We start from the raw sequence: 215860 nt of genomic DNA on the forward strand, positions 1-215860 counted from the left end.
AAACATTTGCAGTAAGCTTTAGTTGTCTTTTTGCACTGAGTCAATTCCTCACGCTGCTGTTTCCAACGTCTTATCATCGACTCATTAAGACCAAGCTCCTGTGCAGCAGCTCTATTTCCTTTTCCAACAGCCAGATCAATCGCCTTCAACTTGAAAGCTGCATCATATGCATTTCTCCGTGTCTTTGCCATGATGAGGGTGACAAAATGACTACCGTAATCAGAATGATGGGAAGTTTGAGAGCGCTCGATTTAATCTAAACAGTAAACAAAAAAGTTGTTTGACCTTAACCCTGTTCGGCAATTTCATTGGTCTAATGAAAGCTTCATGCCGCCAAAAAACTGAGCACGTCACAGAATGTGTTTTTTTGGAGAAAAAAAAAATGTAAGCGGGAAAAATCCATATATTAGCCGTGTCATTGTTTAAGCCGCGAGGTTCAAAGCCTGGAAAAAAGTTGCGGCTTATAGTCCGGAATTTACGGTATACCATAAGCTGCCTCCAATGTCGTTTTAGAGAATTTGGCAGTATGTTCAACCGACCTCACAACCGTAGACCACTTGTAACCGTGCCAGCCCAGGACCTCCACATCTGGCTTCTTCACCTGCGGGATCGTCTGAGACCAGCCACCCGGACAGCTGATGAAACTGCGGGTTTGCACAACTGAAGCAGCCGTGTCTGCACAAACCGCCAGAAACCGTCTCAGGGATGCTCATCTGCATACTCATCGTCTTCATCAGGGTCTTGACCTGACTGCAGTTTTGTGTCGTAACCAACCTCAGTGGGCAAATGCTCACCTTCGATGGCCACTGGCACGCTGGAGAAGTGTGCTCTTTAGGGATGAGTTTCAACTGTACTGGGAAGATGGCGTCGTGTGGGTAAGTGGTTTGCTGATGTCAAGGAATAAGCTACAAACACAATTGCTTTTTACCCATGGCAATTTTAATGCATAGAGATATCGTGATGAGATCCCGAGGCCCATTATCGTGCTATTCATCCTCCTACATCACCTCATGTTTCAGCGTGACAATGCACAGCCCCATGTCACAAGGATCTGTACACAATCCCTGGAACCTGAAAATGTCCCAGTTCTTCCATGGCCTGCATACTCACCAGACATATCACCCATTGAACATGTTTGGGATGCTCTGGATGGACGTATATGACAGCGTGTTCCAGTTTCTGTCACTATCCAGAAACCTCACACAGTCATTGAAGAGGAGTGGGACAACATTCCACAGGCCACAATCAACAGCCTGATCAACTCTATGCAAAGGAGATGTGTCGTACTGCATGAGGCAAATGGTGGTCACACCAGATACTGACTGGTTTTCTGATCCATGCATATCTGTATTCCCAGTCATGTGAAATCCATAGATTAGGGCCTAATGAATACATTTCAATTAAGTGATTTCCTTATATTAACTGTAACTCAGTAAAATCTTTGAAATTGCTGCATCTTGCATTTATATTTTTGTTCAATGTGTGTGTGTGTGTGTGTGTGTGTGTGTGTGTGTGTGCGTGCGTGCGTGCGTGCGTGCGTGCGTGCGTGCGTGCGTGCGTGCGTGTGTGTGTGTGTGTGTGTACACTGTATATAATTTGTTGTGTCCAGAAAACTAGTCTCAGGCTTTGACATGACTCGTTGCTAAAATGTTATTCATGAGTGTGCAGTCTGGTAACTGTTTTGTGGACCAACATGAAAGGGACCTGTGAGTTCCCCTGGTCTTCTTGCCATTCTCTATTTGCTTAAAAATGACATATAAACCCCCAAGCTAGCTAGAGTCAGGCCACCTGACTGACTTTGATCCTGTGCCTGGAAAAACATGTGTGAATCTATCCAACCCCACCCACACACTTAGTTTGAACACACACACACGCACACACAGAGAGAGCGAAAGAGAGAACAAGGAATGCTTGGAATCAGAAAATATAATGAATTGATACATATAATAGTTCATCTAACTATCACACAACCATATCAGATATCACCTTCCAATCATTGCATTGAAATGTAATAACTGTATATTAAAAAAGTGTCAGATAGATTGCTAACACATGGGTGCATCTGTGTCTGATGCCTTGGGGTGAAATCAGAACGAAAAGCCTCCAATGAGAAATGTGGCTGTTGGCCTACAGTGTGTGGACTTTCCCACACAATGTCATTTTATTTTCCTCTTCCTGTCATTGTATTTCTCCACCTGTCAAAGGGCATCCATCCAGACTCATTTTCTCTCAGCCTATCCTGGTCAGAGGCTCTTCCAGTCACAATTAATTGACCAGACAGTTTCTGGAAGCAGCAGCTGTGGCAGGATGCCCAGGAGGTTACATGCTTTCAGTGCTTTCAGCTCAAACCTGTTGCTGAGTCTTCTAAACTGTGTGAATTAATTTAAATCACGAATATATTGTCATGTCTCTGTCTGTTTGGGGTGTAAAGGTGATGCATCCTGTGATACTAGTGATTTGAACGTGCTTCTACAAGAGACTTACAGTCAGTGTCATGGTCGTGATAATGGACGGACCAAAGTGCAGCGTGATTTGAGTTCCACATCCTTTTATTAAGTGAAAACTTCTCAACAAAACAATAAACAAGCAACGACACGTGACTTACGTGGTGCAACAAGCACAAACACAAACAACATCCCACAAAAGCAGGTGGGAACAGGGACACCTTAAGTATGATCCCCAATTAGAGACAACGATAATAAGCTGCCTCTAATTGGGAACCATACTCAATCCCAAACATAGAAATGAATCGACTAGAACACCCCCTAGTCACGCCCTGACCTACAACACCATAGAGAGCCAAGGGCTCTCAGGGCGTGATAGCCAGACACGTACACACAGGAGGCCAGGAGTTTTGAGCAATCCGAATCATTAAGTATAAGTTGTACGTCAGTGAGAAACGTTGCTCAATCGCCTCCCAAACCACAAGGCAAGGAAGCTGTGACCTCACCATTCAGATTCGTTTGAATTAGCGAGGGGAAATGGCTTAATGATACATAGTAGGAAGCTAAAAACGTTCCACTCAGACACAATATTTCCATAAAGGAGTCGAGAGGAAGGAAAAGCCAGATGGTGTTAGTCATGTGAAGTGGTCAGTGTTTTTGCCAGCCATGTCGTTCTATTCATTCAATAATGGTCTTTATGGCTTCAAACCCTATGTGTTTGTATTTAGATGTACTTGAGCGAATCCAGTAATCTTATATTGTACTTTATGTTTATGGTACAGTATGTGATATCTACAGGAAATACCAAAACTGCTTAACTTTAACATGGAAGCAAAGGTGTTATAACGTCCTGTTAACTTGGGGTATTTCCCTTTGTAGCGTTCCTTGTTTCACTCAAAAAACACAGTCCTCACCTGCTAAGGTCTGTGACCAGACAACAATAAATCTCTTTTGAGAAAAAAAGCAAGTCTGTTGCAAATGACCAGTATCCGTTTAAGGTGTATGACATCTCTCTGACCTCAGGGTGATACCATATGAAGTTCATCTGTGATAAAAAGAAAAGCAGTGACGTGTGTATTATAGTGTTGAGCATTAGTATCTTGAACTCAAAAAGCCACCTCCAATCATCCCATTTTACACCTCAAAGCTTATCCTACATGGGTGGAACACTACACATTTCTGCTTACATTCCATGACCAAGGGGCTAATGGTAATACTTTGAAATGAAGTGTTGTGTAAAACCTTTTCTTTTTTTATATTCCATGGTCACTCTCTAAGCCAGGTCATCATACATGCTTGCTATCTCCACTGCCCCCCCCCCCCCCCCCCACGTCCCCCCACCCACCCACCTCATCCTTTTTGTCTTAACAAACAGCCAAGCTGGTGATTAATAACCACTAATACCATTGTGACAGTTAGGAGGGCCTCACACAGAGGCAGACGGAAATGGGATCTTTCCACTCAGGCAGAAGAGAGTTACTCATCTCAAGGTGAAATCCCTCTGTGATGCCCACGTTCTCCTTATTTACCTCAGGTGTGTCAGACCACAGGAGATGAGGGAGAGGAGAGGCTGGGTCACATTAGAGCTCTTATCACTAACTGCTGTAGTCCAACACATATCTCTTTCACATGAGGAACCAGACCAACCAATCGGAAAATAAGTCCAGTATCCTGTGGGTGGTTGGAATCAGACCAGTATCAAGTTATTGATTTACACTGCATCTAGACTGAGAGGCCACCACAGTGGCACAATGGAAATATTAGCAATCAAGTCGTAACAGTTTACAAGGTGTGCTGCATTAGAGTGTGGATGATAAACATTTATACAGATTCCATATCTTAATTTGATCAACCTGTTGTTGCAGGACTTTTTCCTAACGTCTAGTGTATTCCAGGTTTAAAAATACCTACACTGTAACATTTCTGATTTTATTTGCCAAAATGAAAAATGTGTCAAACCTTACAAAAGAAATATGAATTATAATTCACATTTCCTGTTGCGGCAGGATTATTTTCCTGCTGTAGCAAACTGGCTCAAATTAAAATCACCTCAAACTGTTAGATGAATGATGTAATGTACTTCCATCAATGCACTTGTACAGAAAGTGCTGGTAGAACATTATTGGTAAAGTAACTGATTCTCACTCTCTTGTAGAGTATGGTTCTTCTCCTGAGAGTAAACCACCTGATAGAAAAAAAGAACCTGATTGGATGGGGTTGTCCCTATTTCTGCGTCTAGATCTCACATTCTCACCCAAAACTAGACTGCTCCTACAGTGTCTCTCTCTCTCTCTGTAGGTGTGTGGGCGTGATAGGAGCAGAACATAACATTTCCCCATGGAGTCTGACACAGAGCAGCAGCGCCAGGGGAAGGAATACTGTCCTCCTTACACGGCTGTCAATCACATCACATAACTGGCATGGTTTCAAATGCTGCTGTCAATCATATCACACAGGGTGCGTGTGTGTGCATGTGTGTGTGCACGTGTGTGTGTGTGTGTGTGTGTGTGTGTGTGTGTGTGTGTGTGTGTGTGTGTGTGTGTGTGTGTGTGTGTGTGTGTGTGTGTGTGTGTGTGTGTGTGTGTGTGTGTGTGTGTGTGTGTGTGTGTGTGCGTCAATATCTATGTACGTGTGTGTGGGTTTGTGTGGATGTTTGTCTGTGGCTTTTGGTTCTTGGTGAGTCGGACACTGAGCATCCCTTGTGATTCGTGTGGCTGAGTCACGGGTAAAATCCCATCCCACTCTAGCCACCACCTCATGTTGGGGGTCTCTTCATGGACCTGACGGCTAGACCAGAGACCAGATCCACGATAGCAGGACTTGCTCCTGGGGAATCTGTCTGTGGCTGCCCAGTGTTAGATCCATTCACTCAGTCTAAACTTACTACAGAGCAAGCCCTAACAAAAAACTACAATTCAGTGTTGGACCTGTGCCCAAATGTGTCTCAAAGCAATTATGTTTCTCTTGAAGATTATTCTATCAGTGCCATCAGGGTATACTGGTGGCAGAGAGGGGGGCGGTAGTAGCTGCACGCTTAGAGAGGAAGGAAGCGTGAAAGAGAGAGATAACGGAACCGAGACAACAGATATGCAGACAGATAAGGCTTTATTACTCGACAGTGGAAATGTGGGCAAAGCAGCGAGAGTTGAAAAAGAAAGGTGATTAGTCCCAGACAGTTAGATTCTCCACCTCCCGTCCTTCCCTCCCTTGCTGCAAAATAACCCGTCTGCAAATAACGATCTAACGATCCACACACACACAGAAAGATATTAAAATCATAATGGCAATCATGTGCCGATCCCTCCCTCCATCTCTCATTCTTTCTCTCTGTGATTCAGCCGCACCGGGCCACAGCTGCCAGCTGCTAATGGCATCCAGATCCAGCCAATCTCTTCCTCCCTCTGTTATGCTCCCTGTTTTTCTGCACTATTTCAGTGGAACGGGACAAAATGGATGTGGAAATCCGCTGCACTTCAGTCAGTGAGTCAGCCCGCTAGGCCGCGTTTGAAGGAAAACCACACCAGGGCTTTGGAGAAGTAAAGCAGTTTGTTTTTCATAAATCACTGCCGAGGTTGTTTCTTTTTTTTCTGTTTCAAACGGAAGGTCTTTGTAGTTGTGTGCTTGACTGAAATACTGTATGTGTCCGTGTGTTTACACCCCGGGGACCACGTTAACAGAAACGCTATTAAAAAGGATTTAGTCTCCCTGGAAACTGAAAGGGAGTTGTGTGTGTTATTGCTGTGAGATGTGTATTGTGGTTTAACGAAAACATATTGATGATGGTGTCTGTGTGTGTGTGTGCGTGTGTGTTTAATCTTAATCAGAAAAGGGTGAGTGTTATAACGAATAGCGCTGTATGAGCAGCTCATGTATTAGTGTGTGGAAGTGACTTTACGCCCGTCTTCCTAAGTGAAAGCAACAGAAAGGGGAGGGAGGGTTTGCATGGACATGACAGCTATTGTTTTGAACACAATGTGTGTTTGTGACTGATGACGAACAAACGGCCTGCGACAGCAACTGGCAACCCTCCGAATGGAGCCTGACAGGCAGGCGACACAGAGAGAGCATGGGCTGACACAACACAACTGACAAACACAGGCCTTTACTCCCACCACTAATAAACAGCGCAGCCAGGCAAATGAAGACCATGCACTTAACATAGCCTAGAAGTATCTCTGTTTTATATTAACTACCTGATGACACTTTAATGGTAGCCTAACAACCGTGGCTGTGAAGTGGGGCTTTTTCTTACCAATTGTTATTATTACTCAGTGTTACTCATCAGTGGCAGCAGCAGCAGCAGCGTGGCCTCATGGGCCACATACCACAGCGGCCACAGTGGCACAAAGAGTCCAGTGAGACTGAAGCCTATCAATCATGTGAGGTCACTGTGGTTAAGCAGAAGGGAGAGTGGGACGGGGCCCTTTTGTTGTATGTTGGTGTGTTGCGGACGTTGACGTCATCCCTTGCGGAGACTGTCATTAAAGAGTGATAAATGTCCCATATATTGAAGAGGGGGGAGAGGTGCTTGGTTTGCAGGCTAAACGTTTTCTAATTGGGGGGTGAGGGTGTTGTGTGGTTGCAGGGGGCCAGGGGTCCTGGTGGGGGGGGGGGGGAACCTAACCGCAGAATGATGTCAGACCATTTGTGAAATGAACCGCTTTGAGGGTGGATGAATGGTCAAACAGAAAGGCTGTCCAGAAATAGAGGAAATAATGGCTATAAAATATGCGGTTCTCTCCATGAGATATATAAATACTTACCATTGTGTGGTTCTCCCATGTTTTACCTCTACCATGTTTTAGCTCTACCATGTTTTACCTCTACCATGTTTTAAATATCATCTTGACCACGTCTGGACAAGCACTTGGCACGCGCTTACCACATTCAATGACAGGTTGGAGTGACAAAAAATGATAGTTCAGTAGCAGTTAGGGGCCTTTTCAGGCCACTCTAGCTGCTGGAGGTATTTCTTGTTATCCAACCAAGTTTCAGTGTTGACTGCTAGGCTACTATCTCTGTTCTACACTTCAAAGAGCTCCGCCAGCGGTCACAGCCGGCCAGGCAGCTGCAAACGCAGGACGAGCACTGTGCGAGTCGCTTGTCAAAATTCGATACGGCACGCTGCAAAGCATGACAGGGCAAACTGTAGTGGAGGTATTCAGAGTCTGTGGAGCAACGCCGGGGGGAGCGCCGATAGAAAAGAAAAAATGATGACTCACCGAACTTCCCAAAATCCCCCTCCCCCATCACGATTTACGGGAACAGGAATGTTGTTTCCTTTTTTTTCTCCCAGTCCCAGGCATTTATCTTTTTTTGACAGGCTGTGGGGTCAGACTCTGGGTTAATGTTTGTCTGTGTGGCTGTTTAATCTTTCCTTCAGGCGAATGGGTAATTGTGGACGTGGCCATTTGAAAGTTTGTTAGCAGTGCGGGGGAAGGAAGGCTTGTTAGACAGATATCTCTTTGTTTTGGACCCAAAACCAGAGCATTGGCTTTTCTTTAGCTGGGCTCACCAACTGCCAAAACTTAATTTACCACCTTTTTAAAAGGGTTATGTTATTATACTGGTTATACTGGTTCATATAATCACTTAATAAGAAGCTTTTGGTTAATTAGCTTTTGGTTAATTGGATCCTGTCCAGTTGCCCTACATTTTTTGGCTTAAAACAGGCATAATTAAACAGACATTTCCAGAGCTACTGGGAATTTGGGGGACGTTTCCTCTCCATTGTTTAAGTATGGGATTTGTGTGAGCGGTGAGAGAGTCTGGATGGGATATGTCAATGGACGACAATGGGCATTTATAACACATTTATTTATCACAGAAATGTATACGGATGCCTATGAGACACTAATACAGTATATAGGCTTGCTGACTCTTCAAGTCAATGTTAAACCAATAAATGCACATAAGAGATATCTATGCATTATTAGGTTCCATTACATTGGACCTAGGTACAGTAGCCTACTATAGGCTGCAATTTACACACCAAAGTATTGTTTATCAGTGAACACTGAAGGCCAGGGCCCGCCCCACAGATAACAAAAGCAATGCATTGTGATAGGGAGAGGTGGAGTAGTGAGGTTGAGCTGCCTGAGATTAGGTCTGCTTTTCTCTGCCCTGCAGGGTGTGAGTGGGTGGAACTGTAGCTGACCCTTCATTAAAGGTTGAAAGTTCACAGGGGTCATGCTTTCAACAAAGCTCTAATCTTACCTTTCCAAACACCTCCAGAGTGTACCTGCTCACTCAGCTGTACTGCACTCTCCTATCCTTATCTTCTTTGACTACCTCTTTGTAGTCTTCATTGACTACCTCTTTGTAGTCTTCATTGACTACCTCTTTGTAGTCTTCTTTGACTACCTCTTTGTAGTCTTCTTTGACTACCTCTGTGTAGTCTTCATTGACTACCTCTTTGTAGTCTTCATTGACTACCTCTTTGTAGTCTTCATTGACTACCACTTTGTAGTCTTCTTTGACTACCTCTTCGTAGTCTTCTTTGACTATCTCTTTGTAGTCTTCATTGACTACCTCTATGCAGTCTTTTTTGACTATGTCTATACAGTCTTCTTTGACTATCCCTATGCAGTCTTCTTATCAGTGTTTATTTGATGGCAGTAACCATGGCTTGAACATCTTCAAACGATACGAAAACTGATGCAATGTGTTTAGAACATGACAGGAGTTTGTGCTGGAAGGAGAGAATCATCAGTCACTCAGTCTGTATGGTCACCAGTCAGTTCATCTGTCACTTGGTTGGCATGTCAATCAATGGAGCAGTCCATCCGTCACTGTGTGGGTGAGTGGAGTGGACAGCAATTCACCTAGTCTTGGATCAGTCACTAGATGCTGTCTTAGTGGATCAGTGTCTGGAGGTACAGGACGCCCTGCACCCCCAGACCTAGACAATGACTGGTCTGTTAACAGTGCTAAAGGCAGATAGATGGGAGAGCAACAGATGGGCAGCCAGCCCCAGCCTCCCACACTGGGGAACAGCTGGAATGAAGGATGCCAAACAAGTCAAGCAAACAGAGAGGAGAGGCTGGGATAGAGGAGGACAGACCATCAATGTTTTTATTTTTATTTTCTACAGCAAATATGTTTTGTTAAGATGTGTTCATTATAAATACAGTATATACATATAAAGTGGGTAAAACAGTATGTAAACATTAAAGTGACTATGTACAGTAAGAGTTAAATGTTGGACACACCTACTCAGTTTTTCTTATTTTTACTATTTTCTACATTGTAGAATAATAGTGAAGACATCAAAACTATGAAATAACACATATGGAATCATGTAGTAACCAAAAAAGTGTTAAACATATCAAAATGTATTTTATATTTGAGATTCTTCAAAGTAGACACTCTTTGCCTTGATGACAGCTTTGCACACTCTTGGCATTCTCTCAACCAGCTTCACCTGGAATGCTTCCCAACAGTCTTGAAGGAGTTCCCACATATGCTGGGCACTTGTTGGCTGCTTTTCCTTCACTCTGTGGTCCATCTCATCCCAAACCATCTCAATTGGGTTGTCGGGTGATTGTGGAGGCCAGTTCATCTGATGCAGCACTCCATCACTCCCATTCTTGGTCAAATAGCCCTTACAGAGTCTGGAGGTATGTTGGGTCATTGTCCTGTTGAAAAACAAATGATCGTCCCACTAAGCGCAAACCAGATGGGATGGCATATCGCTGCAGAATGCTGTGGTAGCCATTCTGGTTAAGTGTGCCTTCAATTCTAAATAAATCACTGAAGGTGTCACCAGCAAAGCACCCCCACACCATCACACCTCCTCCTCCATGCTTCACGGTGGGAACCACACATGCAGAGATCAGCCGTTCACCTACTCTGCATCTCACAAAGACATGGCGGTTGGAACCAAAAATCCCAAATTTAGACTCATCAGACCAAAAGACAGATTGCTCGTGTTTCTTGGCCCAAGCAAGTCTATTCTTCTTATTGGTGTCCTTTAGTAGTGGTTTCTTTGTAGCAATTCGACCATGAAGGCCTGATTCACGCAATCTCCTCTGAACAGTTGATGTTGAGATGTGTCTGTTACTTGAACTCTGTGAAGCATTTATTTGGGCTACATTTCTGAGACTGGTAACTCTAATGAACTTATCCTCTGCAACAGAGGTAACTCTGGGTCTCTTTCCTGTGGCGGTCCTCATGAGAGCCAGTTTCATCATAGCGCTCAAAGCTAGAATTAGCCATCCTGTGTGGTCCAAGAGTGTCCATCAGACCTGTGTGTGTGTGTGTGTGTGTGTGTGTGTGTGTGTGTGTGTGTGTGTGTGTGTGTGTGTGTGTGTGTGTGTGTGTGTGTGTGTGTGTGTGTGTGTGTGTGTGTGTGTGTGTGTGTGTGTGTGTGTGTGTGTGTGTGTGTGTGTGTGTGTGTGTGTGTGTGTGACAGCTCTGTGTGGACTCTGTGATGAGGATGAGGGGGGACAGGGGAGAGGGCACTCACAGGGTTAAAAGCGCTGCACTGCCCTGCCCCGGTGGAATTAAAGACAGGCTAGATGCAGGCATGTTGATTGCGGTGGACAGGTCCAGTAAACAGGGCCAGATTGCTGAGTCAGGTGGCTTGTCACTCTGGGTGAAGGGCTGTGGCTTCACTCTGAACCCACACTTGTTGACAAGCAGAGCTCAAGTGCTGCTGTATAATTAAGGTTGTTAGGGAAGGGCATCAATTGGCAGAGCTGCAGCCATCTGTAGCAGGGTAAACGGCTGAATATGGGTGTGTGTGTCTGTGGAGAATGTGGACAAGAAAAATTGGGAAGTTGTGCAAGCTTGGAGGTGTGGCAGGCTCTTTTTGAAAAGATTCTTTAGAATTTGGTCTCACACCCTATAGAGAGTGCATTTATAGATAAGTAACCACACACATACATACACACACATGCACACATGCGCGCACACACACACACAGCTCTGTATTACTATACTTATGAGGACTTTTTATTCTATCCTAAAATACTTCATTATGCCGGCAAGCACAGTCACGTAGCAACACAAACACACACATCCCCAGGTTCAACAGGGCCCCAACCATGCCACCAGGCAATCTCAATGGTCTCAACAATTTGGTTAAAGGGCGTATGGAATGTGTCTGAAAGGGCAAGGGCCAGGGTGGTGCAGGGTGGTACAGGGTGTTTCATTGTTTAGGCTGTGTGGGCGACGTGTGTGTTTGCAGTACTTCACCACGTCCTGTAGAGAAACAGGTTCAGGTGGAGTCTAGCTTATTATTAGTCTTACTCTGCAATTACTGAATGTATTACAATTGAAAAACAGTGTCCCCAAGCTCCTTCTAGCAAGATTCAAGCATTTGTTATTTGTAACTGATGACATACTGTATATACACTGCGTGTACAAAACATTAGGAATACCTTCCTAATCTTGAGTTGCCCTCCCCTTTTGCCCTCCGAACAGCCTAAATTCGCCGGGGCATGGTGTTCCAAAAGCGTTCTGGCCCATGTTGGCTCCAATGCTTCCCACAGTTGTGTCAAGTAGGCTGGATGTCGTTTGGGCGGTGGACCGTTCTTGATACACACAGGAAACCGTTGAGCATGAAAAACCCAGCAGCTTTGCAGTTCTTGACACACTCAAACCGGTGCGCCTGCCACCTACTACCATACCCTGTTCAAAGGCCCTTAAATCTTTTGTCTTGTCCATTCACCCTCTGAATAGCACACATACACAATCCATGTCTCAATTGCCTCACAGCTTAAAAATCCTTCTTTAAACTTTTCCTCCCCTTAATCTACAATGATTGAAGTGGATTTAACAAGTGACATCAATAAGGGATCATAGCTTTCACCTGGATTCACCTGATCAGTCTATATCATGAAAAGTGCAGGTGTTCCTAATGTTTTGTCCACTCTGTGTATGTTCTTCACTACAGATATGCAAGTAATATAAACAAACCAAACAAGCACTGGTTCTCCATAGGTTAAATAAACTGATATATTCCTATTAAGTAACTTGGCCTAAATTCAACATGGGAAAAATGCAGAAGGGCCAGTTAAATGTAACACAGTCTTGTCATAATGTAGCCTATAGATTGTTAAATACATTATACATTACACAGTGGTTGTATAATATAATCTCCATGTGTTGTGCAGAGCTAAGATGCTTCTTCCCAGAGGAGGTCAACCATCCTGTGTCCATGGGCCAGGGGCGGATCGGGACTAGAAATTAGCCCTGGTATTTCTAACATACCGGACCATTTTTTTTCTTGTGGCCCCCACACTGGCCCATTTGCCGAAATGCCAGATGGCCAGTCTACCCCTGTATGGGGCTCTGGTGAGGGGACAGCAGGCAGATCTCTTGTCAGCACCAGAACAAAGATGGTTCTGCATGCAGCGATGATTCATATAGGATTGCTATGCCTGATCGCATATGCTTCAAAATGAAAATGTTTTAACCATACAATACTGGCGCCATATTAGGCTACAACTGAAACATAACAACACTATAAAAGAGGAGAACTGGGCCAAAAACAGCTATCAATTGATATACACTGCTAAACCCTTTTCATCTTGTGAAATGTTTGTATCACCTTTCAAGTGAGCTCAGCATTGTGAACCTAACAATGGGTGGAGTTCTCACGTTGCCCAGAGAGAAGGCCCACCTGATGCCCTCAGGGGGTTTGGCCATAATCACAGGGATGCATGTAAGGACTCTCCCAAGGGGAGGCACTCCCTGCCAGGTCACTGTGACTCACCCTACACTGGCTGTGTGCTGCCTCTGCATGGGAGTGTGTGTGTGAGTGTGAGTGTGAGTGTGTGTGTGTGTGTGTGTGTGTGTGTGTGTGTGTGTGTGTGTGTGTGTGTGTGTGTGTGTGTGTGTGTGTGTGTGTGTGTGTGTGTGTGTGTGTGAGGGAGAGAGAGAGAGAGAGAGAGAGAATGGGTGAGAGAGGATTACACAAACTCTTACACTTAGCAATGCCAACCAAAAGTGTCTTTCTGAATGTAAAACTAGGTGAGTGAAATGAGGCCCACCTAGTTTTTAATGTCCAGATGCTATGGGAGTGATAGACTTGTACTCTTACATCAATTGGTTAAATCCAGTGTATTACCCAGTGCTAATGCCCTTGTTTTGATGCTGTGGATCTTGCTTTATAATAGGAGGTTGGTATGTTGTGGCTGTTGCATAGAGCGAGATCTATTTCAATAACATTGAGGGTCATCTCATCTTTGTTACATAACATAACCTGTAACTTAACTTCAGTGGTCCAAACTACATTGACCTATCACTGAGTCACCAGACAGGGCTAAACTACACAATAATAAAGTATAGACTAGCTACTCCCGGAACGATGTTCTACAGGCATCACTACAGTCAGTGGCACAGCACCCAGTTAGGCCAGGTCACCTTGTTTTTGTGTACGTGCATTTCGTGATGAACACTTATCAAATACCTGATATTGCCAAAGCCATAAATCTCTGTTTAGAGAGTGGAGGAAGAGACGGCCGATAAGGAGGAACAGTAAATCTCAGTCAGGTTTTTCCCTCCCATTTTATGTCTTTTCAGTATAACTGTATAGGCTGGATGACTTCATGTCTAGAGAGCTTGGGTTTTAATTGGACTTCTGCGTATCTCTCACTAACCCTGCACTCCCTCTTTCACCCCCACTGCTCTATTCCCTCTTTTCAGATAGTTTTGTTTTCCTGCATTTCCAACACCTGGCCTGGGAAAGAGCTGTGGGGAGATGAAACTTCTGCCAACATTCCAACAAATTCCAGCCCCAATGCCTGGGCACAGCAGTGGATTGTTCGCATTCCTTTATTTAAAGGCGCAGTGTGCTATTGTTTCTCACGACCATACACTTAATTCATGTGCAGGGATAGGCTAAATACATGAAGGGGAACTTGAGAGCTAAGATGTTTGCTCTTTATTCTTCTTATACACCAGTGCCAGATCAGCATGACATTATGATAGCCTTCAACAGAAGAACTCTGAACCATGTGCTCTGTACATGTGTGTCTACGCCATGGATAAAGTTACTGAAACCTGTGTGGAAAAGGCAATGATGTGAAAGCTGTGAAGTGTGTAGGTCCGTGAAGAGTGAATAAGGAACCATCACCAAATAGTTTTCCAACCGAAGAAACCACAACATTTAAAAAAAATTATAATTACCCAATCTTTTTCTGTTTGCCCTCCCCACCTCCACCCCTCCCCACTTCCCTGGAGGACGAATGTGCGTCAGACTGGGGTTGGAAAAGAGGAGAAGTACTGCTTTCTGACTTTCAGGAAGGAAACACATCTGGGGAATAATGTAAAGAAAGAACAAGCAAAAAGAGGAATTAGAGTGAAGGAGGGGGAGCGGGCCAAAAATAGTCAACCTCCTCTCAGGCCTCGCCAATATCCCCAGCCCACCACACGGTGTTAGTCAGCAGACCCCTCCCTCAGTGGATGACTAAACCACCGAACCCCCAGCCATGAACCTTACTTCCTCCCAGGTCTCATACTCTTTCTCTGGGTTATTCAGATTGCGACCCCCTCTCACTAACCAAACATGCACACACCCCTGAAGTGTTCCCCACAGGGGTCGGGTAGTGGGGAGTGTGGGAGGAAGAGCAGGTAAATATGTGTCAAAACCATTTCCACAAAGGATCACGTAAACCCAGTACTATAGTGTTGTAGCCTACCTATAGGGGAACATTTGATTCGTTAATGTCAAAAGGTGAGTGGAGCTGGTGCATGAAGTCAGGCGCAGGAGAGCAAAATGAGTGAGCAACATACTTTACTCAAAAAACAAAGGCACAAGGTAAACAAATACACTTGACCAATAACCAACGGTAAACATTACGCACGGGTGAACACAGCACCTGGAAAAACCAGCCATCATGAACCAAACTGAACATAGAAATAATCACACACAACAAACATGGGGGAAACAGACGGTTAAATACATGAACATGTAATTGGATAATGAAAACCAGGTGTGTAGAAAATAAAGACAAAACCAATGGAGAATGAAAGATGGATCAGCGATGGCTAGAAGACCGGTGACGCCGAACGCTGCCCGAACAAGGAGAGGGACCGACCTTGGCGGAAGTCGTGACAGTTAACAAACTGGCAGGTACACATATTCTTATAAAATATATTTTTTTAATTATTATCGTGAATATCCCTCAATAAATACCATAGGGTTATTGTATTATACTTCTATGATGTATACATTATATAACATCTAAACACATTTTTTTTTACTATATTGGTAGATGGTGGGTGAGCAGAGATGTAGTCTATAACGGACAACATGTACAGTCATTTACACAGAACATTGGCTCTGGTGGTTTGACAAATATGGTGAAGCTGCATGTAAGACTGAGTTTACTATTCAGTAGTGACCAAACAAAGTTTACAGGCTGGTCTGGCTGGGAGACATACAGTGCCTTGCAAAAGTATTCATCCCCCTTGTAATTTTTTCTATTTTGTTGCATTACAACCTGTAATTTAAATTGATTTTTATTTGGATTTCATGTAACGGACATACACAAAATAGTCCAAATTGGTGAAGTGAAATGAAAAAAATGACTTGTTTCAAAAGATTATAAAAAACTTAAAAGTGGTGCTTGCATATGTATGCACCCCCTAAGATCTGGTGCAACCAATTACCTTCAGAAGTCACATAATTTGTTAAATAAAGTCCACCTGTGTGCAATCTAAGTGTCACATAATTTGTCACATGATCTATATATGTGTGTATATATACACCTGTTCTGAAAGGCCCCAGAGTCTGCAACACCCCTAAGCAAGGGGCACCACCAAGCAAGCGGCACCATGAAGACCAAGGAGCTCTCCAAACAGGTCAGGGACAAAGTTGTGGAGAAGTACAGATCAGGGTTGGGTTATAAAAGAATATCATAAACTTTGAACATCCCACGGAGCACCATTAAATCCATTATTAAAAAATTGAAAGAATATGCCACCACAACAAACCTGCCATGAGAGGGCCGCCCACCAAAACTCACAGACCAGGCAAGGAGGGCATTAATCAGAGAGGCAACAAAGAGACCAAAGATAACCCTGAAGGAGCTGCAAAGCTCCACAGCAGAGATTGGAGTATCTGTCCATAGGACCACTTTCAACAGTACACTCCACAGAGCTGGGCTTTATGGAAGAGTGGCCAGAAAATAAGCCATTGCTAAAAGAAAAAAATAAGCAAACACGTTTGGAGACTCCCCAAACATATGGAAGAAGGTACTCTGGTTAGATGAGTCTACAATTTTGCTTTTTGGCCATCAAGGGAAACAATGTCTGGCGCAAACCCAACACCTCTCATCACCCCGAGAACACCATCCCCACAGTGAAGCATGGTGGTGGCAGCATCATGCTGTGGGGATGTTTTTCATCTGTAGGGACTGGGAAACTGGTCAGAATTGAAGGAATGATGGATGGCGCTAAATACAGGGAAATTCTTGAGGAAACCTATTTCAGTATTCCAGAGATTTGAGACTGGGACGGGGGTTCACCTTCCAGCAGGACAATGACCCTAAGCATACTGCTAAAACAACACTCGAGTGGTTTAAGGTGAAACATTTAAATGTCTTGGAATGGCCTAGTCAAAGCCCAGACCTCAATCCAATTGAGAATCTATGGTATGATTTAAAGATTGCTGTACACCACTGGAACCCATCCAACTTGAAGGAGCTGGAGCAGTTTTGCCTTGAAGAATGGGCAAAAATTCCAGTGGCTAGATGTGCCAGGCTTATAGAGACATACCCCAAGAGCTGTAATTGCTGCAAAAGGTGGCTCTACAAAGTATTGACTTTGGTGGGGGTGAATAATTATGCACACTCAAGTTTTCAGTTTTTTGTCTTATTTCTTGTTTGTTTCACAATAAAAATAGTTTGCATTTTCAAAGTGGTAGGCATGTTGTGTAAATCAAATGATACAAACCCCCCAAAAATATTTTTTAATTACAGGTTGTAAGGCAACAAAATAGGAAAAATGCCAAGGGTGGGAATAATTTCGCAAGCCACTGTAAGTAGTGAAACAGACATGTCACACATGGTGTTCTAGGAGAGCAGGTAGCCTACAGGGGGTGGCCAGGGAGGAAACCTGACTTGTAGGGCTGGCCAGAGCAAACAAGAAGTTGGCAAATACATCAGGTTGAACTGTGAGTATTGGAGCAAGAAGGGAGCGATGTAAACAGGGAGTACTAAGGAAAATAAGTTTGTCTGCATGTTATGACACAAGGAGGCCCTCACATTGAGCTGATAAAGCACACTGTCTCTATTTTTTAAATATGTCAACTGGAGGGAATGGTGTTTTCTATTTTAATTGCTAAACAGAATTGATTTATGTACTTGTTTCTGCTAGGCTAGCTACATGGTCAGTTTTACTCGGACTCGAGACACCACTCCTCAGTTCTGTGTCATTTTGTCAACTTGAGCCATCTACTGTTCTTTTGTGGAACTTTTTCGAACAAATTCATTTTTTTATTCCAAAAAGCATGCTAAAGGTTTTCGAAACATACACAACATAACGCCCACAAATTATCACTACAATACCGCTCTGTTTAGAGCAACATACAAGCGAGCAAACAACAAAGACAGTACAGTATGAAGATAGGCAGAAACTGCTTCCCCAATATAATTCCCTTATCACGCTTGTAGGCGATGTCATGGCGACGTTGGCCAGATGGTGCCGCGTTCAAGCGTTTGTCGGAACTAGGAAACTCGGTGATGTCCAACCTCCTAACTGGTTGGAGTTATACACGTGCCGCGTTCAACGAATCAGTGTGTTGGAAATATTGGAGTTTCCATGTTCCAATTAGCAAACGAACGCGGAAACTGCTCATGCGCAAAATCACGTAATCGGGTGTAACGGTTGTCTCGCGCCAAACTGCGCATGTGCAATAACTAAAAACGTGTCATTTTGTCACTTTCACGAGGTTGGAGTAATAACATGTTCAGATACTTAGTACATTATCTCGAATCTAGGTTGTGCCTTACGATTTCGATAAAACTAACAACGAAGGAAGAATTTGCTACTTCTCTCATTGACTTCTCAAACACCAAACCCCGGCCTGGTCTGCTTCGTTCCGGAAGTCTCTGGGTTTAGAAACTCTGTGACAACAACACATGAAATACGGTCATCTGTTGCCATGACAATGGTCTTACTACGGAGGCTCACTCGGATAGTTTATGGAGCTAAAACGCGAAAGTTAAGCTAGCTAACAGGAGGCCAAGGTTTGTTGACGTGATAGTGCAAGCTAAAAACAAATTTTCAGCTGAAAGTCTCGATTGCTAGGGTGTTAACTGCAGAGTATCGGTTAGACAAACCAAAATGAGTCTGGATAAAGCAAAACTATGCGATTCGTTACTAAATTGGGTAAGTTTTACAAAGTTAAATATGAATGCCAAGTTGGGTAAATGGGATATCTTGCTAGCCAGACTTAGTCGTCATCCAAAGCGACCTTTCGCTAGCAGTGAAATGTAGCTAAATGAAAATACTTTTTTTTTTTTACAATTAAATGTAGTTAGGCATTGAATCGTTAATAGTGCCTTGAACCAGCTCAAATAAAAATAACATCATTAACTAGCTGTCACTGTCAAATAAAGCTAGCTAACTAACTAGCTAAATTGTTTTGATGGTCTACTGTCCACATCAGAAATGTAATGCCAGCAACTGAGTTAGCCACCATCTTATGCAATCAGTACAAAGGTCTAGCCAAGCCCCAGCAAGCCAGTGTCACTCTCCTAGCTAGCCTCTGAGTTTCCCAACTCCACGATATGTACCATTGAGATGGTACATAGTTGAAAAACTCAGCCATGAACCCTCCAAATATAGGTTGTTTAGGCTATTTTAAAATTGGCTAGAAATGTGGAATGATCTCTTAACTTGCATTACAAACAACTTGCCAGCGAAGTAGCTAGCTGAGGTCTATCATTTAGTGGTTAGCAAACACTTTAGCTGTACAACACATAAGTAGAATGGCTTTCCAGCACTTCTAGACGGCACAGTCAGTATTTTATAAAGCCCTTTTTTATTAACAGTTGTCACACAGTGCTTAATAGATACCCATCCTAAAACAGCAAGCAATTTGTCCAACGTGTTGGCAATAGCATTTGCATTGTTCCTCTTCTCGATCATTTGATTTCTAATTGATTGTCATGTGAAATAGAATAAATGACACACTAACACATTTTCTTCTCATTCCTCATGTCCAACCCTTCCAGCTACAGACATTTCAGGTGCCCTCATGCACCACTAAGCAGGACCTGACGAGCGGAGTGGCTATTGCACACGTTCTACACAGGATGTAAGGGCAAAACATTTTTATTTTGTGTTTTGAGGTTAGTGATAATGGTGGTGGTGGGTTAACACGAGTAGACACCAGCTAAGCTTAGGAAATCTAGGAGATTTATGCCGTCTTCACATGCTAGTCGGAACTAGGAAACTCAGAAATGTCCGACTTGCTGATTCAATGAACGCGGCACGTGTATAACTGCAACCATTGAGCAAGTTGGACATTTCCGAAATGCCTAGTTCGAACTAGCATGTGAACGCGGCAAAAGGTCCTTACTTGCAGATCCCATTACCCTGTCACAGTGGCAAATGGCAATAGTAAGAGATTTGTGGAGTCCATTCAATCCCAGTCATTCTCAATTCACAGACCGATTTGCTTATCAGTTGCACACTGACATTTTTGTTTTTGGCCTTTAACTACTTTGAATAGAGCCTGATTAGAGCAAATTCAATCATCTATTCAAAAGCCTTTTTGTAAAGTTAGAGGATGGGCTGTTTGTCTGTTTTATTTCTATTCCTATGCTTGATAGGGAATAGGTCTATATTTCTCAAGGCCTGGGTCTGGCAGATTGTGCCCAGGTGGGATTTTGTGTAAGGGCCTGTCCATTTTAGTGTACTGTCTGTCCAAGCCAAATTACCTTCTTACCTCATCTGCTATAGTATTTGTGTGCCTTTCTGTCCACACATGCACACACAGAAATGTATCTGTTTTTGTGTCGAACTGGAAACAAGCAGTGCTTTTATCTGAAGGTTAGTTGAATTGGGTAATGGCAATTCTATGATGCCTGTTTTTTTTTATATGATAACTCAAGCCTCAGGCAAGTTTCCAATGATTGCTTGCTTGTTGTGACATTCATTGAGTGTCACATATTAGGGAGTTTGCAGTTTCCAGTTTAGAAATACTCTGCCCTGTGGCTTCCTGTGTATTGTATGTCCCTAGAATATGTCTTGTTAAGTGTTTCATCTTGTTAACAGAGACCCCTCCTGGTTTAATGAGGCATGGCTGGGCAGGATCAAGGAGGAGAGTGAGGCCAACTGGCGCCTCAAGGTACAGTATGAGACATAAGGATATGACACAGTGCCTCTAGGTTGTCACCTAGGCAACCTAGAGTGACCACTGGCCTCACTGTTTAAAGATGGTGTATTTTCACCAAGGCAAAGATGCCTGTATCCTCCAGCTCAGATTTATTTAATTTTCCTCCAGGTCAGCAACCTGAAGAAGATTCTTCAGAGCATGCTTGAGTATTACCATGATGTGAGTAAAGGCTTTTCCTCATTAAAGATCAGAAGGAAGGAAGGGATGGATGGTATATGCATGTTTCTTGCATTTCTTTTAAGAGCTCAATCTCCTCCTTGTTCCTCAGTGTTTGCACCTGTCTTAGTCCATTTGAAATGTCATTGCTCAATGCATACAGTTGAAGTCAGAAGTTTATATACACTTAGGTTGGAGTCATTAACTTGTTTTTCAGCCACTCCACAAATTTCTTGTAAACAAACTATAGTTTTGGCAAGTCGGTTAGGACATCTACTTTGTGCATGACACAAGTAATTTTCCCAACAATTATTTACAGACAGATTATTTCACTTATAATTCACTGTATCACAATTCCAGTGGGTCAGAGGTTTACATGTACTAATTTGACTGTGCCTTTAAACAGCTTGGAAAATTCCAGAAAATGATGTCATGGCTTTAGAAGCTTCTGATAGGCTTATTGACATAATTTCAGTCAATTGGAGGTGTACCTGTGGATGTATTTCAAGGCCTACCTTCAAACTCAGTGCCTCTTTGCTTGACATTATGGGAAAATCAAAAGAAATCAGCCACAATTGTAGACCTCCACAAGTCTGGTTCATCCTTGGGAGTAATTTCCGAACGCTTGAAGGTACCACGTTCATGTGTACAAACAATAGTACGCAAGTATAAACACCATGGGACCACGCAGCCATCATACCTCTCAGGAAGGAGACGTGTTCTGTCTCCTAGAGATGAACGTGCGAGATGTGCAAATCCATCCCAGAACAACAGCAAAGGACCTTGTGAAGATGCTGGAGAAAACAGGTACAAAATATCTATATCCACAGTAAAACAAGTCTTATATCGACATAACCTGAAAGGCCACTCAGCAAGGAAGAAGCAACTGCTCTAAAACAGCCTTTAAAAAAAAGCCAGACTACGGTTTGCAACTACACATGGGGACAAAGATCATACTTTTTGGAGAAATTTCCTCTGGTCTGATGAAACAAAAATAGAACCGTTTTGCCATAATGACCATCGTTATGTTTGGAGGAAAAAGGGGGACGCTTGCAAGCCGAAGAACACCATCCCAACCGTGAAGCACGGGGGTGGCAGCGTCATGTTGTGGGGGTGCTTTGCTGCATGAGAGACTGGTGCACTTCACAAAATAGATGGCATGATGAGGAAGTAAAATTATGTGGATATATTGAAGCAACATCTCAAGACATCAGTCAGGAAGTTAAAGCTTGGTCGCAAATGGGCCTTCCAAATGATCAATGACCCCAAGCATGCTTCCGAAGTTGTGGCAAAATGGCTTAAGGACAACAAAGTCAAGGTATTTGAGTGGCCATCACAAAGCCCTGACCTCAAGCCTATAGAACATTTGTGAGCAGAACTGAAAAAGTGTGTGTGCAAGGAGGCCTACAAACCTGACTCAGTTACACCAGCTCTGTCAAGAGGAATGGGAGAAAATTCAACTAACTTGTGGAAGGCTACCCAAAACGTTTGACCCAAGTTAAACAATTTAAAGGCAATGCTACCAAATACTAATTGAGTGTATGTAAACTTATGACCCACCGGGAATGTGATGAAAGAAATAAAAGCTGAAATAAATCATTCTCTACTATTATTCTGACATTTCACATTCTTAAAATAAAGTGGTGATCCTAACTGACCTAAGACAGGGAATTGTTATTAGGATTAAATGTCAGGAATTGTGAAACTGAGTTTAAATGTATTTGGCTAAGGTGTATGTGAACTTCTGACTTCAACTGTATATTTTCTCACAATCCCCCATTGTCTCCATCCCTCCATGAACAGGTACTTGGCCACCAGGTAGCAGACGAGCACCTGCCAGACATCAATCTGATTGGGGAGTTTGGAGATGTGACTGAACTTGGCAAACTGGTGCAGTTGGTGCTTGGCTGTGCTGTCAGCTGTGAGAAGAAGCAAGGTGAGCTAGCTGGGATAGAGGAGGCAATGCTGGGTAACAGGAAGTCACCTATGGAGAAAATGCAGGATTAATGCAATCACCTGACTATCACAAGTTGATAAACTGAGCATTCACTGGTTCATTCCTACAAAGCTTCAACCATGTACTGTATACAGATTATGATAAAACCGAGTTTTACTCAAACTGTTGCACTGTGTGTAAAGCGGTGTGTTTGAGTGTCTGGCTGTCAGATGTGGATGTGATATTCAGTGGACTCCTCCATGTTGTTTTCTCATAGAGCAAATCCAGCAGATAATGACCCTAGAGGAGTCTGTCCAGCACGTTGTCATGACAGCCATTCAGGAGGTGAGAGATCAGTCTTGGATATTATCCTCTTTGTAGATCTGTCTGTCCTCTTGTGAGATTGCACCTACAAGCACAATTCTTTGCTCCCTGAAACCTTTCTGTATTTAACAGCAATATACACTATAAAACAGGCAATAGCTCACTTATTGTCCTGCTTACCTCTATATTGACAATGGGTTTCACCACGTGATCTGTCTTTCTGGAGTTTGAAACAGCAATTGACTGTGTTGTTGTGGTGTAGCTCCTAGCTAAAGAGCCAACTGTTCCTGGAAGTCCTGAGACCTACGGGGATTTTGACTACCAGGTGGGACCCGCTCTCTTCTTACACTGCTTCTCTGAATACATTAAACTTTCACTCCCCTGCAAGCTGGTTTTATCGCTATTCTTCAATTGCCGTCTCATTTACATGTCTTTTGTGGTATCTCTCTCGTTCTCTACCTCCCACTGTGCTGTCTATATCCTCCCTTGTGCTTCTCTCCGTGTCTGCAGTCCAGGAAGTATTATTTTCTCAGTGAGGAGGTGGAGGCAAAGGAGGATCTGGGCCAGCGCTGTCGGGACCTGGAGCACCAGGTGGGCAGAGAGGACTGTTTGTTAGTTAGCATGTTGAGTGTGTATCTGCAGCTCTTTGCCATGAGTGAAGTGACCCTATTTATTCGCTTGGCTGAAGATTGTTGTCCAGTCTGACTGATTCCCCCTGATGGTTTGTTGTGTAAACGGTGCATAGAGAGTGATAGAGGACTCTTCTTTGTATCTGTCCCATTATGGCTTCTGTGAGTGCACGGGCAGCGCCATTGAGGCCATCTCCATCTTGATCAGTGGAGGCTGGTGGGAGGAGCTATAGGAGGACAGGCTCATTGTAATGGCTGTTATGGAATTAAAGGAACGGAGTCAAACATGTGGTTTCCGTATGTTTGATACCGTTCCATTTATTCCATTCTAGACATTATGAGTCTGTCCTCTATAGCTCCTCCCACCAGCCTCCACTGATTTTGAAGTTGTACATTTTCTTCTACTACTTCTGAGTTGGTAAACAAACTTAAAGGGTGCATACTGCCACCTGGAGTGTGTTGTTTGAACAGGTATAAAGCCAAGGTTTGCGATGTACTGCCACCTCTGCAGTTATGGAATGTTTGCTCACAAATGATTAATTGGCTGATCCTTCCTGATGTCCTGAATGGAATTTTGTGATCCTTCCTTAACCAATAGGAAGCCCCACCCAGTTGACTACTTCAAAATGGTGAAAGTTCTCAATGGCGCTGCACATGCTAAAATGGGCTTTTGGGTACTAGAATCCTCTATTATTCTCCATGAAACAGTGCGAACTGTGCTGCTAATGCTGCCTCTGATTAGGCAATGTCATTGGGTACAAAGACTTAAGTCATTGATCCCCAATAATTACATTGTATAGTATTTAGGATTAGAAGGCAATTACCACTGTTATGTATTCAGCATATTTCTTAGTATGTTAACATTCAACACATTAAGAAATTCTCAGTAGTTTGTAGTTCTTTACTTTCTCCCTGGTATGATGCTAAAGCAAGCCATTTGTCCTTAAAGTTCAGTGTAGAGTTTTGCTGTGCTCAAACTGGAAAGATGTCCAACAGGTAAGTAATAGACCCCCCCCTTTTAATATTGGCATGCCTGCTTGCCTAACCCACATAAACATATTCAGGGTGGACATTTTACCCTAAAACACCAACCAACATTCTTGTCTGTGATAAGCCCAAGGATAGTTCATCTTTCATCAAGCCTCACTAGCTTGAGTCCTTAATCAATCCCTTTCTGAGCCCACTCTCCAGTCTCCCCACATTGTAACTGTTAGTCAGACTGACTCAGACATCTGTTTTTCTATTCACCTCCTTGAGGGGTAATGCTTACAACTGCTCCATTGAGAAAGTGGCCCACCTGACTGAGAACATAGCAGACCAGCTGACTAACTGCTTTGATGTTTGTGCATGTGAAGTTACCACCAACCCTCATGGAAAAACATTGCATGTGTTGCAAGCAATGTACAGTGTCTGTTACTGGATATGTGAGTGTGGCTCTGTTTTCTTTAGCACTTGTGGAGTGTCTCATTTGTGTTCAGCATTTTCATGAGTAAATTTGTTTTTTGGCGGTGTTCTGCATTTTGAAGTGTGTCCTTTTTCTGTGCTCAGCACTTTCTATGGCTCAATGTGTGACTGTTTGTTCATTTGTCTCTAGGTCTCCTCCCTCTCTCTAGCCTTGGTTTCATGCCACTTCCTCTGGTTCTCTCTCTGCCCTCTCCACCCCTGACTCTGTCTGTGTTTGGTCCTCAGTTGGCAGCCGTCCTGGAGGAGAAGTCGTCCCTGCAGGTGGAGACACAGTCCCTGAGGGAGAAGCTCAGCCTCAGTGACCCACAGGATGCTTCCACCACCATCACTGGCAAGAAGCTGCTGCTGCTGCAGAGCCAGATGGAGCAGCTACAGGAGGAGAACTACAGGTCAGAGTCATACCCTCAATGCCGACTTCCAAACTAAATGCATTCTACTCTGTGCCTGTACTCTTTTGATACAATTAATTTATCATTTTCTGTTTGTGACACAGACTAGAGAACAGCCGAGATGACATGCGTGTGCGCGGGGAGATTCTGGAGCGTGACGTTTTGGACCTCACTCACCGTAACGATGAACTGACCAGCCTCGCCCAGGAGGCCCAGACTCTCAAAGATGAGATGGACATCCTCCGGTGAGCCCAGGGGGAGAGCAGCCTCTCAGTAGTCTATGGCCTCCTATCCTTCTCTCCTTTCCTTCCTGCCACGTCCTCAAAACAGCTCCCCCATCTCACCCTCTCCCCTCCCACAGGCATTCGTCTGACCGGGTGAGCCGGCTGGAGGCGCTGGTGGAGACGTACAAGCGTAAGCTGGAGGACCTGGGGGACCTGCGCAGACAGGTGCGTCTGCTGGAGGAGCGCAACACTGTCTACATGCAGCGCACATGTGAGCTGGAGGAGGAGCTGCGCAGGGCCAACTCAGTCCGAACCCAGCTGGACACCTACAAGAGACAGGTGGGCAGAGAGGGCTAGAGAATGGGGGAGGGTTAACAAAGGTGTGGAGATGGATGTGTGTATGACATAGGATGCTATGAACTCTCTTCAGACCCTGAATGTGTTTTCCTCCCTGCTGTCAGGTCCATGAGCTTCACACCAAGCATTCGTCAGAGGCACTGAAGGCTGAGAAGTGGCAGTTTGAGTACAAGAACCTTCAGGACAAGTATGACGCCCTGCTTAAGGAGAAAGAGGTGAGAGAGGATGGCCTGGGACAACTCTTCTCCAGACTAAGATGTATTACTTAAAAGGGCATGATGTCAAAGTGGATGTGGATTTAAAATCTCTGAAATTCTGAGGCAGTCACTTTGAACACTTCTAGTAGGATCAGATTGAGTGCAGTCTAATCCCCACGTTATCCCAATGTGTTTTCCAGCGTTTGATCTCAGAGCGAGACACACTGCGGGAAACCAATGATGAGCTTAGATGTGCACAGGTCCAACAGAAGGGCCTCAATCAACCAGGTGAGTCCAATGGACACAACTAACATCCTGAATCTTCAGCCTCAGTTTTACTGAATGACAAGATGGTAGAGGGGGATTGTTTGACCTTTTTGTGGCAGTTGATAAGACTACTGTCAAAACAAATGTGAGATATTTCCCCCTGACATCTTGGCTCTCTCTCTCCCCTTCAGGTGGATTATGTGAGGACTCTGGCACAGTGGGAAACCTGGCCTCCGAGATGATGCCCACAGAGTTCAAGTATGTGAGAGTGTGTGAAGATGGGTGTTATCTGACCTAACAGATGAAGCTATCAATAGACATACAGGGGTGTCAGAATTCAATTGCTCATTTTCAACTGTAGACTTGGGCGGTACCGGGGTATTTAGAAATGTTTTTTTTTTTTTTTTTAAACTACAATTCAGTTGAGTCAGTCACATGGTATATTTGTTTACTACGAGCATGTGGTGCAAACTGAAGTTTCGTGACGTCCACTGTCGAGCAGTACAAGAGCTGATCAAGTTACACTTGAAATTCACTACTGTTTGCCAGCTAAATATAGCTATACATTAACTATTTTAATTCCAAATACATTTTCTCCAGCTATGCATTTGGTTTGCTAACCCGCTAGCTATAGGTGGCTAGCTTGCAAGATCAAGCTTCTTGGTTACAGCAGAGACAATCAATCCCCTCCTAGATTAAGTGTGAGTAGCCTTTTGAGATAGAACCCAGCTCATAAAGTTATAGAACTGTCTTCGCTTTTAGTTTATGTTCGCTTGCGCTTGTTAGCATTTAGCTAACGTCCGCTATGGGAATTTGCTAGTACTTTCATAGCATTTGTAAGCGTTTGAACAGAAGTGATGCCCTTTGTGCATTGCCGTTAATGCCGTAACCCCGGTATGGTTCAGGAACGATATGGAAATCTGGATCTGCCCAAACATAGTGTTCAGCTGTGATAAATGGCAAAGGTCTTATTCCTCAGCCACACTATTTTTAGAACCAGAATGTGCCATTGGCTCCATGAATAGAATGGCTCCCCGTCAGATGGCACTGCTGTTAAATTGGCTGAGGCGGCGTTGAATACTTCTGTTGGTGCGTAGTGTACAGACCTGTGCCTCTCTGCCCCACTTCCCTGCCTTCTCTCTTTGACCTCATCCCTTCTGCTTCCTCCACAGGGAGACGGTGGTGCGTCTGCAGAGTGAGAACAAGATGCTGTGTGTCCAGGAGGAGAGCTACAGACAGAGACTGGTGGAGGTACAGGGTCAGCTGGAGGAGTCTCAACGCAGCCAGAACACCCTGGAGACACAAAACAGGTGTGTGTGTGTGTAGACATGCGTAAAATAAAAGATATGTTCTATACGAATAACACTGCAGTGTTTTTAGTTACGCACATTGTGATTTGATTGTATCAAGGTCAGTCAGTGACACTGTTAGTCACAGTATATATTGCCAGAGTTTCTGTTTGAGTTTCACATTTGGCTAAACGGAGGAGCGATTTAGTGAAATGTCAGCTCACTCTCTGGTCTGTGTGTTGAGTTGTGTTGTGTGGGCTGGAGCGGAGGATGGACAGCAATGGGCCAGATTGTCCCCCGGCTGTCCGTACAGCGTGTGTGTGTGTGTGTGTGTGTGTGTGTGGGCGGTTTTTCTGAGTGGATCGTGTGTGTGACGATGGGTCCAGAGTGTGGGAGGCAGGCAGGCATCTTCAGCAGCAGGAGGAGGAGAGCATCCCGAGCTGTGAAGTATGAGTATGCCTGAAGTGGCTCAGTCTTCCCCTAATGAACCACAACACACAGAGAGGGGAGTGGGTGGGCGGGACACCGCTAGAATGGACTAATGCAGCAGCTGATGTGACATTGTATGCATCGCCAGCCTCTCCCACTCACTCATCAAAACCAGCTTAATCGAATTTCCTCATTCTCTCTTCCTTTCCCCTTCTCTCCCTCCTACTTTTCTTATTTGTTCTCTCTCATCCTTCCAGGTTGAACCAGCAGCAGATCTCTGAGCTGCGGTCCCAGGTGGAGGATCTCCAGAAGGCTCTACAGGAGCAGGGCAGCAAGGCTGAGGATGTGAGTGTAGAGACAGACCCTCCTCATTCACTCCTCCTCCTCCTCTAACATCCTCTTACTCCTGTTACCTTGTCCATACCAATCACTGAGTGGACCCAGTCCTCTCCCATCAATGACGACAGTATGCTGAAAATGTATAGGAATGGAAAGGACCAATCTCTCTTAATCGGTTGACCATCTATGGGTCTTAGTTCAAATGTGTTTTTTTTAAAAAAAATTTATCATTTGTTATTTTGTAGTCATTATAACTGGAAAGAGACCTAGACCTCAATATAGTCCTTGAGGACTGTTGTAGATTGTATCCTTCTTTCCCCTCCGTTGACTGCCTGCCTGTGACTGCTCTCTGAGATTTTGTGTGGGAACTTTAACCCTTGTTTGCTGTGTTGATTCACCATTAACGCCTACCCCTCTGTGTCTCTCCGCCTGCCCCCTCCGACCGACATTCGGCCAATCAGGCCATCGTAAGTACGGCCCAGCCCTGCCTGGGCTCTGATTTGACTTTGACTACTTCAGTTGTGTATTATGCTTATTATTTGTCTCTGTCTGACAGAAGTCTGTTTCTCAGTAGTTTGAGTGTTGACTGACTTTTTTCCTCCCCGTTCAGTCCTCCCTGCTGAAGAAGAAGCTTGAGGAGCACCTGTGAGTACTATTATCACTGATGTTTGTACACTGCACCTGTGAAGGGAGTATTATTACTGCTCTGTAGATTCTTGCACGTCCGGCTCCTCCATGCTTTTCCTCTGTCCTCGTCCCAGGGAGAAGCTCCATGAGGCCCACTCAGACCTGCAGAAGAAGAGGGAGGTCATTGATGACCTGGAGCCCAAAGCGGACGGCAACAGTAAGCAGCCTCTTATTTCCTGCCCTTGGGAGCAGTGCTATCAAATAGTATCAATTTAAGAGCACTTTCAAGCTCTGAAAATGCCGTTTAATATTTCCTCTTCAACCTCCCTCCTGTCAGTGGCGAAGAAGATCGATGAGCTGCAGGAGATCCTGAAGAAGAAGGATGAGGACATGAAGCTGATGGAGGAACGCTACAAGCGCTATGTGGAGAAGGCCAGGACGGTCAGTCAACACTGCCTGACACTAAACTCATCCATACAGCACAACGGTGCTTGGCCGCCGCCTTAAATCTGAGTTGCAGATATCATCAAAGATTGTCATGCACATTGTGACATAGTTGAGAATTTCTGCACCAAGTATGTGTGTGTTCATTGTGCAGGTGATCAAGACTCTGGACCCCAAGCAGCCGCCTCTGACTGTGTCTCCTGATGTTCAGGCCCTCAAGAACCAGTTGACTGAGAGAGACCGGAAGATCCAGCACCTGGAGGTAAGAGCCATTGACTGACGAGATGCAGATGAGTGGTGCGTTGTCTGACCCTCCATATGCATGAACAACTCCTCTGTGTGCAGCATGACTATGAGAAGAGCAGGTCCAGACATGACCAGGAGGAGAAACTCATCATAAGTGCCTGGTACAACATGGTGAGTAATAAATCTCTGTCCGTATGTGCCTAATCTACATAGTATTGGAGCAGTTGGCATGATGGGTGCTGCAATTACTTGTATATTGGTCTTGTTTTTTTTTGGTAGTAAGACATTTACATGTCTTATGGCTCTATTTCTCTCTCTCTCCCTCCCCAGGGTATGGCCCTGCATCAGAAGGTGGTGGGAGAGCAGTCGGGTCCGTCCAACCAGGCCCAGTCCTTCTTGGCCCAGCAGAGGCAGTCCACGCACGCCAGGAGAGGCCTCGCAGCCCGCCACCAGCCCAGATAAGACATTTCAAATCTGGGGGAGGATGTGGAGATGAGGCAAAACATTGTCTATATCTTAGTGTTCACTACTTCCGTACTCCTACTCTCACTGCTCTGATGCCTTTACTTCTCCTCTTGGTGTTTTGTGAAGATTGCTGCCCCCTGCTGGGCATCTGTTACAGGATTTTCTGGAGCTTCAGCGATGCAGAGCTACTAACTGCATTCAAAGCTGCCAGGACTCATTTGAACAAAGATGAGAGAAATGGGTCTAATTGAGAGCTGGAATGAAGGAACATAAAGTGGATAGAAAGAAGCCGAGCGACTAATCCTTTGTCATGGAATTCTTAGACAATGTTTATCACTCAGTCCATTTCTTTCAAGCCTCTTTTTAGCTTTAATGTATTTGATGTTTTCTTAAGGTTTAGATTGAGAATCAATGCTTTGGAAGGCCACAATGATGACAGAGATGGAAAGGGATGATTTCTGCTGTCAATAGGGTAGGGGTCTTTACCTTCCCCCTACTACTACTTTTATATATGTTCACCCTTATTGTCCAGCCCACTGTCAGGCTAAATAGATATTATCCTCTTACTATGACATGGAAACACTAATAAGAGATCATGGTGAATTTAAGTGATTTTTTTTTATTTTTATTAATTTGTGCCCAAGTCATTTGGAGATTCTGGCTTGTGCTGTGTCTCTGACACTTTTAAATGTACATGGTGAGAGACACTGGTGAAGCGCTAGAACAGGGGTGTCGTGCGGATCCAGATATTTTGCGGGGGGGGGTTAACTCAATATACTTTTACAATGAGGAAAACCAAGTTTGAAACTGTAGAAATGATAATGGACCTATATTCATACAGTTTATTGACTCTGTCCAGCTCACTAATAATCATCAAACTGACAGTCAGGGAGCATCACTTTTTGCCAATTTTGATGGTGAGGAAATGTTGTTGAAGACTGAATGTGACGCCCGGGGCAAAATGAGTTTGGCACCCCTCATCTAGTAGAGCTCAATAATACGTCTTCGATATGAGAGGAACACATTTTCTCTGCACACATAGTCATGACCTCTTTATTTCTGTGAATGTGTTTAGACTTTTCTTTCAAGCTGTATCATCTACTTGTTTTCTCCTTTTGTTATGAGTTGTTTTGTTAGTTATACTTTGAAGAGCAGGAAGAATAGCTTTCTAGTCATTTATTATTATTATTTTTTTTTTAAATGAACCTCGCATTTTATGTAGTTGTGTTAGTCTGTATAATAATGTTCAGCAAGGGTACACAGTGTACAGAAAAGCACTTCCTCCCTTTTGATAATGGTTCATTTCCTTGTGAAAGACTAGAAAAATGTCCCTGACTCTGTTAACAATCTACTTTGAAGGACTTTTGTATCAAATTCCTGTTAGGAGTATGGTGTTCACATGTAATGGCAGACGCTCTGAAAGACTTGCAGATATGGGTCCTCTTTTGTCATGACCATTTTACTGGTAGTATTCACACGGGCTATTGAACAAGCTTTTGTTTCAAGCTGTAATATGGGAATTTACTCTTTGAATGATTGACTAGATTTCCTGATGGACTACATTTTGTTCTTTTTTTTTTTTACTTGAATTTTTTTCCCCTCTAAAGAGTGAAACATGGTGTTTAAGAATTATGATTGGTTGCACACACCACTTTAGACTGATGTGAATGTAGGAAACGCTGGTGCTTGTGAGAACCAGAATGTGGGGTTATTGATTCACATATTTAATTGATATGGGGGGGAAACTGGCCACACTGGACGTTGTTACTGTGTAATCCTGGAGGGAAGTAAGGTTTCAAGATGGCAATGGTATGTAGCTTTTCTCTCAGCAGAAGCACTCAACTATAGATGTTTCTGTTCACTGACACTGGAACTTACCTAGCTAATGAACAGACAATGTGTGCTCTTTAATGTCAGAATTATTTACAACTGAATTTATGTGCATTTTACCTATCATTTTCTCAAGATGAACCTGTGAAGGACAACACTATTGTTGAACACTACATATATCTGATTACTTTGACAGTATCTGCGTAAACATGGAACTTCTCTTTGGTACCCAAACTGCGCTCTATGACTTGTACCTAACCCTCTGTAAGTGTGTAACTATCTGTGCAATGTTATCTACCAGGCTATGAAACCTCAACTGTGTGTACATTTAACTTCACTTAGTGTTTTACTCTTTAAGTAGATGTGTTTATTTGGTATTGAATCAGGAAGTCAGGCTTTTAATTTCAAAGTAGTAAATCAACATTCCAACTGAACTGCTATGTTCTAGCACAGATATGGCCTGCACAATTCAACCTGTCCTTTTTGTGAATGGAAATCCCTATTCAAATATATTGTCAATGTACTGTCTAATTGCAGTATAACTTGTTGACACTGTCCATTAGCAATATATTACAATTGACATTTACCATCACAAATTGAACATGCAGTTAAAGGACTTCAACTCTACTGAACAAAAATATAAACGCAACATGTGAAGTGTTGGTTTCATGAGCTGAAATAAAAGATTCCATAAATGTTCCATACGCACAAAAAGCATATCTCTCAAATGTTTTGCACAAATTTTGTTTACATTTTTGTTAGTAAATATTTCTTCTTTGCCAAGACAATCCATCCACCTGACAGGTGTGGCATATCAAGAAGCTGATTAAAGTGCATGATCATTACAAAGGTGCACCTTGTCCTGGGGACAAGAAAAGGCCACTAAAATGTACAGTTTTGTGACAACGCAATGCCATAGCTGTCTCAAGTTTTGAAGGAGCGTGCAATTTGGCATGCTTACCGCAGGAATGTCCTACAGAGCTTTTGCCAGAGAATTGAATGTTCATTTTTCTACCAATGTTTTAGAGAATTTGGCAGAATGTCCAACAGGCCTCACAACCGGTGTCGTGTGGGTGAGCAGTTTACTGATGTCAACGTTGTGAACAGAGTGCCCCATAGTGGTGGTGGGGTTATGGTATGGGCAGGCATAAGCTACAAACAATGAACACAATTGCATTTTATCGATGTCAATTTGAATGTACAGAGATACCGTGACGAGATCCTGAGGGCCATTGTCGTGCCATTCATCCACCGCCATCACCTCATGTTTCAGCATGATAATGCACGGCCCCACGTTGCAAGGATCTGTACAACATTCCTGGAAGCTAAACATGTCCCAGTTCTTCCATGGCCTGCATTACTCACCAAACATGTAACCCGTTGATAGTACCAGCTATCTGGCTTGACTGACCTACCTGGCTGGCGGGCTGGACCTACCATGCAACCCATCTCCACGCCTTGTACTAAGTCACTGTAACCATTTGCTGAGGTATCAGGCAAAAGCAAAACACCCTCCTAAATGAAGGACTCGCCACTTTTTTTGTAACTCAAGCATGCACGGTGTGAAGGGGTTTGTGTTTTTATGTCTTTTTCTTTGTATAACTTTTTAATCAGTGCATAGAGGGTTATATAAAGGTGAAGGACAAGTTTGTAGTCCAGTGTATTCTAGTATTTTGCACTACAAATAAAATGGGGAAACCTGTATTTGGAAAAAGCCAGTGATGAGGATATTGTTTTTGTAAATTGGCCTCCAGTACGGTAGATGACAACACGCATTCATTTACTAGGCTAACTGACGATTGACGTGACTGAGGTGAAGAGCTTTTTGAGTTCAAGCGACATGGATACAGTAACCATTTGAACAGTTTGCTACTACAGCATATGGTCCCGTGTGGCTCAGTTGGTAGAGCATGGTGTTTGCAACGCCAGGGTTGTGGGTTCGATTCCCAGGGGGGACCTGTATGAAGAAGAAAAAAAATTATGAAATGTATGCATTCACTACTGTAAGTCGCTCTGGATAAGAGCATCTGCCAAATGACTTAAATGTATGGAGCGGAAAGATTGTGGAGATGTGGATATTGACAGCGAGGAAGAAGGAAAGGACTTTAGGGAAGCGGTATGGTGAGGAAGATTGGCATCAAGTACATCAAAATATCCTGGTTGCTCAGAAATTGAATGTGACGAGCGTGAGGATGAATTACCTGCGGTGACAGGTGTGGTGAAGACTGGAGTTCGAGCCTCCCCCCATGATTCTGTGCGAGTGAGATCTTTTCCTTTTGGCTGATCCATACGTGGTGTCAGGTTGGGTGGAGAAGGGGTTGGGGACTGTCTGTGAAAGGAACTTAAAGTGGACTCGTGAAAAGACCTGTGACTTGCTTTACTCTCCGGAGCAGGGCGTCATTGAAAGGAGCGCTAACTGGGGTGGCGTTAGGTTCTGACACCCGCCGTTTGGTGCAATGCAAACCTGGTGGAGAGCGTTGTGAAACGGAGAAGACTGTCTATCTTGCTGAGTTTTGATGCAGTCTTGACTCGATAAAGTCAAGTAAGGATGAGTCAGTTATTCCGTGAGCGCTTTTGTCCCAAAACCATTACGGTGTTTTAGGTGCCAAGTTTATGGTCATGTTGCAGCAGTGTGTAGGAAGGAGACGTGAGAAGTGTGCAGGAGGGCATGAGACAAAATAATACTTTTTCCCCCCACTGTATTTGATCCCCTGCTGATTTTGTACGTTTTCCCACTTACAAAGAAATGATCAGTCTATAATTTTAATAGTAGGTTTATTTGAACAGTGAGAGACAGAATAACAACAAAAAAATCCTGAAAAATGCATGTCAAAAATGTTATAAAATGATTTGCATTTTAATGAGGGAAATAAGTATTTGACCCCTCTGCAAAACATGACTTAGTACTTGGTGGCAAAACCCTTGTTGGCAATCACAGAGGTCAGACGTTTCTTGTAGTTGGCCACCAGGTTTGCACACATCTCAGGAGGGATTTTGTCCCACTCCTCTTTGCAGATCTTCTCCAAGTCATTAAGGTTTTGAGGCTGACATTTGGCAACTCGAACCTTCAGCTCCCTCCACAGATTTTCTATGGGATTAAGGTCTGGAGACTGGCTAGGCCACTCCAGGACCTTAATGTGCTTCTTCTTGAGCCACTCCTTTGTTGCCTTGGCCGTGTGTTTTGGGTCATTGTCATGCTGGAATACCCATCCACGACCCATTTTCTGGCTGAGGGAAGGAGGTTCTCACCCAAGATTTGACGGTACATGGCCCCGTCCATCGTCCCTTTGATGCGGTGAAGTTGTCCTGTCCCCTTAGCAGAAAAACACCCCCAAAGCATAATGTTTCCACCTCCATGTTTGACGGTGGAGATGGTGTTCTTGGGGTCATAAGCAGCATTCCTCCTCCTCCAAACACGGCGAGTTGAGTTGATGCCAAAGAGCTCCATTTTGGTCTCATCTGACCACAACACTTTCACCAGTTGTCCTCTGAGTCATTCAGATGTTCATTGGCAAACTTCAGACGGGCATGTATATGTATTCTTGAGCAGGGGGACCTTGCGGGCGCTGCAGGATTTCAGTCCTTCACGGCGTAGTGTGTTACCAATTGTTTTCTTGGTGACTATGGTCCCAGCTGCCTTGAGATCATTGGCAAGATCCTCCCATGTAGTCCTGGGCTGATTCCTCACCGTTCTCATGATCATTGCAACTCCACGAGGTGAGATCTTGCATGGAGCCCCAGGCAGAGGGATATTGACAGTTCTTTTGTGTTTCTTCCATTTGCGAATAATCGCACCAAATGTTGTCACCTTCTCACCAAGCTGCTTGGCGATGGTCTTGTAGCCCATTCCAGCCTTGTGTAGGTCTACAATCTTGTCCCTGACATCCTTGGAGAGCTCTTTGGTCTTGGCCATGGTGGAGAGTTTGGAATCTGATTGATTGATTGCTTCTGTGGACAAGTGTCTCTTTTACAGGTCACAAGCTGCGGTTAGGAGCACTCCCTTTAAGAGTGTGCTCCTAATCTCAGCTCGTTACCTGTATAAAAGACACCTGGGAGCCAGAAATCTTTCTGATTGAGAGGGGGTCAAACACTTATTTCCCTCATTAAAATGCAAATGAATTTATAAAATGTTTGACGTGTTTTTCTGGATATTTTTGTTGTTATTCTGTCTGTCACTGTTCAAATAAACCTACCATTAAAATTATAGACGGATCCTTTCTTTGTCAGTGGGCAAACGTACAAAATCAGCAGGGGATCAAATACTTTTTTCCCCCACTGTATGTAGTATTGGTGGAAAAAGCTGTGTGTCTAAATTCCCCCGCAGGCTGCCAGTTGGGGAACCCTGCTGTAGGGGTACCTATTGTATGTTGCTGAAGACACAAGTGTTCATTTCAGAGAAAGGCAGGTCAAGGTTGCCAGGGTCAGAGTGGCACAGAAGGTGTCGTATGCTGAGGCAGTGAAGAGAGTATTAGATGAAGGTGGATCCAGGGCAAGGGATGCTAAGATGCTCCCTGTGAGTAGGACGAGACCAATAGAGAGTGGAAGGACTAGTAAGATTGTCTTCTTCGTGTACATAGTGTCGTGGAAATTCTAGTCAAGTGAGAGAGACTTGTCATTTCTTCAAACAATCATTCTTTATTTGATATCAATTAATTATTGCAATAATGGAACAATTTTAAAAGGGAGAGATAGGGACACCCCATCCTCTCCTAAAGGACAAAATAAAAATGTTGTAAATCTTAATCTGTCCAAACAATTCAAATTTTGAATTCTTATTTTCCATTTTTCTTTCCAATTAACTCCCCATTTCCTTTCTTTCCCACTTTCTTTGTTACTTTCACTATTCTACATATCTGTTTACTTTAACTCAGAAGCCCTCTCAATCACCATCACCCAGTACATTTCTCTTCCACTCAAATACTTGTTCCCCTCAACAATCTCTCCGTCTAACATTACTTTACCAGGTGAACAAAAAGTGTTAAATTATAGACAAAACAAAACATGATAACTTCTGTTAACAGGGAGGCCACTGTCCTCCCTCCACTCTTTAATCATTTGTGTTTTTATCCACTCCAACATTTACTGTATATACTATACCCAATCTCCGTTGCCCAATCTCCGTTGGATATTCACAATTTGCTTCAGACTCATTAAATGTCTATTATTTTAAGATTAATATTTATAAACTACATCGGCCAACTTCAGAAGTGAAATTATACATTTGGAGGGAGCTTACTTTCTAAAGTAGCTCTCGAGACAAGATTTCTTTCTGATTATAACTTTCACAAAAACATGCCTGGCACTATCCACCAGTCCCCTGTAGATGGCGCTCTCTGTCCATAATAGGTCTGGCGCCTGAGATGGCGTACAGGAAATCAGACACTCCGTTTTACCTACTCACGAATTGGTTTAGAACGTCAAGCTTTGGAATATCAACAAACTCCATCGGGACTACAAATTATAGCCTTAAGTTTAAAAACAAATCTCTACATGTTCAACATTTCAATGGTTCTATTTGACAGGTTATAGGTTTTGTTTCAAAATGTATTACCAGGACGGAGGGCATCCCATAAGTATTTATAGTTTTATTGGTTAGGGGTAAATCAATTCCCCGTACTTTTACCAAAAGTGGACATACGCCAATATTTTTCTGAGACTATTTCCCATGTAATCTTTTAACATTATCTCTATCGAATGATCCATTTTTGCTTAAACTTTTATTTAACTAGGCAAGTCAGTTAAGAAGAAAATCTTATTTACAGTGACGACCTACACCAGCCAAACCCTGCCAACGCTGGGCCAATTGTGCGCCACCCAATCACAGTGGGTTGTGTTACAGCCTAGATACGAACCACGGTGTCTGTATTGACGCCTCAAGCACTGAGATGCAGTGTCTTAGACCGCAGCGCCACTCGGGAGCCCCAAGTATGACTCCCTGATGAAAAAAAGGTTAAATAAAAAGATAGGGCCAAGTAGTGGAATAGTAGGGAGGTTTTAATGGGTGAAGTTAGTTAGTTCGTAGGGCAATTTTTCTTCCCTTTATCCTCCCCTTTATTTCACAAACTGTAATGAGTTCACACTCCAGAACAGTAAGACACAGCCCACACAGTAGGAGGCGGCATGCACCTCTAACGAATGTTTGCGGACCGCCATAATACCATAGAATAAGAAGATTGACGTGCTGACGTAAATGATAAATCGAAATTCAACATGGCCGATAACAAGTGAAAGAAGATCACATCTGGACAAATGCAGCCAATATATCAGTAATATACTTCACTTTGAGAATCGTTTGAAGAAAAATATTATTATATATAGCTAATGTGGTTGATTTGTGTTTTGCAATGGTTTAGCTACTCGTGACACAATTGTTTGGTCATTAGCTAGTTGACATTTTTCGAATAGCTAGTTAGCTACAACGCTGACGGGGCTAACGTTAGCTAGCCTCCAACAACAAGTCTGAGTTTTTTTCGCCGCGAGGACGTGCTAGCACGCTGGGAGGCGGACAAGTGTCGCTCCGATTAATTTATGGATTTCCACGTTTTAAATTAGATGGCTTCGTATGCTAGCGCCTTTGCCTCGAAGTTTGTTGCTTAGTTTGGGGTTCGGGTGGAGTCCGTCACCGATAGCATTTTTTTGTCAAGTAGCTAGCCGGCTTTAGTTTGTGTTATTGACACAAAACGACCAGAGAGCACACCACTAGTTGCAGAAAGGCCTAAAGGAACTGAACCCTTTTACGTGAAAAAAAAGCTAACATGGATCCGAAGCGTGGATACAACAGAAGACATCAAAACAGCAGCGATTCGAGCAGTAACAGCCCGGGGTCGCCAGACAGTCCTGCACCGGGAGTCAGCAAAGCAGCAGCGGCCAATACATTTGCTAATGATGGAAGCTTTATGGAGATGTTCAAGAAAAAAATGGAGGAAGAAAAAAGGAAAAAAGAAATGGACCAAGGATGCGGTGATAAAAGTACTGCTGACGAAGGACAGTCGACACAGGAAAAGAAGACTCCGAGTGTGACCAGCTTTGTAAGGGGTTTGGCAGTTGTTAGCTAGAGATTGTAGCCAATGGCAATGTCTCAATTAACAAATTACAAACTTTTTTTTAAATCCACCACACACAGCTCACGTTAGTGAATAGTTACATCACCATAGAGGGATACATTCACACTTGAAGAGGTGCACTGCAGTGTCACCAACAAGTAACCTGAGATCCACATCAGGTCTAGACATTGGAAAGCATTCATTAACTACTCAAGACTTCAGGACTGTTTCCCGTGATAACATTGGCTTGTTCTGTGTTCTCTCGTCTTGTGTAGTCTCCATCATTGGCAGTCCACCCGCAAGGGCTCGTATAACGGTTTCAGTCTTCTATCCCCTAACCCAGGTGGGGAAGCGCAGAGGTGGCTCTAAATTGGCCCTCAAGACTGGCATGGTTGCGAAGAAACAGAAAGTGGATCCTGAGGTGCAAGAAATATTTTTTCCTGATCGTTTTGTCATGACATTGTCTTCACTTGTGTCCTCTAAGCCATTGTCTAATTATTTATTCTGTTTTCCAGATGGAGGGCAAGGGGGATGCCTGGACAAAATACATGGCAGAGGTGAAAAAGTATAAAGCCCATCAGTGTGGTGATGATGACAAAACCAGGCCCCTGGTCAAATAGACTCTGGAGGACCTTTAGAAAGAATAACCAACAGGGATTGGGACAGCCATCAAACCTTCTGCATACTGCCAGACTCTTTACAGCTGTAGAAGCGATCACCTATTTTAATGTTTAATCTTGTTTTTCCAGTTTTCTTTTTGGGTTTAAATGAATGTCAGCTTGTGTGCTGTATGGGGCAATAGCATTTTGATGTGGGGTTAAAAAGGCTTTTGGGATTGTATTGGAGTACATTACTGGTCCTGCTTGATTATTTAAGGGTTATGCTGTCAGGATTGTAGCTCCTGGATTAAGTCATGAGTAATTTTCTGAGTTTGTTTGAGATATGGCATTTGATGTCAGCTAAATTATAAGCACCGCCCATTGACCTGTGTGTTTTGCCTTGGGTGTGTTGGCTTTGTCTGGACCCAGAACCCTAAAGAACCTCTGTGCTGTTTCAACCTCAGTCTGGTGGAGGCACAGAAAGTTGTGCAGCCTTGTGTTGATTCATTTGACCTTTTGGGCTGCTTTGGATAAGCAACCGTCAGGTAGTGTCTCCGGTTTGTTACCCATCAAATAAACGTTTTGATTAATCAGACTCCAGGTAGCATGGTAAAGTGTTTCTTTGCAACGCTGACCATTTGTGGATTTTAAGAGCCAATGTTGAGACGGGGGGTTTGTTCAGCCCACTCTTATATACTTTGACTAACTTTTTACTATGTGGATGTTATTGGCTTGTTTTCCATTTTTATAAAAGTTATGCAGTGTAGTACTTCATGAAAGTGAGTGAAGGCACAAGACATGAGGGAACAGAATTACCCATGCTGATGACCATAGAAAGTCACCAATATACCATTTTTTTAATAATCCTGCATAGTTCATGGCTTGTTTTATTGAATTGTGGAGTTATGTACAGCAAAAAAAAAAATACAGCTCCAGTCCCTAAACAAATTCAACAACATTCGCATTTAGTATCATTTCTTACAGGTCTAGATAATTACATTGAAAAAGCACCATCAAATAGACACACTAACCCAGGTATCAGGGAGGGTTACACAAACAAATTTGCACACTGATGCTAAATAGTGCATTCACACACAAACCAACAAGCAGACCTCTCATTCATTCTCCCTCCCTGACCACAGTGATAAAGGTCTGTTCTGTAAACGTTGACAAAAACAAACTTGTCATTAAGCCTTACAATATTAAAACAATTATCAAATTGCTGTTTAAAAAATAAGTAACAGCCGGAAGATTATCGAGAGGGTCCAATTCCCCATTTCAGCCCCATCCTGTGTTTGGGCAGCTTCTGTTAGTCATTCAAAGTCATCCTAGTTCCTGATTTGTCCTGATAGCTGTCATATCATAGTGGATGTCCTCAGTGTTCCAAACAGGCGTGGTCAAAGAGACTTCCTCTTCACATCCCCTCCTTGGGTTTGATTGACATCTGGACGGGAAGAGTAGAGTTCTTGAAATATTGATAGGAAACAAAAACAAATATTTAAACATAACACAAATGACAACCACCGACATGACGAAAGCGGCAGGCATGCACAGAGACTATGGAGGGTCAGACAGGGAAGATGTCTGTTTTTCTTCTCAGGGACATTTGAAGTGACAGCGGGCTGAGAGGAGAGAGCGGGGTCACAGGGAAGGGCAGATTTTACCTGAGAAAGCGAGCTGTAAGTGAGGAGGCAGAGCAACCTGAGACCCTGACTGGAGACTCTTTAACAGATCTGAGGAGAGACAGGAGGACATGGGAGGGAGGAGGAGACACACAGGAGAGTGTAGGTCAAGGGCATGGTGAGCTCGGAAAGGCAGTGGAGACGAAACAAGAATAGGAAGCAAGACAGAAGAAACGGGTTGAAAGGAAAAGAGATGAGCCAGGTCAAATAGTAGATGGATGTAAAAGCACAGGAGATTAATGGAAGAATAACATTTTAAAGAAGAGGCACAGAGGGAGAAGGGGAGAAATGAGGGATGAACCAAAAAAACAATATGGGAGAATGTCAGACAATGGAGAAAAACATTGCAGGCTTCCAGACACAGCATGGGGATTTAACACAATGGTCCAACAACATAAAATACACAAACTATACACATACCCAGACATCAACATCCGCACAGACTAGACTAAAGCAACCCCATCTCGATCAGCTGTTCTACATTCAACTTCTGCTACGTTACAGCCTTATTCTAAAATTAATTAAATCACCCCCCCTTATAATGATTAAGCAAATACAGGTTTTTAGAAATGTTTGCAAAAAAACCTGAAATGTCACATTTAAATAAGTATTCAGACCCGTTACTCAGTATTTTTGTTGAAGCACCTCTGCCAGCGATTACAGCTTAGTCTTCTTGGGTATGATGCTACAGTCTGAGGTCCTGAGCACTCTGGAGTAGGTTTTCATGATGTATCTCTCTGTACTTTGCTCTGTTCATCTTTCCCTCAATCCTGACTAGTCTCCCAGTCCCTGCCGCTGAAAAATTCCCACAGTATGACACTGCCACGACCATGGTTCCCCATAGGGATGGTATTGGCCAGGTGATGAGTGGTGCCTGGTTTTCTCCAGATGTGACGCTTGACATTCAGGCCAAAGGGTGCTTTAGGTGCCTTTTGGCATACTCCAAGTGGGCTGTCGTGCCTTTTACTGAGTGGCTTCCGTCTGGGCACTCTACCATAAAGACCTGATTGGTGGAGTGCTGCAGAGATGGTTGTCCTTCTGGAAGGTTCTCCCATATCCACAAAGCAACTCTGGAGCTCTGTCGGTGACCATCGGGTTCTTGGTCACCTCCCCGACCAAGGCCCTTCTCCCCCGATTGCTCAGTTTGGCCGGGCGGCCAGCTCTAGGAAGAGTCTTGGTGGTTCCAAACTTCTTACATTTAAGAATGGAGGTCATTGTGTTCTTGGGGACCTTCAATGCTGCAGACATTTTTTGGTACCCTTCCCCAGATCTGTGCCTCAAAACAATCTACGGACAATTCCTTCGACCTCAGGGCCTGGTTTTGGCTCTGACATGCACTGTCAACTGTGGGACCTTATATAGACAGGTGTGTGCCTTTCCAAATCATGTCCATTCAATTGAATTTACCACAGGTGGACTCCAATCAAGTTGTAGAAACATCTCAAGGATAATTAAAGGGAAACAGGATGCACCTGAGATCAATTGAGTCTCATAGCAAAGGGTCTGAATACTTACGTAAATAAGTTTATTTTTATTTTTAATACATTTGCAAACATTTCTAAAAACCTGTTTTCATTATGGGGTATTGTGCGTAGATTAAGGCTGTATTGTAACAAAATGTGGAAAAAGTGAGGGGGTCTGAATACTTTCCGAAAGCACTGTACATTTTTCCGTTTTTTCATGTTTCTGTGGACTGGCTGTGTCACTCACTCTGGGTCAGGGAGAATGCTGAGCTGTTGCTGGCTGAGGAGCCGCTGGCCCCGGTGCTGGAGCCAGCTGTGCCCACTAATGGGGGCAGGTTTAAGAGTGAAGGAAACGGGAAGGGCAGGGAGACGGGAACCAGCCCCCCCAACATCCCAAAGCCCAGTGGGAGAGATGGAGCAGAGCCAAGAAGACTGCTGCTGGCTGAGGACACCTGGAGAACAAAGGCATATTCTTAAGCAATAAGGCCCGGGGGAGGGGTGTGGTATATGGCCAATATACCACGGCTACGGGCTGTTCTTATGCACGACATAACGCGGAGTGCCTGGATACAGCCCTTAGCCGTGGTATATTGGCAATATAGCATAACCCCCTGGAGGTGACTTATAGCTATTATAAACTGGTTACCAACGTAATTAGAGCAGTAAAAATAAATGTTTTGTCATTCTCGTGGTATACGGTCTGATATACCACAGCTTTCAGCATTCAGGGCTTGAACCACCCAATTTTTAATTAGAAATATAGACCCAGACCAACAGACAACATATACAAAACATAAGAGATAAAATACATAAATACACAGACAACACAAACCACACAGTAGACGATAAACAAATTTTGAACATTTGCTGCACCATGACCTTGTCCCACCCAGCTACCATCTCTTACTTCTCACTTACCTGTGGCAACTGAGAAGAGACAGACTGTGTGGAGACAGATTTAATAGGCTTAGCCCCCTGAATGGTTCCACCTGCCAGCCTTTGTCGCTGATTGGCCGAGGCTGTGGTAGGGGAGGGACTGGATCCCGAATGCTTGCTGATGGATGAGGTGTTGGTAAGGCTGGTGTTGGCGCTGCTGCTGATGATCTGAGAGGGGGTCTTCTGCCCTCCTGGAGGGGTGTAGCTGCCCTGGACCAGTTTGGCTGGCCCTCCCGGAGCACCTGAGAAAGGTGGGCGGAACCCTGCTGGGCTTTTGGAGGAGTACTGGTGCATACTGGAAGCTGCCTGAGGCCTGGGATTGGGGGAGGGTGAGGAGAAGGTGGTGGGCGTTAAGGGGTTGGGGAGGCGAGGGGTGAGTTTGATGATGGGTGAGGTGCTGCTGTGGGAGGACTTGGTGAGAGTGGCCTGCATGGGGGTGATGAAGTTGGACTGCTGCTGAGCTTGGGCTCCTGAGAGAGAGTGGGAGAAGGAGGGAGAGGGGGAGGAGAGGGGGGTGTCACCGCTGTTGGCTTTAGTATTATTGCTGCCAAAGCCCTTCTGATTGGGGGGCGGCCGCGGCTTAGGCTGGGAGTGAGAGCCGGGAGCGTTGGCTTTACTCAGGGCCGTCCCAGCAAGCTTCTGAGTGCTCTGCACTGATTGTCTGTGAGCCTGAGCCAGGGCACCTCCACCCTTCATCGACCCCAACCCCTCGCTCCTCGCTGAGGACAGAGAAGGGGAGACCGTGGGAGGCCGAGAGAGAGAGGAGGAGGAGGTAGAGACGTAGAGAGGTGTGTTGGAGCTGGGTGTGTTGATGGTGCTCTTCTTGTGCTTCTGGAGGAGAGGTGAGGCGTGGAGGGAGGACGGGGCAGTCTTGGGCCTATCAGGGGAGGGGGGACTGTCCCCTTGGATCAGGCCCTTGGCTGCGTTGCTGAGGAGGGCCAGGGCCTGGGAGATGGAGTCCAGGGCGGGGGCGGTCAGCTCTTCATCCAGGGAGTCCAGCAGACAGATGGTCTCAGCGGGGGACTGGGAGGGCCGGCAGGCCACTGGGGCTGCAGGGGAGGGGGTCGCACCAACTGAGGGGGTGGATCTCTGGACCCAACTACCCTCCTGGATCACCAAACAGCATAGGAGATAGAAAGAGCAAACAATTAGTGTGATCTAAATCTATTCAAACAATGGTATTGAAATGACAATCATGCACGTAATGCATCAGACTGCAAAACACTAACCTTGGGTTTAGACTTGGGAGTAGGAACCATCTTTTTCTTGGCTCTGGATAACAGTGAAATCAAAAGGAAAAAGAGTGCATAATTAAGAACACCAGTGTTAACCTTTACTTATTTTAAAAATCACTATATTTAAGTAAAGTATATCAAAGTAATGACTCACGGATTGCCAGTGAGATGACAATGAACCATGAGGCTCTCTTTGAATAGCATCCTGAGGAGGAGAGGAACGTGGAGAGATTTTTTTAAATGTATTTTTTTTTAACCTTTATTTAACCAGGCAAGTCAGTCAAATTCTTATTTACAATGACGGCCTACCAGGCAACAGTTCTGCCTTGTTCAGGGGCAGAACGACAGATTTTTACCTTGTCAGCTCATGGATTTGATCCAGCAACCTTTTGGTTACTGGCCCAAAGCTCTAACCACTAGGCTACCTGCCGCCCCATGTGATGTGGTGAAATGCAAACTAGGTTAAAATGGTCAAATTGTATACTTTTATGAAAACGCACACACTGACCTGCCCTGCATCCAGCCCTTGGGCCACAGTGGTTTCACCTCAGTCTCCATGAAGGCCTTGAGATAGTCCTCTGGAGACTGGGAGCTCTGGCCCTCCAGCTCATAGCATCCCAGCTTCACCCTCACCAGGTTACACAGCAACACCCTACAGACCAACACACGTTCCACCAACTATGCATTACAATTTCAGCTCCACTTTTGGCGAATGACTCATTCTTTTTGGACAACTCTTTTTACTGACTCGAGAGTCATGATTCGCTTTCTGGGCGACTCGTTAATTTTAGTCATTCGTTTGACTTGCTGGCTGCATTTAGTTCTACAGCAGGATTGATACGCACTCCTTCAGTCACTCCGGAGATGTGCTCCGACCAACAACTGTTCGTCATATGAGCGCAGGTAAAATAGATCATGCTGCAGGCAGCATAGAAAAGAAAAAAGACATGTTTAGAACTAATTAATGATTGCATGGTGCAAGAATAAATGCTATGATGGACACAGCTTTGTAGAACCAAAAGATACACAGCTTCTGCTCAACAAACTCGAATCATCATGAACTGCAAACGATATTGTGCTTATCATCACCCTCACACCACTCAAGCATCGCATTCCGCCAAGAGTCGTTCACAATCCTGTCCGGTTGCGGCCACAACTAGACTTTGTTTCAAATGTACCAAGAAATAATCGTATTTGTACGCCTAGCAATCAACAAATATACATTGTTTAAAGCACCATTTTACAGGTCTGTCACAAACGACATCTCCAACAAGCCCCTTATGGTGAACGACCTATGAACGAGAGGCTTGTAGAATTATGACTATTTCTAGTTTTTAGTTATCGTTCCCCGGGGTCCTGCATGCTCTGGGCATTACTGACTCAAATGAACAAAATGAGTCGAAAGATTGATTCATTTGACTGAACGAGTCGAAAAGATCGGCGTCAGTAAAAAGAGCCGAACGTCCCATCACTACACTAAACCAAAACACCTGTATAACATAATTGTATGACGTTAAATTAACAAATGAGAGCTCACCTGAGCTTCTCATCCCAGACAAACTTTTTGCGAGGTCCCATCACTCTCTTCCCAGGCTTCTCCTCATCCTCCTCTTCTGATCCGTTCTTTTCCCCTTCTTCTGACTGCTGCCTGTAAATACACAACCCAGAGAGAATATTGGACGAGGAGTGGAAAAATAGACAGCATGGGACAAAAGGAGAGGTATGAGAGGAAATAAGAGGTGAACAGAATGCAGGAGAAGAAAGGAGACAGAGAAGGCCTTACTTGGCCACTTTGGCGATGCAGTCCATGTTGTATCTGGCGATCTGCTCTGGCATCACGCTGCACACAGCCAGCTTCAGCTTCAGTAGCGGGGCACGCAGACGGTCATCCTGGATGACAGAAGATGGAAAAGGTTACAACCACGCACACCAGATGACACTTACGCCACACACTCCGTTAACAAACAATCTACAATTAGATAGAAGACAAGAACAGGCATATTATGTGCACACATAAACATACACATAAAATGTCAAACAAACACACACCTGGATATTGAGGCTGAGCTTCTTTAGGCGTTTGAGCAGAGCCTCCTTGTTGCAGGGCACAAAGGCCTCTAGATGGGAGTAGACTGAAGAGCGCACTGCTGCCGGCTGCTCCTGGACCTGCAACTCAATACTGACCAACACACAGAGGAAGAGGGTTAGACATTGAGATAAACACAGACTAACACATGCAGAGAGACGGTCAGGGGAGGAAAGAGGGTTTGTACTGTTGTAAAGAGCTCAGAGCAGAGACTCACTCCAGTAGGATGTTGTTCATGTCCAGCGTGAAGAACTTTTTCCTGCCCTCTTGATCAAACTGATGAGAAGCCTGTTCGTTGGGAGAATAATTCAATTTCAGAGATTCTCCAAAACAAAACATATTATGCTCAAATGGACACTGAAATGTAATGCAAATCAATCAATCACCTGCCCTTTCACTCCTCTAAGCCTCACCTTGTCGTCTAAGCTTTTCTTTTTGAGTCCCTTCGTTACAGTACCTCTCGCTCTTGGCCTCCTCTCCTCCCTGCCTCCACTACCTTTCTCTCCTCTTCCAGATATTCCCCTCTTGCCCTTTCCCGTCACTGTTCTGTCAGAGAGAGTTGGCACTTGTTTTCCCCTCATCATCTCCCTCAAAGAACATCACTGCTCTCTTGTTGCCACAGCAACCTCTACTTCTCACTCCTACTTGTGCCCCTGAGAGAATGCATATGTTACTCAGGTCTCTTTATGGAAGGAAATATCAAAATGGTGACAATCATCACTTTTCGTTTTTAAGGGGGGGGGGGGATCAATGCACTACATGTAATGTGCTTGAACGTTTTCAACGAGCAGTGAGGGCCTTTAGACCCTACAAATCAAATAAAGAAACTGACTTAAGACCTAAAATATCTAAATATTAAATATATCTGCAGCTGGATTTGATTGAAGATGTCAGTCACTTACCACTCGGAGGTCCTCAATGCGCTTACTGAGAGGGGCAGGCAGTCCATTAGGCAGAGGAGGAGGGGGCAGGAGACCTTGTACCCCCTGGACCCTACCCTGGACCCTACCCGGAGCACCGTTCTCCCCCTGCGCAGGGCTGGAGGGCTGAGGAGAGTCCAGCAGCCCAAAGTCCAGGTCGCCCATCATGTCCTGCAGCATGTCGTTGTTATTGGCTGAGCCCAGCAGTGACATCATGGCAGGGTCGTTGGCCAGGTCGGCCATGCTGATGTCGTTGGGTTTAGGGTGGGCGTTGAGCAGGGCACTGTTGGTGTTGTGCTGGCCACGGGGCAGGCCGGGGTTCTTCTTGCGGTTCTCCTCCTTCTCCCGCGTGAAGCGGCGGAGCATGGCGGCCAGATTCAGAGAGTCCTTCATCAACTTCTTCCTCTTCTTCTTCTCTGGCCGGTGGACATTCAGGCCAGACGCTCTGGAAGATAACATCGGACCATTGAGTTGCTACATACCATAGACATATAGCATAACTATGAAGCACACGGCTCAAGTCAAAGTTCATACATCGGATATGAGCTTATACATCAGTTAACTTCAGAAGTGGCACAACAGATGTAGAACATTGCTCACCCTTGCTTTGGCATCCTGATCTTCCTGGGCTTTTTCTCATCCATGTTACTAACATCTTGCTTTTTCATTCTCTTCTTTATCACACGCTCCTCACCATCTTTCAACTTCTACAGACAGGAGGAACAAACACTGAGCTTGTCACATGATACAGAAATAGAGTTTAACACTGAATAACATTTGTTCACATATTGAAAAGGTGTGTGTGTGTGTGTGTGTAACCCACCTTGAAGTCCTCTCCCTCTGACTCGGAGGCTGCTCTGAACTGCAGGGTGCCAGTGTTGATGTAGAACCCTCCCAGCTTAGTGTTGAGGGAGGCTGGCACCAGCTCATCATACTGAGGGAAAGAAAGTAGCTAAGGGATAATCAACAAGGGGCTATGTATTCTCTGGAAAATAATAAACAACATGGAAGGTGTGTTCGACTACACGCTAGCGGAGTGGAACTAACCTTCCATGGAGTTGCATTATTTTCCGAGTTGATTTTCCCTTTTATACCATGGCTATAATTTAACAAATTTACAGATAGAAATTCATTCAACATCCACTGAAGTAGCTAGCAAGTTTAGTAGATATAGTAGCTACAGTAATTGCCTTGGTAACCAAACAAACAGCTTGCTATTATGAAAATGAAATTCAACAATGCCAATAATGTTCTCAACTCAACTTTTGCTTTCAAATACAGCTCAAACATAGAACATGTAAGAATGAACTGTAGCTATTGAATTCTACTGTGCTGATATACCGTGCATTATAGGGAAATAATGTCCGCTCTAGAATGCCCGTCAAGCCAATCAGGAAAGACTATTCAACAATGCCATGGTATAACAGGTTACAAACAGCAGAGAAACTAATAAGCAAGTATGGGGGAGAGGAATGCAATGTGTTAATGAAAAAGGATCTATGATACAGGAGCTAGGGGTAAAGTGTAAATATGTTAAAGCTTGTTTACATGAGTCTGTTCACAAAGGAAGGATTCTACAGTATATGAGCAGACAGAGGGTACTTACAGCCTCAGAGTTATCAATGAATGGGTCAGTCTCATCGTAGCCAAAACCAATGTCGATGAGATCCTGCAGCCTGTCCTTCCGCTTCTTTTTCCCTGTATTGGCCTGTGACTAGAGGAAACAAAAAACTACAGTTGGCTAGGTGAAAATATACAAGGCAAATGAAAGTAATTCAATCTATTTGATCTGTGTAGACCTATTTGTTTCCCCCACAAAGTAAAGGAACCTACATATTTGCTCTCAAATTTCTTGGCAATCGCCTCTACTTCTCTTCTCTCCTTCTCGTCGTCTGCAAAGGGGTCGTTGGGGTCCAGGGCTGGCGTCAGGCCTTCAGGAGGTCCTGGAGCAGGAGGCTTCTTCACCTTCAAGAGACAATCAGGCATGTCAGGAAATGAGAGTAGGTAAAATGGGTTCAACTGTGGATTCTTAGTAGCTTAAAATGTCATCTTAAAAGTTGTACCTCCAGCAAGATGGGAAATAGATGTCATTACCATATTATATGATTTATATAACGGTAATATAAACATTCATATGAAAATTAGAACGTTATAGCCTACATGAAGTTGGCATGCTTACATCATATCTAAGAATACTGTAGCTACAGTTGGCCAACATCGCTCTTGTTGACAACAGCACCATAGCCTCGAGAGCTTACACTTCAAGCTGCCTACGCGTTCACCGGCCCAGCCTGCTGTGTTATCACTTGTAGCCTTGACTGATTTCACGTCTTTACCTGAGTAGATTGAACAAGTTCACTGTAGTTGAATTCAGCAGATCCCCGTTCGCTGGGTTCGGGCAAGGAGAGGTTCAAGCGCACTGTTACACGTTTTGTTTCCGCTGGATCCCCGTCACCGGCTTTCACGATACCGAATGGACTAGCACCAGTACCACCTCCTGGCCTGGTTGCTGCACTTCCACCCCCTCCATCTTCCTCCAAACTGATTTCGGCCTCATCTTCCCGGCGGCGTTTCTTGGATTCCGAAGGCGGTGCATTGTTGTTAAAAGAAGAGATTGTGACAAACGGTACTTTTCTCGGTTCGGCCATTTGATGCTGACCGTCACAGAGCCCCTCGGTACGAACACACAAGGGAGGACGAGACTTCACTGAACTAACGTTACTGTAGCTTGCTATCTAAAATTGGGAATGTTCGACAACTAACGTTAGTTTACCATCTAGCTATATCAGGTAATAAAATGCCTTAACCCACACAGTGGTATCTTCTGCGACTCCCAGGTTAGCTCCGGGGCCTTTAAATCACGAGGAAGAGTAGTTTTAGTTGTTTCCATGAAATTGTTCGGTAGCTACCGCAAGGAGGCATCTGAAGTAGCCATCTTGACCATTATTATCATTATTCAGTGAGAGTAGTAACTGGGCGTGCGTACGAAAAGAAAGCGGAAACAGAAAAGTCGGGGAGCAGTCTTTGACCAATCATAGAGCGAGAACGCCCCTCAAGAACCGCCTACTTTGCATACTAGCGCGAATATGGAGAATCGATTGTTCCCTGACTCTGGCACGCGGGATGTTTTGACGAGGATCCTTGAACACTTATCTGGACTGAACGCACCGAAACACAGGACTACCCTTCATGAGAAAATATGCATTGAAACCAACAAATTGTAGTGTTATATATTTCTGTATGCATGATAAGGACTGGTCTTTATGTGCTCTAAAACGTAATGTCAAGGCCAGAGATAGTAAAAGCACAGATGTGGTATAAGATTTAAATATTTATTCACATAGGAAAATATGTACAGAATAAATGTGCAGAAAAACGACACCAATACAATGTACTAGCAAAATAACAAACAGGAAAGAGATTAATGAATAATGAACAAACTGGCACTTATGGTGAATTTTTGCATTTGACTGTCAGTTTGCCCAAAGGGCCCTTTTCTTCATATAGGCTATGCATTCTTAAGTAAGGAATGATAACATCACAGAGAAACCCTGTTGTCCTTGGCCCATTTCTTCAGAATCCTGATGATGTATTCCACCTGAGGATTCCCAGTGTTCCTCAGCAAGGGCAGCACTTCCCTCAAAGCCTCCCTGTAAAATACACACAATTGAGCACATTATGGTAACATAAACACTCACATTGTTAGACTTCAGCAATGCAAAATACAGCCCATCATGTAAAAAAAAATTGTTAGGTCACTGAGCTGAGGACAGATTATTTCAACGCTATACAAAGTGGTGACATTCATGATCCTATATCAATCCAATAGATTGCTATGGTAGACATGGTACCTACCTGGGTTCTCTGCTTGCCAAAATTAGCTGAAAGATACCCACACAGGCTCCCCTTTTGCCCTCCCAGTACTCAGGGTTGGGGTCCAATCTCTCCAAGACATCAAATGCCTTTGCTGAGTAGTAGAACTGGCCCATCTGTAGATGAGAGAGAGAAGAGTTGCACATGGTGCAAATCAGTGGTGTAAAGTACTTAAGTAAAAATACTATTTAAGTAGTTTTTGGGGGTATCTGTACTTTAGTATTTATATTTTTGACTACTTTTACTTTACTACATTGCTAAAGAAAATGATGTACTTTTTACTCCATACATTTTCTCTGACACCCAAAAGTACTCGTTACATTTTGAATTCATATACTTATCAAGAGAACATCCCTGGTCATGCCTACTGCCTCTGATCTGGTGGACTCAATAAATACATGCTTCATTTGTAAATGATGTCTGAATGTTGGAGTGTGCCCCTGGTTATCTGTAAATAAATAAAAAAATCTAGAAAAGGTGTCCGTATGCTTTGCTTAATATAAGGAATATGAAATTCTTTATACTTGTACTTTTGATACTTAAGTCTTTTTTAGAAATGACATTTACTTTTAATACTTAAGAATATTTAAAACCAAATACTTCTAGACTTTTACTCAAGTAGTATTTTACAGTGTGACTTTCACTTTTACTTGAGTCATTTTCTATTAAGGCATCTTTACTTTTACTCAAGTATGACAATTGGGTACTTTTTCCCACCACTGGCGCAAGTGCTCTCAGAATGAAATAACTTCTGTCCTGATGGGGAAATTAAACTTTTAGGAAGTTGAGTGATTTTGGAATTAATAAAGGAGAGTAACCTTGTAGCAATCGTTGGCTATGAGCTGCAGGAGGCTGAAGGACTCTGCTGAGGTCTCCATCTTCATGTAGAGCTCCCAGGCCAGACGGGCCTTCTGGTTCATAATGTCTAAAATAGGACAACAGGGTTCATTGACAACAATAGAACAACCACACAGTGTTATACCAGCAAATGTTTACATCGTTTAATGAGAAGGAGAACATACAGCAGCGTGCCAGCCAGCTCAGGTACACATAGTCACTCTTGTTCTTGTCATTTTGAATCAACAGGAAGATCTGGGAGACAAAGAGAAAGCACACACTTTTAACAGACAATAAAACACATACATTCGTATCAGTGAAAAAGCTAACAAAACGACATCAAATAATCCCAAAAGTACATGTCAAGGTTTTACCTCCTCTGCCTCCCTGTAGTTGCCAACAGCAGCTTTGGCCTGTGCATAGTTGAAGTTGAAGGCGTCATCGTTGTAGAAGTAACTCTGTGAGCAATGAGAGTTCAGAGTATTTAGAATCCATTGAAGAAAGAATATTGATGTTCTATAATTATCAATGTGGACACAAATGTGTGTCAGGGTATTACGCTGTGCTTACCTTGACAGAGTTGAGGTAGATGAGCACATCCTCAAACTGCCTGAGCAGAAAGAAACAAGAAGCCATGCACTGTCTGCCAGGGATGGTGTCTAAGACACAGGGAAAGGAATTGTTAAAGAAAGCACCAGTGTAAAAACGTATTTACCATTGAATTAGTGCAGTACAAAAAATGTCACTCTAGTCAGTATTTTAAATATCTGGAGGAGCACTCACCACATTCGCTAGCTGAGCCACCAACCAGCTGGAAAAACTGCTGAGCAATCTTCAGATGATCTCTCTGTAATGGAAAAATAACATGATAATATCACACAAACAAAATCAGGGCGGGTATCAAGGCAGAACTATAGATATACTGTACATGAATCTATAGTTATATATACACTGAACAAAAATATAAAACGCAACAATTTCAGGATTTTACAGTTCATATAAGGAAATCAGTCAATTGAAATAAATACAGATATGCATCTGTGTCACAGGTACCTTCAAAAAAGGTTGGGGCATGGATCAGAAAACCAGTCATTATCTGGTGTGACCACTATTTGCATCATGCAGCGCTACACATCTCATTCGCATAGAGTTGATCTGGCTGTTGATTGTGGCCTGTGGAATGTTCTCACTCATCTTCAATGGCTATGCGAAGTTGCTGGATATTGGTGGGAACTGGAACACGCTGTCCTACACATCAATTCAGAGCATCCCAAACATGCTCAATGGGTGACATGTCTGGTGACTATGCAGGCCATGGAAGAACTGGGACATTTTCAGCTTCTAGGGATTGTGCACAGATACTTGTGACATGGGGCCGGGCATTATCATGCTGAAACATGAAGTGTTGGCGGCCGATGAATGGCACAACAATGAGCCTCAGGATCTTGTCACGGTATCTCTGTGCATTCAAATTACCATCAATAAAATGCAATTGTGTTCATCAGCTTATGCCTGTCCTTACCATAACCCCACCGCCACCATGGGGCACTCTGTTCACAACGTTGACATCAGCAAACCATTCGCCCACGTGACGCCGTACACGTGGTCTGCAGTTGTGAGGCCAGTTGGACGTACTGCCAAATTCTCTAAAACGACGTTGGCAGCGGTTTATGATCGAGAAATAAACATTCAATTCTCTGGCAACAACTCGTGGACATTTCTGCAGTCAGCATGCCAATTACACGCTCCCTCAAAACTTGAGAAATCTGTGGCATTGTGTTGTGTGACAAAACTGTACATTTTAGATTGGCCTTTCATTGTCCTCAGCCCAAAGTGCACCTGTGTCATTGAGCATGCTGTTTAAATGAATCAGCTTCTTGATATGCCACACCTGTCAGGTAGATGGATTATCTTGGCAAAGGAGAAATGCTCACTAAGATGTAAACACATTTGTGCACAGAAAGCTCATGAAACAAGGGAACAACACTTTACATGTTGTGCTTATATTTTTGTTCAGTGTAGTATCTAAATGTATCTCTGGTACTCACCGACCCCATCTCCTGTCCGAGTGCAGCATTCACAACCCCCTTCAAGATGTACTCCTGAAAAAAAGGCAAGGAGAGGTTACAGCACATATGCACTTACCATACACCACAATCCATTGAGTTCATGGCTAGGGCTGCACTAACCCTGGCAAAGAGAGGAGGAGGATAGGGAAAGAGGGGGAGATGGCGAGAGAGAGCTGGCTGCACACACACACTTACTGTACGCTGATGTACATTAAGACTAACACTGCCCTGAACCTGAGAAAGAAAGAGAGAGAGAGAGAGAGAAAGGGGGAGGTTAATACACAAACGCCTACCACAAATGACTACCCTGCAAACGCAGAACTACACCGCAAACTACACTATCCTTGTAGAAGGAGGAAGAGGAAAAGGGAGAGCAGGGAAGAGAGGGTAAGATTACTGGACCCTAAAATAGCTGAGGGGCAGGAGACGAATGATAGGCGGGATGAAAAAATAAAAAGGGAGGGAGTGAAATCTGGAAATGGTGAATGGAAATAGAGGAATTAACCTGTGGTGTGGTGGGTTCTAAGTCTTTGATGAGCTGGTAGGACTCCTGGACATCATCTGAGAGAGATAGAAAAATACAACTACTATCCATATATTAACAGTAAAAAAAGAAAAAACACTTAGTTATCAATCAGTTATCATTAGATTGGCTAGTCAGTGATAAAAGTGGCGGCCCACCTTGTCTAAGGTAGTAGATGACCAGATTGAGACGAGCCTCAGTAATGACATCAATCAGTGCAGGCAGCACTTGCAAGGCCCCCTCCCCGCTACGAAACACCACCTGAACACCAGAGAAAGAATCAAAAGGGTAATTTGCTTGCATGCTGTTACACACGTGAGGTGCAAAACTGCTATGTTCCCTAGGCTGATAAATCATGTCTCTCACCAGGTTGTGTCGGATTAACTCCTTGGCAAACTCAAAGGAGCTGGAGGAGATATCTATCAGGTTTTTCAGCTCAGTCTGAGAGAAGGAAAGTGTGATTTTAGTTGTTTAATACTACAATGTTGTACATTGCTGAGTCACTGACTGAAGCCTTACAAACTTTAACAAAGCAACATTCAGACAAACAAGGTATAATTCTGAGAATGATTTGCTCAGGACTCGCTTGTCAAGTTGCGTTACCTCTGCTGCTTTTCCGTTGTAGAGCCTGAAGTGGTTGCAGGCCTTGAGGTTGAGAGCGATGGTGGAGTCTGGGACGCTCTGCAGGTAAACAGCCAGCACCTCCTGGGACACATCGTAGTAGTCCAGCTTGTAGTAGCACAGAGCCACATACACATTCAGGGCCAGGAAGTCTCTGCAGCAGACACAGTATGAACACAGCATGAGCTCCCCCGACTCACAGTAGGTACAATGAATCGCTCTTTCCCACCCTCTCACCTGCATAAGCAGTCACTATCCTCCTCTCCAGTCTCCGTTATCTTCTCTCTGTCTCAACACAGGGAAACTATCACTCTCCCTCCCTCCACTCACTCTCTAACTCCCCCTCTCCTCATCTCAGTCTGTGCCGCTACTCCCATATATGTGTCAGGATTACATTTGGAGTGTTGCCCGGTGTCTCTGTCACTCTGTGGTGCATTCTGTTGCCTGTCACCTGTTCTGCAGCAGGATGCGTTTGTAGATGTCGATGGCCTCCTGGTAGTGGGAGCGCATGTAGTGGATGGAGGCCAGGCTGAGCTGGTCCTCTGTCACATCCTCCAACTCCTGGTGGAAACCCATCAGCTGCTTCTCATCATTGAACTGGAAAAAAAAGAAATAGACCAGAAATAAGGGTATAACAGAACTAATTCTGTTATATAAGTTGTTTGGTACCATAGCACTGAATGAATGAGTTAGCGATAAGGGCGAAAGCTGACCTTGTGAGCCAAGTGGAACAGTAGTCGATTCTGCAGCTGGCATTTAGGGGCTGAAAGAGGTAGAGAAAGCACGTAAGGTAAGGGAGAAAAGGTCTTTAATTTTTAATATCACCTTTTGTAATAAAGCAACAAAATGTGAGAATGGGGAACAAGGTGGATGAGGTACCCTTGCGTGAAGCCTCCTCTGCTTCTTTGTAAAGCCCCAGGAAGAAGAGAGTACAGGCCAGGTAGACCCACACATCCGGGCGGCAGTCTGGTTTGTCTGTCAGGGCCTTGTATTCCTGAGGAAGGAACACATAGGTATTAGATCATGTCTCACAAAAACAGGAAAATACTTTCACACATCCAAACCAATGTTACTAAATTCAATAAAGGTTTTCAAACCTCCATGGCTCTCTTGTAGTCACCAAGGTGGAAAGCACAGTAGGCCAACCACAGGTCTGCATCCTCCCCTCGCTCGCCAACATTGCGCTGAAACTGAGCAAATTGAACCATATTGATAGGATGAGCATCATATTTCGCAGACAGTAATGTAAGCACTGCATTGTTCAAAGTTATAACAGCTCTATAAACCTATATGTCACACTTCAGGATGCATGCAGCCAGAGTGGCATTTATACCTCCAACAATGTAATGGCCCCCAGATAGTCTCTTTGAATTAGGAAGTCCTCCACAAGCAGTGACTTTTTTTCTTTTATCTTCTTATTTACTGGGATCTCCCCACCAACAGCTGCTGGCTTTACTCTGGACAGAATCTGAGAGAATGAATATGAAAATGATATAGAACTCCACAGCCGGTTCTGTCCACAACAGCCATAATTACTAAGGGCCCATTCAACTAGTTACTTGTCTCAAACCTGTGGCTGGGCTGCAACCTGGTCTCAAAGCATTTCGTATTATTCTCTATGTAAATCCGAGACACCCCATTTAGAATTATATGTTTCGTATAAAATGTATGAATTTGAGGATGTCCATCACCCATTTCGTATGATATGTTATGAATTTGCTAAACATACACTATGTAACCATACAACCTAAGTAACCATCTGTCTTGTAACCATACCATACCAAACATAATATATTAATTTCAGTATCCCGGATTTAAGTGTACTGTTACGTATTTTACGGTCTAGTCTATGAGACCAGGCTGGCGTGCTAGGTAACGTTAGATTTCTGCAACAACAACAAAATATAATAATCATCCAGCACGGAAATGTTTACAGACTTCTTCGTGTGGTAGTTAACCTAACGTTAATGCTAAATTGCATGGACTACTAAGAAACGGTTCAATAGCTAGCTAGCTAACAGTACGTTAATGTTAGCGTAGCTGCATACAGTAAAGCAAACACTTACCATGGCCAATGGAGTTAGTCGTCACGAAAGCACAGTAACAGCGCTCAGATAATCAGACAAGATACATGTTTTTCTAATCGAGAAATATATGCTAACCAGCTAGCGTAACAGATAGCTGTTGACAAGCATGGGAGCTCTTGTCGCCAAGCAACGTCCCCACCAGTCTTTGCCCCTCCCTAGCCTACTGGTTTATCACTGTGTTTAGAGCTGGAGTTGTAGAAAGTGAATTATAGACGCAAGGCGAGTATGCCAAAAAAACATTAAAGTTTTAGACTGCTAACACTATTACACACGCTTGTCTTATAAATGGACATAAAGTCTCACATCCATTCATCATCACAGCAGATGAGGAATAGCAGATTCCTCAGTGGTTGAAAATGGTACCACTTCTCCCAATATGATGTAACAGGGTGATTCTGCAGCACTATGTCCTCGGGTATTTTGGGGGGATTTTATTAATACATGTTTTAATTCTTTATTTGTTAAGTTAACACTACAATCACCCCAGATTTTTTAAACACATTTCTATCAAGTATTTTAGCTACTTTTCAGATGCATTTTATACCTACATTTCACTATTTTGCCCTTGTCCCTGACCCATACTTCTGAGCTTCTATGTTTTTCTATGAGAAAACATGAATAATTACACATTATAAACTGGGTGGGTCAAGCCCTGAATGCTGATTGGCTGACAGCAGTGGTATATCAGACCCTATACCACAAGTATGACAAAACATTCATTTTTACTGCTCTAATTACGTTGGTAATCAGTTTATAATAGCAATAAGGCACCTCGAGGGTTTGTGGTATATGGCCAATATACCACGGCTAAGGGCTGTGTCCAGGCACTCCATGATGCGTCGTCCTAAGAACAGCCCTTAGCCGTGGGCTATTGGCCATATACCATATACCACATGCCTTATTGCTTAATTATATAATGTCATCTAGTAGAGAGAGTCAATTAAATAAAATCTGTATCAATATTTGTGAGTATGACCTTTATATTTACACAAAATAAGTGGTGTAAAGTACTTAAAAAGTACAAATACTTTCAAGTACTACTTAAGTAATGTTTTGGGGGTATCTGTACTTTACTATTTATATTTTTGACAACTTTTAATTTTACTTCACTACATCACAAAAATAAGTACTTTTTACTCCATACATTTCCCTGACACCCAAAAGTACTCGTTACATTTCGAATGCTTAGCAGGACATGAAAATGGTCCAATTCACACATTTATCAATAGAACATCCCTGGTCATCCCTACTGCCTCTGATCTGGCACTCACTTAACACAAATGCTTAGTTTTTAAATTATGTCTTAGTGTTGGAGTTGTACTTTTTACTTTAGTCATTTTACTTTGTCATTTTTTACTCAAGTATAACAATTGGGTACTTTTTCCACCACCGCACAAAATACATCTGTCCTTTGGTAGTGGTGTCATTTCCGCCACTGAGGGCAAAATTCCTCATAACGTTTAGTCAAGAGAATGTTAATTTAGTTACCATGGAAACGTATTGTGACACTGAAGCATATGGCTGCAGTGGACAGTTGTTCCAGGTGTGCTGTCCAGAAGTTGAAGAAAACTCAATATTGCTGGTGTAGAGAATATTTTTTTATTATCAGTCATTTCCAAACAGGCCATAATTTCTTTAATTTATGGTAGAATTGATGTTTTAAAATGTATTTTGTGTTTAGTGTAAACTATATGCTAGCTCTGATACTAGCCAAAACATGCTAAGCAGTCTGTCATTTTTCTCCAAAAAACTGTAGAAGTGTCATTTCCATCCCAGTTATTTCCATCACAAACGTACAGTGGCTTGCGAAAGTATTCACCCCCCTTGGCATTTTCCCTATTTTGTTGCCTTACAACCTGGAATTAAAAATAATAATTGGGGGGTTTGTATCATTTGATTTACATGATGCAAAATATTTGTGAAACAAACAAGACCTAAAAAAACAGCATCACTATTCACCCCCCCCCAAAGTCAATACTTTGTAGAGCCACCTTTTGCAGCAATTACAGCTGCAAGTCTCTTGGGGTACATCTCAATAGGTTTTGCACATCTAGCCACTGGGATTTTTGCCCATTCTTCAAGGCAAAACTGGTCCAGCTCCTTCAAGTTGGATGGGTTCTGCTGGTGTACAGCTATCTTTAAGTCATACCACAGATTCTCAATTGGATTGAGGTCTGGGCTTTGACTAGGCCATTCCAAGACATTTAAATGTTTCACCTTAAACCACTCGAGTGTTGCTTTAGCAGTATGCTTAGGTTCATTGTTCTGCTGGAAGGTGAACCTCAAAAACAGATTTCCCTCAAGAATTTCCCTGTATTTAGCGCCATCCATCATTCCTTCAATTCTGACCAGTTTACCAGTCCTTGCCGATGAAGAATATCCCCACAGCATGACGCTACCACCATGCTTCACTGTGGGGATGGTGTTCTCGGGGTCATCAGGTGTTGGGTTTGTGCCAGACAGCGTTTCCTTGAGTGCCAAAAAGCTCAATTTTAGTATTATCTGACCAGAGTACCATCTTCCATATGTTTGGGGAGTTTCCCCACATGCCTTTTAGCAAACACGTTTGCTTATTTTTTTTCTTAAGCAATGTCTTTTCTGGCCACTCATCCGTAAATCCCAGTTCTGCAGAGTGTACGGCTTAAAGTTGTCCTATGGACAGATACTCCAACCTCTGTGGAGCTTTGCCAGAGGGCAACATACATGCCCCTAACTTACCTGCCCCTGATGCCGCTTAGCATCTGCAACAGGAATGAGAAGTCAAATACTTGCTGGAAGGAAAAGTTTGGAAGAGGTCACTCAAAAACAGATCTTTGCATGACAAATGTCAAACTTGATAAATCTTTACTGAAAGCTGAGAAATACCAAAGGTATGATTAACTGATAAAAATGGAGACAAGAACCCCAAATATGGGAACTGAAGAACTTGAAGGATTTTGTTTCAAAATGCCATTATTGCAGAGTTAAAGCAAAAGTATCAAAACATGCAGTGCCAAGGACAAACAAGTGGCTTCCAAAATGCAGACATCCTGAAAAAGTACAGCCTGGTCAAAGCTGCAAACAGAATTTGGATTTTCAGCAAAAGCAATGAGGGCAAATGAACAGGCCAACAAGTCTTCAATACTCCAGGAAAAAGCAATGTAACAGAATTACAACAGCCACAGAAGAGAAAAAAAATACAAATCACTAGATTCTATGAATGTGATAACAGTAGCGCAAAGGGGAAAGAGGAACAAAAAACCAGCAGAAGCACTTTGAATGGCACAATTCAGAACCCTAATCATTTTAAGAGCCAATATTCAGAGATTAAAATGTCCTATGAATTCTGCAAAGTACTTACTTTTGAGTTGTCACGTTCATGATAGGGACACGTCTCTGCAAAACCCACACCAACCTCCAGTTCATGGTGGAAAAACTACAATAAAGTGATTAGCTGCAGCTTGTCTTTGTGCTGTGAGACCCTGAAGAGTGCATGTACAGTGCTCCCTTTGCCCACCAAAAGAGCTTAAAACATGCATTTGATGCTGGTGAGAAGACATGGTGGTTTGAGTAGAAAAACAAAGCTGGAGAAAAGAAACATGGAGGTCCCCGCACATTTGTCAGTAAAATAAAAGGTGGCACACTAGACTACTGGAGGACTTCTCCAAAGGACTGAGAAGAGAAGTTAAGGTAACACATGTACAACATTTTACACCAATACCCCAGAAAATTTAAAGACAAAACTGCAGAGAGAAGATCATGCATATTGACTTTGCGGAGAACTACCTGTGTAAATTCAATGAAATCCAGGCAATTCACTTCGGTGATTCTGCGTCACCCTCTGCAATCTGGGTCCATCTCTCAAGAACACTGGCCTACTTCCTTAAGCACAGCCCATCAGCTACTTGGAGTTTAACTTGGTCTTATGTTTAACAGTTGATTATTTATTTTTATTTTACAAATACGGCATCTCCACATCACCCATATGATGTACATGAGTATGATTTGTTTTTGAACAGGAAAATCAAAATTCAAACGTTTGATGGAAATATCTTATTTTGCATGATGTTTTCAGCCATCAGTCAAGATTATACATTCAGGCATCATGTTGAGTTATGAAAACCTTAAATTACTTAATACATACAAGTTAATGTAAAAATGTATAAGTAGCGTTTTAAATTGTATTTCATTTGCAACTAAAATTGATGTCTAATGACATGATGGAAATTACATTTGTCTACAGGTGTCTGAGAAAAATATAAATTCCTGAATAGTACAATCACAGCCATTGAGATATTTCTAGACAAATAGACAACTGGTAAAATGGTGTTTCAGTAAGTTTATTTCTGAAAGCTTGCAGGGCAGAATCACCCAACAGTGTAATTAGAGCTTTACCCCTTTTGTCAGCATTAAGAAGGCTCAACATAAGGCAACAGTCTAATTAAATGTTATTAAGTTCTTTCAATGTGAAATGTAAGCATAAAACAGTTGTTAATATTCATGTAGTACTGCCGTTAAGGTCATTTGCCTACTACACTGTAGTGTTTAAATTGTCAGGGGTCAGTTTGTACAACAAAAAAGCTACTTATTGTACTGTCAAACATCAGGCCACCATTACTTAGGACCAAGCAGCAGTCTCCCCACCCCATTCAGAGTCCTGGGCAGTAGGGGTAGCTGACCAATCCTCAGTGGCTGGCTGGGCACTCCAGTCCTCTGCAAGAAAGAAAATTGAAGAGGTGCAAATACATTTCCAACAATCACAAATTTCAGTATATTTGAGTAGGTTAACAATCAACCCGACTGATGACAATTATGGTGCATCAGAGGGAGGCTGATGTTAAGCTCACAACACTCACCAGTGAACCCCTCAGCAGCTGGCTTGGCAGGAGCAGCAGCTGAAAGTCAAGTGGAAACTCAATTAGGATTACAACTAAACATGAGACCTTTCAGACAAACACATTTTATAGGTCCTGAAGTACCAAGAGTCATTTACATCCAACTCAACATCAGATTTAGAAAATGCTGCCAAGTGCATCAGTCAAGAAACTAAAACCAAGTCTCAGCATAGTGGAACCAGAAACCACATCTTCACTATCCTTACCCGCAGAGAACTGCTGGATGGGGACAGAGGGCACAGCCATTCCCTCAGACCAGTCAACCACCTCAGGCTGGGTGAACTCAGCTGCTGGAGCGGTCCACTCTCCCTGGAACTCCTCCTTTCCAACAGCTCTCTCAGCCTCAGCCTGTTCCTCCTTCTCAATCTGCCAGGGAAACAATGAGTGGCAGGCTAACAAGGCAAACAGAACATGCAAGATCCATTACTATTGAGAAGGTAAGCTTGCCCTACCAGTAAATTTGGTATATAATGGTTTAAGTATGTGTCTAAAAGGCCTGCGTCTTACCTCCTCAGGGTCCCTGTAGAAATAGAGATCAGGCATGACCTCCCAGGGGTGCTCCCTGGAGATGGTGCCCCTCATCCTCAGCACCTCCCTGGACAGCATCCACCACATCAGACCCACAGAGTGGTTACCCTGGAGCACAGATCAGACAATGACCAACTACACCAGTGAGACTAGAACACCTGTCTTTTACAGAAATATGTAGCAAGGCCTATACCTAATTCCCCCTCCCTCTTACACACGGATGGAGCAAGGGGAGAAAAAAAGGCACTGCATTTCTGTAGCACACATCCTACACCCAGCACCGCACTGACAGGACTGCGCCGGGCTCTAACGGTGTGCAAGACAAACACCAACCAGGAAACTCACGTAGGTGTTAAGCGTATGAGGGCAAAGCAGTCTAACCTTGTTGTTGCAGGGGATGGCGATGTCGACATATCTGAGTGGGGAGTCAGTGTTGCACAGGGCAATGGTGGGGATGTTGACGTAAGAGGCTTCAGTCAGGGGCTGGTGGTCAGCACGAGGGTCCGTTACAATTAGGAGGCGGGGCTCCCTGAAGGCAGCCTGGATCTGATTGGTGAAGGTTCCGGGGGTGAAACGACCGTGGAAGGTGGTGGCACCAGTGGCCGAGGCAAACTTCAGCACAGCTCTCTACAAAAATGTATATGAACGGTTATTAGCGACCTAGCTGCAGACAGCATGTGTAACACCTATCACTGCCCTTGGAACTTAAAGGCAAGTGGCACTAGACAGCATGCAGAATTGACATGGCTCAGGTAACTATCAAATGAAAATCATTGTGCTGAAGCCCTACTGATGTTACAGCGAGAGCATCCTGACTGGTTGCATCACTGCATGGTATATCAACTGCTCGGCCTCCGACCACAAGGCACTACAGAGGGTAGTACATCATTGGGGCCAAGCTTCCTGCCATCCAGGACTACTATACCAGGTGGTGTCAGAGGAAGAACCTAAAAATTGTCAAAGACCCCACCCACCCCAGTCACTGTTCTCTCTAATGCATGGCAAGCAGTACCGGAGCGCCAAGTCTAGGACAAAAAGGCATCTCAACAGCTTTTTATCCCCAAGCCATAAGACTCCTGAACAGGTAATCAAATGGCTACCCGGACTACTTGCAACCCCCCCCTCCCATCCCTCTTTTACACTGCTGCTACTCTGTTTATCATATATGCATAGTCACTTTAACCATACCTACTAGAGGTTGACCGATTTAAATCGGAATGGCCGATTAATTAGGGCCGATATCAAGTTTATATAACAGTCTATATTTATGGCCACCGATTTGCTGATTTTTTTTACACCTTTATTTAACTAGGCAAGTCAGATTAAGAACGCATTCTTATTTTCAATGACGGCCTAGGAACAGGGGTTAACTGCCTTGTTCAGGGGGGATTCGTTTTTGCAACCTTCTGGTTACTAGTCTAACACTCTAACCACCTGCCTTACATTGCACTCCACGAAGATCCTGCGTGGCAGAATGACTACCTGTTATGCGAGGGCAGCAAGAAGCCAAGGTAAGTTACTAGCTAGCATTAAACTTATCTTATAAAAAAAACTCTTAACATAATACTAGTTAAACTAGTAATATCAACCATGTGTAGTTATCTAAACGTGTCCTGCGTTGCATATAATCGATGCGGTGCCTGTTAATTTCTCATCGAATCACAGCCTACTTCAACAAACGGGAGATAATTTAACAAGCACATTTGCGAAAAAAGCGCTGTCGTTGCACCAATGTACCTAACCATAAACGTCAATGCCTTTCTTTAAAATCAATACACAAGTATATATTTTTAAACCTGCATATTTAGTTAATATTGCCTGCTAACATGAAATTGTGTCACTGCTCTTGCGTTCATTGCCTGGCTCGTTGCGAACTAATTTGCCAGAATTATACCGAATTATGACATACCATTGAAGATTGCGCAATGTAACAGGAATATTTAGACTTCGGAATGCCACCCGTTAGATAAAATACAGAACGGTTCCGTATTTCACTGAAATAATATACGTTTTGTTTTCGAGATGATAGTTTCCGGAGTCGACCATATTAATGACCTAAGGCTCGTATTTGTGTGTTTATTATATTATAATTAAGTCTATGATTTGATAGAGCAGTGACTGAGCGGTGGTAGGCACCAGCAGGCTCGTAAGCATTCATTCAAACAGCACTTGTGCGTTTTGCCAGCAGCTCTTCGCAATGCATTGCGCCGTTTATGACTTCAAGCCTGTCAACTCCCAAGATTAGGCTGGTGTAACCGATGTGAAATGGCTAGCTAGTTAGCGGGTGTGCGCTAATAGCGTTTGAAACGTCACTCGCTCCGAGACTTGTTCCCCTTGCTCTACATGGGTAATGCTGCTTCGAGGGTGGCTGTTGTCGATGTGTTCCTGGTTCGAGCCCAGGTAGGAGCGAGGAGAGGGACGGAAGCTATACTGTTACACTGGCAATACTAAAGTGCCTATAAGAACATCCAATAGTCAAAGGTATATGAAATACAAATCGTAGAGAGAAATAGTCCTATAATACTACAACCTAAAACTTCTTAACTGGGAATATTGAAGACTCATGTTAAAAGGAACCACCAGCTTTCTTATGTTCCCATGTTCTGAGGCACTTAAACGGTAGCTTTTTTACATGGCACATAGTGCACTTTTACTTTCTTCTCCAACACTTTGTTTTTGCATTATTTAAACCAAATTGAACAGTTTCATTATTTATTTTAGGCTAAATTGATTTTATTTATGTATTATATGAAGTTAAGTGTTCATTCAGTATTGTTGTAATTGTCAATATTACAAATAAAAAACGGCCGATTAATCGGCATCGAAAAATCAATCGGTCGACCTCTAATACCTACATGTACATACTACCTCAATTAGCCCGACTAACCGGTGCCCCTGCACATTGGCTACACGGACTATCTGCATTATGTCCCGCCACCCCCCCTTTAACACTACTTTTTATCATAAACTCAACAAAAAAGAAACATCCCTTTTTCAGGACCTTGTCTTTCAAAGATGATGCATAAAAATCCAAACAACTTCACAGTTCTTCATTGTAAAGGGTTTAAAGCCCGTTCCCCATGCTTGTTCAATGAACCATTAACAATTATGAACATGCACCTGTGGAACAGTCATTAAGACACTAACAGCTTACAGATAGACAATTAAGGTCACATTTATGAAAATGTAGGACACTAGAGAGGTCTTTCTACCGACTGAAAAACTCCGAAAGATGCCCAGGGTCCCTGCTCATCTGCGTGAACATGCTTCAAGGAGGCATGAGGACTGCAGATGTGGCCAGGGAAATAAATTGCAATGTCCGTACTGTGAGACGTCTATGACAGCACGGACAGCTGATTGTCCTCGCATTGGCAGACCACGTGTAACACCTGCACAGGATCGGTACATCCGAACATCACATCTGCAGGACAAGTACAGGATGGCAACAACTGCTCGAGTTACACCAGGAACCCACAATCCCTCCATCAGTGCTCAGACTCTCAGCAATAGGCTGAGAGGCTGGACTGAGGGCTTGTAGGCCTGTTGTAAGGCAGTTTTGTCTCACCAGGGGTGATAGTCAGAGTCACGTATATCGTCAAAGAAATGAGCGTTACATTGAGGCCTGTACTCTGGAGCGGGATCGATTTGGAGGTGGAGGACCCGTCATGGTCTTGGGCGGTGTGTCACAGCATCATCGGACTGTGCTTGTCGTCATTGCTGGCAATCTCAACGCTGTGCGTTACAGGGAAGACATCCTCCTCCCTCATGTGGTACCCTTCCTGCAGGCTCATCCTGACATGACCCTGCAGCATGGAAATGCCACCAGTCATACTGCTCATTCTGTGCGTGATTTCCTGCAAGACAGGAATGTCAGTGTTCTGCCATGGCCAGCGAAGAGCCCGGATCTTAATCCCATTGAGCATGTCTGGGACCTGTTGGATTGGAGGTTGAGGGCTCAGAAATGTCCGGGAACTCGCAGGTGCCTTGTTGAAGACTGGGGTAACAGCTCACAGCAAAAACAGGCAAATCTGGTGCAGTCCACTTCAGTACTTAATGCAGCTGGTGGCCACACCAGATACGGACTTACTTTTGATTTTGACCCCCCCTGTTCAGGGACACATTATTCAATTTCTGTTGGTCACATGTCTATGGAACTTGTTCAGTTTGTGTCTCAGTTGTTGAATCTTATGTTCATACAAATATTTACACGTTAAGTTTGCTGAAAATAAACAGGTGACAGTGAGAATTTTTTTTTTGCTGGGTTTATATGCATCGTCACTTTAACCATACCTACTATCTCAATTAGCTCGACTAACCTGTGCCTGTATATAGCCTCGCTACTGTTATTATTCACGGTTTTTTATTTCCTTAACTTATCCCTTGTTCACCTATTTTTTACTTAAAAATTGCACTGTTGGTTAGGGCCTCTGAGTAAGCATTTCACTCTAAGGCCTACACCGGTTGTATTCGGCGAACATGACAAATAAACGTATTTGTTAACAAAAACCAGGCCCAATCCCTTTAGCAAACTTTCGACACCTGCACACCGACCTCAGTGCAAGGCTTTGTGTGCCCGCATGCAGCCACATCTATACAGAAACCTGTCCAATTGATGGGTAAACACACAGCAAGTATTCAGTTAGTCATTATTCACCGTGCCCACTATGCTGCCAGTTGGAGCTGTACCTGTCCAGTGTTCCTGGAGGAGATGACGCAGACGTCAGCTGGGTTCTCGATGGCAACAATGGCACGGGCTGCCAGCAGTAGCTTCTCCCAGGTCCTCCTCAGGTTGATGATGTACACACCTGAGGACAAGGGGCAGTCAGTACACCCAGATCTGTGTCCAGTTTACCCTGCCCAAATGTGTTCCATCTAGTGAAAGAAAGAGTCAGTGATCAACTCTAGTTCTGTGAGCTGAAGGGGACAGAAGCATTTGAAACAGACATCCATTTCAAATATTCATCAAGACCTTGAATATCAAGCAAATGTATTTATAAAGCCCTTTATACATTAACACTGACATTGGCTGTACAGAAACCCAGAACAAAAACACAAATCAGGCATGCTTGTGCCAGAACAGCAGCCTGCATAAACAGTATCCCTCCACAACCTGGGTGGGTTGACTACTGGCTTATACCACTACAAGTAGTTTTGTTCCAGTGTTTTGGGTGTTAAGGACTGCCAAACACTCACCATCACTCTTCCTCTTGTATGTGTAGTGTTCCATCTGAAAGTCCATGTTAGTTCCTCCCAGATGGGTTCCTGCTGCCAAGAACTTCAGCACATCATCCTCCTTCATTTGAAGGACATCTAGATTTCCGGACATCTTGACCACTTTCCCTGCCTTGAGTACTAAACTTTTTTTTTTATTAAAAAAAAGAAATGACCAAGAGTCAAAAGTTTCTATAAAAAAAAAAGATTAAATTATTCCAGGCCCAGACATTGTAGTTGATAGGGCCATCCACGCCTAGAATTAAATGACCTGGCTAGTGTGCTTGGCAGGACACCGTGCGTTAAACAGCATGTCAGGCACGTGTCTACTCGACATGTTAGTGTTAACTTAAGTAATATAAAGCCTTCAAATTCAAACATCTAGATGGTCTAATGTGAGACATTCTGCACATAGTCACGGATTACTTCGTCTATTTAAGTGACGTTTGACATTAAAAAGCGTGAAATGTAACTTACAACTCACCACAAAACAACGCGAAACCTGTAACACGCGGCGTCAGAGAGGAAGACAAGAGGAAATTACGCCAAATATATACTCAAGTTTCAAAGCACATGATTGGTTGTTTCGCTGACTGGAAAAATAACTGTCTACTTGGATATTTCATTCACTAGATGGCGCAAACACTCCAGCGCACTAGCAGCAGAGTGGCAGCGTATATGGGTTGGGTGAAACCGGTAACTGGAGGTCGGACGAGGAGCCCATATTAAGACAATGCGATGGAAATACCATATTAAGACAATGCGATGGAAAGACCATATTAAGACAATGCGATGGAAAGACCATATTAAGAAAATGGGGAGACGTTGACTTCTCGGTTAGAGTGGCCTGTGTTGCAACTTTATTTACTAGAGATACGGAGTTCCGGGTGAAGGTATCACAACATGTACATAGGGATTTTGCTATATGTTTTAAAATGTTTTTTTTTTCATAAGAGAAGATAAATTGCCAAAATGCCAACTTGTCTCAGATAGAATGGGTGCTAGACAAGATGGCTTGGATCTCTTGGGTTGGGTGCTGGAAAAGATCATTGCAATGTTTTGACCAATGTCAAGGTCATGGGGTAATTACAGGTGGAGGGTATGACATGTTATTGCGAGAAGTGGGGTTATGTGACTGAGTGAATAAAAATAACAAACTTATGACTTATTGAATAGGCCACTTACAAAAAGGATAATTAAGTTAATATGTAGACTGGGGTGTTCTCAAAGTCCTTTCAGTGGCTCAATCTTAATATATTTGCGGTGCATGTATTTATTTTATTTTATTTAACCTTTATTTAACCAGGAAAAGCCCACTGAGAACCAGAGTCTTTTTTTCAATGGAAACCTGGCCAAGAAGGCAGCAACAATCAATACATTACAGAATTAAAACATACAACAATACAATACAATGTGATCCAGTCTAAAAAAGCATTTACACTCCTCTGTAACAGAGTCTCCCATCAATATTTTAAATGAATTCAGTGGCACTAACATATCTAGATGAAGCATGGATTGTAGATTATTCCATGCGTCTAGTGCTGGGGACTTTAAGTAGCAACCACCTATGTATTCTCCACAGCAAGTTTACACACATACGTCATCTACGACCTCAATAAACTCCTAATCTGTGTCAAACTCACTTCATATGTCAGTGTTCCCTATCTAATTTGGAAAGCAAAGGCCACTGTGACACAGGCTATCACTGCAGTCCTTGATATAAGGTTTCCAATGAGAACCGCTGATTGGGTTGGAACTGGGTGTCATGTCATTAAGCTAAAAAAAGAACCACAAAGTTGCACAGGTTTCCAATGGGTTAACAGTGTTTGTTTTACATCATGAGTCAGACATGTAATGCACAAACAATTAAATATGACTCATACTTAGCTAATAACATACGAAATATGGCATACTTAGCTAATAACATGGTTTTAATGTACAAGGTTTCTATATGAAAAAATAATCAAATACAGACATAGCCAAGAAGAAAACTGGTTTAGATCAGTATAGCCTAATGCCTTACTTTTGATTGACTCTTGCCTTTCACTCTCCTTATCATTAACTATCCCTTTGGTGTCACAACCCTGCCCCCTTCTCCCAGTCTTATGTCTGACAGCTCTGTGATAAGCATATTATCATCATGCACTGCTATTACTGTTGGTAGGTATAATGGCTGTGTATAAGGTGAAATGAAAATAAAAGCTATCTCCGGTATTGCTGTACTAATGTTGGAACTGAGAATGACCCATGTGCTGGAAACATCCACTGCTCTCAAGTACTGTGTGGGCTTTTCATATTACCTCTTTGAATAACGAGGGCAATGTTGGGTTGTAGGTGTAGTTATTAACGCTCTGAGACCAACTGTCATGTGATTTATGGGCCATATAAGTCGGGCATTGCTGGAACATGTGTATGAACTAAGCTGAGCTGCCTGCGTGTCAGCCTGTCTCTCTCACAGTGACCCCCTAACCACCGCCTCAGCCAGGATTCAGTATGTCATGGGTTATTTCATTTCCTTCTGAGGACGCTTGGGTTGCAGTGGTGGAAAGGTTCCCCAAGGCACTAATGTCATGTCACTTTGTTGTTTCACAGAGTGTGGAGAGAGAGAAAGGGAAGAGAAAAGGGAGAAAAAGAGGTGGGAAGGGATGCATGACAGACACAAAGCAAATGCCTTATATAATGAATATTACCAGACTCATGTATTCTTAGATCCTTTTGTACATTTTCTTCCAAAAAATTGTAAAATGTTCTCTTCAACACACCAGCATAATTATTCACCATTACAATAAACAATAATAAATTATATCAAATATGAAAACATTAACAATTATAATAATCTTTTAAGGCAAATCAACTGTACAGCTCAAATGGACAGCAAGCAAAGCTTATTTATTATATGTTACAACATCTCTACCAGAATAATATCTTAGAACAGTGGCAATAGTTTGGCACAAAGGGAAGGCAGGCAGACTCACTGCGGCATGAGACACTCCAGGGTTTTAGATTACGGAAGTAGTTAAAGTGCATTTCCAGCTAAGGATCAGTATGTTAAGCAATTAGCGATCTTTACCTTCAACTTAAAAACAAACAGATACAAGTTGTGCTAAATTCTAGGGAAAACAGGTACAGTTGAAGTCGGAAGTTTACATACACTTTAGCTAAATATACTGCTCAAAAAAATAAAGGGAACACTTAAACAACACATCCTAGATCTGAATGAAATAAATAATCTTATTAAATACTTTTTTCTTTACATAGTTGAATGTGCTGACAACAAAATCACACAAAAATAATCAATGGAAATCCAATTTATCAACCCATGGAGGTCTGGATTTGGAGTCACACTCAAAATTAAAGTGGAAAACCACACTACAGGCTGATCCAACTTTGATGTAATGTCCTTAAAACAAGTCAAAATGAGGCTCAGTAGTGTGTGTGGCCTCCACGTGCCTGTATGACCTCCCTACAATGCCTGGGCATGCTCCTGATGAGGTGGCGGATGGTCTCCTGAGGGATCTCCTCCCAGACCTGGACTAAAGCATCCGCCAACTCCTGGACAGTCTGTGGTGCAACGTGGCGTTGGTGGATGGAGCGAGACATGATGTCCCAGATGTGCTCAATTGGATTCAGGTCTGGGGAACGGGCGGGCCAGTCCATAGCATCAATGCCTTCCTCTTGCAGGAACTGCTGACACACTCCAACCACGAGGTCTAGCATTGTCTTGCATTAGGAGGAACCCAGGGCCAACCGCACCAGCATATGGTCTCACAAGGGATCTGAGGATCTCATCTCGGTACCTAATGGCAGTCAGGCTACCACTGGCGAGCACATGGAGGGCTGTGCGGCCCCCCAAAGAAATGCCACCCCACACCATGACTGACCCACCACCAAACCGGTCATGCTGGAGGATGTTGCAGGCAGCAGAACGTTCTCCACGGCGTCTCCAGACTCTGTCACGTCTGTCACGTGCTCAGTGTGACCCTGCTTTCATCTGTGAAGAGCACAGGGCGCCAGTGGTGAATTTGCCAATCTTGGTGTTCTCTGGCAAATGCCAAACGTCCTGCACGGTGTTGGGCTGTAAGCACAACCCCCACCTGTGGACGTCGGGCCCTCATACCACCCTCATGGAGTCTGTTTCTGACCGTTTGAGCAGACACAGCCACATTTGTGGCCTGCTGGAGGTCATTTTGCAGGGCTCTGGCAGTGCTCCTCCTGCTCCTCCTTGCACAAAGGCGGAGGTAGCGGTCCTGCTGCTGGGTTGTTGCCCTCCTTATTTTTTTCATCACATTCCTAGTGGGTCATTAGTTTACATACACTCAATTAGTATTTGGTAGCATTGCCTTTAAATTGTTTAACTTCGGTCAAATGTTTCAGGTAGCCTTCCACATGCTTCCCACAATAAGTTGGGTGAATTTTGGCCCATTCTTCCTGACAGAGCTGGTGTAACTGAGTCAGGTTTCTAGGCCTCCTTGCTCACACACGCTTTCTCAGTTCTGCCCACAAATGTTCTATAGGTCTGAGGTCAGGGCTTTGTGATGGCCACTCCATTACCTTGACTTTGTTGTCCTTAAGCCATTTTGCCACAACGTTGGAAGTATGCTTGGGGTCATTGTCCATTTGGAAGACCCATTTGCGACCAAGCTTTAACTTCTAGACTGATGTCTTGAGATGTTGCTTCAATATATCCACATCATTTTCCTGTCTCATGCCATCTATTTTGTGAAGTGCACTAGTCCCTCCTGCAGCAAAGCACCCCCACAATATGATGCTGCCACCCCCGTGCTTCACGGTTGGGATGGTGTTCTTCGGCTTGCAAGCCTCCCCCTTCTTCCTCCAAACATAACGATGGTCATTAAGCCAAACAGTTCTATTTTTGTTTCATCAAAACGGAGGACATTTCCCCAAAAAGTACGATCTTTGTCCCCATGTGCAGTTGCAAACCATAGTCAGGCATTTTTATGGCGGTATTGGAGCAGTGGCTTCTTCCTTGCTGAGCGGCCTTTCAGGTTATGTTGATATAGGACTCGTTTTACTGTGGATATAGTTACTTTTGTACCCGTTTCCTCCAGCATCTTCTCAAGGTCCTTTGCTGTTGTTCTGGGATTGATTTGCACTTTTCGCACCAAAGTACGTTCATCTCTAGGAGACAGAACACGTCTCCTTCTTGAGCGGTATGACGGCTGCGTGGTCCCATGGTATTTATACTTGCGTACTATTGTTTGTACAGATGAACGTGGTACCTTCAGGCGTTTGGAAATTGCTCCCAAGGATGAACCACACTTGTGGAGGTCTACAATTGTTTTTTTGAGGTCTTGGCTGATTTCTTTTGATTTTCCCATGATGTCAAGCAAAGAGGCACTGAGTTTGAAGGTAGGCCTTGAAATACATCCACAGGTACACCTCAAATTGACTCAAATGATGTCAATAAGCCTATCAGAAGCTTCTAAAGCCATGACATCATTTTCTGGAATTTTCCAAGCTGTATAAAGGCACAATTATTGTATGTAAACTTCTGACCCACTGGAATTGTGATACAATGAATTATAAGTGAAATAATCTCTGTAAACAATTGTTGGAAAAATTACTTGTGTCATGCACAAAGAAGATGTTCTAACCGACTTGCCAAAACTATAGTTTGTTAACAAGAAATTTGTGGAGTGGTTGAAAAACTAGTTTTAATGACTCCAACCTAAGTGTATGTAAACTTCCGACTTCAACTGTACCTAACATTGTAGAATTCTACAGTGGGATATATATCTAAAGCCTGGAGTAGCTTAAACAGTCAGTGTGGCTGGGAGTCCAGTAGCTAGTTAGGGACTTATAGTGCAATATAGAATTTTGAAAGTAGCCCAGTAGAATAATTAAATTAAAGTCTTGTTTGGTGTAGCCTCACATACAATGAAGACAGACAATATTGTGCAATGCAAAACCATTGCAATCCATTCAAATATACAGACATTTTAATAAAACTACTAGTCCCCATCTTTCTGTCAAAGTATGGATACCAGTCCTTGAGGTATCATATCTTTGCAATGTGTTAATAATGTTATGGCAGAATACTGTATGTCAGTGAAGAAGTCCATTGGCACCCTCTCACAACTAGGCAGTCTTAAGACACAAACACAGCAGTGCCTTCCAGGGCACTCCTCACTGTAATGGTTTGTCCTCGGTGACTTGACTTTCACTTTCTTCCTCGGTCCACACACGTTCCTCATTTCATTCTCTCTCTTCAGGACTTGTCACCCCTTCTTCTTGTCATCCCTCTTTTGTGTCATCCCTCCTCAGGACTTGAGGCCCATGCGGGCCATCAGCTGTTCATACACCGTCCATGCCATGGCAGCAATCATCGTTCTCCTCAGAGAACGTGGCACCCCACCCCGGAAGAACCCAGGAAACCCGTGCTCCTGAGAGACGGCGAGAAAGAATGGCACATGTCAACTACTATTAATCAACCCATATGTTTTATTACAGAGTGTGACACTGTGTGCAGGCTAGAGGTAAGTATATAAACACATACAGACAACAGTTTAGCCTGACCCACATAAGAACAATGTCAGTATATTATAACAGTGCTATTGCCCTAAGCATAGTAACAACGCTGTGTTCAATAAAACACCCAGAGAGATAGTTACATTGTAAATGTATCGCACAGCGTCTGCAGTCCTCTTGTACAGATGTGGGCTGACTTGGACGTGGGTTTTGACCACGTCAGCTGGCTGGGTGACCAGGGAAGCCAGGACCCCGGCCAGAATCCCACAGCTGAAGTTAGCCAGGGGCGCGTAGGGAGACGCGCTTATCTCTGGGAGGAAGAAACAGAGAGACACTATAAATTCCACTCCACACCAAACAATTAACATTGAGACAGACACGTCAAAGTTATCAAATGTGGCTACTAGTGTAACCAATACTACTGCTCTATGTTTATGTCATCGGCGTCCCCATACTGACACTTCAAAGTGATCGCACACTAGTGAAACAAATACTAGTGTTGAGCATTAGTGTGGTGTGTGTCCGGTGTCCTGATACAGACCCTGTGGCAGAGTGTTCTTGCCCTGGCTGTAGAACATGACATAGAGGCCTGAGAAGGGAGCATCTCTGAGGAGGGTGGCGGTCAGCCCTGAGAACAGAGCTCTGGGTCCCTCTGTTTGACACACACTGCGCAAAGCCCCTGCCACGCTCACATAGTTATACCTGCCACTCTGAAACAACAACAGACACTACAGTAAACACCCACACATTAAACAGTACTCATGTAGTCACTGTAATCATACAGTATATAGAAAAGTATTTATCTTTTCCTTCCTGCCCCTCCCTCTGTCTCTCTACCTGAACATACCTCAAAGCGAGTTTTAATGACAGTGACAGGCAGCATGCAGACCCCTGCCACAGTCCTGGCCCCAGCTCCAAGCAGCACAGACTCCATGGCCCCGGGGCCCTGCTCCAGGAAGTAGTGCTGCTTCAGAGAGTAGTAGGTGCTGAAGTAGATCCCTACGCCGGGGATGGTCCGCACAAATGACTGGAGGAGGAAGCAGAGCAGACATGCTGTCAGAGTCAATTACTCAACACACAGATTCAACACAATTGATGTGTTTCTATTTATATTACTGATCATAAAGAGAGGCCAACTTACTGGTGAGACCCCCTTCCAAAGTCCTATGAGCTTCTCTGTCCGTACAACACTTAAGAACACAGTCACCATCCCCACTCTTGCTGAACTGAAAGAGCGTAAGAGAGAGAGAAAGCCGTATTAACACACTGTCCTATGAAACGACCCAAAAGTTATTTTTAAGTGTGTTGCAACTACGCTTCATTTCAAAATAGCTGACGTGACATTGCGTTGTTACTAGCATGCAGGCCATGTGGAACCAGCGTGAGTTTTATGACTCTTTGGACTCTCAATGTTCAGATCTACAATCTACAATATTGCTTAGTCAATGAGGCAAGTCTATAGAGTAATGCAATGCTAGTGGGTCTCATGGTCTAGGACAAGACTGTAATCTAGAGCCAGAAAACTTACTGCAAACGTAACCTCACCTGATTACTATGTGGAAGTGTGTGGACTACGCTGTAGAGGTATTGACTGAGCCAGCTGACTGGGCTACTCACCCAGGCTGCATGTTGCTGTGAAGGGTCTGCAGGCGGGTCTTGACCAGGTCCAGAGGCTGGAAGAGCAGGGTGGAGCATGTTCCACTGAGAGAGCCACACATAAAGGCTTTGAGAGCCGGGTGAGCCTAAAGGGAGAGACAAGCAGAGAGGGGAGGAAGGGAGAGTGATAACATCGATCACACACCAGTCACGGTAGAGCGCTCTTCAGTGAGAGCCCAAAGCATGATGGGCCTTATGACTGTTTACGATGGAAAGCACCAGGCAGAGTGGGTCCTGGGAAATAGGACAAATGCACATACACTTGCTACAGTAATTCACATTACATAAATACCCACACAAGTAGTAAAAACAAACATTCAGACTCAAGAATATGAGTGATTACAACACAAAGCAATGATTGAAAAATTGTGTGTAAATTAACATGGGACCACGAAGAGAACAGGCAACAGGGCAAAGGACTCTCCATTGAAAAACTAAGATGCACCAACCCATGAACACAGACACTATTCCCCACCCTGCAAGTGTCACCCTACATCAGGTATGTGTTATAATGCATTATCATAATTGGCATGCTTAGTTCTCTAAACAATCTGCCAACACAAACATTAACAAAGAACTGGATGGCTGCAGAAAATGCATCATATACACCATACCCAGTCACTCCAATCTTCACATTCTGTCATTACAGACAAAGAAATAAGACACCACACACACAATATACAAAACAACACACACATCCCTCCTACAGCCCACATCCCTACCTTCCCCGGGCTACTTTTCAGTGGCTGATCCTGTTTTTCCTGCATTTGTCCCTGTTTTCTTCCCCTCTCTGGCTAAGCTGTTATGAACTGTGGTGGGTTGTCAGGGCAAAAGCCTCCATCCCTCTCTTCACTTCTCTATAAGCTTTCCTCAGTTTCCCTTCACAAAGCAGCTTAATCCACTGGGTATGTTTTCACTCTCTCTCACACACAACCTCTCAATGCTGCTTCTCCTACTCTACCCCTCATCTTTCTGCTTCCAGCTAATGCACATCTCTGCAAAATGCCATGCGTCATACATTGTAAATGTCAGTGTGTGTGTGTGAGCGCATGCGCATGTTTTGTATGTTCTGGCTTCCATAAAACAACTTATCACGGTTTACATTCTAGAGCGTATGTGCTGCTCTAGAACTAATACTTATGTGTAAAAGTGTTTTTATTTCCTTATCACTTGGCATGAATTCTAGTACATTTCAATGTCCTCAGCTCTGGTAAATTACTTGGTAGTTCCTGTACTGTGATGTGACATTGACAACCTGTACTACTTCACTGGGACTTGAAACCCACACTTTCTCAACATGTCCCTGCCCCTCCCTTATTGAGGGTGCTATGGCAACAGCCCACCAACAGTGCTTGTTGACCAATGGCAGTGTTGGCACAGTGGAGGCTTGGCAAAGCCTTGCTCACTTGTTTGGCATGTCTATGAAGATTTAAGGTGGCACCCGGGAGTTTGACCTACTTCAGGCAGAGGATAATAGAGAACTTGTAAACACAGAAAACATTGAATATTCTAGAACAGCCTGAGAAAGTGCATAGTATGAAAGTGGCCTGAAACTTCCAGCAAGTTAGAGGAGGGGTAAGGACAACTGGGTCAATCAACTATGTCACAGGATGGTACTGCGATTAACATAGGGGCTGGATTGAGAAAGTAGGCCTGGGTACCCTGATCCAAAATCACAGCCTGACATAAAATGCATGTGAAATCTTAACTGAGATATTAAATATTATAATCCAAGCCCTTAGACCAATGAAACCACATCAATAAAACATACTCAGCTATTCACAGTACATGTACAACAGTCACTGAAGTTACTCTAGAATTATTGTCATTCAGACTTTCACTATGGATCAAATACTAAATGATGTATAAAAAATCCCACTCACCAGAGACAGTTCCATGGTTATTTTGAAAGTTGAGAAGAAATTCCAATCCAATAATGTTGTCCTTGTATGATCAAAATCCTCTTTTCTTATCACTTTCTCAGTCCTTACTCTGCCACTGTCCATTCAACTTTTCCAAACGCTCCTGCACAAGAGATTACAGAGAAGATGAAGATTTCATGAATGGGCATTTCAGCTGCGCAATCCATTACATAAGACAGAATAACCTTTCAAAACTGATATAGAATGTTACAGGCTGTGACTTACAGCACGGGTGTTTTGCAATGTTGATACAGTGTGTCCCTTACGGCAGATACTGGAGAGCTGCACTGCCTCTGACTGATCCACTGAGGGGCTGTGCTCACCACAGCACAGACCCAATGTAGGAATCATCTGACTCACACTATGGTTCCCATTTAAGACACACAGTTACTTATTAACTAATCAAAGATCACCACCCAGCACATTAGCATTACATACACCCTGATCACGCTGCACATGTTTCTCATGAGTATGTGTGTGCACATCTGTGTGTGTGGTGTGAACATGCGTGTCTATGTGGAGGAGGGCCCTGAAGCATCATGCTCTCAATACTTTGAGGCACAGGTGGCCAAATTAAGTTTTAAAGTGCTTTTTAGTCCAGGACTGGGTTTAATAATGTGTCCAGACTCCAGACCCTTAAATCTTGATATACATGTTTTATGGAATATGTTCTGTCATTTCAAGACATTACTTTAAATGGGTACTGACAGACATCTCAATCGGCATACATCTATGTGACTGATTTTGTGAGAGAGTCAAAGTGACTCAGCACACATTATATACATTGAAACAGATTAATACAATGAATGACTTTTGTTAATGTAACACAGACATCACTAAATGACTGGTTGCACTCTCATTCAGCTAAATTTTAGCACTGGACAGGAGTGATTATGATCCGGGGTTATAGGAACTGTTGCAGAATCAGGACAGTACAGGAATGAATTTGCACTCCCATGTCAACCTCGAATGTACATGTCGACAAACATTCAAGGTAGTTAAACATACGTTAATTTTAACAAATATGAGCAACCTTTATCACAGGTCTCACACTGGATCATTTTCAATCATGATAAACAGAGGCCTACAGTGATCTTTGGAACCATATGCATCTCAGGATTCCCACGAAATAATTTAGGAGTTAATGCCTCGTTCTCGTGCTAGTCGGAACTAGGAAACATGAGCTCTGAGTTTCCAATTTGAAAGTACCAGAATCAACGACTAGGAAGCTCTAATACAAAACCTTAACAATCATGAACCAGACAGTTGTCAGAAGCGTTTCCCAATCCAACAAAACATTTACCGAAAATTGTACGTCTAATACCATTTCAATTAAATTAGAATGAGAACACAACCCGAAGTCTAGTTACAAAACGTGCACAATGAGAATAGAAACTCACATTTATAAATGCATAGGGCAGAGCATTGAACTGGAGAGTGGACAAAAGATGTAATCAACAGAAACAGGCATCTGTAATTATTTGATTCAACAATGATTAACAAGCAAAGGCCATTCGCTGAAATATTGTACAATATAAAAACGACATTCAGTTCTCACCTAAATCTGTCCATCCTTGTGTCCAATATTCTGTTTAAACCGGTTTAAACTTGCTTCATTATTATGCCGTTTGTCCTGGGGAACCATATCAATTTGGATTTGTTCAGATTCATGACTGTCCTCTTGTGGTCATGTCTGAGATCACGATGCTAAAAACTAAAGACTACAAGATAATACTAGATCAGATAGTCTAGTGTATTGCCAGTTTAAAGCTGCAATCAGCAGTAGAAACATTAACGCGAAATCCCAGCCCGTTTCAGTAAACAGCTGAGGGATGGGGCTGGAGGAATGTAACCACTCAAATTCATAGACAAAGCTACGGATTCAAGGACTGACCATCCATGATACATTTTTAGTTTTAACCATGTTTCGAGGCCATTTTTTGTTTACATTTACTTTGAACTAAGTTCATAAGGAATTCGTAAGTTACATTCTTAAAGAATAAATAGGTAAAATAAATGTTTTTTTTTTAATGTAGCAACTGCTGATTGCCCCTTTAATAGACAAAAATCCTCAGGAGTCAATGGTTGCAGTTTAGAAAGCCATCTTTATTGCAATAATACCAACAATTCACAACTCATCAAGATTTCATTTTGTCAGAGCCGCAGAGAAAATTAACAGTACAAAATTGAGATAACTTTTTATTCTTTTCTTTTTTGCTTCCAAATGCGAGAGAGTGATCCTTTGTCTGTTATCCATCATTAAAAATAACAAATTCCTCTCACTTCCCAGCAGTGTGAGCAAAGAAGGCAACCCTGAGCACAGCCTGCAGGGGTCAGTTCACCCAGACCTAAAGCACCTTCACTCATCTACCTCACCCCATCCCTTAAATACATGGGATTAACACCTGGCCAGGCATTTCAACAGGGAGTCATCTTCCTGTCAGAGAAAGTAAAAACATGCCATCAGGATATCATGTGATGTGTTAGACCACGGCGCTGCAAAAATGTAACAACGTCCCACTCATCCCAACAACATGCTTTATTCTGTTCAACCACCCCTATACCCCACCAAGCAGTGCTCTGAGACTACAGCGTGTCGTGAGTAATAAACTAGCCCACCACCCCGTAACCGTCGACCCTGCGCATCAATAAAAACATTGATAGTAGTAAAGAAATGCATATAAAAAAAATCAATACGTGGATCAAGGAAAAAACAACCTTGAACAGTAGAATTTGACTGTAAGGCTTTAGTGTGTGTTGGCATGAATACATGAGCCTGCAGTTACTCTGAATTTGTCTTTTCTTGTTTGAGGTGCATCTGCTGTCTATCAATGTCTTCAATTTAATGCACCGATGCAGTGGTCTATCATTTCTAATCCAGTCATACATCTCAGTGCAAAAATAAGACAAATCAGCACAAATCAAAATGTTTGTACATGAGTGCGTTTCTCTAATTCTGTGTGTGCGCTTTGTGTGTGTCTATAGATGTATCGTTTTCTTAAGCCCAAAAGCATATTCATGTTTTAAGTACTATCCGCAGCTAAATTAATACGGTACAATTGAGCACATAAACCTCCATTATAAACTGAGGTGAGAGCGAGCGAGAGCCATAATAGACGTGTAGTACTTTCATACTTAACCATTATAAAAACTTTAGCATAAAATACAAATCTATAGATAGCGATATTACTTTGGTCCCCTTTCGAGTAATCCTTCTTCATTTATTTATATTCATTTCATTCGTTCTTGTTTCAGTTAGAAAAAGATCCCAAAAAAAAGACTATTTCTAATGGAATGTTTCCTTACAAAAATATCATTCATTTTTTTCCCAGAGAATGAAGCAGGAGAAAAAAAAATTTGGCCCACAAGTTTGTATGAGTTATGTCAGTATGGTGATTGTCTGAAGTACTGTTGTATTGGCTTGTATGGAATATAAGTGTACATAGATTGTCAAGTCTCCGATTAAAGAGACACAGGTTTGGCTGTGAAGTATATTTACTGCCTCTAAAATCATACAGTATCATGATGTTTGTGTCCCTCTAAGTGCATGCGTTACTTTAAGTGGTATGTGTTGGTTTGTGTGTGTTGTATGACTGTTGCAGTTCAATCCTACGGACAGCAGGGAACACTGTGGCTGTTCATTCAGGCTTGGGCTCAGGGGTCTCGCTCTTGGGCTCGCTCTCCTCGTCACTCTCAATGCCTGCGCGGCTGACAATGCGGCGCATGGTGAAGGGGAGGTCCCCACGCCTGGAACAGAGACGGTAGAGATCAGTGATTAGGGCAGAGAGATCGTGACAAGGGCACAGCACATACCATGGAAGAGAGTCCTAGAGGGCCCCAAAAAAATGTTAAAAAATGGAGGCCCTCTGAGGATATATGATCAGTAATGTAGCAGAGGGAATGTGATTGAAACATACATTGTAAATGCAAGTATGCTGTGTAGGGTGCTAGTACAGACGGCTTCATTTACAACCAAGTCAGTGCATCAGCATTTAGTCCGGTTGGGTGATGGAGGTGTACGTACCTGAGCTTGCTCTTGAGGGTGCTGACCTCGCGGTTCATGGCGTCGGCTGACTCGGTGGCGTCCTCCAGCTCCCTTTGCAGTTTCCTGCGGTTGGCGTTGGCTCTCTGGGCCTCCTCCTCAGACTCCTCAAGCTGCCTCTTCAGCTGCTTCATACGAGAGTTCAGCTTGTCCGACTGCGTACACACACACACACGCGCATCAAGTACCAAGGTGGATGCTACATATAGGTGGTGGATAGGGTGTGTTCCAAGACAATGTAAAGTACAAAGAGATGTAGTGTGAAAGCTTTACATAAATGTACTCCATTAAATCATTCACATATATTCAAAATAGAGACTAAGTTTGCAGGTGTAAAGCTGTTGGGCTTGTGTTGAAACTTGTTTTCCGAGCCCTGACCTGGTCTTTGTACTGCTCTGTGTTGCGTCTCTCGTCGTCCACCGCGAGGACGACCTCCTTTAGCTTCTTCTCTGTGCGGCGCACCAGCTTGGACGCCTGCTGCCTCTCTCTGTGGAAACATACATCTGGGTCACATGGACAGGCTGAAACTTCTTAACTTCTCCATGGCTTGTGGGATTTTCACCATCTGATCTCACCCATGCTGCAATTTCAGTTATTTTTGTTGCATCTGAATGAGGATCAGGTGGTCTAAGGTCAGGCTCAGACCCACTCACCTGGTCTCGATGTCCACCTGCTCCTCCAGCTGGGCGATCTTGGCCTCCAGGGCGGCAATAGTGGCCTTGTACTTGGACTTGACGGTTCCCTCCAGCTCCTGCAGCTTCAGCTTCAGCTCCTTGTTCTGGCGCTCCAGCTGGGAGCGGGCCCCCTCCAGGCGCTGGGAGGTACTGCGCTCTGCCGTCAGCTCCACAGTCATCTGGTCAGTCTGACAGAGACAGGGGGTTAAACTGCCTGACCCACCTTATCATTAGAAGTACACTATCCCAGTCTGTACACATGGGGCATGAAAGTCAATTGCCGTCCTTGGATGTCCTACCTGCAGCAGAGCTCTCTTCAGCCTATCGTTGACCAGCTCAGTGTTACACTGCTCCTCCTCCAGCTCCTCCTCCAGCTGTGCGATACGAGCCTCCAGTCTCCTTTTCTCCTCCGCAATCAGAGCACTGAGGGGAAGAGGAAAGGTGGGAAAGAAAGGATGCGATAAGAGAGCAAGGGATAGACATTTGGGTCATTAGAAGCAGAGATAAAACAGTAGGTTATGAGAGAATATGAAAATGGTTCCTACTTCTTGGCAGCCTGGTTGTTGATCTCATCCTGCAGCTCGTCTCTCTCTTGCTGGGCCTGTCTCTTTACACGCTCTGCAGAAGCCAGCTCCTGGAGGGGGGGGGGGGGGGGGTGAGAACCAAAGCATGTGCGTGGGCCAAATCCTAACTTGAGATAAGCTCTCATACCTACCTTTCCACATCAGCCTGACTAACCGGTGTCTGTATGTAGCCTCGCTACTTTCATAGCATGTCTTTTTACTGTTTTATTTCTTTACCTACCCATTGTTCACCTAATACCTTTTTTTGCACTATTGGTTAGAGCCTGTAAGTAAGCATTTCACTGTAAGGTCTACACCTGTTGTATTCAGCGCACGTGACAAATAAACTTTGATTTGACAATCATGATTTCAGTGGAGGATTTGTGCAAAAGTTTGAGTTATGTGCAAATAAAGTTTCTCACAGTAGGATTTATAAAGAGTTACAAGTAAGTTTTGTATTGTTTGGGAGGGCGAGGTGTCAGGTGAGAATAAAACGAGAGACTAGTGTGAGATGGTCAGGTGAGGGGCAGCAGCAGCGCAGACTGACCTCTGTCATCTGGATCATGTCGGCCTCCATGCTCTTGAGCTTCTTCTCGTTCTCCTTGGCCTGGGCCATGATCTCGTCTCTGGACATACGAGTGTCCTCCAGCTCCCTTAGCAGCTCCTTCATCTGGGCCTGGTGGAGAGGGAGAGGTTCAAAGCATATTTCTAGCAAACTATCCACCATCTGCATGCATCTTGATTGGAATAGAACGTGGTCATGGTATAAAAACATACTAGTCAGAAGCTGGTGATAATGTAATTGGTTGTTACCTGGAGCTTCTTAAGCTGTTTGAGGGCCTCATCACGGTTCTTGTTGGCCATGTCGATGGCTGCCTCCAGCTCCTTCAGGTCCAGCTCCAGCTTCTTACGGGCTGCCACGGCAACAGAGCGCTGCTTCCTCTCATCCTCCAACTCCAACTCCATCTCCCGCACCTGAGGACCAGAGAGATTCAAGCTTTCAATCACTGGACTAATAACACAGTAAGGAACCACTATCTACAAAGTCAAACCTGTAGCTACTAGTGTACCTGTTTGACCAGCTGTCTCTTCTTCTCCTCGCCCATCTCATCTCGTCCTGCCAGGTCTCTCTCATATTGGGCCTTCATGGCCTGCATGTTGACCTCCAGACGCAGCTTGGCGTCCTCCGTGGCCTGCAGCTCGTCCTCCAGCTCCTCCAGCTGAGTTCTCATCTCCTCCAGCTGCTGCTCCATGCCACGCTTGGACTTCTCCAGCTCGTGTACCTGAAGGAGAATAGTAGAGATTGTGATGAGAAATAGGACTTTGGGATCAGTATTTAAACAGAGGATTTGAATTGATTTCTACCTAGAACAATTCAACCCCCCCCCCAAAAAAGTGACACTAGGCTGTCTTACACTCTTGCCGACGTCGTCCTTGGAGGAGACCAGGTCCTCCATCTCAGCGCGGAGCAGCTTGTTGGCACGGTCCGTCTCGTCCTTCATGTCAATGAGGGATTCCAGCTGGCGGGTCAGAGCCAGGGCCCGGGTCTCCTTTTCCCTGGCCTCAGCCTCAGCCTTGTCCCTCTCCTCAGCATAGCGGCATGAGATGGTCTTCTCCTCAGCCAACATCTAGAAGTAAAATGGAGGAATGTCATACTATACTTCAAGACATTTATCCCTAATAGTTATGGATCTTCAGAATCAACCCTTCCAAGTAATTTACCCCCCCAGTTTGAGTGAATTAATTGTGGACAGTAACCAGGTTTACTAGAACCTTGATGCAAGTAAAGTACATGTCTAGTAAAAAAATAAAATAAACAGGCCTGATGGAAATCTGTCAACTCAAAATATACTAGACAAGATGTGACCCTTTTGTGTCTAAAATGAATTACGCGAGAAATGGTGAAACGCCTTTATACACAAATATTGATATAGTAACCATCATATCGAAGTGAACTTGGAGTAACGCGATGACATGTGGTCCTCCCACTACGACCAAGGAAAGCATACAGTTTACTAGGGTGGTTAAAGAGCACAGTAATGAGCTTGTTGCTACTTTCCAATAAATATTGAGGGTCTTACTCTTATTCTGGTGACATGGTCGATGCTTGGCTGCCATTTAACAAATAAAAATCTTAATTCTGTCCATAATAACCTTTTGTAGGTAGCTTACCAGCACTGTATCTGCAAGCTGTTGGCTAAAGCGCATGTATCAAGGCCAGAGCGGGCACATTCGTTATAGAACGCCCCCCAAAAAATGAGGACAAAACCATTAGTTGAAAATCCCATGGAAACCCATTTAACGTAACTTTATTTTTTCCCCCTCGGTACATGGGAATTTACCCACAAAAGTTATTTTTATGTGCACTACGTCATCACGTGCAGCCTTTTATTCACAACAACTCAATTTGATGGAAACATCTCTGCTGGTAAAATGCATATATTGTTTTTATGCAGATTTTTGAATATTTGCATGAAAATCTGTCACCAATTGGATGGAAACCTAGCTAGTGTTACTACTAACCTGGTCGAACTTCTTCTGCTTCTTCTCCAGGTTGGTTACGATCTGTCTGAGGTGGTCTTGGTCCACCACCATGTCGTCCAGCTCCTGCTGCAGACGAGTCTTGGTCTTGTCCAGTTTCTCAAATGCACTGCACTTCTCCTCCATCCGCTGGCTGAGCCCCTCCAGGTCCCTCTGCAGCCTCTTCTTCCCCTCCTCCGCGTTCTCCAGACAGCCCGCCTCCTGCTCAGACTTCTTCTTAATCTCTGCCAGCTATAGGGGGACACCGCCAGTCACTCAAACATTCTGTGGTGCAGTTCATGGTTCTAATGATGTGTTGAACAAAAACATTCTAAGAGCACATTTACATCAATCCAATTTTAAGGTGTATGTTGCTGTAAGTGTGTGTACCTGAGCCTGCACGGTGAGCAGCTGCTTCTCCACGTTCCTCTTGCCCTCCTCCTCCTCCTCCAGCTGTTCTCTCAGAGTGTTCTGTTCATCCTCCAGCTGACGCAGACGAGTACCCATGGACAGCTTCTGACGAGTCTCCTCCTGGAGCAGCTCCTGTAGGTAGAAGAGAAAGACCGGCACAGTTATAGCAGCTTTTACAGATAACCATGACAAAACTAGTACAATATTGAATACTTGGATCTGTTGTAGTCTATGGAGTACTGTACCTGCACATCCTGCATCTGAGACTCCACAGCAGAGCAGTCCTTGGACGCTTTGATGGACTTACCCTCCACCTCACTGAGCAAGCCATTGACAGTCTCCAACTCAGCCTGGGGAGGAACACAAGAACCAAAATATTCATCAACATGGGCCTTACAGCTAGTGTACAGGCCACATTCTCCAACTCGTAACGGAAAGGAGATTAATGGTACTGTACCTGCATCTTGGCCACTTTCTCTGCCAGCTCAATCCTCTGGCGCTCGCTCTCTCCATGTTTGACCTGTAGCTCTTGGACCTGGCTCTCAGCCTTCTTCCTGCGGTGCTCAGAGTCTCCCTTCCCCTGCATCAGGGTCTGCAGCTCAATGGCCAGCTCGTTACGCTCACTCTCCAGGGCCTGCTTAGTCTTGTCCACCGACACCTTGTTCTGTTAGGGGAGGGGGGACAGAACACCAGTGGTCAGCACATGTACAGATACTGTAATACACAGGAATTCTTGAGGACGGGTGTGTAATATATCTATCCATCTCTCACTCACTCTCTTGGCCTGCTCCAGTTGCTCGTTGAGCTGGTCGAAGGCCTGGCTATGTTTCAGTCGCATCTCCACCACCTGCTGCTCGTGGACCTTGGCTTCATCCTCTAGAACCTTCTTCAGCTGGTTCACCTCAGTCTCACGCTTTGTCCTGACAGACAGAAGTAAAGAAACGAAGGAAAGAGGGAATTGGAAATTGTCAGATTGTGCGCTAAGCTAAATACTGGGAAACAAGGAAAATAACAGAGTCTATGAGAATTGTCATCAACTCATGAAATAATGTTTCTGGAAGGTCAACATGAAGGAATCTAAATAGCATCCACTATGTGTCATCTTATTTCACAATAAAGCAGTTTCATTGAAACCGGGTGTCAGTACCTGAGCTCTTGCTGGGCAGCGGTGGAGTCCAGTGTGTCCTCCAGCTCAGTCTTGAGGGCCTCCAGCTCCTCTCCCAGGTCCCTGCGGTTCTTCTCAGCCTTGGTGCGCGCGGCCCTCTCTAGCTCCAGGTCCTCCTGCAGCTCAGACAGCTGGGCTTCCATCTCCCGGATCTTCTTTTGGGCCAAGTTCTTCTGGGCTGCCTCCTCCTCAATCCTGAGGGGAGGAGAGGGAAAATGGAGGGTGTTATAACATTCATTATGCCATGAAAATCCAATGTACAGAGTCATCACACTAAAGCCACTATGTATGCATGTGATTGCAGAGATCTTGTAGAGATCCCACCTGGCCAGGGCTGCCTGTAGCTCCTCCTCCTTCTTAGCCAGCTGGGCGCGGAGCTCAGCGATCTGGGCCTGCAGCTCCGCTATCTGGTCAAGGAGATCAGTAGAGTCTCCCTCCAGCTTACGCCTGTTCTTCTCCAGCTCCTGACGGCCCTTCTCCTCCCTGCGCAGGCGGTCTAATAGAGAAGGAGAGTGTTAAGGAGGAAATAAGAGCAACTTGGTCAACATGGTGTGTGTGCTCCACCTACCCTCTAGGTCAGTGATCATGGCCTCGTGTTTGTTCTTGAGTTTCTGAAGGCTCTTGGACTTCTCCTCCTCCTCAGTCAGGTTAGAGGTGAACTCAGAGATGCGCTCCTCCATTAGCTTTTTCTCCTGTGGGACACCCACCACACAACCAGGAGTTCACATCACAATTCTATCCATCCATACACCCGTCTGCCCATTGGTTGTATACGGACCTTCATGAGCTTGTTGTTCTGGTCTTCAAGAACCATGACGTCCTCCTCGATCTTCTTCAGCTTGGAGTCTGTGGTCACCTTCTCCAGCTGCAGCCTCTGCCTGGCAGCCTCCTCCTCATCCAACTGCTGCTCCAGGTCCTATACACACACGAGGGGAAAGAGTTAGTACAGTGTGTACCTGCCATGCTGCACACAAAGTGTGTGTTGGTGTGTGTGTGCGTCCTCACCGTGATGTTCTGCTGCATCTTCTTCTTCTCTGTCTGCAGATGTGTGGCTCTCTCCTCCTCCTCCTCCACTCTGGCCTCCAGGTCATGAAGGATCTCCTCCAGCTCCTGCTTCTTAGCGGCCAGACGGGCTCTCATCTCCTCAGCCTCGGCACACAGCTCCGTCTCAGCCTGCAGCTGCTCCTGCAGGGCCTGCTTCTCGGCACTCAACTGGGGGAGACAGACACAATATGGTGTTATGGGTTCATGAATGCATTTTCAAGTTAGCTTGAGCAATTATTGTTTCATTATAAAATGATGAACATGTCACTTCAGGGCTGTTTCAGTGATAGAGGGCCTCAATCTTACCTGGTGCTGTTTGACCTCCATCTCCTGCAGCTGTATCTCAGCATACTCCTGCCTCTCCTTCACCTTGCTCAGCTCATCGTCTTTGGCCTGCATCTCCTCCTCCTGCCTGCTCACCTGCAGCAGGGGCTTGACCTGGGGGACAGGGACAGTTCAGAGGAGAAAGGCAGTTGCACGCCAGTATTCCCCGGGGGTTTGGCTGAGTCGAATAGCATTGTATAGGAACAACATTAGCATAAGTATAATGTGTACCTTGGTGAAGAGTCTCCACCACTGCCAGTTTCTGAGTTTGAGGTAGGCTGAACAGTTCCTCTGGATCACCTTCATGGCGGTCAGCTGCTGCTGTCTCCTGGCAAAGGCCCTGCAGAGCAAGCGGAGAGAGAGCGAGAAACACTTTGGTATCTTCTAAATACAGTTATAAGACATGAATCAGAACGTTTCCACTGCAGCCATATGATAGTCAGGGGGTCTCCTTACTTGCGGGCCACGTAGCCTCTGCACCAGGCCTGGAAGCTGATGATGACGTCAGTGATCTTCATGTCCCTCTCCTCCTCCAGGTGAGCCAGCACTCCAGCCCTGAAGAACACCTTACTCTGACCAATCCTGAACAGGTTGGGATCCAGCTCCAGGCTTTTGATCTGCCAGAAGGAGGGTGAGGTATACAATCAGCTAAACTGACAATATTCATCTCTTCATTCTCAATGAGTGACAAGGTTCTAGAACAAGATAATAATGCTTTTCTCTTACCATGAGCACACAGGCCTGTTTGCCATCCATGAAGCCCTTGGGGATGGAGTTGGGAGTGAGGATCTCATACCTTATAGAGAGAGAAGATATATATAGATATAGATATATACAGATATACACACACACACATGGGATCATCAGTTGGACTCAACTCACTAAAAGCAACATACACAGCATGATGCAACAATAAGAGGTTAAGTTGGGGAACATAGACATTTGTATACAGCCAATGGGAGTGAGTACAGTACCTCTGTCTGAACTCCTGGAAGACGATACGGTTGGGGAAGCCCTGTCTGCAGATACGGATCCCCTCCAGAACACCATTACACCTCAGCTGGTCCAGAACCAGGTGGGGGTCGAGCTTACCAGCCTGTAGGGGAGGGAAGAAAGGGAACATGTTTAGATGTGTAAATAAAACAAAGCTGCCAAGATAACACCACTAGCATACGCTGTGGGTGCCTCTGTTGCGTACTGTGTTCAACGGCATCTTGAGAGAAACTATTGTTAGGATGTTTTCACTGGCGGAGCTGATGTACTGGTACCTTCTTCTCGTGGTTGGGGATGATGCAGCGGACGAAGTTGGGGTTGGTGTTCCTCAGAGTGGCCATGAGCTTGGACAGCTGCTCCTTGTAAAGCTGGCCCACCGTGCGGAACATGCCCTTACGGGTCTTAAAGGCACCGGGCATCTCAGACATCCCTGCAACCTTATCCAGGCCCACAATACGATCCACTGAGAGGGGGGAGACGGAGAGAAGAAAGAGGAGAGGAGCAAGGGTGACGTGAGATAAGAGGCTTTCACATGAGGATATCTAACCAGGCAAACTGCACACAGTGAAAACAAACCACAACATAAAACACATGAAGCAGAGTATAATGGCGATGGGGGATCCCATCTCTCCATGGGGGACAGCGAGAGAGATGACTGACGGGTTCAAAACCAGTGACACCACAACACTGGGTCAATGCAGAGAGGACAAATACAGTAGGAAGGGGGATTTGGGGAATGAGAGGGGTCACAAAATGCCAGTGAAGCGTGGGGGGAAAATCACACTAAAATGAGACGCAACTCGATGCAGTGAGGTGTGTGTGTGTGTGTGTAACTACTTACACTATGCGACCATCTTAATATGTCAAATGTGTGGTGCGAACCGATATACTATGTGGAAATCAACGTTTGTGACAAACTGTGCATTTGTGGGCATGTTTTTATTGGTGACGACGGAACCAAACCCATGCAGTATATACCCATTGCTGCAGTACCCATGAGTAACACCAGGGGTCCCAAACCACACTATTACACAGAGGGAGAGAGGGAGAGTCCAATGAAAGAGCAACAAGTGGTAGATCTCACTGCACACAGAGCTGGCGGGGCGGTCAAAACAACCCCTTGTAAAAATAGATCTGATAAATCAACATTGAGCCACAGAGAAAACAGGGTATGAGCACAGGATAAAAACATAGGCAGTTGATGCTGAGATGAGGGAAAGGTTCATATTCGTGTGAACAGAAGGATGAGCAGAATTGGAGTAAATAAAGGAGACTGAAATTATGAAAAAAATAAAGTAAGCTGAATCTGAGTGGAGAAAAGGCTGATAAAAATAGGCTCTGAGACCCAGTAAGATGGAGAATAACAGACGAAAACGGGCCACAGAGGAGCAGATGGATAGAAACCAAAACAGAGTGAACAGGTAAGAACAGAGGTCCAGACACCAGACATTGGTTACAAGACGAGAGCGAAAAGTGGATATGAGACAGGAAGAGACCCTTCACTGAAAACATAGCAGCAATTCCCAGCATGAAGGTTAATCCACTTAAGTCTGTTCTTCTTACTGGTTGCCAAATCCATATCATTGGCTGCACTTACCGTCCTTCCACAGTTCAGACACAAACTTGTCAGTGGACTGGTTGAGCAGCGTGGCCACGTTGTCGTTCAGAGGGTCCATGTTCTTCATCAGCCACTCGTCAGCCTTGTAGTCCACCTGAGGAGACGGCACGCCATATAGACAATAGTATTACACAAGGTTTGCCTGGGACATGATGTCCAAGGGCACACCGTTTAAGCAGAGTCTAAACTTCATCTTCATTACTGGTCCGTTTACCTTCCCGGCATAGTGAATGATGCAGAAGTCAGCCTCATCTTTCAGTTTCTTGGGCTTGTGGAACTTGGAGTGGGTGCCCTGCTCCTGCAGGACCTTCTCCACAAAGCTCTTGTCAGTGGCTTTGGGGAACCAGCACTCCTCATCCAAAAGGGCAAGGATACCAGGGGGGCTAGCCTGAGGGAGAGCAGAGAACAAGGCTTACAGAGAGACCAGGGAGCCTGGAGGTACAGCATAGCATGGGACTGAACTGAAAGAGATGGAGGGAGGGGGAAGCGATAAAGGGAGGCGGCAGGTGGAGAGAGATATGGGAGAGGATTGGGAGAAAGGGATGAGACTGTAGGAAGTCAGAGGTTAACAGGGAGTTACATACAGGGAAGGGTGGAGTGAGAAAGGGAGTATACAGTACATGATTAAAGGTAGAGAGATACAAAGGGTCAGACTCACAGGCTTCTCAATGAGGTCGATGCAGGGCTGCAGGTCCAGGCCGAAGTCGATGAAGCTCCATTCGATGCCCTCCCTCTGGTACTCCTCCTGCTCCAGGATGAACATGGTGTGGTTGAACAGCTGCTGCAGCTTCTCGTTGGTGTAGTTGATGCACAGCTGCTCAAATGAGTTCAGCTAGAGGAGAAAGAAATGGTCAGAAAGTGCATTCACCATCATGAACAAAAACTATGAGGCTCAAGTGTCTATTTGTCCCCTTTTCCTAATCTGCAGTGATGTGAAAGAACTAGACAGGTGAAGACAGATTCCCTGTAGGCATCCACCACAATTCTGTCTTTCTAGATAAGTGGAGATGGCGAGAGAAGAGGAAACCAATATACTCTCTGGGTCTTACTCAAGACAATGTAATCGCTTTGGTCTTTCCCCCACTCCAGTTTACCTCAAAGATCTCAAAGCCAGCGATGTCCAGGATGCCGATGAAGGAGGCTCCCTGTCTCTTGGTCTTGTCCAGGGCCTTGTTGATCCTCATCACCAGCCAGCGGAACATCCTCTCGTAGGTGGCCTTGGCCAGGGCCTCCACCGCAAACTCAGCCTGTTCCTGAGTCTGGGCCTTCTGCACGTAGTCCCTGCCCACCTTGATACGAGGGGACAGGATGGCACGGGTGAAGTCTGTCACGCTCATGCCCATCAAGTGGCACACCTTCTGAGCAGCTGTGACAGGGAGGGACAGGGGACAGAGAGATGATAGGGTTGAGAGGGAGGGATCCCCCCAGGGAATAACAGTTTGATGCCTACAGCAGTGCATGGAACTAGACTTTGAAACCAAAAATAATTCTGGTGGACTGAAAAGTGTATAATCTGCTGGTCAGTAGAGTGTAATTGACAGATACTAGGATCTCCTTTTAGGATCAAACCAGCAGAAAGGTTTGCTGTACCCGTGTCGTCAGGCATGGAGGCCTGGTCTGAATGGCGCTCCTTCTTAAAGCTCATGTTGCCCAGCTGGAGCACAGAAGACACCACCTTCAGCAGACCTGCATGAGGAGACCAGAGGTTAGAGTCACGCCCCGCCAAAATAAACCAGTGAGAGGGTAGTGTGTCCCGTCCTGCCACTCACCAATCTGCTCGTCCTCTGGAATGCCCATGATCCTGAAGGCCTCCAGGGTCTCAGTGAACAGGTCCTTATCCTGCTGGCCAGGGATGGTCACGTTTCCATTGACCAGGAAGCGGTAGTTGTTGTAGCCCTCCAGACACAGCTCGGCTGAGGGGAGCACAGAGTTATTACATCTGATACGCACAGTTAGCTGTACTTGATAAAGGTGATAACGAAGGAGGCTTACAGCGCAGTTTGTCTCCAGCACCAGTGAGCATGTAATAGAAGACATGGAAGGTCCTCTCGTCTTTGGCCTGGCGGATGGCACGGGACTTCTCCAGCAGGTCTGGTGGTCAGACCGTCAAGGAGCCACTCATTCAGACTGGATTGTGAGCTTCTGCTGGCCGGGGCAAGTGTGTGTGAATTACTTGTCTAGTTTACTGTAAAGACTAACAGAGAAGTGTCTGGAGTTAAACTACACTTCAATCTATAGCCGAGAGAATTTTAATTAACAAATTCTTATTTACAACGACGGCCTACACCGGCCAAACCCTGGCCTGGATGACGTTGGGCCAATTGTGCGCCGCCCTATGGGACTTCCAATCACGGCCGGTTATGAAACCGCCTGGATTTGAACTAGGGTGTCTGTAGTGACGCCTCTAGGACTGAGATGCAGTGCCTTAGACCGCTGCACCACTCAGGACCCCAAACTACTGTATATTTCAAATGAGGGAGTGAATTTCATTGTGGTTAACATAGTATGAAGGATACAGGTTTCAATGTTGGCCCCCACGATGTATCCGTTGACGTCGAAGTTAATCCTGATGAATTTTCCCTGGGAGAGAGAGAGAGAACATAGTGAATTACTAAGGAAGCAGGAAACACTTGTCCAACAGAAGAAAAAAAAAAATACATTGAAGTCAAACCACAAGCATCACTAAGAGATTTTAAAAAGGTCTTACGAATCGGGAGGAGTTGTCGTTCTTGACAGTCTTGCCGTTTCCAAAGGCCTCCAGGATGGGGTTAGCTTGCAGCAGCTGCTTCTCCAGCTCACCCTAGAGGACAAACAGAACCTCTCCATCAACCAATGACTTTATCCCATTAGATTCTTTAAGCCACCACCTCCTTATGAGGACACATCTAGATTAGTGCAAATTCTATATAGTGACACTAACAGGACATGCCATTTGTCATTTCTCAGCAGTGGGATCAAACTGAATACCTTTGGTGATTCCAATGGATGATTCATAGTCATGCATTGTGAGAACTACAGTCATCTGCTTTTAATTTACTCTAGTTTCACTTCATTGTGAGGATTTCAGTTGTTTGAACATTTGATTTGTGTTTGGATGTTCCCTTTTCACGCCCAAGTCATTCATTTAACCATAAGTCATAAGATAATTCACACAACTGCATTACCTTACTTATGGAGAAAATAAAACTGCATTACCTTACTTATGGAGAAAATAAAACTGCATTACCTTACTTATGGAGAAAATAAAACAAACTGCATGCAGACCATTGAATATCACGACACACGGAAACATACACAAGTACACAATACCCCACACAGCGCAGTGTTAGTGCCCACACCTTGACACCCAATGGACGACCCTGTGGCCCTCATCAGTAACCCTTCACCCAGAGTAACACCCAGACACCATGCAGAGAACTGACTGTCAAGGTTCACTACACTGACATTAAGTATACACAACCCCCTACAGCCAGAAATCTGCACATAGTTCACACTGAGCTCTACTTCAGACTGTTGTACAGGTAAATCCATGCACATGACTCCATCTAAAATGCCACTAGTAATACTACAGTGAATTCCAATTTGAAAAGGGATCTATACATGGACAGGAAAGCCTACTGATAACCTTCAAGAGTCTGCTACAGCTGAGGCTGTGTCAACATGTGAGGAGCTTGGCGCATATTGGGTGGAAATCACTTCAATCCACCCAATAAAAATATAGACTCACACTAATATTCTTACATAGCCTAGCAGTTAAGAGGTTGGCCAGTAACCGAAAGGTTGCTGGTTCGAATCCCCGAGCCGACTAGGTGTAACATCTGTCAGTGTGCCCTTGCGCAAGGAACTAACCCTAATTGCTCCTGTAACTCTTCCTGGATAAGAGTGTCTGCTAAAATGACTCAAATGTAAAATGTAGCTGCTATAGTGGCTTTGTCAATGTTATCAATCCGAGGAGCTCGCTGAACCTTTTTCCTGAATCTTCAAGGACAATGTTAGTTTAAAACCAATCCCTAACATTACACCACTATCAGGCTTTAAATGGTAATAAGGAGCAGGGAATAATGGATATGATCACTGGTATGAAGCATCCCCAGTGAACGAACACACACTTATACAATTAGTCCACTGGCATCACAATGCACACAGCAACTCAGTGAGTTTGTCCAGAGATCTTTAAAATGGTGTGGACAAAGAGTGAGAAATGGAGGGGGAATTGTGAGAGAACGTTGACCAGATCTCTGAACAGACACACTGGAACACACACACACAGCAAGCAGACATGATGTCGTCTCACACACAGGTAAACACATCAAGCACACTTCTGGAACCACCAGGGGGAAAACAAAGGATCAACAGCGTTATGCAAAATTCAGCCAGACTTGTCAAACTGCAGAGCTGTTTACTCATTTAACGTCTAAAAACGTAGTATTTAAAGAAGATCAAATCAACAATACAAAAAGGGATGTGCTCTCAGTTTTGTCTGGCTGAATTCAAATGGCAATTTCCCCTTTAATAAAGAACATTCCTTCCTCTGGACATGTGGCCTACACTTCCAAGTGACCCACTAGCCCACCACAGAGCACGCTCCAGCAGCACGGGGGAGGAGGGAGAGACACCACAAGAGCCAGGGAGAAGGAGGAAGGGTGTGGAGGAGGAGATCCAGAGATGTGATGGGAGAGGAAGGAAGGGGTGGGGGGCGTGGGTGAAGGGAGAGGGTAACTCACATGTGACAGGATCGAGCTGGTCTGTTGATGGGAAAAGAGAAACACACAACCTCAAAGGAATGATAGATACAGATACTGGTCTGCTTTCAGAAAGGACTGGGCCTCTTGAACCCTGTAGTCACAGCTACATCTATCACAGGGCTGGCCAACTACAGCACTGTAGGGTTACATTTCTCTCATGGCTTTAGAGTTGACCGGAGGTCACTTTGATTCAGCTCAGCCGCTGGAGGAGAAATGTCAACAAAAGGAATAATATATTCAGTCCACTGTGGTTTAGATATCACACTATGAACTAGCTAACAAGGGAGTTTAATCTACATCCTGCAGTGCTACGGTCAGTCTTAAAGAACCAAGACTGGCCAACCCTTATTTAGAGGTCCTCTATGGCACCATAGAGCAGTGTGACTGATGTAGAAGCAGCACCTATCCAAGACCTGGAACAATATGGTGATGGCTTGACAATGATGTAATGTTAAGTACCACTGGCACCACTCAAACACACATACAATCACAGTACAAGTGGTTGAGCATTGAGGACTCGGAAAAGTCTGGATCCGAGCTGATAAAGGACCACAGGAAACCAGGGCCACGTCAGAGAGTGGAAGCATGGTGAAGAGAAAGAAAAAAAAGGAATAGGAAGGAGAGTAGAGGGAGAAGATCAGAGGGAATTATGAGAGAGAATAGCAGAGTAGATGACTGACCTGGTCTTTCTTGGTCTTGTGGGAAGAGGCAACGTGGGCCAGATACTGAATGACCTTCTTGGTGTTCTCTGTCTTCCCAGCACCAGACTCTCCTCTGTGGAAGAGAAAAGGAGGAGAGAGGAGGAGGACAGAAGCAAAAATGTGACTTCCTTAATCAGTTGTCAGCAATATCACACAAACACTGATATTTCAAGGTCATGTTGAGAGACCAAGATTTGCTGTTCATAGGGTTTTGTTCTCAAGACTCACGTGCAAAGAATGGACTGGTCTTCACGGTCTGTGAAAAGAGGTGGGGCCAAGATTTAAAAAAAAAAAGGTACATATTACATGCATTAAGTTAGATTGAATAACATGAGGGGACAGTTGAATTTAATAGTGACAATAGCTTCTGCTTTTACTTGCAGCCCATCATGGATGCTTGTGGTGCAAAGGAACTTCAGTTCCATTGTCAGAACAACTGAAGTATGTTGTTGCCAGCTGGCTTTATATAAAATGTGAATTCTACAGTGTGTATTTGCTATCTCAGGAGCACATGCACCACATTTTTGTCTCTGAAACAGGAAGCGCATTGGTCACACAGGAAATCAATATCCGGCTTCCTGTGAATGGAAAGGGTGATGCCTTTTAACCAACAAGCCAATTAACCATCCCCATACTGCACGCTAACTCCCTCCCTCTCTTCTAGAGTTAAATGACTCCCTTTACTTCAATGGGGGCCAACCATGGACTGACAAGAGAGTGAATGGACAGCCTGACAGCACATCAAGATAATGGGTCTGGGAAAGAGTACTGAGAAAGTACTGTATGTAGCCTACATCCCCTTACAGACTGACTAATAGCCTTTCCTTGGTTATGGAAGGCAGGAACCCTCAGAAATCGAGGCTAATGCTTCACTACTTAAATGCAGACTTTCAGAGCCAAGTGTGCCTGGGAGGAGTCTAAACCGATTCATATCTTCTAGACAAATCTTAGTAAACATGGATGTTAAAATACTACCAACAACCGTTTTACTCATTAGTCTCATCTGAATACATATGAGGTTACTTACTATTATGTTGTGGTATAACAAGGACCTTCGCTTACCCTGCATCATGCTCCTGTAGGCCGTGTCAGTGATGGCGTATATATGGGGGGGCATTTCATGCCTCTTCTTGCCCTTGTACATATCCACAATCTCTTCTGAGTAGATGGGCAGATTCTTATAGGGGTTTATGACCACACAGAAGAGCCCGGAGTATGTCTGTGATACAAAGAGAAATGCTTATTAATAATAGCTACTGAACATACATGCTCTCCTCCATCCATGGCCTGAACCAAGAACACTAGGGATTATACAGTCGGACTTAACTGGCCTTCTTACATTGGATTTTGGCTAGTCTAGAGATATCATTTCAATTAAAATGCCACTGTCAATCTTAGTAAGAGATTGCAGTAGAATCACTCTGACCTGCCAATGTAATAGTTTAAACTGACTGCATATTAGATCACTCTGATGGTCTACAGCCGAGAACAAGACTGGACAGATGTGAATGGGGAAATCATAGTGAACATTATCTTCTGAATCTAACCCTCTCCAAGTCTCTCATCAACACCAGCTCCATACTTTATTTCCCAATCTCCCTCCCTGACTTCAGCCAGAGGCTGGGCTTGATCAGTCATGTTTCACAATCACCAAGAGCTTCTACCAAACAGTGACATCATCCGAGGTGATTTCACCCCACCCCCATCCCTTTCATTATACCTCTCTAAAGCCTCCCCTCATCTTGGTATGGGCATCTGGAGCATCTCTCCTCCCCACTTCATTTATGTTCATCCGCCCTCCATATTTCTGTCTCCTTCCCTCTCAGCTACATTCCTGTCCTCCCCTCCCCATTGCTCCGTGCCCTTGCTTCTGGTCTGGTAGTCGTCTCTGCCTCTCCCAAGAGGGGGGTTTTCAGAAGGGTACCCGGTTCAGTGGCGCGCAACACGGCAAGACCCAAACCCCAAGAGGACCAGGGTGTGTTGACTTGACCAGCTCAAAGCCCAGTGTAGCAGGCACCAAAGCACTCCGTCGTGGACAGAGGGATAAATGGCATTATGGGGGGATAAATGGCATTAGGGGGGAACAATAATTGGAGCACGATTTACATTCCATATCCATTTAATTTCCAGCTCCACCTGAAACGCAACTCTGAACAGCTTTACTCTCCGCCCCCCCATTGAGTCCCTCTTCCACCCCCCTCAGGAAAGTATTGTTCCCTGCAGATTCCTGTTTACAGCAGTACTCCAAACACAGGAGAGACTAAGAAAAGGAAGGGAGCCAGAAAGGGAGGACTGAACATACTTGTATGTTTGGTAAACATTACAGCCTTTCGTTTGGGGTGGCAACCGGCACATAATGGGTCATCTGACAATAGGCTTAATGGGGATAATGAGGCTAGGAAGGAGGACCACCTGGTTTGGAACCAGGCCAAGTTGTGACATGAGAAAACAGTGCTTTCGTAACCAGCATTAAGCCTTGGATAACATCTAAAAAAAGTCTAACATTATCAGCTCTTGTATGAGGGGGGCAAGAGTGAGTCAGGAGTGTTCACATGAACACAGAGTAATGATTGACACGTGTATCATACAATGAGGTGAGGTCCTTCAATGTGCTGTAGTATCAGACTTTCTCATTCAGGTTCTACAGGCTGGGAATGTGTCCTTCAGTTCAGTGTGCCTGGTGTATAATACTCACGTAGATGAGGCCAGAGTAATATCTCTCCTTGAGGTTGTGCAGCACCGAGGCCTCGTTCAGGCAGGTGAGCTCAGCCATGTCTTCCACCTTGCTGAACTTGGGCGGGTTCATCTTCTGGATGTCGTCCTTGTTGACTTTCACCTTCTTGCCAGAGTCTGCCAGCTCCACCAGGCACTCTTCACCTCGCTCCTCCTTCACAGATCCCGCCTCGAAGCCCAGCCGCTCCGACGGCACCCACACCAGCTTCTTGGTGGCCCAGTCTGCCTGGGCCAGAGGGTTGTTGACCATGTTGCGGTCCACGTACAGGAACTTGTCTGCGTCTGTCGCCATGGTTGCTGTGGAAAGAGACCCAGAAGTTGGTTAGGGCTAGGAAATCGAGCATTTAGTTGTAGTATCAATTCTATTTAGTTAGACCGCAACCAACAAACAAACAAACCTGATGTAAATGAGCAACAGTCCTGACATATGAGCCAAGTAAACAAAGACTTCCTTTAAACTACAAAGCATTATCCATCCCCAAAACAAGAATGTGCTCATGAAATTTAATTTCACCCTCACGTCAATCTATATCCGCAATACCCATGGGATTGTTCTGAGCTAAAGACAACCACTGCCCAGAAAGCTTGTTGGGTTGTGAGTTGATGTCTGTCAAAGAGGTCTGGTCCCTGGCTGTTTGTCTTGATGTAATGTCCGGGGAATGCCGGGGTCACCAATGTTTCCTCTACAACATGGAGTGCTCAGGTCAGGTCAACATAAAACACTATTCTCAACGAGGCCCCACGTTTCAGGCAACCGCCACGGATGCTAAATCAAATTAAAAAGGGCGCACTCCCTCTCCAGCCAAGAAGGTCTCAAAAAAAAAAATAATCGTAACTTACAGTGCTGTAAAACTCAGTTGAAGTCAGAAGTTTACATACACTTAGATTGGAGTCATTAAAATTTGTTTTTCAACCACTCCAAATTTCTTGTTAACAAACTAGAGTTTTGGCAAGTCGGTTAGGACATCTTCTTTGTGCATGACACAAGTAATTTTTCCAACAATTGTTTACAGAAGATTATTTCACATTGTATCACAATTCCAGTGGGTCAGAAGTTTACATACAATAATTGTGCCTTTAAACAGCTTGGAAAATTCTAGAAAATGATGTCATGGCTTTAGAAGCTTCTGATAGGCTTATTGACATCATTTGAGTCAATTTGAGGTGTACCTGTGGATGTATTTCAAGGCCTATCTTCAAACTCAGTGCCTCTCTGCTTGACATCATGGGAAAATCTAAGGAAATCAGCCTAGACCTCCACAAGTCTGGTTCATCCTTGGGAGAAATGTCTAAACCTCTACCACATTCATCTGTACAAACAATAGTACGCAAGTAACAACACCATGGGACCACGCAGCCGTCATACCGCACAGGAAGGAGACGCGTTCTGTCTCCTAGAGATGAACGTACTTTGGTGCGAAAAGTGCAAATCAATCCCAGAACAACAGCAAAGGACCTTGTGAAGATGCTGGAGGAAACAGGTACAAAAGTAACTATATCCACAGTAAAACGACAACCTATATCGACATAACCTGAAAGGCCGCTCAGCAAGGAAGAAGCCACTGCTCCAAAACCGCCATAAAAATGCCAGAGTACGATTTGCAACTCTGGTCTGATGACACAAAAATAGAACTGTTTGGCCATAATGATCATCGTTATGTTGGGAGGAAAAAGGGGGAGGGCTTGCAAGCCAAAGAACACCATCCCAACCGTGAAGCACGGAGGTGGCAGCATCATGTTGTGGGGGTGCTTTGCTGCAGGAGGGACTGGTGCACTTCAAAATAGATGGCATCATGAAGATGCCAAATTATGTGGATATATTGAAGCAACATCTCAAAACATTAGTCAGGAAGTTAAAGCTTGGGCGCAAATGGGTCTTCCAAATGGACAATGACCTTAAGCATACCTCCAATGTTGTGGCAAAATGGCTTAAGGACAACAAAGTCAAGGTATTGCAGTGGCCATCACAAAGCCCGGATCTCAATCCCATAGAACATTTGTGGGCAGAACTGAGAAAGCGTGTGCGAGCAAGGAGGCCTACAAACCTGACTCAGTTACACCAGCTCTGTCAGGAGGAATGGGCCAAAATTCACCCAACTTATTGTGGGAAGCATGTGGAAGGCTACCTGAAACATTTGACCCAAGTTAAACAATTTAAAGGCAATGCTACCAAATACTAATTGAGTGCATGTAAACTTCTGACCCACTAGGAAAGTGATGAAAGAAATAAAAGCTTAAATAAAATCACTCTCCTATTATTCTGACATTTCACGTTCTTAAAATAAAGTTGGGATCCTAACTGACCTAAGAAAGGACATTTTTACTAGGATTAAATGTCAGGAATTGTCAAAACCTGGGTTTGAATGTATTTGGCTAAGGTGTATGTAAACTTCTGACTTCAACTATATATTCACAGTAATGTGCAACATGTGCTGACCATCATTTAAATGTGGTTTTGGGAAGGAATTCGTTGATTACATACTTGGAGGAAAATCTTAAAAAACAATGTGTTTCGCAACGTTGGGTTTCTAGGGACGAGGAGCACGTCAGAGTGGGAGGTTAATAGACTGTTGTACATCATGAGGCCTGAGGATCCTCCAATATTCAAAAACAAAAAAGTTGAAGATTCAAGGGACTAAAAGTTTAAATATTCCCACCCCCCCAAAAAATTGGGTTAAAGGCCTAAACACAATGTTAAGTCTTGAATCTTGTTTACAAAGCTTGTGTAAAACAACCACAATGCTAGAGGTGAGAGATACCGCTTGCAGGCTCAAACAGGACCGGCTCACAGCTCATGAACAACATCTAAGTCATTGAAGTCAGTCAGTTCCATGGTGTAACCCACATGGAGAGACTAGACAAGTATTACCAGAATCCAGTGGGGTGAGAGAAGGGTGTTTCATAACGTTTAGCTAAACACAGAGGTACGGAGAAAAGGGAAGGCCATTATCTGAACATTCCAACAACGGGAGCGTTGCACTTTCCCACCACCGCCAGGGCCGTTAGCCTAAAACTTTCCTTTACTCCCTAGGGTAGAAATAAAAGATGACATTTTACAACAAATGGCTCTGTTTTGTTTACATATTCAACTTTGCAAAACAGCACACACTCAAAGTTAGAAGTTCGGGATATTTTTCCACTTTACTTTTGAGCTTTGTTTGTTGGCAGAGTTTCTGTTTGGATAATTTGGAAATGCAATTTGTGAAATCTTGGGGGGGGGTTACAGGTGGCAAGTTCTCCCACAGTGCCTGCCATCAGAAAGCTATTCTTACGAAATAGCAACATCATTGAATGTGAGGTTTACCTGCTGTAGAATAGGGAAAAGTTATTTTATAGGCATGTTAACCTACACCGGGGGGCAATGCAGTCTACTGCACACAAAGGCTAGGGCAAGTAGATGTTTGAGAATGTATTGAAAAAAGGCTGTACTGCATTGGATATGGCCACTGCCGACAGAGAGGGTTATGAGAAATACTAAAATAGCACATTAACCCTGATCTAAGTCAGGGAACCAGGAAGGGAACCAGGACTGTAGCACCATTCCTCTCACTTCTCAAAGCTCTACAGCTGACTTCCATCACTACACTCCCCTTTCACAAGTCTGTTTCTCAACCCTTACTTCCCAGTTTCCTGCTTTAGAGTGAGGTACCCCACAAATTAGTCCCCCCAGACTCCTCTCGGTCAGCTTCAGTCTCCCTCTCCCCACCCCCCTCTGTTTATCCAGTCTTCCAGGATCACATTCCTCCCATACTGACACTATCAGAGACAGAGAGCAAAGGAATGCTGCACATTTCTTTCCTCTTATCACCATCAGTCTCTCCTGGTCTTTCCGCCTCTATTCCTGTTCTCCTGTTCGTCTACCAATTGTTCAGCACGCTGTTGTCTGATTACATTTTTGCGCCATTCTACATGTAAAATATTTTTTGGGGTTGCAAAGTACTCTCAGCAGGCAAACGCTATTGGTGTGTTCGAGCCCTTAAAAACACTCACGATACATCAACATCACCTAGACCTGGTAATGCACCCACAGGCTGTACAGTATAACAGTTACTGTTCAGTGGTGAAGCCAGTGGCCTTCAGACAGTCCCTTGACTGTGGCAGAGCCTATCTGCAACTTTAGGCAAACAACCAGCAACCACACCAAGGGGCAGTCTAGTCAGTTCCATGCAGACCTAACACGGCTAATGCCTGACTGCAATAGTTAACTGTGTTTTTGCCAAGCAGGAAAACAATAAGCAGTAGGGAGTACAGCCTCAACACACCAACGCTCTGGGATTGATTCTTATCAAGTGTCAGCGAGGCTAACGTGGGCGTGCAGCATGAAGAAGAAAAGAAAACATGTAGCCTACATGAAAACAAACTCAAACAGGCAGCTCAAAACATACAGGCCATCTGTTGAGTGGAGGCAGGATGGGGGCCAGAGAGTTTAGCTTGCATTGTCTACCAGCAAGACATGGATAAGCCAGCAGGATAGGAATATAACCCAATGATATTGAACAGAAATAACAATGATAAAATGAGACTTGAAAAAGGAGAGCATGCAGCCGTTTTGGACGGCCCTGGGGAGGGAGGGAGGGAGCAGAGAGGCCTGTGCTGTGTCCCATTCACGTCGTCTTGACACAGATTAGTCAGTGACGCATTTCCTCCAGCCATCTCCTGAGAGCAGCACAGGGCTACATTTATAACCACATCTATTCTTTTCATAGCCATTCTATGGAAGGTGCTCTATATTGAAAAGTGAGGGCGAACCTGAAGTGTGATGGTCAGCCATTGCCAATGATGTACAGGCTAGGCAATGTCTATGGCATTAAGAGAACACTGGGTAGACCTACGTATTTTATTATGACTCAGAGTCCCCACCAAAGTCCACAGCTTTCTGTCTGGCCACGTCGCCTGAAGCCCAGTACTGTGCAGCTGCAAGGCCTCCCCATGTCTTGTCACGTTAAATACTGTTCAGCTGTACAAATAGACTCATCTATTGAAGGTTGGCTACATTGAGATTAGCCGTTCTGGTAGTTACTCATGCAGAGTTACACATTAATGAAGGCGACACGTGGAATACAAGGAAACGAATCCCTCCAACAGTCCCTAAATGTTATCAGACCTATGACGATCAATGACTAGCCAACATGTCATTCAAGGCTAAGAAAACAAGCTCCGACATCTAGGAAGGGTGGTGCTTAGTCAGAGACGGGGCCTGCTATAGGAGCGGTACCCCCGCGGGCTGAATAACAAGGGGGAGGAGAGAGGGTGCTTTCAGAACCGACATCACAGAGACAAGAATGAAGGCACAAAGGAAGGAAGTAAGGCGTGTCCTTGTCAACGCCTGGCCCTCTCGTTAAAAGGCACACCAAGGGCTGCTTGCTCTTCATCAGAGCCATCCTTCCCTCCCTCCCCTCATTCCATTCCAGCTCAGTGCCTTCCCCTGCTCCTCCTCACCCAGAGTTATGCTGAGTAGCTGGAAAAGTCAAGGGTTTGATCCTCCATCTCGTCAGTCGGAGACCAAAGGCTACATTTAAAGCCTGACCATGTACAATAAGCCTTGTATCCCACCAGCCACATTATAAAGCTGATAAACAGCTGTGGCCAACTGGCCATGGTATATGGCTCCATTGACTGGAATATTAATAGAACCATTAATACATCCCCCTCATATCACATCCTACCCTGTCCTGTCCGTCCTTACTCTAGTCATCAGATGGTCTCTTGTTGGGTCTAGTCTAGCATGGTCAGTCTTAAGCATGTTAAACTTCAAAGGCCTATCGCCCCCTCTCCAGGAGAGATGGAGTGTGTCTAAGTTCATGATGGACTCAGACACTTAAAACGGGGGAGGGAGGGTGAGCCAAGGAGAGAGAGGAAATGACAAAGAGGGAAAACTATTTTGCCATTTGTGGAACTTTGTGTGAATTCTTGCAGAGACACCGTTGAAACTAAAAGTTCTCGGTCCTCTGCAGACTGCAGTAAATTAAGTCCTGGAAACTAACCACACTCCATGACAAACACTTATCCACTATTGTTCCACATTCCTCGCTAGAGATGCACATAAACTGGAACTCTAAGCAACCTGTTAGTCTAGCAGCACCATAAAGTGAATAACTGATTTGAACTGTCCAGTTTAGATCTAACAGACATTTCCTTTAATTATTATATTAACTGTACTGGTTGACAGCCAGTAGGTGTCAGTCTTGCACATACACGTATAATGATTTGATGGCTCATATTTCTTTGGTCATTTTGACAGCAATATTGGACATGGTTGGCTTTTTAAATTTGCACCCACTTGCTGAACAAGTGAAAGCGCATTGATATTAGATAATGGTTACATAAGCCTTTTACCGGTTGTGAAAGAATGCTGGAGGGAGTCATACATACCTGCTTCCTCGGTCACGTAAATAAACATGTCTTTCTAAACCCTACTCAGGTCATAAAACATTTCACCTGACCGTGAACACTGAACAGGTCTTCACATTCATTTTTTTTCCACTTAGCAGACAAAAGGGAGGGGATGGTGTAGTCTAACTCCTATCTCTCCTTATCTCTGAGTAGAAGTCTTATCTACAGTATAAGAGCACTCCCTTTGAAATCACTATAGTCTAGGCTACATGAAAACAACAAATGGTGTCTAGCGTTTATGGAGGCTATTCACCAGTCAAACACAAAGCACTCACAGCCAGTTGAACATGTGCTGTATTCAAACTAGTGGTGGCATATGGAACCTGACCTGTATTTTAGTTGACAGAGAAATAAAATATGGAGTGGCAGTCAGAGGGACATCCCCGTGCAGAGAGCGTTTCAAAGTTCAGCGCGAAACTGTTTGAGTGCTCAAGTTGACTGCGTTGGGCAATAGCCAGTCTGACACATACACGCCTACAAAACCAAACACATCAGGCGCGCAGATCACACCCAACATGGAACAAAGTCTATTTTCTGACGTGCAAGGTAGCTTTTCACCACCCACATGGCGTAAAAGACCTCTACCTAACTAGTAAGCTGCTTCTCTCCATTAGTTACATTGAATAAAAATATAACCGCAATATATAAAGTTTTAGTCGTATGTTTCATGAGCTGAAATAAAAGTTTGCAGAAGTGTTCCATATGCACAAAAAGCTACTCAAATTTGGCTACATCCCTCTTAGTGAGCATTTCTCCTTTGGCAAGACAATCCACCTGACAGGTGTGGCATTCAAGAAGCTAGTTAAACAGTATGATCATTACACAGGTGCAGCTTGTGTCGGGGACAATAAAAACACTATAATGTTAAATTGTCACACGACACAATGCCACAGATGTCTCAAGTTGAGGGAGTGTGCAATTGGCATGCTGACAGCAGGAATGTCCACCAGAAATGTTGCCAGAGAATTGAACGTTCATTTCTCTACCATAAGCTGCCTCCAACGTCATTTTAGAGAATTTTTGCAGTATGTCCAACTGGCATACCAACCGCAGACCATGTATGGCGTGGGTGTGTGTGAGCGGTTTGCTGATGTCAACATTGTGAACAGAGCACCCCATGGTGGTGGTGGGGTTATGGTATGGGCAGGCATAAGCAACGAACAATGAACACAATTGCATTTTATCAATGGCAATTTGAATGCACCGACACACCGTGACGAGATCCTGAGGCCACTTGTTGTGCCATTCATCTGCCGCCGTCATCTAATGTTTCACCATGATAATGCACGGCCCCATGGTTGCAAGGATCTGTACACAATACCTGGAAGCTGAAAAAGGCAGTTCTTCCATGGCCTGCATACTCAGACATGTCACCCATTGAGCATGTTTGGGGTGCTCTGGATCGATGTATACGACAGCATGTTCCAGTTCTGCCAATATCCAGCAACTTCACACAGCCATTGAAGAGGAGCGGGACGACATCCCACAATCAACAGCCTGATCAATCCTATGCGAAGGAGATGTGTCATGCTGCATGAGGCAAATTGTAGTCACACCAGATACTGACTGGTTCTGATCCATGCCCCTACCTTTTTTTTTTTACGGCATCTGTGACCAACCGATGCATGTCAGTCTCCCAGTCATATGAAATCCATAGAGTTGGGCCTAATTCATTTATTTCAGTTGACTGATTTCCTTATATGAACTGTAACTCAGCAAAATCTTAAATTGTTCCATGTTGCTTTATTTTTGTTCACTATAAATTAAAAAGGACAACTATCCCCCCACCCAGCATAGGCCTAGCATGTATCATAAACCAAGCAGCAATCAGTGTTCACGGTTAAGTCTAGAGAAGTGAGAACAAGCCTTGTTTGTTTGGACCCCAGCCATAGATTAGTAATTTCCTGCTATTGTTGCATTCAGTGGAACCCTACAGGTGTGCGCTGTGAGAGGGAGGATGGGAAGGGGGCCCCAAATAGGAGGTATGGAGAAATTGGCAGAATGGAGTAGGAGGAAGGAAAGAAACAAGCAAGCAAACAGTAGAATACACCTAGTAGTGGGATTTGCACTAGGCCTTTTTAGCTGATACATTGGGTGTCCCTGCCAAGTCGACCAATCCGATTGACCCAATTCAAATCATATTGTTAAAGCCAGACTGAACTAAGGAATGAGTTTATTACATATAAATAGAAGTTGTTAGCGAGAGTAATGGCAGTAAAATAAAAGTTTGAGAGGTTGACTGGCAAGCCAGCCACAGTAAAATATGACTCAAGCCTGAATCAGAGAGCAAATACGAATGCACACACGTAATATCCTGTGTTTGATGTCTGCATTACTAAGAATCCATGATATCAAACCTGTTGTTTAAAATAGTGATGGGAAAGAAATGTACTTGAATTTGATTTGAAAAATCCAGTATTTTTCCTCCATAGCTTGTTCTCCATCTTATTAAAAAAAGGGAGCCAATTTGTTTATAGGACTCTTCCATGATGCATTTCTCATGCGCTCGCTTGTATCTCGGCAGCATACATATGGTGAGCAATATGTTTGGAACGTCAAATCCCCCCCAAAAATACATATATTTTTTTAATCACAGTACCGAATCGTAATACATATACAATTGTGAGGAACGCAAAACATATCGTATCGGCACCCAACTATCATGGAAATATTGTGAGGTCCCTGGCAACTCCCAGCCCTAGTTTAAAGATGGAATCCGTATTAGGGGAAACAGCGCCAATGTCCGCCCCAGCAGTGTCGTTATCGTTTTGTGGAGTAACAGAGGTGAGGTGCGTCGAGCAGTGTAGTAAAAAAAAGTTGCAGTACATATTCTGCTGTTGCATCACGCATGCAATGACGTCAGATGTAGAAAGAAACTCATTTACAGGAACTTTGTTAATATCCCAATCTGACATGACAGTTTCACCATTAACAGGCATTTTAATTTGTCCTGTATGTTTTTAAATTCATTAGGGTAGGGGGCACTATTTTCACCTCCGGATGAAAAGCGTGCCCAAAGTTAACTGCCTGTTGCTCAGGCCCAGAAGCTAGGATATGCATATAATTGGCAGATTTGGATAGAAAACACTAAAGTTTCCAAAACTGTTAAAATAATGTCTGTGAGTATAACAGAAATGATATGGCAGGCGAAAACCTGAGCGAAAAAAAATCCCACTTCCTGGATGGATTTACGTTTGTAGTTTTCCATTGACTGCCTGTACAGATTCCATTGACTTAGGACTCAAATTGCACTTCCTATGGCTTCCAATAGATGTCAGTCTTTAGAAATTGTTTCAGGCTTGTATTCTGAAAAATGAGGGAGTAAGACCACTCTGAATGAGTGGACACTGCAGTGTCCCAGAGGTTTTTCATGTGCGCGACTGAGAGCGTGGCTTTCTTGTTTTCCTTTTATATTGACGAAGCTTTTGTCCAGTTGAAATATTATTGATTATTATGACTAAAAACAACCTGAGGATTGATTATAAACATCGTTTGACATGTTTCTATGAACTTTACTGATACTTTTCGGACTTTGTCTGCCTTTGAGCCTGTGGATTACTGAGCAAAACCCGAACACAACGGAGGTTTTTGGATATAAAGAGGGACTTTATTGAACAAAATGAACATTTATTGAGTAAATGGGAGTCTTGTGAGAGCAACCATATGAAGATCAAAGGTAAGTGATACATTTTATCGCCATTTCTGACTTGTGTAAGTCCTCTACTTGGCTGGTAACTAATGATTTGTCTGCTGGGCGCTGTTCTCAGATAATCGCATGGCATGCTTTCGCTGTAAAGCCTTTTTGAAATCTGACACCGTCCCGTGTGGCTCAGTTGGTAGAGCATGGTGTTTGCAACGCCAGGGTTGTGGTTTCGATTCCCACGGGGGACCAGTACAGGGGAAAAAATTTTATGAAATGTATGCATTCACTACTGTAAGTCGCTCTGGATAAGAGTGTCTGCTAAATGACTAAAATGTAATGTAATGGTTGGATTCTTTAAACTGATGTATAACACTTGTATGTTTTATGAATTTTTATAATGAGAATTTCTGTTTTTGAATTTGGCTCTCTGCAATTTCACTGGATGTTGGCCAGGTGGGACGCTACCGTCCCACACCCCCTAGAGAGGTTAAGTAGATTTTTAGGCTAAACTACATATTGTTCAAATGTGGTCGACCCACTGGTCATGAATTGGATACATTCTAGTAGGGAATCATTGAAACACAGTCAGTAACATGTAAGAAGATCACGACAAGTTAGACTAATCAGTTTATATCTAATAATAATGGTGAATGCCTTACCAATGAGCAAGTGTTGAAATCCAGAGGATTCGTTTCAGATGTTGCCAGGGGTTTGATTCACAGTTCAGTGCAGTGAAAGCACAAACAGGAAATTATGTTATTCTGACTAGGAACCAACACCCTGCGCTATTGAAATAGAAAGACACCAACAGAAAGAGACCAAGGATGTATGCAAGAAAGTCATGAACTTGACTGCATACTGTTGCCTTCAAAAGACAGAAACCCTGATCTAAGACATAGGCCTGTGTTTCACTTGAAATAACACGTTTGAATTAAAGGGCATGATATTCAAATGTGGCTATATCTGTAAGGCAGACATTCACTCAGTGCAGTAGGAACAGACTTTTGCACAGGCCTAGACTGAGCCATGTTCCTATATCAGGAGAATTGCCCAAGCTCACTGGAGAACCATGCGTAATTTGTGAGTCCCGGATTGCCTGACGACTCACACTGAATTCTTCCTCTGCTCTATATTTCGCTACACTTCAGCTTGAGACTGCCAACGTTGAAGTCGTTTGTGGTGACGTCAAAATTAAGGTGACCAGTGATTGCATCATCTCAAGCCAATCAGACTATCAAAGCCAATGACACTTCCAAGATGCTGCTTTACCAACTTGTGTTCTGGTCCAAACCATTGGTTTCTGGGACCAATCAGAATGGTTAGAATGGGTTTGTGTTCTAACAACCCAACTAGCAGGCGTAAAAGAAACTCCTGAAACTAGATGCCCTACATACTGGTCTTGACAAGAAGAGAAAAGACAACTTGGGGGAGGTTCTCTTCTGTAATGTTAAACCAATCCGATAAATGTGGAGGAGTTAAGATGGAGTCACATTGTTAACGTCCAAAAGTGGAAGTGGCATCACTGACGGTTTCCATTTGCCCTGAAAACCGGAACATCCCCTTGTTGGGGACTCTGATTCTAGAATGCTACCCTCTGCGTTGGGGAGGTACTCCGATCCAGACCCATTGTGGAGCAGAAACTAATGTCAGTGGGCGTGGCATTGCGTTTGGCCGGAGCAACGAGTTTGGGTAGCCAGGCAAAGTCCCCGAGGTCGAAATAAATCAGAATCAAAGTATTGCAGCAATCTATAACTTCACAACACAAAACACGGACCAAACCTAAATTACTGACAAAGCACTTAGACTGGTGTCATTGCATATATAATGTCTGGTCGTGTAACAAGGTTCAATAGGCCTACCGAGTAAAGTGAATCTAGTCTAATTTAGTTCAATTACGTAGGTCAAGAAAGATTACATTTTCTGAGTTATGATGATTTAAGTAATACATTAACTGTACACGACTGGCTACATTGCCATTTCACGCATAATGGATTCATTGAAGTGTAGGATGAAATACATGAGAAATGCAAACAAATTCAATGACGTAGAGCTAAATTGATCAATCGAAGAACAGGAAGCGTGGACGTACACAGCGATTCAATTATAGAGTGACGTAATGGTGTGCAACAACACTCCCGGGGTACGTTAGCCTACAAACTTGTTTGCTTTCCCGGCGGTTGATCACACAGCGAGACAAACTATACAACATGTTAATCCACGATGAAATAGACACTTCAAAAGGGTTCTAACAGGACCGTGCTCATAGTTGATGCGTTCCATTATTTTGAGTTACTTTTCATTCCCTCCCTTTCTACAACTCATTCATGCGAATCACTTCCTGTAGTTAGCAAGTTAGCATACGTTACTTGCTACGTCTTTTCTCGCCATTGCTTCTTTAGTCGCTGATATAATCTTGCTTTGACACCGTGCCTGTTAAAATGAAACTACTTTCCACCTGAAATTGTATCAACTATGTAAACAAAAGTTGATACAGTTGGACGTTGAAAAGTTAACAATAATTCATACATCTGGGTTATGAGGTCCCACCCAGTGAGGTGATGAAGTTGCAGTTCTCGTCCTTCCTGGTTAGGTACACTTGCTCACCGCTAGACACAAGCATGTGAAGAACCAAGGCTGAAGGAAATGAGAATGTAGCTAGAATAGATATCTAGCTAGCGGGACTATTACCTGCTGTTGAGATGCAGAGGCTTTTGGGGTTGGCTAGCTACAACCGGTGGCTGAGTCTGTCTCCGTGTCGCCGCGAAACAAACTCCTTTTCAGTCGACAGCAGCCTCGCAAAGAACTCGGATCAAATTATAGTGTTCTCTTCTTCCCTCTCTTGCTCTCCCTCACTCTTTTTTTCTTTTTCCTTCTCTCTTCCACTAGCTAGTTAAATTCGCTCTTTGCGTTGTCAGTCGGGGTGCGGTCCAGAGGAGGAGGGGCCTATATGTTATGTCTCCGCCCTCCTGGCTTCTCCCAGCCAATGTTATAATAATCCTTACCGTCTGGGCCAATAATGTTATTGAAGGGGCGTTTCCAAGTGGAGAAACTACTGCCACTGGGCAAAAATAAATCTTGAACATGAAATAGTTGAGGGGAGGAGAAGGGGGGCACAGATAAGGTGGTGTTTAATGAAGGAGGTATGTGCACTGTAAGGATTTTTATGACCATATAAGTACCAGTCCATTCAGGATGGGCTACATCATCCAGGTTATCCCCGTGTGTCATTAGACTGGGGCTAGACTGTCTGCTTTGAAGCACACAGACACTGTTTAGAGCAAACCTACCAAGGTTCATGTCAAGGAATCTACCACTACACAAACTGTTTTACTCTTTATCCATTTACCTTTATTTTGACAGGTAAGTTAACTGAGAACACATTTTCAGTTAGTGATAGTATTACCATCACCGCACAAATAATAGTGATATTTAGGGACACAGAAACACTATTGTCCAGAAACATACTGAAACTAAAACCCCACTGTGGCATAATAAATGTAGGTGTATGTGCATATAAAAATACACACCAAATAGACAAACAACAATTCAGATAATTTTTCCACCCTAAGAAAAAATGTAATTTGCATGAAATTGGTCAATAGCAATCCACGTGACAGAAACTTGACTTGTGCAAATATAACAGTATTGCTTCCATCCCTCTCCTCTCTCCAGGGACCCTCTGCACACATCAACAACTGCCTCCCACGAAGCATCGTTACCCATCGCTCGACAAAAGCCGCGGCCCTTGCAGAGCAAGGTGAACAACTACTTCAAGGTCTCAGAGCGAGTGACGTCACCGATTTAAACGCTATTAGCGCGGACCCCGCAAACTAGCTAGCCATTTCACATCGGTTATACAAAGAACTTATTGTGTGATTGTGTGAATTGATATGTTTCAGTTTATTGACAGGTAGACCTGGTCCACAGGGAAGTGTCTATTGTCAAACAAAAACAATGTACGATGCTGATATCATAGAAAGCTGTCAGTTGTGTGTTGCTGAATGATCAAAAATCTTCCAGGAAATATAAAAATGTACAAAAAAAACAATAACAACTGAAAGAAGGAAGGTAGATTCAACAAACACAAGTGCTTTCCTGTTGAGGTGCAAAAGCCCACTAAGCATTTACCGTCAGGGGTCGTCTTTTGGACGTCTTTTTCTGTCTTTTTTTGGTGCGGTCCAGAATGACCTTGATTTCAATGTCTACGGACGTAGATTTTTGACAATAGACACTTCCCTGTGTATCAAGTCTATCTGAACCAATCATAGACGTCTACACCTAGTGTATAACACATTAGGAACACCTTCCTAATATTGAGTTGCACCCCCTTTTCCCCTCAGAACAGCCTCAATTCGTTGGGGCATGGACTCTACAAGGTGTCAAAATGGTTCCACAGGGATGCTGGCCCATGTTGACTCCAATGCTTCCCACAGTTGTGTCAAGTTGGCTGGACATCCTTTGTGTGGTTGACCATTCTTGATAAATACAGGAAACTGTTGAGCGTAAAAAACCCACCAGCGTTGCAGTACTTACACAAACCGGTGCACCTGGCACATATTACCATACCCTGTTCAAAGGCACTTAAATATTTTGTCTTGCCCATTCACCCTCTGAATGGCACACATACACAATCCATGTCTCCATTGTCTCGAGGCTTAAAAAGTATTATTTAACCTGTCTCCTCCCCTTCATCTACACTGATTGAAGTGGATTTGACAAGTGACATCAATAAGGGATCATAGCTTTCACCTAGATTCACTGTGTCATATACACTCAGTGTATATTTGGTTCATGGTCCTATATTTCAACGTCCACAGACGTCCGTACAGGCCTTGATTTGGGCCAAACATAGATGTCTATGTTTGGTTCAGACTTGACCTAGGCCGGCCTTCATTTTAACGTCCACGGACGTCTGGTCCCAACCGGCCTATATTTGGCCCAAACATAGATGTTCAGATTGTCTATACTTGGTTCAGATTTGGTCCATCCTGTACCAGACCGAATCTGAACCAATCATCGGCATCTATGTTTCACAAGTTTGGACAGCACAGTACAGCACAGTACAGTAGAGCACAGCAGTGTAAAGTATATTACATTACACAATACAGTAAAGACAAGTAAAGTATAGTGTACTGTATTTTATCCTTCTTTACTCTAATGTACACTACTCTACTGAACAAAACAGTACTGTACTCTGAATTAAACTCTACTGTACTGTAGTTTATGCTACTGTACTATACTCTACTGTACTAAATTAAACTCTACTGTACTCTACTGAATTAAACTATACTGTACTCTACTGCACTCTACTCTAATTAATTAAACTCTACTGTACTGTACTCTACTGAATAAAACTCTACTGTCCTGTACCATACAGTACTGTATTGTACTGTACTGTACTCTTCTGTGTTCTACTGTACTAAACTTTGCCATACAGTACTGTGATGTTCAAACCTGTGAAACATAACCTAGACGTCTGTGAGTCGTTCAGATTTGGATCTGATCGACACCAACCACATTTGTACTTGTTTGGGGGCGGAGCTCATTAGAATAATACCCAACATGCCTTGCAAGTGTGCTGTGACATTTACATTTTAGTCATTCAGCAGACACTCTTATCCAGAGTGACATAAAGTCAGTGCATTCAACTAAGGTAGATAAACAACAACATATCACAGTCATAGCAAGAAAAAAAAACTGTAACCTTTACACAGAATAGTATTGTAGTTGAACAAACTGTGTGCATGTTGACTTTGTTCACCCACACCCGAAGCGATCAGGCCTTGCCGGTTGAAATATCAAAACAAACTCTGAACCAATTATATTAATTTGTGGACAGGTCAAAAAACATTAGGTTTTGTTGTGGAATTGTTAGATGTTACCTGTTAGATAATGCTGCACTGTTAGATCTAAAAGCGTAAGCATTTTGCTACACTCGCAATAACATCTGCTAACCATGTGTATGTGACCAATAAAATTTGATTAAACATCTCTGGCAATTTAGCTAGCTAGCTTGCTGTTGCTAGCTAATTTGTCATGGGATATAAACATTGGGTTGTTATTTTACCTGAAATGCACAAGATCCACTACTCTAACAATTAATCCACAGATAAAACGGTAAACCGAATTTGTATCTCATCATCTCTCCTTCCTTCAGGTTTATTTTTCTTCTTTGGACTTTATATGACGGTTGGCAATTTACAGTGCATTACTTCAACTGACTGGACTGCGGACCTCAGTTAATCTTTCAATCACCCACGTGGGTATATGCTTCTAAAAAACAACGAGGATATGGCACATGGGTATATGCTCCTAAAAACCAATGTGGAGATGGGAGAGGCCGGACTTGCAGCACGTGAAGCGTCACAAATAGAACCAATTTCTATTTTAGTGCCTGGCTACGCAGACACTCCGCAAGCAGTGTGGGTGCAACGATTGAATAACATGTATGTGTACATTTATTTTGCAACGCTCGCGCACGTCAGCATGTCATGGTGTCAGTTTTAAAGCTTTTGAAAACGCTAACATAAGTGCATGTGATAATATAATAATATTTAGTTGCAATCTTCACTTTGCTCTTCTTTTCCATTTATTGGTGTGAAAAATGAATGTGTTTTATTGCTTACTTAATTGAGAATCTATAGCAGTTGAAATCTGGCCATAGAATCAATGATCGAAAAGTAAGTATTTTCAATGTCTGTAAATGACATGTTTTCACATTTTAGAAAACATGGACTGGAAAAGTCACGTTTTTTACTTTCATTCAACACCTAAGATGCACCTGATTTCAACGTCCGGAAAATGTTTATTTTTGACATCTGGAATATACGTCTTCTAACCTTCCATTCAGCACCTGAAATGAATGTGATGTCAACGTCTGGAAAATACTTATTTTCGTTGTAATTTTGCTTCCTGAGAGGAGTCTAGATACAGTAGCTGAGATTGCTAAAACTATGGCTGTAGTGAGAAGGGCAAGCTTAGCCCCCACTGGAAGCCAAGAGATGTACTATGGACAGCAGGCTGAAAAAGTGGAGAGAACCAGATTCACTCCCAAGTAGAGCACTGCTCTTTGTGTGTATGTATGTGTGTGTGTGTGTGTGTGGGTGTATATGTATGTGTGTGTGTGTGTGTGTGTGTGTACTAAGGCTGCACAGCCTGAGCACATCCAGATCTCTGGATAAGTTTGCCTTGAAAGGAACCTTAAAATAACAATACTGGAAAACATAAGACAACAATATCATCTTCATGGTTAAGTGATGGGGGAAGGGCTGGAATTGGGGGTAGAGTAGCAGAAGAAGAAGTAAAGAATGAGACTATGAAAGGATGAAAAAGAAAGAGGGGATGATATGAGCTGATGGATGCTAAGAGGGTAGAGAGCGTAAGTACATAGAGAGTGGTTCAGTACCACATCTACCTGCTCATTCCATTGTGTTCCCCTGAGATATGGAGAAGGTGAGACAGTCTGACGGAACAATGGTATTGGACCAGTATACAGGCCACTAACAGCAGGAGACAATACCCTTCGCAAAGGAAAAAGGAAACGTGGCAAAGGAAATACATTGAAGAAATGCCCAGGTGAAAATGAGTATGGTGGAACAAGGAGAAAAGGGATAGAATAAAGATGAAAGAGGAAGAATGAGGTAATTTAATACTTTGCACTCCTGACCTCACTCGTTCTCATCTTCACTCTCTCCTAAGGGTGACGCCGGCTCTGTATGCTTTCAAAAGGACCTGAACGTGAAACAGATGATGTTGTGACCTCATCGGATAAACAAGGGTTAACACAACCAACATTGGTAAAAACATCCTCGACACAGGTGACATCAACATATTGACATACACAACCTATTTCTCATGTGCACTTAACAGAGGCAGTCTGGGTAAACAGCTTTATCATAACCATAGGATGACATAATGACTATTAGGGAAAGGAGTTTTTCCAGACCACACAATATGATCAGCAAAAACTCAGGACCCTGGTTATAGCCTAAAACTAACTAAAAGTATGAGCCAGTAAAGGTAGAATGTCTGTTAACAAGCAGAGAAATATGTTCAACTTTATACTGTTCAATGTGTCAGCAGGTGTGGAATGTGTCTGTGTTCGTTCCTGCATATTTAGCAACTGTGCATCACATATAGCACACGACAACCCTGACGAACATGCCATGTAGTTGGAAAAATCAATACATCGCTCAGTCAGGCCTGGTTGGGAAATACAAAGAATTTAGCCCAGGGGTCAAGGGTCACCTCTGAGCAGTACCAGATGCTGAGGGAGCAGAAAGGAAGGGATTTGGGAAAGTTATGTGCAGCCGCCCATCCAGACCTAATCTGAGTTGTACATCATACTCTGCTCAATCATTGTCACAACAGGAGTGACAGGACACAACAAACTGATTTGGGCCCAGACGGTAGCAACGAGTGATTAAAACAGAAGAAAAGCCTATAACTAAGAGTAGATAACCAAATATGGAGACACACTGACCTCACTCAGTCCCTTCTCCCTTGCTATGACAGTCTCTCTCTCTTTCTCCTGCAGTTGTAATAGCAACCGGGTGTGTCTGTAATTCTGGGTGTGAAAGTCACATCATCTGCTCTGAAAGAAAGGGACCCATTGACTCGCACAATGTGAACAGGCTGGTATGAGTTCATTGAGCTCATTTACACACCAATAGCTCCTGTGAATTAATGTGTGTGCATTCATATGTGAGAGTAATGTGTATGGGCCAGCCTGCATGTGTGTCAGACCTGTAAGTGATTGGAGTGCTGTATCCTGTTAATTCCAGATAAAAACCTTATCTAAACATGGTGTGACACATATTAAGCATACAACACGCTTGAATATGAGCCTAACGGCTATCTGTAGAAACACATTGTCAGCATCCAGCACCTTGCTGTTGTTTTACACCATTCACCAATAATGTCAAACCCCCTGTCAAGACTATTTACGCAACTCACTTAAATTTAGCCAGCTTGTCTTGACATGACAGAGTATGTCTGTGTGAAAGTATTTTTGTGTGTCCTTAAATGGCATAGAGCATCCCTGATGGGCAATGTCCAAACACAACCGCAAAGTAATTAAAAACAGCTCCAGCATGCCAAATATGCTGTCATGAAATTATAGTAGTAGAACACATGGCAATTTATTCCTTCTTTTGTCCTTTTCAGCATCCCTCGCTTCTTCCCTCCCCCAGTAATCAGTACACAGGAAGAGGTGATAAGACAGACCCATGTTGACTCACAAAATTCTGGAATGTAGAGAAAAGGGAAAAGGGGGGGCTCCTGCTTTTCTTTCATATTCTCTTTCCCACTCAGCAGTAATAAACTCTCATAGCCAAAATATAAGTTCAGATAATGTATACTGTATGTATAAAAAGTATACATTGCTCATTGGGGCGGCAGGTAGCCTAGTGGTTAGAGCGTTGGGCCAGTAACCGAAAAGTTGCTAGATTGAATCCCCGAGCTGACAAGGTAAAAATCTGTCGTTCTGCCCCTGAACAAGGCAGTTAATCCACTGTTCCTAGGCCGTCATTGTAAATAAGAAAATGTTCTTAACTGACTTCCCTAGTTAAATGAAGGTTAAATATAAAATAAATGTACATGATGAGGAAAAGATGGGAGCGAGAAACAGTGTCTGCTTTGTGTATGGTAAATGTATATTTGTCTGGAACAGAACGGACATTCAACAAGCTGGAGGGTGATATCTGCTTGAAATATAAATAGAGCTAAGTATTTACTATAAACACAGAATACTCTTGGGCTGTGCCAGGTATGGCTGTTGTTACAGCATCACCACACACACATTCCAAAGGCATTTTGACTATGTGGCACAGGCAGGGCCAGTCAAATTATCACACAACAAACATTACAAGTTTTAGAGTATGAGAAAAGCAGAGAGAGATGGCAGAGGAATTCTGCAACTCTCCCTTCTCAGCCCATTTGTTCAACAGTGACTGGCTTCACCAGTCTTTTTTGCCTTATATGGTAACAGAGTGGTTGAGAGAGAGAGAGAGACAGCGGGAGCGAGGATGGAGGTGTGGTCTATTGTTTTTGGCGGAAGAGGTGTAGGGTTACACTACTCATGAACCTTTCCAGCATTCCGTCATCTCTTCACCTCGTTCCTATGACTAATGTCGCATTCATAAACAAGTGGGAGGTGGGAATTTACCAGTTGTGAAGTCGTAAATATAAGTTGGATGTATTCATGTGCTTTGAACTTGTTGAGAAACACTGATTGACTAATGACCAACAAGCTGCATAAACCATAAACTAAAAGTACAGCTATAATGCTTGTAAAGAAATGATAGAGTTCAAAAACCCTATTGATAGATTGCTTTTTAGAAATAATGTTTTGTTATTGCATTTATCTGCCGAAAATGCTGTTAACGAGGTCATTTCTTTAGTAGTTGTTGTCAGAAGTTAGCATGTGGGAGCTCAGGATGATAGACGAGTTCCCACTAGTGATTACCAGTTGAAGGGGCGTTAAAATTGATTTTTCCCAGACATATGTGGTAAATTCTCACTTCCCACTTGGTTACAAACGCAGCATAAGTCAGACAAAGAGTAGGTAAAGGCCCAATGCAGCCGTTTTATATCAATAGCAAATCATTTCAGGGTAACAATTAAGTACCTTACTGTAATAGATTTATTAGAACTCTCTTTGGAACTCTTTGTTATTAGTCTATTTGTCAGGTCCTGACCCTTGTAAGAGGTCATTTTCCATAGTACAGTGGTCAGGGCGTGACAGGTGGTTGTTTTGGGTGGTTTTGGGTTTTCTGTTTATATGTGGGGCTTTTCTAGATTTCTACTTCTATGTTTTCGCCGGGTATGGTTTCCAATCAGAGGCAGGTGTCTAGCGTTGTCTCTGATTGGAAGCCATACTTAGGCAGCCTGTTTTTCCTTTGGGTTTTGTGGGTAGTTGTTTTCCGTTTTGTCAGTGTACCTTACGGAACTGTTGTCGGTCGTTTTATTGTTTTGGTTCAAGTGTCTTCATTAAAAGTTTAAAAATGAGCACTATACACGCTGCGCTTGGGCTAATCATTTCGAAGCCTGTAACAATATTAACTCATTTACTGCATAACCATGTCAGAAACTCCCACCTATTGCAAACCTATTGATTAGAAGGACGTGTGTAGATTGTATTATCAACCAGCCACTATCAGGAAATAATGCTGACTCTGCTTCCTCTGTTTCTGCTGCGAAAGCCACTTTCTTCCACTGTAAATTCTAAGCATCTGCCTCTAACCCTAGGAAGCTCTTTGCCACCTTCTCCTCCCTCCTGAATCCTCCTCCCCCTCCCCCCCTCCTCCCTCTCTGCGGATGACTTTGTCAACCATTTTGAAAAGAAGGTTGACGACATCCAATCCTCGTTTGTTAAGTCAAACAACACGGCTGGTCCTGCTCACATTGCCCTACCCTATGCTTTGACCTCTTTCTCCCCTCTCTCTCCAGATGAAATCTTGCGACGGCCGGCCACCCAACAACCTGCCCGCTTGACCCTATCCCCTCCTCTCTTCTCCAGACCATTTCCGGAGACCTTCTCCCTTACCTCACCTCGCTCATCAACTCATCCTTGACCGCTGGCTACGTCCCTTCCGTCTTCAAGAGAGCGAGAGTTGCACCCCTTCTCAGAAAACCTACACTCGATCACTCCGATGTCAACAACTACAGACCAGTATCCCTTCTTTCTTTTCTCTCCAAAACTCTTGAGCGTGCCGTCCTTGGCCAGCTCTCTTGCTATCTCTCTCAGAATAACCTTCTTGATCCAAATCAGTCAGGTTTCAAGACTGGTCATTCAACTGAGACTGCTCTTCTCTGTATCACGGAGGCTCTCCGCACTGCTAAAGCTAACTCTCTCTCCTCTGCTCTCATCCTTCTAGACCTATCTGCTGCCTTTGATACTGTGAACCATCAGATCCTCCTCTCCACCCTCTCCGAGTTGGGCATCTCTGGCGCGGCTCACTCTTGGATTGCGTCCTACCTGACAGGTCGCTCCTACCAGGTGGCGTGGCGAGAATCCGTCTCCGCACCACGTGCTCTCACCACTGGTGTCCCTCAGGGCTCAGTTCTAGGCCCTCTCCTATTCTCGCTATACACCAAGTCACTTGGCTCTGTCATATCCTCACATGGTCTCTCCTATCATTGCTACGCAGACGACACACAATTAAGCTTCTCCTTTCCCCCTTCTGATAACCAGGTGGCGAATCGCATCTCTGCATGTCTGGCAGACATATCAGTGTGGATGACGGATCACCACCTCAAGCTGAACCTCGGCAAGACGGAGCTGCTCTTCCTCCCGGGGAAGGACTGCCCGTTTCATGATCTCGCCATCACGGTTGACAACTTCATCGTGTCCTCCTCCCAGAGTGCTAAGAGCCTTGGCGTGACCCTCCGCTAACATCAAGGTGGTGACCCGATCCTGTAGGTTCATGCTCTACAACATTCGCAGAGTACGACCCTGCCTTACACAGGAAGCGGCGCAGGTCCTAATCCAGGCACTTGTCATCTCCCGTCTGGAGTACTGCAACTCGCTGTTGGCGGGGCTCCCTGCCTGTGCCATTAAACCCCTACAACTCATCCAGAACGCCGCAGCCCGTCTGGTGTTCAACCTTCCCAAGTTCTCTCACATCACCCTGCTCCTCCGCACACTCAACTGGCTTGCAGTTGAAGCTCGCATCTGCTACAAGACCATGGTGCTTGCCTACGGAGCTGTGAGGGGAACGACACCTCCGTACCTTCAGGCTCTGATCAGTCCCTACACCCAAACAAGGGCACTGCGTTCATCCACCTCTGGCCTGCTGGCCCCCCCTACCTCTGCGGAAGCACAGTTCCCGCTCAGCCCAGTCAAAACTGTTCGCTGCTCTGGCACCCCAATGGTGGAACAAGCTCCCTCACGACGCCAGGACAGCGGAGTCAATCAACACCTTCCGGAGACACCTGAAACCCCACCTCTTTAAGGAATACCTGGGATAGGATAAAGTAATCCTTCTAACCCACCCCTCCCCCCCCACAAAAAAAGATATAGATGTACTATTGTAAAGTGGTTGTTCCACTGGATATCATAAGGTGAATGCACCAATTTGTAAGTCGCTCTGGATAAGAGCGTCTGCTAAATGACGTAAATGTAAATGGTCCTTTAAAGAAGGGGAATCAACAAGTACGCCTGTATAAGTCTATACCTATCATCAGCACAGTAGTCAAGACACTGAACACAGAGAAAGAAAGGGAGGGGGAAAAGAGAAAACATGAAGGGAGAGGGAGGACTCGTTCAAAATAGATCATTAACAAAAGGGACTGCTGAACTACTATTCCAGCCATTTCAACTATGTGATAGAGTCCAAACAGAAATGTCTTTCATTGAGTACAACAGCAGTGTGGATTATAGATCGAGACCATTAGCTACTCCAACCGTACCTGCTTACTCACACCTGTTTATGTAATACCTATGGAATTCCTCTTTGAAAATCCCTGGATGTTTATATCCTTTATAACTGGCTACTGAACAGCTTGACACTCAGTCAATTTCTTGGGGGCCGTTATTTGTGTAACAATGATCTAATCCAAGGTTATTAAAACTACAGACGGGACCTGTAAAATGTACTCCGTTTAAGGGTAGCAAATAAGTAGCTTGGAAGCCTGTGCCATGACAATGTCAGCGGTGATTCTGTAATAACACGCTATGATCGTGAGGCACGCAGTGTGGGAATGACCCGGTGTGTCGTCATGTGAGACGTAATGATAACTGGAGATGGGGAGTCAGAGCCCAGGTGCCTACATAGACAGCTTGGTGAGTTAGGGTGTAGGGGAGATGACTGGGGTGAAGCCGTGGACATAGGGGGACGTGCTTCAGGCTTCCACACTGTTACACTGATGAGTGGGGGGTGAAACAAGTAAAGAGAGAGAAACAAAGAGAGACTGATTAAATAGGAACTGAATTAAAGGATAAAACTGAAAATACAGGAGGATGGAGAGACATGAAATGGAAAAGAGGAGAAACTGAATGAGGGATAAGTAGGCCGTCATTGTAAATAAGAATTTGTTCTTAACTGACTTGCCTAGTTAAATAAAAATAAATAATTGAATGAGAAGGAAAAGAATGTGGCAAGGTAGCTTAATAAACAGACAGAAGACTATTCCAGCTCATTAGGTCCATACAGAAGTTTGTCAGTAATGGTGAGAACATCACACCCATTCTACTAGAAAGAAATATGTCAATTAATCTGTGACAGAAAACATCCCTGCCTCCCAGGTAAACAAACATCACACCATCATCCTTAGTCAACATTCTATCACCACTCCCCTAACTAGACTGCCCACATAGTTAACATGGGAATCACATGGCTGAAATATTACCACAACTGATTAGACGTAAACTTCATAATTTACATACCACCGAAAATAAAATAAAGTTATAAAAAATATTATTTTACAGCTAAAGAAGTCATATACAGGTCTAAAGTCCTCCAATATTACTATGAAACCACTTCCTCATGATTCTTAGTCCTTTACCGCATGTAATAGCAGACCACAAACCAATTCACACTCCAAATATAGAAAACCTTTAATATTCTTTATTTATTCTCTTGGTCATATTACATAGTTTATTGAAATAAAATCTAAATCGAACCCATATATCCATATGCGTTTCCCGCTTATCTCAAATTTCTCAGTCAAAACCAAGAGACAGACCGGTACAGACTGAGAAACTCATACACAGATACATCCATACAGACACATTCCACTCTCACATTAGGCATAATGGTGGAAAATGACCGTGCAGCCTACAATGCTAGGGGAAGGCCGCCCTCGAGTGGACTAAAGAAGGAACTGCAAAGAGAGACATCACAGCTCATTCACCAATATCACATTTCCTGTTAACGTCACTGCCCACTTAATACTAAACGACTTGTCCCTGTACAGCAGTGTAGTCGCCCATCCTTTACAATCTATTGTAGTAAACTGGTACACACTGGCTCAGGCTGCTCTACTAGTTTCCACAGGGTGGGGCCATTATATTACAGGTTGATGGAGGGAGGAAACCGCTGCAAGATGGGAGCAATATATGGAAATTAAGTTCACACAAGCACACACCCATCACCAGACAATAGACAGACAGAATAATACAAAGCAGAGAGTTTAGGGATGGGTGTGAGCGTGTGCCTGTTTGTCAGGTGGGATTGTGGTCTTGTGGGATTGGGGGATTGTGGTCAGGTGGTGGGTGGGTTGTTAGTTGTTTTAACAGGTTCAACATGGCCGTGTAGCGCTGAGGACCAGGCCAGGCAACAATGGGGTCATAAGGGGTTGGATCACAGGGATGTGATTGACATGTTCATTGTCCAACGAGCTTGCTGACAAACGAGTCCAGCGCCTCATCATCTTTGATTCCCACAAACTGGTCGATGATGTCGCCTCCTCGCATGGCAATTACCGTGGGCACCGCCGATACCTGTAGAGAGAAGTAGAGGTCAGTAACCACAATGACAGTCAAAGGGACTGTTCCAGAACAAAATTCATCCTTCCTTCCTTCTAGTAATCCTTGATCTGATATGACTGGGTTGCTGTAAACTATGTAGTGGAGTCCCTGCTTTCACAAACCCCACCATTTTAGATCAGGAGTTACTTCAAGGAAGGGAGGAAAGAAGGTAACATTTTCTTACTAACATTTGCAATATCAATCAATAATGTCAACAGCTTCCACTTACCCCATATTCAATGGCCAAGTCTGTGTGATCGTCTATGTCGACCTTTGCCATGGCAACTTTGCCTTTCTGTTTGGCGACAGCTTTCTCTAATCTTGGCCCCAGTATCTTGCAGGGACCACACCACCTTTATAGCACAAACATGGGATGTCTGGTTAGAACTAATAATACTGAAGGTATCAAAGTCTCCACAAAATATATATCTGTGAGTACAGAATAGAACCTGACAATAACATTAAATTGTTGCCTAGCAAGACAATGTCAACAAGTTGGCAAAAACATAAACCCAGGTCAACACTGACCACTATGCATATCAAGGTCATGTGTATCATGTTGACTGTATATACAATGCCTTGCAAAAGTATTCACCCCCTTGGCATTTTCCTTATTTTGTTGCATTGCATAACTTTTTATTTGGATTTAATGTAGTGGATATACAAAATAGTCCAAATGTGTGAAGTTAACAAGTAATTCTTTTAATTTCAAAAAAAAAAAAAAAAACGGAAAAGTGGTGCGTGCATACAGTTGAAGTGGGAAGTTTACAGACACCTTAGCCAAATACATTTAAACTCAGTTTTTCACAATTCCTGACATTTAATCCTAGTAAAAATGCCATGTCTTAGGTCAGTTACGATCACCACTTTATTTTAAGAATGTGAAATGTCAGAATAATAGTAGAGAGAATGATTTATTCCAGCTTTTATTTCTTTCATCACATTCCCAGTGGGTCAGAAGTTTACATACACTCAATTAGTATTTGGTAGCATTGCCTTTAAATTGTTTAACTTGGGTCAAACGTTTTGGGTAGCCTTCCACAAGCCTTCCACAATAAGTTGGGTGAATTTTGGCCCATTCCTCTTGACAGAGCTGGTGTAACTGAGTCAGGTTTGTAGGCCTCCTTGCTCACACACGCTTTCTCAGTTATGCCCACAAATTTTCTATGGGATTGAGGTCAGGGCTTTGTGATGGCCATTCCAATACCTTGACTTTGTTGTCCTTAACCTGTTTGGAATAGGGGGCAGTATTTTCACGGCCGGATAAAAAAACGTACCCGATTTAATCTGGTTACTACTCCTGCCCAGAAACTAGAATATGCATGTAATTAGTAGATTTGGATAGAAAACACTCTAAAGTTTCTAAAACTGTTTGAATGGTGTCTGTGAGTATAACAGAACTCATATGGCAAGCCAAAACCTGAGAAAATTCCATACAGGAAGTGCCCTGTCTGACAATTTGTTGTCCTTCTGTAGCATCTCTATCGAAAATACAGCATCTGTGCTGTAACGTGACATTTTCTAAGGCTTCCATTGGCTCTCAGAAGGCGCCAGAAAGTGTAATGGGGTGTCTGCGGTCTCTGGGCGAAGAACAGCAGGATAATTTGTTAGTGGTCAGCCTAGGAACAGTGACACTGGAGATGCGCGTCCACGAGACTACTCCATTTTTTTCTTTCAGCCTTTGAATGAATACAACGTCGCCCGGTTGGAATATTATAGCTATTGTACGAGAGAAATAGCATAAAAATTGATTTTAAACAGCGTTTGACATGCTTTGAAGTACGGTAATGGAATATTTTGACATTTGTCACGAAATGCACTCGCGCGTCACCCGAACGCACAAACAAACAAAACGGAGCTATTTGAATATAACTATGGATTATTTGGAACAAAAACAACATTTGTTGTTGAAGTAGAAGTCCTGGGAGTGCAATCTGACGAAGAACAGCAAAGGTAATCCAATTTTTCTTATAGTAATTCTGAGTTTAGTGAGCACCAAACTTAGTTGGTGTCAAATTAGCTAGCCTGTGATGGCCGAGCCATCTACTCAGAATATTGCAAAATGTGCTTTCGCCGAAAAGCTATTTTAAAATCTGACACCGCGATTGCATAAAGGAGTTCTGTATCTATAATTCTTAAAATAATTGTTATGTTTTTTGTGAACGTTTATCATGAGTAATTTGGTAAATTCACCGGAAGTTTGCGGTGGGTATGCTAGTTCTGAACATCACATGCTAATGTAAAAAGCTGTTTTTTGATATAAATATGAACTTGATTGAACAAAACATGCATGTATTGTATAACATCATGTCCTAGAAGATCATCAAAGGTTAGTGCTGCATTTAGCTGTGGTTTTGGTTTTTGTGACATATATGCTTGCTTTGAAATTGGCTGTGTGATTATTTTTGGCAGGGTACTCTCCTGACATAATCTAATGTTTTGCTTTCGCTGTAAAGCCTTTTTGAAATCGGACAATGTGGTTAGATTAACGAGAGTCTTGTCTTTAAAATGGTGTAAAATAGTCATATGTTTGAGAAATTGAAGTTATAGCATTTGAGGTATTTGTATTTCGCGCCACGCTCTACCATTGGATATTGGTGAGGCGTTCCGCTAGCGGAACATCTGTCCCTAAAAGGTTTTAAGCCATTTTACCACAACTTTGGAAGCATGCTTGGGGTCATTGTCCATTTGGAAGACCCATTTGCGACCAAGCTTTAACTTCCTGACTAATGTCTTGAGATGTTGCTTCAATATATCCACATAATTTTCCCTCATCATGATGCCATGTATTTTGTGAAGTGCACCAGTCCCTCCAGCAGCAAAGCACCCCCACAACATGATACTGCCACCCCCGTGCTTCACGGTTGGGATGTTGTTCTTCGGCTTGCAAGCCTCCCCCTTTTTCCTGCTAACATAATGATGGTCATTATGGCCAAACAGTTCTGTTTTTGTTTCATCAGACCAGAGGACATTTCTCCAAGAAGTCCGATCTTCACCCCATGTGCAATTGCAAACAGTAGTCTGGCTTTTTAATGGTGGTTTTAGAGCAGTGGCTTCTTCCTTGCTGAGCGGCCTTTCAGGTTATGTCGATATAGGACTCGTTTTAATGTGGATATAGATAATTTTGTACTCGTTTCCTCTAGCATCTTCACAAGGTCCTGTGCTGTTTTTCTGGGATTGATTTGCATTTTTCGCACCAAAGTACATTCATCTCTAGGAGACAGAATGCGTCTCCTTCCTGAGCGGTATGACGGCTGCGTGGTCCCATGGTGTTCATACTTGCGTACTATTGTTTGTATAGATGAACGTGGTACCTTCAGGCATTTAGAAATTGCTCCCAAGGATGAACCAGACTTGTGGAGGTCTAGAATTGTTTTTCCGAGGTCTTGGCTGATTTCTTTTGATTTTCAAATAATGTCAAGCAAAGAGGTACTGCGTTTGAAGGTAGGCCTTGAAATACATCACAGGTACACCTCCAATTGACTAAAATGACTGTCAGTTAGCCTATCAGAAGCTTCTAAAGCCATGACATAATTTTCTGGAATTTTCCAAGCTGTTTAAAGGCACAGTCAACTTAGTGTATGTAAACTTCTGACCCACTGGAATTGTGATACAGTGAATTATAAGTGAAATAATCTGTCTGTAAATAATTGTTGGAAAAATTACTTGTGTCATGCACAAAGTAGATGTCCTAACCGACTTGCCAAAACTATAGTTTGTTAACAAGAAATTTGTGGAGTGGTTGAAAAACGAGTTCTGACTTCAACTGTATGTATTCACCCCCTTTGCTATGAAGCCACTAAATACGATCTGGTGCAACCAATTACCTTCAGAAGTCACATAATTCGTTAAATAAAGTCCACCTGTGTGCAATCTAAGTGTCACATGATCTATCACATTATTTCAGTATATATACACCTGTTCTGAAAGGCCCCAGAGTCTGCAACACCACCAAGCAAGCGGCACCATGAAGACCAAGGAGCTCTCCAAACAGGTCAGGGACAAAGTTGTGGAGAAGTATATATATCTGGGTTGGGTTATAAAAAAAATATCCAAAACTTCCCACAGAGCACCATTAAATCCATTATTAAAGATGGAAAGAATATGGCACCACAACAAACCTGCCAAGAGAGGGCCGCCCACCAAAACTCACAGACCAGGAAAGGAGGGCATTAATCAGAGGCCTAAGATAACCCTGAAGGAGCTGCAAAGCTCCACAGCGGAGATTGGAGTCTATCCATAGGACCACTTTAAGCCGTCCACTCCACAGAGCTGGGCTTTATGGAAGAGTAGCCAGAGAAAAGCCATTGCTTAAGAAAAAAAAAAATAAGCAAACATTTGTTGTTCACCAAAAGGCATGTGGGAGACTCCCCAAAAATATATGTAAGGTTAGATGAGACTGGTTAGATGAGACTAAAATTTAGCTTTTTGGTCATCAAGGAAAACGCTATGTCTGACGCAAACCCAACACCTCTCATCACCCCGAGAACACCATCCCCACAGTGAAGCGTGGTGGCAGCATCATCCTGTGGGTATGTTGTTCCGTCGGGAGGGACTGGGAAACTGGTCAGAATTGAAGGAATGATGGATGGCGCTAAATACAGGCAAATTCTTGAGGGAAACCTGTTTCAGTCTTCCAGAGATTTGAGACTGGGATGGAGATTCACCTTCCAGCAGGACAATGACAGGTGTGGGGAGTTCCTTACCAAACAGTGACCTTCATTCATCAAGTCCAAGGGAGGAGCGAAACCCGCAGGCACTCTGCCCTATGTGAATGAGTTTGACATGTTGTAGAAGAGCATGAACCCAATGTGGCTGTCCTGGCATTGTGTAACCTCAAATGATCTACCTCCAATGGAAACACCATCAGATGTCAAGCCATGCAGCCAGACACATACAGTATGGGTAAGGTGTTATCACACATGATATGCACTCAGTCACAACGTTCACTGTTATGCTTTAGTCTTACAATAGGAAAGCTGTTGAGCATATGTCAATCTATATAATTGATAAATACATTCACGTATTGGGTGCATTGTTGAAAAAGCTATGGTCAGGTTTACAAGCATGGTTGTAAACCATCATTTGATTTCTGCTATAAAAGTTATGTTTCCTGCTGTCATCTCAGTAGTCTAATTTCAACAGGCAGACATAGATGCTTCTCCATGTATTGTCTCTTAGGGGCTTTGCCTTCTCATTAGAGGGTAGTTTGTAAATGCTGTAAGTGGAGCCTAATATCCCCTCTGGTGGTTTATGAAACATATTTGTGAATTAATCTATCAGCTACTCACTGGGCATGGAAGTCAATAAGCACAGGCAGCTCACTGTTGATGACTTTCTCTGTGAAGTCCTCATGGTCCTGCACAATGAAGGAGACCTCTCTGCAGGAAGTGTGGGGCAGGGAGCGGGGCAAAGTGCGTTTGGGGGAAAGGAAGGATAGAGGGGTAGTGGAGGAACGCAGGGAGGTAGAGAAGGAGGAGGTGGGGGCCGGGAGACAGCGAAGGTCTTTTACTGAGAGGGTCCAAATTCTACGTACTAGCAGCCGGTGAGCCATCTGAAAGGAGACATATAGGGGGAAGAGAACAAAAGACTGATCAGTAAATGTAATTTCATGGCACCATAATCAAAACAGGGCCACTACTCAGGCAGAGCTACTATGGTTGGACAGTGACATCAGGGGGAGGACACCTATGCAAGACTTTCTTGTTTACCACCATACAGTAACATGTAGGTGTGTGCGAGATGGCTGGCTTTGTGGCTATGCATAACATGAACAGCAGGGAACTAGATTCAAACAGATTCCCTAGCTAGCTAACGCTAGCAAATTTCACTGACAACTGCTGATACGGCAATAAACCAGAGTTTTTAGATAGTTATTTTTCTAGTGGCTTGACCATCCAATAAAACGGCGTCGTGTTTCGCAACCACTGTGTGAGTATTTACGAAATGGGTTTAGATTGTTTTTTAGAATAACCTCCGTGTGACTTTGCCTGTGTCTTCCTTCTCTCTTTCCACACGCCTGCGTCCTCCCATTATAAAACGCCCACATCCACAAACCGGAGCAAAACTACTGCCATTACGTGCCAATGTCACCCAGAATATGATTGTAGTGACACAGACAAATAACACAAAACACTTACCGTTCTGTACACTATCGTCCTGTATGAAGTACTTCCGTTTACAATTCAGATAAGAGGATGCACAGATTATTTGTGGCTCTCGTGTTTAAATTTGAGCGAGTAGCGCCGCCACAAGTTAAAATTCAGAACTACAGTGGCGCCAGTGCACTTGAAGGGTTATGAAAGGTTCTCTGGCAAAACAATGGGAAGACCTCAAGATAGGAGTTCTCGAGATAGAGGAGGTGAGGTGGATTTGCAAATCGTTGAGACCCCACCTCACGGAATCTGACACAGAAGGAGATACTATTGTCTACCTTTGTCAATAATCATACACCGAAAAATATTGCGGATACCTATACAAAATTACCCAAATGAGCTGCTTTCAATCTTGATGATTTAACAGATGGAAAGAGAATGGGGATACCTAGTCAGTTGCACAACTGAATGCATTCCGCATATAACGCCTCTGAATCACAGAGGTACTGGCGGCTGCCTTAATCGACGTCTACGTCATCGGTGCCCGGGGAGCAGTTGTTGGGGATTAACTGCCTTGCTCAAGGACAGAACGGTAGATTCTTTTCACTTTGCCGGCTCGGGGATTCAAACCAGCGACCTTTCGTTTACTGCCCCAACGCTCTAAACAGCTATAGGCTATCTGCCTATAAAGTTCACTGCATTGAGCTCAGGCATCTATAAATTCACCTAAGCGAAATTATCAATATGGGTAGCATGCTGGCCCTTTCTCTTCAGAGAGCCATTCATTCATAATTGATGGGGAGACTAAAATGAAAGTGAGAAGTGAGGCTGTCTCGACCACCTTTCATGTCAGATGGCCACCGGATGAAAGGTAGAGAGATGTGGGTGTGTGAGGTGCAGAGGAGACTGAGACTAGATAAGGAGAGAGTAGACAGCAGACAGACAGACAATGGATTCAGAAATGGGGGCAAAGCATTGCTGCTGATGATGTGGACAGGAGAACCAGACTGCTGCATTAACAATGAATGGATATTCAATCAAAGCCAGCTCATTCCTGAAGTTGAGAACTGAGAAGGCAGAGAGAATACACCTGACCCTGTGAGTGGCTTTCACGTGTTCTTTGTAGACCTGTAGTACTTCTTACCATGACTTAGCTATTGTACACATAATCATTGCACTGCACTCAATGTTCTCTCTTTGACTGGACACGGACTGTTTTCTCTGGATGTAGTGCAATACAATAGCTTTGATGACTTAACTCTGAATAACTCTGTGTCAGTGGAGGCTGCTGAGGGGAGGACGGCTCATAATAATGGCTGGAACGGAGCAAATGGAAGCCATGTGTTTGATATATTTGATACCATTCCACTAATTCCCCTCCAACCATTACCATGAGCCCTTCCTCCCCAATTAAGGTGCCACCAACCTCCTGTGCTCTGTGTTAATTCTGTACATTTGTATCCACTGTCTACTTATAGGGTACCTTGATGAACGAGATGTTTATGACCTATCCGGACATTGGTGAAGTGACTTCAGGATATTTTTAAAACGTAGTACATTTAGGAAAAGTCTAACAAGAGGTCTTCACAGACCATATCAACCAGAGGTGATCATCTTACCAAGTGAACTGTTTTACCCCATCCAATACCATTAAACACAGTCTCCCATCTACCTCCACCTGTAACAAGGTAGAATGTCCCAGCCTTCCCGACACTGGCAGTTTGAACATGGGGACAGATCTGATGACTTCTGCAGGCACCTCAAAGAGGGGGAGGAGGAGAGAGGAGCAGATGTAATGCTCCAGAAGACGGGTGAAGAGATGAAACCCTCTATCACCCTTCGCCCCCCACCTTTGTTCCGCAGCATCGGACCGTCGGGGCTGTCGGCCAGCCTACCACCCCACCGTCGTCTCCGCTCCATATTCCGCAGATCCAGAGCGGTGCTGCCTGCGAATAGACACACCGGCGAGGTTTCAGGAACACACACCCTCCAAGATTTACTGTCAGGCACCCACATCAACACACTCCCACATCAACTGACTCACAATGACGTAGTGTCAGAAAAGGACGTTCACATAAACACAGACTCAGAGACACAAACACAGCCCAAGAGACTCATGAGTGCACATGGGCTCACTGTATTAGAACCACCAACTGGACCTCTCACAGATACACTCTCATTCATAGTCAGTGCTGAAAGCAGACAGCAGGGCGGACCGCCTTTTTCTCAGCTTTCCCCACCCCTAAGGACCCATATCAAAGGCAGGGCAAGATGGGGCAGAGCAGTGTCTCCTCTTAAAATGCGAGATAATCTTGGGACTGGAGAGGGAGGAGTGAAAGAGAAGCAGAAGGTGAAGAAGAGGAGGCTGGAGTGTAAAGGAGAGGACCATGTCAATGACAGATATGTCCCATCCTTCACCCCAGAGACAGAGGGAGATGGTGGACTGTGCCAGTGGTTACAGAGTCTGGGGATTGGAGATAGAGAGGAGGCCATTTCCCCCAACAGAAGTAAACCGCAGCAGAGTGGGTTCAGAGAGAGGATGGCTGGACACAGAGAGGGGTATTTACATCCAGCAGCCAACCACAGGAGAGACAGACGCCCCCACTTCCTCCCGCCTATCTGTCAGTCTGGCTCCCTCCTCCATGTACCCCTGCTGCTTCCCGATAACTCCCCGCCACCCTCGCCATGCACCTCCCCACACGCCCCCTTCCATCCCTTGCCTGTACCCCTCCTCCACCCTCTGCCCTTCAGGAGGAAGTGATATTGTCCAGCAAAGGAAAGGGGTCTCTCAACTCAGGAGGCCCATTTGTGTTTATGCTGTATGCGGTTTTCTGTCTTGTTACTTCGGCATATTCTGACTGACACTTAGCTTATGTAAGCTTATATAATGTATTTGCATATAGCGCATTACATCTACACATCCTTAACAAGTCTTATCCAGGTATAATGTATGTTGCTCTTGCCTATTATACTGTACGTCCTTTACAAATAATCACATGAATAGTTTCTAAAGGATATGCTGCCCTGTCACATTTCAATTGCATTACATTTAGCATGTTTAGTTTGAAAGATCCAGGGCATTGTTGTTTCTCAGGATTAACATCAACAAGTGAACCAACCTCAGCGTTTCAGTAATGGTGTGCCCTGCCTTGTCCGTCTATAGACCGTGTCCAGATATCCCCCGCAGAGAGCCCCCTCCTCTGATCAGAGAGGAGGCCCATGTTGTTTTTGAGGTGTCGGTTGGGGCCTGAACAGTGCTGTGCTCTGTGTGCAGCCTGTGGTGGGAGCTGCGTGTCAGGGCCAGAACACCGGCGTCTCAGTCCTCCTCACTGCCCGCCTCGCACAGCCTGCCGTTTATGTGTTTACCCTCAAACGCAGCACAAAATGTTTGTGAGTCAGGCTCCCCCCCCTCCATTAGGCGCCAAACAAACATTGCACCGGAAATTGCAGGGATATCTGGGATTTTTGAGGGGTCCCAGCAGACAGGGGGCGAGGTCAAGAACAAGGATGCTTTCTGTGACATCTTAGAGGTGGGGGGGGGGGGTTGGCCAAAAGAGAGGGTGTGACCAAGGCTGGGTGGCAGGGGGGTGGGCAGAGTCAGTAAGCTTCATTACGACTGATCAACAGGCACATGTGACCCAGTTTCCGATGCCCTTTGACCTTATTACGTTCCTTGAGCCCACAGCGCGTGCCACTCCTGACCTCGTTCGTCACCAAGCTGACCCGAGCGCTAGGCTAATGCTAACCATTGACGTAGCTGTTATAAGGCCCCGTGTCACATGTAGCAGCAACCTATTTTTTGGACTGCTAACTGGTCTAGCTTGTTTCCTCTCATTCCTTCTCCCTCCTTGGCCATTCACTCCACAGGACAGACAGGACAGTGGGCCCAGTACAACCATTGACGAGGCTGAGATTTTATGTCACCCACAAACAAAGGAATAATGAATGAGAAAGTGTATGCTCTTTGTTCACAGGGTGCTATCTGGGTTTTGTCCAAGCCTCGTCCTCGCCAAACCCCAATGTCCTTACTCATAATGGCCTGGTGACACATGTAGTACATTGCACAGTAAAATGGCTGTTAGCTTAAATTGTTCCCAACAGGGCAAGTACAGTGAATGACCTTGTACTTATTTAAATTAAATTAAAGTGAAACAGAAACCAAAGTCCAAGTCCGCTTTTTCTCAGTCGCATAATTTTCACTGTTTCTGCTCTGTCATCTGTGCTGTATACAGATGCAGAGCCTTTCTCTCTCTGTCCAGACGCAAGCTCTATAATTTAGACCTCTGTCTGCTCTTTATTTTCTCTCTATACATATTAAATTATCATCAATTAGGAGATTGTTTGACTTCAAATGCATAGCTATTTAAAAATATCTTTGTTTGATTGAAATGAATGACTACTTGGTCTATGTTTTGTGTGAAGAGTGAAAGTGTACACAGACTGTTGATACATAGGAAAGCATATTTACACGTACAGTATAATGCTAATGTGCACGTGTTTAAGAGTCATGCACACATACTGTAGTGTAGTAAAGTGTACCTGCATAAGGATGTAAATTCATGGAGGGAGCTAAACCTGATAGTGTGTAGCAGTAGAGGCGTGCACACGTGTAGGTGCACGAAGGTGTGTGTGTTTCCCAGTTTCTGCCCTCTCCGTCTCCTCCGTGCTGCTCTACTCTTCTACCAGTGTGGAAGTCAACAGAAGAGTTCCTGTTCTAGGTATAAAAATAACTGTGGGACTTAAATTCCTCTCTCTCTCTTTCCTCTTTTCTCCCTCCCTCTCCCATAACCTCTCTCTTCACTTGCTTCGGAACAGGTTGTGTTCTTTCTCTTGCTCCCAGTCACCCTGCCCCTTCCCATGTGCCAGCATTGAGAGACACACCCAATGCTGATGTGATTTGAGCAATCACAGGCCATATACATACAGTTTTAGTGCACAAAAATGTCTGTGTGTGTTTGTGTAACAGAATGCACCTCAACAGGTGTGGCAAGCAAGAGCTCCCTCCTGACTTTAACAAACACTCCACACCTGTCCCCCTTCTCTTCTAATCCTCCCGCCTCGCATGTGTAAACCAGTGGAGGCTGCTGAGGGGAGGGCGGCTCATAATAATGGCTGGAATGGAGCAAATGGAATGGCATATGGTTATGTGTTTGATACCATTCCACCAATTTTTCTCCAACAATTACCACAAGCCGGTCCTCCCTGATTGTTTGTATATTTGTATTTATTTAACCTTTATTTAACTAGGCAAGTCAGTGTCCAGAATGAATATATTCTCCTTCTGAAGACTGTTCTTCTGCTCAGATTGAGAATATTCTCAATAGTTCTTATTTACAATGAAGGCCTACCAAAAGGCTACGGGGTGGGGGCTGGGATTAAAAATACAAATATAAAATACAAATATAGGACAAAAGACACATCACAACAAGATAGACAACGCTACATAAAGAGAGACCTAAGACAACAACATAGCAAGGCAGCGACACATGACAACACCGCATGGTACCAGCACAACATGACAACAACATGGTCAATTAAGGTACCATCAACCTCTTGTGGTGTAAACAAACTTCCCTCCAGCTGACCATCTCTTTTTTACCTTTCTCATGGAACCAACTTGTTCTGTTGTTTTGGAATAAAAGTTGGTAATGGAGGTATTAGGTCTGAACTGCCAGTCATGAAATGGCAGACCTCGTCTTTCTTTTCAGTGATCTCACAGAACTATCCTCCCTTCTTTACTTTCTCTCTCTGTTCTCAGTCTCTCCCTCTCTTTTTCTATTTCCACCACAGAAGGTTTGTGGCACCTTAATTGGGGAGGATGAGTTGAATGGTATCAAATACTTTAAACACATGGTTTGATGCCGTCACCTCTCTGATTCAGAGGGGTTGGGTTAAATGCGGAAGACACATTTCAGTTGAACACATTCAGTTGGACAACTGACTAGGTACCCCCTTTTCCCTTTCCATTCCATTCGCTCCGTTCCAGCCATTATTATAAGCTGTCCTCCCCTCAGCAGCCTCCACTGATTTCCACAGACTTGTTTATGAAAGTATAATGTTTGATCTCTTCCTCAGCTGCCACCGCCCACCTTTTTTCCGCTCCTTCCACTCCCCCTTTACCTTCCCGCTTACCGCCGTGAATTCTATTTGATCATAAACGGGGAGGGATTTCCACTGACGTAGTCAAAGATCTGAAAACAAACCAGTGCCACTTTAGCTATTACCAGTTGACGTTTGCTGTCAACATAGAATGCAAAGGTTAGCAGAAAGGTCATTGAATATTTGCAATGTCTATGCGTGAATATCCATCTCAGAGAGAGAGAGAGAGAAGTATGTGTGTGTGTGTGTGTGTGTGAATTTTGAGTGTCTGTGCGTGTGTTTTCTGTTGGTGTTATATATTGGAAAGTGTATGTGTGCGTTGGGTGGGACCAGTTCAGACTACATTGGAAAGGACACGTCCTTTGATGAGTCATGGTAGCCTAAGCTTTGAGGAAATATGAAAACAACAACACGGCTGTGAGTGTGTCCATCTATTACTTAGTCCTTCATTTTCTCTCGCTGGGGGGGGATCTTCTTACCTTGACCAATTACATCACCTCATTACACAGTCAGGATTAGACAGAGATGGATTGAGTGGGAAGAGGATAAAGGAGTGTGTGTATGTGTGTGTACAGTCTGTGTGTCTTCAGTAAAACAGGTTATAATGCGGCACACTTTGTCGTCACAGTTCGTGTCAATGTACAGTACCAGTTACAAGTTTGGACACACCTACTCATTGAAGGGTTTTCCTTTATTTTTACTATTTTCTACATTGTAGAATAATAGTGAAGACAAAACTATGTAATAACACATATGGAATCATGTAGTAACTAAAAAAGTGTTAAACAAATAAAAATATATTTATATTTTTCAAAGTAGCCACCCTTTTTCTTGATGACAGCTTTGCACACTCTTGGCATTCTCTCAACCAGCTTTATGAGGAATGCTTTTCCAACAGTCTTGAAGGAGTTCCCACATATGCTGAGCACTTGTTGGCTGTTTTTCCTTCACTCTGCGGTACAACTGCTACCAAACTATCTCAATTAGGTTGAGGTCAGGTGATTGTGGAGGCCAGGTCATCTGATTCAACACTCCATCACTCTCCTTATTGGTCAAATAGCCCTTACACAGCCTGGAGGTGTGTTTTGAGTCATTGTCCTGTTGAAAAACAAATGATAGTTCCACTAAGCGGAAACCAGATGGGATGGCGTATTGCTGCAGAATGCTGTGGAAGCCATGCTGGTTAAGTGTGCCTTGAATTCTAAATAAATCACTGACAGTGTCACCAGCAAAGCACTCCCACACCATCACACCTCCTCCTCCATGCTTCACAGTGGGAACCACACATGTGGAGATCATCCGTTCACCTACTCTGCGTCTCACAAAGACATGATGGCTGGAACCAAAAAATCTCAAATTTGGACTTATCAGACCAAAGGACAGATTTCCACCAGTCTAATGTCCATTGCTTGTGTTTCTTGGCCCACGCAAGTCTCTTCTACTAATTGGTGTCCTTTAGTAGTGGTTTCTTTGCAGCAATTTGACCATGAAGGCCTGATTCATGCAGTCTCCTCTGAACAGTTGATGTTGAGATGTGTCTGTTACTTGTACTCTGTGAAGCATTTATTTGGGTTGCAATCTGAGGTGCAGTTAACTGTAATGAACTTATCCGTTACAGCAGAGGCAACTCTGGGTCTTCCTTTCCTGTAGCGGTCCTCATGAGAGCCAGTTTCATCATAGCGCTTGATGGTTTTTGTGAATGCACTTGGAGAAACTTTCAAAGTTCTTGACATTTTCCAGATTGACTGACCTTAATGTCTTAAAGTAATGATAGACTGTCGTTTCTCTTTGCTTATTTGAGCTGTTCTTGCCATAATATGGACTTGGTCTGTATACCACCTCTGCCTTGTCACAACACAACCGATTGGCTCAAACGCATTAAGGAAAGAAATTCTACAAATTAACTTTTAACAAGGCACACCTGTTAATTGAAATGCATTCCAGGTGACTACCTCATGAAGCTGGTTGAGAGAATGCCAATAGTGTGCAAAGCTGTTATCAAGGCAAACGGTGGCTACTTTGAAGAATCTCACATATAAAATATATTTTGATTTAACACTTTTTTGGTTACTACATGATTCCATATGTTTTATTTCATAATTTGCACGTCTTCACTATTATTCTACAATGTAGAAAATAGTAAAAATAAAGAAAAATCCTTGAATGAGTAGGTGTGTCCAAACTTTTGACTGTTACTATATGTTTGCATGATTGCTGTACAGTTTAACAGTGTGTCAGTGGATTGTGGTATGTGTGTCTACCTCTTAACACAGTATCAGTGTGTAACAGGGCACACTATATGGTCAAAGTGTGTACAAGCTCAGGTAAACCGAGAGCTTCCTGTGTCCGTGTCCATGGGAGCGAGCCCTGGATTAGCCCGACTGTTCTCACCTCCGTTCCGCTCTGCTTTGGTCTGCACTCACCACCACTGGACCTTTTGCTCCCTCCTTCAATAAATGTCTGTGAGAGAAAGAGAGAGCGACCAATGAAGGCCACGTAGAGGGGCACCATGGGAATCTATGAGGAAGGTAAGATGGATGTTGACGACAGACAGGATATGGAAGGAGGAGAGAGTGATGGATTGAAAGGGGTTGTTATTGCTATAATTTTCACCATCACCTTCGTAGACTTGTGCAAATGTTTGGTATATCAGAGCTAATTCCACTATAACGTCTACACTCCCATCTATATGTATACTTTATCTGTCTCGCTCTCCTCGTCAAGTATTTTTATAAAGAAGGGGACCAAATTCCTAACTGTTTTCTATGGCTGTTCCAGTTTTAATGTAGCACACACTAGCCAGCTGAGTATATTTATCTTGCCTTTCACAAAACAGCAGCTGTGAAAACAACTTAAAAGCATCAATAATATTATTTTAATTCAAACATAAATAAAAAAACACCAAAAGCCAGGTCCTCTTTGGAATGTAGTTATTCAGATTTTTTATGAATGAACGCATTCATGTTGGCCACGCCTCAAACCCCTCCCCGTTCGGAATACCCTGGCCTCATGCCCGCCTCTTAATTGGCTAGACCGACTGTGGTAGGCGGAGCCGCAACAAAAGCACGGGGGCAATATATAACCGAGCTGCAAAAATGAATCGATTGAAATGTGCAGGTGTTGATATTCTATGAAGAACGCTACACATTCATTTTGGAATTACTGCGCCTTGTTTGACAGTTCCCGTTGTGGGGTTTTGTTCGTGGACTAAAGCAGCAATTATTTTCTTGTGACAAAAGTTACATTTTCTTTATTTTTTCCATTCAATTGTCATTTGACAACATGAGGACGTTAATATTGCGTGTTCTGTTTCAAATGACGACTATTGCCTTGGTAAGTGTATGCAATGTTTTTGTATTATTTTGGCTTCAGCCAAGCTTGTGTAAACATTGTAAATGGAAGTTCACGTGTCGGGTCGGTCTCCTGTCAGCACAGTGGCGGGTAGTCAACAGACTGCACCACCGACAAGCGTACTGGTCCTCTGTCTTCAGCGTTATAAGAAATATCTCTGGGTCTCTGAATATTGCTTTAATGTGAAGGCACTGTGAATTTGATGTTACAGTTGAGTAAATGCTGTCGTTTTACCTTTTACAGTGAACATTTATGGCCAGATGGGGCCACCCCACTACTAAAATCTGTTTCCAGAAAACAAAAGTAGGGTTCTGTACTCTGTAATGAAAGTGATGTTGATCACAGTGTCTTCTATACACTAAGATAGAGACAGAAAGGAACAGTGTGGTTATCTGACTCTAATGCATGACATGACGAATGATGTTAACCTGACTCAAGTGCTCATGTTTTACCTGGGTTCCTGAATATCATTGGAATATTGGACCACTACTGCCCTTTAAACCCCAGTGGCACACAAGGACCCAAACAGGGCTCCCAAACTGAGATGAAAAGTGACACATTCAGGTCTGGAAATGGATGGAACCTGCTGTGCGGAAACCACTCAATCCCCCTGGCCCAGGATGGCATGGCAGCAGAGGGATACTTCGGATAGTCTTATCCTGTAGACAGGCTGTAGACAGGCAGACCCAAAACCTTTTTATCAGGGTTATGGGGGGCTGTGGTGTTGGGACTCAGGGAGGGGGTCACATTGAATTTCTCTTTCATCCCTGCCAAGAGGAAGGCGACAGCAACAGAGGGTGGGAAAGTGTCCCAGGGGGGTGGTGCTGCTGGGTATTTAGTGAATATTTAAGCCAAACACACTTTGAAGATCTTCTGTGCTCTGTAGCCTGACTCCACTTGAAACAAACAGTTTCTCGTTCTATTAATGTTTAGGCTATGAACGGCCCTCATTGAAATCCTTTTTTCAATCCTCTGTATTGCACCATTCCCTCCAACCTGCCCCCTGTAGGTGAGTGCTGGCTGCCCTGTGATGTGTGAGTGCCCGGCTGGCCCCCCCTCCTGTCCCCCGGGGGTCAGCTCTGTACCTGATGGCTGTGGCTGCTGTAAGGTGTGTGCTGCTCAGCTCAACCAGGACTGCCACGACTCACACCCCTGTGACCACCACAAGGGGCTGGAGTGTAACTATGGCAATGACGTGGGCCGCACTCATGGCATCTGCAGGGGTATGTACACAATACAAACAGGGTTGTCAGGGTTCATGAGGGTTGGGTTTAGTCTGGGGTTGTATGGATTCAATAAAAAGTGAATGTTGGTTGTCTTCGATATGGATCTGGGGTTTGAAACTGGTGCCATGTTTAGAAGAGAGAGCAGGGGGCAGAATGTATTTATCTAGCTCCGTGTCTTGCCACATGTGCACACACACACAGGGGTATTTTTATGTGTGTGTGTGTGGGGGGTTCTATATAAAGGAGGGTATTTGGGGGTGTTGTATGGAAGTCCCGCAGAGGGACTGAAGCGGAACGACATTGTAAACAAGTCAAAATTCCTCTCTGGACTAAGAATAGAGGCTCCTTCATTAAACTGGGGATAGAGTGTCTACCTCTACTGTCATTTCACTTCCTACTTCTAATACACAATTAGTTCTGGACCTTTCTTGTTGATGTGTCCATTCTCTCTCTCTCTCTCTCTCTCTCTCTCTCTATTCCTTTGTCTCTGTTGTTGTCCCTCTCCTCCACTTTGTTCATTACCTCACTCAACTTGAACTCTTTGTGTTTTAAGCAATATAACCAAAGGCATGGCCATAGGCTAGTGATACCTCAGAGCCTTCTACATACAGACATCATTGTGTTTCCTTTTTTTATCTGTCTCCCCTAACAGCGAAGCTCGAGGGTCGCTCCTGCGAATACAACGGACGGATCTACCAGAACGGGGAGAATTTCCAGGCTGGCTGCAAGCACCAGTGTACGTGTATTGACGGGGCAGTGGGCTGCGTGCCCCTGTGCCCCAGCCACGTGCCCCTGGCATCGCCCTCCTGCCCTGCCCCGCGCCTGGTCAAGGTGCCTGGGCAGTGCTGCCTCAGTATTGACTGCCACAAGGGCTCATCCGTTGTACCCCCAGTACAACGGCACCCACTGCCTCCAGCCTACCCGCCTTTCCCCTTCATGCCCTACCCTGCCTACCCCTACAAACCATACTCCAAGCCTTACCACTACAAACCCAAGGATACCATGGGAAACGAGCTGGTGGAGGTAGAGAAGAAATGGGACAAGCTGCGAGGGCACAAGCACCTGGCGGGTAAGAGAGGGCGCCGTGATGTTGCCTTAGAGCGCCGTCTGTTTCCTCCCCGCAGTAAAACGTCATGTTTTAGCCTTTTAGCCCCCGACTCACAAACAGACCCACTGTGCACCCCTAGCCTTTCCCCTGCATGTGTGTTTGTGTGTGTCAGTGTTTGAGTGCGCCATGTTATCCACTGCCTACTTGTGCACCAGAGGCGCACACACACCACTCTCTCACAGCATATACCTCTGTCGTCCAGCTTTTCCTTCTCTGTGATCACCCTCCTCTATGCGTCAGTGTTGCCTGTTCAGTGAATGAGGCCAGTGTGCTTACATCTCTCTCTGCCTCTCCCTCTGGTCCTCTCTCCCCCACTCTCTCCTTCCGTCCAGCATGGAGGCAGTTTGGAGGGCAGTGTGTGGTCCAGACCACGAGCTGGTCCCAATGCTCACGCAGCTGTGGGATGGCCCTGTCCTCTCGTGTCACCAATGACAACGCCCAGTGTAAGCTAGTGAAGGAGACGCGTCTGTGCAACATCCGGCCCTGCAGCTCCATGTCCATCCCCGTCAAGGTAATGTGTGTGTGTGTGTGTGTGTGTGTGTGTGTGTGTGTGTGTGTGTGTGTGTGTGTGTGTGTGTGTGTGTGTGTGTGTGTGTAAATGGTCTAGAAACCATAAAGAGCAACTGAAGGCAATAAACAACTTCTCTTGTAGTAAACGGCCTATGTGGCATCGATATTAGTCAAACATTTACTCCAGTGTCAAAACTGACTACAAAATGTAAATAAGATAATTTGGGTCATAAAGTCAGTCTCGTCCCAAACTGAGATTTGTGAGATAATTACAGAAAAATGGTATGTCACAGAATGAAGGGTACCATGACAGGTTTTTGGGGTTGGGTTTATTTCAATCCTGCCCACAGCAATCATCAATTCGGAACCCAGCTGCACGCATCCCTGGTCGTAATGCCCAAGGTCAATTTGGTTTGACATTCAATGCCGTTACGGGGCTAGCTAAGGACCAGTAAATCACACAATGTACATGCGACAATATTTTAAAATGTCAACAGCTCCAAATTTGATTTAATTATAAGCCGTAGAAATGAATATACATATATTGAAAGCATTTAATTAGACAACTGAAAGATGTGCAACATGAACATATTGTCCCATTTACATTGTGTAATTTGACGGTCCCTAACTAGCACACTGGCCAGCTGAAGCTAATCGGCGAAAGAAGTTGGCTTGCTTGCTAGTCTAGGCTACTTCCAGACAAGACCTGGTTAGACTGTTTCACGTTATCTAGAACATGGGTTCCCAACCTATGGGTCACGGCCCCCCATAAGTTGCGCCAACATTTCGTGGTAGGGCGTGGGACATTCCTTGATTTGAGATGACGCATACATCGGTGACACTTTAGGCTAGAAACAAGTGGGAAGATGCCAGAGGAACACTCGACTGATGCACATGGGAATATATTTGGTTTGGCTCTATGACATTCAGAAGCTGAGCTACGACCTTCTAAAGTCGAGGAGTCAAAGAAATTGGACTTTACTTCTCAAGCAATCTTATACAATGTGTGACTGTCGCTATCAATTGATCTATTCACTTTGTTTAAAAGAGAATATGTATAATTAAATTGGGAGTTCATATAAATACCATAAAACATATTTGGTAGCGGAATGACATTTGTGGAAATCGGGTCTAGAACTTATTTTCCTTATCTATTATGATTATCATCAAAAAGATGTCAAGAGTCTTGTTAAACTACGGAGAATTGAAGGAAATTGGCTTCAAATAACATTTTCCTGTCCTTCACGTTAAACCAAATAAAGCTGGTCGTGTATTTAATATAGGCTAAATCAATAAACAATCATGTCCAAAATAAAGGGGGGGCCTGACTTATTTTTTACGTGAAAAAGGGGGCCCTGGAGTATAAAAGGTTGGGAACCCTTGAGCTAGAAGAGTGAGTGACTGTGTACTGTTTTTGGCAGAGTGAAAGTACAAACGCTTCCCACATTCTTACACACACATCAAAGCACTCCTCCATGACCCAAATCTCGTTCTCAGTCGCATTTCCTAATGAGGAGAATTGAAACCGAGGCTAATCCAGGAAGTTCAGCCCACCTTGCAGCTGTCACCATTTTGGTGTGGCAACCATTTAATAGTCCCCCTACCTTCATACATTGTAGGTACATGTATTTAGGTCAATGCCTGCATCCCAGTCTAAACCATAAGCGACTGTGTGGACAGGGGTGTGCCCACATCCATATTAATATCATGGTATTAAGTGCCCCTCCTTCTGGCAAGCTCTCCCAGTGTGGGTCTGAGCCCACTCTATTCACAGTACTGTTGCTGTGGAACAAGTTCAACTGAACTGTGAATGGAAAAAGCATCATTAGAAGACTAACAGTACAAGGCACCAAATAATTGTGACAGTGGAATGTAGACTCTTGTCTTTGAGTTATGTGGGAGCTAACATGTAGCCACATCCATCATGCTCCCACTGTGACCATGTCTCTGAGGTGTTAATAGGCCCTTGTGTGTATGACGCAAAGCGCTCTCCATTCTCCCACTCCCTCGCTTTCTCTCGTTTCATGCAACACCCTTAAACGCTCTCCCTCTCTACATCTCACCAGAGCAGTGATTCACTGATGAGTCTGGTTGTTAGGCACCTGTCTTAATATGTTCTCTCTGTGTTTTGCGAGTTGTTGGGGCGTTAATGTGACACTATGCCACCTCATAACTGTTGGTGTTGGATGCCCACCCACCCATACCATCACCATGCCCCTCCCTAGCCCTGGTCTTGTTGTTTTGACCTTTCCTCAGATTTTCTCTCCCTGGGCCAGCATAATAACTGCAGTAATGGTTCACTGGGACTGTAACGTGACTAACCGAGGCTCTTTCTCTTCTCCACAGAAAGGGAGGAAGTGCTCCCGTACCCACAAGGCCCCAGAGCCCCTGCGTCTGTCCTATGCTGGCTGCCGCAGCACACGTCTCTACCGGCCCAACTACTGCGGCCTGTGTGTGGACGGCCGCTGCTGCTCACCCCGCCGCACACGCACCGCCTCCGTGACCTTTGCCTGCCCTGATGGCGAGCGCTCCGACCACTCCGTCATGTTCGTGCAGTCCTGCAAGTGCAGTGATAAGTGTAGTCATCTGAACGAGGTTGCCCTCCCGCCCCAGCAGTGGCTCTACGGAGACACACACAAGTTCACAGACTAGCGTCCCCCTCAAATCCCTCACTCGCTCCCCATCACTTTACCCACCAGCTAAGCCCCCCGATAGAGAAGTAGTCCTAAGAGTATCTTTGAGTAGACACTAGCCAGATGCAAAGATCCCCCACCACCCTCCTGGAGCATGTTTTGGGAGGCCTGGGTGAAGGAATTTGATTGGTTGATCTGCATTCTGGACAGAGATGAGTGACTAGTGCCGGCCTTAGAGTAGACACCCGGTCCATTGTGGTTCATCAACCGGAATCACCAAAGTGTGTAAATAGACAAACATGGATTTGTCCGGCCACCATTTTGTCACTCCCCATGCACTCCTGTACTCTGGGACTGAACCCGCACTGTGGGGACGATGGAGAAAGGTGGGACACACCCAATGCAGACTCCAACCCAGCTGCTGCACACACACCCAGTAGACGTGTGAACTTGGGATGGTAAGGTGTTACATTTCATGGTGACTGCCAGCATAGAGTAGGCCTGTCAATGGCAAGCAGGTCTGGTTTGAGTGGAAGGAGAATCAGACTTGCAAGAAAACAGAATGACTTATCCAGTAGATTTCCAATACCTGCTATTTGCGTAACCAAATTAAGACACTAAAAGACAAAGTTTTTGTGGGACAGAAGATGGCAACTCCACAGAATGCTCTGGAAGGGACATTTGTATTTGTAATGATATTTATTGTTGTGACAGACGATGACACAGTGGTTGCCAATGAGAGAAGCGATGCTGCTATGTTTGGAGCGGCATGACCGGAGGGCCCTGAGAGAGAGACAAAACATCTGAGATTTGTCAGCAGAGAGAGGGGAGTTCCGGGAGGTCTGGGACTTAATCCCTGGTCACACCAGTGTTCACTGTAATCAAACAGACACATTACCTGAGCAATAGTGGACGAAGACAACTCCCCAAGGAGAGATGTTATGGTTAGAGACAGACTGGCGCAGAACCTGTTGGCTGAGGCTTTGTGTGTGATAAGTCATTACACAGTTGGACCAGTCTCCATTTCTTCCTCAGCCCTGAAACAGTGAGACATTTAACATAGTGCCAGCGGAACAAGCCTCTGTTTTTGGCATTGAGAAGTCATGTTGTTGATTTGAAGCAAATTACAATCCTGGCTGAGGGGGTAGAAAGAACCTCAGCCACCCTCTGGTTTGTTATAAAAAATAAAAATTCCTGCATATGAAGTAAACATATAATTTGTAACTAGCGGGCGGGACCGTTTGACTCAATCTGGCCTGTAATCTAGCAACTGATCCACAATACTCCACGAAACAAAACTCTTACTCATGTTGCTTTATGTTTGTGGCGTCTAAATCTGCTCTCTGCCATTGAAGGTTAACATGTCGATGATATCATGCTCATTAGAGACTGAAGCAGACATGAGGACACTACAAAGGGATCAGCACTACAGTGGTTACCAATTTCCTCCTTTGCATGGACATGCGTCAGTAGTCTGTTTTAGCACCTTGAAGAGATTAGCATAACAGTTGTCTGAAGTTGGAGGTTAAGATTCTGTATTGGTGAGACATGGACCTCTTTAGATTTACTAAACTTCCAAATTCTCCCCTATTAGGACGGGTTGATAATTAATGCACCTTAGCAGCCTTGTTCATTACTTAATCAGAGTGGTATATCTCAGACTAAAAGATGTAACTCACATGCTTTTCCCTCTGACTCCATGAAAAGTATTAGAGGATTCAAGTATTGAAGCCCATATTACATTGTAGTCCATGAGATTTTTCACCTGCCTTAAGTGTTGATTTGTATTTTTCTATGATTCAACTTTTTGTACAACTTCTAGGTTGGGACAGGCTTTCATAGTTGCCGCACACAGCCTGTTAGGTGATTGACTTTAAAATAAAAATGGACGTTATCGGATTGGTTAGACACTGCTATCACTCTTACCTATGTAGATTGTGATTTGAGAAGTATTTGGTTTAATAACTGGACACTAGAGCAGCTATGTACAGATGCATCCTTGTTGAGTTTCTGCCGTGTATAGGCCAATCCATGTGAGTTACCTTTTAACCAGTCCATGTATAGCTAGCACTGAGCAAGTCTGGGTTCTGTGATGTGGGCACAGCACACACTGCCATTTGAAATCTCTTTGCTTTATTGAACAAGTGATTGAAAACTTGTAGAGGCAAATATCTGGTTTTGTCCTAACTTTGATTTACTGGCTAATTGAGTTCATGCTGTATTTGGAATAAAGTGTTTCACGAACACCCTGGATGTTGATGTATTACCTAAAGAACAAGTGCACCCTTTCACAGGTCTGACTAGTACAGATACAACCGGAAAGGACTTTCGTAGCAGGTTAGAATAATTTAACGTGGCAGGTTGGGAAAGGGTTAGCTAAAATGCTTTCCTAAACACCTACAAATGTCACGCCTGCACTCCTAACTCCCAAACTCTGTCGGCATTCTGCCTTCTCCCTGCAGTTCTCAGCGTCGCCCACGACTGGGTCATGTGAACTACAATCCCGACGTGGCATTTTACCATTTAGAAACGTCGGCTTGCTTGCGATACAACTTTCGAAACAGATGGCCCTCATCTTTCACCAGTTAGAAAGTCATTCGAATTAGATTCTTTAGCAGTTTCACAGATCTATACAACTATGTATAGGTGCCTCTGACAAAGCTACTATTCCACATGTTCGGAGCACGCTAGATAATCCGCAGTTGCTCACCTATCAGTTGCACGTAAAAAAACACTAACATGGAGATGTGGTCTGGTGGGAACACTAACCCTGACCCAATTAAAAGGTATCAATTTAACCTTTGTTTTGGAAAATAATGTCGCTGATATGAAAGGTTCTATGCTTCCAAAACCATACCGCAAGCACCGCGTGTTAATGTTCAGTCAGGGCTCTAAACAAGACACCGTCGTCCAATGACTTGTGTAATGAAACCGAGGCATGATCAATGGCTATACTCCCTTTAACCACAGCCCTGTTTCACTAAAGATAGCTGGGGAAATATGGCTGTAAGACGATACAGGGATGTGGCCAATTAGCATTAATAGGTTTTATTTGATAGACGCTTACAACCATTTGATTCCTGTATAAATAAAATTGTTCAGGCAGATATGCGGTTACCCAATGGAAGGATGCCGCAGATGCCCCGCTCCCATTAATAGCCATGATGACTGGGGTCAGTCATGCGCCCGCAGACACTATGGTTCTTCCAAATCAGCCGTAATGGCCCCTCCTTTTACGAGCCCTTACAAATGAAGTTGTGCCGAGATTTCCCCGTTTTGACAGGGAGCTAGCGTACAACCACCACATGCTTGGGACTCACAATAAAGAGTAACTAACAAGATTCGTCAGACTTTCCTGATGTTGCATTTTAGATTTGGCCCAACGTTTTGTAAGCTTGCATGCAATCAAAGCAATCTGAATGGGGAATTGATCGTCCTATTTAACTAGCAAAAAAAAAAAAAAGGGAATTTGAAGAAGCAACATGGAATCTGTCAAAATTAGACCACAAACTGGAATTTTTATAAAAAGTTTTAATTTCATTGACCAAACCACAAATTTAAAACTGGACAACCCCCAATGATACATTCAAATAAAAAACTTTTGGTAAACATAGTCAAGGAACAGAACTTTAAAATAAAAACAGCGAGGAGGGTTTTTCATCCAAACAAGGACAGAGATTCAGGGGTAGGGGACATTTCTTCAGGGATGGAGGACTCATCTGGACTGCTCAACTAGAAAGAAAAAGTGGTGGGTGAGAAAGGAGAGAAGACACACTGTTCTGAAGACCATCTATTAGCAACAGCTGGGCATTCCAGCTTTTCACACAGGTTAATATGTACGGGGTCTCCATTCACTAAGACCTACCCAGTTCAGGGCTGAACCCACATTTGTCTTTATGGCACCTAAGAATCCTGTGATTTGTGCCTCAGTGGACTAATCCACTAGAGGCCACAGTCCAAGGGGATTGTGGTGACGCGGCACAAAACACCTCTCCAGAATGACCTCTCCCGCCAATTCGTGCACATTCATTGTGTGAATTGTTTGCCCTGTTAGTGTCTATCAATTCCCCATTACATCACAAGTAGTACATTTCCCATTGATTCACATAATTTCTAATCTACAAGGTTTGTTTACCATAATCTGTTAATGTATTTAATATTAGTCTTGTTCTCATTGTCAGAGTGCACAACCCACTTGTGAGAAAACAACTTTAGATGTATACAATTCCATTTACTAGTTGGTGTCTAGTAAATTACTAGTAATTGTCTTTTGTTTAAAGCACTCCTGTCAATGTTGAGTATAGAAGTAGGCCTAAGGCTGCATGGCCTGCTTGCAAATGTAGACCTATAAAAATAAGCCCATTTGGGGATACGATTGCATTTCTGATTGGCTTAACTCACCACCACTAATGAGTTGGAGCTTTAAAGTAACTTGTCATCTCAAACACCAAGTAAACAAAGTCTGTTAACATACATTGAGAATGACAATAGTTACGCAATGTATTTGAAAAATCTTTCCTGCCCTCTTTTGATAACCACTGAGTGAAAGGGGAAAATATCATGCTCTGATCTAGTGGAAATGTCAAAAATAAGCCTTAATGATTACTACTTTTCCCTTGCGCAAATAGCCTACAGTGGCTTCTGTTCAGAGCTAACTGGTGCAGCAAAACAGGGGCCCAGAATATTTTGTATAATGTTGCAAGTTTGCTAGCGCATGCGTCGGGCTGGACCCAATTGATAATGTTTTGAGTTTGTTGCAGACAGGCCATGCCTTACATAGTTGGCAATAGACGTGACTTTATATTTGTGTAATTTATTACCACTGTTCCATAAAAAAAGTGCATATGAAACCCTTAACTGGCACACAAAAATCAGTAGATATTGACTAAATTGGCATTCCACATGAATTTAAAAAAATGATTCATAATAATTAACATTTTAAGAGTTGCCGACCCCTGGTGTAACGTATTAGTGGTAACCTCAGGAGCATAATGGCAGAATCTGTGAAGACCAGCAGGAGGATGGTCAGGTACTGGATCTCTGGCTCCCGAGTCATTGGTTTACACCTGTTGTATTCGGCACACGTGATAAATAAACTTTGATTTGATATTTCATCAAAATGTGTGCTTAACTTCTCTAGGGTAGGGGGCAGTATTTTGACATCCGGATGAAAGGCGTGCCAAAATTAAACTGCCTGCTACTCAGGCTCAGAAGGTAGGATATGCATATTATTAGTAGATTTGGATATAAAACACTTAAGTTTCTAAAAAAATAAAAAAAACTGTTTGAATGATGTCTGCGAGTATAACAGAACTCATATGGCAGGCAAAACCTGAGAAAAATCCAACCAGGAAGTGTGGAAATCTGAGGTTTGTAGTTCTTCAAGTGATTGCCTATACAGTATACAGTGACTTAGGGTTCATTTTGCACTTCCTAAGGCTTCCACTAGATGTCAACAGTCTTTAGAATGTTGTTTCATGCTTCTACTGTGACTAGGGAGAGAATAAGAGGTCCTGGAAGTAGCTGACAAAAAATGACATGAGCTCAGAGGTGCGCGCTCACGTGAGAGTGAGCTGTGTTCCTTTTCTTTCCTGAAGACATTGGAATTGTCCGGTTGGAATATTACTGAAGATTTGTTAAAAACGTCCTAAAGATTGATGCTATACATCGTTTGACATGTTTCTACGAACGTAAATAGAACTTTTTTTAAACTTTTCATAGTGACATTTTGCGCACACTTCCTGCATTTGGAATAGTGGACTGAACGCGCGAACAAAGAGGTATTTGGACAAATGATGGACTTTATCGAACAAAACAAACATTTATTGTGGACCTGGGATTCCATTCTGATGAAGATCAAAGGTAAGTGAATATTTATATTATCTCTGAGTTTTGTTCACTCCACAAAATGGCGTGTTTATTTTGTGTCTGAATGCTGTACTCAGATTATTGCAAAGTGTGCTTTCGCTGTAAAAGTTTTTTTTTTTTTTTAATCTGACAGCTGTTGCATTAAGGAGAAGTGCATCTATAATTCTTTGAATAACAGTTTAATATTTCATTGTTTATGATGAGTATTTCTGTAAATTGATGTGCTCATTCACCGGAAGTTTTGGGAGGCAAAACATTTCTGAACATTACACGCCAATGTAAAAATTGGGTTTTTGGATATAAATATGAACTTTATCGAGCAAAACATACATGTATTGTGTAACATGAAGTCCTATGAGTGCCATCTGATGAAGATCAAAGGTTAGTGATTCATTTCAGCTGTATTTCTGGTTGTGACGCCTCTCCTTGCTTGGAAAATGGCTGTGTAGTTTCTTGTATAGGTGCTGTCCTAACAATCTAATGCTATGCTTTCGCCGTAAAGCCTTTTTGAAATCGGACAATGTGGTTGGATTAACGAGAAGTGCATCTTTAAAATGGGATATAATAGTTGTATGTTTGAGAAATTTGAATTATGATTGTTGTTTTGAATTTGGCGCCTTGCTATTTCACTGGCTGTTAGCTAGTGACCCACATACCCCAGAGATGTTAAAGCACGTGTCAGACACTTCCCTCTGGAATGAGTTTAAGGGCTTTCGCTTCTCCCTTGGACCTAACTCATCAATCAAGGTCACTGTTTACTAAGGAACTCCACACCTGGTTGTTAAGGTCTTAATTGAAAGGAGAAACCAAAACCCAGCAGACACTAGGCCCTCCATGGAATGAGTTTGACACCCCTGGCTTAAAGAATCAGACAAGCTTGTTGAAAAAAATAAAAAAAAAACTTTACAAATGTCAAAAGAACAGATGACTTTCGAGCGGCAAAGATTTGTGTGGAGGACAGCCTTACGTGGCAGTCCAATTCCCTCTAGCCACCACCATTACTCAGTGAGTTATTATACCAGGCAATTATCTTGGGGGTTTCAATGAGCTGACAACATCCCCCTGACCTTTCAGGCCCAGCATTAGAGTACTAATGATTAACAGATGTTGCATACCCCAGGCACAACACAGGGCACATTGACATTTGTTATGATAGCCAAGTCAATTTTAGACCCTCTTCACTACATTCACTCCCTTTCAACATTGAATTAAGCAATTACCAGCAGACAGTGACAGAAAGACATAACTATGACTCAACTTATAAGAATAAAAAAGTAATGTCAGTTTGAATGGAGAAACCTGTATAAGGATGGAGAAAGCCTTACTGTAAGTGGAAATGTCGATCTCTTCTGGCAGCTCGGCCACATTGACCTCAAAGCGGTCCTGCACGTCATTCAAAGTCTTGGCATCTGTCTCGTCTGACACAAAGGTCACAGCCAGACCCTTGGTTCCAAACCGACCAGCACGGGCCACCTGAGGAGCAAGAGAGTCAGATGGGAGTGACAACTCAGAATATATGAGTCTTTAGAGGGAGCTCTATAGAAGCCAATGACAAGTTCATGAAATAGTCAGATGCAATCATTGAAATAGGTATTTGGAAATACCATTCACTACCAGAAGACAGGTGTTTGAGGCTCCATCAGTTATGTGACTCACCCTGTGTAAGTATGTGTCTGAGTCCTCAGGCATGTCGTAATTGAAGACAATATTGACCCGCTCGATATCCATCCCTCGGCCAAACAGGTTAGTGGCCACCAAGATCCGCCTTTGGAAGTCCTTGAACTGCTGGTACCGGGACAGCCTGGGGATAGACAGCCAGAGAGGATTAACACAGCTGCGATAGGCATTACTAGATGTAGAGGCTGCCCTTTGAAGGCAACTGTGTTGAGTTAATTGAGGCTTTCAGCTACATAAAAAGTCAGCATTTGGGGCTCCATTTAATTGGAGATGTGTGAGAGAAAGGTGTGCATGTAAGCGACAGACTGACCTCTCCTCCTGAGCCATGCCCCTGTGGATGGCAATGGCAGGGAAGTTCTGTTCCACCAGTAGCTGAGAAAGCGCCACACAGCGCTGCACTGACTTGACAAAGATCACCACCTAGAGGTGACATTACAGAACTATAGCAAACATTTACAAGGAAACAGCACAAATACAACTTTTTACAGGGATACAAATTATACCATTAGTGTGTGGGTTTACCTGGTTGAACTCCAGCACATCAAGCAGGTCAAAGAGCTTGCGGTTCTTCTCGCTGTCCTTCAGCTTGCAGTAGTACTGCTGCAGACCGTGCAGCGTCAGCTTGGTCTCATCATCTACAAACACCTCCATGGGCTACAGGACACAGAGTACTTCAGAACCTCAAATCTACTTTTCTATGGAGTCAATGCAAAGACAAATGTTTGTAAAACAGCATTTGGAGTCCAAAACCGCATGAAGTGGCAGTGCTACCCCCTGCACTCACATCCTGCATGAACTTGCGGCAGACCGGTCGAATCTCCTTGCTGAGGGTGGCGCTGAACATCATGCACTGCTTCTCATGTGGTGTTAGCCTGAAGATGTCCTGTACGTCACGCCTCATGTCTGAAACAAGAGAAATGGGACCATGGATAAAACAGCCAAGTCTCAAACTACCCCCCAGAACAGCCAGGTACCAAGACATCCATTTTGCTGAGTCTACATGTGATAAGATTTCCACAGGGGAAAACCCTTGTTCACACATTACATTCAAGATTGCAATTGCTAGAATTCATATTTCAGGGGGGGTAAATAACAAAAATGGGTTGGATTAGAAGTCGAGTGGAAAAGGAGCATTTCCAAAAAGGACAGGAATAATAAGCAGGACTCACCCAACTGCTCCAGCATCTTGTCACACTCATCCAGGACAAAGTGCTTGACGTTCTTTAGGTTGAGGGTCTTGTTGCGGATGAGGGCCAGGATTCGGCCAGGGGTTCCCACCACAATGTGAGGGCAGTTCTTCTTCAGCACATCTTCGTCCTTCTTGATAGACAGGCCCCCAAAGAACACGGCTGCCTTGACTGTGGGCATGTACTTGGAGAAGCGCTCGTACTCTTTGCTGATCTGGAAGGCCAGCTCTCGTGTGTGGCACATTACTAGAACTGACACCTAGAGGAAAGAGGAGTATTTGATGCTAATAGATCACTTGTGGGTTATGCATAACAAATATTTGAAACTAGACATTCCAGAGGCATTTGCAGAGTGCAGATACTGACCTGTCCATCCACAGGCTCGATCTGCTGTAGTGTGGCAAGAACAAACACTGCCGTCTTGCCCATACCAGACTTAGCCTGGCACAGGATGTCCATGCCCAGGATGGCCTGAGGGATGCACTCATGTTGAACTGGAAAACAATGAGACATTTGGTCAGTACACCATCTTTACCCAAACAAAAAAGCCATTGTTTACCATCACACCTTGGACAACACATGCATTGTAATTGACAAGTAGTCCATCAACACTCAATGACCATGGACACTCAGCCATTTATACACTGTCCTCCTATGCATGCACTCCATTGTATCCACAGACATGCCACTCAGCTATTCATGACCTCCATTTATGCCACTCCTAGCACTCACCTTCAGACGGATGCTCAAAGCCACAGTCGACAATCGCGCGGAGCAGCTCTGGTTTGAGCAGGAAGTCTCTGAAGCCAGAGCTGTGGATGGAGACATAGGAGCCCTTCACCTCCTTCTTGCCTGCTGGGGCAGCGGTCTCTGGGGCTCCCTGAGGCTCCTCGTCCTCTTCATAGTCCAGCAGCTCATTGTCAGCGTCATTCTCAGCCATTCTGTCTACAGAAATATTTTTTAGAAGGGGAATAATGGCTGGTCATTCACACTAGTTGTCACCATTTGCTTTTGACTGAAGATTGTCCCCGAGACCATATTTTTTATATAAAAGATGTATTCAAAATCAGGAGATTTAGTGGTTAACAGACCAACATCGCCACTATCTAACTACTTACAATGGAAATAAGCAATACTCTATGGTAACGTTAGTCTACACCAGAGCCCTCTATAAAGTTAACATTCAGTAACACCAAACCATCATAACGTTTAAATAAATCATGACGTTGACAGTTGCAGGAAACGTCTCAAACTAGTTAAGACATTACTATCCAGTTAAGTTACGTAGTTAGCTAGTTGCAAACTATCCACGTTAAACAGCAAAATAAAAACAGCTCAATTATGTATTAAACAAAACCAGGGGCCATGGTTGCTAGCTAGCAATTTGTAATAAATGGTAAGCAACTAAAGGTTGTCAACAAGGGTTGGGATTGGCTAGCTCCGTAGTTAGTTACCAGAGATATGACTTTACTCGTTAACGTAACCGTATAGTAATGCAAACGTTACATCCGTATAGTAACGCAAACAATGTCATGAATCGACTCTGCCTTCTTTGCCGCACACAGCTTAGGCCAACCTAGTTAGCTAAATTACTAGCAGTTCTAGTAGCTAACGTTAACTAATAAAACTATAACTGTAGCGAGCTATCGAACTAAACCGACTATTGTCCAAATTACACATGTTAATTCACATGTGGCTAACTCCAATGTTTCGCACGACTTGGACCGGTTTTGGTTAGCTAACGTTAGTTCTAGCCTAGCTAGCAAAATAGCCTTCGTTATTCTCAGATGCCTTGCTCAGAACTAACACTGCTTACAATGAATATGCCAATATATTGCTTATCCGAAAACCATCAAAAGCTGTTGGTAATTTATAATACAACTACGAGAACCAGAATATTCCAAAAAGGACACGAATAAGCAATATTAGCTACCGTCTTACCTTACAGTGATGTTACAATTCAACCTCGGAAAAATGCTCCTCAAAACCACATGGAGAGGAGGCCTCAGTTTATACTACAAGCCAGAACTTCCGCCTCCACTAAATACAGCAATATCATTGGTTTGTTTTACGTGTCAATTTGACGAAACTACTCTTAATCGTATCACGATTGGCCAAGTCAAAGTGTCAATCATTAGTGACGCTAGGCACTGCTGCCAAAGATTTTTTATAACTAACCAAGATAGACCACAGCCTGTCGTTTCCAATGGGAAATAGTGGGCAAGAGCCAAGCACGAACTAGCGAGATCCTATTAGCTTGTTCTAGCAGGCATCTGCATATTTCCGTTAGGGAACGCCTACTCTGTGAAGTGCGCGTGTGCAATAGCTCGATTCGCCTTTGCACTCCTAAACAACGCGATTTTTTTAAAACTTTGACAAATGGCAAAGTCTACAAATCTTAAATCCGCCTGTTGTCTTACATTAACATTTTCGATTGCGTTTTCTATTTTGTAATCTAATACCTTATAAAAAACGTATTAGGCAGAAGTAAATTAAGCCATGAAAACAAATATAATTTTACATATATCACAAATGATCGCGTTTTTATGAATATTATGATATAATGTTTAATCTCATTCAAAAACATTATGGAACATGATCCAGGAAGTATGCGGGACTTTCATAGTTTATTAAATTAATTCAGTCAATAAGTTTGACCATGGTCTTGTGTACAGTAGAACACACACACACACACACACTTAATTTATTCAATAAAATGTATTTGTCCCGAAGGGGCAAATGTTTTTGCAACGATTCATTGGAATGTGTTTTGTATTACGAAGTAGGTGTTATGATAACATAGTCCCAATCAGCACCAAGAAGGGCATGTACTGTAATTAATATTATTAGTTGTACAAAAAAGTTTAACAAGTTTTAATAATTTCAATAGTCACAATAAAGTGCTAATGTTCTGAACAAGCACACTATTGTATTAGTTTCACGTCAGTATTAGCTTCACAAAAGATTGCACCCAATGCTAGTAAGATTAATTTGAGTTTTTTGAAGATTAAATATGTGCAAAACAAGTAGGAATAAATGTTAATTTTAATCTTATTGGTTGTTTAAGTCAGTCTGTCCAATTTCAGTCTTTCCACATGTACAGTTTAGGCCTTTAAACTTCATAAGCTCATTGAAGCTCAGGGTATTGTCCTCCTCAGACAAACAAGTCCCAGAAAGCCCAGAGTTTCTGTAAGCCTGTGGAGGGATCCCTGAGCTCCACCGTGGAGATAATAACAATCATTTCATGTCAATGTCTAATCTAGTGTAGCAGGACATGCATTCATCCAGTCTTATGCAGCCTCCTTCCAAGTACTGTTTTTACCTTGAAATGAAATGAATAGAGGACTCTCAAAGTGGAAGCAAAGACTTCTCAGTTTTTCCACAGGGTTACGTATATGGATGTTATATAAACTGTACAGGGACATAAGGTATCAAACGTTTTACTGCAGCAAAGTCTATGGACTTTCATGTAAAATCACTTTTTGTCTAGGAAGATTGTGGATGTGTCAACGCTGCAGTGATGTACCCCACAAACTCAACAAGTGATAAACATAGAAAAGAGTGGTCAAGAAGAAAAATAGGTGGTAAAAAATAAAATGTCCGAAATAAAATAAGCAGTAAAAAAATATGTGAATTGTCCGAAACAATACAAACACTACAATATGTTGAATGTATTCTATGACAGGTTAGACAATATTAATCTCCAGTTCTATATCCGTGATTCCAGAGCGGAGGAGAAACTCCACTGGGTAGCCGAGAAGTAGGGGAAGCTATCTGAGTCTGGACGGGAGTGTGATTCTAAGGATTTGCAGGTATGAGAGCCAGGCTGGGTTAGGAACTCCTTCACATGTCGTGGCAGTGCATGGAGCAGCCAGTCCTCCACCAGCAGACCTTCTCCATGCAGTCCTGAACAGCAGCCCAGCTCCATGGGCAGCTCTTCCAGACTGTTGCTGCGCAGGTCCAGGCGGGACAGCTGGCTCAGGTTGCTCAGCCCTGGAGGCAGGGAACCCAAGGAGTTGTGGGATACATTCAGGCTCCGCAGCTCCAAACAGCGACTGAAGAGCTCTGGAGGCAGACTCTCCAGCCTGTTCCCACTCAGGTCCAGCTCGGTGAGAAATGTCAGCGCTCCTACCTCTGCTGGCAGCTCGTCCAGCAGGTTTCCAGCCAGTAGGAGGCGACGTAGGTGGTGGAGGTTGAAGAGGGCCGGGGGAAGGCTCTGGAGCTGGTTGTACCCCAGGTCCAGGAGTTCCAGAGCACGCAGTACACCAACACTAGCCGGTAGGGCCAGAACACGGTTATGGGCCAGCCTGAGGCAGGAGAGGCGGCGGAGGTGCGCCAGCCCTAGGAGCTCCTCCAGGGTGCGCAGGCTGTTGTGCTGCAGGTCCAGGGTGCGCAGGCTGGTGAGGGCCAGCAGGGCAGAGGGCAGGCGCTCCAGGTGGCAGTCCTGCAGCTGCAACTCGGTCAGGCCGGCCACACGCCGCAGGCCCGTCAGCACCAGCAGCCTGGAGCCCTCGTTGTGGATCTCCAGCCTCACCAGGCTCCCTGCCAACTCCCCCAGCTCCCCGGGCACACGCTGCAGCATGCCCCTCAGGACCAGCACCCGGAGGTGACGGAGCTGCCGGAGGCTTCCCAGGGCCCAGCCACGGCCCACCCCGCCCTCGCAGCCCAGCCGGCCAGAAAGGTGCAGCTCCTGCAGGCCGCGGAGAGAGTAGACCCAGCCAGGGATCTCTGCAGCCTGGGTGAAGGTGAGGTGCAGGGCCTCCAGACGCTCCTGCAGAACCACCAGAGCACCAGGCTGCATGGCTGCAGTACAGTGGTACAAATGAAGCTCCCTGTTGTGACATATAAAACAGTTGAAGCCCCTTGTCTAGAACACACCAAGCCAAACACTTCTATAAAGTGTATATTGCATGTAGATTATTTTAATATTTGGTGGCTTCATTGTTGGCTATATGGCTCACCTGAGTGAGGTCATGTTGGCCACCTGTGCGGGGAGCTTGGCGTCTGTGATGAGCTCCAGCTTGAGCACCACCAGCTGGCTGAGGGTGAAGAGGGCGGGGGGCAGGCGCGGCAGGGCCACCAACTGCAGCAGGGGCCGTCCCTCTGGGTCGACCGTGGTCATGGAGCGCAGCCTCTCGGCACCCCAGCGCCTCTCCAGGCTCTCCTCCAGCAGGCGTGTCTCACTGACGGGTGACAGGAAGACGGAAAGGCGCTGGGCCAGCAGGGGGTCGTACTGGTCAGCCATGTGTAACAGGAAGGCCAGGTCATTACATAAGTCAGGGACATCCCTCATGGAGCCCAGCTCCCTCAGTTTGTTAAAGGAGTATTGACGCAGGGAGCTGAGGGGTGCACCACCACAAACAGAGCACTGTATAGTTAACAACAAAGGTACTAAGAGTGTAATATGCTGCAGACAGTAGTGGAAAAAGTACCAAATTGTCATACTTGAGTAAAGTAAAGATACCTTAATAGAAAATGAATCAAGTAAAAGTGAAAGTCACCCAGTAAAATACTACTTACTGGAGTAAAAGTCTAAAAGTATTCGGTTTTAAATATACTTAAGTATCAAAAGTAAAAGTATAAATCATTTCACAGTCTTTATATTAAGCAAACCAGACAGCATGATTTTCTAGTTTTTTTCATTTACTGATAGCATTTACACTCAGACTTCATTACCTAATGAAGCATTTTATGTTTAGTGAGTCTGCCAGACCAGATGCAGTACGGATGACCAGGGATGTTCTTTTGAGAATTGCGTGATTTGGACTGTTTTCCTATCATGCTAAGCATTCGAAATGTAACAAGTACTTTTGGGTGTCAGGAGTAAAAAGTACATTATTTTCCTTAAGAATGTAGAGAAGTAAAAGTAAAAGTTAGTAAAAAATATAAATAGTAAAGTAAAGCAAACTACTTAAGTAGTACTTTAAAGTATTTTTAATTACCGTAAGTACTTTATACCACTGGCTGCAGAGCAAAGCAAATTAAAATAGATGGGAAAATAAAATGCAAATTACAGTCACAACACTCGAACAATGTTGCCACTAATCTGCTATCCAGACCTGTGGAGGATCCAGCTGAGGGTGTAGATGCTCAGCAGGCCAAAGAGCCCCACCAGGCTGACGTAGGCCAGCAGCAACTTGTGGAGGACAGAGGCCAGGGCATGGGTACACTCAAAGGCACTGTAGCCAGTCAGGGCATGGGCCTGGGGCAGGCAGGTGTGGGTGAACGAGATGGAGCTCATCAGAGGGGTGGTGTAGGCCACTATCAGCACCACCAGCAGCAGCTTGAACACCGTCTGGGCCAAGTACACCTACAGCAGGAGAGAGCAGAAAACAGGGATGGTGAAGGTGTGGTATGGTAAACAGATACATCAAAAAAGAGTTCAGACACGTTCAGTAAATGACCCCTGACCTTGTAGATGACTTCAGAGTTCTCACAGTGGGAGCGGAAGCGGCGCACCCTCTCGAACAGTGCCCTGGCCTGCTCCCCGTCACGCCGGTCCAAACTGGCAACCTGCCGTGAACCATCCAGCACCACAGGGGATTTGGAAGCCGGGACACGGGACCGGGACAGAGACATGGAGGACAGAGAGGAAGTCCGGGAGAGAGTGGAGGGGCAGGGCGAGGGAGGGGCGGCAGTGGACGCGCTATCCGATCTCACCAGCAGGGGGCTGTCTGTGCCTGAGTCCAGGCTGGACTGGCGGTTGCGGGTTACGGAGGGTGAAGACAGGAGAGTAGGAGGAGGCGTTTGGAGATCCTGGGGGCCTGTCTCCTCCCCTCCCTCCTCCTGGCGGGCGGCATGGGACAGGGCGCGGGAGGTCCAGGGAGACTCACAGCACTTGGCCAGGATGGTCAGGAAGTGCTCTATGCGGGCGGAGGTGAGGGGGAAGTGGAACCAGAAGCAACCGCTGGCCAATAGCACCAGGGACTGGAGTAGAGCCACATAGGGGAAGAAGCGGGAGTACCAGGGCAGGGCCTTGTGGTAGCACACGTGGCTAATGTAGACATACTGCTGGTAGTCCAGGTGAGTGCGTCTGCCCCTAGCAGGGGTCCAAGGGCTGGCTGGTATGGGGGATGGTTTGGTGGGGGGCCTGTTAGGGGGGTGGGGTTGAGGTACGGCACCACTGCTGAAGGAGGTATTCTGGTTAGTGGAGGTGGTAGTGAGGTCCAGGGGGAGACACACCACCCTGTCTCGAGAGAGCAACAGGGTGCCTGACAACACAGATACCATGAGCATCAGCACCACCAGGTACTCCATGAAGACCTCCCACCAGGGCTTCAGCAGCTTGGAGCTGCCCTGACGCTCACTCAGAGAGGCCAGCTCTGACAGGCTGAACATGGCTTATGCTGGGTGAAGGACTGACTAACAAAATGGTGGAATAGTGATTCTGCTGTCACCAACTCCAATGCTTATTGTGCCAGGATCCAGACCTGAAAGGAATCAGTTGCAGCCCTCCAGTGGGACCAGACCCAACATTTAAAAAACACTGGTGTAGGGGATTTGACTGTTGGGAAAGAGACAAGATAATCAGAAAAGGAAGTGAGAGGAAAAAGAGCACTTTATAGGAGACAGACTATTTATAAAACTGAATTCAATCCATTACGTGTTTCCCCCAACCAACAAGTCTTGTGGTTTAGAACTGTTACAGAGAGCTTTGTTAAACAAAGTTAAAAGTGGTTACGCTACCCTGCTGAAAGATATGATTCAAAACTACTTGTTTAATATAGTTTAAGGTAATAGGGTAATATGTGACATGTCGTTGACTGTAGATTTAACTGAATGAGAGGACGTTTCTGGCTCCTGGTTGTCTTCTTCATCCCCCTGACACACACTGCCATATATTAGGCAGTAGTCTAGTCAGTATACCAGTGTGCCCTGGTTATGACAGGTAGGGTAAGCTAGAGGAAAAGTGCACAACAGAATATTGGAAGTGTCATTCGCATTGTGTTACACATTTATGTGAGTTTGACATTGGAATGCAATATTTCAGTAGCCAATATTTAGGCTAAGATTTGCATTTAAAGTTAATCAGTTATTAAATCAGATGCCTTAATTATTCTCAAGAGTTGTTAAATAACACAATGCAAAAATAATAAAACTTACCTGCTACCACAGCACGTTTGTCAGACAGCTTTTTCTTTCACAAAAACGTTTTCTTATCTGTATGCTGCTCAAACGGTGTCTAGAAAAACAACAGTGAATTGCGCGGTGCATCGCTCTGGGGTGACTAGTCCGGTGCGGTCCGGTTCTCTCAAGAATGAAACTTCATAAAAAACTTTTTCTGTTGCGGGCGGTGACTGGTGTTGAGAGTGGAGCGCCGCGGCAGTGGCGACAAACACGGGGTTTTGGCTCTTTAACGGTTGTCATGACGAAGTGAGATGTTGAGAAGAAATCTAATTAATTTCAGCCCAGTCCGTAGCCAAAGCCTTTTATTGCAATAGAAGGCTCTGTCTGTAGCCTAGGCCTACTCCCCCCCCCCCCCCAAAAAAAGTATTATTACAAACAAATAACACATTAAATAATAATTGATTACAAAAAAATACTGTGTCTTTTGTGCTTATTTATTTCACCCTGGCTGGCACATGTTCCCTCTTACAGTAGTTTATAGGCTTACAATTTGTATAATGAGACTCCAATAAACCGAAAAGATGAAGGCTATTGTTCAGCTGCCCGGGCCAGGGAGATGAAGCCTTGATGAGCTGTTTAGCTAGGCTAAATATAATTCAAATTACAATGCATCAAATTTCTTGTAAGATTAGTATTAATTGTGCATGGTCCCTTTTAAATAAACCTAATACATAAATAAAATAAACTCATGGGGTTACTTATTCGAACAATCAATGGACATTTGGAGACGAATAAGCGGGAGGACCGCTGTCAATCAAGGGTCAGCGCTATCCGGGATCCTTGGGACATACCCCATCGAAGTTGACATTTTAAAGGTTTACGGTCAGGGTTAGGTTATGGTTAAGGTTAGGGTAGGAGTTAAGGTTAGGGTTTAGGGTGGAGATTGCACTGCCCGTCAATCAAGTAGTCCAGAACGCGCAGAGAGCCGATTATGACGTGGCCTGGGCTCCTTCTACGCAACAATGTAAATAACGGCGTAATTGCAGTTTTCAACACAGTGGCTCATTTGCAAAGTTTCACTTGCTCTTGCAACATCTGATTTTACAGACTGCGAAGATTACTGTAGCCTATGATTGCAAGACTCCGGTAAGTAGAAGCCTATTTATATCTGTGATAAAATGCCTGGTTTTAGTCAGTAGGTCTATTTGTTTAAAAGTAGGCTAATTTGAAATCAATAAATAAATCTCACTTGCCCCCCCCCCCCCCCTCTCAGTCATGCCTAGGAGAAGCGCGAGGCTAGTAACCGGAGGGTACTATAACCAGTCCTCCGATGACGAGTCTTCCTCCAGCATCTCCTACAGGGAGAGCCCCGTCAGGTGATTATGTGTATGAGTTCATCTTGCGTGTGATCTTTTTTGTATTGAACGGTAGCGTTAGAACAATGTTAAAACTGTGTGTGTCCTTCTCAGGGTTTTCAATAAGAAGAGAACTGGGGGACATAAGGATTCTTCCCGATCCAGTCAGGCCAGCAGCACTGTCAGTGCCACCAACTTCACCAATGAGCGAAACATCAATGCTGATGACATTGGTACTGCAGACATCACTTCCTGTCCTAGCTAGTTGGTGTTCACATTGCCAACCTCTATTAGCCCCTTGTGTCGACTAGTCGCCTGGTCTGAGATCTGTTTGTTCTGTCCTTCCAACTCCTGTGGTCATTGTCACGCCATGGCAATGGCCATAGGAGTTGGCATGACAACATAAACAGATCTGGGACCAGGCCTACCCTCTAACCCCATTGCTTGGATTAGACATTTGTGTCAATCGGAAATAATTGGATATGTATACACAATATACTGTATATGTCTAAAATACTCAACCTCCCTTATCTCCCTCTCTCTGCCTCTCCCCTCTCCCTCCCTATGTCAGACTTGGCTCCGACATTGAGGGCCACCCAGAGAAGGCAGACCTTCCTGTCTCCTCCTAGTGTGGCCCCCAGTGTGGCCCTGGAGCCCAGCCTGAGCTTCTCGAGCATGAGCTACAGCTCTGGCTACTGCTCTGAAGAGCCACAAAGGCGTAGGACATGCTCCAGCAGGAGCTTCTCTAGTGGCATTGGCACAAGGACCGGTGCTAGCTGCAGTGAGTGCAATGTGTTTGTGTACGAGAGACAACATTAGAGACAGCTGGTCTCTATGCTCGTAGTTTGTTTGTTAGCATTAGCTGAGCGTTAGCTTTTCTCTCTGCTTGTGCCTTGTTTGTTAGCATTAGTATTAGCTTTGGCTCTATGTGTTTCCCCCTGTAGCCCGTTCATGGTTGCCTTCCTGGTTGCCTTCCTGGTTTGCCATCCTGCTCTTCCTCCTCACCTTTCTTCTGACCTTCGGTGAGTGCTACATCACATTTTGACACATCTAGATGTCCTCCTAATCAACCTGATGTCCTCTGTGTAACTAGTACTACGATGTCTTCCCAGCAGTATTCCTGTTTTCGACTGCATTCCCCACCATGAACCTTAATCTGATGACCCAACCGACTCAACCTGACCTGACTCAAAAGACTACGGTAGGACCTATTTTTCATCGGTCTAATACTGTACTTAGCCCTACTGTTTGTCTCATGTCTATTATCTATGCATTGATTTGGGTGAATGTAGCATTGAAGTTATGAGCCTGATTGTCCAATAAGGACTTGTTGAATCTCTTTCTACAGCATGGAACTCCTATCATGAATTCAGCTTTCGAAATGCAAATGGATACTATACTGGTGAGAGGGAGAGAGAGAGAAAGTGAGAGAAGGGGTGGGAAGAGAGAGAGCATACCGAAAATAGGTTGGGGTCAATTCCATTTTAATTCCATCACTTCAGGGAAGTACACTAAAATTCCAATTCCTAGTCTCTTATGCTTTTCAATTATGAACATTTTTCATTTAAATTGGAGTTTGGTTAACTTTCTCAATTGACTAGAATTGAAATTGAATTGACCTCAATCCTGATGGACATATTCATTTGGTTATCTGACTTGTTACATGTGTGTGTCTTGCAGAGAGAGATTGAAATTATGAAACAGAAAGAAAACCAGCAAAGGGACATTTCCGAGGTGAGACGCGCCTTTAAATTGACATACCTTCAAAGTTTAAAAACACTGCCAAATGTTGTTTCCTCCAATATTCTTTAATTTAGGTGTCAATAATTGCCTCTCAGGAAGGACTGAAGACAATTGAATTGAGTTTGTCTTCCCCTATAGATGTTACAAAGAATGACTAAGGACCTGAGGTGTGTGAAGACCGAGATTGATGACATGAGAGTGAGGGTGGACAGGTGAGTGTGTGTCAGTCCTGAAACTAGCTCAGTGCCTTGCCCCTAGCTCCTAGCCCCTAACCCCTAGCCCCTAGCTCCTACTCCTGAAAGTTATGTTGTATTCTATTCTACAAGACAAACCTCTCCCAAAAACGAAAATAAAGTTGTATTGGTTTGTATTGTATTGCCTCTAGTGTGGACTTTGAGAGTGTGAGCTTTGATCGTCGCCTGGATCAGGAAGCTACAGAGTTCAGCAAGCAGGTGGCTGATCTACAAGAACACCTAATCTTTACCAGAGGAAGAGTTGGAGCCCTGGAGGATGTCAGCGACACGGTAACACACACACACACACACACACACACACACACACACACACACACACACACACACACACACACACACACACACACCCTTTATTTCATAATATATGTGATCTCTCTGTTTCTGTAGCTGCAGCATCAGGTGACCTCTATAAAGAACCAGCCTCCTCCCGCTCTGACACCAACCAACACACACCTGACCCCTGAGTTCAAAGAGGCCATGGGCAAATGGCTCAGAGATAGATTGGCCCAGGTACAGTGGCTTGCGAAAGTATTCACCCCCTTGGCATTTTTCTTATTTTGTTGCCTTACAACCCGGAATTAAAATAGATTTTTGGGGGGTTTGTATCATGTGATTTACACAACATGCCTACCACTTTGAAGATGCTAAATATTTTTTGTTGTGAAACAGACAAGAAATGACACAAAAAAACTGAAAATTGAGCATGCAGAACTATTCACCCCCCCAAAGTCAATACTTTGTAGAGCCACCTTTTGCAGCAATTACAGCTGCACGTCTCTTGGGGTATGTCTCAATAAGCTTTGCACATCTAGCCACTGGGATTTTTGCCCATTCTTCAAGGCAAAACTGCTCCGGCTCCTTCAAGTTGGATGGGTTCCGCTGGTGTACAGCAATCTTTAAGTCATACCACAGATTCTCAATTGGATTGAGGTCTGGGCATTGACTTGGCCATTCCAAGATATTTAAATGTTTCCCCTTAAACCACTCAAATGTTGCTTTAGCAGTATAATTAGGGTCATTGTCCTGCTGGAAGGTGAATCTCCATCCCAGTCTCAAATCTCTGGAAGACTGAAACAGGTTTCCCTCAAGAATTTGCCTGTATTTAGCGCCATCCATCATTCCTTCAATTCTGACCAGTTTCCCAGTCCTTGCCAATGAAAACCATCCCCACAGTTTGATGCTGCCACCAGCATGCTTCACTGTGGGGATGATGTTCTCGGGGTGATAAGAGGTGTTGAGTTTACGCCAAACATAGCGTTTTTCTTGATGACCAAAAAGCAAAATTTTTGTCTAATCTGACCAGAGTACCTTCTTCCATAAGTTTGAGGAGTCTCCCACATGCCTTTTGGTGAACACCAAACATGTTTGCTTATTTTTTTCTTTAAGTAATGTCTTTTTTCTGGCCACTCTTCCGTAAAGCCCAGCTCTGTGGAGTGTGCAGCTTAAATTGGTCCAATGGACAGATTCTCCAATCTCCACTGTGGAGCTTTGCAGCTCCTTCAGGGTTATCTTTAGTCTCTTTGTTGCCTCTCTGATTAATGCCCTCCTTGCCTGGTCCATGAGTTTTGGTGGGTGGCCCTCTCTTGGCAGGTTTGTTGTGGTGTCATATTCTTTCCATTTTTTAATAATGGATTTAATGGTGCTCCGTGGGATGTTTAAAGTTTGGGATATTTTTTTATAACCCAAACCTGATATGTACTTCGCCACAACTTTGTCCCTGACCTGTTTGGAGAGCTCCTTGGTCTTCATGGTGCCACTTGCTTGGTGGTGTTGCAGACTCTGGGGCCTTTCAGAACAGGTGTGTATATATATACTGAGATCATGTGACACTTAGATTGCACACAGGTGGACTTTATTTAACTAATTATGTGACTTCTGAATGTAATTGGTTGCACCAGATCTTGTTTAGGGGCTTCATAGCAAAGGGGGTGAATACATATGCATGCACTACTTTTCCTTTTTTAAATTTTGTATTTTTTGAAATACGTTTTTTTTTTAATTTCACTTAACCAATTTGTACTATTTTGTGTATGTCCATTACATGAAATCCAAATAAAAATACATTTAAATTACAGGTTGTAATGCAACAAAATAGGAAAAACGCCAAGGGGGATGAATACCTTTGCAAGGAACTGTAGATGTAGAATTTTTTTGATATTTTGTATTATTTTCCCCACAAATTAACATGAAATGTGATAGAATTGTGTGTAAATGTATGTTTGTTTGTGTGTGTGTGTGTGTGTGTCAGGATGAGAGACAGGATGTGAAACAGGTGGTGAAAGACTGCAGTCGTCCACTGGCTGACAAAATGCCCAACTTCGCCCTCGAGTCCCAAGGTTTGTGACATCATCACTGATCACTTTGTTTGGGGGGGCACATTTAAAAAAAAAATTATATTTTTTTTCACCTTTATTTAACCAGGTACACTAGTTGAGAACAAGTTCTCATTTACAACTGCGATCTGGCCAAGATAAAGCAAAGCAGTGCGACACAAACAACAACACAGAGTTACACATGGAATAAACAAGCGTACAGTCAATAACACAATAGAAGAAAAGTCTATATACAGTGTGTGACAATGACATAAAATAAATCTGTTCCCAAGTATTCCCACACATTATAGAGAGACACATGATCGTATACAAATGTAAGCAAGGTTTGAAGTGATCATGTTTTTGTCAAATATTATATCTGTTTGGAATTATTTTATGTTCCAGCCCCTCGATCATACGCTCACGAAAAAATCTGCCCACGGCTGAATCTAGTTCATGATCCCTGGTATAGACTATATTATTGAATATGCTCAGAGCTCTGTGTGTGTGTGTGTGTGTGTGTGTGTGTGTGTGTGTGTGTGTGTGTGTGTGTGTGTGTGTGTGTGTGTGTGTGTGTGTGTGTGTGTGTGTGTGTGTGTGTGTGTGTGTGTGTGTGTGTGTGTGTGTGTGTGTAGGTGGCAGCATTGTAACTAGTCGGTGCTCTGAGACATATAAGACCGGTTCGGCCCGAGTGAGTTTCCTGGGGATTCCCCTGTGGTTTCCATCAGAGAGCCCCCGGACTGTAATTCAGGTAAGTATCTCTCTTTCTGTCTCTCTCTCTCTGTCTCTGTCTCTCTTCCTCTTTCCCGCCTCACTTCTCTACTCACACTTTCTCTCCCTCCGTCTGTCTCTCTCCTTCCTTTGTAAACTGTAATGTAATGTGACCATGATTGAATGCACTTTAAAGATCACTATCAGCCTGACACTCCTCTGTCTTGCTTTCCCCCCAACTTTTCCCTTTCTCTCCTCTCCAAAGGGCCAGCTGGTGCAGCCTGGTAAGTGTTGGCCTTTCCACGGGGCCCAGGGCACCATGACTGTGGCTCTGTCTCACCCTGTCCACGTCACCTACGTTACCATGGAGCACATCTCCACCGCCGTCTCTCTCACCGGACACATAGACAGCGCTCCTAAGGACTTTGCCGTCTACGTGAGTCACCTCTGACCCCTGTATATTTGATCAGAACCACACAGGAATGTTTTTGGAGTGTCATGCTGAGTACCTTTAACTCTCTCTCTCTCTCTCGTCTCTCTCTCTCTCTCTCTCTCTCTCTCTCTCTCTCTCTCTCTCTCTCTCTCTCTCTCTCTCTGTGTGTAGGGCATGACTACTGACAGTGAAGAGGGAACCCTGCTCGGGACTTTCATGTTTAACCAGGCTGGGGATCCAATCCAGACATTTAAACTGCCTGTGAGTCAGACACTAACAAAGAGATATTAGAGATACACATGGTAGAGACCCACTGGGCACACACTGGTTGAATCAACTTTGTTTCCACGTCATTCCAATAAAATTATGTTGAACCAAAGTGGAATGGACGTTTACTTGACGTCTGTGCCCTGTGGGGATACACATGGTAGAGATACACGTGGTAGAGATACAGATAACATGATTCCAGACATTGACACAGATTATTCCAATTTCATTTGGCTTTAAGCAGTTTAACTTTTGGGGTGATTGTTTATGCAACAGGCGGGCTGATATAATAAAAGTGTCAAAATGATTATAACAGTGGACTTCTCTCTCTCAGAACCCTAACAGTGTGTATCGCTATGTGGAGCTCCGTATCCTCAGCAACTGGGGTCACCAGGACTACACATGTGTGTATCGCTTCCGGGTTCACGGCAAGATGCCTTCTGCGTGAGACAGATCCGCTGTCCACCTCAACACCAGTGTGTCATCCAAACCTATAATATCTTATTTTCCATACTGGAGTGTATATTTTGCCTCTAGCAAATATGTCAATCTAAATAAAATCTCTATTTGGTCGATTCTGGGGTGATTTAATGCGTACAAGCGCACATATATAGTATTGACACACACGATAAGATGCACGATAAGATGCATTGATGCTCCATATCCACCAGGGGTCATTGATGATTAGGCAAAGACTACCAGAGTGTCAAGCACCACCACTATAGGCTTCTATGTTGAAGAGTCACTAAATGAATGTGGGAGGAAATGTATTTATTGGTCCATTGTCTTGTCCTGGTGATCACACAAAGGTAGGCTACTGTGCAGTAATAGCATGGGATTGTGTTATTGGATTTGCCATTCATTTTATGTTATTGAACTTCTATTTGTTCCATTTTGCAGGTAGGTATGTGTGTGTGTGGTATCTGGGTCAGGTGGAGTTTTAGAATGCTTACAGTAACTACATGGAGGGAGATGGCCAATATGATGTAGCTATTGTACACAGCGGTGTGTTTCTTAGTGTGTATGTCTATTTGTGATGGCCTAGAGAGATAAGAAAAACCAATGTTGGGACTGGATGGGTGCGACCTTGCTGTGATGGGAACCAGAGCGGATGTGAAAGGGATGTGTCAATTCGAGAGAGAAAATCTAATGAGAGTGTGAATCACAGCTGTAAGAGACAGAGGGGGATTGTGCAGATTATTCTGCCTCATATATGATAAGCAGGTGCATCTAAATTCATGTCCAATTCACCTCTATACTTATATGCAGATAACTGCCAAAATAAAGTAAACACCAACATAAAGTGTCTTAACAGGGCGTTGGGCCCCACAAGCTGCCAGAACAGCTTTAATTATCCTTGGCATAGATGCTACAAGTGTCTGGAACTCTATTGGAGGGATGCGACAACATTCTTTCATGAGAAATTCAATCATTTGGTGTTTTGTTGGTGGTAGAAAATGCGGTCTCAGGCGCCGCTCCAGAATCTTTCATAAGTGTTCAAATGTGTTGAGATCTGGTAATTGAGACACTGTCAACGATGGGTGTAGCTGGTGCATGGAAGTCAGGCGCAGGAGAGCAGAGATGAGTGGACAAAGCACTTTACTGAGGCAATTCTTAGAACAGAACGCAACCGCGTCACAAAAACAAATGCCCAAAGAACAAGTGAGGCAGCACAAAGTACCACAACCAAGTACAAAGTACCGGCTGCCAGAAAGCACGGGTACAAAACAAAACCCGGCGCAAACCAGCCGGAACCGTGCCAACCTTGACAATAAACAATACCCCACACAGACATGGAGGGAACAGAGGGCTAAATACACATAGTAATTATGAGGAGATGTAAACCAGGTGTGCAGGAAAACAAGACAAAACAAATGGAAAATGAAAGGTGGAGCGGCGATGGCTAGAAGACCAGTGACCTCGAATGCCGCCCGAACAAGGAGAGGGACCGACTTCGGCGGAAGTCGTGACAGACACACACACACACCCCCTTTATTAAATCCCCTATGCTCCTTTGAAACCCCTCTTTTAAAATCACTGAAATCTCTTCTTCTAGCCATGGCAGCCCAAACGTATTTGATTTTATTTAACCTTGATTTAACTAGGCAAGTCAGTTAAGAACACATTCTTGTTTACAATGACAGCCTACCTCGGCCAAACCCTAACCCGGACAACGCTGAGCCAATTGTGCACCGCCCTATGGGACTCCCAATTTCGGGCCGGTTGTGATACAGTCTGGAATCGAACCAGGGTCTGTAGTGATGCCTCTAGCACTGAGATGCAGTGCCATAGACTGCCCGAGTGGGCAACTGGGCAACATTTTTATACATGATAAGCATGATGGGATGTAAATCACTTAAATAACTCAGGAACCACACCTGTGTGGAAGCACCTGCTTTCAAAATCCTCCTGAGACATACAGTGGGGGAAAAAAGTATTTGATCCCCTGCTGATTTTGTACATTTGCCCACTTACAAAGAAATGATCAGTCTATAATTTTAATAGTAGGTTTATTTGAACAGTGAGAGACAGAATAACAACAAAAAAATCCAGAAAAACGCATGTCAAAAATGCTATAAAATGATTTCCATTTTAATGAGAGAAATAAGTATTTGACCCCTCTGCAAAACATGACTTAGTACTTGGTGGCAAAACCCTTGTTGGCAATCACAGAGGTCAGACGTTTCTTGTAGTTGGCCACCAGGTTTGCACACATCTCAGGAGGGATTTTGTCACACTCCTCTTTGCAGATCTTCTCCAAGTCATTAAGGTTTCGAGGCTGACGTTTGGCAACTCCAACCTTGAGCTCCCTCAACAGATTTTCTATGGGATTAAGGTCTGGAGACTGGCTAGGCCACTCCAGGACCTTAATGTGCTTCTTCTTGAGCCACTCCTTTGTTGCCTTGGCTGTGTGTTTTGGGTCATTGCCATGCTGGAATACCCATCCACGACCCATTTTCAATGCCCTGGCTGAGGGAAGGAGGTTCTCACCCAAGATTTGACGGTACATGGCCCCGTCCATCGTCCCTTTGATGCGGTGAAGTTGTCCTGTCCCCTTAGCAGAAAAACACCCCCAAAGCATAATGTTTCCACCTCCATGTTTGACGGTGGAGATGGTGTTCTTGGGGTCATAGGCAGCATTCCTCTTCCTCCAAACACGGCGAGTTGAGTTGATGTCAAAGAGCTCCATTTTGGTCTCATCTGACCACAACACTTTCACCAGTTGTCCTCTGAGTCATTCAGATGTTCATTGGCGGACTTCAGACGGGCCTGTATATGTATTCTTGAGCAGGGGGACCTTGCGGGCGCTGCAGGATTTCATTCCTTCACGGCGTAGTGTGTTACCAATTGTTTTCTTGGTGACTATGGTCCCAGCTGCCTTGAGATCATTGACAAGATCCTCCCGTGTAGTTCTGGGCTGATTCCTCACCGTTCTCATGATCATTGCAACTCCACGAGGTGAGATCTTGCATGGAGCCCCAGGCCGAGGGATATTGACAGTTCTTTTGTGTTTCTTCCATTTGCGAATAATCGCACCAAATGTTGTCTCCTTCTCACCAAGCTGCTTGGCGATGGTCTTGTTGCCCATTCCAGCCTTGTGTAGGTCTACAATCTTGTCCCTGACATCCTTGGAGAGCTCTTTGATCTTGGCCACGGTGGAGAGTTTGGAATCTGATTGATTGATTGCTTCTGTGGACAGGTGTCTTTTTTACAGGTAACAAGCTGCGGTTAGGAGCACTCCCTTTAAGAGTGTGCTCCTAATCTCAGCTCGTTACCTGTATAAAAGACACCTGGGAGCCAGAAATCTTTCTGATTGAGAGGGGGTCAAATACTTATTTCCCTTATTAAAATGCAAATCAATATATAACATTTTTGACATGCGTTTTTCTGGATATTTTTGTTGTTATTCTGTCTCTCACTGTTCAAATAAACCTACCATTAAAATTATAGACTGATCCTTTCTTTGTCAGTGGGCAAACGTACAAAATCAGCAGGGGATCAAATACTCCCCCCCCCCCCACTAAGTGTTTGGACTGAAAAAAAACATTACCAAGAACTTTTAAATATATATATTGTTATTTATCTTTTATTGTTAATGCAAAATTGTCTTCTGTAGTGGTCATTAGGACATAAATAGGAACATTACAGTCAATGGGTAGGTAAAATACATAGTTGCGCCATCCGGGTGTCCGCTACAGAGGACATTTCTTGATAAGCTCTTACTTAGCTCTTATTTAATGTGACAAAATTATTACAGAGTCCTGACAACTCACTTAACTATTCCTGAGATATTCACTTACTAGAAACAATTTTGATATCAAACTCACAAAAATCTGATTTCCATAAAATGGGCTAATTTTGACGGCAGCCTTTTTTTTAAGAACCAGCAAGATAAAGTTGTCAAGGTCACACTACCACACGTGATATAATTGAAAAGCCCAGAATGTCCTCTCAAAGTGACAACAGGACTTAATAGGGTGGCTTGTATGGCCTCAGAGATAAGGACCAAGAACTGATGTCCACTAAAGAGGACAAAATGAATTGCTGGGTCTCAGGAGGCTATAGTTTGTATCCCTCATTTACTCAAGTGTTTCCTTTATTTTGGCAGTTACCTGCATACCCTTACATATTGGGCATAGTAGCTGAATGAACTATCGCTATTCTGGATATTTCTGTTGTTGATATTGTATCTCTATACAAACCTGCAAAGTCAGTTGAATACAAAATACTCTATTTATTTGGTGTGTTGGCTATTTGTTTGCTTATTCATGTGTGTGAGGCAGAGAGACTGGTGTTTTGGGTGTGGTGTGTGTGACAGAGGCTTCACACGTCCACCCGGTGTGTTTGGGTGTGTGTGTGAGTGCTTGATTGCACTTGTGAGTATGAGTGTCAGTAAATGGACTTCTCCCTCCATCAGAGTTTATTTTTTAATTTAATGTTTTATTTTAGAAGGAAATATATTACAATTCATACATATCACATTCAAAATCAATGCGGGGTAGAGAGCAGAAACCTGAGTCACCGGGCCAAAACAACAGTCCCTTCATACACATAGAGATCCACTCCATCAGAGTTTAGAATACAGGGATACAAAGTGAGCTTAACATATATTTAATTGTCATTTTTTGTTAACAATCTACACAAAATACTTTGTAATTTCAAAGTGAAAGAAAAATGATAACTTTTTCAAAACAAATTATGGAAAACAAAAACAAATATATATTGATTCGAAAAGTATTCAACCCCCTGAGTCAATACATGTTAGAATCACCTTTGCCGCATTTACAACTGTGAGTATTTCTGGGTAAGTCTATAAGAGCTTTGCACACCTGGATTGTACAATATTTGCCTATTGTTCTTTTTAAAATACTTCAAGCTCTGTCAAGTTCTTTGTTGATCATTGCTAGACAGCCATTTTCAAGTCTTGCCATAGATTTTCAAGTTGATTTAAGTCAAAACTGTAACTAGGTCACTCAGGAACATTCAATGTTGTCTTGATAAGCAACTCCAGTGTATATTTGGCCTTGTGTTTTAGGTTATTGTCCTGCTGAAAGGTGAATTTGTCTCCCTGTGTCTGTTGGAATTTAGACGGAACCAAGTTTTCCTCTAGGATTTTGCCTGTGCTTAGCTCTATTCCGTTTCTTTTTATAAAAAAAAAACTCCCTAGTCCTTGCCGATGACAAGCATTCTCATAACATGATGCAGCCACCATCATGCTTGAAACTACTCAGTAATGTGTTGTAGTTGCCCCAAACATAAGAATTTGTATTTAGACAAAACGTAAATGTATTTGCCACATTTTTTGCAGTATTACTTTAGTGCCTTGTTACAAACAGGATGCATGTCTTGGAATATTTGGAATATATTCACTCTGTCGTTTAGGTTAGTATTGTGGAGTAACTACAAGGTTGTTGATCCATCCTCAGTTTTCTCCTATCACAGCCATTAAGCTCTTTAACTGTTTTAAAGTCCCCATTGGCCTCATGGTGAAATCCCTGAGCAGTTTCCTTCCTCTCCGGCAACTGAGTTGGGAAGGAAGCCTGTCTCTTTGTAGTGACTGGCTGTATTGATACACCATCCAAAGTGTAATTAATATCTTCACCATGCTCAAAGGGATATTCAGTGTCTGCTTTTTTTTATCCATCTACCAATAGGTGCCCTTCTTTGCAAGCCATTGGAAAACCTCCCTGGTCTTTGTGGTTGAATCTGTCCTTGAAATTCATTGCTCGACTGAGGGACCTTACAGATAATTGTATGTGTGGGGTACAGAGATGGGGTAGTCATAAAACAAATATGTTAAACATTATTATTGCACACAGACTGAATCTATGCAACTTATTATTCCTGAACGTATGTAGGCTTGCCATAACAAAGGGGTTGAATACTTATTGACTCAAGACATTACAGCTTTTCATTTTTAATTCATGTGTAGAAATATCTAAAAACATAATTCCACTTTGACATTATGGGGTATTGTGTGTAAATCGGTGACACAAAATACCAATGTAATCCATTTTATATGCAGGTTGTCACACAACAAAAGATTGAAAAAGTCAAGGGGTGTGAACACTTTCTGAAGGCACTGTACATCGTTTTACTACCATCAAGGCCCAACATATAAGTGCCTTTTTATGATCTCATAACACTTTTGCTGGATCAAGATTAGCGAGATTCGTGACAGTGACATAAGCGCTTTTTAACACTATGACTGATATCTTCGCTGTGAATGAGGGGAAGTGTTAAGATGGGACCACACAGAGCAGTCACCTCCTCTTCACTCATCTATAGTATGACAGATGGTAAATGCTAAATAAATAAGGATACATGACATTTCCATGTGGCGGTGGTGTTAGGTTATTATACTGTAATGTAGTGTACAGGGAGGTATGACTGCCTTGGGTACCATAGAGTTTCAGAGTTCTCACACCCCCTGACCTCCCACTATCCTTTCACAGTAAGAGAGAGAGTAGCATCATGTGATAGGCTTCTAGGCCGTATACACAGGACTAGAAACAGAGTGAAATGCCATGAAGAAAGATTTAGAGAGAGCGAGAGAGTATAACAGGAAGGCAGAGCTTCAGAGCAGCCACAACACATGGATGTGTCAAGAGATGTCTGGTAGTAGGCATGGCCAGGAGACCTTTTCAACAAATGTCATCTATTATTACACCACGGGTCGCTTTTCTGTTGTTCTCCAAATCTAGAGTAGTCACAAGCTCCTGTCCTCTCACTCACCTTCTCACCCTTTGCCATGCAACGTGAGAGAGAGAGAGAGAGAGAGAGAGAGAGAGAGAGAGAGAGAAAGAGGGGAAATGAATGTGTGAGATGGGTGGGTGGGGGAGCGAGTCCTGTTGGTGACAGAGAAAAAGAAGATGTGGGCCATGAGAAAGTACACCCAGCCCCCTGACTGTAACCACAGCCACCAACCAACCACGTATACAGAGATACACACAGCCAGCTGTACCCATGGCCTACTGCTGACGGCAGCCCCCTGACCATCTCCATCTCTCTCCCTCTTACTCTCTTTGCATGTTCATTTGTTGGATATGTTTTATTGATTAATGTGTGGTAATGTGTGATTAGTGAGGAAAAATTGGACTCCTTGTTGCTATCAGTGATGGGCGTTTTTTTTCATTAGATCATTTCCCCCTGTGGTTGCCCCATGCAGGGAAAATGTTCAAGTGTGAAAACGCCTATTGTTTCTCCTCTATTCTGTATCGGACGATTTTGTTCACAGAATTTGGATGTCTTTACTGTTTTACTGTTTGTATGTCTTCAAGAGTGTGTCCTGAATGGTGTAGCCTGTGTGACTTTATGCCTGTGTGTGTGACTGTTCACGTTTGTTAGTGTGTGCACTGTATGCATGCACATGTGTATGTGACTTTGCCTGTTTGCATTGGACTTTGCCTGCTTGCAGATGCACAATAACATGTGGTATGTTTGTGTATGTATTCATGTGTTTGTATCTCTGGGAGAGATTAAGGCCATCTCTGGTTGATGTGTTAAAACCACAATAGTCAGTGAAATTGGGCTGGGCCCAGCACTCGCTTCTCTGGCCCCATACCCAGCTCTAGAAAAAAGACAGTTTCTTTTCTTGTTTATTAGATACAGACAAGTTGTTTTACGTCATATCTTTTAGATTTTTTAGTTTTTTAGTTTTAATATAATGTTAATTAAGTATCTATTTTCAATCAATAATTAATAAAATTCATTAGTTGACAATATTTTTAAATACACATTGCAAAATAGAAGGCACACGTTTAAAAAATACTTCCATTTGTTGGTCATTAGAGATAATCATAATAAATACTGATAATAAAAAAGTCCTGTAAATATTGATAAAGTTTTGCTTGTATGCAGTCTATTTAATGGTACTCATTTAGAGCAGTTTTTTTAATTAGGTGGGTAGCCACCAGGGAGGGAGGTGGGAGGTGGCCGGAGTACTGGCATGGTTTGGTGGGTCGTCATCATGAGCTTCCATTTGAGTGGACCTGACTGCTGCAGGAGGGAGGGGAGAGTCTTGGGATGGCTCTTCACTGGCGGACTCAAAGCTGTCATCATTCTCTTCGTCATTCTTGTTCTCTGGTGTGCTGTCAGACTGACTGCATGACTGGCTGTTACACTCGGGTTCGTGTTTTCTCTCCTCTTCACCCCTCTCTGTTAACTTGTCCCCTTCTTCCACACCTCTCTCCACTCCCTTGTCCCCTTCTTCCTCACCTCTCTCCACTCCCTTGTTCCCTTCTTCCTCACCTCTCTCTGCTCCCTTGTCCTCCTCCTCCTCACCTCTCTCTGCTCCCTTGTCCTCCTCCTCCTCACCTCTCTCTGCTCCCTTGTCCTCCTCCTCCTCACCGCTCTGCTGCTCAGCTTGTTAGGGGAGGGAGGGATCTGGGGGTCATCGGGCTTGTCTGCTGGCTGAGTTAGTTGTTGAGCTTCAGGTTCTGCTCCCCTTCCACCATTCTTTGCTCTGTTGCTGTAGGCTTGTGGACAGTTGAAGTAGGTGTGCCCATCACCATTGCAGAGTGTTCACTTGCTTTCATTCGTGCACTCTCTGGACTTGTAGCTGAACTCACTGCATCTCCAGCACTTGACAGTCTTGCAATCCTTCAACTGGTGGTCACTGGCTTTACAGACATAGCAGCGGGTGGTCTGTCCTAGGTAGAAGATTCTGGAGCTGTGTGGCCCTAGCACGATGTTGTTGGAGATCTCTACAGCACCATCTGTTCCTCTCTTGGGCTGGACCTTGTACCCTCTTAGACCATACCATATCCCATTGGTGTCTACTGGTTTTAAGACAAGCTGAAGGTGATTGTAGTAATGTTGCAGATACAGTTCTATGTCATGGTCAGAGACTCTGCCTGTCTGAAAATTACAGTTATAGTCTTCTCATCCCAGTTGAATGGGGACTCCACTTCCCAGTCACTCCAATTCTGCTCATGTACATTTGCATTGCGGTTAAACTGGCGTAGAGGGTTGTTTGAGAAAAATAATATTTCATATTCTCGCCGGTTTGGGAGGGCTATGTAAGAATAGACATTTGCAGCAGTGAACCAATGTGTTACGCGGAGTGGAACAGGTGAACCCAAGAGCAGACTCAAACGAGGAGACTGGGATGTGGTAACCAAGGTATTTATTTAAACACAGGGGGAAGATGGGGTGCAGGCCAGGGGAAGTTTGGGCAGGTTGCAGGAAAACAGGTGCGGAGGCTGAGGCTGAAGCGAGAGGGGTTGAGACAGGGTAAGCAGGTCCGGAGGGGAATCCAAGGGAGCAGTAGAGTGGGGGATCCAGAACAGAGTAGCAGGACTGACGAGACGTGGGACTGGAGACAGGGACCAGAGTCAGAGCGGGTAGAACTATAGCGGAGAGGAAAAACCGTGTCAGGCAAGGGAAAACAGGCACAACAGGATCTAAACAGGAACAAATGGCTGGAAACGTAAACTGACTGAGCAGAGATTACGATCTGGCAGCGTAGAAGTGGCAGGGCTGAGTATTTGTAGAGGTCTTGATTATGGAACAGGTTGCAGCTGGTGGGGATGTGCTCTGACTCCAGCACACCTGTCTCCGCCCACACAATTACAGAGAGAGAGAGAGAGAGAGAGAGAGAGAGAGAGAGAGAGAGAGAGAGAGAGAGAGAGAGAGAGAGAGAGAGAGAGAGAGAGAGAGAGAGAGAGAGAGAGAGAGAGAGAGAGAGAGAGAGAGAGCATTGGGGGAGTGATGGCAGGTCAAGGAGACACAGGATGAGCAGTAGAGGGCATGGCAGGAGCAGATGTAACACACTGGGAGTCGAGCAGTAGGTTTTCAGCCACGTACACTCTACTAGGCACCTGTCCTTCTAACAAGATTGGGAGCCATGATGGAAAATTTGCTCAGCTGTGATAAACGAGGGGGACCACGGCACCTAGACCGCATCCTAACATCGTGTATTCCCTAGTTCAGTCCAACCCCAGGTCACTCTCTGACCAGAGAGAGTCTTGTGTTTGCATCCTCACCTGTCGCTCCATTCGTGCTTGTGATGCTGGTTTCATAACCAAAGCCTTATACAGACTGCTTCATTGGAGCTCAGAGCCAGGAGCGTACTTGAACGCAAGAGAACATATCACAGTGGAAAGCAGAACAGGTGAGACAAAAACAAAGAAAGGAAAAGTACACTAAATGCCAACCAGCCATAACCCCCTCCCCAAACCCCTCCACCCCAGACCCCCAAGATTCAGGTTCCTAGAAAGACAGGAGCAGCAGCAGGGTAGCAGAGGGACGGATGTAGGAAGAGAAGCCCCTGAACCCCCCCCCCCATCAGAGACGAGACACAAACCCACCGAGCCTACCACCCCGTCTCAACAACCTGCCCCCCCCTGCCTGCACCCCCTGAAACTCTTGGGAGAAGGCTGCCAGCCTCCCGCCACAGTAACCACAGCGCTCTGCCAAGCTCTACTCCAGAACATCAAGGCAGTGGCACACTCAACTCCACTGTCTGCTGCTCACAGGATACAATACAACGAGTGTACAAAACATTAAGAACACCTGCTCTTTCAATGACATAGACTGACCAGGTGAATCCAGGTGAAAGCTATGATCCCTTATTGATGACACTTGTTAAATCCACTTCAATCAGTGTAGATGAAGAGGAGGAGACAGGTTAAAGAAGGATCTTTAAGTCTAGAGACAAGTGAGACATGGATTGTGTATGTGTGAAATTCAGAGAGTGAATAGGCAAGACTAAATATTTAAGTGCCTTTGAATGGGGTATGGTAGTAGGTGCCAGGCGCACCGCTTTCCATCAAGAAGTGCAACGCTGCTGGGTTTTTGAAGCAGTTTCCCGTGTGTATGAAGAATGGTCCACATGGGAGTCAACATGGGCCAGCATCCCTGTGAAACGCTTTCGACACCTTGTAAAGTCCATGCCCAGATTAATTGAGGCTATTCTGAGGGCCTCTGACCTGTTTCAATCTAAGATGTCGTGTGCTGAGTCATACAGTGATCTCCAATGTAGTTTTCACTGTAATTCAATGGACATCAGCTATAATACAGTTTTATTTGCAATCTCACTTCTTTACTTCACTTGTTTAGTAAAATCCTTTCATCTTCTAGCAGCTCTTTTCGTCTTTGTTCAAGTGTGGGAGAGCGTTTCTATTTCTGTGGTGGAGATCACTTAAATTACCTCAGTCACAGGAAGAGAGTTGTGTGGGTTGCGTATTATACGCGTTCCACACTGCATAGACACCAGTGATGTGTGTGTCAATAACCTCCCATAGCAAGGTTACATGGTTAAATTAAGTTCCCTGTTTTTACGTGAGACTTTGGTATTTAAACACAATCAAGTGACCTTAATGTACACACTTACTACCCTCCGTATGACTGTTGCTACCGGTATCTCCAAGTTACCTGTGATTCAGTAGCATAGAACATTGACTCCCAGACCAAGATGGGACAGGTTTGGATGTGTGCTTTGTCCTTTCTGGTGTATGGTAGCAGGATGCAAACAACAAGCTGAACACCGAGCACAGGTTTCCATTACAGAAGTTGGTTAACAACTGGGAATATCAGATTTGTTTTATTCAATCAAAAACTAAAACAAAGAAAAACTGTTTATCTAGCTGATAGACTATTTCTGATTAGAAAATCTATGGATACATCTTGAAAAATAACCAATATTATGCATCATTGTCACATACTGTTATTATGTGTGTAAGAGTGAAATTAATGTTACAGCATGAGTTTAATAGATTAACATGTTTAATTTCTAGCCTTTAGGTAAATGCTTTGAATTGTACGCTGAAAGGTATAGACTTTGAATGCACTTGTAAAGGTTGGGTGGTGGATTTTTTGTTGAGCTTTCCCACAATCCTTTGTTCAGCAACTGCTTTAAAATCAAACCAAATCAATTGTTTTCTGTCATGTCATTAGTTAATGGGTGAGAGGGTAAAGAAAAGAGGATGTTACTGACGCTAAAGAGATAGCAACCACTCCAGATTCAACTGTGCATACAAGTGGTAAGTTAAAGAATTCAGCCTCTCTCCAGATTTCAACTTTATAATATGAGATTGGTGTTTAATGTTTTGCATGACTTTTATTGAATTTGAGGATCAATTCAGTACAGATATGACTCATTTTAATACATTTAACTGACGAGCAATAAAACATATTAGATATTTTTAAGATTGAGCTTGACTGAAAACTGACCAAAATAGGTTATTGTTTTTGCAAAAGTTTGTGTCGTTTATTAATGTACAGCTAGGTGATCAATGGTAAAAAATATATTCTGATAATGTGTAGAATTGTGAATATCATTAGGAGAATTGCAAAGGAAATATGTTGCATTTGTAATTTGATTGCATTGTATGGTAGGATTGTATGCTATTTCATGAATGATTTGGTTACATATGTCATATTTAGAAACTTTTGAAAACTTATAGAGATGTAGATCTATTTAGTAAAAAGCTCCAAATGTATTTATCACAACAGATCGTGAGATTTCAGTTTGAATTGCTTGACTTTAAAACAATGCCGGAGCAGAGTAGTCCTCAGAGAAAGACCTGCTTTTGAAATGTTTTTAAAAAAAAACAGTGTGCAGGTGGCCATGGTGCATTTCTTACCCAAACCACAGGCTTTGGCATTTTAACTGAATATTTATCAACAGGTGTGTGTGTTTCACATTGACATACGAAGATAAGGAATACTAACGCAGAGCAACATGACTGACATTACAGCTTCCTATAAGTGTGATGTGTGTAAATGTTTCACAGAGCAATTTTTAGAGATAATACATTTTTCAAAAATTTGATGAATGACTATGTTACATTACGTGGAAAATTCATGAATGAAAGTTAATGTTATCAAAAAATGTATTATCTCTAATTTTGCAATCTCTTACAGTAGAAACACATATTTATATATCAAAACTATTTTATGTCCATTACTTAATTGCAGAAAAATGTCATTACTATCCAAACACATTTCACATTCTCCAGAAATTCTGTAAGTGAGGTGAATGATTCTGTGGATAAATATACTGAGTGTACAAAACATTAGGAACAGGTTCTTTTTTCATGACATACAGTAGAGTGACCAGGTAAATCCAGGTGAAAGCTATGATCCCTTAACGATGTCACTTCAATCAGTGTAGATGAAGGGGGGAGACAGGTTAAAGAAGCCATGAGATAATTGAGACATGGATTGTTTATATGTGCCATTCAGAGAGTGAATGGACAAGACAAAACATTTAAATGCCTTTGAACAGGGTATGGTAGTAGGTGACCGGTGCACCGGTTGTGTAAAGTACAGCAACGCTACTGGGTTTTTCACACTCAACAGTTTCCTGTGTGTATCAAGAATGGTCCGCTACCTAAAGGACACAATTGTGGGAAGCATTGGAGTCAACATGGGCCAGCAAAACTGTGGAACGCTTTCCACACCTTATAGAGCCCATGCCCCGACAAATTGAGTGCAACTCAATATTAGGAAGGTGTTCTTATTGTTTGGTATACTCAGTGTGAGTCTTTAAGGCATTGGTATTTGTAGAAAAATGAAATGAAAAATCTCTAAATAATATTAGTTCATTGTTCTTTAATACAGAGGAACACTGTCAAAGAATCTGTCGTTAAGTGAATTTCGAATAACTCCTCGTCTCTTGTCTGTTCTGTAGGTATTTATCTCTCTCACACTCTCCACCTCCCCCTTGCCTCAGCTCTGTCATGCCTCGCTCATTCCTGGTCAAGAGTAAGAGACCAGGATCTCATCCCCCTTGCTTCTCTAAAGGCACCAGACACACAAACCCTGACCAGCCACAACCTCATACAAATCATCACGACACGCAGAACAGGGCGTGGCAGGAAGTAAGGTCCCCACATCGGAGCCCCTTCCAGGAGGACCAGGGCAACCTGTGCTCAGGGTCAGAGGTCAACGACACCCTGGACTACCCCTGCCCTAGCTGGGACGCCATGGCAACCAGACCACACAGCACCTCGCCAGCTGACATCTGGACCAGCTGGTCTGCAGGTACCCGACTGATCCTGACTTTATGGCTCTACACTCTATTTATTGTAAATAATAAATAAGTAGATGTAGATATTTGTATTTATTTGTATTCCATCGCGTTAAACACTTCACATTGCCTCAATTTGATTGTCATAACTATCTTTATCAAATCAAAAATACTTTTTTTTATTGCAAACTCAATCTACTAGTATGCCACTTACTCCACAGAAACCGGAGGGTATGATGGTGTGGAGCCTTCCGAGTCTGCCCTGCCCTGGTCCCTACTCTGGCCCCGGGGCCCTGACAGAGAGAGGGAGCTGGAGAAACTGGTCCATGTCTTACTGAGCCACAGGCCACATATGGACCTCAACTCCACCAGCCCATGCCCCCTCTGTGAAAAGGTAAGAAGAACCAGTAAGGGTCAGGAATTACAATATAATCAGAACAGCACATCCACCCTTATAGGGTGTATCAACCAAAAGTGTGTGGTTCCAAACCACGCAAACCCCTTCAGGCATGACTAAAATAGAATAAATGAGATACTGTTTGGTGTTTGTGACCTGAGACAAGAGTGACAGTAGAGTGGTAGAAATTGTACTTGACAGGGCTCTGTGACATGTTAGAAAATAACATAACAGCAGATTAGTTTGGTGTGAGAATAGAGGCTGTGAGGGGTAATTGTGTTGAATATGGTTGACATCTCTGGGAGTACGAGCTACATCTGCTGTTACTCTTAGCTTTCTCTTTTCTCAGGTCTCGTCCTCGGGAGCTGTACTGAAGACTCATTTACTCAGGTCACATGCATGCGTGCATGCAGTCCCATTGGCTACATCAGCCAAAGCCCCAGAGCACCCCTACGAGTTAAAACAAGCTCTGGGCATGTACGGAAGACCAAAGGTATATCTGGCAGAAGTACATTGGTGGAGGTCTCTCCACTTCCCAACACAAACTATATAAAAATACTAAATGGTAAAATCCTAACCACATCTCTGTTAATGTGTGTGTTCCAGGAGCGTAGCTATAGCTGTAAGGAGTGTGGGAAGGTATTCAAGCGCTCCTCCACCCTGTCCACCCACCTGCTCATCCACTCTGACACCAGGCCCTACCCCTGCCAGTACTGTGGCAAGAGGTTCCACCAGAAGTCAGACATGAAGAAACACACCTTCATACACACAGGTATATGTATATACTGTATCTTATACCATCTATTGCATCTTGCCTATGCCGCTCGGCCATCGCTCATCCATATATTTATATGTACATATTCTTATTCCATCCCTTTAGATTTGTGTGTATTAGGTAGTTGTTGGGGAATTGTTAGATTACTTGTTAGATATTACTGCACTGTTGGAACTAGAAGCACAAGCGTTTCGCTACACTCGCATTAATATCTAATAACTATGTGTGTGTGACCAATACAAATGTATTTGATTTGATGTGCGGGGAGGTACACTGTAAGGACACATACACAAATGAGCATAGTGTGTGTTGAACATAGGTCAGCTGGTGTGTGTACATTATAGTACAACTGACATACACATTGTGCAAAGGTCACTTACATCTGAAGTTAGGATTCTGCCCTACACACTGGCTGCTGTCACAGAGTATCTCTCTTCTTGAATTCCATGTCATGTCCTGCTGTCTGTCCCTGTCTGTCCTGCTGTCTGTCCCTGTCTGTCTCAGGTGAGAAGCCCCATGTGTGCCAGGTGTGTGGCAAGGCCTTCAGCCAGAGCTCCAACCTCATCACCCACAGCCGTAAACACAGCAGCTACTGGCCCTTCAGCTGCACACACTGCCAAAGCAGCTTCCAGCGCAGACTGGACCTACAGCGCCACCAGGAGACACAATGTTTTCTTAGCAGCATGTACACACAAAGCTGAGGCCATGGGTATAATGGAGATTTGTATTACACAAGTACTGTATGTAGCACAAGAATGAGTGCTTTGTATAGAGATTGTTGACCGGTATTTGCAGTTCTGTTTTTATATGGTACTTTGATCAGTGACTGAGGCTAAGCACATTACTTGTGTTCAAGTTATTTGGGCATTTGTTTTTGTGGATTTGCTTTCGCTCACAGCTTTTCAGGTTGACCATTTCAATAGTGCCTTGAGGGGACCTGATCACTTTGTTAACATCTCTAGCAATGTCATATATAGTGTACGAGCTGGATTCCATCCATATCGCAGAAGATCAGCGTTGTAACCGGTTGAAATGTAAAGGTTATTTTCGATTGAGCCAACATATGCAACGTTTACCATGAATGTTGTCTGCGCCAACGCGGAAACGTTGCCGTTAAATGTCAGTCACACTTTAACGCTACGGATTGAATCCAGCCCTTAAGGCCCTGGTCTCTACTGTGCTGTATGTCTAAGAGACGCCTTATTTAAAAAAAGGTGCTTTGTAGAGTGACAAAGCAAACCCCTATTTCCCACTGTAATTGGCCATTTTCCTCAGAGAGCTGTTGCAATTGTAGCTCCCATTGTTGTGTATGAATGAAGCTGCCATTTTCACTTCACTGTGGCAGCCCACCCAAGGAGATAATAATATACATTCAGGCCATGGGGAACATGTGAAACATAATGTCTTTGACTGCAGTACGAGTAGAGAGAGACAATGATTATGTTGAAATGATGCTCCACAACTATGGCGAGACAGCGTGACTGTATATTTTCAGTGTCACAGCCCGGTCAGCATGAGTATATATTAAAAGAGATTTAGATGTAAAAAATGAAATACTCTGTTTAAGTTTAGAATTTCTGGGGCGTCATTCATTGTTCTCACCCGCACTTTATTTGAAGATAAAACACAAAAACTGTTACAGATATTTAATTTAAATAGCAACAGCACAGACAATATCAAACAAAGAGTCACGATTACAACATAGATATATACAATAAGGATCTGGATCATGGCAATTCCCCTCACACATATTCTACTCATGACATATATTTGACTTCATGTGTTCCTCCTCTTTAAACTGTAGTGCTTGTTTCTGTTGTAACATTAGACTAGGCTAGGTTCAGATTGATGCTCGTCCTATAGCCAGTAGTCACACCATTCCATTCTATGAGCCCTGGTTATGACATTGTAGATACAGTATAATGGATCAAATGCACTGACTAGTATTTCATCCAACACTTTGAGGAGTTGCTGAGGCCATGTACCTGTAGACATTCATGTAGTCTCAGTCTTTCAGACCTTTACACATCTCATTGCTTCAAGCATGTGTACACCAAGTATACAAAACATTATAGACACCTTCCTAATATTGAGTTGCACACCCCCCGGGGTACTACCATACCCTGTTCAAAGGCACTTAAATATTTAGTCTTGCCCATTCACTCTCTGAATTTCACACATACACAATCCATGTCTCAATTGTCTCAAGGCTTAAAAATCCTTCTTTAATCTGTCTCCTCCCCTTCATCTACACTGATTGAAGTGGATTTAACAAGTGACATCAATAAGGGATCTTAGCTTTCACCTGGATTCACTTGGTCAGTCTATGTCATGGAAAGAGCAGGTGTTCTCAATGTTTTGTATCCTCAGTGTATTTGTATTTACACACACACACACACACACACACACACACACACACACACACACACACACACACACACACACCTGGGTTCAAAGACTATTTAGGGTATTTCAATTACTTTCAAAGACATTTCAATGTAAGTATCTATGTCACGTCCTGACCAGTAAAGGGGTTATTTGTTATTGTAGTTTGGTCAGGACGTGGCAGGGGGTGTTTTTTTTAGAGTGTTTTGGGGTTTGTTGGGCTATGTTCTTATGTAAGAGGGGTGTTTGTTTTATGTGTTTCAGGGTTTGTGGTTAATGTTCTATGTTAGTATATTTCTATGTTCTATCTAGTCTTTCTATTTCTATGTTTAGTTTATAGGGTTGACCTTCAATTGGAAGCAGCTGCTCCTCGTTGCTTCTAATTGAAGGTCCTATTTAAGAGGGGTTTTCCTATTGGATTTGTGGGTAGTTGTTCCTTGTTTAGTGTTTGTGCACCTGACAGGACTGTTTCGTTTTTTTTGGGGGTATACGTATTTATTTGTTTCTCCTTCTTCAAAATAAAAAGAAGATGAGTATACATATTCCCGCTGCGTTTTGGTCTGATCCTTACGACAATCTGGATATTTTTCAGTACTTAAATATTGGAATGAATTTGGAAATGCTCAACTACACAGACAAGTGTATTTACAAATATAAAAATACTGCATTATTTGAAAATACAAGGAAAATAAGTATTTAAATAACAAATACTTAAATATGCATGTATTTCAACCCAGGTCTGACACACTCACAGACACACACCAGGTGTTTCATCTTCTGTCCCACTTTACCCTCGGTCTCAGATTTACCAGAGGAAACACTGAAAATGAGATAGAGAATGATAATATTGTATTTCTTACACATGATACGAGATATCACTATTGCAATCTGCAGGTGCTTGACTAATTCACAAAGGGCGCTAGTGCCACCATGATAAGTCTATAGAATACTAGTCTAAATTTGACATTCTCTTTACTTTGTGGTCCCCCAGCTGCTGTGTGTGTTGCTCACGTTCCATCTCACCTCTACACAGAGCTGTTGGAAGAGTCTAATAAGGCAGGGTTAGTATTCTCCATCAGGCCCCCTCTTCTGGTTGGTGGAGGAGCCCCTGCAACCAATCATATGTCAAGTGTGTCACTAACATTTATACATGGTGAATAAACCCAGCATTTCTCTCAAAAATAGTAAGAAAGTTGTAATAGTATCTTCTCTTACACTAGGTCAAATCAAATGTTGTTCGTCAAATGCTTTGAAAAAACAACAGGTGTAGACTAACAGTCTACACTAACAGTGTAGACTAACAGCCCTTCCCAACAAAGCAGAGAGAAAGGAAAATAGAGAAATAATAGAATGAGTAACGATAACTTGGCTATATATAAGGGGAACCGAGTCGATGTGCAGGGGTACGAGGTAATTGAGGTAGATATGTACACATAACTAGAAATAAAGTGACAGATAATAAACAGTAGCAGCAGGTATAGAATGTTCTCTGTTTATTTGTGAATATGGTGGTATAGCTCAGTATTTTGGCCTTTGGTCCAGGATAGACTTTAGGAACTGTCCTGTGTGGTTACCTGTGTGAGAGTAGATGCACCACAGCGCCCCCATCAGGCTGATGCCCAGAAGGAAAGCAACAAACACAATCCCCAACACTGAGCCTGTGTCTACCCCTGAGACTGGGTGACAAAAACATGGGAGGGAAAAGTAGTAGTTAAGCCAAATCCAAGTTACTACCACTGTTGTGATAATAAACACATGTAGGAACATCCGGGAGTTGATATTATGGTTAGGGTTGAACCGGGGTGTGGACATGAAGCTAGGGTTAGGAATGAGGCTAGGGTTAGGGTTGAACTGCTAGGGTTAGGGTTGAGGCTACATTTAGGGTTGAACCACTAGGGTTAGCGTTGAGGCTACGTTTAGGGTTGAACTGGGGTGTGAATATGAAGCTAGGTTTAGGGTTGAGGCTAGGGTTAGGGTTGAACCACTAGGGTTAGGGTTGAACCACTAGGGTTAGCGTTGAGGCTACGTTTAGGGTTGAACCGGGGTGTGAACATGAAGCTAGGGTTAGGGTTGAGGCTAGGGTTAAAGTTAGTTACTTACTGCTGTGGGCTGGGATAGGCTTGGGCAGCTGAGACACACTGGGCATTTGACCTCTCTGACCTAGAGAGAGAAAGAGAAAGTTGGATAAGAAGAGAGAAACACCCTTTTACACAGAGTGAAAGTAAATTACTTCAGGCCCATGTAATGAGGAGGTGGACCACACCACCAATAACCATCTACTACTCACCAGCAGGTGGCGCCAGCTGTCTGGCCACACCAACAGGCTGATAGACCAGCATGGGTCTGGAGAAGTTTCTGTACTCACACTGCCAGAGAGAAGAGAGAGGAGAATAAGCAGTGGCGGATTTAGGTATAGGCAACATGGGCAGCCACCCAGGGCGACATCTTGCCGTGAGCGGCACGGGGCGCCTGCACAAAACAAATCGGAACGGTGACATTTGCTCGTCACGTCAATAATATCATGTCACCGTGTGGGACTGTGGATCAATTAACCTTGTCGGAGTGAGCGCCCTGATTCTAGTTTGTGAGCTAGGCAGGCTACTGTCTGGGAAGGTCTCCCACTCAGTACGAGATGGGGAGGGGGGCAGGGGTAGGTTGACCTCAGGTCTCCCAACTGGAAGCCTGAGGTAGGGGGAGCGGGAGAATCTATCAAATAGTGCACCTCTAAAACTTTGTACAGTACTAATGCAATTAGTAAAATCAGTCACACTACGAAATGCTACTAAATAAACCACAATTCATTCATAATACTGTGAATATATAGTTTCACAGACATATTGTTGCATTATTTTCTGGTTTGAAATGGTTAAGAATAATATAAAAGCAGTCTGCACACCACCAAGGTGAATTGGTTTAGTCTTGACTCTTGGTTGACAGTGTTGGGTGATGGGTAATGTATTGATGCTCGAGTGCCAAATCAACACAAATTTGGTTCTATTTGTCTTCGTTACTTCTTTTTGATATTTCTGAGTCATATTTTTGTATATATTTTTATATTTATATTGTTTTAAATGTTATGATTATTTATTTGTGTTATTCCAAATGTCTGAATAAAAATGCCAGTTAGTGCAGAATGGTGCTTTTTTGTTGTTGCAGGGGGTGTGGAAGTCATTACTATTAGTCATTAATACTTCTAGCCATTATGAATATACAACATGTACTGTACCTGTTGGCTGGGTAGTTTAGATACGAGGGCAGGGATATGGAGGCCCCAGGGTTTCGGACAGCCACTCTGTATTATGGCCGTTGGAGGCCCCTGGGTCACTGACTCAGGGCCACACAGACGGATGCGACAGTGCAGGAACTGGACAGAGTTGTTGTAGATGGGCCGAAGGACAAAACTGAACCTCAGTCTGTGTATCTGGTCCTCCTCTCCTCCCATTCCTCCATCGCTCTCCTTTCTTTTGGCTCGTCCTCCTCGTCCCCTCTTCCCACCGTGTTCCCTTTTTCTCAATCCTGCTTTGTTCCTCAAAGCCCTTCCTGGATGCCTGAACGACAGGCCTCTTGGTACCTCCTCTTCCTCTTCATAATATTCCTCATCATCCTCCTCTTCCTCCTCATCCTCTTGGCCATGTGTCATGTTGCTGAGTGTCAGTGAGGAGTCAGCAGAGCAGCCGTCTCTAATGACTGACCAGCCAGGGGACACACGGGGGTCTGATAGGGGAGACACCATGCAGGACCGCACCTCCACACCCCCACCGAGGGCCCCCTTGGCTGAAAGCTTGGCAAAAACAGTCAGAGAAAATATGGGTAACACATTAGTTGATATTTTGTAAGTAGAGTGTAATAAGTATTGTAATTACACTAGTACTGTAATTTGTAGTACTCTGTTACAACCTGCTGTGCTCTAGTGCTGTAATAGCAGGGCTACAGAGTTCTTATAGAAAGGACTTATTGTGACATATCTAGATGTGATTATAATAGCCTTCTGGAAGTCTGCTCTGGGCTTGAGGCAGCTGATACTGTAGAAGACTAGCAGAGGGAGAAACACAAGTAGCATTTGCAGCAGGAGCTATATCAGCAGCTAGACAGACAGGCAGACAGACAGGCAGACAAGCAGACAGGCAGATAGACACACAATTAAACACACACACATAGCTAGGCAAACTGACCTCCACATAGACACGGTTGTCAGCGGTGATGGCACAAGGACCGGTCTGCCTCTGCTCATAGCCCTCTGTAACAAACAGCTGCAGTGAGACCAGTGGGCCGGCCCTGGCCCTTGGGAGAGGCCCCGGCCCCTGCAGAGTGGGCTGCTCCACAGGAAGGCTTGGGACACTGGGGACTGCAGCCAAACAGCTGAACTTAGAGGACAATGGAAAAGAGGGAGATGTATGGAATGATAAGGACAAGCATAGATATACATGTCTCTGTCTCACACACACACACAACAAACACACACTAATATGGAGTGAAATTGGACCACACACACACAAACACACAACCTGTATCATCTCACATGTATGACCAGTGGAGTCCACTCTGTGGGCTCCTCGTCTGTCTCATTGCCCACGGCAACCAGAGGCTTGTTTCTCCATAGCAAAACCTGAGAGGATGGATAGACACAAACATGACAAGTCATGTACTGTAAGAGTTGAAACACTAGAGCAGATAGGTCAGTGAGAGGTCAGTAGATATATTAGTAGATCCTAGTTCATTCACATGCTACATGTCTGTCTCACTGCCTCCCTCCTCTCCTGCTCCCTTTCCTCCCAGACCTCCACCACTCCCACTACCCAGCCCCCTGCTCCCATACTCTCGTCTCCAGGCCTAGCTACACTCAGGCTGATCAGCAGTGTTCCGGACACTCTGACCTAGGTCACCCAAGTGGCGCCTGGGGGAGATAAGACAGACTACTTACACAACCTCAGGGGCCCTTCAGATCACACTAACCAACAACAACACAATTACAGCACTGCTCTTCTACTCTCTTCTCTTGTCCTCTGCCTTTCTACTGTACCTCTCTCGCCATCTATCTCAATCTCACACACAGATACAGACACAGAGACACAGAGACACAGAGACAGTGAGGGGCTCCATAGTGACCTCCGTGTCCCTCTCCCCCTCCCCACCTAAGGGAAGCCCATCCCTGCTCTATCTTCCCATCAGATCTGCCTCTCTGATGAGGCTGCCGGACGTCCCAATTACACAGCTCTTTCTGCTGACTGTGTTTAGCACAGAATCACTTGTAAATGGCTGCACCCAGACCCATGGTTCCATTACCATTTTGGACTCCATTTTGGTGAGACAAAAACATTACAGAAACCTTTCACAAAACATGTTAAAATGTTCTCTGCAGATATTTTACCCCTTAAAACCACCTCTCTGTCTTACCGCGTTTTTGTACTGTACCCCTCTGGGCTCTCCCTGCAGCAGCCCTTCAGTCCCACAGGAAATGACCGGGAATGCCAACAAGAAATGGCTGCTGTTGGACTGGGCCAGGCACTGAGGATCCCGCAGTGTCACCTCTGACACTGGGAGAGACAGGGTCTGTGTGAAAGAGAGCATCACAAAAGCTACACTAAGTACCATCATAAGAACCTACAATACACTGTAGGTCTACATGCAGTATATTGGTATTAGTATGGCATAACCTCGCTAACAGGCTAACATGCTAAACTACCAGTTCAACCATAACCTCGCTAACACGCTAACACGTTAAACTACCAGTTCAACCATAACCTCGCTAACTACGCTAAACTACCAGTACAACCGTAACCTCGCTAACACGCTAACACGCTAAACTACCAGTACAACCACATAGTGAAAGTGACCTGCAGAATGTGTCTGTCCACGGCCACGTTGAGTCGTCCGTCCTGACACTGCACACTGACGGCCTCCCAGCCCCCACTGGTCCTTCCACCTCCCTCACTCAGCCACTGTCTCAACCTGCGCTCCTGGACCCAAGGGGGCCTGTCATCCAGCATACGCACAGGGGGGCCACCTTCTGTGTGGAGGGAGAGAAAGAGAGAGAGGTGTGCTAACACACAGAACAGCACCTTTTTAGGGATAACATGACCTTCAATATAGGAAGACAACATAATTAATCAGGAGAAACACCAACACAAACACACTGTTAGGAAACACAAAATAAACCATCCAGTTCACTCACACAATGAGGGACACAAGAGACACACACAGGTCCTGACCTGTCCCGCCCCCAGCCAGTCTGATCACAAAGTGATTGGCCAGGTCAGCCTCTGTGTATGAGGCCACTTTGGGAAAGCCACTCTGATTGGCCCAGCTCAAAAGGTCATGGGTGGTAGAGAGGTCAGAGGTGAGCATGCTAGTCAGTGTCAGGTCAGGTTCCGGAGGGTAGAGTGGGGACACGCTGTTGGAGGACTGAGAGGAAAGAACAAGGGAGATAGAGAAATGGTAAAAAAAAATGCATAAATGGGATGTTTGTGTTACAAGATAACCTGACAAACGCTGTCAAAGCCAAGTTGAATGTGTTTATTTAACAACAAGATAACCTGAGAGATATGTCCATTGATATTTTGAACTCACGTTGAGGTTTTGAAATCACATTTAGCTTGGCTTTCACTCAATGATTGTATTGCTCCTTTCATTTATTTAGCTATTTTGTCCATTTCATCATTATTTTTTACTTAGAACCATTTTATGACTTTTATACCAAACTCCAGAACAGGTGAAGGACCCATTCTAGCCCACATGATAAGAGAAATACCATAATGTGTCAAGTTTTACTGGATAGTGTCCTCACATAGACAGAGATGTGTCCCCGGAGCCCTGGGACTGTGAGAGCCCAGTTGACTGGAACGGCACTAGTGAGGATCAGCACCAACTTGTGCCACCCAGCATTGGCCACTGGGGGCACCAGAGAAATAGTCACCTCCACCTGCAGAGAGCTGGGATAGAGGAAGAGACAGGTCACTGAATAGCATAGAGGGAGAAAATGCTTATAAAATGATTAAGGGATAACTCAATAGCTCAACATTATATTACTTGAACAGCTTCAGAGATTGATATTCTCCACATGATTTTCTTCACATGCTGGAGACGTCCTAAACTTACCCACAAAGCCCTGACCCTGCTGAATGGAGCTTGATGACATGCACTTCTGGGTCGCCTCCGCCAACTGGAGCACAGCCCTGTACTTCCTGTGGCTGCAGGTCAGAGGTCAGGTAGTTATGTGACAGGAACAGAGACTGCAGCTGGCACACGCGGGGCATGGTGGTATCTGGAAGGCAGAGGGGAGACTTGGTTGGAGAGGGAGAGAGAAGGTCAGAAAGACCAGAGTCGTGTATTAGTTGTATGTGTGTGTGTGTGTGTGTGTTTCGGGCTGGCTCACCCTCACCCACGCGGACATAGACACGGTTGGCACGGGCTGTGTGTGTGAGGGAGGACAGGGAGCCATGGCGATGCATTGCCCAGCGCAGCAAAGCCCGCGGACGGAAAGGCAGAGAGGGCACAGGCTGCACCTGCACTGCCAGACTGTAGGGCTGCACTGTAGAGTTAGGAGAGACCTGGGGCAAAGGGGGGGCACTGTGGTTACAGAGAGACACATGACAACACATAGTAATAGAAACATTCATTTGTGGGGGCCTATGTTTCTAAAACAACACAAATGCACAGACATACACACAAACACACTGGAGGGGTCAGTACTTTTATCCGTTCCTCATGGGAGGAAGCAAATACTCTCATCAAAACTGTGTTTTTTTGGGGGTGAATGACAGATGAATGACTAAAAGAGGTACACACACACACCACACGAGCACGCACGCACAGACTGACCTGCACCAGCACAGGCAGATCCGGGGGTAGTCTCTCAGCCTCCAGCCACCAGCGCACTGGTTTCTTGGAGCTCAGTACCAGGATGAGGGTTTGACGGGGGGGATGAGTCAGAGACAGGGGTCTCAGGAGCACAGTCACCTAGAAGGGAAGAGAGGGGGTCAGGGCAGGGAGGAACAGCGTATTGGGAGTGGGAGTGGGTGTGGGTGTGTCCTACTGTGAGGAACAGAGAGGGAGCACCTGTTTGTCAGGGCTGCGTGTCCCTCTCCCCACAGCGATCACATGGGTCTCTTTCTCCCCGCTCTCTCTGGCTGCACAGCCCGGGCCGGCCTCAAAGCGCTCCAACAGCCCCTGCACAGGGTGATGCTCCCCCGCTGGAGACAGAGAGCACTGCAGTTCCCCACAGTCAACTGCACAGTTGCAAAGACAACTAGATGTCACTCAAAATGGAGCTACGACTGTATACTCTGTTTACAGGGAACATTGAGGACAAACTCATATAGATTGGGTCTCTGGTGGGAGAGATAAAATGAAAAATAAAACACTTGATGTCCCTGAAAAATACAACACAGAGAGACCATCTGAACTTGGTATGAGGTTTGGTAACAGGCAGGATGGACGGGGTCAGCAGCAGACTCTCTGCTCTCACTGACAAACAGGAGCAACAAGTCTCTGTCAATCCACCACATAAACACACTAGTGCTCCAATCGACTGCTCTGGTCTCAGACAAGCCCTCTCACTCAGCCTCTCTGTCTACATCTCAGTCTGTCTCTGGTTCTTGCTCTCTTCTTCCAGTCAGTGGCTGTTGGCCCACTATTACTAAAAGACAGCTTGTTGTTCTCGGACTGAACAGAGCTAACTGGGGAGTGCCCCCTGACTGAACTTTCAATTATTTTTATTTTTTTACGTCTCTGAATATTCCACTTTCACTTTGCTAAACCAAAATCTGACCTTTGACACATAGCTCTTTGAAAGCAGAGTCACTCTGGGTGGTACTTTTGAGAGAAAGTAGTGAAGTTGTACTATTCAGTATTGAAACATCCCGTAGAATTAACAGTACCTCTATAACTGTCTCTTACCTCTTCCAAGAATATCTTAAAGAATCCCACAGCCCCCCCCATCTTTTTAAAAATTATAAATAAAAATGGCCTTTCATGAACTCGCACTTGACCCCCCCACCCCCCAATAGCACTGACTTTGCTGGCAGCTACTTTATTGAGGAAAATGTACTTACTATGACCGCGATATGTGGATAAGAGCGTCTGCTAAATGACTAAAATGTCAATGTCTTGTTTCCCTTACGTGCTGTTCTCTCCCCCAGTAGAAAGAGGAAGAAGAGAATCCACCCTGTCGCTGACACCATCATGACTATTCTCCAGGAGTGAATTCAATGGGAGAGTCCCTCTTGCGTCATCTTGAGGGGGGAAAGAGAGTGATTAATACAGTGGTCTAGACGGAGTCTTTAACAAGAGACCAAGTTCTCCATGTGCATAATGTTATATTGGACAGGCTGAGAGAACGGATGGATAATATGTATCCAAATAGAGGAGGAACAAACACTAGAGCAAGGACAGAGTTTACCCAGGGAACAAACAACATAACAACGTCATCTCTCCCACTGGATTCTCATTATCACTGCATTATCAGAACTTCCTCATTCTTCTCCCATTCTGGACAGTGTCACACTCTTGGTGAAATGTTTGTTCTCTGTGCTCTGCCAATTGCAACTCTCAAACATTTGTCAATAATATGCTTTAAAGGCTAAATCTGTGATTTCAAAATGCCTGACTGATAAGATGAGGGAGGGGGCTGAGGAAAAGTAAGCACTTTCAAATTGATAGGAGCTTTGTGTACCATGCAATCAGCTCTGACATTCAATGAGATTGACATGATAGTATTAAACATATTTTGACACCATTGTTACACACATCCTATAATGCTGTGAGACAGAATTGGAGGTCGTTGTTCTGCACCGGTTGACCAGTTTATTGTCCTTGGGTGGGCTCCCGAGTGGCACACCGGTCTAAGGCACTGCATCTCAGTGCTAGAGGCGTCACTACAGACCCTGGTTCGATTCCAGGCTGTATTACAACCGGCTGTGATTGGGAGTCCCATAGGGCGGCGCACAATTGGCCCAGCGTCTTCTGGGTTAGGGTTTGGCCAAGGTAGGCAGTCATTGTAAATAATAATTTGTTCTTAACTGACTTGCCTAGTTAAATAAATATAAAAAGGACGGACGTCAGAGGACGTCCAGACAACACACACCGACTCATTGAAATAATGACTGCGCAAAACGCTAATCTCTTCTATTCAAACTTGCCCAGAAAGAACTCACCACGAACTGCAAAATAACGGCTAATGGGACCGGAAACAAAAATGTAACAGTTTATTGGCCTTGATGGGTACTGTGAGGATGCAGAGGAATAAACTATATTTTTTTCTCTAACAGTGTCATTCAAAACAGTTTTTATATTATTTGTCTCGTGTTGCTGAATCCCTTGGCTAATTCATGACAAATATTTAGAACTTCACTCGAAGAAAAAATGCATTAGCCCAGCCAGAATTCACTAGAAATAATACAAAAATAAATAGTCAATAAACCTACAATGATTCAATTTAAACGGACCACAACTGACAGCACTTCGAAGATCTCTCCTGACTTCTGAATACAGGCGATAATAAAAGTCGTAACTCACCGGTGACAGGTCCCCGTGGAGCGGGACGTTAAAAGCAGTCTGGAGATCAACTATTGATTCTCAGGTTAAAACCATTCAATCATTGGTTAAGACCAGTGACCACAGGACTGTATTGTCGTATATCACAGCGGGCTACACACCCTCCGTCCCCTCTTTCAATACTAGAGAAAATAACAGAAAATTGCCTTTCCCAAATCTATGGGCTGCTTCAGGCGTCCAGAGACGCACTGGATGGCATTTCAGATGGGGTATTGCCTTGACATCATCATTTCCAATAAGCCAAAGAAATCAAAAGTTAAGAGAGCTTTTTTTTTTTTTTAGAGGTGGGATACGGAATTTAAAGAGATTCCCGCGAAATAGTATAAAAGCGAGGGGAGGGGCAGGGAATGGCGCGGTAGACGGGAGGGAGGAAAGATAATAGGTTCTAAAAACGCACAGAAACGTAGAAGGCAACAGGAAGAAGAGAGTTAGAGAGGACGAAGCGTAGAGGGGAAGAGGAGGGATGGTGGGAGGGTAAATAAATAGGAACGGAAGGCTGGACTTGAGAAGTTGGAGAGGCAGGGGTAAAGTGAGAGGAATGCAGAGGGAGGAGGGAAAGGAAAGAGAGATTAATGAGATATGGTGAAAAATAATTAGACCATAAAGTACACTGTCATTATTTTTATTTAATGTACTATTGTAAGGCTTCCAGCTGCAACATGATTGTGAGTTTGCTCAACAAAATAACATTCCAGTTGATTCAACATACAATTGTTTGCATATTTCCCAGTGTAAAATGAAACTCTTTATGACAATACATTACATACATCATACAGGGGCGGAAATCCCGGGGGGGACACGACCCCCCCATCCTGGGAAAAATATGATTTGTCCCCCCCAATATATCACTGAAACATAACTATGTAATTTAAATAATATTAATAATACGCAATGAAAGCAATTGTGCTGATTATAGACACTTAATAGCGCGTTTTTAAGTTTCAAAAGATTGCAACCCCCCCACCCTTTGCCTCACAATGGTTTGATCCACTGCCAGTTCCTTAGTTTGCTAGGTAACAGAGAGGTCGTATCTACTGTCTGAAAGGCACTCAATGCACGTAACTGAAGTGAGGTTAATCCAGTCAATCGCGCACACACACTAGCTGAATATGCAGAGCTAGCGCGCAAATATGAACTATTAAGCAAGCTAGTACCTATTCCATTTATGTGGCGTCGTCAAAGATGGAATCAGCATGCAGATGATGTAAGTTAGTGCTTCAAAGTCCCTGTGATAAGGTTAGCGATAAACTGAAATCCAAACTGAACAGAACTACACTCTCTTCTACCATTGTCTTAAATATATTTAATGGTCTCGTTGCAAAAGCTAAATTGTCGCAAGTGAACTTTTATTTATTTATTTTATTTCACCTTTATTTAACCTGTTGGGGGTAGGGGGCAGTATTGACACGGCCAGATAAAAAACGTACCCGATTTAATCTGGTTACTACTCCTGCCCAGTAACTAGAATATGCATATAATTATTGGCTTTGGATAGAAAACACCCTAAAGTTTCTAAAACTGTTTGAATGGTGTCTGTGAGTATAACAGAACTCATATGGCAGGCAAAAACCTGAGAAGATTCCTTACAGGAAGTGGCCAGTCTGACAAGTTGTTGTTCATCTTGGCTCTTTTTATTGAAGACTGAGGATCTTTGCTGTAACGTGACACTTCCTACGGCTCCCATAGGCTCTCAGAGCCCGGGAAAAAGCTGAATGATATCGAGGCAGCCTCTGGCTGAAACACATTATCGCTTTTGGCAAGTGGCCGATCAGAGGACAATGGGCTTAGACGCGTGCCCGAGTCGACCTCATGGTTTATTTTCTTTCGTCTGTTTACCTAAATGCAGATTCCCGGTCGGAATATTATCGCTTTTTTACGAGAAGAATGGCATAAAAATGGATTTTAAACAGCGGTTGACATGCTTCGAAGTACGGTAATGGAATATTTAGAATTTTTTTGTCACGAAATGCGCCATGCTCGTCACCCTTCTTTACCCTTTCGGATAGTGTCTTGAACGCACGAACAAAACACCGCTATTTGGATATAACTATGGATTATTTGGGACCAAACCAACATTTGTTATTGAAGTAAAAGTCCTGGGAGTGCATTCTGACGAAGACAGCAAAGGTAATAACATTTTTCTTATAGTAAATCTGACTTTGGTGAATGCTAAACTTGCTGGGTGTCTAAATAGCTAGCCCTGTGATGCCGGGCTATCTACTTAGAATATTGCAAAATGTGCTTTCACCGAAAAGCTATTTTAAAATCGGACATATCGAGTGCATAGAGGAGTTCTGTATCTATAATTCTTAAAATAATTGTTATGCTTTTTGTGAACGTTTATCGTGAGTAATTTAGTAATTTCACCGGAAGTTTGCGGGGGGTATGCTAGTTCTGAACGTCACATGCTAATGTAAAAAGCTGTTTTTTGATATAAATATGAACTTGATTGAACAAAACATGCATGTATTGTATAACATAATGTCCTAGGTGTGTCATCTGATGAAGATCATCAAAGGTTAGTGCTGCATTTAGCTGTCTTCTGGGTTTTTGTGACATTATATGCTAGCTTGAAAAATGGGTGTCTGATTATTTCTGGCTGGGTACTCTGCTGACATAATCTAATGTTTTGCTTTCGTTGTAAAGCCTTTTTGAAATCGGACAGTGTGGTTAGATTAACGAGAGTCTTGTCTTTAAAATGGTGTAAAATAGTCATATGTTTGAGAAATTGAAGTAATAGCATTTCTAAGGTATTTGAATAACGCGCCACAGGATTCCACTGGCTGTTACGTAGGTGGGACGATTTCGTCCCACCGGCCCTAGAGAAGTTAACCCGGGTAGCAAAGATTATAGCAAACACCACTGAAACTGAATTGGTGCTCGCTAGCTTTGCAAATTCAGCTATTGTTGGAAGCCAGCCAATATGAAACAAACTATTAAAATTACAAAAGGTTGCAGCATATGTTGTGTAAATGGTGAACTCATACAGCTGTCAACTCTTGTCATTTTAATCCGTTTCACATTTGCTAGCTACCTTTTAGATCGAAGCCCAAATAGAATGATTGAAGATGATAGAAGCCCATCTCCTACTGTAAATAACCTACACACTGTGTGTGTAGCCAGCCAGCCAGCCAGGTAGAAAAATGGCAGAAAAATAAAAGACGGACATCAGAGTATTTTTCAATACACCAAAACGCATAGTAAGAACCCTAGTAGCCTAATATCTCAAAGACTAGTTGATAAAATGTTCATAAGAAAGAAATGAAATTCTAATGGAAATGTTTCACAATGATGTCATTAGGCAGAGCAGGCAACAGATGGCACACAGACAGCAGAGTTGGGGACAGATATGCAGGGACAGACTGGCAGAGACAGGGAGTCTCAGGTAAGTTTGTTTGGCAACATTATGAAAGGTTCTCCATTTTTTTGACTTGTAAAACAGGAACATAATTGGAAAATGCCATGGATACCCCCACTCTCAACTTAAACTGGTGACTGAACTAAGATTTGTTAAAGGCAATGGTATTGCTGTTGTGATTAGTTGTGTAGTTTTGGGTACCGGTAGTTAGGAGTACGGCAAACACCTTATTTCTTTGGTTCCTCAATATACATTTACCATATTACAATGTAGGCTATGTGTTACAGCACTACTTTTGGTGTCCCCCTCAGGAATTGCTCTTGAGAAAATTTCATGTAATTGTCCCCTCCAAAGTTGATATCAGATTTTCGCCCCTGACATCATAAGGCTTTTCTTTGAGGGCCTAGTTACACCCTAACACAGTGGCCTGAAACTCCTGGTTTATAGGCTGTATTAAGCCTGCAAGTCACATTCTGGCTTGCAAAGTTTTGGTTAATCCCTTTTAGAATCCAGCCAGAGTGAGGATATCCAACAATTGGAACCTTTATTTACCCGCAAACTGCATTGAGAATGATGGCCAGGGTAGGCGTATGGAAGATTAATTATTGAGACTACTAACAGCTTGGATTAGTTTAGAAAAATGTATGTTATTTATGTTTGTGTAGCAAAAGATTATACGATTAATCAACCAATCAATGCAAAAACACAGGTATTGAAACAAACAATTCTGAAAATCAACCTGCGATAGAGCATGCTGGGAAATGGGTTTGAGTAGTTTTGAGCAAACATACATTTGTAATTTTACACAACAAGCTTGTTCAAATTCAGCTCACTTTTTAAGCAGAGTTTGTTGATTCACCATACAAATGTGAATCAATGCAATAGGATTGTGTGTTTGCTCAACATTTGGGCATGTAGCTGAACCAACATACAGTGTTGCCTTCCAAAGGCAAACATTAATTAGTAATTCCACTCAACAAGTTTTGATACATTCATATCACTATGAGCAAAGATTGTTGAGTGAACCAATGTTCACACATTAGCTACATTTCTTGTCCTTCTGGATTTTTTTTTTTTTTTACTGTGTAGGCTAACATATATTTTCTTGGAAGTGTGGGTGAAATTACACAGATTTCTATCCAAATAGAGAAAGTTCAGAAAGAATTCAGAAAGTACTCAAGATGCATAATGTAATGATTGTGTTTAATATGCATTTTCAGGTCCTCTTTGCTCAATTCTGTTTTTCAGGGAAACTCTTATTTCATGCCATGAAATTGTTGTTGGATATATTATTACTGATATGTTTTCTGGTTGATTTATGTCCCAGATACATATATTTTTTATCTGAAATAAATAACAATGTTTCCAGGCTGTCCAGTACAGTATTTCATATTCAATCTAAATGTAAATGTATCATGGGGAAATTAGTATGTTTGTTCTGTGGACAACAATTTCTAAAGTTATTTTTCTTTGGTCAAGTTGTACTCTACTCTCTCCAGATCAGTCTGAGAATAGATCAGTCTTTTAACTCCTAAGCTACCAACTGGGGCCATTTTGACCCCAGGGGCATATTTTTGTTATTACAGCCCAAAGTTTGTTTATTACATTCTTCAAATGTTTTATGACTTTGTCAATCAAGTTGTTCTTAACAAATCTAAATAATTGTTTAGTGTTTCTGTATCAATATGGACTATTTAAAAATGTAAGTAATTTGGGATAATTTTGACCTCAGCCAAAAACATATACTTCTGCCTATAGTAATTAGATAAATAGGACCTTTATTTGAATCTAGGTTTCTCTGGAGACATAATAACAAGGTAACCATACCACCAGAGGGTGGAGGGGGACCTGTTAACCATACCACCAGATGGTGGAGGGGGACCTGTTAACCATACCACCAGATGGTGGAGGGGGACCTGTTAACCATACCACCAGAGGGTGGAGGGGGACCTGTTAACCATACCACCAGAGAGTGGAGGGGGACCTGTTAACCATACCACCAGAGAGTGGAGGGGGACCTGTTAACCATACCACCAGAGGGTGGAGGGGGACCTGTTAACCATACCACCAGAGGGTGGAGGAGGACCTGTTAACCATACCACCAGAGGGTGGAGGGGGACCTGTTAACCATACCACCAGAGAGTGGAGGGGGACCTGTTAACCATACCACCAGAGAGTGGAGGGGGACCTGTATCAGGGACTTCGACCAGATAGACAGACCATCTGCAGCTCCCCATGTACTCTCCTAAGATGTAACTTTTCTATACCACGCATCATATGACCGTGTTCAAAACCTAAATGACCTTATCTTTTATATAGAAAATTTGCCGAAGGTATACAAGGTCTGGCAATGGTATCAATAGTTGATAGAACTGAAATACAGAACTCGGATAGGCTCTGAATCTACATAGAGAGCTGCATTGGTGTGTATTCTCCAAAATGTAGTTACTTTAGGGCCTATGGTTACAAATGGTTTTAACTAGGTAAGACCACATACATGCTTAGTTGTCAAAACAGCTGATAAAAGTCTGTCAGTGGTATGAATACTTGGTAAAACTATAATACAGAAACCAGCTACCCTCTAAATGTACACATAGTGTTGTATTGGTGTGTATTCTCCGAAAAATACTTATTCTACTGAAAATGTGATATAAATACCAGAATTCCTATAATATCCTCCAATATTCTATATGTGCAACTTGGAAGTATATTTTGGTGCTATATACTTTGGTTTGTAGTGACTTAGATGTGGGCATGCTTTTTGCAATAGTTTTGGTCATTGTCTCTCAGAATCACTTTTTGAAGTGAATTGAATCCTTTTTGTCAATAAAATGTTTTATATTTAAAATGTTGGTGTACTGCCCCTTTAAAATATGATAATTTTGACCACATAAATATGACACAATTAATGTTTACTTAAAAATTCAGAAACTAAATGATACTATAATTAAATGACGGTAAATTTAATTTTTAGTACTAATGTAGATTGTACTTTGGAAAAAGCTGCACATTTTATAAAGGAAAAATGCATATATATGTTTGACAGAATATGCTGATTAACTGTAATTTTGCTAAAATAACGGTCTATTCTGGTCATCTTTTATTTCAGATAACATGTATACATTTTTTTATGATGTTTTGATAAAACATAAGTTGATATTTTGCTGTGATTGATGCTTTTTCCAATAGTTTCTTCTTGGGGTAAAAATGACCCCAGTTGGTAAATGATGTCTGTCAAATATTATGAAGGTAGCTTTTGAATTAAATGAGCAGACATGCAATCTATCTATGAAAAGAAGTATGGCCACGGAAATGAAATGAAAATTCCAGTCTTTGCTGCAATTTATGTGAACATACACTATGTACTGTAGAACCTAAAAGGGTTCTTCGGCTGTCCCAATAGGAGAACGCTTTGAAGAACCCTTTTTGGTTCCAGGTAGAACCCTTTTAGGATCCATGTAGAACCCTTTCCACAGAGGGAAAACATCACCATTGCTGACTTGTTTTTGTCCTAACCAACTCACTTTTCAGTCTCAGTCAGGCCTTCTTTAATTTCCACCTTTGTATGAATAGAAAATGTATTTTTCCTTCCATAGCCGTCCTTTTCTTGCCGGCTAGGTTCTCTGTTCACTTGGAGCTCTCAGTACATCATCAATCTCCTTTACACAGCTAGAGCCAAAACACCCCTGTCTAACTTGATCACAACACTGTCCAGCTCATTCCCACCTACCGTACAGCTCTTAAGAGCAGTAAACCCCTTGTGAAATCTGTGAACGTCTGGAATGAGAACAGTATAGAATCACTTAAGGGATGTTTTTTTGTGTCCAGATTGAGACATTTTTCATGAGTTAGACATGCACAAGTCAGCACAGGTTGTCACAGACTACATACATTTCTGTGTTGACTCTGATACCCCAAAAGACAAAAGGCATACCCAAACAACACACCCTACATCAAAAACAAGGACCAACAACAACTGAAATGTGTGGAAAAGGAGCTCAACCAAATTCTCAAAGAGACAAGGAAACAACACATGGAATCAGTGGGAACAAATAGTTCCTTACAAAGAACTCCAAAAAACTGTGGGAGTTGATGAGAACAATCACCAACATGAACCCTGCAAAAGAAATCCTTGCACACACCAGATGAGCTGACCAAAGGCAATTAATTAAATGTTTTTTTTATACAAGATTTGCTGTACATGACTTCTCTGTTGAGTGTGATAATGTGATTGGCTCCATTGTTATTGAGTGTTCATAGGTTGGAAATCAACCCTATACTTGTCTTCAATGAGTCTTCAAGCACACCTGTAAGAATAAGGCAAAAGATCATGGTGTGCGAGCTCCGTTCAGATGTGAACCCTGTGTTACATCCTTAGCAATTTGCCTATAAGCAAAGTTGTGAGACAAGATAATGCAATCAACACCATAGTGCATCTCATTGTTAAGCATCTGGAAAACCCCAAGGCCTATGCTACACTGTTATTTCATGATTTCAGTTCAGCGTTTAACACAATACAGCCACATGTCCTACTCAGTCAATTAAAGCAGACAGGTGTTAACCCCTGTATCATAAGGTGGTACCACTCATTCCTGACTAGCCGTACTCAACAGGTTAGTGTTAACAGTATCCTCTCTGAGGCTAGAGACATTAGCACGGGGGCCCGCAGGGTTGTGGGAGTTCGCCCATCTTATTCATACTGTACACAAATGAATACACTAGTAGTAATCCTGATACCTATATTGTCAAGTTTTCTGATGATACCGCCATCCTTGGTCTGATGTATAAAGATGCTGATACTACCGTGTACAGGTCAGAGATTCAAAGGTTTGTCAAGTGGTGTGATGAACATCTTATCCTCAATGTAAAGAAAACAGAGGAGATGGTGTTTGACCCCAAATCTGTTGGCAACCACCTGCCTGTGGTTGTCCACAATGCTAACATAGCACAGCTTAGTTCCTACAAGTAGCTGGGTGCACACATGGACAATGTACTGAACTGGAAGGTCCAAGTAGAGTGTCTGCTGCAGAGTTCAACAGCGCCTCTATTTCCTAAGTCGACTCAGGGTTTAGGGATTTGACCAGAAAAGAATGTAAAACCTACTCTGCCAATAGAGTTATTTTTTCAGAGTTGTGTATGCTCAATTTAGTGTTGATATTTAACTCTGCTTCATTGGGTTTCACTATGTACAGTATTAATTCAAAATATAATTTTTTATCTCTGCAGAGTTGTTCAGTATTCTAGAGTTAATTTAGAGTGACGTTTCCTCTCAATACAATCGCAAGAGTTAATTCAACTCCTATGTAGTCAAACAACACTATTTTGGGGTTTATATGGTACCATTTGAGGTACAGTGGGGAGAACAAGTATTTCATACACTGCCGATTTTGCAGGTTTTCCTACTTACAAAGCATGTAGAGGTCTGTAATTTTTATCATAGGTACACTTCAACTGTGAGAGACGGAATCTAAAATCCAGAAAATCACAGTGTATGATTTTTAAGTAATTAATTTGCATTTTATTGCATGACATAAGTATTTGATACATCAGAAAAGCAGAACTTAATATTTGGTACGGAAACCTTTGTTTGCAATTACAGAGATCATATGTTTCCTGTAGTTCTTGACCAGGTTTGCACACACTGAAGCAGGGATTTTGGCCCACTCCTCCATACAGACCTTCTCCAGATCCTTCAGGTTTTGGGCCTGTCGCTGGGCAATACAGACTTTCAGCTCCCTCCAAAGATTTTCTATTGGGTTCAGGTCTGGAGACTGGCTAGGCCACTCCAGGACCTTGAGATGCTTCTTACGGAGCCACTCCTTAGTTGCCCTGGTTGTGTGTTTCGGGTCGTTGTCATGCTGGAAGACCCAGCCACGACCCATCTTCAATGCTCTTACTGAGGGAAGGAGGTTGTTGGCCAAGATCTCGCAATACATGGCCCCATCCATCCTCCCCTCAATACGGTGCAGTCGTCCTGTCCCCTTTGCAGAAAAGCATCCCGAAAGAATGATGTTTCCACCTCCATGCTTCACGGTTGGGATGGTGTTCTTGGGGTTGTACTCATCCTTCTTCTTCCTCCAAACACGGCGAGTGGAGTTTAGACCAAAAAGCTCTATTTTTGTCTCAGACCACATGACCTTCTCCCATTCCTCCTCTGGATCATCCAGCTGGTCATTGGCAAACTTCAGACGGGCCTGGACATGCGCTGGCTTGAGCAGGGGGACCATGCGTGCGCTGCAGGATTTTAATCCATGACGGCGTATTGTGTTACTAATGGTTTTCTTTGAGACTGTGGTCCCAGCTCTCTTCAGGTCATTGACCAGGTCCTGCTGTGTAGTTCTGGGCTGATCCCTCACCTTCCTCGTGATCATTGATGCCCCACGAGGTGAGATCTTGCATGGAGCCCCAGACCGAGGGTGATTGACCGTTATCTTGAACTTCTTCCATTTTTTAATAATTGCGCCAACAGTTGTTGCCTTCTCACCAAGCTGCTTGCCTATTGTCCTGTAGCCCATCCCAGCCTTGTGCTGGTCTACAATTTTATCCCTGATGTCCTTACACAGCTCTCTGGCCTTGGCCATTGTGGAGAGGTTGGAGTTTGTTTGATTGAGTGTGTGGACAGGTGTCTTTTATACAGGTAACGAGTTCAAACAGGTGCAGTTAATACAGGTAATGAGTGGAGAACAGGAGGGCTTCTTAAAGAAAAACTAACAGGTCTGTGAGAGCCGGAATTCTTACTGGTTGGTAGGTGATTAAATACTTATGTCATGCAATAAAATGCTAATTAATTACTTAAAAATCATACAATGTGATTTTGTGGATTTTTGTTTTAGATTCCGTCTCTCACAGTTGAAGTGTACCTATGATAAAAATTACAGACCTCTACATGCTTTGTAAGTAGGAAAACCTGCAAAATCGGCAGTGTATCAAATACTTGTTCTCCCTACTGTATAAGGGTGTAAAGTCTCATTTGCATATTTCTTAATGTGTCATATTATGGTGGCTTGCAATGTGACATCCAATCTCTAGTGGCATCCATTTAAGAGAGAGGATGTCCAGACATAAACCCAAACACTTACAGATTAGTTTAGGAAAATGCATGTTACATATCATTGAGTAGCATTAGATCAAAAACAATCAATGTACACGCGAAAACACACATTGAAACAAACCATTTGTAAAAATTGACCTGCAACAGAGCATGCTGAGAAATATGACATCTGTAGATACTCTGTAGTTTTAACTCCCTGTCTCTGTTTACTCTTAAAGGAGTTCAAAATATACAGTCCCAATTAACTCCAGTTATCAGCACTAACTCCAGGGAATGTATCACTCTGTTGAGGGTTAAGATAACTTCAGTAGAGTCAATTGAATTATACATTTCACCTCTCCTTGATTTACTGTATAGGTCTACTTCGACATTGGGGATTGACGCTATTGGCCCAAAACTCTACTTAAAAGTGTAATTTTGTGAGTGGGTGGTTTCTGAAAAGTGGAAAGAGTGAACCAGTCTTGACAGAGTCCAGATAGAATGGAGCACTATTACCTCCTTGGATACAGGCCAGATCGTCCAATCCCAAATCAGAATTCTCCACTAAAACCTAATATTTGGTAATTAAATGGCCCTAAATGTTTTGAGTGATGACTGATGTTTCAGTCAAGAGGTACTGAGGTACTGCCAGACATATTTAAAAATGTTTGCTTTACCACTAATGAACACAGCGCAAAAATGTTGAGACAACCAGGAAAGAGCCAAATGGAAATGCAGACAAAGTGTATGAGGATGGTTAATGTGAGTGGGACTCTGAGGCAGACCAAGCCAGGGCAGATATCTATAATTGCATGCACTCGTCTCTCTATGCACCATTGCTAGTGAAAGGCCCACTATTGCTCCAACAACCACTTATCTGTCCTGGTTTCTTAAGTAAAGAGATCAGAGTACATTGGACTGGCAGGCTTGAAGAACATGCTGCAGGGGCATTTGAGCTGTAGGGCCTTCAGCAGGCCACGTTGGTGACATTGATGTGTAGCAACCTGATGCTATAAATTCTCAGACAACCCAAAGATTCCTTGATGCCCTTCCAGACTCCCTCTGCCTACCCAAGGACGTCAGAGGACAAAAATCAGTTAACCACCTAACCGAGGAACTCAATTTAACCTTGCGCAATACCCTAGATGCAGTTGCATCTAGGGTACCCCGAAATTTCTTTTTGATACTGTCGCAAAGCTAACTAAAAAGCAGCATTCGCAAATGGAGGATGGCTTTCACTTCAGCAGTAATACATTTATGAACTTCTTTGAGGAAAAGATCATGATCATTAGAAAGCAAATTACGGACTCCTCTTTAAATCTGGGTATTCCTCCAAAGCTCCATTGTCCTGAGTCTGCACAACTCTGCCAGGACCTAGGATCAAGGGAGATACTAAAGTGTTTTAGTACTATATCTCTTGACACAATGATGAAAATAATCATGGCCTCCAAACCCTCAAGCTGCATACTGGACCCTATTCCAACTAAACTACTGAAAGAGCTGCTTCCTGTGCTTGGCCCTCCTATGTTGAACATAATAAACGTCTCTCTATCCACCGGATGTGTACCAAGCTCACTAAAAGTGGCAGTAATAAAGCCTCTCTTGAAAAAGCCGAATCTTGACCCAGAAATTATAAAAAACTATCGGCCTATATCGAATCTTCCATTCCTCTCAAAAATTTTTGAAAAAGCTGTTGCACAGCAACTCACTGCCTTCCTGAAGACAAACAATGTATACGAAACGCTTCAGTCTGGTTTTAGACCCCATCATAGCACTGAGACTGCACTTGTGAAGGTGGTAAATGACCTTTTAATGACGTCAGACCGAGGCTCTGCATCTGTCCTCGTGCTCCTAGATCTTAGTGCCGCTTTTGATACCATCGATCACCACATTCTTTTGGAGAGATTGGAAACCCAAATTGGTCTACATGGACAAGTTCTGGCCTGGTTTAGATCTTATCTGTCAGAAAGATATCAGTTTGTCTCTGTGAATGGTTTGTCCTCTGACAAATCAATTGTAAATTTCGGTGTTCCTCAAGGTTCCGTTTTAGGACCACTATTGTTTTCACTATATATTTTACCTCTTGGGGATGTCATTCGAAAACATAATGTTAAATTTCACTGCTATGCGGACGACACACAGCTGTACATTTCAATGAAACATGGTGAAGCCCCAAAATTGCCCTCGCTAGAAGCCTGTGTTTCAGACATAAAGAAGTGGATGGCTGCAAACTTTCTACTTTTAAACTCGGACAAAACAGAGATGCTTGTTCTAGGTCCCAAGAAACAAAGAGATCTTCTGTTGAATCTGACAATTAATCTGGATGGTTGTACAGTCGTCTCAAATAAAACTGTGAAGGAGCGTTATCTGACCCTGATCTCTCTTTTGAAGAACATATCAAGACTGTTTCAAGGACAGCTTTTTTCCATCTATGTAACATTGCAAAAATCTGAAACTTTCTGTCCAAAAATGACGCAGAAAAATTAATCCATGCTTTTGTTACTTCTAGGCTGGACTACTGCAATGCTCTACTTTCCGGCTACCCGGATAAAGCACTAAATAAACTTCAGTTAGTGCTAAATACGGCTGCTAGAATCCTGACTAGAACCAAAAAATGTGATCATATTATTCCAGTGCTAGCCTCCCTACACTGGCTTCCTGTTAAGGCAAGGGCTGATTTCAAGGTTTTACTGCTAACCTACAAAGCATTACATGGGCTTGCTCCTACCTATCTTTCCGATTTGGTCCTGCCGTACATACCTACACGTACGCTACGGTCACAAGACGCAGGCCTCCTAATTGTCCCTAGAATTTCTAAGCAAACGGCTGGAGGTAGGGCTTTCTCCTATAGAGCTCCATTTTTATGGAATAGTCTGCCTACCCATGTGAGAGACGCAGACTCAGTCTCTCCACTGGGATTCTCTGCCTCTAACCCTATTACAGGGGCTGAGTCACTGGCGTACTGGTGTTCTTCCATGCCGTCCATGGGAGGGTTGCGTCACTTGAGTGGGCTGAGTCACTGACGTGGTCTTCCTGTCTGGGTTGGCCCCCTGGGGGCCCCCTTGGGTTGTGCCGTGGCGGAGATCTTTGTGGGCTATACTCGGCCTTGTCTTAGGACGGTAAGTTGGTGGTTGGAGACATCCCTCTAGTGGTGTGGGGGCTGTGCTTTGGCAAAGTGGGTGGGGTTATATCCTGCCTGTTTGGCCCTGTCCGGGGGTTTCATCGGATGGGGCCACAGTGTCTCCTGATCCCTCCTGTCTCAGCCTCCAGTATTTATGCTGCAGTAGTTTATGTGTCGGGGGGCTAGGGTCAGTCTGTTACATCTGGAGTATTTCTCTTGTCTTATCCGGTGTCCTGTGTGAATTTAAATATGCTCTCTCTAATTCTCTCTTTCTCTCTTTCTTTCTTTCTTTCTTTCTTTCTTTCTTTCTTTCTTTCTTTCTTTCTTTCTTTCTTTCTCTCGGAGGACCTGAGCCCTAGGACCATGCCTCAGGACTACCTGGCATGATGACTCCTTGCTGTCCCCAGTCCACCTGGCCGTGCTGCTGCTCCAGTTTCAACTGTTCTGACCTGTTCACCGGACATGCTTGTTGCACCCTCGACAACTACTATGATTATTATTATTTGACCATGCTGGTCATTTATGAACATTTTAACATCTTGACCATGTTCTGTTATAATATCCACCCGGCACAGCCAGAAGAGGACTGGCCACCCCTCATAGCCTGGTTCCTCTCTAGGTTTCTTCCTAGGTTTTTGGCCTTTCTAGGGAGTTTTTCCTAGGGAGTTTTTCCTAGCCACCGTGCTTCTTTCACATGCATTGCTTGCTGTTTGGGGTTTTAGGCTGGGTTTCTGTACAGCACTTTGAGATATCAGCTGATGTACGAAGGGCTATATAAATAAATTTGATTTGATTTGATTTGATGCTCTTTATCTAGACCTGTTTGTCACTGCGTTAAGCATATTTTCTGGATCGGTGACATTCACATATTTTTCCACATTCAAACATTCAACCTGGTTCTAACAATAATGCAGTTATTTTTGGTCTCTGTTCCTTGTAAGGCCATGTTGGTCTTCACTGCCCATGGTGTCCTAGACTGCTATAGTGTGCCTTACACACAGAGAGACAGAGACAGAGACAGAGAGAGAGAGAGAGAGAGAGAGAGAGAGAGAGAGATCTTTGTAGAAGCCACTCCTTTTAAACTAGGCTCCAGTGAAGATGGGAGGCAAGGAAGGAGTGAGGGTTAGGGCTAGAAAGAGGGAGGAGAGCAGTGTGTTCCAGGAACACCCTGACCCCCTCACTCCCACTGCTTGAGTGCCCCCTCTCCACACACACCATCAACACGTTCATCTCTCCACACACACCATCAACACGTTCATCTCTCCACACACACCATCAACACATTCATCTCTCCACACACACCATCAACACATTCATCTCTCCACACACACCATCAACACATTCATCTCTCCACACACCATCAACACATTCATCTCTCCACACACACCATCAACACATTCATCTCTCCACACACCATCAACACATTCATCTCTCCACACACCATCAACACATTCATCTCTCCACACACACCATCAACACATTCATCTCTCCACACACACCATCAACACATTCATCTCTCCACACACCATCAACACAATCTTCACACACACCATCAACACATTCATCTCTCCACACACACACCATCAACACATTCATCTCTCCACACACACCATCAACACATTCATCTCTCCACACACCATCAACACATTCATCTCTCCTCATCTAACCCCACCCCCTCCGCATCTTTTCTCCCTTTTTATTAATCTACAATGATGTTCCCTGTCTCTCTTTTGTTTCCTTATCTGCATCAAAATGATAATCTGATACATTATTCCCTCTCTGCCTTTCATTCTCCTGTTCCTCTTCTCCAGGGCACAGTATTGTCATTAGCACATTGAATAATAACAATGGGACCACATCCTCTCCTGCTGTACAGTATCAGACTCAGCTCTGTTCTCTTCAGGGTGCCAGTGTCGCTCCTCTTTCTTTGTCCATGCCATATGTCACCATCTCTACACCTACCTGCACTGGTGGCCCACTGTGTCACAGTCTTTGTCTACTTTCTTGCTGGTACTCTCTGTTTCAGACATAGTTCCAGCCCCCTGAGATCACTGAGCACTGCTGTAACTATTGCTCTGTGATGACATACCACGCTGGGCTTTGATGACTTTAATTTGTTGTATTTTACCCCTTTTTCTCCCCAATTTCGATCTTGTCTCATCGCTGCAACTCCCCAACGGGCTCGGGAGGCAAAGGTCGAGTCATGCGTCCTCCGAAACATGAACCGCCAAACCGTGTTTCTTAACACCCGCCCGCATCAATGTGTCGGAGGAAACCCTGAGACATTGCAACTGCAGGCACCCGGCCCGCCACAAGGAGTCGCTAAAGCGCGATGAGCCAAGTAAAGCCAAACCCTCTCTAACCCGGTCAACGCTGGGCCAATTGTGCGCCGCCCAATGGGAGTCCCGATCACGGCCGGTTGTGACACAGCCTGGGAACGAACCCGGGTCTGTAGTGACGCCTCTAGCATTGCGATGCAGTGCCTCAGACCGCTGCACCACTATGGAGGCCCTGCTATGCTGACTGTTTCATTCTCATTCATTTTATTATATTGAATTACGTTGATCTTAGGCCTAGTCATTTATTGCTTATGTGAATCTACAGCAGAGAGACTCCAAATTCCAGTGTGTTTCTGACCTGGAGAGAACACACACACACACACACACACAATGATGGAAAAGAAAAGGCCCTGCTGTAGATGTGTTTGGCCCATTAGGACTGATAGTGTCTTCATGGTGTACCCGCTACTGCTAACAGTGTCTGGTGAT

At 43.8% G+C, this 215860-nt stretch overlaps 15 protein-coding genes across 36 annotated transcripts; 6 read left to right on the forward strand and 9 right to left on the reverse strand.

The window, feature by feature from the left end:
* Nucleotides 1-18320: 18320 nt before the first annotated feature.
* Nucleotides 18321-34129, forward strand: LOC106607036 (protein Hook homolog 2). 2 transcript variants are annotated; one of them, XM_014203594.2, is made up of 23 exons: nt 18321-18785; nt 19634-19716; nt 20679-20751; nt 20908-20958; nt 22759-22891; nt 23169-23236; nt 23478-23540; nt 23726-23806; nt 25534-25697; nt 25802-25942; nt 26059-26260; nt 26383-26493; nt 26676-26763; nt 26934-27000; nt 27915-28052; nt 28718-28805; nt 29261-29266; nt 29410-29444; nt 29561-29643; nt 29764-29867; nt 30025-30132; nt 30216-30287; nt 30447-34129. In XM_014203594.2, exons 1-23 carry the CDS (start codon nt 18741-18743, stop codon nt 30576-30578), a joined length of 2136 nt encoding a protein of 711 aa, XP_014059069.2. In that variant the 5' UTR covers nt 18321-18740; the 3' UTR covers nt 30579-34129. The 2 variants fall into 2 exon arrangements, with proteins under 2 accessions (XP_014059069.2, XP_014059071.2); XM_014203596.2 differs by lacking the exon at nt 29261-29266.
* Nucleotides 34130-38595: 4466 nt separating this feature from the next.
* LOC106607035 (telomerase RNA component interacting RNase) lies at nt 38596-40648 on the forward strand. Its single transcript, XM_014203593.2, has 3 exons — nt 38596-39439; nt 39798-39875; nt 39970-40648. Exons 1-3 carry the CDS (start codon nt 39167-39169, stop codon nt 40072-40074), a joined length of 456 nt encoding a protein of 151 aa, XP_014059068.1. The 5' UTR covers nt 38596-39166; the 3' UTR covers nt 40075-40648.
* A 274-nt stretch (nt 40649-40922) lies between these two features.
* LOC106607034 (ubinuclein-2) lies at nt 40923-51352 on the reverse strand. Of its 4 annotated transcripts, none has more exons than XM_014203589.2 (17): nt 50712-51352; nt 50209-50340; nt 49982-50089; nt 49199-49309; nt 48976-49082; nt 48358-48820; nt 47673-47743; nt 47419-47548; nt 47153-47259; nt 46907-47017; nt 45878-46021; nt 45524-45574; nt 45364-45406; nt 44117-45241; nt 43446-43650; nt 41718-41786; nt 40923-41497 (listed from the first exon to the last, which is right to left on the reverse strand). In XM_014203589.2, the coding sequence occupies exons 1-17, from the start codon at nt 51021-51023 to the stop codon at nt 41451-41453; spliced, it is 3336 nt and encodes a 1111-aa protein (XP_014059064.2). In that variant the 5' UTR covers nt 51024-51352; the 3' UTR covers nt 40923-41450. The 4 variants fall into 4 exon arrangements, with proteins under 4 accessions (XP_014059064.2, XP_014059063.2, XP_014059067.2 ...); XM_014203588.2 differs by having other exon boundaries at nt 40923-41518; XM_014203592.2 differs by lacking the exon at nt 41718-41786.
* A 341-nt stretch (nt 51353-51693) lies between these two features.
* Nucleotides 51694-58775, reverse strand: LOC106607033 (intraflagellar transport protein 56). 4 transcript variants are annotated; one of them, XM_014203583.2, is made up of 20 exons: nt 58365-58775; nt 57632-57766; nt 57396-57488; nt 57178-57292; nt 57012-57061; nt 56750-56895; nt 56536-56583; nt 56281-56452; nt 56044-56118; nt 55836-55938; nt 55660-55715; nt 55350-55388; nt 55134-55187; nt 53869-53932; nt 53656-53744; nt 53460-53543; nt 53271-53340; nt 53067-53173; nt 52231-52364; nt 51694-52025 (listed from the first exon to the last, which is right to left on the reverse strand). In XM_014203583.2, the coding sequence occupies exons 1-20, from the start codon at nt 58365-58367 to the stop codon at nt 51914-51916; spliced, it is 1749 nt and encodes a 582-aa protein (XP_014059058.1). In that variant the 5' UTR covers nt 58368-58775; the 3' UTR covers nt 51694-51913. The 4 variants fall into 4 exon arrangements, with proteins under 4 accessions (XP_014059058.1, XP_014059061.1, XP_014059060.1 ...); XM_014203586.2 differs by lacking the exon at nt 56536-56583 and having other exon boundaries at nt 58365-58774; XM_014203585.2 differs by lacking the exon at nt 55350-55388 and having other exon boundaries at nt 58365-58774.
* A 3913-nt stretch (nt 58776-62688) lies between these two features.
* Nucleotides 62689-69562, reverse strand: LOC106607032 (40S ribosomal protein SA-like). 4 transcript variants are annotated; one of them, XM_045720336.1, is made up of 8 exons: nt 69483-69562; nt 68981-69144; nt 68474-68592; nt 64169-64414; nt 63767-63895; nt 63466-63651; nt 63221-63259; nt 62689-63077 (listed from the first exon to the last, which is right to left on the reverse strand). In XM_045720336.1, exons 2-8 carry the CDS (start codon nt 69111-69113, stop codon nt 62979-62981), a joined length of 951 nt encoding a protein of 316 aa, XP_045576292.1. In that variant the 5' UTR covers nt 69114-69144; nt 69483-69562; the 3' UTR covers nt 62689-62978. The 4 variants fall into 4 exon arrangements, with proteins under 4 accessions (XP_045576292.1, XP_045576293.1, XP_014059056.1 ...); XM_045720337.1 differs by having other exon boundaries at nt 69476-69543; XM_014203581.2 differs by having other exon boundaries at nt 63466-63625; nt 69476-69539.
* Nucleotides 69563-74940: 5378 nt separating this feature from the next.
* Nucleotides 74941-80872, reverse strand: LOC106607031 (mitochondrial glycine transporter B). Of its 2 annotated transcripts, none has more exons than XM_014203579.2 (8): nt 80624-80872; nt 79027-79168; nt 77105-77229; nt 76629-76713; nt 76335-76514; nt 76029-76197; nt 75631-75797; nt 74941-75402 (listed from the first exon to the last, which is right to left on the reverse strand). In XM_014203579.2, the coding sequence occupies exons 2-8, from the start codon at nt 79147-79149 to the stop codon at nt 75280-75282; spliced, it is 972 nt and encodes a 323-aa protein (XP_014059054.2). In that variant the 5' UTR covers nt 79150-79168; nt 80624-80872; the 3' UTR covers nt 74941-75279. The 2 variants fall into 2 exon arrangements, with proteins under 2 accessions (XP_014059054.2, XP_014059055.2); XM_014203580.2 differs by lacking the exon at nt 80624-80872 and adding an exon at nt 79291-80577.
* Nucleotides 80873-81150: 278 nt separating this feature from the next.
* On the reverse strand, nt 81151-113615 carry LOC100380669 (myosin, heavy chain 9, non-muscle). Of its 2 annotated transcripts, XM_014203577.2 has the most exons (41): nt 113323-113615; nt 100561-100895; nt 98928-99084; nt 98094-98121; nt 97845-97938; nt 97144-97164; nt 95127-95219; nt 94936-94999; nt 94412-94510; nt 94189-94332; nt 94010-94105; nt 93514-93785; nt 93078-93251; nt 92634-92807; nt 92399-92513; nt 91077-91264; nt 90783-90904; nt 90535-90604; nt 90265-90425; nt 90040-90148; nt 89791-89922; nt 89446-89652; nt 89219-89356; nt 89009-89132; nt 88765-88936; nt 88423-88635; nt 88051-88195; nt 87733-87939; nt 87521-87625; nt 87255-87407; nt 86868-87116; nt 85760-85972; nt 85415-85627; nt 85158-85319; nt 84892-85020; nt 84327-84415; nt 84081-84204; nt 83761-83969; nt 83486-83594; nt 83090-83262; nt 81151-82812 (listed from the first exon to the last, which is right to left on the reverse strand). In XM_014203577.2, exons 2-41 carry the CDS (start codon nt 100888-100890, stop codon nt 82704-82706), a joined length of 5886 nt encoding a protein of 1961 aa, XP_014059052.1. In that variant the 5' UTR covers nt 100891-100895; nt 113323-113615; the 3' UTR covers nt 81151-82703. The 2 variants fall into 2 exon arrangements, with proteins under 2 accessions (XP_014059052.1, XP_014059053.1); XM_014203578.2 differs by lacking the exon at nt 97144-97164.
* Nucleotides 113616-125186: 11571 nt separating this feature from the next.
* On the reverse strand, nt 125187-132351 carry LOC106607030 (thioredoxin, mitochondrial). Of its 2 annotated transcripts, none has more exons than XM_014203576.2 (4): nt 132244-132351; nt 131395-131657; nt 126333-126456; nt 125187-126076 (listed from the first exon to the last, which is right to left on the reverse strand). In XM_014203576.2, the coding sequence occupies exons 2-4, from the start codon at nt 131655-131657 to the stop codon at nt 125960-125962; spliced, it is 504 nt and encodes a 167-aa protein (XP_014059051.1). In that variant the 5' UTR covers nt 132244-132351; the 3' UTR covers nt 125187-125959. The 2 variants fall into 2 exon arrangements, with proteins under 2 accessions (XP_014059051.1, XP_014059049.1); XM_014203574.2 differs by lacking the exon at nt 132244-132351 and adding an exon at nt 132078-132220.
* A 112-nt stretch (nt 132352-132463) lies between these two features.
* LOC106607029 (uncharacterized) lies at nt 132464-136418 on the forward strand. The gene is made up of 2 exons (XM_014203573.2): nt 132464-133296; nt 133677-136418. Exon 2 carries the CDS (start codon nt 133892-133894, stop codon nt 134957-134959), a length of 1068 nt encoding a protein of 355 aa, XP_014059048.2. The 5' UTR covers nt 132464-133296; nt 133677-133891; the 3' UTR covers nt 134960-136418.
* A 4988-nt stretch (nt 136419-141406) lies between these two features.
* LOC106601163 (CCN family member 1) lies at nt 141407-149371 on the forward strand. The gene is made up of 5 exons (XM_045720338.1): nt 141407-141630; nt 142658-142871; nt 143527-143943; nt 144315-144493; nt 146839-149371. Exons 1-5 carry the CDS (start codon nt 141580-141582, stop codon nt 147142-147144), a joined length of 1167 nt encoding a protein of 388 aa, XP_045576294.1. The 5' UTR covers nt 141407-141579; the 3' UTR covers nt 147145-149371.
* Nucleotides 149372-150646: 1275 nt separating this feature from the next.
* On the reverse strand, nt 150647-157848 carry ddx39 (ATP-dependent RNA helicase DDX39). Its single transcript, NM_001141379.1, is given in 10 exon segments — nt 150647-150857; nt 154319-154466; nt 154650-154794; nt 154981-155090; nt 155193-155324; nt 155455-155573; nt 155840-156116; nt 156224-156351; nt 156590-156802; nt 157799-157848. Coding segments are annotated over 9 exon segments (1284 nt in total). The 5' UTR covers nt 156798-156802; nt 157799-157848; the 3' UTR covers nt 150647-150840.
* Nucleotides 157849-158465: 617 nt separating this feature from the next.
* Nucleotides 158466-164268, reverse strand: LOC106607027 (volume-regulated anion channel subunit LRRC8D). Its single transcript, XM_014203570.2, has 5 exons — nt 163961-164268; nt 162269-163361; nt 161917-162167; nt 160819-161196; nt 158466-160689 (listed from the first exon to the last, which is right to left on the reverse strand). Exons 2-5 carry the CDS (start codon nt 163193-163195, stop codon nt 159567-159569), a joined length of 2679 nt encoding a protein of 892 aa, XP_014059045.1. The 5' UTR covers nt 163196-163361; nt 163961-164268; the 3' UTR covers nt 158466-159566.
* A 338-nt stretch (nt 164269-164606) lies between these two features.
* Nucleotides 164607-171574, forward strand: LOC106607008 (SUN domain-containing protein 2). Of its 4 annotated transcripts, none has more exons than XM_045721305.1 (16): nt 164607-165070; nt 165198-165300; nt 165394-165512; nt 165851-166060; nt 166224-166301; nt 166392-166480; nt 166628-166681; nt 166960-167013; nt 167161-167234; nt 167408-167546; nt 167664-167786; nt 169525-169612; nt 170224-170339; nt 170565-170735; nt 170904-170993; nt 171334-171574. In XM_045721305.1, exons 2-16 carry the CDS (start codon nt 165200-165202, stop codon nt 171445-171447), a joined length of 1620 nt encoding a protein of 539 aa, XP_045577261.1. In that variant the 5' UTR covers nt 164607-165070; nt 165198-165199; the 3' UTR covers nt 171448-171574. The 4 variants fall into 4 exon arrangements, with proteins under 4 accessions (XP_045577261.1, XP_045577262.1, XP_045577263.1 ...); XM_045721306.1 differs by having other exon boundaries at nt 166395-166480; XM_045721307.1 differs by lacking the exon at nt 166628-166681.
* A 7914-nt stretch (nt 171575-179488) lies between these two features.
* On the forward strand, nt 179489-188471 carry LOC106607026 (zinc finger protein Gfi-1b). The gene is made up of 7 exons (XM_014203569.2): nt 179489-179627; nt 183399-183484; nt 185137-185489; nt 185697-185869; nt 186222-186365; nt 186479-186644; nt 187152-188471. The coding sequence occupies exons 3-7, from the start codon at nt 185186-185188 to the stop codon at nt 187346-187348; spliced, it is 984 nt and encodes a 327-aa protein (XP_014059044.1). The 5' UTR covers nt 179489-179627; nt 183399-183484; nt 185137-185185; the 3' UTR covers nt 187349-188471.
* Nucleotides 188472-189007: 536 nt separating this feature from the next.
* LOC106607025 (transforming growth factor beta receptor type 3) lies at nt 189008-200035 on the reverse strand. Of its 6 annotated transcripts, none has more exons than XM_014203565.2 (18): nt 199545-200035; nt 198151-198262; nt 197088-197257; nt 196851-196988; nt 196405-196579; nt 196128-196293; nt 195817-195961; nt 195242-195434; nt 194867-195036; nt 194427-194582; nt 193552-193638; nt 193205-193396; nt 192259-192813; nt 191320-191398; nt 191133-191192; nt 190607-190708; nt 190056-190140; nt 189008-189852 (listed from the first exon to the last, which is right to left on the reverse strand). In XM_014203565.2, the coding sequence occupies exons 2-17, from the start codon at nt 198212-198214 to the stop codon at nt 190058-190060; spliced, it is 2535 nt and encodes an 844-aa protein (XP_014059040.1). In that variant the 5' UTR covers nt 198215-198262; nt 199545-200035; the 3' UTR covers nt 189008-189852; nt 190056-190057. The 6 variants fall into 6 exon arrangements, with proteins under 6 accessions (XP_014059040.1, XP_014059039.1, XP_014059041.1 ...); XM_014203566.2 differs by having other exon boundaries at nt 189009-189852; nt 194867-195039; nt 196411-196579; XM_014203563.2 differs by having other exon boundaries at nt 189009-189852; nt 194867-195039; nt 199545-200034.
* Nucleotides 200036-215860: the final 15825 nt, after the last annotated feature.

Source organism: Salmo salar, chromosome ssa06, assembly GCF_905237065.1.
Source record: "Salmo salar chromosome ssa06, Ssal_v3.1, whole genome shotgun sequence".
Lineage (NCBI taxonomy): Eukaryota > Metazoa > Chordata > Actinopteri > Salmoniformes > Salmonidae > Salmo > Salmo salar.

Excerpts from the sequence above, each read along its gene's own strand:
- LOC106607036 (XM_014203594.2), top strand. The coding sequence starts at position 18,741 with ATGAGTCTGGATAAAGCAAAACTATGCGATTCGTTACTAAATTGG. Across the intron at positions 22,892-23,168 it reads CAGCTGTGAGAAGAAGCAAG|AGCAAATCCAGCAGATAATG; the intron begins GTGAGCTAGCTG and ends GTTTTCTCATAG. Across the intron at positions 25,943-26,058 it reads GATGAGATGGACATCCTCCG|GCATTCGTCTGACCGGGTGA; the intron begins GTGAGCCCAGGG and ends CCCCTCCCACAG.
- LOC106607035 (XM_014203593.2), top strand. The coding sequence starts at position 39,167 with ATGGATCCGAAGCGTGGATACAACAGAAGACATCAAAACAGCAGCGAT. Across the intron at positions 39,440-39,797 it reads CTCCGAGTGTGACCAGCTTT|GTGGGGAAGCGCAGAGGTGG; the intron begins GTAAGGGGTTTG and ends CCCCTAACCCAG. Across the intron at positions 39,876-39,969 it reads AACAGAAAGTGGATCCTGAG|ATGGAGGGCAAGGGGGATGC; the intron begins GTGCAAGAAATA and ends TCTGTTTTCCAG.
- LOC106607034 (XM_014203588.2), bottom strand. The coding sequence starts at position 51,023 with ATGGCCGAACCGAGAAAAGTACCGTTTGTCACAATCTCTTCTTTTAAC. Across the intron at positions 45,407-45,523 it reads TGTCATCTCACTGGCAATCC|AGCCAAGAAAAAGATGGTTC; the intron begins GTGAGTCATTAC and ends ACTGTTATCCAG. Across the intron at positions 45,242-45,363 it reads CTCCCAAGTCTAAACCCAAG|GAGGGTAGTTGGGTCCAGAG; the intron begins GTTAGTGTTTTG and ends TTGGTGATCCAG.
- LOC106607033 (XM_014203583.2), bottom strand. Across the intron at positions 55,716-55,835 it reads CATCTACTACCTTAGACAAG|ATGATGTCCAGGAGTCCTAC; the intron begins GTGGGCCGCCAC and ends TATCTCTCTCAG. Across the intron at positions 53,933-55,133 it reads TCGGACAGGAGATGGGGTCG|AGAGATCATCTGAAGATTGC; the intron begins GTGAGTACCAGA and ends TTTCCATTACAG.
- LOC106607032 (XM_045720336.1), bottom strand. The coding sequence starts at position 69,113 with ATGTCCGGAAATCTAGATGTCCTTCAAATGAAGGAGGATGATGTGCTG. Across the intron at positions 68,593-68,980 it reads ATACAAGAGGAAGAGTGATG|GTGTGTACATCATCAACCTG; the intron begins GTGAGTGTTTGG and ends CCTTGTCCTCAG. Across the intron at positions 63,652-63,766 it reads TCTACAGGGACCCTGAGGAG|CCTGCCACTCATTGTTTCCC; the intron begins GTAAGACGCAGG and ends TTGCCTTGTTAG.
- LOC106607031 (XM_014203579.2), bottom strand. The coding sequence starts at position 79,149 with ATGGACAGTGGCAGAGTAAGGACTGAGAAAGTGATAAGAAAAGAGGAT. Across the intron at positions 76,515-76,628 it reads TTTGGAAGGGGGTCTCACCA|TCATTTGTGCGGACCATCCC; the intron begins GTAAGTTGGCCT and ends TTCCTCCTCCAG. Across the intron at positions 75,798-76,028 it reads CAAGAACACTCTGCCACAGG|AGATAAGCGCGTCTCCCTAC; the intron begins GTCTGTATCAGG and ends TCTTCCTCCCAG.
- LOC100380669 (XM_014203577.2), bottom strand. The coding sequence starts at position 100,890 with ATGGCGACAGACGCAGACAAGTTCCTGTACGTGGACCGCAACATGGTC. Across the intron at positions 87,940-88,050 it reads AACTGGAGCAGGCCAAGAGA|AACAAGGTGTCGGTGGACAA; the intron begins GTGAGTGAGAGA and ends CTCCCCTAACAG. Across the intron at positions 85,021-85,157 it reads AACAGCTTAAGAAGCTCCAG|GCCCAGATGAAGGAGCTGCT; the intron begins GTAACAACCAAT and ends CCTCTCCACCAG.
- LOC106607030 (XM_014203574.2), bottom strand. The coding sequence starts at position 132,152 with ATGTGGGCGTTTTATAATGGGAGGACGCAGGCGTGTGGAAAGAGAGAA. Across the intron at positions 126,457-131,394 it reads CTTATTGACTTCCATGCCCA|GTGGTGTGGTCCCTGCAAGA; the intron begins GTGAGTAGCTGA and ends TGTGCTATAAAG. Across the intron at positions 126,077-126,332 it reads ACTTGGCCATTGAATATGGG|GTATCGGCGGTGCCCACGGT; the intron begins GTAAGTGGAAGC and ends TTCTCTCTACAG.
- LOC106607029 (XM_014203573.2), top strand. The coding sequence starts at position 133,892 with ATGTCCCAGCCTTCCCGACACTGGCAGTTTGAACATGGGGACAGATCT.
- LOC106601163 (XM_045720338.1), top strand. The coding sequence starts at position 141,580 with ATGAGGACGTTAATATTGCGTGTTCTGTTTCAAATGACGACTATTGCC. Across the intron at positions 142,872-143,526 it reads CACTCATGGCATCTGCAGGG|CGAAGCTCGAGGGTCGCTCC; the intron begins GTATGTACACAA and ends CTCCCCTAACAG. Across the intron at positions 144,494-146,838 it reads CCATGTCCATCCCCGTCAAG|AAAGGGAGGAAGTGCTCCCG; the intron begins GTAATGTGTGTG and ends TCTTCTCCACAG.
- LOC106607027 (XM_014203570.2), bottom strand. The coding sequence starts at position 163,195 with ATGTTCAGCCTGTCAGAGCTGGCCTCTCTGAGTGAGCGTCAGGGCAGC. Across the intron at positions 162,168-162,268 it reads ACTCTGAAGTCATCTACAAG|GTGTACTTGGCCCAGACGGT; the intron begins GTCAGGGGTCAT and ends CTCCTGCTGTAG. Across the intron at positions 161,197-161,916 it reads CTCAGCTGGATCCTCCACAG|CTCCCTGCGTCAATACTCCT; the intron begins GTCTGGATAGCA and ends TGCACCCCTCAG.
- LOC106607008 (XM_045721305.1), top strand. The coding sequence starts at position 165,200 with ATGCCTAGGAGAAGCGCGAGGCTAGTAACCGGAGGGTACTATAACCAG. Across the intron at positions 165,513-165,850 it reads CATCAATGCTGATGACATTG|ACTTGGCTCCGACATTGAGG; the intron begins GTACTGCAGACA and ends TCCCTATGTCAG. Across the intron at positions 166,061-166,223 it reads AAGGACCGGTGCTAGCTGCA|CCCGTTCATGGTTGCCTTCC; the intron begins GTGAGTGCAATG and ends TTCCCCCTGTAG.
- LOC106607026 (XM_014203569.2), top strand. The coding sequence starts at position 185,186 with ATGCCTCGCTCATTCCTGGTCAAGAGTAAGAGACCAGGATCTCATCCC. Across the intron at positions 185,490-185,696 it reads CTGGACCAGCTGGTCTGCAG|AAACCGGAGGGTATGATGGT; the intron begins GTACCCGACTGA and ends CTTACTCCACAG. Across the intron at positions 186,645-187,151 it reads ACACACCTTCATACACACAG|GTGAGAAGCCCCATGTGTGC; the intron begins GTATATGTATAT and ends TGTCTGTCTCAG.
- LOC106607025 (XM_014203564.2), bottom strand. The coding sequence starts at position 198,214 with ATGATGGTGTCAGCGACAGGGTGGATTCTCTTCTTCCTCTTTCTACTG. Across the intron at positions 195,040-195,241 it reads ACTGGCTGGGGGCGGGACAG|AAGGTGGCCCCCCTGTGCGT; the intron begins GTCAGGACCTGT and ends CCCTCCACACAG. Across the intron at positions 191,399-192,258 it reads CTAAACTACCCAGCCAACAG|TGTGAGTACAGAAACTTCTC; the intron begins GTACAGTACATG and ends TCTCTCTGGCAG.